At 42.1% G+C, this 231,595-nt stretch overlaps 2 protein-coding genes across 3 annotated transcripts; one reads left to right on the top strand and one right to left on the bottom strand.

The window, feature by feature from the left end:
• Positions 1-15,894: 15,894 nt before the first annotated feature.
• snx17 (sorting nexin 17) lies at positions 15,895-83,382 on the bottom strand. 2 transcript variants are annotated; one of them, XM_073055779.1, is made up of 15 exons: positions 83,091-83,382; positions 58,958-59,032; positions 57,416-57,533; positions 56,226-56,290; positions 52,655-52,765; positions 50,883-50,973; positions 49,829-49,916; positions 48,297-48,366; positions 45,661-45,753; positions 43,773-43,976; positions 37,648-37,770; positions 33,588-33,665; positions 31,628-31,702; positions 24,235-24,276; positions 15,895-21,927 (listed from the first exon to the last, which is right to left on the bottom strand). In XM_073055779.1, the coding sequence occupies exons 1-15, from the start codon at positions 83,151-83,153 to the stop codon at positions 21,808-21,810; spliced, it is 1,416 nt and encodes a 471-aa protein (XP_072911880.1). In that variant the 5' UTR covers positions 83,154-83,382; the 3' UTR covers positions 15,895-21,807. The 2 variants fall into 2 exon arrangements, with proteins under 2 accessions (XP_072911880.1, XP_072911881.1); XM_073055780.1 differs by having other exon boundaries at positions 37,648-37,767.
• Positions 83,383-84,403: 1,021 nt separating this feature from the next.
• On the top strand, positions 84,404-139,532 carry eif2b4 (eukaryotic translation initiation factor 2B, subunit 4 delta). The gene is made up of 13 exons (XM_073055778.1): positions 84,404-84,560; positions 100,173-100,204; positions 110,797-110,935; positions 114,990-115,175; positions 117,283-117,365; positions 119,844-119,935; positions 121,525-121,639; positions 124,598-124,674; positions 127,186-127,288; positions 132,472-132,599; positions 134,426-134,600; positions 135,891-136,071; positions 139,255-139,532. Exons 1-13 carry the CDS (start codon positions 84,488-84,490, stop codon positions 139,452-139,454), a joined length of 1,584 nt encoding a protein of 527 aa, XP_072911879.1. The 5' UTR covers positions 84,404-84,487; the 3' UTR covers positions 139,455-139,532.
• Positions 139,533-231,595: the final 92,063 nt, after the last annotated feature.

Genomic DNA, 231,595 nt, shown 5'->3' with positions numbered 1-231,595 from the left:
ACATAATAAAATTTTTTTATAAAATACAGTAAGAAATATATATTAAAAATTAAGTTAAATAAGTAATGCAAAAAGAGAGCAAAACAGTGAGGTAGCGTCCATGGGTTCAACATTCAGAAGTCTGATGGTGGAGGGGAAGAGGCTGATGATTGCATTGGTGGCTGTAAAGTTTCACTTGTCCACTCACCAAGAATCTTATCTAATAATTTTACAAATTTTATTCAACATGAAATCTTAATGCCACTTTTTACTTCCTGTAACTCTGAAAGAAATAGATTGTTGTTCTCTCTGTCCAGTTTTGCCCTTCCTTTGAGTTAGCTTCCATCGACATTTCTAAGCACTTCATGATGCATCACAGTAACACTGATACATGCTGAGACTGTCGAACTTAGCAAAATATTTTTTTCCTCATTGAAACCTACAACTATGTTACTGATTGTGATTACTTTGCAAAATGCGGAAAGTACCCAGGAAGGAAAATAGCCAACATATAATCGCATTCATAATAATATACACAAACTGCTGGGGGATCTCAGCTGCTCAGGCACATCAATGGAAAGGAATAAAGAGGGCCGAGACCTTTTCATAATTAGTCTTTTTATTAAAAAGAAAGATAACTACATTTTCTTTTAGTTAACTTGGGCTTTTATTGGACATGCCAAGCAAAACAGATTATAGATACTGCAGATCACAGTTTTGGAAACCAAATTTCTTCACAAGGCAATCGAACTTAAAGCTCTCAAACAATATTTGTACCAAGTGCTACTCTTGCTTTTATTTCCAAATGGTTATAAACCTGGATAGATAAATTAATGCAGTTGCAAAAACCATATTTCTGGCCATGATTATTGTCATTAGGGGGCGCCACAGTAGTGTAGTGGTTAGCACGATACTATTACAGCTCAGGTTGTCAGCCTTTAGGGTTCAGTTCTGATGTCCTCTGCAAGGTGTTTGTACGTTCTCCCCATGACCGTGTGCGTTTCCTTCCATTTACCTGTGACCGTGACGGTTTCAAGACTTACCAGTTAGTAGGTTAATTGGTCATTGCAAATTGTCCTGTGGTTAGGCTAGGGTTAAATATGCAGGTTGCTGGGTGATGTGGCTTGTCCGGCCATTTGGGGCCTATTCTGCGCCGTATCTCTAAATAAAATATAAATAAAAATAAATTAGTTAAATTTTACAAGTTGTACAGCACAGAAATGGCTCATCAGAGAACTTGGGTTAAAAAGGGCCATTTTTGTGCAATGAAATTCGAGGATTTGGGGGAAACTGATTTCATTCACTTTGGAGTTATTAATCAAGAGCTTAAATGAATCAAAAGTGCAGATAATTCAGCAAGAGGAAGGACAGTGATCAGGGAGGATTCTTTCTGGTGAAGTCCTAGCCATGGATACAGAAAGCAAAGGAGAGTAGTGATGGAAGTGAATGCCACTAAAACAGATCTATTGATAGATTCAATAGTTATAGAGCATTGCAGCGCAGAAACAGACCCTTCCGCCCATCTAGTTCATGCCAATCTATTAATCAGCCAACTCCAATCACCCTCAACTGGCACCATAGTCCTCCATACCCCTCATCCACTGGCAGCTCATTCCATACACTCAAGCTTCCCCTCATGCTCCCCTTTAAAAATGACCTCTACCTCTAGTCTCATCCAACCTCAGTGGAAAAAGCCTGGAAAATTTACCCTATCTATACCCCTCATGATTTTGTACACCTCAATCAAATCTCAGCTTCATGATTAATGTCTCCATTCAAATCTCATTGTGTTGAGGAAACAAGTGATATCATGCCTTTAAATCCTTCACTGCCCAAGTAGAGGAACCCCTTATTGTGCAAATTTGCAGCTAGAATGAAGATGAGTGCAACCTATAAATTTAACAATTGAAAAATTCCCAGGTTGCTCCACACACGCATTACAGAGATCAGTAAAGCAAAAATACACAATTTATATTGTAAAGCCTTTCCAGTTCATAGAACAGACTTGGTTTTAATATTTAAATTCCCCCACCAAAGGAAACATTCTCTTCACATTCACTATCTAGGCCTTTCAACATTAGGTAGGTTTCAGTGAGATCCTTTCTCCTTCCTCTAAATTCCAGCACCTACAGGCCCAGAACCATCTATCACTGCTCATCCGATAACCCTTTCATTCTCATGAACCTTCTCCAAACCCTCTCAGCACATCTTTCTTAAATAAGGGGCCCCAAAACTGCTCTTCAATTCTCCAGGTCAGGTCTCTCCAGTGCCAAAGTCAGCATTGACTGTTTATTAATTTTCATTGATGCTGCCTGACCTGCTGAGTTCCTCTAGCATTTTGTGTGAGCTACTGTAGTAGCAATGAGAAGAGGGCATGTCCTAGGTGGTGGGGATCCTCAATGATATATGCTGCCTTTTTGAGGCATCGCCTTCTGAAGGTATGCTCGATGCGGGGGAGTCCGTGCTGGAGCTGGCTGACCTTGTAACTTTTTCCAGTGCTGTGCAGTGGCCCCTCCATACCAGATGCTGATGCAACCAGTCAGAGTGCTCCCCACGGTACATCTGTAGAAAGTTGTGAGTGCCTTTGCTGAAATACCAAATCTCCTCAAACTCCTAATGAAGTATAACCACTGTCACTGGCAGATCCTCAGAGATGTTGACCGCCCCCGGAACTTGAACTATCGTGTCATCAGCAAACGTTCTAATCAGACGACCTACTTCCCTGTCCGATTCACTGACGTCTATGATGGGCAGCGTCAATCCCTGCAGCGCGCCGCCTGTTCTTTAGGCTGGAGGTGTGTAACACCCTCTGCCTCCCGTCACTGAGCCGATTTTGGGTGCAGTTTGCCAACAGTCTGGGCGCTGTGGTGGTACATTGTTTCGCGCTGTGCTGTTACGTTCGCAGCGTTCAATTCCAGGTTTGTACAGTCCTTCTCATGTGTATGTGTTGCTGTCCTCACACAGTCCAGAGAACTACTGGTTGGTAGGTTAATTGTCACTGTACGAGGCTGGGGTTAAATCAGTGAGTCGCTGCCTCAAAGGGCCTGGTCCATGCAAGGGTTTCCGACCTGGTGACCACGGACTGTGGTCCATGGCATAAAAAAAGGTTGGGAACCCCTGCTCTAAATAAATAAATACCTTGGCTCTCTTGTGTCAAAAGCTTTCCTGAGGCCCGTATAAACCACATCTGACATGATCGCCAGCATAAAACCGTGCTGGCTTCATTCCCTGCCTGTCGAAGTGAAGGTAAATCCTGTCACTGGTGTAAGGCTCACTGGCCTGCAGTTCTCAGGGTTATCCATCCTGCCCTCTCTGAACAAGGAGACATCACAAGTTATTCTCTAGTCTTCTGGAGCCTTGCCTTGGAAAAATAGCTCCTTGAAAAGCCCAACAATATCCTCCCTTTCTTCCAATAGCTTCCAGGGATACATAATTTAAGGCTCTAGGGATGCATATTACCATCTAATAGGCACTAATCTTTCTAACATTTCTTCCTACCATAGAACACATGAGATGCTGGAAGTCTGGAACAACACACGCAAAATGCTGGAAGCAGTCAGCAGGTCAGGCAGCATCTACGGAGGGGAATAATGATCAACATTTCGGGCCAAGACCCTTCGTCAGGACTGGAAAGAAAGGGGCAGAAGCCAGACCAAGAAGTGGAGGTGGGAGGGGGGGGGGGGGTGAAGAATTGAAGTTCTAGCTGGATGGTGATAAGTGAAACTAGGTGAGGGAGGCAGGGTCTCACCTAAAACATCAACTATTTATACTGCTGCATATATGCTGCCTGTCCTGTAGAGTTCCTCCACAATTTTGTGTGTTCTTCCGGATACAGATGTGTCCAATATTAGCATGTGGTTAACCTGGTCAGCTGCAGAGTTGTACACTGCAACAGGTTTTCTAAATGAGAGCACCAGCGTCACAATCACGGGTTCTGAGAGAACTGATTATATACAGTCACAGGTCTCTATCTACGGTGGTGTCTCATTTTACACAAAATGCAGTGCTGGAGTTACTCAGTCTGGCAGAGAAAGGAGGTGTTACCACTGCAGCTCAATGGTGGTTTCTTTTTTTTTTGTAATTTATTTTTTATTGAAATTTATCATCAAACAAACATTTCCATAAGATGTGTTTCAGATACTGTGGTGGTGGCATCTGTCAGTCTCGAGAGACCATGGATCTGCGCCTGGAGTTTCCAGGGTGCAGGCCTGGGCAGGGTTGTATGGGAGACCGGCAGTTGCCCAAGCTGCAGGCCTTCCCCTCTCCATGCCACCGATGTTGTCCAAGGGAAGGGCACTAGGACCCATGCAGCTTGGCACCAGTGACGTCGCAGAGCAGTGTGTTGTTAAGTGCCTTGCTCAAGGACACAAACACGCTGCCTCAGCTGAGGCTCGAACCAGTGACCTTCAGGTTACTAGTCTGATGCCTTGCCCACTAGGCCACGCGCCAACCAGATACTGTACATATATATCACATAATCATATTTGTCACAAATCTCCACATAATAATTATCTGAGGTGTACACTTATAGAAAGGAGATGAGAAAGAACAATTGAAATAAGAAAAGTGTACAAGTAGGGAGTGGTATTTTTTTTTTACAACATATTGATTTGTGAGAATAAAATCAGGCCCATGAGGTGTTATGTAGTTAAACTATTTTCCCCAGTATGAATCAAATTGTTCCAACTTATGATTAACAGATGCTATTATCTTCTCCATTTTGTAAATGTCCATTGTAATTTCCATCCATGCATTTAAAGTTGGGCTCTCCTGTGATAACCATTTCCTGGTAAGGGCCTTCTTACCAGCCACCAGCAGTATATTCATTAAATATTTATCTCTTTTCAACCATTCTTGAGGTATATACCTAAAATATATGGTCTTACTCTCTAAGGGTATTTCACATTTAAAGATGTCTCGTAAGGCATTATGTATCCCACTCCAACAGTCTTTGATAATGGGGCATTCCCAGAAAATATGATAATGGTTTGCTTTTTGTTTTCCACAACTTCTCCAGCAAACAGGGATGTTACTATCATAACGGGATTTCTGAGAGGGTGTAATAAAATATCTTAACAAGTTTTTCCACCTGAACTCTCTCCATTTCTGTGGACAGGTACACTTCCATTGATACCTCCATATTATTTTCCATTCTTCCTCAGATATAATTATCCCTCCTTCTCCCATTTTGTTTTAATGTATGAAGTTGAATGTGTTTTAAGATTTGACAAGCCCTTATACACGCTTGAAATGATTCTACTACCATTGAATTATATGCTTTTCTAAATAGCTCTGTCAGACATGTACTTGCCTTGGTTACATTTTAACCATCCTATTAACATACTGTTGCATCTGTAAATACCGATAAGTCTTGTTTTTCTATCGATGGTGGTTTCTTGGAACTGGGGAAACTGCTCGAGCTGCGTAGCCTCAGTTGTTCTGCAGACCAGGCCCTTGTGCCTCGGGGTTGCACCAGGGAAGGAGATGCCAGAACTGGCTGTGTGCCACTGGATTCTATGCTGGTATGAGGGCCAGCCCCTCCTGGTGGTACTGCCCTTCAGTGTTTGCTTGGTAGGAGATTAAATGGGTTGCATTTACCTGCAACTGCCTTACGGGCAATGAGAAACTGTTGTGGATTTGTTCTTGCAGAAACATGGCTCCAGGGCAACATCCCATGCACCATCAATCTACAGGCCATGCCATTCAACATTCTGGGCTATTTTATTTTTTATATAACTATTTTTTTCTGCTTTTGTAATTATATGTGCTGTGTGTGACTGTTTCTGTGTTTCGCAACTTGGCCCCAGAGGAATGCTGTTTTGTTTGGTTTGTATTCTTGTGTATGGGTGAAAGACAATAGACAATAGGTGCAGAAGTAGACCATTTGGCCCTTTGAGCCTGCACCGCCATTTTGAGATCATGGCTGATCAACTACTATCAATACCCAGTTCCTGCCTTGTCCCCATATCCCTTGATTCCCCTATCCATAAGATACCTATTTAGCTCCTTCTTGAAAGCATCCAGAGAATTGGCCTCCACTACCTTCCGAGGCAGTGCATTCCAGACCCCCACAACGCTCTGGGAGAAGAAGTTTTTCCTTAACTCTGTCCTAAATGACCTACCCCTTATTCTCAAACCATGCCCTCTGGTACTGGACTCTTCTAGCATCTGGAACATATTTCCTGCCTCTATCTTGTCCAATCCCTTAATAATCTTATATGTTTCAATCAGATCCCCTCTCAATCTCCTTAATTCCAGCGTGTACAAGCCCAGTCTCTCTAACCTCTCTGCATAAGACAGTCCAGACATCCCAGGAATGAACCTCGTGAATCTACGCTGCACTTCCTCTACAGCCAGGATGTCCTTCCTTAACCCTGGAGACCAAAACTGTGCACAATACTCCAGGTGTGGTCTCACCAGGGCTCTGTACAAATGCAAGAGGATTTCCTTGCTCTTGTACTCAATTCCCTTTGTAATAAAGGCCAACATTCCATTAGCCTTCTTCACTGCCTGCTGCACTTGCTCATTCACCTTCAGTGACTGATGAACAAGGACTCCTAGCTCTCTTTGTATTTCTCCCTTACCTAACTCTACACCATTCAGATAATAATCTGCCTTCCTGTTCTTACTCCCAAGTGGATAACCTCACACTTATTCACATTAAATGTCATCTGCCAAGTATCTGCCCACTCACCCAGCCTATCCAAGACAAACTTGAACTTCACATAGAGTCATAGAAAGTAGGGCAGCGAAGCAGGCCCTTTGGCCCATCTGGTTCATTCCATACCTTTCTACTCCCGTCGACCTGCACAGGGACGATAGCCATACATACACCTGTGATCCATGTACCTATCCAAACTTCGCTTAAGTGTTGAAATCGAGCTCACACACACACACTTCCACACTCTCACAGTTCTCAGAGTGAAGAAGTTTCCCCTCATGTTCCCCTTAAACTTTTCACTTTTTGCCCTTAACCCACGACCTCTTGTGTAGTCTCACCCAACCTCAGTGGAAAAAGCCTGCTTGCATCTATACCCCTTATAACTTTGTATATCTCAATAAAATTTCCATTTAATAATCAACATTCAATACAACAGAAATGCTCAACAACTTGGGTGGTGTTGGAGATTTAAAACCGATCGGAACATTGTAAATTCTGCTTCTCCATCCCACCTCCTGCTCTGACTTCTCAATTTTTTCTCCAGTCCAGATGAAGGGTCTCGGCCTGAAATGTCGACTGTTTACTCTCTTCCACAGAGGTTGCCTGGCCTGCAGAGTTGCTCCAGCATTTTGTGTGTGATGCCGCTCAATATTTTTTAAACTTCATCACAGGCACAAAACCTTACTACAGCTAAACACAATTGTAATGGAAGATGCATGTGAGGAGATATTTATCCTTGCCCGTGGTTCTCAAGCAAATCCTGCAAAAAATGTCCGCCACCTGGCAAAAATAGTGGGTTTTTTTTACATAACTGCTGTTAAAATTCTTATATTTAAAATTAAAATGAATATTCTTTTCTAATTTAAGAACACTTTGCTTATATTAACAAAATAATTTAGTTGATCATCATAAATTTATTCAGATCACAAAGGAACTACAAACAGCAGCAAGTTGTATGTTTTTGTAATGTACCTCATTGAAACCCATTGCGATCTTATTGAAACCTATTGAATACTGAAAGCCCTAGATAGAGTGGACGTGGAAAGGACCTCACAATAGAGGGACATCCATTTAAAATAGAAGTGAAGACGAATTTCTTTAGCCAGAGGGTGGTGAATTTGTGGAATTCATTTGCACAGTTGGTTGTGGATGCCAAGTCATTCGGTATATTTAAAGCAGAAGTTGATAGTTTCTTGATTAGTCATGGTGTCAAAAGGTTATGGGAGAAGTCAGGAGAATGGGGTTGAGAGGGATAATAAATCAGCCATGATGGAATGGCGGAGCAGACTCAATGGGACGAATGGCCTAATTCTGCTCCCATGTCACTCACAGTTCACTCTGTAATTTTCAAGCCTCAGTCAGAAATTCTCTTAAATTGATTCAGTTCCACTATTCCTAGATTCTCAATATTTCAAACTGCATTTCATTTTAAAGATGTTGATTTTACTTGCTGCTTTTGCTTTAAACTAGCACTTGTGTCATACAAACACACAAATTGGAAGTTGGTGCTTAAGTCACTTCAGTCTGCTCAGGACGATGATGGTGAACTGGTTGCACCCTCCAGTCTGTACTCCTGTCCACCCCTGACAGCTTCTGCCCCTTACCGACTGTGAGTCTACTTAACTGCCTTACCGTAAATGAGAGGGGTCTTCTTCACTCAGAGGGTGATGAGAGTGTGGGGCGAATGTATCAGCGGAAGTGGATGTGGGTTCAATTTCAATGTTTAAGAAAAATTTGGACAGCTACATGGATGGGAGGTGTATGGAAGGCTATAGTCCAGATGCAGGTTGATGGGACTAGGCAGATTGTTAATTCAGCATGGACTAGATGGGCTGAAGGGCCTATTTCTATGCTGTAGTGTGGTCTATGATTCTATGACTATAAATTCAAAGACTGCATTCACCACTCTGTATGCAAACTCTTGTAACCCACTAAAGGAAAATATATTTAAAAGAAAAATAACTGGCCAGTCATTTGAGATAGATGGAAATGAAGTTTCCTCCCCGCCCCCAGGAAGTGACTTCCCAATTCTAAATACCTCTCCAGAAGGAAACATCCTGTTGACATTCCTCTTGTGTGGTAGAAACAAGTGCCTCAGTTTCCTAAACTCCTGTGAATACGATTTGAGCCTGTCCAACCTTTCTAAGGCAACGTTCAGTTCCAGGTATCAGTTTCATAAACTCTGGAACGGCTTCCAATATACTTGTTTCTCTCCTAAATAGACTACTATCATATTCCGTATTCCTTGAAACACAGGGGCAGAATTAGGCCAACCGGCACATTGAGTCTGATCCACTATTCGGTCATAGTTGACTTATTTTCCCTCTCCCTATTCTGGCTTCTTCACATAATCTTTGATGCCATTACTAATTAAGACCTTACAACCTTATGATATAGGAGCAGAATTAGTCCATTTGTTCTGCCATTTCATCATGGCTGATCCAATTTTCCTCAGACTCAACCACCTGCCTTCTCCCCATATCCCTTCATGTCCTGATTGTTCAAGAATCTATCAACCTTTGCCTTAACTATACATAAAAACTTGGCCTCCAACAGCTGCCGGTTGCAAAGAATTCCAGAGTCACAACTCTCCGGCTAAAGAAATTCCTCCTCATCGTCACCTTAAAAGGATGCCCCTCTATTCTGAGGCTTTGTCTTCTTGTCTAAGACTCTTCAACCATAGGAACATCCTCTTCATATCCATTCTATCAAGGCCTTTCACCATTTGATAGGATTCAATGAGGTCACCCATCATTTTTCTGAATTACAGTGAATACAGGCCCAGAGCCATCAAACACTCTTCATCTGACAAGCCTTTCAATCCTGGGATATTTTTGTGAACCTCCTTTGAACCCGCCCCAATTTCACCACATCCTTTCTAAGATAAGGGGCCCAAAACTGCTCACAATACTCCAAGTGAGGCCTCACCAGTGCTTTATAAAGTCTCAACATTACACCCTTGCTTTGGTATTCTAGTCTTGAAATTAATGCTAACATTGCATTTGCCTTCCTCACCACAGACTCAAACTGCAAAATAACCTTTAGGGAATCCTGCACAAGGACTCAGAAATCCCTTTGCACCTCCATTTTTTCAATTTTTCTCTCAATTTAGAAAATAGTCCAATCCTTTCATTTCTTCTACCAAGTGCATGAATACACATCCTGACACTATACTCCTGCTGCTAGTTCTTTGCCCATTCTCTGAATCTGTCTCAGTCTTCTGTGGGCTCTCTACCTCTTCAAAACTACCTGCCCCTCCACCTTATCTTCATATGGTCTGCAAAATTTGCAACAAATACATCAATTCCATCATTCAAATCATTGACATATTATGTAAAAGGAATCGATCCCAACACAGACCCCTGTGGAACACTACTAGCCACTAGCAGCCAACCAGAAAAGGCTCCCTTTATTCCCACTCTTTCCTTCCTGCCAATCAGCCACTGTTTTATCCATGCTAGAGTATTTCCTGTATTACCATGGGTTCGCAGCTTGTTAAGCAGCCTCATGTGTGGCATCTTGTCAAAGGCCTTCTGAAAATCCAAGTACACAACATCCATTGATTCTCCTTTGTCTATCCTGCTTGTTATTTCGTCCAAGAATTCCAACAAATTTTTCAGGCAAGATTTTCCCTTGAGTAAACCACACTGACTACAGCCTAATTCATCTTTTGCTTCCAACTACCCCAAAACGTCATCCTTGATAATTGACTCCAACATCTTCCCAACCACTGATGTCAGAATAACTGGCCTATATTTTCCTCTCTCCCTTCTTGAAGAGAGGAGTGACATTTGCACTTTTCCAGTCTTCCGGAACCATTCCAGAATCTAATGATTCTTGAAAGGTATTACTAATACCTCCAAAATCTCTTCAGCTACCTCTCTCAGAACCCTGGGGTGTACACCATCTGATCCAGGTGACTTATTTCCCTTCAGACATTTCAGTTTCCCAAAAACCTTCTCTCTCATTATGGTAACTTCACTCTTCATGCCCCCTGACACCTGGAACTTCCACTAAACTGCTAGTGTCTTCGGCAGTGAAGACTGGTGCAAAATACTTATTCAGTTCATCCGCCATTTCCTTGTCTCCCATTACTACCTCTCCAACATCGTTTTCCAGCAGTCCTTTATCCACTCTCGCTTCTTTTACACTTTATGTATCTGAAGAAACTTTTGGTATCCTCTTTCAGATTATTAGCTAGCTTACTTTCATATTCCATCTTTACCTTCTTAATGACTTTTTAGTTGCCTTCTGTTGATTTTAACTTCCCACTAATTTTTGCTCTATTATATGCCTTCTTTTTGGCTTTTATGTTGGCTTTGACTTCTCTTGTAAGCCATGGTTGTATCATCTTGCCTTTAGGATCCTTCTTCCTTTAAAATATTACAGTGGTATGAGAGAGGAATTGGCCAAAGCAATTTGAAAGGAGATGCTGGCAGGGATGACAGCAGAGCAGCAATGGTGTGAGTTTCTGTGAAAAATGAGGAAGGTGCAGGATAGATACATTCCAAAAACTAAGAAATACTCAAATGGCAAAATAGTACAACTGTGGTAGACAAGGGAAGCCAAAACTAATGTAAAAGCAAAAGAGAGGGCATACAACTAAGCAAAAATTAGTGGGAAGACAGAGGGTTGGGAAGCTTTTAAAAACCTACAGAGAGCAACTAAAATAATCATTTGGAGGGAAAAGATGAAATATGAAAGCAAGCTAGCAAACAATATCAAAGTGGATAGCAAGAGCTTTCTCAATTATGTAAAAAAAGAGATGAGAGTGGATATGGAACCGCTAGAAAATGAGGCCGGAGAAATAATAACGGGGCAAGGAGATGGCAGATTAACTAAATGAGTATTTTGTATCAGTCTTCACTGTGGAAGACACTAGCAGTGTGCCCGACCCTGAAGGGTGTGAGGGAGAAGCAAGTGAAGTTACTATTACAAGAGAGAAGGCGCTCAAAAAGCTGAAAGACCTAAAGTCACCTGGACCAGATGGACTGCACTTAGGTTTCTGAAAGAGGTAGTGGTAGAGATTGTGGAGGCATTCGTATTGATCTTTCAAAAATCATTAGACTCTGACATGGTGTCTGTGGACTGGAAAATTGCAAATATCACTCCACTCTTTAAGAAAGGAGGAAAGCAGCAGAAAGGAAATTATAGACCAGTTAGCTTGACCTCAATCGTTGAGAAGATGTTAGAATCAATTGTTAGGGATGAGGTTATGGAGTACTTGGTGACATAGGACAAAGTCAGCATGGTTTCCTTAAGAGAAAATCTTGCCTGACAAACCTGTTGGAATTCTTTTGAGGAGATTACAAGTAGGATAGATAAAGGGGATACAGTGGATGTTGTATATTAGGACTTTCAGAAGGCCTTTGACAAGATGCCACACATGACACTGCTTACCAAGTTAAGAGGCCATGGTATTACATGAAAGTTCTTGGCACGGTTAGAGCATTGACTGATTGGTAGGATACAGTGTGTAGGAATAAAAAGATCCTTTTCTGATTGGCTGCCAGTGAATAGTGGTGTTCCGCAGGGGTTAGTGTTGAAACCACCTTTTCTTATGCTGTATATCAACGATTTAGATGATGGAATAGATGGCTTTGTTGCCAAGTTTGCAGGTGATATGAAGTTTGGTGGAGGGGCAGGTAGTGTTGAGGAAACAGGTAGGCTGCAGAAGAACTTAGATAGATATGGGGAATGGGCCAAAAAGTGGCAAAAGAAATACAATGTTGGAAAATGCATGGTCATGCTCTTTGGTAGTAGAAATAAATGTGCAGAGAGAAGATCCAAAAATCTGAGATGCAAAGGGACTTGGGAGCCCTTGTGCAGAACACCCTAAAGGTTAACTTTCAGGTAGAGTCCGTGGTGAAGGAGGTAAATGCAATGTTGGTATTCCTTTCAAGAAGTCTAGGATACAAGAGCAAAGATGTGATGCGGAGGCTTTATAAAGCTCTGGCAAGGCCTCACCTTGAGTTTTGTGCTCCTCATCTAAGAAAAGATGTGCTGGCATTGGAGAGGGTTCAGAGGAGGTTCACAAGGATGATTCCAGGAATGAAAGGGTTATCATACGAAGAACATTTGATAGCTCTGCATTTGTATTTGCTGGAATTTGGTAGAATGATGGGGGATCTCATTGAAACCCTTTGAACGTTGAAAGGCCTAGAAGTGGTAGGGGTGTTTCCCATGGTGGAGGATTTTAAGACAAGACAGCACAGCCTCAGGATAGAGGGCTGTCCATGTAAAACAGATGTGTGAGGAAATTTCTTTAGCCAGAGGGTGATGAATTTGTGGAATTTATTGCCACATGCAGGTTGTTGGGTGTATTTAAGGCAGAGCTTGGTAGGTTATTGATTGGACATGGTATCAAAGGTTACAGGGAGAGTGGGACTGAGGAGGATCAGCCATGATTCAATGACAGAGCAGACCCAATGGGCAAATTTGTTCCTCTGAATCCCCCTGACTTGGGTGGTCTATAATATAATCCCATTAAATGGTCATACCTTTCTTATCCCACAGTTCTATCCATAAAACCTCACCAGACAAGCTCTCCAGTCTGAGCACTGCCATGACATTTTCCCTGACTGGTAATGCCACCCTTTCCCTTTAATCCCTACCATTCTATCAAATCTAAACCAACAGAACCCCAGAGTATTGAGCTGCTAGTCCTGGCCTTCTTGCAACCAAGATTCTTAACCTGGAGGTTTTTCATAGGGACTTAGATGCTAAGTTAGAGAGCAGGACCACCAGGATTGTGCCCTCAGAATTGCTACACATGCCATGTGCTAGTGAGGCCAGAACTGGGAAGATTGTACAATTTAATACCTGTCTAAGGAGTTGGTGTAGGAGGGAGGACATAAGATTTTTGGATCATTGGGTTCTCTTCCAGGGAAGGTGGGACCTGTACAGAAGGGACAGTTTGCACCTGAACTTTAGGGGGACATAATATCCTAGCAGGAAGGTTTGTTGATGCTGTACGGTGGGGTTTAAACTAGAGTTGCAGGGCAATGGGAATCAGAGTGCCAGAACAGTTAATGGAAAGGTTCTGGAGGCAGATGTTGGTAAGACCTCAGGCAAAGTTAGGAATCAAAAGGTTGAGCATGTTGCAATCAGTGTCCTGAGCTGCATATATTTCAATGCAAGAAGTATCGTAGGAAAGGCCGATGATAGTGCTAAAGATGAGGTAGCTGGTTTACAAACAGAGGCAATGATAATGAGAGGCTGGTTATAGGGCACAATTGCAGTCAACAGGATGAGTTGCAACATGAAAGGCAACAAAATCAAAAAGGGTGGATACAGGACTGAAGGTGTTACAGTATGTTTGAATGTGCGTGGAGTGAAGTAGATGAACTTGCAGCACATTTGCATGTACATTGTTATAGGTATCACTGAATCATGGCTGAAAGTAGGTTATAGCTGGGAATTTAATGTCCAAGGATACACATTGTATCAAAAGGACAGAGAGGTAGAGGAGGTGATATTGCTCTGTTGGTAAAAGATTAAATCAAAACTTTAGAAAGAGGTGACATGGGGTCAAAGGTGTTGAATCATTGTGGATAGATCCAAGGAACTGCAAGGGTAAAAAGACCCTGATAGGAATTGTGTACTGTCTGCCAAACTGTAGTAAGGATGTAGTCTACAAATTACAACAGAAGGTAGAAAATGCATGCCAAAAGGGCAATGTTACGATAGTCATGGGGGGTTTCAATATGCAGGCAGATTGGGAAAATCAGGTTGATGCTGGATTCCAATAAAGGGTATTCCTAGAATGTCTACAAGATGGCTTTTTAGAGCAGCTCGTGGTTGAGCCCACTAGGGGATCAGCTGGGCAACGAACGAGGATTGATTCTCGGTATTATGCTTAAATGACTTGTGTTACTTATGCTCCAGTTGTCTCTGTCGCCTTTTTATCCTCCTTATAACCTCCCTCTTGATCTATGCATCGCCAGCAAATCTGCCACTGTACCTTTTGTCACAGAGCTAATCCTCAGGGTGCCAGCCCATTCCACGCAGCATGTCCATTCGGACCATAATTAACCCCATCTGCTGGCACTCTACTGTTTTAACGTTTAACCTAATATCCTAGTCATTAGAGCCTGCTACAGTACAGTACTGTCCTTTGCTGTCAAAGGTCTTAGCTGAGGTTTTCAGTTCACATTTTGTTTCACTTAAAAACAACACAAGAGGCTTTCTTAAGGTGGTCTACCATGGAACTATGATACCTGTGCTGCCGGATTAACATTTCAAATCACCAAATAAAGTTTTGAAGTTCCCTGAACTAAATAAACCCACCGAGGCCAGAAATTCACTTACTGAGATCTCATATCATGTGCATAATCACTACTGTTACACAACAGACATCTCACTGGCTAGGGTCAAATTTAATCTTACTATGTATAACCACCAGCCTAAGGATTTAAGAAATAGTATTAGGATTTTAAAAAATGTAGCATGATATAGAAAATCATAAGTCATTTAAGCATAATACCGAGAATCATATTGGAATGAAGACTTTTTCAGAAGTACATCTCAACTCTTCATTTCCAGTCTCCAATAAGGAGACAAAACACATGGCTGAATTTGAAACCTGTCACACACTGTAAAGTTCTGTTGCCTAAGGGACCTGGCAGTTCTTGAAGAACTTGTTAAATCTGATTAATACAAGACATCCAACAGTAATTTATGCTTCTATAAAGTTGATGAAGTTGTCTTCTTCATAATGCACTGGAGTTCCAGCAATGTTTTAAGGCCACATTCTGCAATTCAGTCAAATTCAACAGAAAGCAATGGTGCAAAAAGATACGTTGCAAAACCAGTCAGCAGTTTTTCAGGAAGGTATGGCATTAAAGGATGAGCTTGGGCTAAATGTAAAGAATTGATATACAATTTCCAGCTACATTATACATATACATTTCAGATGAATATGTATATTTATCTGAAGCTCATTAACCCAACAGCAAATTATTTCTAAGAAATTCTGCAGATGTTGGAAACTCAAGAGTGACACACACAAAATAGTGGAGGAAATCAGCAGATGAGGCAACATGTAAAAAGGAATAAGTCCTTGTGAAGAGTGTCAGACCGAAACATCAACTGTTTATTCATCTCCATACATGTTGTCTGACCTGTTGAGTACCACTAGCTTTTGAGTGTCAACCTTTGGATTTCCAGCATCTGCAGAATCTCATATTTATCATGTGTCTTAGTTCTATACAAGGCCTATTATGCAGGTGAAAGACAAATATTCACAATTAAAATCACATTATGAAAATAGTTTTATTTGCATATTATAGCTTTGCAATATAAAAATTAAATCAGCTTATCAGATTTCTGCTGGTATAGATACATACAGGAAAACAAGCTATAATACAGACTAGGCAATTAGTGTTACATTAAGGTGCATTACCAGGAAGTAAATAAGCAACTTTTTAAAGTCATAAGGTCAATATTAGAGCATAACGGTTAAACAGAGCAGAGTGATACCATTTATTGGAATGTGATCCATGTATGAAATCTCACAACGACATAGGATAAACAAGTGGTACACAAGAAAACTTCAAATCTTAACATGGTGGAAAACAGAGAAAAATCCATATACAGGCCATGCATTAATCTTGAAATTTTCAAACACTAACTCATACAGTTCCAGTTATAAAATCTTCAGTTCATCATTAGTTTTAATGCCAATATGATCTTCAGATATGGCTGCACCAGTTTTTCATTCAAATCAAAAATCAGGATTTTTCAAAAGATGTCTCTATCCCTTGTACCACTTCTATCAGAAACTAAGATTATTACTGCAGGCAGACTGAATATGGTCAAGCCTTTGGAAATGCTTGCTTTTTTACCCATCTACTTGGATAAGAACACTGACATATATTTAATCTCCGATATTCATTTAGAACTGCACTTTTTAAAGAAAGGGAGAATAGGTAGGATGATATTTGAAACAATCTTATGCCCAACAGTAGTGATACAATGACAGATTCTTGGACTAAGCTCATAACATGATAGGCAAACTCACAGCTTAACTGTCAATCAACTCACTTATACTATAGACACCTCAGCCCCAACAAATGTGCAAGTGCCTCACAATTTAAGTATAATGGTCATAATGTTAAGAAAGTCACTCTTAAAGTGCTTCAAAAATGCAACATTTGGCATTCATGTTGTATCGGATATTTTAAAGAAATTGTTCAAAATATCTTAATTTTTTAATGTTAATAAAAGATGACCTTGATGGGAGAAGATAACGTTTAAAGCACGTGGCATGATTTTGAACCCTTTTAAAATACATATTTCTTAAAGTGAAGAACTTTTCAACATGGCAACATGGGGGGGGGGAAGAAAGAGGGGGAAACAGTATGGAAAAAAAGTTCTTGTTACTATAATTCAAAGGAATCTATTCCCCACAAAAACAAATTACATAATGATATGCATGCTTTTTGTCTGCAAGGTGGCAAGGTTAAATATAGATTCATAACATGATTTATCAACCTACTTTATGAACAAAGTTTTAAAAATTGAAAAAAATTAATTTGTAGAACTTTGCAGGAAATTCATAAATTCTTATGAAAAAATGTCCAACAATCATGGGATCAGACTGACATCTTGATAAGCAGTGGAGTATGTGCAGGTATTCAATCATTATATTAAACTGAAGAAATAAAGACATGGAGATAAGATTCACACAATTTTAGATGCTACTTCATAAAGAAGAAAAAAGTAATTAACTTTGCAATTATTCACTGCCGATAGGACAAATTGTATAGGAGTAATAGGAGCAATAACTAAATGGGTTTGCACCATTTAAGTGGGAGACATTCAAATCATGGTGGATACACGTAGACAAATCTAACTATCATAAATAATTTTTTTTAAACAAACTGACTTAAGGTGCTAAACTGTGGTCCCTATTCATGTTTCTAATGTAGACATTTTATTATACATAATGCATTTTTGCCCAATCTGTTTTCTGTTAATGGAAATAAAAAAAATTCTAATGATATTGTACATTATTTAGTACAAAAATAGTTAGTTTATATGTTATTGACTGCAATGAAAACTATGTTTTAATATACAGAATATTAAGAGACATTCCTTAAGTACTTCTGAATAATCACATACTTTGCTGTAAGGACTATTCGAAGTATTTGAATGCATGTCTAATTGTGTTAGATAACTTGTTAAATAACTAAAGGAGATTCATATCACTAAAAGATCTCCTTTGAGACAGCTAATTATATGTCTATGCATAAATACAAGGACTACAATTATGGACCAGGCGGTTGGATCGCTGAAGCCTTCCACACATTTGTTAACAACCAGAGTAAATCTCTCTCACACATATATAGTGTATATTTCAACTTCTTCAGAATCCAAATTGGAAGGCTTTCTTGCAAAGTTTATCAAAACAGGCTACAATTTGTCACTCAAAATTTAGCCCTAAAAGATTACCATTTTTAATTGCTGAGCCCATCATGTATAAATCTGCAAGCTTCAAATCGGAAACAGCATATACAAGCCTTTGAGCTTCCATTACTGCCTCTGCTTCAATATACTAAATCAGCTATATTTACATTTGTAAAAATAATCACAAACACTGTGCATCTGCAAAACGTGGAAGCAGGTAGCTTCATGGCCAAAGGTTCAAAAAATATTTTAAAGAATGTATTGTATCTGTCATCTCTGCCATGGACGGTCCCCAAGCTAAAGGAGAGGTTTTTTGGTTATGGAGCTAGGAACACCATCCTGTTACAGAAACACCAACAGAAGCTCCAAAGACCTCATCCCTGAGTGAGGAAGGATACACCAGAAGATGGGCTACACCTGGAATAACTGGCCCAGGACAGAGGACTCTGGTGAGCTGCTGTTGGCGGGTGGTCTATGCCCCAGAAGATTTGTTAACCATCTTAAAAGAGTATCCATGGATTGTTTTTTGATAAAACTGCTCCCTCTCTCAACTTACAGCAATAGAGGTTGCATGACTCAAGGAAATCTACATTATGTAACTTTAGTGACTACTGAAAAGTACACCTGTCCACTGCTTCTATCAGATGGAAGTACCATAGATATTTCCACTCAGTGAAAAGGCCTACCTAAAGATGCTTCTCTTTCATGAGAATCTGTGTGGTTCTTTTCTTGGTGACAGGTATAAATAGGGAAACACATTTCATTTTGTCCTTGCCCCTCCTAAAAAGACTACTCTGCTGTCAGACAGTGTCAAAAATTTTAGGGACTTAACCATGACTTCATGTAACTTAATTTAAATAATATGGTATAAACAAGCTCTGTATAAAAAAGATAATGCTGAGAAAATGAAAATTCATAAATGCGCATGGATTTTTAGTATTATATTCTAATTCTGGGCACCCTTTAAGTAGTGCTATGCATCAGACGTCAGAAACAGACACTTCTGGAAAGGATGCCAGAAAAATTAAGTCAATAGATTCAGAGAACAGTGTGTAACATTGATTTATATGGACTTAATTTCTCATTATACACATAACCAAGGTTATAAGTATTTATATAGTTTTGAATTCTAATGCAGCTTTAACTCTCGACATGGAACTATGTTATTCTAAGAGCTGAAGTTATCAAACATGTACTATCAAACGCAAGCACAAGAATTTCTGGATGAAAAGATACAATTTCATGAAGACAGAAAACACACATTTCCCATTTTCCTCTATCTGCTATTTGAGCTGTTCAGAAATTAGTCACTGGAAAAAGGACAACAATTTCACTGGAGAGGATGCAATTACAGACGTGTCTTTCCAGACGCTATTTGAGAGCTGAGATGCTCCATAGATGGACAAACAGGTATAATTATCTTGCTGTTCTCTGAAAATATAATTTTCTTTTAATTTACAAAGTGGATAAAATCGCAACTAAATCAAAATCATTCTACACTGTTAATGCATGATCTAGGGGTTGTTAGAAACAGGTCTTGACCCATCACGTCAACCACTGTAATGGGACATTTCTGGTACGTCTGGATTGTCAAATCTGTGTTAAGATTCTCGCTTTTCCATGAGGTATCTTAAATACTACAATTCTGTATTAGTTTCACAATCCATCAGATTTTACTTTTGATCATTGTCTGCAATTATTTATTCTTAACGAATATTTTGAATTCAAGTCTATTCTTAATAGGTCTATATTTGTGAAATGTTGGAGGCCAAAATAAAGAAAGCTGGAATTAAGACATAAACAGACTTACCATATCAGAACGATCTTTCCTCAGAAGAGTTCTGACTGGATTGTGCAATCTATTTTTAACTATGTTGTTTTGATTTTAATATCACAATTCTCAGCTGCAGGATCTTTTTCCCCATGCATGTAGTGTTACAGTTTCAAGCTTTTCAAATCTCCATCTTGATTATCTGCCCAAATGTTATTCCATTGACTTGCAATCAAAGCAACACAGCATGTATGAATTTAATTGTATCAGCTTCCATTTCTTTTTCTTTGGGGTATTTAAAGTGGCTTTGAAAAGATACGAGGCAGCAGACATTTTTAGATGCAAATGACATTAAGAAAGACAATCTGACATTAGTAACATCAACCATGACTAACAGTAGTGAAGTATAGTGCCATTATCAGAAAGCTGTTATGAAAGACACAGCACTAAGTAACTGTTTAATTATCAAAGGTCTTCAGGGCTTCAAAGCATACAAATATATCTGACCCAGACTGCTGAGTAGCCCGTTTATGTTAAGGATGGCTAAAACCAAGTGTATTGAGGATGTTGTCACTGGAAATCATTCTGGTCTGTTTTAGTAACACACAAAGGCCCAATCCTTTACACAAAGCTGCATGGTATCAAAGATTGTCCATGCTTACATCCAAGCATTGACTTTTCCAATTTTAACATGCAAAATCTTTTCATGTAAGGTTGTATGACTGAATAGTTTTAAGTTACTCATAATCAGAACACAATGGCATTCTTATTTATTGAAGTTAGCAGCCAACTTATCCTCTATTATTAACTCCTAAGCATGTTTTGATATTGAAAGTACAGCAAAAGCAAACACTATTATGTTGTTCAGTTTGATAATACATGATCTCACATATGTTGCTGTATAGGCAAGTTAATTGAACCCTCTTTAGGCCTTTCACTGACAAGATTGCAACTCAGTGTTTCAACAGAATCACTCCATTCTGAGTATTTGGTCAGAGTTTTTCAGCTGTAACAGTTCTGCTAAAATAGTGATTAAATTACTTTGATAGACCTTGTATCTTGCTTTCAGAATGTACATACAGTGCACACACAGGATTAGATTTGAAGGATTGCAGAGGGAAAGAACAAATCATTAAAATAATCTAACTTTGTTTCAACACTAGTCTGCTCCATGAATGAGTTGAGTTACAAACTTGCAGCCTACCACAACCGGAGTGCTGCATCACAATTAAGTGAAATTAACTCAGATTTCACTTGAGAATTGTCACCACGTAGAAATAGAGTGATACCGTTGCACAGAAAAACAATGGATTTATGCAGATGGAAGGTGATAAATGTGCCATAGCCCATCAATATAAGACACAGGCAATACAATAGATAGCTAAACAATGGCAAATGTGCACTGAAATAAGGCAACTGAGAAACTAGAGGAGTAATTTTGCCACACAATGACCAATAGGTTTTCTCTGCAAATGGATTTTTTGAGCTGACTACACCTATGTAATCAATGCGGTGCATAGCTATTGCAAAGTCCTTAGTTTCAACGTTGATCTGATGTTGTCATTTTGTTATATTTTACAAACCACTACTCCAATCTGTAAATATGTTAGCATTGTCATTTGTCCTTATATTCACAAGATTAGACACCAACTCCACCTGGAACACACTACTACAGATTTCAGTTATTTTAAAAAATACTGTTAACTTCAATTGATATTGATGTGTAAACTTGAGGATCTTTTAGATTTTCAAAACAAATTTGAATCATTGTGCAAAATACTCTAGTAAACGATAATTTGGTGTTAATCATGATCATAGACATCACGGCCCTTTAACATTGTTGCTTCTTGACATGCATCGCAACCAAATATGACATCTTCCCAACAGCAGTTCAATCTTTCTCATTCAATTCAGTGCAAACCAAGCAGATGCAAGTGCAAGATTTAGGCTTCTCTCCAGGCAAGTAGATCGGTTCACTTGACAGACTTCACAAATCATCATCACCAATTCCCTCAAAAGCATAGTTACCGTGGAAGTCATTAGCACTGACATCACCAGAGGAATTGGAAGCGCTGATCCCTCGGATACTAACAGAAGAAAGTTTACTCTGCAAGAGGGAGGAGAAAAAAGCAAAGTTAAACATCAAAACTAAAACATTAACATTTAAAATACTTACTTTCTCCAGCATATAATAGATAAATTGTGGTAAACTGAATGAGTAATGAATTTTCCTGATATTGTTTCACCTTTAATCTCACTTTAATAATCAAAACCAGTTTTTTCACTGGTTTAGAAATGATCACTGCAGTAGGTTCCAAACCAAGATACAAATAAACAAAATCCTAATTAAGGATAAAAATCAGCAAACATTACTACTTCAAAGGTAGCTATTTGTTCCATGTACTTCTGCTGACACTGGGAAAGGGGTGTCTAATATAGTCTTGCATCTCAACCATTCCTCCATAACTTTACCAACCTTTATCTAACCATGAAATTACCTTTTGGAAGCTCCTAAAGAATTCGTCATTACTTTCCAATAAGGTGTTCTAAAGCTTAATCATTTACACTCTTGTCCTGATGAAGGGCCTCAGCCTGAAGCGTTGAGTGTTTATTCATTTCCCACGATGCTGCCTGACCTGCTGTGTTGCTCCAGCATTTTTTGTGTTGCTCTGGATTTCCAGCATCTGCAGCAGAATCTTGAGCTTTATCATTTACGCTCATAACACTTTGCCGAATTAATTTTCATTGGTGAGCTTTGAGGAATTTCAGTTGTGTGAAGGAATTTGTAAGTCTTGGAAACACTGGAAGTCCAGTCATTTCACCCACTGGATCCTCTCCTTCATCTGGTTCTAGTGAGGAATGTTGCCAACGGCTTCAAAAAGATATAGACCAGCTGGAAATGTGGAGGGAGAAATGGCAGATGGAGTTTATAATGATAAAAGTGTTGGGGGTTGCTGGGGTGGCATGGCTTGAAGGCCTGCTAAATAAAATAAGTGAGGTGTTGTACTTTGGGAGGTCAAATGTAAGAGGAAGGCAATCAATAAATGGGAGATGAGCAGGAGTCACTATTTTGTCCACTTTTTGCATTAATTATTTGTAACTTCAAAAGGTACCTCCTTGAGGCTTCACCTTTTGATACCTCTAAAAGGTGATGCCTCAAGAAGGCAGCATCCATCATTAAGGGCCCCCATCACCCAGGACACGCCCACTTCTCATGGCTACCATGAAGGTGGTGGTCCAGGAGTCTGAAGATACACACTCAGTGTTTCAGGAACAGCTTCTTCCCCTGTCAGATTTCTGAATGGACAATGAACTTCTGAACACTACCTCACTTTTTTGTTCTTTTTGAATCACCTACTTAATCACCTATGATTGGGCGTCAATACTGAAACCCAATTGTGATATAGGGAGGGGATCTTGTGTGGCAAAATGTGCATTGTGGACTGGAATTTAGCCCACACTGGCTTATAAATAGGATCGAGATCTACGTCAGTTTATAGAATTGTTTGCAGAAAACCATGCTTCTAGGAATTCTCTCACATGCCACCTCTTCACTTGCACCATGACTCTGAGTGATGCCCAGTCGAATTTGTGCCCCTCTTGATCTTCATGGGTAGAGACTAGAGAGAGTTGGTCATGCCACTTTACAGCCAGTTAATGCTCATGGATCCTTGTGGATAGCTTTCTCCCAGTTTGGCTGACATAATAATAGTACAGTTTTCCGCAAACACTTCTAGAAACAGACATGTAGACCATAATCCTATTTATAAGCCATTGTGGACTAAATTCCAGACCACAACACAGAGTTTGTCACACAGCTTATCAGTAATGAGACCCTCGCCCTACATTCCAATTGAGTTTTCATAATGACAACCAATCAGCTGTTTGATAAGTATATAAAGGCCAGGCATTCGGAGGACACACCACAGCGCATTGATGATGTCTCTTCATATGGTGATGAAAAAGTTTATAAATGAATTGGAAAGATCGGAGAACAACTCAATCCAACCATCCGAGCTGCATATATATTGAGTTAATTTCAGTTTTTAAAAAAAATTGCATATGGCAATGTACTGCTGCCACAAAACAGATTCTGATTTTTCATATTATTTTAACTTATTTTTTTTGTATTGTACTGTACTGTACTGATGCTGCAACATAATATCATAACATAGTTAAGTGACAATAACCTTGATTCTGATCATCAATTACAACTGCAAAATATGGGCCCTGAAGTACTAGTTAATAATAGTTAGCATTCCCCTGGGCAGCAGCAAATAGAAGTGCTTACGTAACACCTTTCACATGCAGTTCCACATTGAAAGAAAGTTGTTTAGTTCAGATGAGGTGACATGCGAGGGCTCAACTAGTTCAATGTCGACGAAAGCAACAGTTAAATCAGATTGATACTTACTGAGAGTTTGACAACGGGATCTCTGTTGGAATCAGGTGAATCCTAAAGAATACAAAGTATGGAGCAATTAGAAATATCGTCTCCAATAATCTAATGCATTTTAACTTTAAAAAAAAAGTCAGCAATATTGAGGTCACAATTAGCTTCATGGGATTACCAACAGAAATTATTCTGAAATACTGCAATATCAGTGTTCCCTACTACACTCTCACAAGGTCAAATCTAAATGCAGTTAATGTTTGACAAAATGTTGCAAAAAAAACACCAGTAATACAAAATAGGAGTAGTTATAATGAGCCAACCCTATCATCCGCGATGCTGAGAAAGTCGTGAATAGCACGTTCAGTGAGTTGGCCACACCGCAGGTAAAGGCTACACAGGCAGAAAGGGAAGGGGTGGCCACTAGACAGCGTAGCAGTAGGCAGGTAGTGCAGGAGTCCCCTGAGGTCATCTCCCTCCTAAACAGATATACTGTTTTGGATACTGTTGGGGAAGATGTCTCATCAGAGGAAGGCAGCAGCAGCAGCCGAGTTCATTGCACCATGGGTGGCTCTGCGGCACAGGAGGGAAGGAAAAGGAGTGGGAGATCTATAGTGATAGGGGATTCGATTGTAAGGGGAATAGATAGGCGTTTCTGCGGCTGCAAACGAGACTCCAGGATGGTATGTTGCCTCCCTGGTGCAAGGGTCAAGGATGTCTCTGAGTGGCTGCAGGACATTCTGGAATGGGAGGGTGAACAGCCAGTGGTCGTGGTGCACATAGGTACCAACGATATAGGTAAAAAAAAGGGATGAGGTCCTACAAGGTGAATTTAGGGAGTTAGGAGATAAACTAAAAAGTAGGACCACAAAGGTAATAATCTCTGGATTACTACCAGTGCCATGTGCTAGTCAGAGTAGAAATAGGAGGATATTTCAGATGAATACGTGGCTTGAAAACTGGTGCGACGGGGAGGGATTCAAATTTCTGGGGCATTGGAACCAGTTCTGGGGGAGGTGGGACCGGTATAAACAGGATGGTCTGCAGCTGGGCTGGACTGGAACCAATGTCCTAGGGGGAGCGTTTGCTACTGCTGTTCAGGAGGCTTTAAACTAATGTGGCAGGGGGATGGGAACAAGTGGAGAGAGACAGAGGGGTGTAAAATGAGGGTAGAAGCAAAAAGTAGTGTGAAAAGTAAAAGTGGCAGGCAGGGAAATCCAGGGCAAAAAGCAAAAAGAGCCACTTTTCAACATAATTGTATAAGGGCTAAGAGTGTTGTAAAAACAAGCCTGAAGGTTTTGTGTGTCAATGCGAGGAGCATTCGTAACAAGGTGGATGAATTGAATGTGCAGATAGTTCTGAATGAATATGATATAGTTGGGATCACAGAGACATGGCTCCAGGGTGACCAAGGATGGGAGCTCAACATCCAGGGATATTCAATATTCAGGAGGGATAAACAGGAAAGAAAAGGAGGTGGGGTAGCATTGCTGGTTAGGAGATTAACGCATTAGAAAGGAAGGACATTAGCCTGGAGGATGTGGAATCGATATGGGTAGAGCTGCATAACACTAAGGGGCAGAAAACGCTGGTGGGAGTTGTGTACAGGCCACCTAACAGTAGTAGTGAGGTTGGGGATGGCATTAAACAGGAAATTAAAAATGCGTGCAATAAAGGAACAGTAGTTATAATGGGTGACTTCAATCTACATATAGATTGGATGAACCAAATTGGTAAGGGTGCTGAGGAAGAAGATTTCTTGGAATGTATGCGGGATGGTTTTCTGAACCAACATGTCAAGGAACCAACTAGAGAGCAGGCCATTCTAGATTGGGTATTGAGCAACGAGGAAGGGTTAGTTAGCAATCTTGTCGTGCGAGGCCCCTTGGGTAAGAGTGACCATAATATGGTGGAATTCTTCATTAAGATGGAGAGAGACATAGTTAATTCAGAAACAAAGGTTCTGAACTTAAAGAAGGGTAACTTTGAAGGTATGAGACGTGAATTAGCTAAGGTAGACTGGCAAATGATACTTAAAGGGTTGATGGTGGATATGCAATGGCAAGCATTTAAAGATCGCATGGATGAACTACAACAATCATTCATCCCAGTTTGGCAAAAGAATAAACCAGGAAAGGTAGTGCACCCGTGGCTGACAAGAGAAATTAGGGATAGTATCAAGCCCAAAGAAGAAACATATAAATTAGCAAAAAAAAAGTGGCACACCTGAGGACTGGGAGAAATTCAGAGACCAGCAGAGGAGGACAAAGGGCTTAATTAGGAAAGGGAAAAAAGATTATGAGAGAAAGCTGGCACGGAACATAAAAACTGCCTGCAAAAGCTTTTATAGGTACATGAAAAGAAAAAGATTGGTCAAGACAAATGTAGGTCCTTTACGGTCAGAAACAGGTGAATTGATCATAGGGAACAAAGACATGGCAGACCAATTGAATAACTATTTTGGTTCTATCTTCACTAAGGAGGACATAAATAATCTTTCAGAAATAGTAAGAGACCGAGGGTCTAGTGAGATGGAGGAACTGAGGGAAATACATGTTAGTAGGGATGTGGTGTTAGCTAAATTGAAGTGATTAAAGGCAGATAAATCCCCAGGGCCAGATGGTCTGCATCCCAGAGTGCTTAAGGAAGTAGCCCAAAAAATAGTGGATGCATTAGTGATAATTTTTCAAAACTCTTTAGATTCTGGATTAGTTCCTGAGGATTGGAGGGTGGCTAATGTAACCCCACTTTTTAAAAAAGGAGGGAGAGAGAAACCGGGGAATTATAGACCGGTTAGTCTGACATCGGTGGTGGGGAAAATGCTAGAGTTGGTTATCAAAGATGTGATAACAGCACATTTGGAAAGAGGTGAAATCATCGGACAAAGTCAGCATGGATTTGTGAAAGGAAAATCATGTCTGACCAACCTTATAGAATTTTTTGAAGATGTAACTAGTAGAGTGGATAGGGGAGAGCCAGTGGATGTGGTATATTTAGATTTTCAAAAGGCTTTTGACAAGGTCCCACACAGGAGATTAGTGTGCAAACTTAAAGCACACGGTATTGGGGGTATGGTATTGATGTGGATAGAGAATTGGTTGGCAGACAGGAAGCAAAGAGTGGGAGTAAATGGGACCTTTTCAGAATGGCAGGCAGTGACTAGTGGGGTACCGCAAGGCGCAGTGCTGGGACCCCAGTTGTTTACAATATATATTAATGATTTAGACGAGGGAATTAAATGCAGCATCTCCAAGTTTGCGGATGACACGAAGCTGGGCAGCGGTGTTAACTGTGAGGAGGATGCTAAGAGAATGCAGGGTGACTTGGATAGGTTAGGTGAATGGGCAAATTCATGGCAGATGCAATTTAATGTAGATAAATGTGAGGTTATCCACTTTGGTTGCAAGAACAGGAAAACAGATTATTATCTGAATGGTGGCCGATTAGGAAAAGGGGAGATACAACAAGACCTGGGTGTCATTGTACACCAGTCATTGAAGTGGGCATGCAGGTACAGCAGGCAGTGAAAAAGGCAAATGGTATGTTGGCATTCATAACAAAAGGATTTGAGTACAGGAGCAGGGAGGTTCTACTGCAGTTGTACAAGGCCTTGGTGAGACCGCACCTAGAATATTGCGTGCAGTTTTGGTCCCCTAATCTGAGGAAAGACATTCTTGCCATAGAGGGAGTACAGAGAAGGTTCACCAGATTGATTCCTGGGATGGCAGGACTTTCATATGAAGAAAGACTGGATCGACTAGGCTTATACTCACTGGAATTTAGAAGATTGAGGGGGGATCTTATTGAAACGTATAAAATTCTAAAGGGATTGGACAGGCTAGTTGCAGGAAGATTGTTTCCGATGTTGGGGAAGTCCAGAACGAGGGGGGGTCACAGCTTAAGGATAAAGGGGAAGCCTTTTAGGACCAAGATGAGGAAAAACTTCTTCACACAGAGAGTGGTGAATCTGTGGAATTCTCTGCAACAGGAAACAGTTGAGGCCGGTTCATTGGCTATATTTAAGAGGAAGTTAGATATGGCCCTTGTGGCTAAAGGGATCAGGGGGTATGGAGAGAAAGCAGGTACAGGGTTCTGAGCTGGATGACCAGCCATAATCATACTGAATGGCGGTGCAGGCTCAAAGGGCCAAATGGCCTACTCCTGCACCTATTTTCTATGTTTCTATTCAATAACATGGCATGTCTGGGGGATAATTTCAGTTCCTTCTCTGCGTCAGATCGCCACAGTTCTCAACCTTTCAAATATTAATCTATCACCACCTTAAATGTTTATAATGATCTGGCTTTCACCAGACTGGTTGAAAATTACACAATTTCCATACTCTCGGACAAACCCAAGTTTTAAATTACTAGTCCTTTATCTTGTAACTACAAGACTTTGTGAGCCCCCTCTAGCCAATCATGCCTTTTGCTGGTCAGGTTTGATCATGGATGCGGTGCCTTAGCTGTCTACATAAGCAGACAAGGGCGGTATGATATGGAAAGCAAGCTGTTGCCCATGTAGTACACTCCCCCTCAACACAACTGATGAATCCAAAGGAATGGCAGAGACAGATAAAGTTTAGCACCAGTGGCGTTGCAAGAGTTACCAGTCAGTGTTCAGATCAATGCAAGACTGACTGCCTTAGGGACTAACTCTGGATTTTTCCTCAGGGATTATTCCCAAAGCCTTCACCATGAGTGGGTATAGTCGCAAGGCAGCAGAGGTTTGAGATCAGAGATTTCCTTCTCCTAAATGAGTTGCCAACTACGGCTGATGAAGCCCATCTCCCACCAGTGACAGCCCAAAGAAATCTCAAAAGTTAGTGCTGCTAGAAAGTTTGTGAACTCTGTAGAATCTTCTCTATTTCTGTATAAATATGACATAAAATGTGATCAGATCTTCACGCGTCCCAAAACTAGATAAAGAGAACCCAATTAAATAAATAACACAAACATTACACATGTTCATTTATTTATTGAGAAAAATGATCCAATGTTACATGTATTTGATGGAAAAAGTATGTGAACCGTTGCTTTCAGTAACTGGTGTGACACCCCCCCCCCCCACCCCCACAGCAACAACTTCAACCCAATGTTTCCGGTTACTGTTGATCAGTCCTGCGCATTAGTTTGGAGGAATTTTAGGCCATTCCTCCTTACAAAACTGCATCAACTTTGGGATGTTGGTGGCTTCCTTGCATGAACAGCTTGCTTCAGGTCCTTCCACAACCTTTCTATGGGATTACGGTCAGGACTTTGACTTGGCCATTCTAAAACCAAAATCATCTTCCTTTTAAACCATTCTGTTGTGATCTACTCGTCTTTTGGATCATTGTCTTGTGCATTATCCAACTTCTATTAAGATTTAGCTGACAGACTACTACACTGACATTCTCATGTGAAATGTCTTGATATAGTTTTGAATTCATTGTTCCCTCATTGTTTCACGATTGTAAACTGTCTAGGCCCTGAGACAGCAAGGCAGTCCCAAACGATGATGCTCCTTCCACCATGCTTCACAGTTGGGATATGGTTTTGGTGTTGGTGCTCAGTGCCACTTTTCCTCCAAAAAAAAAAAAGGCAATGTGTATTTCTGCTAAAAAGTTCAACTCTGTTGATCTGTCCACAGAACATCGTCCCAGATACACTGTAGAACATTCAGGTGGTCTTTTGCAAACTTGAGTCATGCAGCAATGCTTTTGTTATTTGGAGAGAACTGGTTTCCTCGTGGTGTCCTTCCAGGAACACCATTCTTGTTCAGTGTTTTTCTTATAGTGGACACATGATAGGTTCTAGGGATTTCTAAAGGTCTTTTGCTGTTATCCTTGGGCTCTTTTTCAGTTCCTTCAGCATTGCACGTTGTGCTCAAGGTATGATCTTTATAGGATGCCAACTTTTACGATAGGATGCCCAGCAAGAGTACTGAGTTTCCTCCATTTGCAGACAATTTCTCTTACTGTGGACTGATGAACACTCAGGTCTTTAGAAATGCTTTTGTAGCTTTTCCAGTTTCATGCATCTCTACAATTCTTCTTCTAAGGTCATCTGAAAGTTGTTTTGATTGAGGCGTGGTGCACATAAACAGATCTTCCTTGAGAAGAGAAGGCTCTGTGAGTAACCTGATTGTGTGTCTTTTTTATAGGGCAGGGCACCTCTACAACCCACATTTCCAATCTCATCTCATTGACTGGAACACCTGACTCCAAATATTCATTGTAAAAGGCATTACCCCAGAAATTCACATATTTTTTGCAACAGATACATGTAATATTGGATCATTTTCTCAATAAATAAATGAACAAGTATATTTTTTGTGTTGTTCATTTAATTGGGTTCTCTTTAGTTTTAGGACTTGTGTGAAGATCTGATCATATTTTAGTCATATTTATGCAGAAATAGAGAAAATTCTACAGGGTTCACAAACTTTCTAGCAGCACTATAGGGTCAAATGCTTGAATTAGGTCAGTCTGCATTCTCTTAAATGCTAATAAACACAGATCCAAACTGTCCGGCTTCACTTGATAGAACAACCTTTCAAATTCAGGAATTAGCCTGGTGAATCTCCATTTGGATGGACTTCAATCTTTCCACAGGTTGAGGGCGGGAGGAAAGAGAGAGAAATTGCTGTACACATTATTCTATAAACCTATACAGCTATAACAAAACCTCTAATTATAAACTAACCATTCTGTAACAAAAAAGGTCAAGATGTTTGTTGAACCCATCTGATTTATGCATTCAATTCATTTAAGTACCCCTCCCTCCACCCAGTGAACTTCATTTATTTGTAGTCACACTTCCCATTTAGATAACAATTAGTTATTTGACTCTTCTCAAAGTTAAGACTCCACATTAAACTGCATTTGCCACTTTTCCCCCAATCATCTCATTGCAGGGGAGAAACTGAGAACAAACAAATATTTTAAAATTACAATAATTACAGATTCATGTGCCATGGTAGCGTAGAGGTTAGCACAATGCTATTACAACTCAGGATGGCAGAGTTCAATTTGTATGACTTCTCAGTGGGATAGGTGGGTTTTCTCCGGGTGCTCCCATTTCCTCCCACAGTCCAGACACTTACTGGTTATTGGTCATTGTAAGCTGTCCCATGATTAGGCTGGGGTTAAATCAGGGGTTGCTGGGCGTTGTGGCTTGAAGGTCCAAAAGGGCCTGTACCGCACTATATCTCCAAATAAACACAATACGGAGTAAGGGCGTGATTTGAGTGAACACGATTTAAAAAAAAACAATTGTCATCAGCTTTCTGAAGTCTGCATCAGCACGTTCTGGATTTGTATTAACCAGGATGATACAAGACACATTAAATCCCTCAGAGGTCACAGTGATTAAGTTATCAATTACCCATCCAATTCAATTTCAAAGTAAACTTGCAAAGTAAATATTCTAACCAGAAGTGGCGGGGACTTCACAGCCTGCTGACTGTCTGATCGACGCAGCGCACCATTTATCCTCTTCTTCAGCATCTGTAGAGTGAGGAGACAACTTTAGATTAAAATTCACGCTTCCTTTTGATGGAATACCCAGTACTTGCTCGAATGAAGGTGTGCACCATTTAAGATAAAGCCATCAGAGTGCATTGTTGCTAGACTTGCCTGACAAATAAACTCCACTCTTGTGGGCAGAGGTGATAGACTGAATGAGCTGTTACCCTACAGCTTCAGTGAAGGGATTGCAATCAGACCTTTGTTGCTATCAGCGTGGAGTTTGCACACTGTCCCCTTGACCACAAGGGTGTCACAGTAGCGCAGTGGGTAGAGTGACACTATTACAGCTCAGGGTGTTGGATTTTAGAGTTCAATTACAACATCTCTGTACGTCCTCCTGTGGAATGCGTGGGTTTCCTCCTATAGTTCAAAGGTGCACTGACTAGAAGGTTAAGGATGCAAAAATCTGCAGATGCTGGAAATCCAAGCAGGAAACACAACCTGCTGGAGGAACTCAGCAGGCCAGCCAGCATCTATGGTAAAGAGTAAACATAACATTTTTGGCAGAGACCCTTCAGCAAGACTGGAAGAAAAAACAGAAGTCAGACAAGAAAGTGGAAGGAGGGGAGGAAGAAATACAAGGTAATACATGAACTGGGAGGCTGGGAGGGGTGAGGTATAGAGCTGAGAAGTTGATAGGTGAAGGAGATGAAGGACTGGAGAAGGAGGAATCTGATGAGAGGATAGAGGACCATGAAAGAAAGGGAAGGGGAGGAGCGCCAGAGGGAGGTGATGCACAGGTAAGGAGATAAGGTGAGAGGGAGTAAATGGGAACGTAAATGGTGAAGGGGGAGGGGATAAGTAGGTCAATTGTAAATTGTCCTGTGATTAGGCTAGGATTAACTGGGGGTTGCTGGTGGCACTTAGGGCTGGAGGGGCCTATTCTGCACTGTATCTCAATAAATAAACAAGACATAGGAGCAAAATTAGGCTGTTCAGCTCATCGAGTCTGCTCCATTGACTGTGCTGTTTTCTTCGGGGTATTTTAGTTTTGCTCCAAAATCCAAGAAATATGTGGGATAGTATACAATCTGGGCCCTGTAAATTACCCTAGGGTAGAGTCTGGAGGGAGTTAATGGACATATGGGATAAAATGGGGTTATGTGGACTCTGAGGCCGAAGAGCACCATTTCCAGCGTTGTACAGCCTCATGACTTCACCACTTATAGAGACCTTGCATGGAAACGTGATTTCCTCTGAGCTATCCAACATCCTGGCAAACATCATCTTCCTTGCATTATCAGATAAAATTTTGAAACACTGAGTACTTTTATTATAAATAGTGGAGTGATACATGTCATCCCGCCATTTTCCGCAGAGACACATAAAAATAGGCAATAAATTCCAGAGTACCTGGCGTACAAAAATCTAAAAAGTAGGGCAATTTTTAAACCAGAACAGTACTAGGATCAAATTATTTCTCCTAGCATTTGACACCTCAAGTTGTTTTTTTAAAACCTAGTTTACTTATTATTTAGAGATACAGCATGGAACAGGCAATCCACCCATTTAACACTAACCTAATCACAGGACAAACTACAATGACCAATTAACTCACCAAAGGGTACGTCTTTGGACTGTAGGACAAATCCTACACATTCACAGGAATGACATACAAACTTCCTTACGCCAGAATTGAATCCCGAACTCTGATGCCCTGATCTGTAAGAGCTTTGCGCTAACCACTATGCTACCTTGCTTATATTATGCCTGTTAGTAGTCAAACCTGCCTTCTGAGATCAAAACTAATGCACAACCTGCACTGTTTGTAGCAATAATTGGACCAATATATTGCAAACTTATAGATCAGCCAATTTGAAAGTGTACATATTTCTGGTCTAACAATTGTAAAAAAAAAAATTACCTTCTTTATATTGCCACCGGATTTCTTCACCATGAGCTCATCCACCATTGCTTGCAAGGAGATGCTCATCATTATTGCCTAATAAATAAATATCAATTAGAACAAATCTCAGCTACCATTACACACTTGAAAATGACAAATGCTCAGAAAAAACTTAATACTGTTAAATGAAGTGGTTAAGCGGCACAAAGAATATTTGGTTCTGGTACCATTTTATATGTCATAGGCAGGTAGAGCTGGAAGACTGTGGGCATGTTCTCATTACCATATAATAACGCATGATATGATTGCACAGGAGATAGTGTCAAGGATGTGGCCTAAATTAGAGCATCTCAGTTATGAATGTGTTTTCCTCTTGGCAAAGGGCAACACGAATGAGAGACTGAAGATTTGAAAGTGACATTAGTGACAGCTAGCTTTGACCATAGGCATAAGTCTGGAAGTAAGGGATAGGAGAATGAGTGGATCTGAGGAAGAAAAAGGAGGCTGAAATTGAACTCTAGAAGGGGAGTTGAAGAGGGCAGTATTTACATGAAAGCTTGAAATACATAGAAAAGACTGCTGCAAAATGGGAATAGTATAAGCATGTATTTAATAGTTATCATGAACATGAATATAGTTGAGACAATTCTGGCAAAAACACACTAGAGTATTAATCTGCAACATAATAACAGGCAGTTCAATGCCATCACTTCTGATTTCAGATCTCTGCTATGGTCACATCTGAATGCGACTTCAGGTGACACCAATCATAAGATAAAATGAAGAAAAGCTAGTTCCAAACAGTGGTATGTCCAGGTTAATATTATATACCTGCGTGAAGTTTATTTGCCTTTATAAAGTGATTTCTGCATGAAAATAATCTCTCATACTGACTTAATGGAAAACCAGAAGGGCTAATTGCCAGGCTTCTGTGAAGCTGGCACAAGACTGGGAATAAATAAAGATTTCTGGAATTAACAAATGATTTGGGTCCTGCTAATAACTGGTGGCTGCGAAGTATCATTCACTCAGAGCTACTTAATAAAAGCTTTCCAGCCAGATAAGGAGTACTTGGGAGTGAGGCCAAGGGGTAATCCAGTGTGATAATTTCTGTTCAGTGAAATGAAAAATGCAGCCAAATAGCTATTATGCCTAGCAGAGCTTTGAACCAAGAATACAATGTAAGATTGATTCAAAGTCCATTTTTATCCAGCCAGACACATTGAGGCAAATAGCATCCTCCACTGCAATATACTTCCTATGATCCCATGTTCTGAACTGCCATTTAACACAGGATACAAGTCTATTTCCTGGGAATCATTTAAATTTCTTGTATTTTGATTTCCAGATGCAGCATCACTCAAACAATTCTAAAGTTCATGAAGTACAGTGCCTTGAAAAAGTATTCACATCTTACATACTCACTTTCTAAATTTAAAATATATTGAAATAGGGTTTACTTGAGCTGATCTTTAACATTGTATATTGTGTCAAATCAAAAGAAAAATTCCAAAATATATTAGTAATTTACTAAAAATTAAAAACCAAAATTGTGAGGCTGAAGAAGTATTAATCCTCTTTGTAACTACTACGCTAACTTTCCTCAGTAGTAATACATTACCTTCCCAACTCATCCAATTTGCTGATGTAGAAAATTGGAGGATTGCTCAGTTCCAATGAAATTCTTAAGAATAAATACCCCCTCTCCCTGTAAGGTCCAATAGTATGGTAGATTTTCAACAGACCAAACCAGATGAAGACAAAAGAGCATTCAAGACAAGTCAGAGAAATGATAATAGAGAAGCCCAAATCTGGGGAAGGGTACAAAACCATCTTAAAGGCACTTTAAATATCTTGGAGCTCAGTGCCATCCATCCAAAGGTTGGGCAGCTAGGCCTTTATTTTTTTGGAACACAGGACACTGAGAGGTGAACTTCCAGTGGTGTATAAAATCATGAGACGCATTAATAGGTTGAATGTAAACTGTTTTTTTCCCTCAGGAAAAGGGGTGGCACAGTAGTGAGGTAGTTAGCACAACGCTTTACAATACCAGAACCCAAATTCAATTCCCACTGCTGCCTGTAAGGAGTATGTACATTCTCCCAGTAACAGTGTGGGTTTCCTCGGGGTGCTCCGGTTTCCTTCCACAGTTCAAAGACATACCAGTTGGTAGGTTCAGTGGCCATTGTAAATTGTCCTGTGATTAGGTTAGGATTAAATTGGGGAATTGCTGGATGGCGTGGTGCGAAGGGCCAGAAGGGCCTATTCTGTGCTGTATCTTGATATATAAAGAAATCATGAAAAAGTGGAAAAAATATGAAAACACAACCACACCTGCCAGGTCAGGCCATCTCTCTAAACCTAGCTACCAGCACTTGTAAGACAGGCTATGTGATGTCAACAGTCACCCTGAGTGAGCTGCAGAAGTCAGTGGCTGCAACTGAAGATGAAGTTCATGGCTCCACAATCTCCAAGGTTTTGCACAAAAAGGGTACTCATGGAAAAGAGTCAAGGAAGAAGCCCTAGCTTTAAAAACAAGCATATCCTTGCCTGTAAAATCTTTGCAAAGTGTCATTTAGAAGATACTGTAAGCATATGGAAGGTCTTATGGAAGTTTTGCTACAACAAGTGTATGGTACATTGGAAAAAATGTTGAATTTCCCCATGGGGATGAATAAAGTATCTATCTATCTATCTATGATCAGATGACACCAAATGGAACTTCTTCTGCCTCAATATGAAGAGGTACATATGGGATGTAAATCTACTATTGCACATCAGAGTTATAACACCATCCTTACTGTAAAGTATGGTGGAGGTAGGAGCATGCTATAGGGCTGGTTTTCATAATGGTAATCTGGTCAGGACTGATGGAAAGACGAATGCTGATAAACACAGAGATCCTGCTAGCCTCTGCCAGAAAGCTTAAACAGAGGAGTAAGTTCATCTTTTAGCTGGACACTGACCCAAAGCTAATTGTCAGAGCAACCATGGAGATGCTTCAAATGAAGAAAATTGATGTCCTTGAGTGACCCAATCAGAGTCCTGACTTTAACCCAATTGAACATCTCTGGCAAGAGCTCAAGATTGCTGTCCCCCCAAACGAACCTGGCACTGCTTGAGCAATTTTGCAAGGAGGAATAGACAAATTTTGCTCCATCATGTTGTGCAAATCTAATAAAGACTTATCTAAAAAGACAACTGGCTGTAGCTTCAAGAAGTGGTTCAACTAAGTACTGAGCAAAGGGGGATGAATACTTTCGAACTGTCTGACATTTCAGTTTCTGAATTTTTAGTTTTTCATGTTTTACAACCTTCCCTGTTTTTGGGTTTTACTGGAAAAAAAGGAACATGTGATTCAAACAAAAATTTTCAGTTAATTTGATCAAAATCCCTGATTTATACTCAATTTACCTGAACAAAGGGTTGAGGACTGAATACTTTTCCAAGTCACTGTACTTAATGAAGTTTTTTTGGGGGGAGAAATTCAGAGAATAAGAGCTCAACATTTTGCACGATATATCAAGATAAAACTTTGTCAACTCCTTGCACAGTGAATGGCTGGACTCTGGGGTGTCCTATGGAATAGAGGCACCTAGGGGTGTGAGTGCATCATTCTCAAATGCTGAAAATAGGAGAGCAGAGGTTTAAGATCAGAGGTGAGAGATTTAAAAAGGATGTCAGGGGCTGTTTCTTCAATCACTGGCTGGTGGATAGGACTTGTTTAGAGGGCTATGGGGAAATAGCAGATGGAACCAGCTAGCTGGACAGTTGGCATGGACAAGTTGGTTGTTTCCTTATTTTATAACTCTGACTCCTTGCATTAAAACCTACAATCTCCAGTGCAAAAATGGATAATACTATTTTCCCTCCTTTCCCAAAGGCAAAGGAAAATGGTCTTATCCACTACTTGTGTGCACCTGTCAAAAAAGGGAAGTATTAAAAAAATACAGCTATGTTCCCGTCACATGAAGAAAAGTTACTTTTTTAAAAAAAAGCCATTTCCAAAATACAAGGTTTCAATGATGGACCACTTAAAAGCAAAACATTTTCATGCTGAAAATGAAACACATTTTACCTGTGGGCTAGAAATTGTCACCCACTGTAGCTTGTCTTTGCTCATCAGATACTCAAACGCCAGTTCGAGTTTGGTCTCAGTTTTTCCTGGGCTGCTTGCTGTACCATTTGTCATTGGAACCTGCTAACATTTAAAATATGTTCAATGTTCAAAGTAAATTTATTATCATAGTACGTCACCATGTACAACCCTGAGATTCATTTCAAATATATTGCAAAAAGGTCTAAGCAGGCAAATCTCAATCAATATTGCACCTACCAGTAATTTTCACCAAAATAAATTTAAACATTACTTTTTTAAAAAATTGAAGTTCTCATTTAAGCCACTACTATCTTAAACTTTAACAGGCATTTCATGTTTCGTTGACAAAAGTTAATATACGGATTTACTTTAGCTCAAGTGGCCTCCTCCAGCACAGTTTAACAAGATTCTTTTCTAGTTCTGAAAAAAAGTCTTTTGACTTGATTTGTTAACTACTTCTTTTTCCACTGATACAGCCTGACCTGCGTATTACCAGCATTTTAGATTTCAGATTTTCAGTATTTGCAGATATTTTGATTTTCATTTACAAACAGACCCATGAAACAGAAATTGGATACTTGTTCTAATATTTTGCTGGTGTTATAAGTTGTTCTCTCCAAGAACAAGTGTCAAAATTAATTAAGTTTAAAGCACAGTAAAATATTTTCATTTTATTCGAAAAGGAATGATGGATATTTTGAAAGGTTGGTGAATCTGAGGTCAGTGCAGAGTGGGATGAATTCAAAATAAAATCTCTTTCTAGAAAAAGAGTAAAAGGCAATCCAATGAAGGTCCACGTTACAGACAAATTTGATCAGGGTTCCTTGTGGATGTAAAAATACTCTCCTTAACATTACCACCAAGGAGGTACACAAGCCTGAAGACCCACACTCAATGATTTAAAAGCAGCTTTTACACCTCTGCCATTTGATGTCTGAATGGTCCATGTACCCCATTATTCCTGTTTTGCATTCTATTTTGCAATCTATAGCATGTTTAAGTCTTCACTGTTCTGCTGCTGCAAAGTTTACAGATCATATAATCAGTGATAATAAACCTGATTCAGACGTACTGCTTTTGGATGTTTAAAAACTATTCAATATGGTGTGTGCCATGAAAGCGTCGTGGTTAGTGTGATGCCATTACAGCTTGGGTGTTTTGAAGTTTGGAGTTCAATTCCAGCACTGTCCTCAAGGAACTTGTTACCCCATTGACCGTGTGGGTGCTCGGGTTTCCTCCCTCTGTCCAAAGAAGTACCAGTTAGTAGGTTCATTGGTCATTGGAAATTGTCCTGTGATTAGCGTAGGATTAAATAGGTGAGCTGCTGAGTACTGTGACAGAAGGGCCTGTTCTGCACTGTATCTCCAAATGAAATGGTGCCACATAAATAAGAGTACTTAGGAATGGGTGTGCTCTACTGACAGACAGGCGAGTGACATACACAACAAACCACAGGGCCCAAGGGAGTACTGATCAACAGAGGGACTTGGGATACAACTCAGTCGATCCTTGAAAGTGGTAGCACAGGTAGATAAGATGAAATTCATTGGCTACGGCACAGAATACAAGAGCTCTTTTATGGTGTAACGAACAGAAAAGGTTAAAAGATGAGACGTTGCATTGCAACTTTATAAAACATTTATTAGTGTACTCCTATAGCACCGTGCACATTTCAGGTTGCCACACAAGAAGGATGTGACTGCACTGGATTGGGTGCAGAAGAGATTCAAAGAAAAAACCGGATAGGCTCAGATTGTTTTCCTTGAGGTGGAGATGAAGGGTGACTCGATAGAGGTATATAAAAGGTTATGAGAGGGGTGCATAGTGTAGATGGTAAACCACTTTGGTGGGGTTGTCTAATATTGGTGGTATAGGTTTGAGAAAGGACATGAAGAGTGTATCAAAGGGGGAGAATAACGTGTTGCCCAAAGAAGCGCTGGAGACAGATTCCCTCATGACATTTAGGAAGCATGTGTTAAGTACTTAGACCATAAGACATAGGAGCAGAATTAAGGCAATTTAGCCTTTTGAGTTTTCTCCACCATTCCATCATGGCTGATCCCAGATCTCACACAACAGCCCTCTCACCATATCCCTTGATGCACTGACCAATCAGGAAACAATTTTTGCTTTAAATATACCATGGTCTTGATCTCTGCAGCTGTCTGTAGCAGAGCATTCCACAGATTCATTATTCTCAGGCTAAAAAATTCCTCCTTACCTCTGTTCTAAAGGGTTGCCCCTCAATTTTGAGGCTGTGCCCTCTAGTTCTGGACACCCCCACCACGGGAAACATCCTGTCCACATCCACCTTATCTAGTCCTTTCAACATACGGTAGGTTTCAATGAGATCCCCCTGCATTCTTCTAAACTTCAGTGAGCACAGGCCCAAAGCTGCCAAACGCTCCTCAAATGTTAACCCTTTCATTCCTGGTATTATCCTCGTGAAACTCCTCTGGGCTCTCTTCAATGGCAACATGTCTTTTCTGAGATAATGGAGTCCAAAACTGTTGACAATACTCTAAGTGTGGACTGATTAGTGCAAAGAGACTGGGAAGAAGGTGCTGAGGCAATTATTGAATGGCAAAGTTGGCTCCAAGACCGCCATTACAGACATTTACACCATACGCTGCACCTGCAAAGCTAACAACATTGTGAAGGACCCCATGCACCCCTCATACAAACTCTTCTCCCTCCTGCCATCTGGCAAAAGGTACCGAAGCATTCGGGCTCTCACGACCAGACTGTGGAACAGTTTCTTCCCCCAAGCCATCAGACTCCTCAATACCCAGAGTCTAGACTGACATCTACATCATTTATTATATTGAAATTTCTCCTCTACTGTGCCTATTGCCTTGTTTATTATTTATTAATTAATTATTGTGTACTTTATGTAGTCCGGGTGTAGTCCGGTCTAGTGTAGTTTTTGTGTTGTTTTAAGTAGTCTAGTGCAGCCTTGAGTTGTCTCACATAGTTTAGTGTAGTTTTGTGTTGTTTCATGTAGCACCAGGGTCCTGGAGGAACGTTGTTTTGTTTTTACTGTGTACTGTACCAGTAGTTTATGGTTGAAATGACAATAAAAAGTGACTTGACTTGATTAGTCTCCTTGTTTTTATACTTTATTCCCCTTGAAATGAATGCTAACATTGCATTTGCCTTCTTTACCACAGACTCAACCTGTAAATTAACTTTCTGGGAGTCTTGTACGAGGGCTCCCAAGTCCCTTTGCACCTCTGATGCTTGAATTTTCTCCCCATTTAGTCTGCACTTTTGTTCCTTTTATCAAAATGCACCATCATACATTTCCCAACTGTATTCCATCTGCCACTTTTTTGCCCGTTCTTCCAATTTGTCCAAGCCCTTCTGCAATCACATTGCTTCCTCAGTACTACCCATCCCCCCACTATCACCCACAAACTTTGCTACAAAGCCATCAATTCCACTATCAAAATCATTAACAAATAATGTGAAAATTTTCAATTGTTGCGGCATAGAAGTCTACTGGATTAGAACAGAAAGGGTGATGGGTAGTATGAATGTGATGGGAATGATATGTTTATGAAGAATATAAGGGCAGTACATGGAAATAGCACAGGACATATTCCAGGAGCAGAATTAGGCCATTCGACCCATCGAGTCTGCTCTGCAATATATAATTGTACTATAAGCAAATAGTGAAGTTTAGAAAGATGACAGACGACACTTGCAACGAGTCTCAGGGAAAGGATATTCCTCCAGTGGGGTTGTCTACAAAAAGACAGCAGAGTTTCAGAATAATAACTACTCTGACAATGTGCTTTGGGTCAGTGTCCAGCTGAAAGATGAACTTCCTCCTCTGTTTAAGCTTTCTGGCAGAGGCTAGCAGGATAAAAAAGGTATTTCTTCCAATGAATTGCTGGAATCTCTACCCTAGAGAGATATATGAGAACACCACTGAATAATTATGATTGAGAATAGAAAGGCAACTAAAGTGCAAAGTGGTCAAGGGAGTAATGGAAGAGATTGAGAACAAGGTACTGAGGCCATTATTGAATGGCAGAGTTGGCTCCAAGACCCAAATAGTCTTATCCTGCTTTTGTTTCTTAAAGTATGACAATGATGGGTAAGATCATCTCACAATTCCTCAATCTTCCATAACCAAAGAACATAAGACCATAAGACATAGGAGCAGGATTAGGCCATTCAGCCCATCGAGTGTTCTGTCATTTCATTATGGCTGATTTTTTTTATCCCTCAATCCCATTCTCCTGCCTTCTCCAAGTAACCTTCGACATCCTAATAAATCAAGAGCCTATCAATCTCTGCTTTAAATATACTCAATGACTTAGCCTCCACAGCCATCTGTAGCAATGTATTCCACAGAGTCACCATCCTCAGATTTTATATTCTAGTCCTCTGAAAATGAATAATCACATTTTATTTGCTTCCTTACCACCAACTCAATTTGCAGGTTAACCTTTAAGGAATCCTGCATGAAAACTCCCAAGTCCCTTGGTGCTTCTGATTTTTGAATTTTCTCCCCATTTAGAAAGTAGTTTTTGCCTTTTTTTCCTTCTGCCAAAGAGCATGACTATACACTTCCCTACACTATTCTCTATCTGCAACTTCTTTTCCCATTTTCCCCAATCTGTCAAAGTCCTTCTGCAGATTCCATGCTTCCTGAACACTACCAGCCCCTCCATCTATCTTAGTCTTATATGCAAACTTGGTGACAAAGCCATCAATTCTGTCATCCAAATCAGACATATAACATGCAGTGCCAATACTGACCACTTCTGGTTAGCTGCTACCTCAGACACTGGCAGCCACCAGACTAGGTCCTCTTTACTCCCAGGCAACCAATCTTCCATCCATGCTAGTACCTTTCCTGTAATACCATGGGCTCTTGTTAAGCACCCTCATCTACGGAAACTTGTCAAAGGCCTTCTGAATGAGTTGTTGTAAGCTGGCTGACCTAAAGTAAACTAGCTTACAACAAAGGTAAGGGTTTCATTATTTTAGTCAATGGTATAATGCTTCAGCCAGGTGTGCAATAACTGCAAACAGCATTTGCAAAAATTTATAAACCAGCCTCAAGTAGTGAGAACTTTGGTATCTGTGCTGGAGATCTGCACAGGTTGGCCAGGAGCCAGCGGATACTACCGGCCAGTGCGACAGCCAATCAATTGGACCAATATAAATGTGAGCACTCATCTGCCCATTGATGACGTCAACTCAGTAGAACCTAACTTCCAGGTTTGGCAAACAACCCTACAAACAATCAGCCAACCCGAGCTACCTAACTTCTCTTTCATTTCAAACAAGAATGTATACTTTACACCTTTCAATAAAAATTTTTTTTCTTCTATTGCAGAACATAATCCAGTTTAGAATGGTATGCATGTCAATCGTTAAGAAATTGGTCATATTGGAATTGAGGCCTCTATCTCTTACTGTTAATGACCAACTTCCTGACCACTTTCCTTGGAATTGCATGTGCGTAAAGAAATTGTATTTTTATTCATGAGTTGGTCAGAATGACAGAACCAATAATGGAACGAGGGGCTGCTTGTTCTTCAGGAATTGTTTAAGGGAATAATGAAGAGCAAAGTGTCAGTGGAAGCAGAAATAATCAACATCGGTACTCGAGGCTGATGGATAAAATATTAATCAGGATATTACCAACATTCCTCTGCTCTTCAAATCAGTATTTGTGTCAGTATACAGGCTGGATGACAAAACTAAAGTTTATTGTCTTTTACAAAAAGCATCCCAAACCACAAATGGCTATCCCAACATCTGCAACAAATTATCACTCTAGAATGATAAATATACTCATCTCTCAATAGCGTTTAAATCATAGTTTGCTAACAAAAAAAAGTCAATGTTGACACCAAAATTACTCATGAAAATTCAGAAAATTGGATTGAATCAGTCATATTTCCAAATTTAAAGCAACCGATAAATTTCCTAAAGTATTTGGAAACAAATTTCATATAATTAAATCTTACTATTTAAAGGAACAACAGTAATTTTAATTTAAAAATAATCAAACATGTAAAATTCTGTGCGATATGAATACTCAAATAATGAGCAAGATGTTTCAAAACTTCTGTCCTACTCACCGAGGAAGTCACACGCCAGCACCTCATACGCGTGACCTTGAAACTGCCTTCTTTGATCTGATCATTGGGTAACTTGACATGGAAATTCAGTTCATTATTGCCAGCACTAACTATGACATGGCAACCTTTTTCTGGAAAATCAGTGATACAAGGATCAAATTTGATGTATCCATAATACTTCAGCGTTTGCGCCAGGCTGATAAACTGCACAGAAGGATAACAATTTACTTTTGCAAGTCTGTAAGATGAAATCAAGTTCACTTTAAAGTAGAAATATATATAATCAAACAAAACTGAATAGCATACAAGCTTGCTGACGCAGCAGAAAGACACCAAAATAAAATTACTAGAATAACATCAAATCAGAGAAATTTTACTTGATTTGTTCTATATTGGGATAGACCATAAGACACAGGAGCAAAATTAGGCTCCTTGGCTGATCGAGTCAGCCCCACCATTCCATCACACTTGATTTATAATCTCTCAACCCCATTCTCCAGCCGTATTCCCATAATCTTTGAAGCCCTTACCAACTGAGAACTTGTCAACCCCTGCTTTAAATATAAACAATGACTTGGCCTCCACAACTGTTCGTGGCAATGAATTCCTCAGATTCACCACAGAAATTCCTCATCTCCATTTTAAATGGCTATCCCTCTATTCTGAGGCTGTGCCCTCTGGTCCAAGACTCAGCCACAACAGGATACATCCTCTCCATATCCACTCTATCTTAGCCTTTCAATATTTCATAGGTTTCAATGAGATCGCTCCTCAGTCTTCGATCTTGGGATATATCAAGGTCTTAGAAAAATAACTCAAGCACTTAATTAATGTTGGACAGAATGAAAAGCAGACAAGTTATATTTTTGTATTATACCCTGGTAATGAGCAAAATCTGGTATCCACCTGGAGGTTATTCAACAGTGCAGAGAAAGTATTAATGAGGCTAGTTCTGGGGATTTAAGAACTAATTTCATGAGGACCTTAGTGGACAGATTCAAGGACTCTTCATCTCATGTTCTTGGATATTTATTGCTTAGTTATTTATTAACCCCCCCCCCCCCCCACTACCTTTTTGTATTTACGCAGTTTGACAACTTTTTGTCTTTTACACATTGGTTGTTTGTCCACCTTGTGTGCAGTCTTTCATTGATCCTATTGTGTCTTTTTATTTACAATGTATGCCCACAAGGAAGTATTTGGCATCGTATAAGGTGACATACATGTACTTTGACAATAAATACACTCTGAACTTTGAGATCGTGACCAAGAGAAGACTACAGGTCCTGAATACCAGATAAACCTGTTTAAGGGTAATATCCTTACAGAAATTCAACTGCCAAAACCACATGCAATACCTTGTATGGGATTTAAACAAAACCTTGAGGAACTAATTTGTTTCATCATACCACTCCCCCAACTACTTTTACAAGGGTAATATCCCATTCATTTTTGTACTTGTAGTTCTTAGCAACGGCTGCATGCACAATCAAATTCTTCTGCTCCTCCACAGTTGCTATTTAGAAAATTAATGCACTTTAATGTCCTGTTTATGTAGCTTAAGATGCTTCTTTCATGGTGAACAAGGTAAATTTAGTACAAAGCCTCCGTCCTAAAGAATATACAATGAATTACATTCCTACTATCTATAGGTCTGCTATTTGCCTACCAATTACCAAGCATAAGGCCACTTCAAATTCCTGTTTTGTTGCTAGACTTGTATGGAATGTTATCAAATGTAGCTTGATAAATCACATTGCCACACGAGTCTACAGGTGGTAGCAAAATATAAAATACTGATATTAAAGTGTTTAGTTTCAAAACTAATGCCAGTCAATTATAGGCTTCTCTTCTGTCGACCCATTCCAAACAAGATTATAGAACTTACCTCTTTTTTTGAACCTTTCTCTTGAAGTGATTTTAATTGTCGGTGCTGCTCCTTGTTGACAAGGATCCACCCACGTTCAATATCAGCTACCGTCTGTGACACAAATGAAAACATAGTTCATCTTTCTTTCTCCCTGATATATCGACAGCATCATAACTCAAAGATCACAGAAACCTTGTGGTTTAGATGGCAGCCATCTAGCTAATCATGTCCTTGAAAAAAAGACAATGGCACTTCGCATGGAGGTGCCATCGCTTTACCTTTTCCACCTATCGCATCCCAGCTTCTCACTCTATTTCCCCCCCACCCACCTACCTGGCTTCACTAATCACCTGCCAGCTTGTACTCCTCCCCACCGCCTTATTCTGGCTTCTTCCCCTTTTCTTTCCAGTTCTGAATCATTGACCTGCTGAGTTCCTCCAGCATTGTGCATGTGTTACTGTAGCTTATCATGAATTAAGGTCAGAATACCACATTAACTGGAAAAATAGCCCAAGAATTATAAGGAACTTAGAGTTAATTTGGGGCTATTTAAATAAACTACTCAAAATGGAAGTGGTACCTCTAAAAATTGAGCGGGTTCTCAGTGCCACAGTGCAGTAACAAATCTATTATCATATCCACAAGTACGGTGAGGTACAAATACAATGAAAACCCTGCATTCAGCAGCATCACGGGCACATTGGTTCAAACAACACATAGAACATAAATTATGCATAATTACACACAGCAAAGAGAAAAGTACAGCAAAAAATGACACAAGTACAAACAAACTGATGTGCACAGTGCAAGAAGTGGTCTGTGGTGTTCTGTTACTCAGGTAGGGTTCAGGTTCTGAAGGTCAAGTACAAGCTTATTGTCCTTTCAACTGTATACATACATATATACTGCTAAGCAAAACAACATCTCTCCGGATCAAAGTGACACAACACTGTACATATAACTCCCACATAAAGTTATATTACCACAAATAAATTATCAAACAATAAGGCGCATTTATGAGACAAGTAAACGGGTATAACGCTTCTGGTGCTTCATATGTGGTGAGACCTGGGTGGTGGCAAGGAGTTCGGCAATCACACAGCCTAGCAGAAGAAGCTATTTTCCATCCTAGCAGTTCTTGTCTTAATACTTCGGTACCTCTTGCCTGAGGGCAAGGGATCAAAGACATTGTTGGACAGATAGGAGGGATCATTGACAATGTAAGGACTCTCCTGGCAAATATCCTGGACCCTGACAATTCTCTCAGCAGTCCGCACAATCCTTTGCAGGGTCTTCCAGTCAGATGCCTTGCAGTTCCTGTACCAGGCAGTGATGTAGCTGGTCAGGACACACTCAATGGTGTTCCTGTAAAAAACTGGTTAGAATGGGAGCAAGGGGAAACCTGCTCACCTCAGTCTTCTCAAGAAGTGGAGATGCTGCTGTGTTTTCTTAAATAAAGAGACTGTGTCAATTCAAGACCATAATGGTTGCAGGAAAATAGCTGTTCCTGAACCTGGTGGAGTGGGATTTCAGGTTTCTATACCTCCTACCTGATGGAAGCAGGGAGAAGAGGGTACAATTTAAATGGTGAGGATCTATTATGAATGTGCCTCTTTCCTGCAGCAGCCCTTCCTGTAGATGCTGCTAACTGTGGGGAGGGTTGTGTCTACTGCAATAGTCACACGTCTATCAGAAAACCCAAAACCGTGATAATGTGCCTTAAAGATTACTACTGTTAACCTGCAACTTATATATTACATTATGTGAAAACACTGCTCAGCCAAGACTGTCTAAAGATACTTACCTGATTTCTAGCACTTTTAAGTCTTGATTCAGTATTTAATATACAAAACATTACATTGGTTATTCTGCTTCACTACATCTTGTAAGCTAACACAACTGTTCTTATAATGAAGTCTAATGACTACCAGATAAAAATACAATTAGTATTCTGAGGTATTCTAGCTTCTTTGGTTTTTATTATTTTTAAAACTTTTTACTAGCAATTGTTAATGTGCAAAGGGACTGCTTGTAAACTTTTAAAGGGAAGAACTCTTTCCTGTACTTAAACACAAATGAAAAGTTAAACATTACATATTTAGGGTAATTGATCATGGGTATAGCCCTCCCACCACTGAGCACACCTACACAGAGCATTGTTGCAGGAAAGCGACAGCCATCATAATGGACCCCCACGATCCAGGTCATACTCTCTTCCTGCTGTACCATCAGGAAGGTGGTACAGGAGCCTGAGGACCCACACCACCAGGTTCAGGAACAGTTATTACCCTTCAACCATCAGGCTCTTGAACCAGAGGGGATAACTTCACTTGCCCATCACTGAACTGTTCCCATAACCCATGGTCTCACTTTTAAAGATTCTTCATCTCATGTTCTCTATATTTATTATTATAGTTATTTATTTTCTTCCTTTTTGTATTTGTGCAGTTTGTCTTTTGAACATTGGTTGTTTGTCTATTCTATTGGCTGAGGTCTTTCATGGATTATATTATGTTGCTGTGAATGCCCCCAAGAAAATGAATCTCAGGGTTGTATATGGTAACATATGTGTACTTTGATAATGTATTTACTTTGAACTTTGACTATACTGTTTCTGGACTGCAAATTAACTTGGTAAATAAGACCAGTCTTACCTGGGCATATAACAGATTCAATCCAATTCTATTTTCCATGACATCATTATCATAGGCAGAATCCCAATAGCTATAAACAAAGCAGTATTATTAGTACAGTCACTTACATGCATTTCATATTAATCTTCCCCAGAAGTTTGTCCTCCTGCTATCTTTAGCAATACTGATGGCAATCTCTTACACATTTCAAAAATTCTTAGTAACATTGCTAGATATTAGAAATTCAACAGCTGAAAAGAGAATGCACATCTATACCAAATTAACTCAAATATGAATATAAATACTGTAAATAAGTTTTAAATAGTGGATTTATTTTTGTACTATTGAAAAAAAATCTCAACAATTAGATGGAAAACTCATGAAGCATGGTTTACTTTCATGAATATATCCTCAGTCACTGCAAGAGATTTTTCCCACCATGTTCAAAAACTGAACTAACATTCTACAATGGCTCAAGCAGGGATTTGATGGATGGCATGACTCATAACATTGCTCACCACTGGTTCAATTGTTCTCTAGTCAAAAAAGAGCTTGGAATTAATTACATCTTCTCCCATCCCTACTTATTTGAATTAAGAGCTTATATCAGACAAAAGAAACAATGCAAATAGTTTCTCTTACTATATAATAAAACTCCGTAAAATTGGAAAATTGTACAAGCTTTCAGTTTAAAAAGATGTTAAAGGGCACATAAGTAAAATTAAATCTTATTGAATTAAGTTTAAAGCTTATGAGTAGTGCCTATTTATTCTTCCATTACGAAATCCAAAGAACTAATTTATATAAGAAATCTAAAAAATGTTCCAAAAGGCAGCATTGGTCACATGGTACATGCACCATCTAAAGACTAATGTGTTGAATGACTGCTACAGCTTCCTTGAGATGAAATTTCACCAATTAAAAACAAAACCCATAACTCCTTTACTAGCTGAGCTACACAAAACCAGAACTAATTCAACTAGTACAAGTTGTTCAGTGACTTGCCAAATATTCTCAACATTCTCTTTTTAGATTCATTACATTGCTAATGTTTTGCACCTCAGTTCCTTATTGTCCTCTTCCCTCAAGGTTTATCTGTGACTAATATCACTCCCAGAGACCACCTGCAATGATTAAACCAGCCTCTATATTCACCCGGGACTAATATCATTCCCATAGGATCACCCGCATTGATTACAACAGCCTCTATATTCACCCAGGACTAATATCACCCCAAAATTGTCATCGTCTCTCCCAGTCTCTGCCCTGTCACAAACATTTTTTTTTGTTCTCTAAAACTTTTCTCTTTCTCTGGAACATTTATGTGCTTGATTTCTAACTTTTCCAGGTTATAAAGAAGGATCATCCACTTAAAATATTATGTTGCTCTCTTCACAGATGCTAAGTAGATCCAGCATTTTGAATTTATTGCAAAATGTCTTCTGCAGAAAGTAGCAAATTATTAATGTTTAAAATAAATTGGAATTGCATGCTTAGAACCCAGATCAGTTATCTTCAGAGAACTTGAAACAAAAAAGTATATATATTTTTACCTTTTTCGCAGCACTATTTTGTATTCTGTATTCTTCAAGCTTGTGACCGAAATATAGGGTAATTCAAACTCCTGTAGTTTTCGTACAACTTAGTAAGAATTCATAAAAATGAAGTTAATATCAAAATTAAATAAATTTAGAGTGTTATTTCTACTTCAGTTTATAGATTTTTCCATTTTCTTCACATTATGTAATTGATCCTTTCTTCTGATTTCTAGGTCTCCCACTAGTCTACCTAGTGCCCGTCAAAATCAGATTAAAAACAGATACAATATGATTCAGAACAGAAATAAGTGCATAGTTCAAGATGATCTTTAATTTTGTGATACAGCACAGAGCAAGCCCTTCGAACCACACCACCCCAGCAACCTCCAACAAACCTGATTAACCCTAACTAATCATGGAACAAATTACAATGACCAATTAATCTACCTGGTATAATGTAGTACAATGCACGGCCATTAATGACAGTGCATCCCAATGCACCCCAGATCAGATGCAGCCCACTAAACAGTTGCAATTAAAGGTCCTGGAGAGATCTCTTTACAGCCTTCACGTTATACACAATACTGTAAGTCTATTCACAACAATTATAAAGACTTGAAATGTTACCAACTGCAATCATACTGGTTGAGAAATCTGTAAAATTGCTTTTTTTAAAAAATTTTAAGCAGAACATTTCCAAAAGGCTAATTAAATATTTGCCGAGTTTTGTTATTTACATTCGAAGTCCATCACACAGTATGGTGCAACTTTTGAATACTGCCTATCCGAATGCCAAGTAGAATAAGATTGTATATTCCTCCTCTTTCAGTCAGTCTTTACAGCTGGCAGAAAAAGGCTGTGCAATATCATTTTATGTTGGAACTGAAATCTGAATCCAGTACACACAAAATGTTCTAATTACTAAATCAGCAAATAAATTTTTTAAATTACTTATTAAATAAAAGCACTCTCAATTTTGATCCGTTTCAAGACAACTTTCCACCAAATTCTAAAAAGAAAACTTTAATATGTCTTCTGAGTTATGGAATAATTTAGTTAATAAACTTACAAGAGCAACCACCATCACTTCCTTCTCGGATAAGGAAAAGGCTGAAGTATCCTACTAGGTCATCAGGAAGATCTAGTTTCGAGGCAACTGCCTTTAATAATAATAATAATAAAAGTGTTAGAACATTTGTTAATCAAAATACCATAAGTATTCTAAATTCCTACAAGTGAATAGACCAAACTCAAATGATTGGTTTCTGTTTTAGGCAAAGCAAAAGTGATCACATGATCAATTGAAGAGCAACTAACCCTTGTAATTTTCTCCCAAGAGGGCAGAGAAGACAAGAGATTGACATCTTTGCAGATACCAAGGTAATCAACGGATAAGATTGGTACAACCATGTGATATGGAGGTAAAAGATTAGCTGTGGTCTTACTGAATGCAGAGGGAAAAGATCAGTTATGATCACTCTTAATGGTGAAGCAGCAAAGACTATGCTCCTTTCTATTTCTTATGCTCTTATGATTAAAAAAAGGTTCTTTATCTGATGCAATTCATTATAAATGAGTGCTAATTTAGCATAACCAAAAAATATTTATACGTAATGCATTAACACGGTACAGGCAGTCCCCGGGTTACATACGAGTTCCGCTCCTGAGTCCGTCTTTAAGTTGGATTTGTACATAAGTCGGAACAAGTACATCTGGTATTATTTAGCATCAGTCAAACGTTTGTCTTAGTATATAGTATATATTTTACCTTTCTATGCATACAAAACACTTAAGAAACGTATGTATTCCAATAATTAAACCACTGCATTGCTTAGTAATAATTGTAGCTTTCATTGGGGCAGGGCCTCTCACATGCTCCATTATTCTCACTTTATCCTTTAAAATTGTTCCGATCGTTGACCAACTGTAGCCTAACGCTTTTCCAATGACCAATGGTGTTTCACCTCTTTCCAAATGCTTTATTATTTCCACTTTATTTTCAATCACGATCGCTTCCCGTCAATGGAACAGAAACACTGTGGGCGGCGGTTCCTGACCTGCACCAGCTCCCAAGGTCCGCTGGGTCCTAAGGACCACCGCACTTAAACAGGTTAAATGGGATAAATGGGAGCTGTGATGGGTTTGGGTATTTGATCCTCCACAATATTCCGTGTGAGAATTTAAATTTAAACTGGAGGTGGCAGTGTTTTTCTTTTTACGAGGTTGAGTTACGAGGTTGAGTTGTGAGCTCGACATCAACAGATGGTACGGGAGTCATTGGACAACATCAACCCGGCACGGGAGCGGTCTGTCACTAAATCGAACTCAGGAACCTCCATTCTCCAGACTGGTGCTGATCTCACTGCGCCACCAGCCAACCGGAATGGAGGGGTGGGGGGTCAGGGTGAGTCTTACTAAGAAAAATTGAAGCCAAATATAAAGTTAAACACTCAATACAGTGTCAACAGCAACGACTTAAAATGGCGGACGGCGTTCTCCTTCCTCAGTTCGTAAGTACGAGTTGTCCGTAAGTCCGACGTTCGTAACTCGGGGACTACCTGTATTGCATTAATCTTAACAGCAACACAAAGTGCAGCTGGAAAAATTTTTGATTTTTAATAATTTTCACAATACAAATAATTTGGGAATATAGAAATACTAACTACTTGCAGATTATGAAATACAACACAGAAATGATACAGGTTTAAAAATCAGATTATTTCCCTGGCAAGTACATTTGACTGTTCATTGGCAGAGTTAAAATCATACTGACTGCACTTTACAAATACAAGATCTGAATCATTTTGCTGAAATTTGTATAAACTGTAGAGTTATTCTTACCTCTAACACATCTTCTGTCTGATCTGAGCTTAAAATATTAACTTTCACCTTCTGTCCATTGGATAGACAGACATCCAGTTGTACTTCTTGAGTTGGAATCTGCTGAGTTTCCTAAACATACCAAATTGTTGAAACCATGAAGACTGATTTTTCCATATATTTATCAAAATACAAATTATCTTATTTGTCATTGATTAATAATTAAGATATATCATTATCATACTATACTCAAATCAGCTAATTTGAAATCTGCAATTGAAACTGTGGATGAGAATGTCATTGGCTTTGGTTGAAATGAATGAGTTAAAAACCTGCAGCTTAGAAACAGGTCCATTAGCCCACAAACCTGTGCCGAACATGCCTTTACCTTAGAACTACCTAGGCTTACCCATAGACATCTATTTTTAAGCTCCTCGTATCCACCTAGGAGTCTCTTAAAAGATCCTATCGTTTCCGCCTCCACCACCGCCACTGGCAGCCCATTCCATGCACTCACCACTCTCTGCATAAAAAGCTTAACCCTGACATCTCCTCTGTACCTACTTTCAAGCACTTTAAAAATATGCCCTCTCATGCTAGCCATTTCAGCCCTGGGAAAAAGCCTCTGACTATCCACAGTTATCAATGCCTCTCAATATCTTGTAAACCTCTATCAGGTCACCTCTCATCCTCTGTCGCTCCAAGGAGAAAAGACTGTGTTCACTCAACCTATTCTCATAAGGCATGCTCCCCAATCGAGTTAACATCTTTGCAAATCTCCTCTGCACCCTTGCTATGGTCTCCACGTCCTTCCTGTAGTGAGGTGACCAGAATTGAGCACAGTACTCCAAGTGGGGTCTGATCAGGGTACTATATAGCTGCAACATTACCCATTGGCTCTTAAACCCAATTCCACAATTGATGAAGGCTAATGCACCGTATGCCTTCTTAACCACAGAGTCAACATGCGTAGCAGCTTTGAGTGTCCTATGGATTCAGACGCCAAGATCCCTCCGATCCTCTACACATATTAATGATATATTTGACCTACCAAAATGAACCACCTCACAATTATCTGGGTTGAACTCCATCTACCACTTCTCAGCCCAGTTTTGCATCCCATCAATATCCCACTGTAACCTCTAACAGCCCTCCACACTATCCACAACACCCCCAAACTTTGTGTCATCAGCAAATCCCTCCACATCCTCATCCCTCCACTAACCCATCCCTCCACTTCCTCATCCAGGTCATTTATAAAGAGTAGTGGTCCCAGAACAGATCCCTGAGGCACGCCACTGGTCACCATGCAGAATATGACCCGTCTACAACCTTTCTTTGCTTTCTGTGGGCAAGCCAGTTCTGGATCCACAAAGCAATGTCCCCTTAGATCCCATGCCTCATTACTTTTGCAATAAGCCTTGCATGGAGTACCTTATCAAATAACATGCTAAAATCCACATACACTACATCTACAGCTCTATCTTCATCAATGTGTTCAGTCACATCTTCAAAAAATTCAGTCAGGCTTGTAAGGCACGACCTGCCTTTGACAAAGCCATGCTGACTATTCCTAATCATATTATACCTCTCCAAATGTTCATAAATTCTGCCTCTCAGGATCTTCTCCAACAACTTACCAACCACTTAAGTAAAACTCACTGGTCTTTAATTTCCCTTCCTTGAATAAGGAAATTATAGACACATCTCAAACCATCGGTCTGAGTGTGTCCTGCCTACTTTGCACTGTCTCCAAGCTTCCTCTATTTGTGAGCCAACCTCTCTTTCCTCCATCACTTCAGTTTGGTTCCCACCCCCCAGCAATTCTAGTCTAAACTCTCCTCAATAGCCTTTGCAAACCTCCCTGCCAACATATTGGTTCCCCGTCATCCTGCCCCAGAAAAGGTCCCAGTGATCCAGAAATCTGAATCCCTGCTCTCTGCTCCAATCCCCCAGCTACTCATTTATCCTCCACCTCATTCTATTCCTATATTCACTGTCACGTGGCACAGGCAGTAATCTTGGGATTACTCCCTTTTGAGGTCCTGCTGCTCAACTTCCTTCCTAACTCCCTGTAGTCGGCTTTCAGGACCTCCTCCCTTGAGGTTACCGATCTTGTAAAGACACTGCCCAGAAAGCACCAATGGCAAACGTAGAAAAATTTGTCAAGAACAATCATGGTCATGGAAAGACCATGGTTGGCCATGTCATATGACATGGCACATAATGAACAAGTGAACCTGCAGTAGTGTCACTGCAGATAGTGCTGTTGCCCAAGTTAAATACTGACTTGTGGTCTATCTGCACAGTGTTTACACATTCTCCGTGGCTGCACACATTCACTCCAGCTTCCTGCTGTTACAATTCAAATCAAACAAAGGCAAAGGAATAGAAATCGAATGGTTGTTGGTGAGTGAGAGATGAGTCGTAGATTGCTCTGAAAGTCAGATAGACCAAATGGCCTTGCTCAATATCATAGGGAAGCATGAAAGAAAAACATTGCAAGTAACACTACTCCTCCATTTTGCAAAAATCACATCCTTTATATCCAATTTTGCAGAATTTTAGCTCTAATTTTTTAAGTGGTTGTAATGAAACAATTCCTTTGGTTTTTCATTATAAAAAGTGCAGAGTTAAATGAGCTACAATGTCATTTGACAATGATGGATATGCAGCAACCTTAATAATGGATGAACACATCTCATTTTTCACTAAACACTGAGTGACAATGGAACTTTTTGTCAGTGTTTTAAACCATCACTCTGGGGAAGATAAATGAACATCTCAGAAGTTAAACTGGTAAAATGCAAACTTATGACATCTGGACTTTCAGGTGGTTCTGAAAAAAATCTTTGAAGGAAACATTACAGCATAACAAATAGTTGGATGAATATGGGCTGAACAGATTTCAAAGTGCAATTAAAATGCAAAATTCTCTTAGGTACAGCAGCAGAGCAAAGGCAATATTTCAACTGATGAGATACAAAAGCCAAAACGAATTTTGTCTCCCTCCCAACCACCTGTCGTTTCCTGTCAGTCACTTTATGTACAAACATTCCTGTGCTTGGCATCACTTTATAGACATGTATATAAGCTATGTACTTGTATTTATTGTTTTTTAAAAATTATTATATTCTTTACCTTATTGTGTTTTTCTGTGTGCTGCATTGGATCCAGAGTAGAAATTATTTTGTTCTCCTTACACTTGTGTACTGGACACCATTAACTAATTTTGAAATATTCTCCAAGCTCAGAATTCTCACCAGGATCAGTCAACATTTACTCTTTCATTGAAAGCTATCTTACTCAGCAGATAAAAGCTAAGATGATCTACAGGAAAGTAGATTGGCAACCTAGATCATATAGCATACCATGAAACTTGATACAAAAAAAACACAGCAAAGCTAGTGTTATTAATTCAGCAAAATTAACGTGAAACAGAAAATATAAATCACCTCTCAAGTTATCAGTATTAAGATGGTTCCCTTTAGTCTTTGGCCGATAGCTTAATTCAGTACTTTAATATCAATGGTAAACCTCTCTCTGGCATTCTTCTTGATTTGTTTTGTAGTTATTATGAATACCAACATACCTGCTGTGCCTTTCTGAGGAAGCTGTTGAATGCTTCACTGCTGCCAAGCAGGGAATCCTGGCGTACTAAGACAAGATAAGAATCAGTGAAGATAAAGCACAATAATTGTTCCTACATAAATTTTATGTGTATGTATCTAATCTCAGGTGTGGAAGATTTCAAAGTTTGTTGATAATTTCTCCAACTCAAGGCAAACAAGTTATTTTCATTTACAGAGGATGCCACAAGTGTAAAACTCTTTGACTTCTTCAGGAGAGGATCAGCTTCTTGTCCTCTGCCATAAGATTTCTGAATGGACAATGAACCCATGTACACTACCTCAATATTTAATTTCCTTTTTTTGTTTTTTGCACTATATGTGTGTACAGACACACAAACACATGTACACAGGGTTATACCTGCCATTTTCAAGGACAGGAAAATCCATGCAATCATCTTTTGTTACAACTCATTTGAAAAGTAGAAGCATAGGGGCAGGAGAGGAGCAAATAACTCATTAATGAACACAAAGTCATTATGCAGGCATAGCTTTTGTTTGAAACTTTGTTAAAACATAGGGCAAGTAGTTCCTCTGGCATGTACAAATACTGAATGATCCACAAAATTTGAAATTATATGCATTTTAGATTTCTTCTATTACATGGAAATATGTTTAAAAGATGCTTGTAAACTTAGATGGGCATAGGGGTAGCATATAACTATTATAAATAAAAGGCTATTTAAGAAGGTGCATATAGGTGAGGGCAAGGAGACACCATTGAAGGACTTAGAACATGGAACAGTACAACACAGGAAAAGGCCCTTCAGCCCACATTGTTGTGCCAAGCAATTAAATTAGTAATCAAATGGCTAACTAATCTCTTCAGCCTACACAATGTACATATCCTTCCATTTTCCTCACATTCATGTGCTTATCTAAACATCACTTAAAAGTTCCTAATCGTTCTAGCTCTACCACCACCCTAGACAGGGCATTCCAGGCACCCAACACTCTTAAAACAACCTGTTTTCAGTAAGGAGGTGCAAGGGGCAAGTTCATGCTAAACTAAAATCAGAAAGAATCAAAGGTATTAGATTGTAGTAAGAATTTACATTTTTTTCTGAACAATAGTTTTTAAAAAGCAACTTATTAAATGTAACTATTTTACACATTTTTACATTAACACAGGTGAAAAGGAATACATTCTTACCATTCTGAATATATTTTTCTAATTGCTCTCGACGTTGCTCAACTTCTGCAGTTGTTAGTGTGAATATCTTTTTAGGAGGAAAGTGAGGAAGCACATTGTTCCCATATTCTTTTCTCAGCTGAAAAATATATAGCAACTACTTAGAACTGAAATTTGGAGGTTTTTGCAGATTTCTATTTGAATAGAACATTAAAAAATGTTGGTTCTAACAATGCGAGAAGTATTCTGACAAATCAATATTTTGAAGCTCAGATTTTGTATAAAACAAAAATATTCACGTGTAGCTTTAAATACCATATATAGAAACAGTGCAATCATATATTTTTCTAAATCATTCCTACTGCACAATTATTTCTACTAATTTGTAATGTAAAATCATAACCCTTTTGAAGAATTGAAAAGTAATTGCTCTCAGCTTCAACATCTTTTACAGAACAAAGAATCAGCAGCAGTAAGCCACCAGCCCCTCAAGCCTGTTCTGACATTCAATATGATGATTGATCTAAACACAGATTCTGCAGATGCTGGAAGCCCAGAGTAGCACACAAAATGCTGCAGGAACTCAGGTCAGGCAGCATCCATGGAGAGGATTAGATGCTGCATGACCTGAGATCCCCCAGCATTTTGTATGTGCTACTGCAGTTGATCTATGCTGGCCTCAACTCTTCTGTGATGCTTCCCATATCCACCAATTCCTTAGACATTAAAATATTCTATTTTCACCTTCAAATATATCATATAATCTGGCTTGCATTATCCTCTGGGGCGGAGAATGCCACAGATTCACTATTCTCAGAAGACATTTCCTTGAACCCAAGTTTTAAACACGGGGCTCTTGTTTGTAGCTATTGCTCCTTGTTCCTCATTCCTCCACTAATAAAAAACATCTCAATATCTTCTGTCAAGCCTCCTAGGATTTTATATATTTGAATGGCTCAGCTTGATCAAACAGATTCACCTGTCTTGACAGGACAATCCTTTCATTCCAGGAATTAGCTTGGCGAACTACATGAATAAATGATTTATTTTTTATATACCCTACTGCTAGACAGCAAAGAGGAGTAAATCTGTGCACAGTCTAAGATGTGGATTCAAATGTAACCAAAAACACCCTTTTCTTACACTCCAACCAATTTGCAATATGGACCAAAATGCTACTTGCTCGCCTAACTATCTGTTGGACCTACCTGTTAGTTCAGATTCATAAACAAGAGCAACAGGTTCCCTCAGAATTTCACTCATTTGCAGCCACTCCATTTTCCACAAATGACCACCACTGCCAGTCAAATTTTAAATGGCATCTTCAAGAAATTCCAAATCTTCTGTTAACTGCAAAGTGTTTTGTATGCCTGTATGTATTTATTTAGAGCAGGGGTTCCCAAACTGGGTCCACAGATTCCTTGCTTAATGGTACCGGTCCACTGCATAAAAAGGATGGGAACCCAATTTAGAAATTTATTGTGGAATAGGCACCCAGCAAACCACGACAGACCTGTTTTAACCCTAACATTTCTTTTGTAATGCACAAAATCTAAAACACACCTGCTCATGTAGTCCATAAAGTTGACTGTATCGAACTCGACAATGTAACACACCATTTACATGAATATTGTACGCCTGCAAAGGTAAAATTGGAGATTGTTGAATAGATTTACTCAGACAAATTGAGCATTGTTTTCATATCATGCTGTGAGAGTCATTTACTTACTTCATGCACATTCCACTCTCAACACCCCAAACCCCATAAAAAAGCAAAAATTGGAATACTTGGATATATTATCTTTACTGTGTTGTAGTTACAGGTAACAATTTATTCTGCGAAGAGCCTTTCCTATGCATTCCCTCTTTTCTCATTTTTATAAACTAGCTGTTTTGCCTGTTAGTTTTCTGTTTGTTCAGGGTTGCACATTTTTGGAATTCTCAACCAAGCAGGTTGCAAAGGCCAGCCTTTGAGCATTTTCCTAATCAAGATTGGTAATTTTTTGAATATTATGGTAACCATGGGATGAGGTTACTGCAATGGCAACCTGGTAGTTAGAAATAAGTGAAAAGAGAATAAGAAATGTATGCTGATCTTGAGTCGAAGTAAAATTTATTATCCAAGTACAAATGTTACCATATATTACCTTGAAATTCATTTTCCAGCAGAAAACAAGAAACTAAGAAATACAATAAAATTAACAAAAAAAATTATACATTATCAAAGACTGACAAATAACCAGTGTGTAAAAGACAAATTGTGCAAACAAGTAAACCTATGATACTGAGCAAATAAGGCTGGCGGGTAGCGTAATGGCACCTGCATCGGATTTTGAGGCAAGTAGTCCCGGGTTTGACTCTAGCCGGCTCCTTACATGCTTCCATCCGTCCTGGGTTAAGCATCCAACTAGCAACTTGGTCTCATAAAACACGGACAAGAATGCTAAAGAAATGGCAAGGTTGCTGCCCGATATGTTACAAGGAGCAGTAAAGAACAACACACATGGAGTAAATGAGACCTTAGAGAGACCTCACTACAAGGATAGCAATACTAAATATAATTGCTCCAATTTACAATAGAGTAAACTATGTTCATTTTATCAGGTGATCTTTAATTTTCCTTCAAGTTATCAGTTAAGACTCAACTAATGATATAACAATCAGTGGAAGGGATGGGATGGGCTACACCTAGGGACAGCTTGAAAGACTGACCCAAGACAGAGGACTCTGGCTAAGCTGCTATTGGTAGCTTATGCCCCAGTTGGGGTGATGGGCTTAAGGAGGGGGGAATGGAGAGGGGTCTCCCATTGGCTTTTTAAAAAATTCAGCACATAGGCAAGAGAAAATTAGAAATTTTAAAAGATAGTGGATAGACAGTAGAAATAATTCAAAGCTCTCCCATTGACAAAGATGTAATATGGCACAAGACGGCTTCTGTTCTGCAAAATTATCAAATGGACATAAATAGAGAGAAGTCTAATCATGTACTGTAACATGTGTAACCTATCAGATTTAAATAGTGTTTTAAAGGAAGCAAGGCTCTGAAATGTTACAAGGTTATGACTGCCTAACAGAAGGCTGATCTTTTCTACATCTATACTAGCAGAGGTGTCAAACTCATTTTAGGTGACGGGCCGGATTGAGCAAAATGCAGCTTCATGCGGGCCAGATCAGTCGGACGCGTGCAAACGCAGCTTTCCTTGCCTCCGTTTTTTCAGCCTGCTCTCATGTGTCTCAGTCTCTGCTATAACTACAAAGTGTTTCACTTTACAAATTCCGTTTCTTATGAAGAAGACTGCCGAATAAACACCAAAAACCCTGAAAACCTGGTACCTGAATAAACTCAGCATTAGCCATATCATACGCCATAGGCGCTTCGATTACTGGGGCCAGCTTTAATAGTAATTAGATATTATCTCGCGGGCCAAAGATAATTCCACCGCGGGCCGGATTTGGCCCGCGGGCCTTGAGTTTGACATATATGATCTATAGAGAGCTGCTTTAACAGCTGTCAGCACCTTGGACTTAAAAGGCAAAATTACATTAAGCAGAAATTTTATTTATACTTATTGCTGAGTAACCTGTTACTGGGGAGAATGTGCACAGAGACATAAAATGGAAACAGCTGAAACTTGCAATGTCCTTAAGTCTAATAACTTGAAACATCAAGGCTCACACAATACAGTGGAAATACACAGATAGTTTTCACCCGAAGTCTTACTTGATTTTCTATAGATAGCTTTACGTGTCACATGTACATCAAACCACCAAAAGAAAGTGAAATAGTTCTGCATCAAATCAAAGAGGAATGTGATGAGTGCAGCACAATTTTCCTCAACTAAACACTACAAAAAATATCAGAAAACTGGACAGAACAGAAATCTAGATGACAGTGCAACCAAAACAGGAAGCCCTACCAAAAAAGTCCATAAATTTGCGTGGGAAAATTACTATTAAGCTATTAATAAATTAGCATTCCAGAAGTTAATTATTACATTCACATCTGAAAGGTGTACAAAGTAATTCTTTGTCATGATCCTACATGAATTTGATAGGATCCTTTCGGTAAGTTGATTCATAAGATAATGTTGCATGGGATTCAGGGTGAACTTTAAGTTTGAATTCCGATATATACAGAAAGGGGTCAGAAAAAGGCCAGAAATATCATGAAAGATCCCACTCACCCTGCTCATGGACTGACCGCCTCACTCCCATCAGGGAGTTGCTTAGCATCCACGCCAGGACCACCTAGACTCAAAAACAGTTTCTTTCCCCAAGCAGTAAGGCTGATCAACACTTTTAACCACTAACCCACCCCACCAATACTTTATCATTTTCTGTTAGAGTCACCTTACGTACAGACATTCCTGTGCCTAGCATCACTTTATAGCTATCTTAAGTATTTATATTTATGGCTTTTTAAAAATTGTGTTGTTCTGCTGCATCAGATCCAGAGTAACAATTATTTCATTCCCCTTTATACTTGCATCCTGCAAATGCCATCAAACAATCTTGAGTCTTGGCACTTACTTGCTCACAGAAGAGAATAGGGGTGATGCTGTTATTCTGGCTGGAGGGGTGTGACCAGAGGCATTCTACAAGGATAAGTGCTGACCTTTATTGTTTGTCATTATATATCAATAACTAGGATGAAAATGTAGGTGCGTAGATGATCAAGTTTGTGGATGACACCAAGACTGGTGGAATTGTGGACTGTGTAAAGTGGGATTTCTTTGCCTACGGATGGGCAGAGAAAAGGCAGATGGAGTTAAATCCCAGCAAGTGTGAGGTGTTGCACTTTGGTTAAATGAAAGGAGAGGTACACTCCTTAATAGCATTAAGATACAGAAGGATAATGGGATCCAGATTCTTGCCTCATGCCAATCAGCCAATCTTCTATCCATGGTATTAACTTTCCTGTAATACCATGGGCTCTTATCTTGTTAAGCAGCCTCATAGATGGCACCTTGTCAAAGGCCTTCTGAAAATCCAAATAAACAATACAAACTGACTTTCCTTTGACTATCCTGTTTTATTTCCTCAAAGAATTCCAACAGATTTGTCAGTGAAGATTTCCCCTTTACAAAACAACACTGACTTTGCCCTGCTTTATCAGGTGCCTCCAACTACGCCAAAACCTCATCCTTAATAACAGACTCCAACATCTTTCCAACTACTGAGGTTAGACCTACTGGTCTATCATTTTGTTTCTTCTGCTTCCCGCCCTTCTTAAAATGGGGTGACATTTGCAACTTCCCAGTCCTCAGGACATTCCAGAATCTAGTGATTCTTGAACGATCATTAATTCCTTCATAATCCCTTCAGCTACCTCTTTAAGACCGCTAGGTTGTAGACCATCTGGTCCTGAGGACTTAGCTAACTTCAAACTTTTCAGCTTTCCAAGCACTTTTGCCTTAGTAATATCAACGCATTCATTTCTGCCTCCTGACTCGTGAACTTCTGGTACTGTCCTAGTGTCTTCCACAGTGAAGACTGACACAAAATACTTATGTTCCATCACTTCTTTGTCCCAAATTACTATTTGTCCAGCATCACTCTCCAGTGCTCTGATATCCAATCTTGTCTCTCATTTGCTGTTTATATATGAGAAAAATCTTTTTGTATCCTCTTATGTTATTGGTTAGCATATCTGCATATTTCATCTTTTCCCTCTTCATGGCTTTTTTAATTGCCTTCTGTAGGCTCTTTTAAAATCTCACACTGTGTCAGCAAAGAATAACCTCTCACGCTGATTGCAGACAGCTGAAAATTGATAGTAGCATAGAGTACGAGTGAGGACGAAAATTAGCAGCAGCGTAGAGTACGAGTGAGGATGAAAATTTGCAACAGCGTAGAGTACAAGTGAGGATGAAAATTGGCAAACAGAATCTTTACCCCAGAACTGAAATGTCAAACTCTAGAGAATATGCTTTTAAAGTTAAAGTTGTCACACTGAAAGGGTTAGGTACTTGGAATAGGTTAGCAGTGAAGCTAGCAGCTTGTTAGAGTTTAAGAGACTTTAAGATGGAACATGACCATCAAGGCAGTGGTGACACACAGGATTTAGTATAAACTGGCATCAAAATTGGCACACATTGTGGGTCGAATGGTTTATCCAGTGCCATACTGTTCTATATTATAAAAGCACAAATATTTAACAGGTGAAATAGAAACGAAATGAATTTCAATCTATAATAGAAATCCACAAAATATTTTGGCAAGTTTAACTGCAAGCTATTGACTAATTCACAAATGTTATCTGTAAACTCAAAAAAAAAGACATCGAGAAGATTGGGCAACATTTATGCAAAAAGTCAGTTGACATTTCAGGAATTACTGTTTTAGGATTCTTTTTCCATCTCTCTTCCTTCCCTAATTGATAAACATGAATGAATCACCAAGGGAAAATTAAAGGTTATTCAGAATCAATTAAGAAATGCAAATCAGCACTATGCCCAATTACTACAATGGGAGTTAATTACCAATTAATATATTAAGTTTAAAAGATTCGACCATTTAGCTTCTTGAAGCTCTGTCATTCAACTGGAATACGGTAGACTGATTTCACATGAGGGGTCAGGATGACGAAGAACTATCTGATCAAAACCTGCTTCAATGTCAGGGTAGCAGTCCATCACCTGAAGCGTTTTATTTCGTTTTTAAAAATATCCCTGTTCACATTGAAACAGAAATTTCAGCGAATCTCCTTCTACTGCGCATGCGCAGGACACATCTACCGAAAACAAGTGACATGTTTGGTGTCGAATCTCGCCGTGAAAGTGTGCGTTTGTGTAGTTACAGACTAGAAAAACTTAAAACGACGGACAGCTGTTGGCTCTTGCGCAGGAGAACTTAAAAGTAAAAAAAAACACAAATACTGGAGCGTACGGAGGCAACCGACAGGGAGTTCACAGACAGATCGACCTGGCTGACGATGAACATCGAAAAACTGACCAACTCTGTTGCATCAATAAAGCACCTTGCATCAGTGTTATCTTGTATTTCCATACAATGTTACATTAGGCTGTTACACATCTACTGTCAGAGAATTACTTGCATAAATAGGTAAACCACCTTCATACGAGCAAGGACAGTAAACAGGGCAAAATGAGTATACTTATTTATTCAATAAGTTATGGGTCAAAGTATTTGGTGAGTACATTTCTAACTCTTCTGGCGTCAGTCTCGTTGCTGTCTGTTCTGAAATTGTTAGGTTGCATTCAAGAAAACAATGAAATAATGCGCTGCCGTCGGACAGTGTTTTCAGATTTCTCCGGTTATCCTGTCCACACTGCTCTGGTGTTTTCAAAATTACACACTTTGGAGAGCGTTTCTGAAAAGCTCTGGTTTTGGGGGACGAAAACGCCATTTTAGTGTGGACGGAGGGTAAAAACGAAGAGAAAAGACTTCAGTTACAGAACTATCCGGTGTAGTGTGGATGTAGCCTAAGGCTAGTAAGGGATGGCTGGCTGGCTAGCTATGTAAAGCGCTACAGCCTCAAGAACTTAAAGATCACGGAAGAATCGGCATTGTCTGATGCCGAGACAACATCGGCGTTCCCAGAAGAGCTACAATGGTTGCGTCTGTACTAAACATATACAGACTTATTTTTTCTTGTCATTATTCCCTAAACAATATAACAACTATTTACATAGCATTTACATTGTATTAGGTATTATAAGTAATCTAGAGATGATTTAAAGTATATGGGAGGATGTGCGTGGGTTATATGCAAATACTACACCATTTTGTACACGGGACTTGAACATCCGCGGGGGGGGGGTCCCGTAACCAAATCCCCGTGGATATGGAGGGCTGACTGTATATTTTCCACCAATGTGAGTTCATGATGGCTAAAAAGACAAATTATGCAACAATACTTTTAGTAATACTGTTGCTTCCCAATCATTTAACTGGATTACATGTTCACAAAAATCCATTACGTTTCAGAAGACCAACATTTGATCTGCATCAAAGTAGTCAAGATGTCAGAAAATGGGGAAATATCAACCACTTAAACTTAGCCTCTACTTCATCAGGAGAATTAAGAAACTTGGCATGCCTGTTAACTCTTACCAATTTTTAATTGATGGAACATCAAAAACATTCTGTCTGGATGCGTAACAGCTTGGTATGGAAACTGGTCTGCATGTGACAAGAAATTGCAGGGTTATGGACACAGCTCAGCATAGCACATGATCCAGTCTCCCCTCCATGAACTGTCTATACTTCCCACTGCCTCAGTAAAGCAGCCAGCATAATCTACCATGGACATTTTCTCTTCTCCACCCTCCCATCAGGTAGAAGATACAAAAATCTGAAAGCACGTATCACCAGGATCAAGGACAGCTTCTATCTTACTGTTATCACTCTTGAACAGACCTCATTATCATCTTGCATTTTATCATTTACATTAACTACACTTTTTTTGGAAGCTTTTACACTTCATTCTACATTGTTATTTTTTTTACCTTATTCTAGACCAATACACTGTTATGATTTGATCTGTAATAATCATAATAAAAAAGACCTTTATTGATCCTGAGTGGGAAATTATTTGTACAAATAACACACAAGTCAAGCTTTTCACCATCATGAAACCAATACAGATAATGATTTTTTTTGAAGGTGCATCAGAGAACTATTTCTAAATTTAATTACAACATACAATCTGAAAAGCCGGTATGAGAGGAAAAACTTTCACTACACCACTATTGAAGATGAAATATTTTCCATTCAAGGAAGGAGAAAGTTGGAGAGAGCTTTCTAAAAACCTTTTCCATTCACCCTGTGTTCCGAGCTGCTTTTGAGGAAGTGCGTCTGTCCTAGGCTGGATGATTAGCACAAATGAAGAACTGTGTGGTACACCCAGTCTGAACCAGTCTTGTTATGATATGGCTTGGGGAAGAAGGTAGAATAATGGGAAACCCCAAATTTCCCGGAATGCCTGAAGCTGAGGCCCTCTTGGTGGATACTCAGGAAGACCATGAAGAGGAGTCACGCTTAGCTGCTGGGGTACTGGTGAGGCTGAACTGCAGAAGTCATCGGTTGTACAAGTAAACCGGATGACAGTGATTGTCAGGAACACCTCAGAGAGGGCAGTCACTCTCAAGCAAGGAAAACCAATGGCACACTTTTTTCTGGTGACAGTAATGTCTAGTTTTCTGGTGAGAGGAGGAGTGAAACCATCTCCTGGAAAGGGAAAGTTGACAGCCAAGTCATTCAACTTTAGCGACTCCTGCTACCTGGAGGTTGGAAGAGGAGATTGACAGAGAAGATGAAGTCTGAAAGTGTGTTTTCCACTGGTAAATTTGATGTGGGCTGTTTCAAGATTACTCGCCACACCATCCGAGTGACAGAGGACACCTCTTTCTGAGAAAGGTCTCTGTGATTGGCATCCGCAGAGGTGGAAGAGTTCGGCAGCATCTGCTGAAGCTGAAGGAAGCTGGGTTTATCACTGGGACCAGGAGTCCATATGTCCCCCATAGTGGTGGTGAGGAAGGAGACTGGGAAGGTACGAGGTGTGTTGACTATCGGATGCTGAACCGGCACACAGTCCCGACCAGTATACTGTTCTGAGGATCGAGGATGCACTGGCCTGCCTGAGTGGAGTGAAGTGGTTCAGTGTACTGGACCTAAGGAGTGGTATCGGATACAAATGAGTGAGGCTGACAAAGAGAAGCTGGCATTCATATGTCCACTTGGATTCTTTCAGTTTGAAAGAATGATCCAGGGCATATCTGGAGCTCCAGCTACTTTCCAGTGTGTCATGGAGAAAACTGTTGGGGATATGAACCTGCCTGAGGTGCTGGTGTACCTGGATGATCCCAGAGTTCGGGTCCACCCTGGTACAGCACGAGGCGAGGCTACTGAAGGTGTTAGGCTGTCTGAAAGCTAAAGGGTTAAAACTGTCACTGGATAAGTACCAGTTCTACAAGACGTCTGTCAACTATGTTGGGCACCTAATCTCACAGGATGGAGCAGATATGGATCCGTCAAAGACAGTGGTGGAGACCAAGGCCCAAGACTGTGAATGCCCTTCACTCATTCCTTGGATTCTGTGGGTATTATCGGAGGTTTGTGAAGGATTACTCTAAAGTGAGTCACCCTTTGAATCAGCTTCTGTGTGGTTACCCTCCCTTGGGGAAGAACAGGAGGACGACGAAAGGAGAAGATGGTAAAGATTATCTTAGCCCTTCGGATCCTTTTGGAGCAAGATAGGATGCAAAATGAGTAAAGGCCTTTCAGTTGCTGAAGGAGCTGCTGACAAAAGTGCCTGTGTTGGCTTTTGCAAACACCCAATTGACATATATATTGTATAGATGCCAGCCAAGATTCTATATCAGGATCAGGCTACAGGGTTGATGCCTGTCACTTTCAATAGCCGGAGCCTGTCACTCCGGGTGAAACTACCCCATGCACAGATTGGAATTTCTGGCATTGAAATGGGCTGTAGTGGATAACTTAAGTAATATGGTGCCAAGTTTGCGGTGAAGACAGACAACAATCCATGGACTTGTATCCTGACCTTGGCGAGACTGGATGCCACAGGCCATCATTGGTTGGCAGCGCTATCTGCCTGTGATTTCAGCCTGAAACTCTGACTGGGGAGCTGGAACATTGACGCGGGTGCATTGTCCTGATAGATGAATGAAGGGTTGGAAATGGACAGAGAGTGGGAAAGCACTCCTGCCCGTGGAGTTAAAGCAATGTGCTAGTTTTCCCTCACAGGGAAGTCAGAGGCAGGGCGAGGGCAGGATTGAGCGGTGGATGATTTGCGAGCTTCTGGTTGTGCCATCCCATAAGCTTACTGCAACCTGATGACTCCGAATGCAAAGCAGTTGCCTGAGTTGAGCCTAGGGGAAGTGGCTGCCGCTCAGCAAGATGACCCTTGTATAGGTACTGTTTGGTCAGCTGTTGCAGAGGGGGATATTACCTAAGCTGAAACGATGAAACACCCTGCCGTATCTCTACTGCTGAGAGAATGGAACAAACTTGAGTTGATGAAACAGGTTCTATACTGGGTCATATCTCCTCCAGACAGGCCTCTGCGGTTCCGCCTGAGAAGTATCAGAGGATTGTGTTGAAGTCACTACATGATGATTCAGGTCATTTGGGGTTTGACAAGACCTATGGATTGGTCAGAGATCGGTTCTACCGGCCCTGAATGAAGTCTGAGGTCAAAGAGTACTATAAGTCGTGCATTTGATGTATTCGGAGGAAGATGCTCCCCACGAGGGCCGCTCCTTTATCCCATTTACTGAGTGTGGGGCCACTTGATCTGGTATGTATGGATTTTGTCTCCACAGAGTCTGATTCCAGCAACTCGGCAAATGTCTTGGTTATTACTGATCACTACACCAGATCTGCTCAAGCCTTCCCCACCAAGGATCAGAGGGTGGCCACTGTGGCCAAAATATTATGGGATAAGTGTTTTGTTCATTATGACCTTCACAAGCAGATACATAGCGATCAGGGAAGGGATTTTGAGAGTAGACTCATACATGAGTTACTGCACATGCTTGAAGTTGAGGACTATGCCTTATCATCCTCAGGATGATCCCCAGCCTTTGATGTTCAACTGGGCATTTCCAGACATGCTCAGAACCCTGGAGAACAGCAAGCAGAACAAATAGAGTCAGCATATTGGGCATCTGGTCCACTGCTACAACCGTACATAGAATGAAGCTACCAGATATTTGCCATATTATTCAAAGTTTGGGCGCGAAACAAGGTTGCCTGTTGACCTTTGTATTGGGACTAGTGGGCAAGAATTGCCAAAGACCTATCTGAATTTTGCATCTGACACAAGGAGGGAATTGCAAAGGGGTTATGAACTAGCAGAGTTTTCTGCTACCAAGCAGGATCAAGGAAATAAGAGGAGATATGATCAAAAGATTAGGTTCTCCCAACTGATGCCTGGAGATGGACCTCTCAAACAATTTGGGCCTACCAGGGAAGCACAGGCTGGCTGACCGCTGGGTGGCTACAGTAGCAGAGTAGTGTAGAGTCAGATGCTAAACCTACCAGTTTTACTGGTGAAACCAAAGGATGGTAATATACAGTGGCATGCAAAAGTTTGGGCACTCCCAGTCAAAATTTCTGTTACTGTGAATAGTTAAGTGAGTAGAAGATGAAATGATCTCCAAAAGTCATAAAGTTAGAGATGAAACATTCTTTTCAACATTTTAAGCAAGATTAATGTATTATTTTTGTGTTGTACAATTTCAGAATGAAAAAAAGGAAAGGAGCACCATGCAAAAGTTTGGGAACCCCCAAGTGATTTGAGCTCTCAGATTACTTCTACCAAGGTCTCAGACCTTAACTAGCTTGTTAGGGCTATGGCTTGTTCACAATCATCGTTAGGAAAGGCCAGGTGATGCAAATTTCAAAACTTTATAAATACCCTGACTCCTCAAACCTTGTCCCAGAATTTCATGAAATCAACACCGCTCCAACTGTTAAGCACGGGGGTGGATCGATCATGCTTTGGGCTTGTTTTGCAGCCAGTGGCATGGGGAACATTTCACTGGTAAAGGGAAGAATGAATTCAATTAAATACCAGCAAATTCTGGAAGCAAGCATCACATGGTCTGTAAAAAAGCTGAAGATGAAAAGAGGATGGCTTCTATAACAGGATAATGATCCCAGAAACACCTCAAAATTCACAATGGACTATCTTAAGCTGAAGGTTTTGCCATGGCCCTCACAGTCCCCCGACCTAAACATCATCGAAAATCTGTGGATTGACCGCAAAAGAGCAGTGCATGCAAGATGGCCCAAGAATCTCACAGAACTAGAAGTCTTTTGCAAGGAAGAATGGGTGAAAATCCCCCAAACAAGAATTGAAAGACTCTTAGCTGGCTATAGAAAGCGTTTACAAGCTGTTATACTTGCCAAAGGAGGTGTTACTAAGTACTGACCATGCAGGGTGCCCAAACTTTTGCTTCAGGCCCTTTTCCTTTTTTGTTATTTTGAAACTGTAAAAGATGGAAATAAAAAAGTAATCTTGAAATATTGACCGGGGTGCCCAAACTTTTGCATGCCACTGTACCTGTCAAGATTCTCCATCGGAACCACCTTCTACCCCTGGGACAAGCTGTAAGTGTTGACTCAGAACCTAACGTGGACCTTACACCTAGTAAGAGGGCTCTGTGGCAATGTGGGAGAACAGAAGGACAAGCAGTAGAATGGCCTGGAAGGGACTTGACCACTGAATATGGTACGGACTTAGAGGATGAGGAAATAGGAGTATGTTATATGTTAGCCCTTTGCAAACTCTCCAATAATTGATGGACATTCCCAAACCTCCACACTCTAATGCAAAAAAAATGGAGGGGACTAGCACTGGACTGACAGGCCTGCGGCTGGACAACGAAGGGAGACTGGGCTCTAAAGTAACTGGGAATGAAGCTGAGCTCAGCCAAGTGACAAGGGGATACAAGTTGCCAGAAGGCACAAGGAATGGACAGGGACAAGCTTCTCCATGTAGACAGGAAAAATCCCAGAGAGTGTCCAAAACAGAAGTAGATGATGGGATAAGGTCGTCTCAAAGAGTCAGGAAACTCCCATATAGCCTCGCCTACGTCAACTGGGGGAACAGAGTGCTAGGCCTTTTCCACTTGAGGTATGTCACTACCATTTACAAATGGATCAGAGGTCCTGACATCACAAAATTCCTCTGAAAACTTATTAATGAAGGGATGATGAACATTTTGAGTCATGAGGACATGACTATTTTTGTAGGGTCAAGTGTGTTTAAAAGGTTTAAAGGTTTTACTGTTGAAGACTATTTCTGTAGAAGCAGTTTGGGCTACTGTTGGAGATGAGGGATGCTTAGGAATGTGGGCCATCCGATCAGGAGAGAAGGCCGAGGGAGCGATTTTGTAACTGGCAACGGTAGTGGGTCCTTGTCTTCTTTCAGTGGGAGATAAAGAGAGATGTTGGGAGAGAACCGGTCGTGGGATTTGTTCTGGCGGGGAAATGCAACTCGATGGAGTCCGGGAGCAGAGGCCTGCTGAGGATCAGTGAACATGGCTTTTGGAAGATTTGAGCTCCGAGCCATGCACATTTGACTGTATTACTATAATGGGCCCTTTTGTTTTTTTTCCCTCCTTTCTTTTCTTTACTAACTCTTTGGTTAAGTTGACGTTCACAAATATACTTTATAATTGTATGTAGTGTGCGATCTGTTATTTCATGCTGACTGGCTACTGCAGGCAGTAAATCATACAGCAGTCTCACAAACCATTGTCTTTGAGTGGGAGAGACATCCCAACCCACGGACTTGGCAGGACCAAAGTCATATACTCCCAAGATGAATGAAGCCAGAGAAAGGTGGGTCCTCGCCGTGGAATCCAATGGCTGCTAGCAAGGGGCTAATGAGCCACGTTTCCAGAGACAACCAGTAAAAGGGAGTTTCAAACAGAACTCTTGTACAATAGCATCAGTATCCAGGTTGATTATCACTGTCTTATAATGACATGAAATTTTGTTGTTTTGCAGCTGTAGTCCAGTGCAAAGATATAAAAATATTATAAATTACAAAATAAATAGTATGAAGATAGGAAGTGTTCACGGACCATTCAGAAATCTGATGTTAGATGGGAAGAAGGTGCTTCTGAATTGTTTAGTGTGATCAAAAAAGATGAACTCTTGATCTCCGATCAATCTTGTCATAACTCTTGTGAATTATGTTCATCTGTAATGCACTTTTTGTAACTCTAACACTGTTCTGCATTGTTGATTTTTCCTTTTTGTACTATCACAATAGACTTATTCAATCTGTCTGGATTGCATGCAAACAAAAGCTTTTCACTATCTCAGTGCATGTGGAAATAATAAAACAATTACCAATTAGTCCCACATCCCTCTACACATGGCTCATTCAAATGCCTCAAAATGTGGTTATAGTTTCCACCTCATCTGACAGCTTATTCCACATACTAACGACTGAGTTTTGGAGCGCAAGGAAGATTAGTGGTAGCACAACCAGTTTATGAGGCCAACAATCACCAGTCGGGGTTCAATTCTTGTTACTGCCTGTAAGAAATCTATACGTTCTTCTTGTGATCGTGTGGGTTTCCTCGAGGTGCTCCTATTTCTTCCCGCAGTCCAAAGACGCATGGGTTAGTGAGTTGCGAGTATGCTGTGTTGGGACCAGAAGGGTGGCAATACTTGTGAGCTATACCCAGCACATCCCCCGATCGCATTGATCATTGGTGTAAATGATGCATTTCACTGCGTTTTGATGTGATGAAGCTAATCTTTAATCTCTACTGCACGAGAAACATCTTTAAATCTCCTCCCTCTCACTTTTCATCTAGTTTTAGATACCACTACCATGGAAAATAGACTCTAGTCATCTACCCTACACCCTTGAATTTTATAAACCTCTCTTAAATTTCAGCCTCCTCTGCTTTAGGGAAAGCAGACCTAGCCTCTCCTTACAACTCAAGCCTTCCAATCTAGGTTACATCCTTCTGAATCCTTTCCACACCCTCACTAGCTTAATTACAGCAGTCAAAACTGCACACTACAAGTGTGGCCTTAAACATTTCGCACAATAGTAAGATGGAATTCCAACTGCTGTATTCACATTGTCTCACTGAAGAACAGCATGCTATGTATGCCTTATTAATCACTCTATCTACCTCTATGCCACTTTCAGGGAGTTATGTATTTGCATGTAAGGATCTCCCCGTTCAAAATGCTGCCCAGTGCACCATCATTCACTGTATACGCATCCTGCTGCTGAACGCAAGACTGAACGATGGAGATGAACAAAACAGTGAAAGAACTTGAGCAAAGGCGAGTAACCACCAAGAACTCAAGAAATGCAGCTACAATCTAGACAGCAAAACGACAATACAGGGACAAGATTCAGACACAACCCTCAACCAACACACGCAGTTTATGGCAAGGTCTGCACACCATCGCAGACTTCAAAGCTAAACACAGTAGCGCTGCCAGCATCGTTGCCTCTCTCCCAGACGAACTAAATCTTTTTTTACGCTCGGTTCGATGTCACCACCACTGAGCCCCCCAAGGAGAGCCACCGATGTGACCTGCGCCTTAGTCATCTCTGAGGCTTAAGTACGCAGGTGTTTCCAACGAGTGGACAGCCGCAAAGCTGCAGGACTGGACGGCATCTCAGGCCGGGTACTCAGTGTGCGTGGCACAACTGGCTGGTGTGTTTAGACATTTTTCATCTCTCCCTCTCCCAGTGTAGCGTGTCCTCCTGCTTCAAAACACCCACCATCATCCCTGTACCTAAAAAGATCAAGGTAACAACTGGCAACCTGTCGTACTCACCTCAATAATAAGCAAATGCTTTGAGTCCTGACGAAGGGTCTCGGGCCGAAACGTCGGCTGTACTTCTTCCTATAGATGCTGCCTGGCCTGCTGCGTTCCACCAGCATTTTGTGTGTGTTGCTCAAATGCTCTGAGAGGCTAGTCAAGGACTACATCTGCAGCATGCTACCACCCACAATGGACCCTCTACAATTTGCTTACCGACACAACTGATTGACAGATGGCGCAATAGCCACAGCTCTACACACTAGGTATGTCCACAAAAGCACAAATGATAGCATCCTGACCGCATCACTGCCTGGTATGGGAACTGCATTTCCCTCAATCGCAAGACTCTGCAGAGAGTGGTACAGACAGCCCAGCACACCTGTAGATGTGAACTTCCCACTATTTAGGACATTTACAGCGACAGGTGTGTAAAAAGGACCCGAAGGATCATTAGGGACCTGAGTCACCCTAACCATAAACTGTTCCAGCTGCTACCATCTGGGAAACAGCACCGCAGCATTAAAACCACAACCAACAGCCTCCAGGACAGCTTCTTCCACCAGTCCATCAGCCTGATTAATTCATGCTGACAATTGTATTTCTAAGCTATATTTTTAGGAAATTTTAGAGAGTATTAGGGAATTTTTAGGAGTGGTAATAGATAGTAAATTAAGCTGGAAACCACAAATAAATTATGTCAAAGCAAAAATGTCAAAATCTATTGCAATACTGTACAAAGCGCAAGATTTCTTAAATCAGGAATCTTTGTATACATTAGACTGTTCACTTATAGTCCCATACATGATTTACTGTGTAGAGGTATGGGGAAATACATACAAAACAAATACAAACTCAATTTTTCTACCCCAAAAGAAAGTTATACAAACTGTAAATAAGACAAGTTATGAGCCAACCAATCCACTATTTATTGAACTAAATACTTTAAAATTCAGAGATTTTGTAGATTTTAAAATAATACAAATTATGTATAAAGTAAAAAATGGAGTTACCACAAAGTATCCAAAGGTTGTTTAAAATGAGAGCAAGTCAACATGATTTGAGAGGAACATGTATATTTCAGAAACAAAGGACAAGAACAAATGTAAAAAATCATTGTATTTCAGTCAGAGGGATGAACCTATGGAACAGTTGTAGTAAGAATCTAAAAACATGCACTACACTTAAGTATAAAAAATTATTTAATGAACAAATGTAATGTACATGATTTAAAATGAATGGGAGTAATGTAAATAAATGATATTTGGAATTGGATTTTGTGTTAAAAGATTATGAAATTTTTTGTTTTTGATGTGATGATTGATGCCAAATATGTTGTTGTATAAGAGGGGTAGGCGTAATAAGCTGTAGCTTCAGCTTACACCCTTTCAGTCTGTTTTAAAGAATATCTATGTTGTATGTTGAAATTTTGTCCTATGAAATCATCGTTGTAAATGATGCTTTTCGTTATGTTTGTATTGACCGAAATAAATTAATTTCATTCATATTGACTAATCTGATGTATATGTCATTGTACATATTATTTATTTAAAACTACCATTATTTGCACATTGCACATGCAGAGGGAGACATAACATAAAGATTTTTACTCATGTATGTGAAGGATGTAAGAAATAAAATCAATTCATTAATTAAGTGAATGGAGAACAGAAGAATGTCAATTCCAAAGATCAGTGTCTGGAATGAACCAATTGAAATCATTAAGATGTGACATAGGGTCCGACAGTGTAGAATCATCGTGGATAGAGCAAGGGAACTGCAAGGGGAAAAAGATCCTGAGGGGAGTTATACAGACCACCAAATAGTAAGGATGTGGTCTAGAAATTACAATGGGAGATAGAAACTGCAGGCCAAAAGGGCAATTTTACAAGTGATAAGGGATTTCAATATGCAGGTAGATTGTGAAAATCAAATTGATACCGGATTGATGTGGAGTTTAGGAGGGTTAATGGCGCCAAATGGCAACACCTTTGCTTGCATCTTCAGACACAGCTCTATTTCCACCGTTAATATATTTATTTTTCCCTTTCAGGGTTCTTTTGAAGACCCTGACCTGGAGTTACATGCAGGCTTCGGTTCTTTGTGAGAATGGGACCCGTTCTTGGGGTTCCATGACTGGTCGTTATTCGCCGTGCCAAGGGTTTGGTCTGAGAGTCTCGCTCATGTTTGAAAGCCTAAGATCTCAGGGCGCTGGAAACAGGCAGATCAAGGAGACGGTGTCACGGCAGGAGACTCCTGTGTCGTCAGGGAGGCTGGAAAATCTTTCGCTGTGGGCCTGAAAACCAGATGTCTTTGTGATCTTTGGACACAGAGCTTGAAAAAAAGTGACGAAACGGACTTTTAACATCGTAAACCAGTGGGTTGTTGTTATGTCTCCTGCTTGTTGAGAAAATGGGCAGACACCTCCCTCTCCCTTATTAGGGGGAGAGAGAACCTGTGGTTTGTTGAACGTCGGATGAAATGCGAAGCCTTTGGGGTAACTTTGGTCTGTGTCTTTGCTATCGCTTAGCACACGCTTGGGTTCGGTGACGTTACCGATGCGCCTTTTTTTGCCGGTGGGGGGAGGAGGGATTGTTGCTTGCTGCTGCTTACGTGCAGGGAGGGACCTCTGGGTTCTCACGTTTAACTGTCTTTCATTCTTTAGGGCACTTCTCTGTTTTCATGGATGTTTGCGAAGAAAAAGCATTTCAGGATGTATACTGCATACATTTCTCTGACATTGGACCTTTGAACCTTTGATTCGGGGGGGGGGGGGTGATTTCTAGAATGCCTACAATGGCTTTTTAGAGCAGCTTGTGATTGAGCTCATTAGGGGGTCAGCTATTCTGGACTGGGTGTTGTGCAATGAACTGGAATTGATTCAAGAGCTTAAGGTGAAAGAACCCTTAGGGGTAAAAGATCATAATATGATCAAATTCACCCTGAATTTTGAGAAGCAGTTAAAAATCAGATGTATCAGTATTATTATGGAGTAAAGGGAATTAGAGGCATGAGAGAGGAGTTGGCCAGAATTGACTGGAAAAGAAAACTGGCAGGGATGATGGCACAGCAGCAATGGCTGGGATTTCTGGAAGCAATTCCAAAGATATATACATCCCAAGGAGGAAGAAGTATTCTGAAGGCTAGATGACACAATGGTGGCTAACAAGAGATGTCAAAGCCAACATAAAAGCCAAAGAGAGGGCATATAATAGAACAAAAATTACTGGGAAGTTGAAGGATTGGGAAGCTTTCAAATACCAACAAAAGGCAACTAAAAAAGACTGGAAAATTGCAAATGTCACTCTAAGAAGGGAGAGGGGCAGAAGAAAGGAAAGAATAGGGCAGTTACTCTGACCTCAGTGGCTGGGAAAATGTTGGGAGTCGATTGTTAAGGATGTGGTTTCAGAGTACTTAGAAGCACATGTTAAAAAGTCCTTCATCAGCACGGTTACCTCAGGGGAAAATCTTGCCTGACAAATCTGTTGGAATTCTTTGATGAAATAACAAGCCGGATAAACAAAGGAGAATTGGTGGATTTTGTGTACTTGGATTTTCAGAAGCTCTTTGACAAGACGCCACAAATGAGACTGCCTAACAAGCTACAAGTCCATGGTATTACAGGGAAGATTCTAGCATGGATAAAGCAGCGGCTGATTGGTAGGAAGCAAAGAGTGGGAATAAAGGAAGACTTTTCTGGTTGGCTACCAGTGACTAGTGGTGTTCTACAGGAGTCTGCATCGGGATTGATTCTTTCTACATTATATATTGATGTGTTGGATGATGGAATTGATAGATTTGTTGTCAAGCTTGCAGACGATACACAGATAGGTGGAGGGGCAGGTAATTTTGAGGAAGTGGAGAAGCTACAGAAGGACTGAGACAGATTAGGAGAATGGAATACAGTGCTAAGAAGTGCACAGTCTTGCACTTTGGTAGAACAAATGAAAGGGGTGACTATTTTCTAAATGGAGAAAAAGTATTAAAAAACTGAGGACTTGGGAGTGCTTGTGCAGGGTTCCCTAAAAGTTAATTTGCAGATTGAGTCTGTGGTGAGGAAGGCAAATGCGATATTAGCATTCATTTCAAGAGGACTAGAGTATAAAAACAAGGATGTAATAATGTTGAGACTTTATAAACAATGCTGAAGCCTGTTCTTGAAAGGACGTTCATGAAATTGATTCCAGAATTGAGTGGCTTGTTACATGAAGAGTGTTTGGTGGCTCTGAGCCTGTATTCACTGGAATTCAGAAGAATGACAGGTGACCTCATTGAAACCTATCAAATTGTGAAAGGCCTTGATGGAGTGGATGTGGAGTGGATGTTTCCTGTGGTAGGGGAGTCTAAGACCAGAGGACAAGCCTCAGAATAAAGGGGCGTCCTTTTAGAACAGAGAAGTGGAGGGATTTCTTTAGCCAGAGATTGGTGAATTTGGAATTTGTTGCCATAGGCAGCTGTGGAGGCCAAGTCCTTATGTATACTTAAGGCAGAAGTTGATAGATTCTTGATTGGTCAGGGCATGAAGGGATACGGGGAGAAGACAGGGGATTGGGGCTGAGGGGAAAATTGGATCAGCCATGATGAAATTGTGGAGCGGATATGATGGGCCAAATGGCCTAATTCTTCTCCCGTGTCTAATGGTCTAAGAATGGAGTGGGGCAATTTTGGACCAGTGAGGTCAGGACATCCCAGGGATGACAAGGATACACGGTTCAAACCTCATCACCAAAGCCAAATTGTGCTGAACAGTATGGTTCAGCGTTGTGAGATGTCAGGGGAGGGGTGGACATCATAGCAAGAGCAGAATTCATGCTGAAACAAAAAAAGTGGCTCCTGCCTTCCCAAAATTAGCTGAAGACATTTTCCGCCTATTTGACAAAAGATGTTGGGTGAGACAAGAACAAGAGGTCATGGGTTAAGGTGAAATGTTAAAAGGGAACATGAGTGGGAACTTCTTCAGTCAAATGGGGTGCGAGTGTAGAACGAGCTACCAGAGGAAGTGGTGAATGTGTGTCTGATTCCAATATTTAAGAGAAATAGGGAAAAGTACATTGATCTGGGTGGGGGGGGGGGGGGTTACATGGAGGGCTATGGTCCAGGTGCAGTTCAACGTGACTGGGCTGTTTAAATGGTTTGGTATAGATTAGATGGGCTGAAGGGCACACTTCTGTGCTGTAGTGTACTGTGACTATGTTAGACAAGCACTCTTGACAATGTAAAGAGAGCAAAATGTCAAAGAGAGGGTGGCAATTTAGGGAAATCTGGGAGGTAAAACCCTATATCTTTAAGTTGTTGAGTCCAGTATCAGCATGACAGATTGGGACAGGATACTTGGGGATCCTCAGAGGTACCAGAGGGCACCACAGTGATATAGTGATTAGAGCAATGTTATTACACCTTGGGGTGTTCCAGGTTTCAGCTTTCAACCCTAGCGCTGTTCTGTAAGGAGTCTCTGTATATCCTCCCTGTGAAATTCATAGGGTTTCTCCATATCCTTCAGTTTCCTCCTACAGGCCAAAAACGTACCCCAGGTAGGTTAATTGGTTATTGCAAATTGTTCCATGATTAGGTTAGGGTTAATCGGGGTTGTGGGGTTGCTGGGGCAGCATGAGTCAAAGGGCCAGAAGGGCTTACTCCACTCTGTATTGCTAAATAAAATGAACAAGTCAGTAAAACCAAGTAGTTACAGGTCTGTAACATGGACTTCTGCAGTGGCAGACTTTTGGGAACAATTCTCTGAGAGGATGTGGATAACATAAGATATAGCAGCAGCATTGTCAGTGATCCCTCCATCAGGCAGGAGGCACTGTAGCATTAGGACAAGGACTGTTACGATAGAAAACAGCTTCTTCCCCAGGCCATGAGACTACTGAACTCTGCCACCACCCATGTCTCAGCACGCATGAAGTGCCAGTGCTGTTATACTGTTTACTTTTTAAACTTGTGCTGTAAATGCACCTTATTTGTGGTAATATTACTTCTTAAGTTGTGTTCATGCTATAAGTATTGTCTTGTGCACTTTGGCCTAGAGGAACATTGTTTCGTTTGGTGGTAAACATGTGTACAGCTGAATGACAATAAACTAAACTTGACTCGTGCTTGCTCTGCCTTCCAATAAGATGGCAGCTGATTTTTTTTCCTACACTTCCTGCACTGGCCCTGTGTCCCTTAGTTCCTTAAACATCCACAAAAGCACAAAATAATCAAGAGGAAACAGCATGGATGCAACATTACAGCTTTTACAAATTTAGTTTTTGAGGAACTATAAAAAGAGGGTTGTTAAAGGCAGAGCATTTGATTTAATTTGCAATACTTTTGATATAGTCTACTTGGATTTTAACAAGGCACCCCATTGTAGACTTGCCAAGAAAGTCTGGTGCTACTTGGATTCAAGGAAACCACTGCAGGTTCGCTGCTGAGTAGATTTTGTAATTGGACAAGTTCTTTTTTCTCCCTAGCTGGCTGCTGGAGGAGTATGGTGCAGCCAACTGTGTCAAAAAAAGTACCAGAAAAGGGCCAGTAACACCATCAAGGATCTCACCCACACTGCCCTGGACCGTTTGTCCCACTCCCAACAGGGAGGAGGATACATAGCATCCATGCCAGGACCACCAGATGCAGAAGCAGTTACTTTCCCCAAGCAGTAAGGCTGATCAACACCCTCCACTACTTTGTTATTTCCCGGTAGTCATCATATCCAGAGCCCAGGCACAGGCTAGTGTTCTTTATAGGCATACAATGCCTTGAAAAAGTATTCTGCCTCCACAACTATTTTCACATACTACTCTCATTTTCTAAATTTTAAATATATTGAAGTAGAATTTTTGAGCTAATCTACAAAACATTGTGCGTCATCAGATCAAAGAAAAATTCTAAAACTTGCCAACAATTTACTAAAAATTAAAACCAAAATTGTAAAGTCAAAAACGTATTAATCTTCTTTATAATTACTACACTAACTTTCCTTAGGTGCAATACCGTATATTACCTTACCAACTTAGCCAATTTGTTGATGTAGAAAATTGGAAGATCACCTATTTTCACTGAATTCATAAGGATAAATACACTTTCTCCATCAGGTCCACCAATATGAGATTTTCAAAAGATCAAACCAAAATGAAGACAAAAACATTGAAGACAAATCAGGAAAATGATACTACAGAAGCAAAAATCTGGGGGAAGGGTAGAAAACCATCTGAACATACTTTGGAGCTCAGTGCACTCCATCATGTAAAAGTGAAAAAATATGAAACCACAGTCACAATGCCTAGGGCAGGCCATCTCTGAACTTCTTCACCAGAGAAGAATGACACTTGCAAGAGAGGCTACTGTGACGGCAATAGTCACTCTGTCAGCTGCAGCGGTCAGTGGCTGCAACTGGAGATGAAGTTCAAGGCTCCACAATCTCTAAGGCCTTGCACAAAAAGGGTATTTATGGAAGAGAAGCAATGAAGAAACCCTGGCTAAGAAAAGCAGCAAATCCTTGCCTGCAAAATATTTGCGAAGTGCTACTTAGAAGATTTTGTAAAGATGTGCAAGGTTTTGTTTTCAGATGAGACTCTAAAGTGGAACTCTTTTTGCCTCAATATGAAGAAGTATGTGGGACGTAAATCTAATACTGCACATCAGGCAGATAATAATATCCCTACTTTAAAGTATGGTGGAGGTAGCACCATGCTATGGGGATGCTCCCCAGAAGGGACAGACAATCTGGTCAGGACTGATGGAAAGATTAATGCTGATAAATGCAGAAAAGATTCTGGATAAAACACCTGCTAGCCAGAAAGCACAGTGCCAGAGGAACTATGGCGTGCCTTCAAATGAAGAAAACTGATGTTCCTGAGTGGCCCAGTCAGATTCATGGCCTTAACCTGATCGAACAGCTCTGGCAAGACCTCAAGATTGTTGCCCACCACTGCTTCCCAACTAACTTGGCATAGTTTGAGCAAGAAGAAATGGGCAATTTTTTGTCCATCACATTGTGCAAAGCTAATAGAGATCTATCCAAAAAGACTACTGGCTGTAATAGCTGCGAGAGGTGGTTCAACTAAGTTTATTTTGAGCAAAGAGATGAATACTTTTGAACTGCTGACATTTCAGTTTTTGAATATTTAGTTTTTCACGTTTTACATTTTTTCCTGTTTTGGAGAATTCCTCTGTGAAAAAAGGAGCACATGATTCACAAATACATATTAAAAAATCCACTAAATTGATCAAAATGCCTGGCTGTAATACTCAGTTATGTGAACAAAGGGTTGGGGGCTGAATGCTTTTACAAGGCTCTGTACAATCAACGTATAAGCTAAATTATTATTTATCTTATTGTATTTTTGTGCTGCATCAGATCCTAAATAACAATTATTTCATTTTCCTTTGCACTTGTGTACTGGAAATGACATTCAGCAATCCTGAAAAGCTGCAGACAGAGCCAGGGGGCAGCATGTACAAAATTTAATTTGAAAACCAAGAATCGTCAGCTTGATGTTATCTAAACTCAGAGCTTATCTTGACACGCAGATATTAATTCTTGTCTTGAGCTATTTCCTATGATTTAGACTAGACACAGCATCATTAATTTGAAAGAGCTTGTTAATTTTTCTCTTCTATTTCGTACTTTGTAGATCTTTAAAAATGTCCCTTCGTGCTAATTGCCGAGCTTGCTCTTCTGGGCCTGGCTGTATTTACACTGTAACTTCCCTGTCGAAAGGATGGGGCGCTTTCGCAGCTTCAACAATTCAACTGTTTACCAACCTGACTGTTTTCAATTGGTGTTTACACAACTCCCGGCTAAAAACAACCACCCACAGAGCGTTAACAGGGATGCAATGAACAATTAACCGAGAGTAAGAGAAGTTGTGCAAGACCGAGGAATGGCTGCAGCAGTTTGGTCATCTTCCATATTCTCCCTCAACCATTTCCTGCTCCCACCCCCCAACCCCTCCCGACGTGTCTGAAAGTACTTGCTCAATGGGAGACGTTTGGTGAAAGGACACGAACGGGTGAGGTGAGATCTGGATAGCTCGCCACAGTCGTTCACAGCACAGGAATGAGTGGGGAGACATGACGTCGGCCGAACACCCTGACCCTTCACACCCACCACCCATCTTCTCGGAACAGATTTGAGTTGGGGGGGGGGGTGATCTTGGTCCAACACTCCACGGCACGGATCAGTGATCCAGTACATCACAACCCAACTCTCAGTGGGGTCCGCACGGTCTACACAGAGAACCCCTCCCCTCAGAGACACCTCTACAAGCACAGACTGCGGGCGGAGGGACAGAATCCCTTCTCTCCCCTCACAGCCTACCGGAGAGAACCCCTCAGAGACCCCCGCACGGCCTGAGGGCCGAGGGAGAGAACCAAACCACTCCTCTTCACTCCCCCCCCCCCCACTCACCACGTACGAGGAACCGTTCTCGCCGCTCAGCACCACCTCCGTTTCGGGGATGGAGAAGTGCATGGTGTCGGGGAGGAACACACGAAGGGGAGGGAACGAGTCCACCGAAAGTTTCAGCGCTAGACCAGCCCGGGACACTTCAGCAACCGCCGCCCGCCATCTTGAAAGCGCGATAGCTCGAACGGGCGAAGAGGCGGGACTCGCGGATGACCCCGCCCACTCCACGCCTGCCGCCAACTGGATTGGGTAGATGTCAGGCAGAGCTGTTGTCGGTCTCCGTGCGGCCGCACCGAACCGGGGTGGGGCGGAATCTGGAATGGCCTCGCCTACTTCCCAACCTGCAGCCAATCGGATTGGAAAGTCAATGACTGTCAGTCATTGCTTGACCACTCGGAACGGGAGGAAATGAGGGCGGGACTCCAGATTCGCCCCGCCCACTCTCCAGCTGCCGCCAATCGGATTGGACAGCTCTCTCGCGGAACGGTTGTCAGTCACTATGTGCGCGCTGACTGTCATACGATGCGGGGAGTTTTGGAAACAAGTAGTCGGGAGGTTTGAGGACAAAGATAGGGGTATTTAATGAGGCTCCCTGTAACTTTTCATTTCATTAAATGCTTAATATAAGCACGCTGTTGTGGACATGGGGAACTGGCACTCTGTGAACCTCACTTCCATCTTCTGCAGACATTTACGCTCTATTTGAGACATTAGAGCCTGCAAAAGCTGGAAACCTGCAGCAATACACTCAGATGCTGGAGGAATACTGGGTCTTGCAGAAGAGTCTTGGCCCGAAACGTTGACTATCCAATTCCCTCCACGGATGCTGATTGACCCGATGAGTTCCTCCTTCACTTTGTATGTGTATTTGCACACTGGGTGTGCTTCTCTATGTGTACGGGGTGTACCCAGATTGGATGTGCACTCTTGTGTGTACTAGTTTGCACGCAACTTGTGCGTTCTGTGTAGGAGTATTTGCATGCTGGATGTGCACTCCCTCCGTATGTGCATGTTTGCACACTGGGTGTGTGAGAAGTCTTGATTCCTGCCGAAGGGTTTTGGCCCGAAACATCGACAATACTTTTTTTTCCCCATGTGCCTGGCATTTTGTGCGTGTTGCCTGGCTTTCCAGCATCTGTAGATTTTCTCTTGTTTGTGACTCTTCGTGTATGTGCACTTGCAGACGGCGTACTATCTGTACAGGAGTGTGTTTGCACACTGGGGTGAGCACCTTCTGTATGAGTTTTTGCATAGTGGGGGTATGCACTCTGTATGGATGTGTTTGCACCTTGGTGTTGTGCACCCTGTACGGGTATGTTTGCACTTTGCGCTCACTCCGAGTACTGCGCTGCGAACGGGAGAGCCAGTCTGCGCAGGCGCAGCAGTCACCAGCCCGCGCCATGTCTGAAGCAAGTGGGGCCGTGCCTGGGCCTTCGGCCACCAATGCCGCATCAAACGCCAATCCTGCACCTGGTAAGGATTTGTTTCCTCATTCTCCTTCGCTAGTTCACGCTGAGGAAACGGTGACCGACCAAACTCAGTTTGGTTCTGCCTTGCTTTTCCTGGTCACCGGCAGCTGCTGTGAAGCCTCGGGTTGGGAGTGGCGAAGGGCCGCGGACAGGCAAGCGCTCTCCCTGAACTGAATGGTCCGGACCTGCTGCTCGTCCGGGTGAGAATGTACAGGGATGGTTACACCAAATACTGGAAATCAGTAGCAACTGCACTCCCGCCCAGACACACGCTTGCACACACAGCATGCTGAAGGGGCTCCGTAGGTCAGGTGGCATATGTAGAGCGAATGAACAGTTGATGTTTTAGGCTGAGACCTTTCATCAGGATATGGTTAATAAATTTGCTAATACTAATAGGTTAGGTGGTATCATAAACGAGAAAATCTGTAGATGCTGGAAATCCAAGCAACACACAAAATGCTGGAGGAACTCGGCAGGCCAGGCAGCATCTATGGAAAAGAGTACAGTCGACGTTTCGGGCCGCGATCCTTCATCAGGATGGGTGGTTTAGTGGGCAGTGGAGAAGATGACCATTAATTACAGAGGGCTTTTGATTAGCTGACTATGTGGTCCAAGGTGGCGAATAGGGTTCACTTCAGATAAGTGTGAGGTGCTGCAGTTTGAAATGGGAATTGGGATTATTGTCGTGTACTGAGCTACACTTAAATTCCTCACTTGCTGAGATACAATGAAAAGTTTGATTTAGGACGTAGGAGTTTTTATAGATACTGGACATCTGATGATAGGTCTGGACCCGAAAATATCGACTGTGTATTCCTCTCCCTGACCTGCGGAGTTGCTCCAGCATTCTGTGTATGTTGTTGAAAAGCTTGATTTCATCTGTTGCCAGAGGTTAAAAATAGTGAACCCAGGTAGCAGAGTAGTTAGTGCATTGCTATTACAGCTTGGGCTGTTCCAGTGTTTGGATTTCAATCACGGTGCTAACTGTATGGAGTTTGTATGTTCTCTCAGTGAATGAGTGAGTGAGTTTCCTCTATGTACTCTGGTTTCCTCCCACAGTCCTTAAATATACCAGTTGGTAGGTTAATTGGCTATTGTAAATTTTCCTGTGACTAGGCTAGGGTTAAATAAGTGGGTTGTGGGTTTTCAATTTCTCTAGTCATAAGCAGAAGTATTCTGTTAGCTTTCTTGATTACTTGCTATAGCTTTGTGCTTGCTTTCTGTGAATTATGTTCTTTATGTTCTTGATAACCAACTGTACTTCCATGTTAGAGACCTGCAGTCTGCCAGCATTTAGATAGTGCACTTTATAAATTTTTTTAATGTTGGAGTGGACAGATTCCATTTTCCACTTTAATATGTCTGCCAGGTCTTTGCCTATTCACTTACAGTAACTCATCAAGTTGTGAACATCCAACTTGTGTACAGGGCCATGCACATGAATTAGCATTTGGGAAACCAATGGGATGGATTTATCGGCTGCTGTGGCAGTAGGCATCTTCTGCTGTGTAGGAACTTGAGTTGTCTATAAGACATAGCAGAGTGAGGCCATTTTAAAAAAAAAATTTTTTTATTAGTTTTTCAAAACATTTTACAAAATTAAAAACCCCAAATCCCAATGAGGAGCATTAATACAGTGCAAGATTAAGCATACAATAACAATATGCTACAAAGGAAGAGAATTTAACAAAAAAGCACCTAAATTAAAGACAAGTGAGCTTAGTGTCCTCCCCAAGCCCCAAAACACAAGAAAAAAACAATAACAACTCCAGACCAACCACCACACAGTATAAAGAGTATAAGTCCGGACAGTCAAACTCCCAGACTGTGAATACACTTAGCAACAGAGGATAATAATGCCTACTACCAGAAAAAAAAGGGAGCTGAAAGCAAGGGACCGAAAAGAAGAGAAAAAAAAGAAAAAAAAACCCTAGTCAAGAGGAAGGTTATGAAAGTACTCGATAAAAGGTCCCCAGACCTTATGGAACTTTAGATCCGAATTAAGAACTGAATAATGAATTTTTTCGAGGTCCAAGCAGGCCATAGTGTCGTTAAGCCATTGCGCATGAGTGGGCGGGGCAACATCTCTCCATCTAAGGAGGATCAAGCGTCTCGCCAGGAGAGAGGCAAAGGATAGTATTCGGCATTTGGTCGGACCCAGACATAAATCTGTCTCGCCCCAAAAACCGAACAGAGCAATTAAGGGGTTAGGTTCTAGGTGCTGATTCAGAATACCCAATAATGTAGTGAAGACATCTTTCCAGAATTTCTCCAAGCTAGGACAGAACCAGTACATATGGATGAGAGTGGCCACGCCCCTCTTGCATTTATCACAGAGCGGACTAATGCCAGGGTAGAATCGAGATAGTTTAGATTTAGACATATGGGCTCTATGAACAATCTTAAACTGTAAAAGGCAATGGCGAGCACAAAGGGAGGTTGAGTTAACCGATTTGAGAACTGAGTCCCAGCTCTCCTCGGATAAGGAGATATTTAAATCCTGCTCCCAGGCCATTTTAATTTTATCCACAGGGTCCCGTCGTAAGGCTGCTAGTTTATCTCGGATAATTGATATTAAACCTTTACCTAGTGGATTAATGGAAAGAAATAGGTCCATAGCATTTTTCGCAGGCATTTCAGGAAAGTTAGGAATTAAAGGAGCAGTAAAGTGTCGGATTTGGAGATATCTGAAAAAGTGAGCGTTAGGCAGGTTGAACTTAACGGAGAGCTGCTGAAAAGAAGCGAAGCGATTATCAATGAAGAGATCTTCAAAATGTCTAATGCCCTTCCTGTACCAAACATGGAATGCTGAATCGTACGTAGTAGGTAAAAAAAGGTGATTATGTGCGACAGGGCTAGAAACGGAAAACCCCTGGAAACCATAGCATTTCCTGAACTGAGCCCATATACGCAAAGTGTGTCTAACCAGAGGATTAGCTATTGATCTGGGCAGACTGCTAGGGAGTGCAGAGCCAAGAAGTGCAGATATAGATAATTCTTTAGTGGAGCTCAACTCCATTGCCACCCAGTTAGGGCACTCGGGTTGGCCGTGGAAGAAAGACCAGAAGGCAGCACAACGTATATTAGCTGCCCAGTAATATAAGCGAAAGTTAGGTAAAGCCATGCCACCCTCTTTTTTAGATTTTTGGAGGTGGATTTTATTAATTCTAGAGCGCTTATTCTGCCACAGATATGACAAAATAATAGAGTCTAAGGAATCAAAAAAAGATTTAGGAATAAAAATTGGGATAGATTGAAATAAGTATAAAAATTTGGGAAGAACATACATTTTAACAACATTAATATGACCTACCAAGGACATAGATAGAGGTGACCATTGTACCAGACTCTGTTTTATAGCATATGAAAGATCGACAAAGTTTTCACGAAAGAGATCTTTAAACTTCCTTGTGACTGTAATTCCAAGATAAGTAAATTGATTATGGACTACTTTAAAAGGGAGATCACGAAATATTAGTTCTTGTGCTTCTTTATTAATTGGGAAAAGTTCACTCTTATGTAAGTTGAGTTTATAGCCAGAGATCTGGCTAAACTGGTCAAGAAGTGAAAACATTAGAGGTAAGGATGTAGACGGATTTGAGAGAAAGAGTAATAAGTCATCAGCATAGAGTGAAACTTTATGCTCAACACCCCCTCTCCAAATCCCAGTCAATTCAGGACAATTTTGAAATGCTATCGCCAGAGGTTCTATAGCCAAATCAAAGAGAAAGGGACTTAAGGGGCATCCCTGACGGGTGCCACGTTTGAGATTAAATACTTGGGATTTCTGAAAATTAGTTAGAACAGAAGCAGTAGGACACAGGTACAGCAATTGGATCCAAGAGATGAAACTTTGGCCGAGGTCAAATTTTTCTAAGACTACAAAAAGGTAGTTCCACTCTATACAATCAAATGCTTTCTCCGCATCAAGGGAGATAACACATTCAGGAGTCCCAGTTGGAACTGAGTATAAAATATTAAATAGACGCCGAATGTTAAAAAAAGGGAGACGGTTTTTAATAAAGCCTGTTTGGTCATCAGAGATAATGGAGGGAATAACGGTTTCTAATCTATGAGCCAACACTTTAGCTAAGATCTTTACATCAACATTGAGCAGAGAGATCGGCCTGTAAGAGGAACACTCTGTTGGGTCTTTGCCCTTTTTTAAAAGAAGAATAATAGATGCCTCATTGAAAGAGGGTGGCAATTTGCCGTAATTAAACGAGTCAGATAATACTGAAAGTAACTGAGGAGAAAGAAGTGAAGAGAATGATTTATAAAATTCCACAGGGAACCCATCAGGTCCAGGAGATTTCCCTGAGGACAGTGCAGAAATTGCAAAAGATTTTTCTTCTGGTGATATAGGCGCATTGAGTTTGGCTTTGAAATCAGATGAAATTGAGGGGATATTCAGATTCTGTAAAAATTGATCCACAGAGATATTGTCATTCAGAGATTCAGAGGAATAAAGCCGAGAATAAAAATTTTTAAATGCGTCATTAATTTCTAAATGATTCGATGTAAAGTCTCCGTTCTCCTTCCGGATCTTTGTAATATGTTGTTTGGCTTTGGAACGCCTCAGCTGATTGGCTAGGAATTTACCAGACTTATCCCCATGAATGTAAAAGCGGCTCTTGCTGTCGAGAAGTTGGCGTTCGACAGGTTGAGTGGACAGAAGGTTAAATTTAGTTTGGAGTTCAACGCGCTTCTTGTATAATTCAGGGTTCTTAGTTTGGGCATATATTTGGTCCAAATCTTTAATCTGATTAATGAGGTCTGCTCGATCTGCACGGGATCTTCTATTGAGATTTGCTGTGTAAGAGATTATTTGACCCCTCAGATATGCTTTCATGGCATCCCAGACAATCTGGGATGGCACTTCAGGTGATGTATTAGTGTTAAAATAAAAGGTTAGCTGATCCTTAATAAATTTTACGAAATCATCATCCGATAATAAAGTTGAATCGAACCGCCAGTGTTTGTTCCTCTGAGGGAGACCAGGAAAGTTCAGAGAGAGGGTAATTGGGGCATGGTCAGAAATCAGTATACTCTGATAGTCACAAGAGTGGGCAAATGGGATAAGTTGGTTATCGAGTAAGAAATAGTCAATTCTAGTGAAGGTATGGTGAACATGTGAGAAGAAAGAATAATCTCTCTCCGTAGGATGGAGGAAACGCCATATATCAGAGATACCAAAATTAGAGAGAAACGATTGAATAGCTAAGGCAGATTTAGTAGGTGATCTGGTAACAGAGGACAATCGGTCCAGTTTAGGATCCAACCAACAGTTGAAGTCACCACCCAGTATAAGAGAGTATGAGTTTAAGTCTGGTAGTGAGGGAAAAAACCGTTCAAAAAAGTTAACATCATCAAAGTTGGGGGCATACAGGTTTGCTAGTGCAACTTTAGTGTTATATAGTTTACCAGAAACAATAATAAAACGGCCATTTGTATCAGATATTTTATTATGGAGTTCAAAAGGAATATTTGAGTTAATAAGAATGGAAACTCCCCTAGCTTTAGCACAAAGGATGAATGAAAATGCTGACCTGCCCACTTTGACAGAAGCTGGGAGTTATCAAAACAACGAATATGAGTTTCTTGGAGGAAAGCAATGTCAGCTTTGAGTTGTTTAATATGTGAGAATACCTTCCTCCTTTTAACAGGGTGGTTCAGTCCCTTTACATTCCAGCTCACGAATTTAAGTGCACTAGCCATCATCAATTACTAATGCATAAAAGGCAGCAGGCGTATAAAAAGTCAAGCAGTACAATAGCAGTCTGGGAGCAGAGATGTAAACATAGATTCGTACGGTCAAAATATAAACATGTCCTAAGCAATAAAGAGATGTTGGAACTGGAAAATCCACCCCACCCGCACAACCCAAAACTAGATGACTACCAAAACAAGTAGCTAGCTCTACCAAAGAAATTAACCCAAATACAACTTCCAGATCTGTGTCATTAACAACAGTTACGTATAAATACTATAGCAAATAATAACTAGTTTATGCACTAGAAAACATAACTACAGATTAGAACACCTTCTGCAGAAATATAAAACTTAATACAGAGAAAACCGGAAGAAAACCAAAACTAACCTACCCGCGAAAAATTATAGAAGAATAAAGTAAGAGAAAGGGAAAAAAAGGTAAGAAGGAAAAAGAAAAAAGAAGAGGAAGGGGAAAATTATAAATTCAAGACGAGTATTTATCAACCATTTACAGAGAAGGGAGAAAAAAATTCAGAGATTAGAAAAAAGGGGTGAAGAAAAGAAAAAGATAAAATAAATAAATATTTAAAACAAAGGAAAAATAAATCAGCAGTTGAACTGTGAACCAACAAACAGGGAGGCCTTCACTAAAGACTTCGAACTTCCAAAACAAGTTAGAGTTAGTTGTAGAACTCTGTAGGTAAAGTTATACAAGAATAAAAATAGATTACACACACACCAAATCCCGGGAGAGATTGTCAACAGCCCTTAAAGTTTCAATGAATAATGCCTGAGTGATTCAAGTGAATTCCGAGTCCAGAGAAAGTAATTTTACTACGAGGAGTACTTATCCACCATTTTAGGAGGTCCGATCAGATTCCGAAGATGACTGGATAGCCGGAAGACTTGCCACAAACGCTTCAGCTTCCTTCGCTGATTTGAACCACTTGTATTTCCCGGTATTAAGCTTGATTCGTAGATCGGCAGGGTTACGAAGGGAAGGTTTGAAACCACGATCAAAAAGCACTTTCATTGCGCCTTTAAACTCAGCGCGCATCTTTAAGGTCTGGGGTGCAAAATCTTCCACAAAGCGAATGGTTGTATCCTTGAAAGGAAGAGACCCCCTGCGACGCGCCTCTACGATCAGACTGTGTTTTACCTGGTATTGATGGAAACACAAGATTACTGGTTGCGGGCGGGAGCCCAGAATTCCGGGGGGAACGTAAACTCTGTGTGCCCGTTCGAGCTCGGGCGGCTTCGGAAGCAAATCTTTCCCGAATAACTCACAGAGAAACTCGGCGAAAAACTTCACGGTTGATCCCTTTTCGGTCGCCTCTGGCAATCCCAGAATTCTGATGTTACAGTGTCTATTGCGATTTTCAAGATCCACCATTTTGGAAAGAAGTTTGTTAGATTTTTCCTCTAAGCTGGAACAGAGAGTCTCCAAGTATCGAACACGACTTTCTAAATCTTCAGAAGTCGAATCGATGCGAGATAAGTGTTCAGCATGTTTGTCCACTTTATCATTGATCCGATCCAGTTTGTCTTCTAACTGTTTGAAAGCGGTTTTAAATTCCTTTAAGATTTCGTCTCGGAGCTTTCCAAGCGCAACCATCGTCTCGTCCGACGGGGTCATAGCTTCTTTTCTCCTGGATTTAGAACTCTTGCTAGACATTGTAAGTTAGATATATTCACAGGCAAGTAAGAGATACCGAAATAATTCCTAACTAAGGTTTAAAAAATGGAGACATTTAGTGCAAAGATAGCGACAGTAACGGAACAAAAGTTCGGAGCAGCTAAACAATCGCCATCTTACCGGAAGTCCCGAATGAGGCCATTTGACACATTAAGTTTGCTCTGCCATTCCATCATGGCTGATTTATTATCTCTCTCAACTCCATTCTCCTGTCTTCTCTCCTTAACCTTTGATGACCTGACTACCGTAGATTCCGGACTACAGAGCGCTCCTGATTAAAAGCCGCTGGCTCTAATTTTAGAAAGAAAATCAATTTTTTACTTGTACAGGCCGCACCGGATTTTCGGCCGCAGGTGTCCCACGTTGTAATATGAGATATTTACACAGAAAGATATTACACATGAGGATTTTTTAACTTTTAATTAAATCCATATGGTAACATAAACAAATACATATTGCAAATGCTTTTTTTCGAACCGTGCCTGTAACGCGGCTACTTTTAAATATACGTTGCGTATACTTTTTTACTGAACAACATTCCAATATCTCCTAACGACTGGTAAAAAATATATATACTGCAGCCTACCAGGAAAAGTTATTGATCGCCTTTAACTTAAAAGCAGCGTTCGCTCAGATCCAATGCCGCTCGCCCCCCGCCTTCTCGTTTATCGCAAACTGGCATTTTTCCCACAAAACGCGGCGAAACCGGGTGTGACGTCATAGCATCCCGTGATGTAGTACAGAAAACAAATATAGTTAAAACACTTCTAACTTTAACTAGAAAATGAATTACTAAGCGAAAATATTGTAAACTAAATAACTGCCATAAAGGCAGCACAATGCTTTTCTTCGAGTGTTTTCCATGTTGATGAGGATGAGTACAAATGACTGATTTACAATAATTTAATTGTGAAAGTGCGCTTGATTTATCGTACAATTTCATTGGACCTCTGTGAACTACTCATCAATTTTATTGGTCTACTGTTACGAGGCAAAATGTTTTTGACGGCATGAAAAAAATCATGTATTAGCCGCACCGTATTAAAGGCCGTAGTGTTCAAAGCTGTTCAAAATGTGGGAAAAAAGTAGCAGCTTATAATCCGACATCTACGGTAGTTAAGAACCTATCAACCCACCACCCTCTAGCTAAAGAAATTCCTTCTCGTCTCTGTTCTAAATGGATGTCTCCCAATTCTGTTGGCTGTGCCCTCTGGTTGTAGACTCCCCCCACTATGGACAAAATGCTCTCCATGTCCACTCTGTCTAGGCCTTTCAATTTTCAAAAGGTTTAAATGAGATCCCCACCCCTATTCTTCTGAACTTCACTCCTCATATGTTAACCCTTTCATTCCTGAAATTGTTCTCTTGAATCTCCTCGGGACCCTCTCTAACGCCAGCACATCCTTTCTTAGATGACTACTCACAATGCTCCAAGTGTGGTGTTATGAAGCCTCAGCATTACATCCTTGCTTTTATATTCTTGTCCTCCCAAAATGAACGACAACGTTGCATCTTGCAGAGAAATCTGAATGCTGAGTTAAATGCCATGGTTTAATTATAGGTTACCCTTGATTGGCTTGTGTTTTTATTTAAGTATAAAATGTGCTGGGTGTCTGCATTTCTGACTTGTGAACTGTTTGGGCTACAAACTGTTCTCAGCAGCAGAACCCTTTCACAAACTGGGGAGGAGCTGTATCTATCCTATTGCAGATAACTTTAGTCTTTTTTTAATCGATCTTGATGCTGAGGGGAAGGAGTTCCTCATGACTGCTTGTCCTTTCACTGGCCAACGGAAATATTAATAACCTGTATATAGAGCAAGTTTAACACAGACAATGTATTTCAAAGTTCTTTTGGATCATAGAAATGTACAGCAGAGAAACGACCCTTCAGCTAATCTAACCATGCCAAAACCATTTAATCTGCCTACTCCCATCAATTTACACCGGGACTATAACCCTCCAAATCCCTACCATCCATGCACCTATCCAAAGTTCACTTAAATGTTAAAATTGAGCTTCCATGCACCACTTGAACTGACAGTTCGTTCCACACACTCACAACCGTCAGTGTGAAGAAGTTTCCCCTGAAATGTTTCACCTTTCACCCTTGACCTGTAGTGGAAAAAGCCTGCTTGTATTTACCCTATCTATACCCCTCATAATTTTGTATGCCTCTATCAAATCTCTATCTTCTGCATTCAAAGGGATAAAGTCCTAACCTATTCAATCTTTCCTTATAACTCAGGTCCTCCAGACCCGGCAACGACCTTGTAAATTTTCTCTGCACTCTTTCGACCCTATTTATATCTTTCCTGTATGTAAGTGACCAAAACTGCACGCAATACTCCAAGTTAGACCTCACCAAAGTCTGTACGACTTCAACATAACATCCCAACTCCTGTACTCAGTACTTTGAATTATGAAGGCCAACGTGCTGAAAGCTTTCTTTATGACCCTATCTACTTGGAATGAATTATGGGCCTGCAATCTCAGATCTCTTTGTTCTACGAGGCTCCTCAGTGCCCTACTGTTCACTGTATAAGACCTACCGTCTGATAGACTTAGTCCTACACCTTGCACTTATCTGTATTAAATTCCGTCTACCAGTTTTCAGCCCATTTTTCCAGCTGCTCCAGATCCCTCTGTAAGCCATGATAGCCTTCCTGCTGTTTACTGCAACCCCAATCTGCAATGGGATAAAGTGCAAACATGAAAATAGAGGACAAGAAGATGTTACTTAAAAGCAAGGTTAAATAAATAGGTAAACACGAGGAAATCTGCAGATTCTTAAACTTCAAGCAACACGCACAAAATGCTGGTGGAACGCAGCAGGCCAGGCAGCATCTATAAGGAGAAGCACAGTCGACGTTTCGGGCTGAGACTTTTCGTCGGGACTAACTGAAAGGAAAGATAGTAACAGATTTGAAAGTAGGAGGGGGAGGGGAAAATGCGAAATGTTAGGAGAAGACTCCGGAGGAGGTGGGGTGAAGCTGAGAGCCGGAAAGGTGATTGGCAAAAGGGATACAGAGCTGGAGAAGGGAAAGACGGGAGGCCTAGGGAGAAAGAAAGGGGGAGGGGAGCACCAGAGGGAGATGGAGAACAGGCAGAGTGATGGGCAGAGAGAAAAAAAAGGGAGGGGGAAAAAACCTAAATATATCAGGGATGGGGTAAGAAGGGGAGGAGGGGCATTAACGGAAGTTAGAGAAGTCAATGTTCATGCCATAAATAAATAGGTTTTGAGTTTGCATTTAATAATGTCAACTGAGTCTACATTCCTTCACTAGTTTTAGGTATTGAGTGCCACAGTTTATGAGTGGAGTTTAAAAAAAATAATCTTCAGCTAACAGTTTCGTTATAAGCTGTGAGGTGCCAGTTCCCTTGTTTCAGATTAACATGTTTGCTTCCATAGAGCATACATCTAAGGCATTCTCAAGCACTGTAAAGTTTGCAGTCTTTCTAAAATGCTTATCTTTTTCTGCAGTTCCTTGTTTACATTTCCAGTGAGAAAATGCATTATTCATCCTTTGATAAGCTGCATAAATGGTGGTGGGTTGCCACCCTGAACTGTAGCCAATAAATTACATTGCATTTTTTTAGAGATACAGTGAGGAACAGGCCCTTACGGCCTAATGAGTCATGCCGTACAGTAACCCACCTATTTAACCCTAGCAGAGTCACAGGACAATCTACAATGGCCAATTAACCTATTAACTGGTATGTCTTTTGACTGTGGGAGGAATCCAGAGCACCCGGAGGAAATCCACACACTCCTGGGGAAAAGCTGCAAACTTTCTTACTGAAGACAGCAGAACTGAACTCTAAACTCCATTGACACGAGCTGTAATAGCGTTGTGTTAACTGCTGCACTGCCACGGTGCCTTCTGATTTGGTAAACTACTTCAGAGAGCAGTAAAGCATCTGAAATCATAGTGCTAATTTGCTGTTACTGTTAAAAGGAAGACTTCCATATACAGTTGGCCCTCCTTATCCGTGAGGGATTGGTTCCGGGACCCCTCGCGAATACCAAAAAATGCGGATGCTCAAGTCTCTTATTTAACCTGCTTTAGTGCAGTGGACTTTAGGACCCAGCGGAACCCTGGACCTTATTTAACCTGCGTCAGAGCGGTGGTCTTTAGGAACCGGCGGAGCTCTGAATCTGCAGTGTTTCTGTTCACGAAAATAATCACGATCACAATTGAAAATAAAGTGGAAATAATAAAGTGATCGGAAAGAGGTGAAACGCCATCGGTCATTGGAAAAGTGTTAGGCTACAGTCAGTCAACGATCGGAACAATTTTAAAGGATAAATTGAGAAAGTCCCTGCCCCGATGAAAGCTACAATTATTACTAAGCAACGCAGTGGTTTAATTATTGAAATACATATGTTTCTTAAGTGTTTTATATGCATAGAAAGGTAAAAAACATTTTTCTAAGACAAGTGTTTGACTAACTGACGCTAAATAATATTGGATGTAGCTGTTCTGACTTACTTAGGGTAAGAGAACTTCTGATTTTTTTAGATCCTGATCCACGATAACCTACACACATCTTCCCGTTTACTTTAAATAATCTCTCCATTACTTATAATACCTAATACAATGTAAATGCTATGTAAATAGTTGTTATACTGCATTGTTTAGGGAATAATGACAAGAGAAAAAGTCTGTACATGCTCGAACAACAAGTGCTGGAAGAGCACTTCCGGGTTTTCTTGATTCACAGTTGGTTGAATTCGCACATGCAGAACTCGCGGATAAGGAGGGCTGACTGTACATGGAGAACCTTTCACAATTGGTTATCCAAAAAAAAACCACTTCATAGCTAGTTAAATATTTCTCAAATGATTTCTCAAATCACTGTTGTAATGGAAGTAATGCAACCAGTTATTATGTAGGACATGTTGCATATGACAATGACAGATAATCTAATTTTGTGATGTGGAGTTGAAAGATGAATAGTGGGTGGGGACTGGGCATAACCTTCTCTCCTTAAGCTCCCAAACATAGGTGGTGGACTGATCATTGAGTGTGTAGAGGGCTGTGGGGCAAAGTGGCAAATAGAATTCAGAGAATTGCTACCTAACTCACTGAGATAGATGAAGTAATACGTAATAAGTAGTTACGGTAGTTATCAAATAGAGTAAAGAAACAGATGTGTTATGGAGCACGACCACAGATTCCTGAGTGGTTATGAATGCTGCCGTTAGGGAAGACACAGGAAACGAGTAGAGACATTGGGCTGGAATTGTATAAAACCGCCAAAAAACTGCTTGATTCTAAGCACGACAGCACAGAAATCATCTCCATTCCATGTCTACCACATGATATTGTTTTAACCACTTCAGCCATCAGAGATCTGATTGCATTGTGGCCCAGGATCCAGCAAAACTCTTATTTCTGTAATCTTCCTAGACGTAATATTGCAAATCAGCCCCCAAAAAACCCTCCGCAGATCAGCAGGACAACGGGGGAACACTTCAACTTTCTATTCTAACTACAAAACCAGTTCCTTGTTTGGGGCAAGGGTTGGTTGTGTTCTTAGAAATGGTGTGTGTTGCAACTTTTGAGTGGGGGTGAATTTTATATCTCAGATCTTTTTGGTGGTGATTTGTGTACGAGTGACTCTCGGTTACCCGAATGGCTGTAGTGTGTAGGTTACTTGTATTTAACCTTTCAATTTGCCTGCTGTCAAGAAGCAAAGTAAAGTAATCAAATGTGACATACAAACCCCATTTCCAGAAAAGTTGGGATATTTTCCAAAATGCAATAAAAACAAAAATCTGTGATATGTTAATTCACGTGAACCTTTATTTAACTGACAAAAGTACAAAGAAAATATTTTCAATACTTTTACTGACCAACTTAATTGTATTTTGTAAATACACACAAATTTAGAATTTGATGGCTGCAACACACAACAAAAGTTGGGACAGAGGCATGTTTACCATTGTGTTACATTGTAGCGGTGTGCTACACGCAGCGCTAAAATAACGACACGGAGTAAAGCCGATGGAGGTCTGTCTCCCAAGCCATCCAGGTGCAGTAAACGGGCAGCCCGCTCGTGCCGTGAGAGTCCGAAAGTCCTTAGGAGCAGGGCTTTGAATTCCGTGTACTTGCCGTCCGCTGGGGGAGACTGTACGAACTCCGCAACCTGGGCCGCTGTGTCCTGGTCGAGGGAGCTCACCAAGTAGTAGTAACGTGTGTCCTCTGAGGTTATCTGCCGAATGTGGAATTGGGCTTCTGCTTGCTGGAACCAGAGGTAAGGTCGCAGTGTCCAGAAGCTTGGCAGTTTCAACGAAACCGCATGAACAGATGCGGCGTCGGTCATCTCCGGTCCAAAAATCGTTTGGACCGTCGGGGTCACCAATTGTAGCGGTGTGCTACATGCAGCGCTAAAATAACGACATGGAGTCGGTAAACTGCAGTTAAAGAAGATTTTATTCGAACTTCACAGCCTTGCTTTAAAGCCTCCCTCATCCCGCCCTCCCCGGGCGCGGATGCTGTAAGGGGCACGTACTCACAAACCCCCGCAGGCTTTTCCCTTTGTTGGTGAAGCAGACCTGGCCTTTGTGCCGGCGGGCTGGCTATTTGTGAGCCAGTTCGAGTGCGCTAGGAAGTGTGTCGCCACTACATCACCTTTCCTTTTCATAACACTTTTTAATTGTTTTGGAACTGAGGATACTAATTGTAGTAGATTTGCAATTGGAAATTCTGTCCATTCTTGCTTGATATAAGACTTCAGCGGCCCAACAGTCCGTGGTCTCCGTTGTCTGATTCTCCTCTTCATGATGCGCCATACATTTTCAATAGGATATAGATCTGGACTGGCAGCAGGCCAGTCAAGCACACACACTCTGTGTCTACAAAGCCAACCTGTTGTAGCCCGTGCAGAATGTGGTCTGGCATTGTCCTGCTGAAATAAGCATGGACGTCCCGGGAAGAGACGTCGCCTTGATGGCAACATATGTCTCTCTAAAATCCTAATATACACCTCAGAGTCAATGATACCTTCACATACATGCAACTCACCCATGCTGTGGGCACTGATGCAGCCCAATACCATCACAGATGCTGGCTTTTGCACCTTTCGCTGATAACAATCAGGATGGTCATTTTCATCTTTGGCACGGAGAACTGGACGCCCATTTTTTCCGAAAACTAGCTGAAATGTGGACTCATCTGACCACAGCACATAGTTCCACAGTCTCTCGGTCCATCTGAGATGAGCTCGGGCCCAGAGAACTCGCCGGCGTTTCTGCATAGAGTTGATGTATGGCTTCCTCCTTGCGTAATACAGTTTCAAGTTGCATTTCTGGATGCAGCGATGGACTGTGTTAAGTGACAATGGTTTTCCGAAGTACTCCGGAGCCCAGGTGGCTATAATTGTCACAGTAGCATGACAGTTTCTTAGGCAGTGCCGCCTGAAGGCTCGAAGATCACACGCATTCAACAGTGGTTTCCGACCTTGCCCTTTACGCACTGAGATGTCTCTGAATTCTCTGAATCTTTTCACAATATTATGTACTGTAGATGTTGAAAGACCTAAATTCTCTGCAATCTGTGTTGGGAAATGTTCCTTTTGAACTGACTAACAATTCTCTCACGAATTTTGGCACAAAGGGGTGAGCCACGACCCATCCCTGCTTGCAAAAACTGAGCCTTTGATGGACGCTACTTTTATACCCAGTCATGATACCTCACCTGCTACCAACTAGCCTGCTTAATGTGGAGTCTTCCAAACCGGTGTTACTTGAATATTCCGTGCACTTCTCAATCTTATTTTAACTCTGTCCCAACTTTTGTTGAGTGTGTTGCAGCCATCAAATTCTAAATTTGTGTATATTTACAAATAACAATTAAGTTGGTCAGTAAAACTATTGAAAATCTTTTCTTTGTACTTTTGTCAGTTAAATAAAGGTTCAAGTGAATTAACATATAACAGATTTTTGTTTTTATTGCATTTTGGAAAATATCCCAACTTTTCTGGAAATGGGGTTTGTACCTTTTCCAAAGGTCAATTATACTTCATCAAATTGCTGCTTTTTCTGGGTTGGAATTTGTTTGATTTTTGAGAATTGACAAAATAAATACCCCCCAAAAAGCACAACACTTAAAGCACAGACCACTTTGAAAGGACATTTATATGTTTGAAATGTATATTGTCACATAGTAATAAATATTTTCTCTGCTTTTCGGTATTTCAGGTGAAGAGAATAAGAACATCCAGCAACAACAGGTAGGTTCTTTAAATGAACATTGTGGAACTCTGTTAGAAATAGAAAATAGAGTACTTTGAGATTGTGGCGAGCTGTATGAACAATAAGTTATAGGGAACGTTTGAATAGGTTAGGACTTTATCTCCTAGAGTGTACAGTAGAAGATTTGATAGAGGTATACAAAATGATGAGGGGTACAGATAGAGTAAGTGCAAGCAGGCTTTTTCCCCTGAGGTTGAGCGAGATTACAACTGAAAGTCATGGGTTAAGGGTAACAGGTGAAATGTTTAAGGGTAACATGAGGGGGAACTTCACTCAGGGTGGTGAATGTGGAACAAGCTGCCTGTATGAGTGGTGAATGTGGATTGAATTTCAGCATTTAAGAGAAATTTGGATAGGTACATGGATGGGAGGGGTATGGAAGACTATGGTTCGAGTGTAGGTTGATGGGACTAGGCAGATTAATGGTTCGGTATGGACTCTATGGGCTGAAGGGCCTGTTTCTGTGCTGTGGTAATACGGAAAGATAGGCAGGAAGGCAAAGGAGGTGGGGTGGCTCTCTTAATAAAGGATGAGATCAGGGTGATTGTGAGGGATGATATAAGATCTACAGAGCAGAATGTTTAGTCCATCTGGGTAGAGATTAAGAATAGTAAAGGGAAAAAATCACTGGTGGGAGTTGTCTATAGACCATCTAATAAAAATATTGCAGTGGCAGAGGCGATTAACCTAGAAATAACTGAGGCTTGTAAGAACGGAACGGCAGTTGTCATGGGGGATTTTAACTTCCACATAGATTGGGTGAATTAGGTTGGTCAAGGAAGTTTTGAGGAGGACTTCATAGAATGTACCTGTGATGGCTTTCTTGAGCGGCATGTTCGTGAACCTACAAGGGAATATGCTATCTTAGATCTAGTCCTGTGTAATGAGACAGGTAAGATTAACAATCTTGTAGTCAGGGATCCTCTTGGAAAGAGTGATCATAGTGTGACTCAATTTTGCGTACAGATGGAGGATGAAATGGCTGGATGTAAAACTAGTGTATTATGCTTGAACAAGAGAGACTACAACGAGATGAGGGAAGAGTTGGCTAATGTGGATTGGGAGCACAGGCTATTTGGTAGGACAGTTGAGGAACAGTGGAATACTTTCAAGGAGATTTTTCAGTGCTCAACAGAAGTATTTTCTAGTCAGAAGTAAGGACAGTAAGCTTGGGGAGAGCCAGCCTTGGATAACTAAGGAAGCAAAAGATAGTAACAAAATAAAAGCTCGTTTAGAAAGTCTCAAAGGGTAGTGGGAGACTGGAGGATTGGAAAAACTTTAAAAAGCAACAAAGAACAACTAAAGGAAAGGGAAGATAGAGTATGAAAGTAAATTAGCACTAAATATAAAAACATAGCAAAAGTTTTTATAAATATATAAAGCGGAAGAGCGTGGCTAAAGTCAACATAGGTCCCTTGGAAGATGAGAAGGGGAAATTGATATTGGTTGATAAGGCAATGGCTGAGGAATTGAATGACTATTTTGTGTCGGTCTTCACGGTGGAGGACACGTCTAATAAGCCAAAGAAGGATGTTAATGGACGTAATGGGAGGTGTGGACCTCGATAAAATCACTGTTACTAAAGAGATAGTGATGAGCAAACGAGAGGGCCTGAAGGTAGATAAGTCCCCTGGTCCTGATGGGGTGCATCCCAGGGTGCTGAGGGAATTGGCGGAGGTTATAGTAGAGCCATTGGTAATCATTTCTCAAAGCACTCTGGGCAGGTCACAGCGGATTGGAAGGCAGCAAATGTCACGCCACTTCTTAAGAAGGATGTCGGCAAAAGACAGGCAACTATAGGCCAGTTTGCTTAACATCTGTAGTCGAGAAAGTGCTTGAAACTGTCATTAAGGAAGAAATAGTGAAACATTTAGAAAGGAGTGGTTCCATTAGACAGATGCAGCATGGATTCGGAAAGGGCAGCTCCTGTTTGACAAATTTACTGGAGTTGTTTGAGGACATAATGAGTGCAGTGGATAGAGGGGAACAGGTGGATGTCGTATACTTGGATTTCCAGAAGGTGTTCAATAAGGTGCCACACAAGAGACTTATAAATAAGATATGGATGCATGGAGTCGGAGGAAGTGTATTAGCATGGATAGTGGATCGGTTAACCAATAGAAGGTAGAGAGTTGGTATAAATGGGTGTTTCTCCGGTTGGCAGTCAGTGGTGAGGAGGGGGGTGCTCTTGGGGTCGGTGCTGGGCCTGCAGTTATTATAACTGTATAAATGATGTCATGTAATGTGGCTCTTTCAAAATCCTGGATAGCAAGACAAGCAAATTGACTTCATTCAAATTGCTATTAACTGAGGTCTTGTGCTGTTCCAGTTCTAACTTCTATAAGGTCACAACAATATCCAAAAAGAGATTAAAAAGTGGATTAGTGCAATCAGCCTGGTCTTGCTAACAACACTGTTGAAAATGAAATATTTCCACTCTCTTCTGGGAATCTCTAGCCCATGATTATATTTGGGCTAGTCATGAGAACTTCATCCATTGGTAGCACACAGAGGCCTTGTCTAACAGTTCACCCACCTGCCCCGTCTCTGGGTGGGTTTCTATTCTCCAGTCTGGTTACCCTCTGTCCCTCTCTGTTCTCAGCTGGCACTTGGCCCGAAACGTCAACTGTTTATTTCCCTCCGTAGATGCTGCCTGACCGGCTGAGTTCCTTTAGCACCTTGTGTGTTGCCTGGGACCCTCAAAATCAGAGGGGAAGTAAATTATCCTTGATCCCGAGGGATTTCCTAAGAAAAATATCTACTCTTTTGCAAACCATTTACTTTACAGAGTCAGGAAATCATTCATGCATTTGTTGTATTCATTGTGGGTGGTCATACAAAATTGGATTTGTGGATCATCTGGGCTTTCCTACCTATTGTGTACTGTGAAGGTTAATCAAGTCAAGTCAAGTCACTTTTATTGTCATTTCGATCATAACTGCTGGTACAGTACATAGTAAAAATGAGAGCCTTTTTTCAGGACCATGGTGTTACATGACACAGTACAAAAGCTAGACTGAACTACGTAAAAAAAAACCAGAAAAAAAACTACACTAGACTACAGACCTACCCAGGACTGCATAAAGTGCACAAAACAGTGCAGGCAATACAGTATCTTGTGGATCACAGAGATTCTTTGCAGTCTCCTAATGAAAATATCTCATTTTGTGAATTGCTGATATCCTATAGTTATCATTTGCCTCCTCCTCTCATCTGGGAGAAGAATATATGGATGCTGATCAGGGGTAATCCCTGGTAGCTACCAGTTTTCTCTTGCTTCTGCTCTCCAGGATTTTCATTGTTTTATAGGCTTCTGTTCCCTGAGCAGTACCTGATGTCATTGATTGGAGAGGTTGTGTAGCATGCAGCAGGTAAGGATGAAAGTTGCATGTCTACATTGTGGGTTCCTAGACCTATGCCGGCAATGGGATCTCGTTTCAGGAGATGTTGGTATTTGCCACTCTGAGGCTCTTGTACCTGTGCTCGGCTGCTGTAGTGGAGAATGCTTTTGTGATGACTGACACCAGTCCAGAGCCACACTGGTGTACCAAGGATCCAACTCACCAATCCCACTCCAGCATAGGCTGAGATGCTTCCAAGTTCAAAGTAAATTTTATCATCCAAGTACATATATGTCACCATATACAGCTCTTGAGATTCATTTTCTTGTAGGCATACTCAAATTTATTTAATAACTATAATAGAATCGTTGAAACTTGGGCATTCAGTGCAGAAGACAACAAACAGTGCAAATACAAAAGGAAGACAAAATATAAATAAATAAGCAATATATATCAAGAACATGAGATGAAGAGTCCTTGAAAGTGAGTCCATTGCTTTCAGCCACCCTTAGGAATGTTGCCTTTTGTACTTGTCAAGAAACTAATTTTTCCAATCAGGCAATTCTAAAGATCCCCAACAAGTTGCACTTTTAGGGAGTGGAAATTTTTCCTTGTACAGCAGCGGTTCCCAACCTGAGGTCCACAAGCCCCTTGGTTAATGGTAAGGGTCCATGGCATAAAAAAGAGTTGGGAACCCCTGGAGAGGTTGTGGATTATTAAAGTGATGTCAGGGTACAGCCAATGGCACTTGCATTCAGAAAGGGAGCCAGAGTTACGTTTAATATCATTGGCGTATGTCATGAAATATGTTCTTTTGTGGCAGCAGTACACTGCAGTACATAATTAAAAACATTATAAATTGGAATAATTATAGATAAAATTCTTCTTCCTATATATATATAAAAGCTTAAACAAGTAGTGCAAAAAGAGGTTTTGTAGCTTGTTGTTTAGTACTGATGCTATGATAGTGTTGAACACTGAGCTGTAAAAAACTAAACAGCAGCCTGACAGATATTGTCCAGATGGTCGAAGGCTGAGTGAGATTGCATCCACTGTCAGTCTGTTGTGGCGATAATCAAATTGCAGTAGCAATGTTGGCAAATTCCACTGCACAGAATGGGTTCTGTTCTGCATTTTCCACAGCTAATCGGCATTCCTTTCTTTCGTCTTTGGTACAGTGCATCTCCGTTGGATTGCTCCTGCTTAATTTCATTGCAGTCACTGGAATTGCTCTTTGGGTCATCTGTTTTCTTGAGATTCCTCTGAAGTATTTTATTTCCTTTCTCATACCATTCGTGACTGAATCCTAGTTTTTCCTTTTCTTTCCTCATGACCTGTGCCCTCTTTCAAGCTCTCAGACTGTATAATATTATAAATTGAGTCCATTGAAGATATTTTCTCATGTGATTGTGAAAACTGAGCATCTGTAGTACTGACCAGTATGTAGTACTACCAATATGGCTCCCTTCTCAGCTAATCTGGATTTTGTCCTTCATACTTGCATGCATATTAAAGTTAAAAAGTTAAACATTGTGGAAAGTGAAAATGGATGTGATTCATTAACTAACTTCATTCACGCTTTGGAAATGACCACATTGTGTGGTGACTTAACAGCTGCTCGTGGAGTTGTTGCTTTATAGCTCAGAATCTGAATCCATGCCAATCCTAACCTCTGGCCTAGTCTGCATGTAATTTCATATATATATATGAAATAGGCTACCAAATAGACTTCCCCTGGGTTCTCTGGTGCCCTTCCATATCCCAAAGACACGCAGGTCGATACAGTAACCAGCCGCTGTAAGTTACATTTGGTCTATAGGTGTGTGTTAGAATTTCAGGGGAGTTGATCTGAATGCCGGGAGAATAGTGAGGAAACAGTCATGATGGATATAGATTGGGTAAATGGCTTTTTCCATGAGGGTGGGTGAGAATACAACTATAGATGTCATGGTTTAAGGGTGAAATGAGAAATGTAATTTTTAATGTAAATTGTCCCATGATTAGGCTCGGACCAAATTGGTGTATTGCTGGGCAGCGAGGCTCGAAGGGTCAGAAGGGCTACTCTGAGCTCTATCGCAATAAAATCAGAAAAAAAGAAAACATTTATTTTCCTATATCTCTTTTCATCATTTAGTTACTGGTAGGGTCAACAATTAATGGCTGCATCACAGTATGGTAACATGCCCTTCCAGTCCACCCATTTGACCACTTAACCTACTAACGTGCATGTCTTTGGAATGTAGGAGAAAATTGGAGCACCCGGAGGAATCTCACACAGTTACGGGGAGAATGTAAAGACTCCTTACTGACAGCGGCAGAACTGAACCCAGGTCGTTGGCACTGTATTAGCATAACTGCTATGCTGCCTATTTCCTTAAATCTTCAATCCTCCTCTCCACTTTTCAAATAACACCTTTTTTTTAAAAAAAAAAAGCAAGTATTTGTCCTTGCTTTCATGCTTTAGAATCCATTTTATATTTTTCGTCTTCAGACTGTTTTCAAAAGAGCTGTTCGGAAGTCTTGGGCACCCTGCATTTTTTTAATGTGGTTTCAGATGGTATTGCCTCCACAGGGCCCTGATCTCAACATCACTGTGGCTGTCTTTAATTACTTGGTGAGACAGAAGCAAACAAGACAGCTAAAGTCTGCAGAAAAACTGTGGCCGTTTTTGGAAGATGTTTGGAACAACCCACAAGCCGATTTTTCTTATAAAATTGCATGACAATGTACATAAGAGAATTATTGCAGTTTTAAAGGCAAAGGGTAGTCACACCAAATATTGATTTGATTTAGTTTTTTACTGTTAGCTGCATTTTATAATACATTTTTGATATTTAGAAGCTTTCTGTTTCATTGTTTTGAAAACATCTTTGCTTTACAGATTTTTTCTATAATGTGCCTAAGGCTTTTGCACAGTACTGTAAGTGTAAGATGTTGGTACTGAGAATGTTCAGTCTGGCTTTTCATCTTTGGACAGGTTTTGGCATACCTTCTCTTCCTGTGGCCTACAATAGACCAGTTTTCAAAGTATGTTGACAGAGCGGCAGAAAGAACACAATTGATTGAATGTGCTTTGTATTTGCGGATAGTGTGCTGAAAGCCGTTTTCCTCCTTTCTGTAAAGTGTTTCCAGTTCAGCAAACACTTTGCTTCACCAGTTGTTTATTCACCCATCAGGAATTTACAGTGGGACATTAACAGTTTGTGTTCTCAGATGTTTTAAAAAGGCAACATCCATCATTAAGGACCCCTATCACCCAGGACATGTCTTGTTTTCATTGCTACCGTCAGGAAGGAGGTACAGGAGCCTGAAGACACACTCAACAGTTCAGAAATTACTTCTTTCCCTCCGAAATCCAACTTCTAAATGGATATTATCTCACTACTTTTTAAAAATTTTTGTTTTTGTACTAATGTATCTATTTAATATACATAACATAGAAACATAGAAAACCTACAGCACAATACAGGCCCTTCAGCCCACAAAGTTGTGCCGAACATGTCCCTACCTTAGAAATTACTAGGGTTACCCATAGCCCTCTATTTTTCTAAGCTTCATGTACCTATCCAAAAGTCTCTTAAAAGACCCTATCGTATCCGCCTCCACCACCGTTGCCAGCAGCCCATTCCACGCACTCACCACTCTCTGCGTAAAAGAAAACTTACCCCTGACAGCTCCTTTGTATCTACTCCCCAGCACTTTAAACCTGTGGCCTCTTGTGGCAGCCATTCCAGCCCTGGGAAAAAAGCCTCTGACTATCCACACGATCAATGCCTCTCATCATCTTACAAACCTCTATCAGGTCACCTCTCATCCTCCATCACTCCATCGCTCCAAGGAGAAAAGGCAGAGTTCACTCAACCTGTTCTCATAAGGCATGCTCCCCAATCCAGGCAACATCCTTGTAAATCTCTTCTGCACCCTTTCTATGGTTTCCACATTCTTCCTGTAGTGAGGCCTCCAGAACTGAGCACACAAGTGGGGTCTGACCAGGGTCCTATATAGCTGCAACATTATCTCTCGGCTCCTAAATTCAATTCCACGATTGATGACGACCAATACGCCATACGCCTTCTTAACCACAGAGTCAACCTGCGCAACTGCTTTGAGCGTCCTATGGACTCGGACCCCAAGATGCCTCTGATCTCCACGCTGCCAAGAGTCTTACCATTAATACTATATTCTGACATCAAATTTGACCTACCAAAATTAACTACTTCACAGTTATCTGGGTTGAACCCCATCTGCCACTTCTCGGCCCAGTTTTGCATCCTATCAATGTCCTGCTGTAACCTCTGACAGCCCTCCACACTATCCACAACACCTCCAACCTTTGTGTCATCAGCAAACCTACTAACCCATCCCTCCACTTCCTCATCTAGGTCGCTTATAAAAATCACGAAGAGTAAGGGTCCCAGAACAGATCCCTGAGGCACTCCACTGGTGACCGGCCTCCATGCAGAATATGACCCATCTACAACCACTCTTTGCCTCCTGTGGGCAAGCCAGTTCTGGATCCACAAAGTAATGTCCCCTTGGATCCCATACCTCCTTACTTTCTCAATAAGCCTTGCATGGGATACCTTATCAAATGCCTTGCTGAAAGCCATATACACTACATCATCTGCTCATCCTTCATCAATGTGTTTAGTCACATCCTCAAAAAATTCAATCAGGCTCATAAGACACGAGCTGCCCTTGACAAAGCCATGCTGACTATTCCTAATCATATTATACCTCTCTAAATGTTCATAAATCCTGCCTCTCAGGATCTTCTCCATCAACTTACAAACCACTGAAGTAAGACTCAGTGATCTCTAATTTCCTGGGCTATCTCTACTCCCTTTCTTGAATAAGGGAACAACATCCGCAACCCTCCAGTCCTCCAGAGCCTCTCCCATCCCCATTGATGATGCAAAGATCATCACCAGAAGCTCAGCAATCTCCTCCCTCGCCTCCCACAGTAGCCTGGGGTACATTTCATCTGGTCCCGGTGACTTATCCAGCTTGATGCTTTCCAAAAGCTCCAGCATATCCTCTTCCTTAATATCTACGTGCTCAAGCTTTTCAGTCCACTGCAAGTCATCCCTACAATCACCAAGATCCTTTTCCATAGTGAATACTGAAGTAAAGTATTCATTAAGTACCTCTGTTATTTCCTCTGGTTCCATACACACTTTCCACTGTCACACTTCATAGGTCCTATTCTTTCACATCTTATCCTCTTGCTCTTTACATACTTGTCGAATGCTTTGGGGTTTTCCTTAATCCTGCCCACCAAGGCCTTCTCATGGCCCCTTCTGGCTCTCCTAATTTCCTTCTTAAGCTCCTTCCTGTTAGCCTTAAAATCTTCTAGATCTCTAACATTACCTAGCTCTCTGAACCTTTTGTAAGCTTTTCTTTTCTTCTTGACGAGATTTACTACACCCTTTGTACACCATGGTACCCTACCATAACTTTTGTGTCTCGTTGGAGCATACCTATGCAGAACTGCACACAAATATCCGCTGAACATTTGCCACATTTCTTCCATACCTTTTCCTGAGAGCATCTGTTCCCAATAAACTTACTGTACTTAAGTTTTCCCCCATTATCTGTTGCATTGTGCTGCCACAAAAACTATAAATTTCATGAAATATTAAACCTCATTCTGATTAAGATTTTCTTTATTCATTTTTTTTTTGTTCCTGAATTCAGTAAATCATGGTAACAGGTTGTATTATGGGCAGTGTCTGTAATGCCTTCTTAGTCCTGGAAGCATACAAGTCCTGTTGTGATGGTAAACTGCAGACAATGACCTTTTCTGCTTTCCTGACAGATATATTGAAATAAATCATTAACCCAAATAGCATGCTTCTGGTGAACAGAAACAATATTTCATACCTAAGAGAAGTTAATGTGTATGTTTGCTGCATGCCATGTACATATCAGAGTTGTCTTAAACTTTAATAAGTCTTAAATGATACTTGATAATTCAATGGCAATTGCAGGTTTTCAATTTTTTTTACTGTTTTTATTTAAAATATTCACCCCTACCCATTCAAACAAATGAAGGTAAAATCGAGTTTTCTCTCTTAGAAAACCACTGCTTTGTTATAATAAACACAAGAGATTCTGCAGATGCTGGAAATCCAGAGCAACACATACAAAATAACAGAAGAACTTATCAGGTCAGGCAGCATCTATGAAAGTGAATAAACCGTGGATGTTTCAAACTAAGAGTCCTGAAGAAGGGTCTCAGCCCAGAATGTCGACTGTTTATTTTGCACTATGGATGCTGCTGTCCTGATGAGTTCCTCCAGCATTTTGTGTTTCTCGTTGTGTTTTGGTAGTTTAGTGGACTTCATGTGCCTTAGGTGTGCATGGCTCCCCGGCTCCATTTGAACAGCTTTCTGCAGGAACACCATCAGGAGTGTCTGGCTGCATCATCGCGTGGTACGGAATTTGCAAGGCATTGAACAGCAACACCGTACAGAAGATAGTAAAAACTACTGAGAGGATTACTGGGTCACCTTCCCCCCACTAACTGTGACACTTACCAGAAGCATTGTATAGAACGCTTTGTTGAGGATCCCTACCACCGAACCCACAATCACTTTGTGCCACTACCATCAGGAAGGAGGTATGGGAACATCAGGACTAGGACAGACAGACTGGGTAACAGCTTCTTCCCTCAAGCTTTCAGATTAATGAACACCCTGCCACCACCGAGGTCTCATCACTAGGGCAACGAGCTGTTTACACTGCACGCACTTTGAATGATACTTTACTGTCTTATTTGGGACAATGTTTTGTTTAATGTGCTGTGTGAATATATGTTTTGTGGGTGCACTGTGGTCTGAAGGAACCTTGTTTCATTTTGGTTGTATCATAGCAGTTAGTGCAAAGCTATTACAGTTTGGGGCATTCTGGAGTTCAGAGTTCAGTTCCAGCGCTGTACTATAAGGAGATTCTGTATGTCCTCTGCATGGAATGTGTAGGTTTTCCTTCTAAAGTCCAAAGATGTACGAGGTAGGTTAATTGGTCATTGTAAATTGTCCTGTGATTAGGTTATAGCTAATTGGCAGCAGGCCTGGAAAGGCCTACCCAGTGCTATATTGCTAAATAAATAAATATGTAGTCAGATGACAATAAACTTGAACTTGAAAAAACACCAACAAGCGAAGTCTTCCGCAGACCAATTCAATGCCATACAGAAGTTAATATCTTCCTCTTTTTTTTCCTGATAGCTAGCGCAAGAATTGTCCAGAGAAGAAAAGCAGCGATTAAGGAAAGAGAAAAAGCAACTTAAGAAAAACAAGAAGGAAGGCAAGACTCCAGACGTTGGAAATTCTTTTACAACAGATGTCCCAAAAAAACAACAGAAAGGTAAATTGTCTTCTAATGTTAATTTATTTTTGACATTAGGTTCAGAGTTTTAGGGGTTATCACAAAGCTTGTTTTGTAACACCAACAGTGGTATAAAACCTTTTCACTGTGATGCATGGTATGCCTTTTTGGGAAGCTTCAAGTGGTTGCTCGAGGTCTGAATGGCCCGATTCTGCTTCTACGACTTGTAGTCTTGTGAGTTTGGAGTAGACCACTGGATTTCTCAGCCTTACCTCACCATCCAATGGAATTGCGCTTCGATTCCTCAAAGGCCAGTAGAAGCAGAAGACCAGAGGATCCATTGAGAGAAAGCCACGGTAGTGTTGCAGCTAACGCAATCCTGTTACAACTTGGGGCATCAGAGTTTGGAGTTCAATCCTAGGATCTTCTGTAAGGAGTTTGTACATTCTCCCTGTGGAATGAATGGGTTTGTTCCGGCTGCCCTGGTTTCATTCCAGAGTCCAAAGATGAACCAGTCATTGTAGATTGTCTCATGATTAGGCTTGGGTTAAATCGGCGGTTGCTGGACAGCTCAAAGAGCTAAAAGGGCCTGTTCCACATTTTATCTCTCTGAATAAGTAAACAAAGCATTTTTAGTCTCTGGTTCCTTATTTTTAAACAGTGGCCTGTAAACAATTTCAAACTTACATAGTCATGGGGAGAACAGATATTGACATTATAAACAGCAGCGGGAATTGAATCCCAATGTTACAGCTGCACCACCATGTCACCCCCTAAGGTAAAGAGATCGAAACTTCTGCCAGAAGTAAGCTCAGCTTCTGCCAAATAACAGTAATTGGTACAAATTTCTGCTTTGTAATTTTATAATTTTACAAATTACAGTGGATTCTGGTTAATTAAGCAGTCAGTTAAGCAGGATATGCGCTTATTTGGGACAACTCTTAAAGAACAATAGCAAATCGAGAAGGTCGATGTGATTTTCTTCGTTTATTTGGGGCACAATGCCACTACTTAATTGGAAGAGAAGATTGCTGCTAAACAATTACTAACTAACATCAGTCACGTTGCAATTGTGTGGCTGTTAGACACTACACTGTGCTTTAAAATGACATCATTTGTGTGTGCGTTTATGTTCTAAAAGCATTTATTTTTGTCACTGATAGTTGGTGTGAAATGAGCAGTAAGACAATGCAGAACTGTTTTGCTCACAGCGGTTTTAAGCATTCAGGCTTGGAGATGCCAGAAATGGCCTGGAGTGAAAATAAATTGATTTCACTGTAAGTTAGGAACTATGAAGAATTCAAAGGTATTGACAAGCACCTTGGATGTTATAATGAAAGTGAAGTTTTGGAGAGTGCAAGCGTCAAAAGCATTGTTTGAAGGCAGTTCAATATCTATCTGCACCAGGTTTTGTTCATTTACAATCAAAGGAACACGGCAGTGTACCCTGGGTTAATTGCTCTGTTGATAACTATTAGGAAATAATACGCAGTTTTACAGTACTGTGATATTATTGGTAGTGTTCGAATTTGATCTGTATTTTATTTAAAGGTATGATTTGTTATTCAGTTAAATGGTAGGTTGTCTTTTTTAATTATTTCCATGAAAATTCAGTTAATTGGGATAACCACTTAATTGGGCCAAAATGTACTTGTCCCAATGTCTCCCAATTAAATGGAATCTAGTGAATATGCTTTGGAAAACTAGATTACCTACAGTCACCTCTTCAAAGCATTGGAATACCACCAATGCTGTTATCTTAAGATTTATTTATAGATACAGTGCAGAACAGCCCTTCCGGCCCAACGAACCTCTAGTTTGCGTTCAAAGGCGTACCAGTTAATAGGTTAATTGGTCAGTGTAAATTGTCCTGTGATTAGGATAGGGTCAGGTCAGTGGGTCATAGGGCTGGAAGGGCCTGTTCCGTGCTGTGTCTCTAAATAAGTAAAAATGTATATTTGCAGTGAAATATATTCTGTCTCATTATGTGCCTCAGTATTATTGCAGGGCCTAATTATTTAAGAAAATAATTGTTTACTTTTGAAGATTTTGTTCTTGATCAGTGACATATTTGTCTCAGAGGAGGATTGTTATTCATACTTGAAACCTCAGCTCCTCATAATTTAACACTGTCATGTGGTGGAACTATTATGCCTGCTCTGCACGGAAGGAAGGAGAAGCAACAGATGAATCTTCTCAAGCTGTGTGCACGTACTCTTTCTCCTCGGCAGGCAGCTTTGGAGACAGCAGCTTGACTTTTAGTCATAGCACGTGTAATAAGTGAAAAGAACAGATAAGTTTGAAATATCGTCAGCCAAAATGGTAGGGCTCCATAGAAGGCAGAAGGTATTACAGAAATCTGCTGATGGATTTGTGGATCATTTTTTCATTTTGAACCCACCATTGTAGGTGAAGTTACCACATTATATTTCCTATCATTTTATTTGAAAATTATGTCCAGTGATGCTTACGATGTTTGTCTTAGAAGACTTGAGTTGGTGTCCATTGGTCATACCAGAAAAGGTTTCTCCGGTTACCTGTGGAAGTGAAGATTAATAACCATGTGGATGTCATATTTAGTCTCAGAACATAGAACACTACAGCACAGTACAGGCCCTTCAGTCCATGGTCTTGTGCTGACCTTTTAACCTATAATCAGATCAATCTAAAGCTTCTCTTCCACATAGCCCTCCAATTTTCTTTCATCCATGTGACTATCTAAGAGTCTCTTCAATGTCCTTAATATATGTGCCTCTACCACCACTCCGGCAACCCATTCCACGCAACCACTACCTCCTTGTGTTTATATAAAAAAAACAACAACCTCTGACATCTCCCCTATACTTCCCTCCCAACACCTTAAAATTATGCCCCCTTGTTTTAAATGTTTTCTCCATGGTTAAAAGTCTCTGACTTCCACTTGATCTGTTTTGCTCATCATTTAATGCACCTCTATCAAGTCACCTCTCATCCTTCGTTCCCAAGGGAAAAGCCCTAGCTTACTCAATCTATCCTTATTAGACGTGCTCTGTAAACCAGGCAGCATCCTGGTAAATCTCTGCACTCTCCGTAAAACTTCCACGTCCTTCCTATAATAGCACGACCGGAACTGAACATAATATTCCAAGTGTGGTCTAACCAAGGTTTTATAGATTTGCAATATCACCTCGAGTTCTTGAATTTAATTCCACAAATAATGAAGGTCAACACACCATACGCCTTCTTAACAACCCTATCAGTTTGTGCTGCAACTTTGAGGGATCGATGGATGTGAACTTCAAGCTCCTTCTGTGTCCTTCATACTGTTAACAACCCTGCCAAGAATGTAAAAGAGCAGCTAAGTTTGAAATATTGTCAGCTAAAATGATAGAGCATTATAGAAGGTGAAAGGCATAACAGAAGCCTGCTGCTGAATTTGAGGATCATTTTTCATTTGGAATCTACCATGGAAGCCGAAGTTACCACATTATATTTTTCATACCTTTTACTTCAGTGTTTTGTGCAATGATGCTCGTTAGGTTTGTCTTAGAAGACTTGAATTGGTGTTGATTAATCATACTGGGAAAAGTTTCACTAATTACACGTGAGATTGAAGATCAATAATCAATTAGATGTCATATTTGGGCTCATGGAGCACAGAGCACTATAGCACAGTACAGGCTCTTCAGCATGGTTTGTGCCAGCCTTATAACCTACAAGAAGTTCAATCTAATGTTTCCCTCCCACATCGCTCTCCAGTTTTCTATCATCCATGTGCCCATCCAAGAGTCCTTTGTTTTTTCCCAAATGTACCTACCTCTATCACCTCCCTGGCAGCGTGTTTCACGCATCCACCACTCTGTGTGAAAGTGTGTGACTGAATGAATGGATGGATGGCTTCCTCCATATACCTTAAAATTATGGCCTCAGCTATTAGCCATTTCTGCTCTGGGGAAAAAGGGGTTGGTAGTACACTCTGCACCTTTATCAGTCACCTCTCATCCTTGATAGAGGTATTGGTGTCGACTCTCCTGGTAAATTTGAGAGGTTGATCGTGGAAGCTAGACATAAAACATTGTAATTAGCTTTGTCTCCATTATCTTGTCTTTTACAGATGCAACGGCAAATGCAGCATCAGGCGACACACCTGAAAAGGGTCCAGTAGGAAAAGCAAAAAGTGAACTTAGAGCAGAGCGTAAAGCAAAGCAGGATGATCGTACGAAACAATCCAAGAAATCAGATCAGAGCCAACCTGTTGCTTCAATGAAGACTAAGTCTGTCCCTAGCGAGCCTCTGCAAGGTAACAAAAACACATTAACTGCAATCATTGTAGGGCGAGACTGAGGAAAAGGAAGTAGATAATTATAAACTTATTTCATCTTCTAAGATTGTTTCCTGTGTTACGAACCCCGTAACTGGGTCACTTACCAGCAAAGATAGAGAGGTCCGTTGAAGTCTGATGGTACTATTTTTAACAGTATTTATTGGTAAAAATACACAAAAATAATATCAATGCAAACATACAGATAATATACGTTGTCAATACTAACTCTAAAAGTGCGGGTATAATAATAATAAGAAATAAGCTTTATCGTTGTCTAGGGGAAAATGTATTGTCCGATGGAAATATGAAAGTCACTCAGTTCATGCAGGCTTCAGCCTTTGGTTGGAGTCAAGAGAGAGTTTTTAGAAACTTGCCAGCTTTTCCTTTTTATGTCGATCCTTTGAAATTTCGTTGGTGGCCTCTTCTTTAGCTAAGCCATTCTTCCGTGGTAAGGCCCCAATCCCAGGCAACGGGAAAGGACGCACGCGAGCCCTCCACCGGCTGTCGCTATTAAACGCTGTCACGGGATTTCTAGCGTTTCTCCTGGTGCGTCTAAAGGGGTTGTTCCCCAGACCCTCTTTTATCCTTACTCACGGGGTCTCAGATGTCAATCAGGTTGGGATGATGCAATCCCTCAACCAGCCCACTCTGGTCATTCCCTGAGGGCTTCAATGAATAGTACAGTACTCAATACACAATTCCGTCTCCAAGAGACAATGGCCGTTATCTGTGGCTTTGTCTTGCTGAGGGGCCAGGACACATTCCAAAAACCTTTAGGATTCTCTCTCATTTCCTGGGTCCCAGACCCGAATTAATAGCGATCTTGCGATTCTCGAAAAGGAGGGGGCTACTTTGTACCCTTTGGCCCCTCAGAGTTGTGGCACATTCGTAACACCTGTACGCCAGTGTAAAGGACAACAAAATAGTTGTTACTCTGGATCTGAAGCAGCAGAAAAAAACAATTGGATAAGGATCAGAATAATAATATATAAAACACATTAAATAGATAAGATAGCTCGTATGCATTGATTGTATGCCCATAAAGTAACACTGGGCACGGGAGTGTCTGTACATAAAGTGATAGACAGGAAGACAGGAGATGAAAAAGTAGTGGTGGGTGGGGGTGTGATGTTTGGGTTAGTAGTTGATCGGTCTTACTGCTTGGGGAAAGTGACTGCTTTTGAGTCTGTGGTCCTGGCGTGGATGCTATGTAGCCTCCTGTCTGATGGAAGTGAAGCAAACAGTCCACGAGCAGGGTAGATGGGATCCTTCATGATGTTACTGCCCCTTTAAAGCTTTAAATAGAATAAAAAGAATCAGGAAGAAGCCTTGTGGCCCACTGGTTCTATGCCAAAATTTCAATATCTGTAATGCCATACAACCTTAGCTATTTATTCCATTAACATCTCTGGTTATTGGACCAAGTTTTGAATAATGTTTTATCTCTGCCTTGAAGGGGTTGTCTACTGGTGGGTCCTCAGGTGGCTGTAGAGGCTGATCCGGGATGCACATATTCCGTGGGCAAGAGTCAGTGGTGGCTATGGTTAGCAGTTGGGTCTTTTGCTTGTTTATTCTCTCCTTTTGCAACTTCCAGTTGTTCTCTGCAGCATGGCGGAGATCGTTCTCATGTAGCGCAGCTCCCTCATGAACAGATTTCTTTGTATCTATTGAGTGCAAGGTTTTCCCAGTTTTTAGATGTAATGTTGAATTCCTTCAGGCTGTTTTTAATATCTTTGTGGTGTTTCCTTTGCCCACCTCCCTTCAGCTGGCAGTAAGGGATCTGTTTGAGAAGATGTGAGTTAGGTATCCAAATGACATGACCTATCCATCAGAGTTGGTGTTGCTTTACCATGGTGGAAATGTGTTTAATGAAATTTAGTCCAGACCTGAGATTTATATGGTGCTCTGCAATTGCAGTGCAAATGATTTTCTTTGACTGTTATGTGGTCACAAAAGTAGGTATTATTTAGAGCTGCTAGAGAAAGAATTTGAAAACTCTATAATGTATATTATACTACTTTTCATTTAATTGTGTTTGTCACTGTTTTGAGGAATGAGAAAATCTGTGTTCTGTTTTTGGCAGTAATAAAACGGCTCCCAGATTATGTGCAAGCAGATGACCCTGCAGCTCTTAAAAAGTTGGCAAAAAAACTGGAACGGCAACAGGTACCTTTTAAGTCTGAAAATCTATTTTAAACATGTTTTAGCATTTTCAGTTTTGAAGTAGAGTTTATTATACAGCTATATTTCCTGACATTAACTATCAGAAGAGAGGTACCTACAAATGCTTCACAAAGTGTTCTTCTCATTTCCAATGGTGAGAACACCTAGTGCAGTATTTCCTTCAAAGTGCAGAATACCTTTGGAGATATATGTGTGTTAGGTGCCCCTCTCTAATTATGTCTTTGTGTACAATGTGTACAATATCCTCAGGGGCAGGTAGAGCATAGCTATTTTAATTAATGTTTGCTTTGTCCTTTTTCTTCCAACCCCCTCCCCACAATTAAAATAATTATAAACAAAATTATGATAATGAGTTGAGTGAAAAGTTTAAGGGGAACATAGGAAATTTCTTAACTCAGAGGGAGGTGAGTGTGTGGAATAAGCTGCCAGCTCAAGTGGGGCATGTGGAGGTGCCCTACCCTTTTTAAAAGAAAAATACAGAAAGTCAGGTTACTGACGGAGCCTCCTCTACTCAAGAAAGATCTGTTTATGTGCACCATTCCTTGATCAAAGCAACTTTCAGAGGACCTTAGGAGGAGAATTGTAGCAATGTATGAAAATGGAAAAGGCTACAAAAGCATTTCTAAAGACCTGAGTGTTCATCAGTCCACAGTAAGGTAATTTTTTTTTCACAAATGGAGGAAGTTCAGTACTGTGGCTACTCTCTGAAGGAGTGGGTGTCCTGCAATTATCATACCAAGAGCACAATGTGCAATTCTGAAGAATGTGAAAAAGAACCCGTTAACAGCAAAAGACCTGTAAAAATCTCTAGAACTTGCTAAGGTCTCTGTCCATGTGTCCACTATAAGAAAAGCACTGAATGGTGTTCCTGGAAGGACATCATGGAGGAAACCAGTGCTCTCCAAAAAAAACATTGCTGCACATCTCAAGTTTGTAAAAGACCACCTGGATGTTCCACAGCGCTTCTGGGACAATGTTCTGTGGACAAATGAGACAGAAGTTGAACTTTTTGGTAAAAATGCATACCGCTATGTTTGAAGGAAAAAGAGCACTGCAAACCAACACCAAAACCTCATCCCAACTGTGAATCATGGTGGAATGAGCTTCGTGGGTTGGGGCTGCTTTGCTGCCACGGGGCCTGGTCAGCTTGCACTCGTTGAAGGATCAGTGAATCCAAAATTGTATCAAGACATTTTACAGAATGTCGGGGTAGCAGTCCTTCACTTGAAGCTTAATAGAAGTTGGATGATGCAACAAGACAACGATCTTAAACACAAAAGTAAATTAACAACAGAAATGGCTTAGGGAGGAATGGTTTAAAATTCCTGCTCGCCATTGTGCAAGTCTGATCAGCAGCTACAGGAAATGTTTGGTGGAGGTTATTGCTGCTGAAGCAGGTTCTACCAGTTATTAAATACAATGGTTCACATTTTTTTCCCACCTGAACTGTGAATCATTAAACAATGTGTTCAGTAAAGACACGAAAAGTACAATTGTTTGTGTGTTATTAGTTTAGGCCAGTGGTTCCCAACATGGGGCGTACGCCCCACAGGGGGGTAATTTGATTTTTAAGGGGGGCAATTCGAGAATGAGTTATTAACAGTGAATTTTTTCTAGTAAGTCTGTGTGAGTATGAGTGTGTGTGCGAGTTAATACATATGTGTATATACAGTATGCATACATAAAAATACTTGTGTGTTTGTACATGTGTAATTGCGTATGTACTGTATATATAGTGTATCACCATCATTACAACCATCAAATGGCTTTCATAATTAAATTAATGAATTGACTGATATAGGAAGGAACGAATGAACAAGTCCAAACGCGTAAGAAACTCGTACGAGGTCGCGCCAATGCTGCTTTTTGCAGTAGCTTTCGGTTCTTGGTGGTGTGAAGGTGTGTACATTGCGTCATCTCTTTTAAACGGTGTATCTGTCTTTGTATGCTGTAGAAATGAATCGGCATTGTTTTATTTATTTATTATTATTATTATTTTAATATCACTTAATGTTCTTTTTTTTACAATTTCTTAGTAATTTCTTCCTCAGAACTTTAACAGTCCTTTGGTTCTTTTATTTTTCTCTTTCATGAATGCCATGTTCTTTGGAAGCTTGTTTAAACCAAGTTAATGGTCTTTTAGGCTTCCTCCAGGTGAATAGGAGTTCACTTTTTGAATAATAAGAATTATATATCACCACAGGGGGCATCAGGATTTTAGAGGTGATTAGGTGGGGCATGGCCAAAAAAAGGTTGGGAACCACTGGTTTAGGCAGATTGTGTTTGCCTATTGTGACCTGGATGAAAATCAGACCACATTTTATGAGTAATTAATGCAGAAAACCAGGTAATTACAAGGGTTCACACCTTTCTCTTCTGCTTATGTACTTTGATAATAAATTTACTTTGACCTGTGAAATACATATTTTACACTAAAAATATTTATTCCTTTTATCATAGGTTCCACTTAGGCAAGATTACGGCAACAAAGTTGGTCTGTTTTTACACTTGCACCAGTACAGCCGCAAAATGCCACTAACCCAGCAACTAACGTGAGTAGATCTATTCAATGTATTGGCTGTATTTATTAAGATTAAAATTAGCTTTGTTTTTCAGATGTACGTTGAAACATACAGCGAAATGCATTGTTTACATCAAATCAAATTAGCGAGGATTGTGTTGGGGAGCCCGCAAGAGTTGCCACACTTTCAGCACGCCCTAGCCACTATGCCTTTGGAATGTAGAAGGAAACTTGATCATCTGGAGGTGTCCTATTGTGGGAAGAACATGCGAATTCCTTACAGACAGTGGCAACAACAGGGTCCCAATCTTGCAGCTGGCACTGTAATAATAAGCTAAACACTATGCTACCGTGCTTGCTCAGTGTAGTATCTGAAATTGCTTCAAGTAAATTGAAGCAGGATGATATCTGCTCATGGATACAGTGTTAGCCAGTTCTGTCCCTTACAAGTGTCCTCTTTATATATCATTGTTCCCAATAATATTGAAGTTCATTTGCACTTATAAGTCTGTTTCAAACTAATTACTCCCTTAGGATTATAAAACAACTCTTTGGCAGAGAATACCATTATTTTCAATCTTAATGAAGGGTCTTCATTAGGCCTGAAGTGTTGACTCTAGATGCTGCCTGACCTGCTCAGTTCCTCCAGCATTTTGTGTGTGTTGCTCTGAATTTTTAGCATCTTCAGATTCTCTTGTGTTGGCTGTAATTTTCCATTTGAAATCTTGTGCAAAGCTTGTATTTTCATGAATAATTTAACATGTTATTCTGGGATAGAAGCACAGGGATACCCAACACACAATACAATTTTAAAGCATTGACTCTTAGCTTTTTAAATTAAGTTCCCTTTTAGAAGATTGTGCTGTCTAATGTGTGGTAAAGGTGGTGGGTTAGCTCCTAGCATAGAGTATTACATCACAGTACAGGCCTTTCAGCTGACGATACTGTGCTGACCTTTAACCTACTCTTACGATCAATCTAACCCCTCCCTCACACATAGCCCTCCATTTTTCCATCATCCTTGTTTCTAGCTAGAAAGTGACGTGAAGTCAGGTGGGATGAAGTTAGAAGCTGGGAGGCGATAGGTGGAAAAGCCAAAGGGCTGAAGAAGAAGAAGAAGGAATAGACCATAGGAGAAAGGGAATGAGGAGGAGATCGGAGGAAGGTGATAGGGAAGTGAAGAGAAGGTGTCAGGTGGGGGAGGGGCAGAGTTCGGAATTGAAGTGAGGGGCAGGAGGAAAAGTTACTGGACATTGCAACCTGAGTTGGTTGTTAGTTTATTCACATTTGATCAGATTTGTAGAATTTCAGATGCAACCATTCAGATTTTAAACTTTTTTATGTTATTGAACAATGTCTTGTAATGAATTTTCAGTGCAATTTCTCATTGATGTAACTGCTTAGTTGTGCTTTTAAATCGTTTCTGTCAGAACTTATGTTTTCATCAACAAACATTTTATTGAATATTAATTGGTTTTTGAAAAGACCGATCAGTACTTAACTTGCACAAAAGTAATGTTCCTAATTGCACTGAGGTTTTTAGCTCCTGTCCTAATTATAATGCAATTGACACTCATTATTGAGAGCTGCACAACCGACTTTCTCTATGATTCTGTGCAGCACACCCTCAACTGTGCTTCATCCTGCTATTGTACGTCTTGGATTGCAATATTCTCAAGGCATCATTACAGGGTCGAACGCACGGTGTATAGCATTACTATATGCTTTTAAACAGGTATGGAATACAATGGTTTTGTCAGTATTATTAACAAAATTATGCCATTTGTCTTTACCTCTTCCTTTACAACTCTGTTGCTTTCTGAGATAGGATATTTGTGTGCTATATCTAGAACAATTAGTTTTTTTAGTTTGTAAGTTTAAATTTGTACGCTGCTGCATGGAACTATTTCAGTCCATTAATAAGTTCTTGCAATGCCAGATTCCTTTTGTCTTTGGTAGATTTACTGCAGAGCTACACCTGCGCCAGGTTAACAACATATTCACTTCTCTACCATTACCTTTTCTCATGCTTTATTCTTATGGCGTCTTTGGAGGAGACCTAGCTTATCTCATGTATGGTTCCTGTCAGCTCAGATTGCATTTTTTTAATGCCAGGGAGACCAACATTCTTCTTTTGGTTTCAGTTTTCTGATTTTTCTAATTAACTTAGCTAATTTTTTTAATGTCAATTTGTGCATAATTCAGGAAGTAATCCAGAGATGATCACTTCTAAGTATTCGTACACTTTCAAAGAAAAAGTACTCGCTTGTTATATCGCAACAATGGACCATCAGCTAAGAAATAGAATTAGAACATAGAACAGTACAACACAGGAACAGGCCCTTTGGCCCGCAATGTTGTGCTGACCCAGTTCAATTAGTCATCAGATGACTAATTAAACTGATCCCTTCTGCCTATATAATGTGTACAACCTTCCATTTTGCTCACATTCATATGCCTATCTAAACATCTCTTAAAGGTCCCTTGTGCATCTGTCTCTACCACCATCCCAGACAGCACATTCCAGGCACCCACCATTCTCTGTTTAAGAAAAACAACTCGCCCCTCGCAGCTCCTTTGAACTTGCCCCTCTCTCCTTAAGTACAGCCCCTCTGGTATTAGACAGTTCAACCTTGGGGGAGAAAGACAATACAGTATCTACTCTATCTGTGCCTCTCATAATCTTATAAAGCTCTATCAGCTCTTCCCTTGGCATTTGTCACTCCAGAGAGAGCAACTCAAGTCTGTCCAATCTCTCGTTATAGCACTAGCTCTCTAATCCAGGTAGCATCCCAGTAAACCTGTTCTGCTCCCTCTCCAAAGTTTTGACATCCTTCCTGAAATGAGGTGATCAGAACTATGAGCAATACTTCAGATGTGGCCTGACTAGAGTTTTATAAAGCTGCAACGTAGCTTCCTGACCTTTGCCTGGATAGCACATTCTTAACTGCCATGGAGCTGATGGGTAGAACGGCCTCCTCCTGCTAAAACCCCATCACATGTCTGTGCTTCTGCACTAAGGATGATTGATTGATGGCTGTCCATCGTGCCCGACAATGACAGGAAACCTGTGTGGGAGAGTTTTCAAAGTGGAAATGCCATTGCACTGGTGCAGTTCCACTCTTGACCTCAGAAGTCTGAGCCCAGTGGTATGAAGAAGTCTCACAAACTGGGGTCTTTCTTGGTTACAGTGGATGACCATGATGTCTTCTGTAGTTTGTCATGCCCTTCGCTCTCCACAGAGCATTGCAATACCTTTTTTTTAGCTGTTGGATCTCACTGTAGATCTCATCCGCCTAGTCTGCTGGAGCTGACTTTGCATACTAGGACAGGCACGTCCCTATCTCACCAGGGTAGCTGGCAGCCCCACCATGGGTAACACTGTGGTAAAGCGCGAGGTTCTTACTGTGTGTTCCATCGCACAGTCATGTACATTGGTGATGAGCAGACCCAAAAGGAGGTCTTCATTGCCAGTTCGACTCAAAGACAAGTGTGCCTGTTAGTCATTGCTACAGTCAGCAGTCACTTTACCTAGTTAGCTGTTGAGAAGACCATCATCTAATTATTTTATTTGGAATCTGACCAAGGAGCGAACGGGGATACATGATATGCCATACAGAACATCACTGGCATGAAACGTTATTGGTGAATACTGACTTGTATTTTGAGTGTAATTAAACCATATCCTCATGATATTTGAATTTGCTTAATTGAACAATAGAAACATAGAAAACCTACAGCACAATACAGGCCCTTCGGTCTATAAAGCTGTGCTGAACATGTCCCCACCTTAGAAATTACTAGGCTTACCCATAGCCCTCTATTTTTCTCAGCTCCATGTACTTATCCAAAAGTCTCTTAAAAGACCCGATCATATCCGCCTCCACCACCATTGCCGGCAGCCCATTCCACGCACTCACTACTCTCTGAGTAAAAAACCTTACCCCTGACATCTCCTCTGTACCTACTCCCCAGCACCTTAAACCTGTGTCCTCTTGTGGCAACTATTTCAGCCCTGGGAAAAAGCTTCTGGCTATCCACACCATCAATGCCTCTCATCATCTTATACACCTCTATCAGGTCACTTCTCCGCCATTTGCTCCAAGGAGAAAAGGCTGAGTTCACTCAACCTATTCCATTCAACCTATTCTCATAAGGCATGCTCCCCAATCCAGGCAACATCTTTGTAAATCTCCTCTGCACCCTTTCTGTGGCTTCCACATCCTTCCTGTAGTGAGGCAACCAGAACTGAGCACAGTTCTCCAAGTGGGGTCTGACCAGGGTCCTATATAGCTGCAACATTACCTCTCAGCTCCTAAATTCAATTCCACAATTGATGAATTTATGGCCAATACACTATATGCCTTCTTAACCACAAATATTATTGCTCTAACTTTGTGGGTGATGATTTTCTGAAGACAGAAGACCCACCATTTTCAAAATGTGCTGTTCTTGGTATCTTTTTTTTGATACAATGTTCTGTAAGATTTCATCTGTGGTGGATTGTTACTGAACTTGTACAGGAGCTGAACCTTGAGTTCAGAGTAATGTATGACCACACGGTGCATGTCTGAAATAACATTGGGCAGGGAAGGATTGGAATCTGCATTATTTTGATAACCTGACTAATTTCTTTTTTATTTAGTGTCACTGCCCTCAAGCAAACTTTGTGACTGTCTTTTCTTGTTTTTAGGTTATCCGTGATTATTCAACTCCACCCAATGAAGAGTTGTCAAGAGATTTGGTCAATAAACTCAAACCGTACATCAGGTATTTCTTTATTTGAGCAGTTGAACAATAAAAGTCTTTATTGAGTATTTGAAAGCTCTTTTTGTTAAGTTGGAGTGTTGTTTTCTTTTGATGAAAGTTCTGTAATTTACAGTTGATCTCGCAGAATGACTTAGAACATCAAACATAACCGAACAGTACATCTGTTGTACCGATCTTTTAGCCTACTCTAAGATAAATCTAACTCTTCCCTCTCACATAGCCCTCCATTTTTCTTTCATCTATTTCCATATTTAAGAGTTTGTTAAATACCCCTAATGTATTTGCCTCTTATCACCACCAGCACTGAGTTCCACATACCCACCACTCTCTAAATTAAAAAAAATCATACCTCTATCATCCTTCCTTCCCCACCCCCCCCCCCCCCCCCCCCCCATAATGTGAAGTTATGCCTCTTTGTGTTAACCATTTCTGTCCTGGGAAGAAGGCTCTGGCTGTAACCGTCTTTTAGACCTCCTATCAAGTCACCTCTCATCATTCTTCTCTCCAAAGACTAAAGATCTCCAAAGATTAGCTTGGTTAATCTATCAGAATCAGGTTTATTATCACGGCATATGACATGAAATTTGTTAACTTAGCAGAAGCAGTTCAATGCAATACATAATATAGAAGAGAATAATAAATAAGTACATCAATTACAGTATACGTATATTGAATAGATAAAAAATGTGCAAAAATCAGAAATACTGTAGATTTTGTTTAAAAAAGGTGAGGTAGTGTTCAAGGGTTCATTGTCCATTTAGGAATTTGATGGCAGAGGGGAAGAAGCTGTTTCTGAATTCTGAGTGTGTGCCTTCAGGTTCTGTACCTTTTACCTAACGGTAACAGTGAGAAAAGGGCATGCCCTGGGTGCTGGAGGTCTTTAATAGTGGACGCTGCCTTTCTGAGACACCCTTTCCTAAAGATATCCTGGATACTTTGTAGGCTAGTACCCAAGATGGAGCTGACTAGATTTACAACCTTCTGCAGCTTCTTTCGGTTCTGTGCAGCAGCCCCCCACCCCCCCATACCAGACAGTGATGCAGCCTGTCAGAATGCTCTCCACGGTACTTCTATAGACATGCTCTCATGCTTCGAGAGACATGCTCTCTAATGATAAATTAGAGAGAGTCCTGTCGAAGGGTCTTGGCTGGAAACATTGACTGTACTCTTCCATAGAAGCTGCCTGGCCTGCTGAGTTCCTCCAGCAATTTGTTGTGTGTTGCTAGCATATCTTGTGCTCTCTTACACAGATGAAGGGAGACACAAACAAACTTACCCCACCCCTCCAAATCCTCAACCGCCAATACTTCATCATTTTCTGTCAGTCACCTTATGTATAGACACTCCTGTACCTAGCATCACTTTATGGACACACATTCTATGTATATAAGCTCTCTTATGTATTTTTATTTATTGTGTTTTTTTATCATTAGTGTGTTCTTTATCTTATTTTTTTGTGCTGCTTTGGATAGGAGTAACAATTATTTCATTCTTCTTTACACTTGTTTACTGGAAATTACATTAAACAATCTTGAAATGATAAATGTGTTTGTATTTCCATTCATCTGTATTGTTATTTTCATGGACACATTTCAACATTTGAATGAAAGCCTGCGTCCTGTGTATAACCAAGCTTTAATCTAAATCCAACTAGTGTAGAATCTTCACAGGAAAATTGTACTCTATGCTTTACTTGCTCTAATTATAAAGGAAAAAAATACCATAAGGAAGGGGCCTCTCTGATTATCTGGCTCACTGAATATGCAACTTTAGTTTATATGACAATAATAAGAATCTAACAACTCCCCCTCCCACGTCTTAAATATAATTTGTCAAAACATCTGATGCATATTTGGACCTGGGCAAAAATCAGCCTAATAGAAATTGTGAAATTGGAATGTAAATTAATTTTTAAATGATGAAGACATAAAAGGGTAATTACTATATGAGGAATGAACGTAGAGGTATTCGGTCTGTGGGATTGATGCACAAAAGCAGAGCTGAAGATGATCCAGAAAGGCCTATTACTGGGCTGTATCTAAAGAAATACATTGAAGACCTTGCCTATATTAGAGTCTTATGTGACATGGTGGAGATACGTCACTACCAAAGGCAATCCTTCCCTTTGCTAGCCTGCTGGTCACCCTTGGGAGCAGGTGCTGGATGATCCTATATGCAGCTGGTGCTAAAGAATACTGTAATGGTTTTGGTCAGCCATCTTGTAGACACTGCTCAGAAGAAGGCAACGGCAAACCACTTCTGTAGAAAACTGGCCAAGAGTAATCATGGTCATGGATAGATAAGAGCAAGAGCATAAAGGGTTCTTCCTCATAGGCAGATTAAAGACAGATAGAAAACCATGATCACCAATGTCATATGACACCGCACATGATGATGATGGTCCAATGATTGATTGCTATAATTCAGCATAATCTTGTTTTGAAAATGATTTACAAATCCTGGATATACTGAAGTGTATATTTTTGTTGATAAGTGTTTCTGTCTTTTAAGTTTTCTGAATCAGTGCCGCTCGCTCTCAGCAAGTATGGGAAATGCTATAAAGTTCATCAAAAAGGAAATCTCTATTGTTGCCAGAAGTGTGAGAGAGGATGAGGTAAGATTACTACTTCAGACTTTTAATTTGTTAAGGGGAAAAAAGTATTGGTATTTTAAATTTCAGAAAGATTCATTGGACTTCTGTTGTGTCTTGAGACAGATTTTGAATGGAATTGAACTTGATAAGGGAGAACGAAAAAGATCTTAACTCATTAAATATTGACTTTATGTCCATTTCTCATTTTGTGATTAATTCAAATCAAAATAAATCCAGTTGTCAATTCTTAGAGTATTTTCACTGTGTGAACATGCAAAATAGGCTTGTTAATATGCCTAATTCCTCTTAAAACTGAAACCCTTGAATTGGAATACTTTATCAGAAAAAGTGCCCATCAGTCTCTTCTTTCAGAGCTTTGTAACCAAGTTTTAGTTAGTTAAGCCCATCATTCCTACTCGGGCATAGGCTGCCAAAAGCAGCTCGCCAGACTCCTCTGCCCTGGGACAACCATTCAAGTTGTCCCAAGATTTAGCCCATCTTCCTGGTTTTAGCTTCATGGTTGCGTCACCAGATGTTGTTTAGCTGGCCTCTTTCCTGCTTTCTCTGGGGGTTCCACATTAGCGCATTCCTGGTGATATTGGTACTTGGCTTACTCATTGTGGGTCCTATCCATCCCCATCTTTTCTTCCCTGGTTGATGGAAGGATGATGGGCCCTGTGGCTTCCATGGACTTGGACTTGCGCTTTCACCACACGACTACATATGTCTTTTGGACAGAACTCCTTCCTCTCTCAGTGATGAGATCTTTAGAGCTTCTGTTGGTGTTTCTGAAGCTCTGTTTTCCACTGGATGGAGTTGCCAGCCTCCTGCCTGACCCTCCTTTTTTTGAAGCCGTGCTTGGGACTTCAGCAGGTTTTAGCACGTAGGTCATTGATGCCTGGTTTGATTAGGAAGGAAAAAAATCATTGCCCAGACAGTTTTGGTCCCCTAATCTGAGGAAAGACATTCTTGCCATAGAGGGAGCACCAAGAAGGTTCACCAGATTGATTCCTGGGATGGCAGGACTTTCACATGAAGAAAGACTGGATCGACTAGGCTTATACTCACTGGAATTTAGAAAATTGAGGGGGGATCTTATTGAAACGTATAAAATTCTAAAGGGATTGGACAGGCTAGATGCAGGAAGATTGTTCCCGATGTTGGGGAAGTCAAGAACGAGGGGTCACAGTTTAAGGATAAAGGGGAAGCCTTTTAGGACCGAGATGAGGGAAAACTTCTCACAGTTTAAGGATAAAGGGGAAGCCTTTTAGGACCGAGATGAGGGAAAACTTCTTCACACAGTGAGTGGTGAATCTGTGGAACTCTCTGCCACAGGAAACAGTTGAGGCCGGTTCATTGGCTATATTTAAGAGGGAGTTAGATATGGCCCTTGTGGCTAAAGGGATCAGGAGGTATGGAGAGAAAGCAGGTACAGGGTTCTGAGTTGGATGATCAGCCATGATCATACTGAATGGTGGTGCAGACTCGAAGGGCCGAATGGCCTACTCCTGCACCTATTTTCTGTGTTTCTATGAACCAAATATGATTTTAAAAAATTTCATACTTCCTCAATTTATAATGGGATTATACACAATTTTTCCAAATGATAATTGCAATAATTGCTTAGGTCTCAAACAAGTCAGTGATTGGGGACTTTGTATTTTAGTTTCTTGCTTATTTTAATCAAGGATCAACTTTATTTGCCATATACATTTCCGTGTATTAGGAATTTGCCATGATGTGTTGTTCAGGGCGCAACATGCAGTAAAAAACAACATTCAACAATTATAAATAATAAAGATTATAAAAAATATATTGTTAAAGTTTAAAGTTTGGATATGGAATAAAGTGTGTGGAAATAGATGTATTAAATTAATTTCAATACAACTTTACTGTTAAAACCACTGCAGTAGAGTAGCAATGCAACACTATTACAGCTCGGGGTGTTGGAGAGTTCGTGTTCAATTCTAACATCATTTGTAAGGAGTTTGTATGTCCTCCTTGTGAACTTGTGAGTTTCCTCCCACAGTCCAAAGATGTACTGGTTAGTGGATAGATTGGTCCTTGTAAGTTGTTCCATGATTAGGCAAGGGTTAAACCAGTGGGTTTAACAGACCCAGACGGGCCTGTTCCATGCTGCATCTCGAAATAAGCAATTAACATTTAAAAACTGTAATTAGTGAGCAGGAAGTATTTCCATATTAATGGAAAGGTCTTTTAAAGGGTTTAGCAGCAAAAGGATTGCTTCTGGCAGCTTTTCTGCTGGAAACAACATCTCACTCTATGCCAGCTTATGCTTCATATTTCCTTATGACAAAAGAGTTGTTCAAACCACGTGAATCCTTGCCAGCTTCTGAGCAATTCACTATTTCCTGTTAGACTATTATCTCTCAGATGCTCATTAACTCACCCTGACTCTCCTATAACTTCCTGTTTGTGGTCATTCACAGTGGCCATTTAATCTACCCGCCCATCTTTGGGATGTTGGGGGGAAAAAACGGAGCATACCAGGATGCTGCTTGGATCAGAGGGCATCTCTTATGAGGACAAGTTAAGCGAGCTTTGGGGTGAAGAAGGATGAGAGGAGATTTACTAGAGTGTACAAGATAATAAGAGGCATAGATCAGGTTGACAGCCAGAGGCCTTTGAAATGAGATCACTCTTGCTTGCTGCAAATGAATAGATGAGAACGACTGTGGCAGTGTGTAATCAACCTAGAAGAACATAGCATCCATTTACACGGGGGCGCTGGAGACAGATGAGACAAGAATAATGGAAAGATGTCAAACATACCAAACAAAAAAGGGACATTTGCTTTACTGGCTTAAAAGTGTCCTCGGTTGTCAGCTTGTAGTTTCTATTGATTTTTAACACCTCTGTTGTGAATGGCGATTGATCTTACAAGTAAGAAATTCAAACATATGCAATTTAGCAAATGGTCAGCGGCTATACTGATGAGCCAATTTTGTATAAAGATAGCAGTTTTCTGTCCTGGCTTCAGGACAGTGTGGTGACAGGGGTCACGCTGTTGTCCTTGTGCACTAGCAAAATAAAGAAAGTTTGAGTCATAAGAGTGCATTTGTTCTGGATGTGTTATTTTACTATTGGTGACAACAGGCACGTCGATGAAAGGAAAATGGAGGACTATACTGGAGGGAAAAGTTAGATTGATCTTAGAGTAGGTTAAAAGGTCAGTGCGTTTTATTTTATTTAGAGATACAGCACAGAAAAAAGGCCTTCTGGCCCTTCGAGCTGCACCATCCAGCAAACCCGATTTAATCCTAATCTAGTCAAGGGACAATTTACAAAGGCCACTTAACCTACCCGGTACGTCTTTGGACTGTGGCAGGAAACTGGAGGACCTGGTGAAAACCTGTACATTCCATGGGAAGGACGTGGCAGAGACTCTTTATAAAGAACGCTGGGGTACAATTCTGGACTCCGAACCCCCCCCCCCCCCCCCCCCCCCAGGCTGTTATAAGATCTCGCTAACCGTTATGCTGCCGTGGCACCCCATATCCTGGCCCTTCATTCACATCGGTCCCAATATTGGCATTGCGATTATTTGATAGGTGTCAGAAAAGCCTACAAAAAGTAGTGGACGCAGCCCTGTCCATCCCAGGCAAAGCCCTGCCCGCCATTGAGCACATCTACAAGGAGCGCTGATATAAGAAAGCAGTATCCACCGTCAAGGACCCCAAACATCCAGGCTGTGCTCTCGCTGCTGCCGTTGAGCAGGAGGTCCTACACCACCAGGTTTAGGAACCATCGGGGTTACCTCAACTCTGATTCCACTACTACAGAGTCACTTTCAAGGACTCTAACTTATTTTCTCAGTATTGTTTGTTTGTTTGTGTTTGCACAGTTTGTCTCCTTTTGCACACTGGTTGTTTGTGTAGCTTTTCATTGATTCCATTGTATTTCTCTGTTGTGAATGCCTGCAAGAACATGAATCTCTAGGTCGTATATGATTTCATGGATGTTCTTGGATAATAAATTTAAGTTGAACTTCAATGTCTTCTCTGGCACCAGCACGTAATTTCCTGGCTTTGGGATTGGCAAAGTGGAATTGCTCTTACACAGAAAGCTTCAGGAAGATAAACTTGATTGGTTTTCCTAATTAGTTTGCAGAAAGTAATTTTTTAAAAATCGTTTGATGCAGGCAGATTCATGGATATCTCTACCGCAGAGGTCAGTGGGAATAAGTGAGCAGACAAGCTCACTAATGGGATTATTTAATCAGTTTTTTGTATGTGTCTGCATGATGTATCAGTCAGTCTGGTGGTAGGTCAAGTTCATACTAAATATATTCACTTTGATTCTGCGGCATCCACAAAAGCAGCAAGTTCCCCTTACGCAGCACTGCGCAGCTGATTCGAGACTTTTCAATGTCATTTCCTGCACATGAGTATAAAGGGGAATGAAAAATCTTGCTCCAGGTCTGATGCAGCCCCAAAGAAAACACAATAAGATTAGAAACATAATAATAAAAAAAAACAAATATAAATACGCTTGTATACATACGAAGGTTGAATGCCTATAATATGACGTTAAGCACAGATGTGTCTGTATATAAGGTGACTGACACAAAATGATAAACTAATGGTTGTGGCAGAGGAGGGGTTAGTGGGTGGATGTATTGATCAGCCTTCCTGCTTGGAGCAAGTAACTGTTTTTAGTCTGGTGGTCCCGGTTTGCTACATCATTCCTTTTTTTAAAAAAATGGGTAATTTAAAATCCTGTCTTATTTACTTTTGGGACAGTTTTTAAGGAGGTTCTGGACAAATAGCATACAGATCCTTCTATTTATTTTTATCGAACAGTTCATGAACATTTAATACTGCAGTTTTGATTGCCATACATTTAAGAATACACTTAAGAAATTTCTTTTGCCAGAGGGTAGTGAATCTGAAATTTATTGCCACAGACGGCTGTGGAGTCTAAATCATTGGGTATATTTAAAACAAAGGCTGAAAGGTTCTTAATTAGGGCATGAAAGGTTACGGGGAGAAGGCAGGAGAATTGATTTGAAAGGGATAATAAATTAGCCACGATGGAATGGCAGAGGGGATTTGATATGCCAAATGGCCTAATTCTGCTCCTGTGTCTTATGGTCTTATCATCTAATAATTATATCTTCCCTTATGCCTTGATTAAGTAAAAATAAAATATGTCTGTGACGTGACCTTCTGTATTCCTTCTAGGCTAAGACCATGTTGTTAGAGCGTATAGATAACTATGTAAAAGAGAAGATACACTTGGCTGCAGAGGCTATATCAAAATCAGCGGTTGAGAAAATTAATGATGGTGACGTAATTCTGGTTTATGCATGGTAAGTGACTCCAAATACCGTAACATTTATTCATATTAAATAGCTACAGAAAACATTGGTGCCCTCTTACAGGAAATGAAAAATAGTTTACTTACTGAGAGTGCTCCATTTTCATAAATGTGCTCTTGCCCTGCGCTTTCTCGGTGCTGTAGCTCTTTATTCTGCACCTTTGTTCTCTTCATTTTAAAGATGAACTTTAGTTTTATTTGTCACACGCATGCAGTGAAATGTGGCGTTTGCATCAATGACCAACACAGTTTGAGGATGTCCCGGGGAGAGCTCACAGGTGTCACTGCACATTCTGGCACCAACATAGCATGCCCACAACGTACCCATGTGTCTTTGGAACGTGAGAGGAAACCTACGTGGTCTCAGAGAATGTATAAGCACCTTACGAACAGCTTGGAGAATCGAACCCTGATCTTCTAATTACTGAATGTCGATTGCTAGTACTATAAAGCACTTGTGTTGACCACTACGCTACTGTGTTGCCTCACTGTCTTAATGCACTATGTAATGAATCGATCTGTATGAACATTATGCAAATATTTTTCTACTGTATCTCAGTTCTTGTGACAGTAATAAACTAGTTCAATAGTTCCATTTAATATCAAAGAACGTATACAATATACAACCTGAACTTCTTGTTCTTCACAGACATGCATGAAAACAGAAGAATGCCCCAAAGAATGAATGACAGTAAAACACGTCAGAACTTAAAGCCCCACTTCCCTCCTCCCACGTACAAGCAGCAGCTTTACGGTATTAAAGTATGCTGCATCACTTTTTTTTCCTGAGTTCTCCAATTTAATAATCGGCAACAAACACCCCCCCGCACCCACCCACCAATGAGAGAGAGTGCCATTGGAGTACAGAGCCCCCGAAAGGGTGAACTGCCATTCCTGACAGTCCTTTTTCCCTGCGCCACTTCAGTTTGCGACAGCAGCATAGAATCAGCTCGTCCCCAGGGCCGCAAGGGCTCGGAATTCCAAAGGCACACTCGTCTTCTAGGCCAAGTCCTTGAAATATCAAAAACCAGCCAGTTAGTGAGCCCCGAGAGCAGGGACCAACATCGTAAAGTACTGAAGTTAGAGTGCCAACTAGCTTACCTATTTTACTATATTTTAATACATTTTCTCACTTTAGATTTTAGTACACGTTAGAATCTGTCCTCTTCCCCCGCCCCCCCATCACTATTTATGAACAACATCAATCATGGAACAGTACAGTACATGAACAGGCCCTTTGGCCCACAATGTTGTGCTGAACCAGTTAAATTAGTAATCAAATGGACAACTAAACTAATCCCATCTGCCTAGTCAATGTCCTTATCCTTGAGTTTTCCTCACATTCATGTGTCTGTCTGAACATCTCACAAAACAAAGCACCTAATGTACCAGCCTCTACTACCCCGGGCAGCACATTCCAGTCACCCACCACTCTTTGTGTTTTTTTTTAAAAAGCAAGCTTGCTCCTCGCATCTCCTTCCCCCACCCCCAAGTTTTACATGCACGCCTTCTGGTATTTAGAATTTCAACCTTGGAAAAAGATACTGTCTGTCTCGTCTGTATATGCCTCTCAATCTTATAAACCTCTATCAGATCTCCACTCAGCCTCCGCTGCTCCAGAAAAAGCAATCCAAGTTTGTCCAACCGTATTATAGCATAGTCCCTGTAATCCAGACAGCATCTTGGTGAACCTTTTCTTCAGCCTCTCCAAAGCCTTGACAGCTTTCTTATTATGTTCTTTAGTATTATGGAATTGTACGTTGTGTACCGATGCCTCCAACTGGGTTCTCTTTTTAAGCAGGTTTTTATTTTGTTCAGTTCTTCCTTAGTAAACTCCATCCTTTGTGATGCCTATAAGCGTAAGAAGTTTAAGGTTGTAGTGGTGGACAGCCGGCCTAAACTCGAAGGAAGAGAGACCCTCCGGAAACTAGTTAAGAACGGGATTCATTGCACCTATGTTCTGATTGGTGCTTTGGCCTACATTCTGCCAGAGGTATGCTTTTAAATTCCCCGGTATCTGTTTTTTTTTAGTTACTGTCCTATCATGAAAAGCTGGTTTCAGAAAATGGAATTCTACTTTTATTTCAGTACTGATGAACAAAGGCAAATGTAGAAGAAAGTAAAACACCTCTACATTTAACTTATCCAGTTGGTGATGCTAAAATATTCGGCATTATCAGGCAACTTCAGAGAAACAGAGTTAATGAGGACCAATCATCAGAAATAGCAAGGAGAATAAATAAGTTCATTTTGAGTGTAGAAGACGAGTAGAGGTGAATGATAGAACAGAAATAACGTTTGGATTAGTTGAAACTTGTATTCCTGTGCGAAACACTTAGAGGGTCACAAGGAAATGTGAAATAGCACACAAATGGAGAGGGGGGGAAAGTAACTGGGTTGCTGTCACAAACACATCCCTTTTCTCAAAAGTGGCCACTTCTGACGTAGAGGGAGAAAGCGAGTTTTTGGAAGGTGGAATACAATATGGAGTCAAAATGAATCTCAGAAGTTTTCTTGGGCTTTAGGTGTTGCTTTGGGGTCTTTTGAGTGGATTTACAAAGATAAGACTGCAGTTGATTGTGATTTCAAACCAGAGAAGAATGTTGGGAGGCTCAAGTGCATCTGTGTATTCGGTGAGCAACGCAGTGTGTGGGGGGGGGGGGGGGGGGGAGTTTATAAAAAAAAAGGCAGGAAAGAGTAAAAAAGTCTAGAAAAAAAGATATGCAAGTATGACCAACTGGACTTGTAGAAAGGGGAATGCAGAGATTGTAAGTATAATGGAGAAATACAGAACCAGATGAAGATACAGTAAATGACCTCATTTACCAATTTGATCCATTCAAAGAAATAATTCAAGCTTATGAAGTTTTTGATTTCAACATTTAATAGAATTTTGGATAATTATATGGACAAGAGGAGTATGGAGGGATGTGGTCCAGTAGCACGTCAGTGGGACTAGACAGAATAATAGTTCAGCATTGGCTTGTTTCAGTGCTGCAGTGCTCTATGCCTCCAAAACCAGAAACAAATGAAATTAGAGAGAGGAAGACAAGCTGAGTGAACATTGTTTTTCTTTTAATTCTTTGACTTTATTTAAAAACTCAGCAAGCAATCTGACTATCATTAAGTGCATAACATAGACTGAAAAATGTATAAAGAATAATGTACACTTTTTTGTGGTTGATGAAGTTTGTTCAGGGCTTAGTGTAAAAGTTCTGCTCTACATGACAGGAACTAATTGAGATGATTTTGGTTTTTATTTTCTTTGTTGTTTTCTGCACAGGTCTCTAAGGTGTTCTTAGGAGCCCATGCCCTTCTTGCTAATGGTTATGTGATGTCACGTGTGGGAACGTCACAAATAGCTCTTTTGGCAAAAGCGTATAATGTGCCAGTCCTGGTGTGCTGTGAAACGCACAAGTTTTGTGAAAGAGTTCAGACGGATTCGTTTGTATCAAATGAACTGGGTAAGTTTAGTTTTCCAACCTGTTCTTTGAACAAGGAAGATGTGACATGGTCAAGCTTATTTGTCATTTCAACCATACACTGTCAAGCAAAACAGTGTTTCCCCCCAGACTAAGGTGCACAACGCAGTGCATGTAACTCACACACAACACATAAAGTTAATACAGCCAGAAGAAAATAATAAGCTGCATTGATGACACAAGTTAAAAAGTAAACAGTATATTGCTGCTGCTGCTGCTAGAAGCGCCAGGCTCAGTTTCTTATGTACTGAGAGCTTGCTGATACTGTCTTGCAAGTGTTTGAGGGAAGATCAGTTCTCTAATTTGTGTGATAAAATGTAAGTAATGCTTTCTTCAGGAATCTGCTTCTGCCGAATGCATTTGGGTCCTGTCTCAAACTGCCATTGCTCTCATTGAAATAATAAATTGGAATTGCCCTTTGCTTGATAAGAGTTTGGAAAGGGAATTGCTGGGGACTGAAGTTAAAATAAATCTGCCCTTTAGGCTGTTTACTAAGCACAAAAAGTTTCTGCTCTAATCTTGTGAGAACTGAAGGACTCTAAAGTGAACATCTTAAAAAGATAATAAAGGAATTGTCTTCCCTGTCTCAAACATAATTAATGAACCACTTTCGGAAAAACCTGCCAACCAGATCGGGGCACTAGCCATTCCACCATTGTGGACATCTTTAAAATACGATACCTAAAGAAGGTGACATCAATCATTATGGACCCCATCACCCAGGACATGCTGTCTTCTCATTTCTACTATCAAGGAGGATGTACAGGGCACTGAAGGCACACACTCAGCATTCTAGGAACAGCATTTTCCCCTCTGTCCCGCTTGGTGGCGCAATAATATCAGCGCCGGACTCTGGAGCGAAGGTTCCCGAGTTCGAATCCCAGTCGGGTTGAGCGTCAAGCTAGCAACTCGGCCTCGTAAAAATAAGAATAGCTTGCTATGGTACGGAAACCCCGTCAAAAGACGGTGCCCCGATAACTCCACTGCCGAGTTGAGGGCTATTCTTTTTTTCCCCCTCTGCCATCAGATTTCTGAATGGTCCATAAGCATTACCTCACCAGTTTGCTCTCCTTTTGCACTCCTTATTTTACTATAATTTATAGTGTATTTTATGTATTGCTGCAGCTAATTGATAATAAACCTGATTCTGATTCACTTTCTGTTGTGCTTGTTTGGTTCATAGCATTATCTATATTTTAAATTATACTTGTGGATTTTGCCAATCACCCATTGGTAAAAGTCACTATTCATTAGTTATAGATTCCTTTCGCGTGTACAGCTGGGTTTGAATCCAGGTCTGTCTGTTCAGAAAACCATTGATTTTAAGCTCAGCTGAGCTCTAAGAGGCCGGTGGTTTTACCAGAATTGGTCAGTGGTGAACAATTCATTGTTTGAACATCGATTTACATAGAAATCTACAGCACGTTACAGGCCCTTCGGCCCACAATGTTGTGCCGACCATGCAGCCTACTCTAGAAACTGCCTGGAATTTCCCTCCCGCATAGCCCTCTATTTTTCTAAGCTCCATGTACCTATCTAAGAGGCTCTTAAAAGACCCTGTTGTATCCGCTTCCAGCACCACTGCCGCCAGCAGTGTATTCCACATACCCACCACTCTCTTGTGGAAAAACTTACCCCTGACATTCCCTCAATACCTGTTTCTAAGAACCTTGATTAACTTTGCCCCCTCGTGTTACCCATTTCAGCCCTGGGAAAAACCTCTGCTGCTCACCAATTGCTACCAAGCTTCATCACTGCCTGGTATGGAAACTGTAATGTGGCAGACAGGAAGGCTCTACAACAGTTAGTCAAAACTTCCTGTTTTGACTTCCAACGAATCACTATACCAGCCTACCCACCATCAAGGATGTAAACACAGAAAGGTACTGGAAAAGGGCCAGTAAAATCCCACCCACCCTGCTCATGGGCTGTTTGTCCCACTCCCATCAGGGAAGAAGCTACATAGCATCCATGCCTGGACCGCCAGTCTCAAAATTAGTTACTTTCCCTAAGCAGTAAGGCTGGCTAACACCTCGACCCACTAACCCAACCCACCACTACTTTATAATTTCCTTTCAGTCACCTTATGCTCAGACACTCCTGTGTCTAGTGTCACTATAGACATACAATCAATCTATGTATATAAGCTGTCTTATGTATTTTTACTTATTGTATTCTTTATATTGTGTTTTGTTCTCCTTTTCATCTAGATGCTATTCCTTTGCCTTTCATGGCTTTCATTTCTACTTGTTCAATCCATGTATACAATGCACTCCACTTCTTAAAAGATGTGATGTTCTCATTGACTGTTCGACACCTACCATATCGTACTGGCCCTTTGGAATGTGGGATCAACACTTAAGATCAGTACTTGGTTAAAAAGTATCTTTAGAAAGTTTTGCTTTCCTCTCTGTAGCCAGCTTAGATCAGAATCTGAAAATCTGATTTTGTCACCTGTGCATAAAGAACTATCAGATTATCCTTAGTGCTGTCAGGCCAGTCCTGTCCTGACAGGAAAATACGCCTATGGCTTCTTTTGGCTTCCTCCCCCTTCCTTTCCAGTCCTTAAAATGGATGTCAGCTCAAAATGTCAACTGTTTTTTCTTCTTCACAGATGCTGCCTGACCTGCTGAGTTCCTTCAGAATTCTGTGTATTTCCAGATCTGCTGAATCTCTTGTGTTTATAATGTACTTATAGTTCAGTATGGTTTAAGTAGGATAGATTTTTTCCCCCATCGAATAATTTTCAGTGCAAAGTCAGTGTTGCAATGGGATTTCTAATAAGGAAAGACTTGTGCTGATAAGCCTTTCATGACATAGAGAAGTGTCAGTTTAGCCAGAGGGTGGTGAGTCTTTGAAACTCATTACCACAGACAGTTGGGGAGGCCAAGTCATTGAGTTTATTTAAGGCAGAAGTTAATAGGTTCTTGATTAATTAGGACCTCAAAAGGTTATGGGGAGAAGGCAGGAGAATGGGGTTGAAAGGGATAATTAATCAGTCATGAATGAATAGTGGAGAAGATCAGATGGGCTAAATGGCCTAATTCTGCTCTTGTATCTTATGGTTTTGGCACTGCTGGGTATCTGAAAATGATTAATGACTGATGCAGTACAATTATGTGCAGTTTAACAATCACACTAAATTTTCAAAATGCTCTGTTGCAGATGACCCTGATGACCTTTTGATGACCCGGCATGGAAGAACCCCTCTTCAGAACTGGCAGGAAAATCCAAAACTGTGCCTTCTGAATTTGGTATATGATGTAACGCCACCTGACTTTGTTGATTTGGTTATCACAGACTTGGGGATGATCCCTTGTACTTCAGTACCAGTTGTACTGCGTGTAAAGAATGTGGAATATTAAGACTCTGAAGCCGCCTGGTGGATGGAAATAAGCAGCAATGTTTTTTTCTGGCATGTAATAATAAAGTTACTCCATTCACTCTTGCGTGCTTCTGTGGACAGAGATGATTAAGCATTTTGCTGAGGTGAAGACATGTCTTTCCACATACTTGTGTCTCCTTTCAAAAGATATTTCTTTCCCCATCGTCTTCGCTAAGTTAAATTCACTGATGTGTGGCTGAGAGGACAGACTGGAAATCTGCCTCAACAATACTATTACAAGTTAACTTTGCATGTTGCACAAGGTGAGTGAGTCAATCCCATCATACATTATGTCAACATAGTCTTGCAATTAACTGATATTGGCATTTAATGAAAACGTTCTAGTGTATCAGAGAGCCACGTCATTCAAAGGAGAATGAAATAGAAGAGGGCTTTATGGAAATAAATGTTAGGGAAGAGTTATGGAAAATCTGTCAGCGAGTTCACTCATTACTGTAGAGAGGGAATATTCTCTAGAATATTTCGCGTTTCACTGAACACCTACGCTCGGTCTGCCAGAGAAAGCAGGATCTCCCAGTGGCCACACATTTTAATTCCATATCCTATTCCCATTCTGATATGTCTATCCATGGCCTCCTCTACTATCAAGATGAAGCCACACTCAGGTTGGAGGAACAACACCTTATATACCGGCTGGGTAGCCTCCAACCTGATGGCATGAACATTGACTTCTCTAACTTCTGTTAATGCCCCTCCTCCCCTTCTTACCCCATCCCTGACATATTTAGTTGTTTGTTTTTTTCTCTCTCTCTGCCCATCACTCTGCCTGTTCTCCATCTCCCTCTGGTGCTCCCCCTTTCTCCCGAGGCCTCCCGTCCCACGATCCTTTCCCTTCGCCAGCTCTGTATCACTTTTGCCAATCACCTTTCCAGCTCTGAGCTTCACCCCACCCCCTCCGGTCTTCTCCTATCATTTTGCATTTCCCCCTCCCCCCACTACTTTCAAATCTCTTACTATCTTTCCTTTCAGTTAGTCCTGACGAAGGGTCTCGGCCCGAAACGTCGACTGTGCTTCTCCCTATAGATGCTGCCTGGCCTGCTGTGTTCCACCAGCATTTTGTGTGTGTTATTCTCTAGAGTGTTGTTGCAAGGAAGCAGATTCACACATTCAGTAAAGGGACAGAAGACACCAACTATGTGTAAGTTTTAACTCTTTATTAACAGACAAGGACTAAAACTTAAAAGTCACGCAGATGCTTATCTAAGTGTGTACACGGGCTCTCTATCTGCAGCACACTTCCAATCTTTTGACGGTACCGGCCATGTTACCCCCAGCCCATACAGTGAACCCAGAGAGAGCCCCACATGCGCTACGTTTGTACACCAGCAGCACTTTGATGCCAGAAACAGGTACCACGCTGACAAAAGCAACCAATGGAAGGCTGCAGCATTCTTCAGAAGTGCCATTTGATAACTAACATGACAGCGGCTTTCAACCAGCAGGTGGTGTTAACCCTTTCATGGTACAAGCATTGAGGGTAAGTGAAGATTCTTACTGCCTTCCGTTGAGCGTCAGTCAATGTAGTTTTCAGCCTCCAGGTGAAATATTGTAGATATGTCAGAGGGTTCTGGTATGCCCAACTGGTTAAACTTCACTTGAAGCAACAGTTTTGTTTTGCTACCATACTCGATGATAGAGGAACTCAGCAGGTCAGGCAGCATCTATGGAGGAACTTCCCCTTCACTTCCCTCCTCCCCGTGATTCAGGCCCCCAAACATTCCTTCCAGGTGAGGCAACACTTCACCTGCAAGTCTGGTGCTGGCTCCCGGTGAGACCCAGTGTGGACTGGGGGATTGCTTTGTGGAACACCTTTGCGCTGTCCACCACAAAAGGCAAAATTTTTCAAAATGGCCATGGCTTTCTCTACTGCCATGATGAGGACACTCTCTGGTTGAAGGAGCAAAACCTCTTATTCTGTCTGAGTAGTCTCTGACCTGATGGCATGAACAGCAATTTGTGGTAATCACTCCTCCCAGCCCCTTCTCTCTTTTACCCCATTACGGTTCCCCTCTTACCCATTCTCCTCCATGCCTGCCCATCACATTCCTGTGGTGCCTCTCCTTCACTCTCTTCCATGGTCACTCTCCTATACGCTACCCTCACCTTGTACTCCCCATTCCTCACCACCTTACTCTGGCTTCTTTCTTAGTCCTGATTGAGGGTCTCGGTCCAAAACTTTGACTGTCCATTCTTCTCTATGTGTGCTGCCTGGCCTCCAGCATTTTGTGTGTGTTACTCTGGATTTCCAGCAGCTGTAGAATCTCTTGTGTATAAGTTTTGTCGGTGTGGATTCTTCACATTCCGATCTTTCATTAATGTGTGTTCTCCCGATGCTGCTAAACATACGGTTGCGATACTAGGTGATCAACACTGGTGCATCTCAGGGGCGTGTGCTTAGCTCGCTGCTCTACTCTCTCTGTACCCATCACTGTGTGGCTAAGCCTAGCTCTAAAACCGTCTATAAATTTGCTGATGTTACCACTATTGTTGGTAGAATCTCAGGTGGAGACAAGAGGGCGTATAAGAGCGGTATATACCAACTAGTGGAGTGGTGGTACAGCAACAACCATGCACTCAATGTCAGTAAGATGACAGATCTGACTGTGGGCATCAGGAAGGGTAAGGTGAAGTAACACATACCAATCCTCAAAGAGGGATCGGAAGGAGAGACTAAGCAGTTTCAGTTCCTGGGTGTCAAGATCTCTGAGAACTAACCAACCATAAAGAAGGCAATACAGTGACTGTACTTCATTAGGAGTTTGAAGAGATTTGACATGTCAACAAATATACTCTAAAATTTCTATAGATGTACAGTGGAGAGCATTCTGATAGGCTGCATCATTGTCTGGGATGGGGGGGGGGGGGGGTTACTGCACAGGACCGAAAGAAGCTGCAGAGAGTAGTAAATTTAGTCGGCCTCATCTTTGGTACTAGCCTACAAAGTACCCAGGATATCTTCAAGGAGCAGTGTCTCAGAAAGGCAGTGTCCATTATTCAGGACCCCCAGCACCCAGGGCAAGCCCTTTTCTCACTGTTACCATTAGATAGAAGCCTGAAGGCACACACTCGGCGATTCAGGAACCTGCCATCCAATTCCTAAATGGACATTGAACCCATGAACATTACCTCACCTTTTTAATACATATAATTTCTGTTTTGCATACTTTTAATCTATTCAATATACATACACTGTAATTGATTGGTTTATTTATTTTTCTTCTATATTATGTTGAAATGCCACTGCTAAGTTAACAAATATCACGATACATGCCGGTGATAATAAATCTAATTCTGACTAACTTTCCACATATAGTCTGGGACTTCCACACTGTAAAAGTGCTGAATGGGAAAGAGTTTATCAAGTGTGTTCAGGAAAGTTTCCATAATCAGTACACAGAAGTTCCAGCTGGGGAGAGTGTGATACTGGATCTCCTATTAGGGAATGAAACATGGGAGGTGACAGGTTTGTGCAGAGGAACATTTTGTATCTATTGATTATAATGCCATTAGTTTCAAGATAATTGTGGAAAAGGACAAGTCTAGTCTTTAGGTTCAGATTCTAAATTGGGGAATGGCCAATTTTGGTGGTATCAGAAAGGATCTGGCAAGTGTGGATTGAGGCAGGTTTTGGTAAGCGGGAGGTGTACTGGTAAGTGAGAGGCTTTCAAAAGTGAAATTTTGAGAGTACAGACTTTGTATATTCCTGTCAGACTAAAAGTCAAGAATAACATGTTTAAGGAGCCTTGGCTTTTGAGAAATATTCAGGCCCTGTTTAAGAAAAAGCAGGAGATGCATAGCAGGTATCAGTGGATAGGAACAAATGAGGTACTAAAAAAATTCAAGAGAACATTTTAGAAAATCAGGAGGGTGAAAAGAAGGCATGAAATTGCTCTAGCAGACAAGGTGAAGGAGAATCCTAAGGACTTCTACAGATACATTAAGAGCAAAAGGAGAGCAATGGACAAAATTGGTACCCTGGAAGGTCAGAACGGTAACCTATGTGTGGAGCAGAAGGAAATGGGAGAGATCAAGTGGAGTTTTTTCATTTGTGCTTTCATGGGAGATGGACACCAAGTATATAGATATGAGGCAAAGCAGCAGCATGGTCATAGACCTGATGCAGATTACAGACTGCAGAGGAAGACGTCTTTACCTATGCTTGACACTGTGTTCCCTTGGGCCCTGTGGGAGGCCAGTACAGAACTTGCAGGGGCCCAAGCAGAGATGCTTAAAACATCCTTGGCCACAGGTGAGGTGCCAGAGGACTGGAGGATAACTCTTGTTCTGTTGTTTAAGAAATGCTCTAAGAATAAGCCAGAAAACTGTAGACTGGTGAGCCTGACATCTTCAGTGGGAAATTTATTAGAAACTAATCTAAGGGACCAACTATATAAGTATTTGAATAGACAGACTGATTGGGGATAGTCAACATGGCTTTGTGCGTGGTTAAATCATGTCTAGCTAATCTTAAGAATTTTTTGAGGAAGTTATTAGAAAAATTGACGAAGGCAAAGCAGTGGATGTTGTCTACGTGGAATTTAGCAAGGCCTTTGACAAGTTCCTGCATGAGAAGTTGGTCAAGAAGGCTTAGTCAGACATTGGTTTTGTGGGAGAAGCCAGAGAGTGGTAGTAGATGGTTGCCTCTCTGACTGGAGGCCTGTGATGAGTGGTGTATCACAGGGACTGGTGCTGGGTCCATTGTTGCTTGTCATCTATATCAATGATTTAGATAATAATGTGGTAAACTGGATCAGCAAAGTTGCGGATGACACAAAGATTTGGGATATAGTGAACAGCAGGGAAGCAGGATCTGGACCAGCTGGGAAAATGGGCTGAAAAAATGGCAGATGGAATTTAATGTAGCCAAGTGTGAGGTGTTGTACTTTGGTAGGACTAACCAGGTCTTACACAATAAGCGGTTGGGCACTGAGGAGCACGGTGGAACAGAGGGATCTGGGAATACTTCCTTGAAAGTTGTGTCACAGGTGGGGTTGTATAAAGCTTTTGGCACTTTGGGCTTCATAAATCAATGTATTGAGTACAGGAGATGGGATGGTATCTTGAAATTGTATAAAATGTTGGTGAGGTCTAATTTGGAGTATTGTGTGCAATTTTGGTCACCTACTTACAGGAAAGATGTAAACAAGATTGAAAGAGTGCCGAAAAAATTTACAAGGAAGCGGTGAATAGGATAGGGCCTTATTCCCTAGAATGTAGAAGATTGAGGGAGGATTTGATAGAGGTCATGTTTTCTGGCTCAAACACTCTTCAATTATGGTGTCGTCTGTAAGGAGATTGTACGTTCTCCCTGTGAACATGTGGGTTTTCGCTGGGTACTCTGGTATCCTCCCACAGTCCAAAGACCTACTGGCTAGTAGGTTAATTGGTCATTGTAAATTGTACTATGATTAGGCTAGGGTTAAATAGGTGGCAGCACAGCTTGTTAGGTGAATATCTGTAACTGCGGGCAATTCTGTATAAAAAGTGTATTTACATGTTCAAGCTTCAGAACGGTGTGGTGACAGCCCATGCTGTTTGCCTTAAGCTCAAGTACGATTGACGAATGAATGTGTTTTCAGAGTCCAGTTAATCGGTGAAGACACCTCAATCGTAGAACCTAGAACAGTACAGCACAGGGATAGGCTTTTTGGCCCCAAATCTGGCCAAACCAATTACATTAGTGATCAAAAAGTCCAACTGGACTAATCTCCTCTGCCTACACAATGTCCATATCCCTCCATTTTCCTCATAATTCTTTGGGAGAATAAGAGGTGTGATTAATCCACACATCAAACACTACCCAGGGTCTACTTGTCTGAAATAGCTGCTCTGGCAATGTTTTTAGACGCTGCTAAGCAAGCTCACTTTAAAAACAAAGCTTGACCTAAGTATTATTATATTTGCAGCTGGGATTGCAAAAAGAATGTTCACCCAACAGATGGCAGTAATGTTTTGAATAGTAATAGAGTTTTCTATGCAGGATTTCTTGTTTTGTTGAAACAACATGCACTCAGTGGAATCTTTACACCTGCTCATGATTTTTTAAAAAATTATCAAGATACGTTTGGTCTAAAGAGCAGAACAGGCTCTTCCGACCCTTTGAGATGCAACACCCAATTTAACCCTAGGCTAGTCACAGGACAATTTACAATTAACTTACCAACTGGTACGTCTTTGGACTGTGGGAGAAAACTGGAGCACCCAGAGGAAGCCCACTTGGAACATACAAACTCTTTACCAGAATTGTACCCAGGTCACTGGTGCTGTAAAGCACTGTGCCTACCACTATGCTACTGTGCCACCCTAATCTAGTCAGTCAATCATGTGGCAGACATGGTCAAGAGGTTCAGCTGCTCAGAGTGGCAAAGGAATGCGATCTAAGTGGCTTTGACCGTGGAATGGTCGTTGGCGCCTGATGGGGTGATTTGAGTATCTTAGAAACTGTTAATCTCCTGGAACTTCTACGCACAACATTTTCTAGAGTTTATGGAGGATGGTGCGAGAAACAAAAAAAAAACATTTAGTGAGCAGCAGTTCTGTGGGTGAAAATGCTTTGTTAATGCGAGAGATCAGAGTGGAATGACGAGACTGGCTTAAGCTGCCAGGAAGGTGACTGTAACCCAAATAGCCGTGTGTAACAACAGTGGTGTGCAGAAGAGCATCTTAGAATGTGAAACATGTCAAACCACTCAGTGGCTGCTTTATTAGGTACAGGAGACAGTGAATAAAGTGTCTACTGAGTGTATACATACTGTGATATTAAGACCTTAAGAACATAAGGCATAGGAGTCAAATTAGGCCACTTGGCCCATCGAGTCTGCTCCACCATTCCATCATGGCTGAGTTATTATTCTCTCAACCCCAATCTCCTGCCTTCTTCCCAAAGACTTTGATGCTCTGACTAACCAAGAAGCTAAGAAGCTCCGCTTTAAATATATTTAATGACTTGACCTCTACAGCTCTCTGTTGGAATGAAGTTCACTAATTCACCAACCTCTGGCTGAAGAAATTGCTTCTCATCTCTGTTCTAAAAGAACGTCCCTCTATTCTGAGGCTGTGCCTTCTGATCCTAGACTCACCTACTAAAGGAAACATCCTCTCCGTATCTACTCTACACAGGCCTTTCAATAGCGACAGGTTTCAATGAGATCCTCCCATTTTCTTCTACACCCAGTACAGGCCCAGAGCCATCGAACACTCCTCATAAGCACGAGAAAGTCTGCAGGTGCTGGAAATCCAAGGCATCACACAAAATGTTGGAGGAACTCGACAGGCCAGGTAGCATCTATGGAAAGGAATAGACAGTCGACCCTTCATCAGGACTGGAAATTAAGATGAGAAGACCGAGGGAGAAGTACATGGTGGTGGGTGGTTGGTGGAACCATGAGAGGGAGAGGGTGCGAAGTAAAGAGCTGGGAGGTTGATAGGTAAAAGAGATAAAGGGCTGGAAGAGGGGGAATTTGATAGGAGAGAGTAGAAGACCATGGAAGAAAGGAAAGGAGGAGGAGCACCAGAGGGAGGTGATGGGCAGGTAAGGAAAAAGGTGAGAGAGGGAAACAGGAATGGTGAATGGTGAAGGAGAGGAAGCATTATCAGAAGTTAGAGGAATCAATGTTCATGCCATCAGTTTGGAGGCTACCCAGAAGTTGTTGCTCCTCCAACCTGAGTATGGCCTCACCGTGGCAGTAGAGGAGGCCATTTGACCGACATGTCAGAATGGGAGTGGGAAGTAGAATTGAGATCGGTGGCTTCCAGGAGGTCTCGTCAGAAGTGGACCAGGTAAATTTGAGGGCAGGGTGGAAGTTGAAGGCAAAGTTGCTGAGTGCGGGAAGCAGCACCAATGTCCACGTGGTGTTGGAAGAGGTGGGGTGTGATGCCTCTGTAGGCTTGGAACATGGGCTGTCCATGTAGCCAACATAAAGGCAGACATAGCTAGCGCCCATGGCTGCCCCTTTGGTTTGAAGGAAGTGGGAGGAGCTGAAGGAGAAATGATCGAGAATGAAATCCAGTTCCACCAGACCGGGGAGAGTGTTGGTGAAGGGGAAATGGTTGGGTCTGTTGGCAAGAAAGAAGCGGAGAGCTGTAAGACCCTCCTGATGGGGTTGGGGGTGTACAGGGCCTGGCCATCCATAGTGAAAATAAGATGATCAGGGGCAGGGAACTTGAAGTCATTGTAAAGATGACAGCATGTGCATGTGATGGATGTAGGGACAATGGGACCGAGCCAAGGAGGATAAAGTAGATATAAGTTCAGTGGGGCAAAAACAATGACTCTACCTGGACAGGAAGGTTTCTGGATTTTGGGTAGGAGGTAGAAACGGGAGGAGTGGGGTGCGGAAACTATGAGGTTGGTGGCAGTGGATGGGAGATGCCCAGAGTTAATAAGGTCAGTGATGGTGCAGGAGACAAAGGCTTTAGTGGGGTCCTGTTCGAAGAGTAAGTAAGGGTCACCTGGCCTCAAGACTACTACACCAACCCTCTTATCTATTGGTGAGGTTCCGATTAGTGCGGAGAGAGTGGAGAGCTGCGTGTTCGGAAGGAGTGAGGTTTGAATAGGAGAGTGGTAAAGTAGGACGCTTGATGTCTCGTTGGCAGTGAACAATAAAACGCTCCTCATACGTTAACCCTTTTATTCCCAGAATCATTCTCATAAACCTCTCAAAAGCCAACATGTCTTTTCTTAGATAAGGGATCTTTAAATGAATGCTAACGTTGCATTTCCTTATCACTCCCTCAAATATCAAGTTAACCTTTAGGGAATCCTGCAGAAGGACTCCCAAGCCCCTTTGCACCTTGAATTCTTGAATTTTTTTTCTCCATTTAGAATATAGCCTATGCTTTTATTCCTTCTACCAAAGTGCATGTCCATACACTTCCCTACACTATATTCCATCTGCCACTTCTCTGCCCATTCTTCTACACTGTCCAAGTGCTTTGGCAGACTCCCCGCTTCCTTAGCATTACCTGCCCCTCCACCCATGTTTGTATCATCTGAAAACTTGGCCACAAAGCCATCAGTTTCAACATCCAAATCAATATTTATAGAAGTAAAATAAATTTACTTTGAAATTGGAACTTTGCTCTGACCTTTCAGGGATTTCGTTATTTATACTGTTCCCATTTACCTTCTTTCGACCACATTGTTCTTCATTAGGAATGTGGTCTTATGGTCTTTTATGTCTGTAACTTCACTGGTTTTACTTATATAGAGATACAGCACGGAGCAGGCCCTTCTGGGCCAATGAGATGCTCCAACAGCAACCCACCAATTTAACCCCTATCCTAGTCACAGCACTATTTACAATGACCTATTAACCCTGTAACTGGTATGGCTTTGGATCGTGGGAGGAAACCGGAGCACCCAGAGGAAACCCACGCGCACACAGGAAGGATGTACAAACTTCTTACAGAGGACGCTGGGACTGAACACCGAACTCTGGCGTCCCAAGCTGTCATAGCACTAGTTGCTATGTTACCACGTTACCATGGCACCCGCAGTCTCCCGTCATCTCCAGAATTCTTCCTCATCTTTTGTTTTGTCACGAATTTTGCCATATCCTCAATAAGTCTGTTCAAATCATTTACATTTGTGGTAAACACAATTTATTCCACAGCAGCACAGAAATATACACACAAACTACATTATGTTATTCAGGAAGTATTAATCCCCAATTAATCCTTCAGACAGAATCGTCTAGGAATTCCTTTCCTACTGGCTTCAATTATTATTCAATTGTTTTGCTTGGTGTTATTACATTTCTACTTATCAAAGATCAAAGTTCAAAGTACATTCATTAGCAAAGTCTGTACACCATAAGCAACCTTGTGATTCATCTTCTTGCAGGCAGCCGCAAAAAAGAGGCACAAGAGAATCCATGAAACCCCCCTCCCCACAGCACAAATAGCCCTACATCCAATACGCAAAAAGAAAGAACAAATCATGTAAACAATAAACAAATAACAACAGAACATGAACCACAGAGTCCCGGATAGAGAGTCCACAGTGACAGAGCCAGCTCAGCGCTACAGCCGGTCCAGGAGCCTGGTGGATGTAGGCCGCAGCCCCGGGTACAGATTTCAGTGCAGAAACGAGTGTGGGAGGCTGCAGGCCACAGTTACAAAGTCAGTTCAGAGCTGAGCTGAGTAAAGCCTCACAGCCTCCTTTCCTTCCTTTCCTTTGACACCAATTCTAATTCAAAATAACTTGGAAAGATGCATGAAGAATGCTTTTACTGTTTCAGCATTCAAAGTCCTCAAGTAGAGAACAATGGGTCAGCAGGTGATTAATACTTCACATTCATTAACTGTTAAAGAAGGTACTTTCAACTATTATACATATGCATATATTATACATATAAGATTATTAAGGGATTGGACACGCTAGAAGCAGGAAATGTGTACCCGATGTTGGGGGAGTCCAGAACCAGAGGCCACAGTTTAAGAATAAGGGGTAGGCCATTTAGAACTGAGTTGAGGAAAAACTTTTTCACCCAAAGAGTTGTGGATCTGTGGAATGCTCTGCCTCAGAAGGCAGTGGAAGCCAATTCTCTGGGTGCTTTCAAGAAAGAGTTAGATAGAGCTCTTAAAGATAGCGGAGTCAAGGGATATGGGGAGAGGGCAGAAATGGGGTACTGATTGTGTATGATCAGCCATGATCATAGTGAATGGCGGTGCTGGCTCAAAGGGCCGAATGGCCTACTCCTGCACCTATTGTCTATTGTCTATTATGTCAATCTGTGGTTCATACTCTCATTTCTCTGGAAATGACAAAGAAAAATATGAAGGTAAAACATACAAACTTGTATTTATTTATTTATTTGCCTGTCTGTCTATTTATCTGTCTCTATATCTATCTGTTTCTATAGTATATCTGTCTATCTATCTATCTATCAATCTGCCTGTCTATCTGTTTATTTAGAGATCAGTTACACCCAATTAGAAACATAGAAAACATACAGCACAATACAGGCCCTTTGGCCCACAAAGCTGTGTCGAACATGTCCCTACCTTAGAACTACCTAGGTTTTACCCATAGCCCTCTATTTTTCTAAGCTCCATGTAGCCATCCAGAAGTCTCTTTAAAGATCCTGTCGTTTCCGCCTCCAACACCGTCGCCAGCAGCCCATTCCACGCACTCACCATTCTCTGAGTAAAAAACTTAACCCTGATGGCTCCTCTGTACCTACTTCCAACTATGCCCTCTCGTGCTAGCCATTCTGGCCCTGGGAAAAAGCTTCTGACTATCCACACGATCAATGCCTCTCATTATCTTATACACCTCTATCAGATCACCTCTCATCCTCTGTCGCTCCAAGGAGAAAAGGCCGAATTCACTCAACCTACTCTCATAAGGCATGCTCCCCAATCCAGGCAACATCCTTGTAAATCTCCTCTGCACCCGTTCTATGGTTTCCACATTCTTCCTATAGTGAGGCGAGCAGAGCTGAGCACAGATTAATTGAGGCGACCGGATTATATAATGTGACCAATTAACCAGCATGTCTTTGGACTGTGGCAGGAAACCGGAGCACCTAGAGGAAATCCACATGCTTATGGGTAGAACATAGAAGCTCCTTACAGACCACAACGGAATTTAACCTGGCTTGCTAGCGCCGTAATGTGCTACGCTACCCTTCATCTCGGAACGTTTCAGAACCACAGCATTAACGTTCAGTTTGTGGTAAACCAGCACTGATTGAAATTTCTAACCTGCGATTCAGTGTGCTGTCAAAGGCTTTTAAATAGAACGTAGAGCAGCACAGCATAGAAACAGGTTCTTTGCACCACACTGTCCATGATAACAAAATATAACCACACACAAACTGCCGGAGGAACTCAGCAGGTCAGGCAGCATCTACGGAGAGGAATAACCAGTTGATGTTTTGAGCTGAGAACCTTCATCAGGGCAGAGGCCTCAGCCCAAAACATCAACTGTTTCTTTCCTTCGTAGACGCTGCCTGACCTGCTGAGTTCCTCCGGCGGTTTGAGTGTGTTGCCTTCGATGTCCAGCATCAGCAGATTTTCTCAAGTTTGTGATGTAACCAAACTCGTCTGCTTGCACAGGGTCCGTATCTCCCCAGATCCCTGTACAGTATATTTATGTGCCTGCCTAAATGCCTCTGTGATGTCATTGTCATGTCTGCTTCCACAACAGCGTGTGTCCCTACACATCTCCTCTAAACATTCCCTCTCTCACCTTAAAGCTCTGTCCTCTAATATTTGATATTTCTACCCTGGAGAAAAATCCTTGACTGGATACCCCATCTATGCCTCATAGTTTTATAAACTTGGTTTGTTTTCTCTGGAGCATCAGAGGCTGAGGTTCTCTCCTCAAAGTATCAGATTTGTTTGCCTAACCTCTCCTGGTAGTTAATCCTGTCTAACCCGGCCAACATCCTGGTGAACCTCTTCTGCACGTGGTACAAGTGTCCAATTTCCTCCTGTATCATCGACCGGAACTGCAGAGAAAGTGAGCTTTGTACAGGGTTTCAGTTTCAAAAGCGTTTTGTTCGAGAAGACAGTACTTTTTCCACTGAGGTTGGATGAAACCAGAATGGGAGGTCATGGGTTAAGGGTGAGAAGGATGAGGGGAACACGAGGGGAACGTTCTTCCCTCAGTGGGTGGTCAGAGTGTGGAATGAGATGCCGGTGGAAGTGGCGGATGTGGGTTTCATTTCAACATTTAAGAGAAGTTTGGATCGGTACACGGATGGCATGGATGGAGGTTATGGTCCGGGTGCAGGTCGATGCGTCTTGGGAGATTAACAGTTTGCCATTGACTAGAAGGTTTGAAGGGCTTTTTTCTGTGTGTTAGTGCTCTAAAACTCAATGATTTGAATAGACCAATTCATTGATACAGGAGAGAGAAGGAACTATATTTCACAAACTGACAAAATGGTTGGGTGTGCATGGGGGGGGGGGGTGTTGTGTCAATGAAATTTCCCATCAAATGCCACCTCAGGGGAAAGGTGAGGAGGAGAAGTCTATTTGCCATTCGAAGGCTTTTCTGTGAACATATGTTCTAGCATTCAAATTTAACCACCTGCTGAGGAGGGCCTGATTTATGTCAAATAGCAATTGAGAGCTTGTTCAAATAATTGTATATAGGGTAATAAATGTCATGTTTTAGGAATAATCTGTGCATTTGCTGTTTTAAATAGGCTATGGGAATGAAGCCATTATAAGCAAGTCCTAACTCACTGATAGATTTCCGGGCTCTGGGAGTTGATGCAGTTAATCCTAACATAAGTAGCAAAGTTATGGAATGTTACAAAGTCAAAGTCAATGTAAATTTATTATCAAAATAACCATGTAACATCATATACTACTCTGAAATTTATCTTCTTGAAGACATTTACAGGAACATATGTAATTTCCTAATAAATTTACTTTAAACTTTGAACTTTGAATAGTGTGGCTGCATTTACAATAGTAGAACAAGGAGTGTAGGAACAAACTGAGAGCTAACACGGTCTGAGTTTGAAATAATGGACAATTTACTAAAAAAACAATTAAAGCTGATTTACCTGAACATGAATTTGGTAGAGCTTTTACCATCTTAGTTGATGAGATTACCAGTTAAACTACATTTTAATAGCAGAATGATCGTGACTGGAAGACTTAATTAAGGAATGGACAAGGCCCTGATAAAATGATTATCCACAGGTCTAACAATAAATCCAGTTTTCTATTACAACATTGGGTGCATGCGGTAAAATAATTAGTGAAGTTCCTGAAACTTGGGTGTCATCACTGTTGCATTCCATGTCTCTACTTTTGCCTGCGTTTCTGTTACCACATCACCACTTACTAGTTATTAGGCCTCACCATTCTTTTCCCTCCAACAAGGAGAAAGGACAATGTACACAAAATGCTGGAGGAACTCAGCAGGCCAGGCAGCATCTATGGAAAAAGTACAGTCGATGTTTCAGGCCGAGATCCTTCGGCAGGACAGGTAATTCCGATAAGTACGTGGTGTTCCAGTAACAAAGTCAAACCAGAGAAGGACTTTGACAGTGAATGGTCTAGCCTTGAGGAATGTTGTAAAACAGAGGGCCGTAAAATTACAAGCACGTGGCTCCCCGAAAGTGGAGTCACAGGTGGACAAGAGTGGTGAAGAAGGATATTGGTACAGTGACCTTCATCAGGGTCCTGACAACAGAAATTGTGATGTTATCTTGAAAAAAAGCTGAGGAGAAGATTTGAAAGGTGGTGGGGGGGGGGGGGGGGGGGGGGGAGGGGAGAAAGAAATGCCAGGCGATAGGTGAAACTCGGAGGGGGAGGGATGAAGCAAAGAGCTAGGAACTTGGTGAAAGAGACGGAAAGCCATGAAAGAAAGTAAAAATGGGGGGACGGCAGGAGCACCAGAGGGAGGTGATGGGCGGGCAAGGATATAAGATGAGATAGGGAAAGAGGAATGGGAAATGAAGGGGGGGGGGAGGCCTCACTGGAAGTTTGAGAATTTGATGTTCATGCCATCAGGTTGGAGGCTACCCAAACGGAATATAAGGTGTTGTTTCTCCAACCTGAGTATGGCCTCATCACGACAGTGGAGGAGGCCGTGGATGAACATATCGGAATGGGAATGGGAAGTGGAATTTAAATGGGTGGCCACTGGGAGATCCCGCTTGTTCTGTTGGATGGAGCGTAAATGCTCAGAGAAGGGGCTCCCAATGTAGTTCGGTCTCGCTGATCTGCAGGAGGCCACACTGAGAGCACTGGACGAAGCAAATGACCCCAACAGACTCACAGGTGAAGTGTCGCCTCCCCTGGAAGGGCTGTTTAGGGCCCCGAACGGTAGTGAGGGAGGAGGTGTAGCACTTGTTCAGCTTGCAAGGATAAGTGCCAGGAAGGAGACCAGTGGAGAAGGACGAATGAAACGAACAAGGTCGCGTAGGGAGTCATCCCTGTGGAAAGCAGAAAGCAGGGGTGGAGGGAAAGGTGTGTTTGGTGATGGGATCCAGTTGGAAGTGGCAGAAGTTCTGGAGAATTATGTGCTGGATGCAGAGGATACTAGGAACCCTATCACTGGTAAGGTGGAACGGAGGAGATGTGGTTGAGGGCAGCGTTGATGGTGGAGGAGGGGAAGCCTCTTTCTGTTTTTGTTTGGGCCTGATGGTGTGAACATCGATTTCTCAAATTTCCAGTAATGCCTTCCCCCCCCCCCCCCCACCAACCCCCTTCACCATTTTTTTGCCTGCCCATCATCTCCCTCTGGGGCTCCTCACCCCCTTTTCCTTTCTTCCATGGCCGCCTGTCTCTTTCACCAATCAACTCCCTAGTTCCGGGGTACGTCAGTACACGCAGTGATGCCCATACCAGGATGGCACTGGTGAAGCCCGGCACTACTTACCTGCTGCTCCTCCCCCTTTTCTTTCTTCCATGAGCTTCTGTCCTCTCCTAACAGACTCCCCCATCTCCACCCCTGTATCTCTTCCACCAATCAACTTCCCAGCTCTTTACTTCACCCCTCACCCTCCCAGTTTCACCTCTCACCTTGTGTTTTCTCCTCCTCCCCCCCCCCCCCCCCCCGCCTTTTCACTCCGACTCCTCACCCTTTTTTCTCCAGTCCTGATGGAAGTTCTCCGCCCAAAACGTCAACTGTACTCTTTTCCATAGAAGCTGCCCGGCCGGCTGAGTTCCTCCAGCATTTTGTGTGTGTTTTGCTCTGGACTTCCAGCATCTGCAGATTTTCTGTTATTTGTGTTGGAACTTTTGAGCTTTTGAAATGCTTCATTTGAGTCAAAGACCAACATGGCCCTAGGATGTACTGGGGGGCAGCCCAAAACCCACGTGGTCAGAGGGAGAACATGGAAGCTGCTTGGGGACAGTGATGAGAATTGAACCCTCATCACTTAAGTGCTAACTCCTCACTACCGTGCCAACCTACTAGGCTGGCGTGCAGTGTCTCAGGGCGCCAGTCTCTCTCTGTCTCTCTGGTTATCAGACTCTCTCTCTCTCTCTTGCACACACTAATAAATCCATTCACTTCCTTCTCAAGGCATCACATAGAATTAAAAAGATAAAATTAAAAAATAAAATCAATCAATTAATTAAACATGAAAGAAATCCATCAGTGTATATTTGTTTTTAAGGCCTGCTGCACGAATTACTGTGTTTCTGTTCCTAGAGACAATTACAAATTGTGCATGTAATGCCCTGGTTCATATATTTACTGTTATGCTGTATGTATTTCACTTTGGCAGTTCTGTACGAGCAGTCTGTTCTGTTTTCAGTCTGTTTGGGTTATCGTTGAAGGTAAGAGAGAAGTGAAATGTGTGACATCCAATTAGGACGGTCGGATTAAGGGGAGGTTTCTCTGGTGAGGGACACTAAGATTGGTCTTGGGTTTGTGTCCGGCAGGAGACGGAGAGAGAAGACGCTGGGGAGAGCCGGTCATAGCATATGATCGGTGGGAGACCTGTTTGTTCGAGATGGATTGCGAGTGACGATCAGAAGGTGCTGTGTGTTTTCACGTTGACTGTTATCTCGTGGCACTAATCTGTAACCGGGCAGCAAGTGACACAGCACCCACACAGACCGGGGTTTGGGGTGGGATTGAGCCGCCTCAACCTCACGAGTTTGGCGGGACCAGCGAGTGTCTTCCCTAGACTTACACAGCTAAGGAAACCTGTGGGTTTCATACGCAAAGCACTTGAACGCAGGGTAACTTATTATATGTAAATTTCCAACTTTATACAAACTACAACCTTTCTGTTAAATGAATTAGCTTCTTAAGGAGTCATATCAATGCCCTAACTTTCCTTGCCCCGTAAGGTGAAAACAACGCCACTTGTTTGCTTTTGATAGCTGTCCAGCGTTACAGCTGCATTGAACAAGATTTCTTTGTCCCCCGACCTGTATTTATCCATCTTATTTAGAGCTACAGCTCAGAACAGGCCCAAAGAGTTGCACCACCCGGCAACCCACTCGTACAAAATTAGCCCACAAGATGTGGACATAAAATGGAGCACCTGGAGGAGACCCACGCATTCCCTGAGGGACGGAGGACAAACTGCTTACAGGGGAAGCCGGAATTGAACCCTGAACTCCAATGCCCTGAGCTGTAATAGCGCTGTGCTAACCACTACACCACCTTAGCGGCTGAAATGGAACTCATCTGGGAGTATTGCACTCAATACAATACTCAGTAAGCAACTCCTCTGTGACACCAGGGATAGCTCCCATCAAAGCACGAAGCACCTAACAAATTCTGAATCTACCAGCAACCACTGAGATGGGATGATAAATTTTCGTTGAAGCTTTAATATGAGGTTTTTTTTTGCCAGGTCAAGTCTCTAACCAAGTTGGTGATTCAGGACCTGACAGATGCCTGTAACAGGGTGACTCCTTGTAATCAGGTCAGCCAATTTGTACATAACATCTTTCAGGCTGCAGGGCCCTGAGCAACACGCTGTGGGATTTATTGTTTTGATCGAATTATATCAGCTTGACGTTACCCCCGCATCACTGAGTGAAGAAACAATACTTGGAGTTGCCAGCATTGACAATATCATGCAACCTTTATATTAGACTATAAAACATAGATGATCAGACCATAAGACATAGGGGCAGAATTAGGTCATTCAGCCCATCAAGTCTGCCCCGCCATTTCATCATGGCTGATCCATTTGCCTCTCAAACTCATTCTCCTGCCTTCTCCCCGTAATGTTTGTCAACGTGACTAATCAAGAACCTATCAAACTCCACTTTAAATATACTCAATGACTTAGCCTCCACAGCTGACTGCGACAAGAAATTCCACAGATTTACTACCCACGGGCTAGAGAAATTCCTTCTCATCTTTGTTCGAAATGGGCATACCTTCTATTCTGAGGCTGTGCCCTCCGGTCCTTGACTCCCCCACACAGGAAACATCCTCTCCACATGCACTCTATCTAGGCCTTTCAATATTTGACAGGTTTCAATGAAGTCCCCCTAGATTCTTCTAAACTCCAGTGAATATAGGCCCAGAGTAATCAAATGCTCCTCACATGTTCATCCTTTCATTGCTGGAATCATTCTAGTGAACCTCCTCTGGACCGTTTCCGATGCCAGCAGGTCTTTTCTTAGATAAGGGGCTCGAAACTGCTCACAGTACTCCAGGTGCAGTCTGACCAGTGCCTTATAAAACCTCAGCATTACATCCTTGCTCTTATATTTGAGTCCTCTCAGAATTAATGCGAACATTGCATTTGCCTTCCTTACCACCGACTCAACCGGCAAGTTAACCTTTAGGGAATCCTGTACGAGGACTCCCAAGTCCCTTTGCACCTCAGATTTTTGAATTTTCTCCCTGTTTAGAAGATCGTTTACATTATTATTCCTTCTACCAAAGTGCAAGATCATACGCTTCCCGATATCGTTTAACACCTGCAGCTTTGCCCATTCTCCCAATCTGTCCAAGTCCTTCTACAGACACCCTGTTTCCTCAACACTACCTGCCCCTCCACCTATCTTCGTATCATCCACAAACATGGCCACAAGGCCACCAATTCTGTCATTAAAATCATTGACATATAATGTGAAAAGAAATGGTGCCAACACTGACCCCTGCAGAACACCACTTGTCACCGGCAGCCAAACAGAAAAGGCCCCCTTTATTCCCACTCTTTACCTCCTGCCAGTCAGAAAATCTTGTATCCACGGTAACACAACGCATTTACAGCTTGGGGCATTTCCAGAGTTCAGAGTTCAATTCCAGTGTCCTTCTGTAAGGAGTCTCTGTACGTCCTTTGGTGGAACACATGGGATTTTGCTGGGTGATCTGGGTTCCTCCCACAGTCTAAAGCTGTACTAGCTAGGTTAATTGTCTTGTGATTAGGTTAGGGTTAATCGGGGGTTGCGGGGTGGCATGGCCTGAACGGCTGAAAGGGCCTATTCTGCGTACCGCTAAATGAATAAATAAATATCCGTACTAGTATTTTTTCTGTAACACTGTGGAGGAAAATACTGTGAGTTAAAAGATTTTGAGAGACAAAGGGTTCATGTTGGCTTTTGAGTATGGAAACCAGTTTGCAGCTTAGTCTGTGAGAGATATGACCTTGACTTTTAGCAGAGACGACTTTTAGAATAAATACTTGCAGTTGCCTATCTTGTAAGAATTAACCTCAAGGATATGAGACAAACTGTCTGTTAATACAAAGTTGTACACTGGGCTGAATTTCTAATTCTTGACTGTTGCTATGGGTATAGCTTATCACAAGAGGACTGCACGTGAAACTAGTTTATATTTTGTAATTCACAAGGTTAATCGAACAGCCTTTGCTTTTGCAATCGATTGGTATATATACAAAAGGAGCTGTGCTCTCTGTATTATTTAGAGTTAGAGACCCATTGTAGAGGTTCCACTCCCCACAATATCGTGAACAAAGCTCTCTTTGCTTCTAAGTCTGTGTCTAATTTACTTGCAATCAACTTCAATTGAATTTCCTTAGCAAATTAATTTCCCTAACCGTTTGGTGCCCAACGAGGGGCCCCTTTTATACGGGGTCCAACGATCTATTATACTGTAAGTTACTGTGAGGTTAGTGAACAAGGAAAACCACTATGGGTTATGCTTGGGGAGCGTTCGTGGGGAACGTTTGATTGAGAGCTGCTGTCAGTCTTCGTGGGGGACAAGACCAGTAGGGCAAGACTGGTGCAGATGAGGGGCCAGAGTCCATCCCTGTGCTCCTGGAAAGGGGGCAAGATGGCAGATGGAAGTCAGGTTCCTAGACTCACAAAGAGTCCAATGAATTGTTCGTTTAAAGGACAATAGCGACTGAGAGAAAATCCTGTCAGGCAAGGGTAATCTCCTCAAAGAATTCCAACAGGTTCGTCAGGCAGGATTTTCCCTCAAGAAAACATGCTGACTTTGTCCTGTCTTGTCCTGTGTCACCAAGTACTCCATCACATCGTCCTTAACAATTGATTCTAACACCTTCCCAACCACTGAGGTCAGGCTAACTGGTCTATAATTTCCTATCTGCTGCCTCCCTCCTTTTTTAAAGAGTGGAGTGACATTTGCAATTTTCCAGTCCTCTGGCACCATGCCAGAGTCCAATGATCTTTGAAAGATCATTTCTAATGCCACCACAATCTCTAACACTACCTCTTACAGAACCCTAGGGCGTAGTTCCTCTGGTCCAGGTGATTTATGTACTTTTCGGTCTTTCAGCTTTTTGAGCACTTCCTCCCTTGTAATAGTAACTGCACCTGCTTCTCTTCCTTCATCAGGCACACGGCTGGTGTCTTCCACAGTGAAGACTGATGCAAAATACTCATTTAGTTCATCAGCGATCTCTTTGTCCCCCGTTATTATTTCTCCAGCTTCATTTTCTAGCGGCCCTGTATCCACTCTCATCTCTCTTTTATTTTTCACATACTTGAAAAAGCTTTTACTATCCACTTTGATATTATTTGCTAGCTTGCTTTCATATTTCATCTTTTCCCTTCTAATTATTCTTCTAGTTGCTCTCTGTAGGTTTTTAAAAACCCCAATATTCTACCTTCCCACTAATTTTTGCTTTGTTGTATGCCCTCTTTTTTGCTTTTACATTAGCTTTGGCTTCACTTCTCAGCCATGGTTGTACTATTTCGCCATGTGAGTACTTCATTTTTGGAAAACACATGTCCTGCACTTCCCTCATTTTCCCCAGAAACGCACGCCTTTGCTGCTCTGCTGACATCCCTGTCAGCTACTCCTTCCGATTTACTTTGGGCAACTATGCTCTCTCATACCACTGTAATTTTCCTTACTCCACTGAAGTACTGCTACGTCAGACTTTGTTTTCTCCCTATCAGATTTCAAACTGAACTCAATCATATTGTGATCACTGGTTTCTAAGGGTTCTTTTACTGATCGCCTCCAGTTCATTACATAACACACAATCCAGTATAGCTGATCCCCTAGTAGGCTCAATGACAAACTGCTCTAAAAAGCCATCTCTTCGGCATTCAACAAACTCACTCTCTTGAGATCCATTACCAACTTAATTTTCCCAATCGACCTGCATGTTAAAATCTCCCATGATTATCATGACATTGCCCCTTTGACACACCTTTTCTAGTTCCTGTTGTAACCTGTGGTCCACCTCCCAGCCACTGTTAGGAGGCCTGGATATAACTGCCATCAGGGTCCTTTTACCCTTGCAGTTTGTTAACTTAATACATAAGGATTCAACATCTTCCAATTCCATGTCACATCTTTCTACTGATTTGATGCCATTCTTTACCAATAGAGCTATGCCTCCCTCTCTGCCTGCCTTCCTATCCCTCTGATGCAACATGTAACCTGGGACATTCATCCATGATTCAGTGATGGCCACAACATCACAACAAATGCATCTATTGTAGTTTCTGTTTAAGGCTTCACTGCCTTCAGACGCATGGAGTTTGTGCTGTACGTGCTTATTCATCATTAACGGGGCTAAATTAAATTAAAATAACACAAAGCAGGAATGTCTATTGGATGCCTAAGGAGCTGTTCCTGTGCAGTACTGTTCTCTGTTCTACGTTCTATGTTCTATGTGACTCAGCTGGTCAGGGCAGTATCTGTGGAGTCGACATTTTGGGCTGAGACATCGACTGTTCATTTCTCTCCATAGACGCTGCCTGACCTGCTGCGTTTCACCAGCATTTTGTGTGTGTTGCTCTGGATTTCCAGCAGCTGCAGAATCTCCTGTGTTGATGACCTCTGTTAATGGTTTACTTTCCCGGATGGTGAACAATTATAGTTCTGTGTCCTGTCATCTTGACTAATTCGGCATGAAGAAATGATTGAAGTGGGTTGTATCAGACTAGGCATGTTATTATTACTGGGATATTTGTAAACCATTTTCTGAAGAGTATAATGCGATCATTTGGGATGTGTTAACTCTGGGTCGGAGAAGTGTTTACTCTGCTGCTCACCCATCTCTTCAAAATAATGATATTTGGAACCTTAGGCCAAAGGATGATTGCACACCACTTCCATTCAAAGTTCAAAATAACTGTCACCCTGAGGTTCATTTCCTTGCAGGCATTCACAAAAATACAAAGGAGCAAATAAGAATACACGAAGAGCTACACACAAAGATAGATGAACAACCAAAGAGCAAAAGAAGGCAAACAGAGCAAATACGCAAATAAACAAATGAATAAATGAATAAGTGATTAGAGAACATTGGGAGCATGAGTTGCACAGAGTCCTTGAAAGGGAGTCCATAGTTTGTGGAGTCAGTTCCATATTGAGGCGAGTGAAGTTATCCACTCTGTGTTCAGGAGCCTGCTGGTTGTAGGGTAAGAGCTTTTCCTGCACCTGGTGGTGTGGGACCTAAGGCCCAGTGGCAGTAGTGAGAAGACAGCATGGCCTTGGTGGTGGGCGTCCTTGATGATGGATGCCTCCTTCTTATGGCAGCGTCCCTTGTAGAGGTTTGGGGGACATCTAGGACTTTGGGTGAGTCTAGGTCCACACCCTCAGAATAGAAGGACTTCTACTTAGAGCAGAAATGAGGAGGAATTTCTTCATCCAGAGGATGCTTAATGTATGGAGCCTCGCCACAGATGGCTGTGAAAGCCAAATCATTGGGTATATTTTAAGTGGAGATTGATGGGCTCTTGATCAGTCAGGGTGTCAAAGGTTTTGGGAGAAGGCAGGAGACTGGGGTTGAGGGATAATATATCAGTTATGATAGAATGGCAGACTCAATGGGCCAAATGGTCCTATGCCTTATAGCCTTATGGTCTTAAGTTCATTACATACTTATAAATTTTGGATACAATTTCCTTTTCAAAATTCATAACAGTCTTATTTTGAGTATTGCACAGGTTGTCTTTAAATGTAGTTTCTACAGCATAAAGACTATTAATATTACAAATGCTTCTATTTCTGCACCACCAAAAAATATCCAATTATTACCATTTTGAACTGTCATGTGTCAGACTATCCAAGTTCAGAGTAAATTTATTATCAAAGTCCATATATGTCGCTATATACACATAACGTTGAGATTCATTATCTTGTGGGCATTCACGGTAAATACAAGAAACACAACATAATCAATGAAAGACCGCACCCACCAGGACAGAGAAGTGTGCGACCTATAAGAGAACTATGTTCTTTAAAAGAGCTTAGATGCAATATATGAAATTGGATTATGAAACTTTCCAAAGAACACGGATTTACAGTACAGAGTAAAAGTCTTAGGGGTACATACGTAAACTTAGGATGACTAAGCCTTTAACGCAGAATTGTATTTGTCAATGTGGAGTGCAGAGCAAGGCTTGTAAATCTGGCAGGCGCAAAGGATGCTGGGAATGGCGAGGGTGGAGCGCCATGGTATGGGTGTCATACAGGGTGGCACAGGAGGAGCGCCGGGGCAGGGGGTGGAGTGGGTACAGACACAGAGAGTCCTGAGACACCGGGCAAGGTGACTTGATTCCAAACAATTGGCTTACTGATCATGACAGAATGTCTCTCTGATATTTCCCACTGCCTCCCCTCTCGCTTCCCTTTCCCCCAATCATGACTCCTCTTTCCCAGACCCCTTCCCACCCTCAGTCCAAAACAGAGACCCATGTCAGAATCAGGTTTATCGTCAGTCAAAATGTCATGAAATTAGTTTATTTTTAAGGCAGCAGAACAGTGCAGCAGGTAAAATTACTACAGTACTGTACAAAAGTCTTAGGCACTGTAGCTACACAGGTGACTATGTTCTTAAGACTTTTGTACCGTACTGTAAGCGTAGGAGACACTGGACCAAGTGTTCAGCCATGTGTTCTTCAATTATCAGTCATCATGGTTTGTGACCACTGGGGGGTATATCTGTAAGAGAAGCTGTTGAACTCCAAATCAACTGGTCTGGTGGTCACATTGTACATCTTGTTCAGTTCTGCTGCACCTTTGCCATGCTGAGTGCTGCCGCAATAGTTCCCCAGAGAAACACAGTGAACTGTGGCACAGTAGCGTAGCGGCTAGCACAACACGATCACAAGTTGAGACGTCAGAGTTCAATCCCGGTGCCCTCCGTAAGGAGTCTATATGTCCTCCCCGTAGAATGCGTGTGTTTCCCCTGGGTGCTCGGTTTCCTCCGCAGTTCAAAGATGTACCGGTCAGTAGTTAATTGGTCATTGTAAATTGTCCTGTGATTAGGCTAAGGTTAAATTGGGGGTTGCTGGGCGGTGTGGCTTGAAGGGCTGGAGCGGCCTATTCTGCACTGTATCTTAATAAACAAATAAATCTGCTCCTATGTCTTATCATCTTAAGGTCTTATGCCTTGGCAGTTCAAGTGCTTCTCCAGATTCTTCATGAACCTTGTACCTCTGTCACTCTCCCAGGCAATGCCTTCTAGAATCCAACTCCCCTCTCCATGAAAATAAAACCTTTTCAAATCTACTCTAAAAGTCTTAACCATCGGATTAAATCTATGGCTTCTGGTGTTATACAACTGTGCTATGGGGAAATGTTTATTATTGTTCACCCAATTTATACCCCCCTGAATGTTTCCACACAACAATCACATGTACCCTTAGCTCACTTAAAACGTTCAAAAGTTCAAAAGTAAATTTATTATCAAAGTACATTTATACCTGGAAAAGTTACTAAACTGAGCCAATAATGATATGACTGCAGGAATGGATTTCTCAGGATCAGAAATGTATAATAACAAATCATCTGCGTATAATGATAACTTATGTATATCCATCCCGTGAGTAATGCCAAAAATGTTAGGTGATTCTCTAATAGCAATTGCCAAAGGTTCCAGAGCAATATCAAATAATAATGGACTAAGAGGACAGCCTTGCCTGGTACCCTGAAATAAACGAAAAAAGGGAGATCTTTGATTGTTAGTAAAAACCGAGGCTACTGGAGTATGATATATCAAATTAATCCAGGATATAAATGTCGGACTAAAATTAAACTTCTCAAGCACAGTAAATAAATATGGTCATTCAACTCTATCAAATGCTTTCTCCGCATCTAATGAAATGACACGTTCTGTGGTGCTGCATGAAGGAGTATAAACAATATTCAATAATCTCCTAATATTGAAAAAAGAATAGCGATTTTTAATAAAACCAGTTTGATCCTCCGAGATAATTTGAGATAATACCTTCTCCAGCCTGGTTGTCAATAACTTGGAAAAGATCTTGGAATCTACATTCAATAGAGATATTGGTCTATAAGATGCACAGTCAGTAGGGTCTTTATCTTTTTTCAATATTAAAGAAATGGAAGCTCTATAAAAAGATTGTGGTAGTTTACCTAGTCTAATTGTTTCTTTAAAACCCTGCATAACCAAGGAGAAAGAGTAGAGGAAAAAAACTTTAAAAATTCCACTGTATACCCATCTGGACCTGGTGCTTTCCTGGAATTCGAAGAGGAAATAACACCTTTAATTTCTGCATCCGTAATAGGAGTTTCTAATATTAAAAGTTCTTCGGATGATAATTTTGGAAAATTCAATTTCCCTAAAAAATCATGCATAATATTATTATCATCAGGAAATTCAGAATGATACAGGAGGGTATAAAAATCTTGAAAAGATTTGTTTATCTCATCATGATTAACTGTCAGTTCACCATTCTGTTGACGAATCTTAATAATTTGACGTTTAACCGAAGCATTCTTCAATTGGTTAGCTAACAGTTTACCCGATTTATCACTATGTATATAAAAATCACTTCCGGTTTTCATTAATTGGTTTTCAATCGAAGATGTAAGTAATAAACTGTGTTCCATTTGAAGCTCAACCCTTTGTTTGTAAAGCTCCTTATAGGAGCAATCGAATATTTCTTGTCAATTTCTTTAATCTTATCAACCAATAAAAGAGTTTCCTTCTTAATAAGTTTTCTCAAACCAACAGAATAGGACATAATCTGTCCACGTATATATGCTTTAAAAGTGTTCCGCAGGAAATTTCATCTGTGGAATTAGTTGAAAAAAAGAAATCAATCTGTTCCTTCATAAATTTAACGAAATCTGGATCTTGTAGTAAGGTAGAATCAAATCGCCATTGCTTAGTACTAGAAGCTGTGTCCATTAACTTAATAGAAAGTTTCATTGAAGCATGATCAGAGATGGCTATAACATCATAATTACAACCAATTACAGATGGAATAAAACAAGAGTCAATGAAAAAGTAGTCAATTCTGGAGTAAGAATGATAGACGTGAGAAAAATGAAAACTCTCTGTCCTTAGGATGTAGAAATCTCCAAATATCAAAAATTCCAGTATTAGTCAAAAAAGAATTGATATAAGTGGCCGACTTATTTGGTAAAGTCTGAATGGATATAGATCTATCCAGCAAAGGATTTAAACAACAATTGAAGTCACCACCCATTATTAACATATATTCATTTAGATTAGGTAGAGAAGTAAATAAAGACTTAAAGTAATCAGGATAATCCACATTTGGAGTGTAAACATTAACCATAGCAACCTTCTTATTAAAAAGTAACCCAGTAATTAACAAAAATCTACCATTCGGATCCGAAATAATATCGTGTTGAACAAATGTAATAGAGGAGTCAATAAAAATTGATACTCCTTTTTCTTTGGCATTCGAATTGGTACTGCTTGAAATATATATAAGAACTTGGGTAAAATAAACATCTTAATAGCATTAATTCAACCTATCAGAGATAAAGACAATGGTGACCATTTAGTAAACAAACATTTAATCTGATCAATTAAGGGTAAAAAAATTAACCTTGAATAACTCCTTATGATTTTTGTAATTTTAATCCCTAAGTATATAAAAAAGTCATTAACTAATTTAAAAGGTAAATTTCCATAAATTGGAACCTGTCTATTTAAGGGGAACAATTCACTCTTATTAAAATTCCTGGTCCTTCTTCTTGATGGCAGTAGTGAGAAGAGAGCATGTCCTGGGTGGTGGGGGTCCCTGGTGATGGATGCTGCTTTCCTGTGGCAGCGTTTCATGTAGGTGTGCTCAATGTTGCATGATGCACTCCCACCAAAGAAAACAAGCCAAGCTTATCTAGCCTTTGCTCAAACTGAAACAGTCCACCCCTGGAAATACCTTGGCCAATCTTCTCTACACCTTTCCCACTGAAAATGATAAACACAAGAGATTCTGCAGTTCTGATGAAGGGTCCTGGCTTGAAATGTTGAATCTTTATTCCTTTCCATAGATGCTGCCTGACCTGCAAAGTTCCTCCAGCATTTTGTGTGTGCTACCCTAGTGTAAATGCATCCTTCCTGTAGTGTGGTGACCAAAACTGCTCACAATCCTTCACAGGGGTGTCACTGACAGTTTATAAAGTTGTACCTGTTGGGTCCTGTAGCTTTAGTGATCCAAAAGTTCTCCAGAAGTTAAGAATTAGGCATAAAACATATTGCTTACAATCATTTTAGGTGAACAAAGTAAACAAAGGGAGAAGTATAGTCAGAGACAGAGAGGAAGAGAGAAGGGCAGGCAAAGGAAGAGAGCCTAAAGAAAAGAGAGAAGACAGGGGTGGACTGTTCTTCTTATACCAGACAACTAACTCCATTTGTAGGAGACATGTATCTATTTTCTCTCCAATAGAGCCATGTGTCTATTTTCAGTCCATTGGAGCCACGTGTCTATTTTCTCTCCATTGGAGCCACGAGTCTATTTTCTCTCCATTGGAGCCACGTGTCTATTTTCTGTCTATCGGAGACATGTGTCTATTTTCTCTCCATTGGGGCCACGTGTCTATTTTCTCTCCATTGGAGACACGTGTCTATTTTCTCTCCATTGGAGCCACGTGTCTATTTTCTGTCTATCGGAGACATGTGTCTATTTTCTCTCCATTGGGGCCACGTGTCTATTTTCTCTCCATTGGAGCCACGTGTCTATTTTCAGTCCATTGGAGCCACGTGTCTATTTTCTGTCTATCGGAGCCACGTGTCTATTTTCAGTCCATTGGAGCCACGTGTCTATTTTCAGTCCATTGGAGCCACGTGACTATTTTCTCTCCATTGGAGCCACGTGTCTATTTTCAGTCCATTGGAGCCACGTGACTATTTTCTCTCCATTGGAGCCACGTGTCTATTTTCAGTCCATTGGAGCCACGTGTCTATTTTCAGTCCATTGGAGTCACGTGTCTATTTTCAGTCCATTGGAGCCACGAGTCTATTTTCAGTCCATTGGAGCCACGTGTCTATTTTCTCTCCATTGGAGCCACGTGTCTATTTTCAGTCCATTGGAGCCACGAGTCTATTTTCAGTCCATTGGAGCCACGTGTCTATTTTCAGTCCATTGGAGCCACGTGTCTATTTTCTCTCCATTGGAGCCACGTGTCTATTTTCAGTCCATTGGAGCCACGTGTCTATTTTCAGTCCATTGGAGCCACGAGTCTATTTTCAGTCCATTGGAGCCACGTGTCTATTTTCTCTCCATTGGAGCCACGTGTCTATTTTCAGTCCATTGGAGCCACGTGTCTATTTTCTCTCCATTGGAGCCACGTGTCTATTTTCTCTCCATTGGAGCCACGTGTCTATTTTCAGTCCATTGGAGCCACGTGTCTATTTTCTCTCCATTGGAGCCACGTGTCTATTTTCTCTCCATTGGAGCCACGTGTCTATTTTCAGTCCATTGGAGCCACGTGTCTATTTTCTCTCCATTGGAGCCACGTGTCTATTTTCAGTCCATTGGAGCCACGTGTCTATTTTCAGTCCATTGGAGCCACGTGTCTATTTTCTCTCCATTGGAGCCACGTGTCTATTTTCAGTCCATTGGAGCCACGTGTCTATTTTCAGTCCATTGGAGCCACGTGTCTATTTTCTCTCCATTGGAGCCACGTGTCTATTTTCAGTCCATTGAAGCCACGTGTCTATTTTCAGTCCATTGAAGCCACGTGTCTATTTTCTCTCCATCGGAGCCACGTGTTTATTTTCAGTCCATTGGAGCCACGTGCCTATTTTCAGTCCAATGGAGCCACGTGTCTATTTCCAGTCCATTGGAGCCACGAGTCTATTTTCAGTCCATTGGAGCCACGTGTCTATTTTCTCTCCATTGGAGCCACGTGTCTATTTTCAGTCCATTGAAGCCACGTGTCTATTTTCTCTCCATCGGAGCCACGTGTCTATTTTCTCTCCATTGGAGTCACGTGTCTATTTTCAGTCCATTGGAGCCACGTGTCTATTTTCTCTCCATTGGAGCCACGTGTCTATTTTCTGTCTATCGGAGCCACGTGTCTATTTTCTCTCCATTGGAGCCACGTGTCTATTTTCAGTCCATTGGAGCCACGTGTCTATTTTCAGTCCATTGGAGCCACGTGTCTATTTTCTCTCCATTGGAGCCATGTGTCTATTTTCAGTCCATTGGAGCCACGTGTCTATTTTCAGTCCATTGGAGCCACGTGTCTATTTTCTGTCTATCGGAGCCGCGTGTCTATTTTCTCTCCATTGGAGCCATGTGTCTATTTTCTGTCCATCGGAGCCACGTGTCTATTTTCAGTCCATTGGAGTCACGTGTCTATTTTCTCTCCATTGGAGCCACGTGTCTTTTTTCAGTCCATTGGAGCCACGTGTCTATTTTCTGTCTATTGGAGACTCGTGTCTATTTTCTCTCCATTGGAGCCACGTGTCTATTTTCTGTCTATCGGAGACATGTGTCTATTTTCAGTCCATTGGAGCCACGTGTCTATTTTCTGTCTATCGGAGCCGCGTGTCTATTTTCTCTCCATTGGAGCCATGTGTCTATTTTCTGTCCATCGGAGCCACGTGTCTATTTTCAGTCCATTGGAGTCACGTGTCTATTTTCTCTCCATTGGAGCCACGTGTCTATTTTCAGTCCATTGGAGCCACGTGTCTATTTTCTGTCTATCGGAGACTCGTGTCTATTTTCTCTCCATTGGAGCCACGTGTCTATTTTCTGTCCATCGGAGCCACGTGTCTATTTTCTGTCTATCGGAGACTCGTGTCTATTTTCTCTCCATTGGAGCCACGTGTCTATTTTCTCTCCATTGGAGCCACGTGTCTATTTTCAGTCCATTGGAGCCACGTGTCTATTATCAGTCCATTGGAGCCACGTGTCTATTTTCTCTCCATTGGAGCCACGTGTCTATTTTCAGTCCATTGGAGCCACGTGTCTATTTTCAGTCCATTGGAGCCGCGTGTCTATTTTCTCTCCATTGGAGCCATGTGTCTATTTTCTGTCCATCGGAGCCACGTGTCTATTTTCAGTCCATTGGAGCCACGTGTCTATTTTCTGTCTATCGGAGACATGTGTCTATTTTCAGTCCATTGGAGCCACGTGTCTATTTTCTGTCTATCGGAGCCGCGTGTCTATTTTCTCTCCATTGGAGCCATGTGTCTATTTTCTGTCCATCGGAGCCACGTGTCTATTTTCAGTCCATTGGAGTCACGTGTCTATTTTCTCTCCATTGGAGCCACGTGTCTATTTTCAGTCCATTGGAGCCACGTGTCTATTTTCTGTCTATCGGAGACTCGTGTCTATTTTCTCTCCATTGGAGCCACGTGTCTATTTTCTGTCCATCGGAGCCACGTGTCTATTTTCTGTCTATCGGAGACTCGTGTCTATTTTCTCTCCATTGGAGCCACGTGTCTATTTTCTCTCCATTGGAGCCACGTGTCTATTTTCAGTCCATTGGAGCCACGTGTCTATTATCAGTCCATTGGAGCCACGTGTCTATTTTCTCTCCATTGGAGCCACGTGTCTATTTTCAGTCCATTGGAGCCACGTGTCTATTTTCAGTCCATTGGAGCCACGTGTCTATTTTCAGTCCATTGGAGCCACGTGTCTATTTTCAGTCCATCGGAGACACGTGTCTATTTTCTCTCCATTGGAGCCACGTGTCTATTTTCAGTCCATTGGAGCCACGTGTCTATTTTCAGTCCATTGGAGTCACGTGTCTATTTTCAGTCCATTGGAGTCACGTGTCTATTTTCTCTCCATTGGAGCCACGTGTCTATTTTCAGTCCATTGGAGCCACGTGTCTATTTTCTGTCTATCGGAGACTCGTGTCTATTTTCTCTCCATTGGAGCCACGTGTCTATTTTCTCTCCATTGGAGCCACGTGTCTTTTTTCTGTCCATCGGAGCCACGTGTCTATTTTCTGTCTATCGGAGACTCGTGTCTATTTTCTCTCCATTGGAGCCACGTGTCTATTTTCTCTCCATTGGAGCCACGTGTCTATTTTCAGTCCATTGGAGCCACGTGTCTATTTTCAGTCCATTGGAGCCACGTGTCTATTTTCTCTCCATTGGAGCCATGTGTCTATTTTCTCTCCATCGGAGACACGTGTCTATTTTCTCTCCATTGGAGCCACGTGTCTATTTTCAGTCCATTGGAGCCACGTGTCTATTTTCAGTCCATTGGAGCCACGTGTCTATTTTCTCTCCATTGGAGCCACGTGTCTATTTTCTGTCTATCGGAGACACGTGTCTATTTTCTCTCCATTGGAGCCACGTGTCTATTTTCTGTCTATCGGAGACACGTGTCTATTTTCTCTCCATTGGAGCCACGTGTCTATTTTCAGTCCATTGGAGCCACGTGTCTATTTTCTGTCTATCGGAGACACGTGTCTATTTTCTCTCCATTGGAGCCACGTGTCTATTTTCTGTCTATCGGAGACACGTGTCTATTTTCTCTCCATTGGAGCCACGTGTCTATTTTCTCTCCATTGGAGCCACGTGTCTATTTTCAGTCCATTGGAGCCACGTGTCTATTTTCTCTCCATTGGAGCCACGTGTCTATTTTCTGTCTATCGGAGACACGTGTCTATTTTCTCTCCATTGGAGCCACGTGTCTATTTTCTGTCTATCGGAGACACGTGTCTATTTTCTGTCTATCGGAGACTCGTGTCTATTTTCTCTCCATTGGAGCCACGTGTCTATTTTCTCTCCATTGGAGCCACGTGTCTATTTTCTGTCTATCGGAGACACGTGTCTATTTTCTCTCCATTGGAGCCACGTGTCTATTTTCTGTCTATCGGAGACACGTGTCTATTTTCTGTCTATCGGAGACTCGTGTCTATTTTCTCTCCATTGGAGCCACGTGTCTATTTTCAGTCCATTGGAGCCACGTGTCTATTTTCAGTCCATTGGAGCCACGTGTCTATTTTCTCTCCATTGGAGCCATGTGTCTATTTTCTCTCCATTGGAGACACGTGTCTATTTTCTCTCCATTGGAGCCACGTGTCTATTTTCAGTCCATTGGAGCCACGTGTCTATTTTCTCTCCATTGGTGCCACGTGTCTATTTTCAGTCCATTGGAGCCACGTGTCTATTTTCAGTCCATTGGAGCCACGTGTCTATTTTCTCTCCATTGGAGCCATGTGTCTATTTTCTGTCTATCGGAGACACGTGTCTATTTTCTCTCCATTGGAGCCACGTGTCTATTTTCTGTCTATCGGAGACACGTGTCTATTTTCTCCTCATTGGAGCCACGTGTCTATTTTCAGTCCATTGGAGCCACGTGTCTATTTTCTCTCCATTGGAGCCACGTGTCTATTTTCTGTCTATCGGAGACACGTGTCTATTTTCTCTCCATTGGAGCCACGTGTCTATTTTCTGTCTATCGGAGACACGTGTCTATTTTCAGTCCATTGGAGCCACGTGTCTATTTTCAGTCCATTGGAGCCACGTGTCTATTTTCTCTCCATTGGAGCCACGTGTCTATTTTCTGTCTATCGGAGACACGTGTCTATTTTCTCTCCATTGGAGCCACGTGTCTATTTTCTGTCTATCGGAGACACGTGTCTATTTTCTCTCCATTGGAGCCACGTGTCTATTTTCTGTCTATCGGAGACACGTGTCTATTTTCTCTCCATTGGAGCCACGTGTCTATTTTCTGTCTATCGGAGCCACGTGTCTATTTTCAGTCCATTGGAGCCACGTGTCTATTTTCAGTCCATTGGAGCCATGTGTCTATTTTCTCTCCATCGGAGCCACGTGTCTATTTTCTGTCTATCGGAGACACGTGTCTATTTTCTCTCCATTGGAGCCACGTGTCTATTTTCTCTCCATCGGAGCCACGTGTCTATTTTCTGTCTATCGGAGACACGTGTCTATTTTCTCTCCATTGGAGCCACGTGTCTATTTTCTGTCTATCGGAGCCACGTGTCTATTTTCTCTCCATTGGAGCCACGTGTCTATTTTCAGTCCATTGGAGCCACGTGTCTATTTTCTCTCCATTGGAGCCACGTGTCTATTTTCAGTCCATTGGAGCCACGTGTCTATTTCCAGTCCATTGGAGCCACGTGTCTATTTTCTCTCCATTGGAGCCACGTGTCTATTTTCAGTCCATTGGAGCCACGAGTCTATTTTCTCTCCATTGGAGCCACTTGTCTATTTTCTCTCCATTGGAGCCACGTGTCTATTTTCAGTCCATTGGAGCCACGAGTCTATTTTCTCTCCATTGGAGCCACGTGTCTATTTTCAGTCCATTGGAGCCACGTGTCTATTTTCTCTCCATTGGAGCCACGTGTCTATTTTCAGTCCATTGGAGCCACGTGTCTATTTTCTCTCCATTGGAGCCACGTGTCTATTTTCAGTCCATTGGAGCCACGTGTCTATTTTCTCTCCATTGGAGCCACGTGTCTATTTTCTCTCCATTGAAGCCACGTGTCTATTTTCTCTCCATTGGAGCCACGTGTCTATTTTCTCTCCATTGGAGCCACGTGTCTATTTTCAGTCCATTGGAGCCACGAGTCTATTTTCTCTCCATTGGAGCCACGTGTCTATTTTCTCTCCATTGGAGCCACGTGTCTATTTTCTCTCCATTGAAGCCACGTGTCTATTTTCTCTCCATTGGAGCCACGTGTCTATTTTCTCTCCATTGGAGCCACGTGTCTATTTTCAGTCCATTGGAGCCACGAGTCTATTTTCTCTCCATTGGAGCCACGTGTCTATTTTCTCTCCATTGGAGCCACGTGTCTATTTTCTCTCCATTGAAGCCACGTGTCTATTTTCAGTCCATTGGAGCCACGTGTCTATTTTCAGTCCATTGGAGCCACGTGTCTATTTTCTCTCCATTGGAGCCACGTGTCTATTTTCTCTCCATTGGAGCCACGTGTCTATTTTCTCTCCATTGAAGCCACGTGTCTATTTTCAGTCCATTGGAGCCACGTGTCTATTTTCAGTCCATTGGAGCCACGTGTCTATTTTCAGTCCTTTGAAGCCACGTGTCTATTTTCTCTCCATTGGAGCCACGTGTCTATTTTCAGTCCATTGGAGTCACGTGTCTATTTCCAGTCCATTGGAGTCACATGTCTATTTTCAGACCATTGGAGCCACGTGTCTATTTTCTCTCCATTGGAGCCACGTGTCTATTTTCAGTCCATTGGAGCCACGTGTCTATTTTCTCTCCATTGGAGCCACGTGTCTATTTTCAGTCCATTGGAGCCACGTGTCTATTTTCAGTCCATTGGAGCCACGTGTCTATTTTCTCTCCATTGGAGCCACGTGTCTATTTTCAGTCCATTGGAGTCACGTGTCTATTTTCAGTCCATTGGAGCCACGTGTCTATTTTCAGTCCATTGGAGCCACGAGTCTATTTTCAGTCCATTGGAGCCACGTGTCTATTTTCTCTCCATTGGAGCCACGTGTCTATTTTCTCTCCATTGGAGCCACGTGTCTATTTTCTGTCTGTGTTGAATTTTATGGCACATTTATCATGGTAATCTGTCACATGGATTAGTGTGTGGTAGAAGCAAATAAGTACAATTACATATTCAAGCTTGTGTTTAGTTGGTTAGTCTGATGGAGAGGGGTTGAGCCATGGGGAATAATATTTTTTTGTTGATCACTAATTTAGTTTACCACTAGTCGGGAAACTAATTGGAATGTTATTAAACTGCTGAAATAGGTATGGAATGCTAATTCTGATATCACTAATTAGAATGCTGAGTTACATTGATTCATTTGCTAAGATCGCTATATCTCTAATTTAGTTTCGTTAGCTTTCATAAGATCGTTCCTCTTTGTTGGCTTCACTATAAAGTGCCTTTCTCGATTTTGGAACACGTCATACTGTGTCAATCTCCTGGCTTAGTCTCTTGTCAGTTTTGGTTTGCTTTCAAATAACGACTACACCATCCAGCAGATAACAGTTAACAGGACTCGTACGCCCTTTTTTTCTCAGAATCTCTCTGGATCCCATCATTCATTGTGTATATCCTCCAAAAAATGCGTTTCCTCCCATGTGTCAGGATTCGTTCCAATCCGGCAGTGCTCTTTGCATGGGAAAGACACAGTGGTTGTTTTATTCAATACCAACCCAGATGAGGATAATGCTTTGAAGCTACCCAAGACTCATAGAACATATGACAGTTTTACAGCTCGGGGCATCGGAGTTCAGGGTTTAATTCCAATGTCGTCTGTAAGGATTCTCCACGTCCTCCCTGCAGAATGCATTGGTTTTCTTCGGATGCTCCAGTTTCCTCCCGCAGTCTGAAAACATTCTGGTTCATAGGTTAATTGGTCATTATAAATTGTCCCACAATTAAGTTAGGGTTAAATCCAAGGTTGCTGAGTGGCGAGGCTCAAAGGGCCGGAGTGGCTTATTCTGTGCTGTATCTCAACAACCAAACAAACAAGTAAATAAATAAATACATACGTTACAGCACAGTACATGCCATACGGCCCACAATGTTGTGCTGATCCGTTCACCTAACCCTTCCCTCGCACATGGCCCTCCAGTTTTCTACCATCCACAGGCTCATCTAAGGGTCCCTTAAATGTCCCAAATGTATCTGCCTCTACCACCACCTCTATTATTTGATTGTTTTTTTTTAAGCTTCAGAACTCAGATTGATCTAAGATTATATCTCAGAATGAATGACTACATTCAAAAGAAGCAAGACTTATCCAGAAACATTTGGATTCACTTTTAAAATAAGTTTTGAATCTGTATGGTAGGGGATTACACATAGATTAGTCAATGCAAATATCTTTTTTTAAAATCGAGCAATAATTTCTTGGTTATATTCACTTGGGAAATAATGTTTTACACGCATTTCACTGAACATCTTTTTAAGAAAGAGGAATTTAAGCAGTTCCAACATCTTATAAAATCATAATGAACATTTCCTAAGCCCTGGAGCTTTGCGTAATGAAGACACATGACAATTGTCCTGTAACTGTATGTTATGAAGCAATCCACTTCTTTAATTCCTCCACTTTATGAGGGAACTTAAGTTACACTTTAGTAAAAGCAACTTAGAATCAGTTGAGGTGAATGGGTTTTCATATAAACTCCCAGAGTCTATAATTACTCCATTGTCTGGCATTTGAGCAGGACTGTAAGTCACTCGACAGCCTGCAGAAATTAGAAGCAGGCTCATAAAGCAGCATTTCCAGCGTAATGTTGCACTGAAACTGTTGTTGTCCCTTTCTGGGTGTCAGTCAGAGGAAGATGCCACTGTACGGATGGCTGCAGGGGAATATTGCTAATGTCGGAGTGAATGCTCCATCATTGGGAGGGCGAGGAAATGTCCCGGGAATGAAAGGGTTAATGCACGAGGAGCCTTTGATGGCTCCGAGCCTGTACTTGCTGGAGTTTAGGAGAATGAGTGGAGGATCTCATTGAAACCTGTCTGATATTGAAAGGCTTAGCTAGAGTGGATATGGAAAACAAGTTTCCCAATGCATTTGGAACAGAGATGAGGAGGAATTTCTTTAGCCAGAGGGTGTTGAATCTGTGGAGTTCATTGCCACTGAGGGCTGTGGAGATCAAGTTATTAGGTATACCTAAAGTGGAAGTTGAAAGGTTCTTGATTAGTAAGGATGTCAAAAGTTACAGGGAGAAGGCTGGTGAATGGGGTTGAGAGGGATGATAAATCAGTCATGATGGAATGGCAGAGCAGACTCGATGGGCTGAATGGCCTAATTCTGCGTCTATGCCTGATCTTCTTATGGTCTCAGGCGAACCTGATGAGTTTGGTAAAGGGCAGTGCCTGCAGGAGGTATGCTCTTCTTGCAGGAAGGCAAATCAAGATCTGTCAGAGCTGCACCTATGTGTGCCTAGCAGAAGTTTACCGGGAGACCACTGCAATATTGTGAGAACCTTAGGCCCCACACCACTAGTTTCAGGTACAGTTATTACACTTCAACCTTCAGGCGTCTGAACCAGAGTGGATGACTTCACTCACCTCAGCTCTGAACGGATTCCACAACTCACGGCCAGGGACTCCTGTTTTCTGTATTATTATGTTTTCTGTACTATTTATGTAATTGTTCATTATTTGCACAGTTTGTCTTCTTGGCCATGCTGTTCTTGTTTGTAGTTTTTTCATTGATTCTGCTGTATTTCTTTACTTTCCTGTGAATGCCCGCAAGAAAATAAATCTCAATGTGGTATATGGTGACACATGCGTACTTTGAACTTTGGAAACGCTGAAACAGATCGCAGTGCCTGTTGGGGCCCGCTGAAAACAGAGCCACGGAGAACCCATGAGTATTACCTTTGTTTCAGTTTGGATGGGCAGTAATAAAGATTTCACTGTGAATGGGCACTAATAAAGATTAAAGATCAGCTTTGTCTGTCACGTGTACATCGAAACATCCAAACGTACGGTGAAATGTGTCGCTCGTGTCAACGACCAACACAGTCTGAAAGTGCGGTGGAGCAGCGCAAAATGTCACCACGCTCCCAGCGCCAACATAGCATGCCCGTAGCTCACTGACCCTAACGGGATGTCTTTGGAATGTGGGAGGAAGTTGAATCACCCAGAGGAAACATATGCAGTCACGTGGAGAACGTACAAGCTCCTTATAGACCGTGCCCGAAACTGAACCCTGATCACTGGCGCTGTAAAGCATAACACAAGCATGCCACCCAAATGCTCTCAGTTCTCGTGTTTGACCCCAGGAGGCAACGCTCAGGGTCACACGATGTCACAGCCGCCTCGTGGAAAGGTTGGCATCGCTCCTGCAAGAAGAGTCGATGACTCACTTCTTATCTGCTAGATGTTGAACGAATTCTTGACTTGCAGGACTTCCTCAGGCGTTGTTAGCTACTAATATCCATGGGTGAATTGTCCCTGAGGGGGCAGTGACGAGCATTCCAGTTGGGCCCATTGATTTGAGGTTTATTTTGTAATGTGTTATGTGGTACCCTGTCTACGAAAGCGTTTAGATAATCTTGGCGTGGGGTATTACACAGTACTAAAAGGCAGCGAGTGAACAACTAAAGATGTTTACACCAACATGGTTGAAAACATTGCTGACAATAAATGTTGGCTGTTGTAGTTTTCTTAAAGTCACTTAGGTGAGATGGACATCAAATCAGGTCTCATGACTGACATAAGTCATCAAATTTGTTGTTTTGCAGCAAGAGTACAGTGCAATACGTAAAAATATACTCTCAGTTGCAATTAGAAATAGATATTTAAAAACTTAACAAGTAGTGCAAAAAAGAGAAAAAAAGTAGTGAGGTAGTGGTTGTGGGTTCATTGTCTGGTCAATAATCTGATGACTATCAACTTCTGTTTTAAATATACCCAATGATTTGGCCTCCACTGCTGAGTATGGCAATGAATTCCACAGATTCACCACCCTCTGGCTAAAAAAATTCCTCCTCATCTCTGTTCTAAATGGGCGTGCCTCTATTCTGAGCCTCTGCCCTCAGTTCCTAGACTCCTATAGGCTTATTCAAAAAGACAGAAAGCATGGGATCCAGGGAAGTTTGGCCAGGTGGATTCAGAATTGGCTTGCCTGCAGAAAGCAGAGGGTCGTGGTGGAGGGAGTACATTCGGATTGGAGGGTCGTGACTAGTGGTGTCCAACAAGGATCTGTTCTGGGACCTCGACTTTTCGTGATTTTTATTAGTGACCTGGATGTGGGGGTAGAAGGGTGGGTTGGCAAGTTTGCAGACGGCACAAAGGTTGGTGGTGTTGTAGATAGTGTAGAGGATTGTCGAAGATTGCAGAGAGACATTGATAGGATGCAGAAGTGGGCTGAGAAGTGTCAGATGGAGTTCAACCCGGAGAAGTGTGAGGTGGTACACTTTGGAAGGACAAACTCCAAGGCAGAGTACAAAGTAAATGGCAGGATACTTGGTAGTGTGGAGCAGGAGAGGGATCTGGGGGTACATGTCCACAGATCCCTGAAAGTTGCCTCACAGGTAGATAAGGTAGTTAAGAAAGCTTATGGAGTGTTAGCTTTCATAAGTCGAGGGATAGAGTTTAAGAGTCACGGGGTAATGATGCAGCTCTATAAAACTCTGGTTAGGTCACACTTGGAGTACTGTGTCCAGTTCTGGTCACCTCACTATAGGAAGGATGTGGAAGCATTGGAAAGGGTACAGAGGAGATTTACCAGGACGCTGCCTGGTTTAGAGAGTATGCATTATGATCAGAGATTAAGGGAGCTAGGGCTTTACTCTCTGGAGAGAAGGAGGATGAGAGGAGACATGATAGAGGTGTACAAGATATTAAGAGGAATAGATAGAGTGGACAGCCAGTGCCTCTTCCCCATGGCACCACTACTCAATACAAGAGAACATGTCTTTAAGGTAAGGGGTGGGAAGTTCAAGGGGGATATTAGAGGAAGGTTTTTTACTCAGAGAGTGGTTGGTGCGTGGAATGCACTGCCTGAGTCAGTGGTGGAGGCAGATACCCTAGTGAAGTTTAAGAGACTACTAGACAGGTATATGGAGGAATTTAAGGTGGAGGGTTATATGGGAGGCGGGGTTTAAGGGTCGGCACAATATTGTGGGCCGAAGGGCCTGTACTGTGCTGCTCTGTTCTATATGTTCTATCTATATGAAATATCCTTTTCACACCCACTCTATCTTGGACTTTCAGTATTGAATAGGTTTCAATGAGATCTCCCCTCATTCTTTTAAACTCTTGAGAGTACAGGCCCAGAGCCATCAAACACTCCTCATACATTAACCCTTTCATTTCTGGGGTCATTCTGGTCAACCTCCTCTGGACTCCAATGCCAGCACATCTTTTCTTAGATAAGAGGCCCAAAACTGCTCACAACGCTCCAAGTGTGGTCTGACCAATGCCTGAATAAGCCTCAGCACTAGATCCTACATCTTTGGTGACACACCAAATCTACTCAAACTCCTTTTCAGAACCAGAAACAAAATTAAATGAGACGATCCAAAGGGAAACCAGAAAAGACCCCACGCTGTCTCAGATCTACATGGCAACTCAAACTGGCTGGAATATGCAGCAGAAATTCTAGCTCCCCCATTTTTACCAGCCCCGGGATATACTTGCCCTTAACCGAGGTTGCTTTAAGTGGGAATTGAGAGTTGTTGTACCATCCAAGCTGAGAGCTAAATTGTTGGAAGAGCTGGTCATCTAGGCAAGGCCAAAGTGAAACCCTTGGCTAGAAACTTTGTTTCGTCGCCTGGGATAGATCAGCAGATCGAGCAGGATGACAACACATCCCGAAAATGGCAAGAGCAGCACCTCTCCATCCCTGGAAATGGCCTGCATTGTCCTGGCAAAGGATTCTCGTGGATTTTGATGGAGCATTCATGGGTACAAATTTTTTGGTAGTAGCGGATGCAGTTACAAAGTGGCCGGAAGTGCTCCCAATGGCCTCCACTGCAGCCTCGCACACGGTTGATGTGCTGGGAAGCCTCTTCTCTAGGGCTGGAATTCCAGAACGCTCAGTCAGTGATGATGGGCCGCAGTTTGTTGCGGAACAGTTTCAGTCATTCCCGAAAATGAAAGGAATGAGACACATTACAACTGCACTGAACTATCCGGCTACAAACGGTTTGACAGAAAGGTTTGTCCAGAATCTGAAGAATACAGCCGGCGAAACACACTACACTGACACTGAATCAGAAATTTGTCAACTTCCTCCTTGCATATCACAATGCAGCAAACTCTACAACCAACGACTCACCAGCTATGCTGTTCCTAGGTCATCCCTTGCATTTACACTTTGATCTTCTCAAACTCAATCTCAGAAGGAGCATGCAGGACAAACGGTTTAGACAATTTGAGGGCTCCTCGGACAAGGAGGTTCAACGTTTCACTCCTGGATAAATAGTTTCTCTGAGGATCTACAGAGCTGATCAGAAGTGGGTACTTGGAAAGTTTAAGGACAGACTGGACAACTCTCCTACTCAGTGGAGATTGCATCTGACATCTTCTGGAGACAACACATTGATCAGCTGAGGAGAGCAGAGTCAATTGTTAGAGAAGAAAGGTGTCCAGAGCTTTCAGAACCACTTCCTGCAGTCCCAGAGCCAATTCCTACAACCACCAGGGAGGAGGCCCCACAACCTGTGATTGTTTCACAGCCGCAAGTCTCACCTGCCAAGCAGAGTGACCTTCTCTTTCAGGAAAGACGTTATCCCACAAGAATAAAAAATCCTCCGCAGCAATGAAGTCTATAGGTCTGAATGGATATTTTAATGCTTATTATGCTGTGGATGTCTATATAGTAGTTGTATTATATAGCATATTGTGTATATTATGATGTCTAGAGAGCAATATGTTACATTTTGAAGTTGAGATGCATTCTATATTGAGTTGGAGTTTATAGCTAAGGAGGGAGGAATGTAGTCTTTTTAATATTTGAGTAATATTGTAAATATTTATATTGTTTGATTAAGCATTCTTTGTTGTTTACATAATTTATTACAGATTATATGTAACAGTACGTGAATGGGATACGTCATTACGCCACCATGTCACACGTCCCTGCTTCTCTAAAGCAAGATGAAGTAGACACGTTATCACAGGTCCCTGTGTTTTTCTTGTGATTAATTTCTGGAACTACAGAACGTAACACCACCTATAACAGAGGCAAATTTACCTACCCTCACTAGCTCATATCAATATATGCAATTCCACTTTTCCTTTCCCATCAGCTTACCCAGAACCTCTCCCACCAACACTAGAGGTGATTTCCAGAGGCAAATTAACCTCCTGACTGTGACTGTGAACCAGGAAACCAAAGTGCTCTGAGCAATTCCACTGGATCATAAAGAGAACGTGCAAACTCCACATAGACAGTAGATTAGCTTTATTTGTCACATGTATTTTGAAATATTGAAGCATACAGTGAAATGCATCGTTTACATCAATGACCAACACATTGATGTAAGCACAATGACCAACACTGTGCTTTCAGTACCAACATAGCATGCCCACAACTTACTGTAGTAGGCCTCCGGTAGTCTCGATAGACCATGGATTTGCACCTCGGAAAGTTTCCAGGGCGCAAGCCTGGGCAAGGTTTTTTTTAATGGAAGACCAACAGTTGCCCAAGCTGCAAGTCTCCCCTCTCCACGCCACCAATGTTGTCCAAGGGAAGGGCATTAGGAGCCATACAGCTTGGCTAAGGAGCTGGTGTAGGAGGGAGGGCATAAGAGTTTTGGATCATTGGGTTCTATTCCATTGGAGATTGGACCTGTATAGAAGGGACGGTTTGCACCTGAGATGGAGGGGGACTAATATCCTAGCGGGAAGGTTTGTTAATGTTGCACAGTGGGGTTTAAGCTAGGGTTGTACGGGGATGGGAACCAGAGTGCCAGAACCGATAGTGGAGAGGTTGTGGAGGCAGATGTTGGTGAGGCCTCAGACAAAGTCAGGAATTGAACGGTAGAGCATGCTCTAAGTTGTGTTTATTTCAGTGCAAGAGGTATCGTCGGAAAGGCGGATGAGCTGAGGGCGTGGATCAGCACCTGGAATAATGACGTGGCCATTAGTGAGAATTGATTGCGGGAGGACAGCTCAATACTAGATGCAACCGAGGGGGTGGGATTAAAGGAGGAGGGGTGGTGTTACTAGTCAGGGGAAATGTCACAGCAGTACTCCATCGGGACGGACTGGAGAACATGACTAGTGAGGTATTATGGGTGGTACTGAGAAATAAGAAAGGTACGGCCACGTTAATGGGTCCACATTACAGACCACCCGAGAGTCGTAGGGGTCTAGAGGAACAAATTTGTAAGGAGATCGCTGACTGTTGCAAGAAATATAAGCATGTGATAGCAGATGATTTAAGCTTTCCACATATTGACTGGGCATCCTATCCCGTTAAAGGACTAGATGGGACTAGAGTCTGTCAAACGTGTTCAGGAAAATTTCCTTCATCAGTACGTAGAAGTCCCAACCAGAAAGTGTGTGATACTGGATGTGCTATTAGGGAACGGGACAGGGCAGGTGACAGAGGGGGACACTTTGCATCCAGTGACGACAATGCCATTAGTTTCAAAGTAAATATGCAAAAGGATAGGCCTGGTCTGCGGGTTGAGATTCTAAATTGGAGAAAGGCCGATGTTGATAGTATCAGAAAGGATCTGGCAAGTGTGGATTGGGACAGGCTGTTTTCTGGCAAAAGTGTACTTAGAAAGTGGGAGACCTTCAAAGACTATATTTTGAGAGTACAAAGCTTGGATGTGCCTGTCAGAATAAAAGGTAAAGATAACAAGGGTAGGGAACCTTGGTTTTCAGGAGATACTGAGGCACTGGTTAAGAGAAAAAAGGAGATGCATAGCAGGTATAGGCAAGTAGGAACAAATGAGGTGCCTATGGAGCACAAGAAATGCAAGAGAGCACTTAAGAAAGAAGTCAGGAAGGCTAAGAGAAGGCATGAAGATGTTCTAGCAGACAAAGTGAAGGAGAATCCTAAGGGATTCTACAGATATGTTAAGAGCAAAAGGATTACAAGGGACAAAATTGGTCCTCTGGAAGACCAGAATGGTAATCCATGTATGGAGCCAAAACAGATGGGGGAGATCTTAAATGCATTCTTTTAATCTGTATTTACTCAGGAGATGGAGACTGAGTCTATAGAAGTGATCCAAAGCGGCATTGACTTCGTGGACCCTGTACAGATTACAGAGAAGGAAGCATTTGCTACTCTCAGGCAAATCAGGGTGGATAAATCCCCAGGACCTGACAAGGTGTTATCTCAGACCCTGTGGGGGGGGGGGGGGGCAAGTGCAGAAAGTGCTGGGGCCTTAGCAGAGATAGTTAAAACATCCTTAGCAACAGGCAAGGTACCAGAGGATTGGAGGAAAGCCAATGTTTTTCCGCTGTTTAAAAAAGGTCTTAACAGAAACCAGGAAATTATAGGCTGGCAAATCTGACATCAGTTGTGGGAAACCTATTGGAAGATATTCTAAGGAATCCAATATGTATGTACTTGGATAGACATGGACTGATTTGGGATAGTCAGCATGGCTTTGTACATGGTAGGTCATGTCTAACCAGTTTAATGGAGTTTTTTGAGGAAAGTGGATAAAGTCAAGGCAGTGAAGGTTACTTACATGGTTTTTAGTAAGGCATTTGACAAGTTCCCGCATGAGAGGCTGATCAAGGAGGTTCAGTCACTCAGCATTCAGGATGAAGCAGTAAATTGGATTAGACATCGGCTCTGCAGGAGAAGCCAGAGAGTGGTAGTAGATGGTTGCCTCTCTGACTGGAGGCCTGTGACTAGTGGAGTGCTACAGGGATCGGTGCTGGATCCATTGTTGCTTGTTATCTGTATCAATGATCTGGATGATAATGTAGTTAACTGGATCAGCAAATTTGCAGATGACTCCGGGATTGGGAGAGTAGTGAGCAGTGAGGAAGTCTATCATAGTTTGCAGGGGAAAATGGCAAATGGAATTTAATGCAGACAAGTGTGCCTTTTTGCACTTTAGTCGGACCAACCAGGGTAGGTCTTACACAGTGAATGGGAGGGCACTGAGCAGTATGGTAGAAAATGGGAACTGGGAATACAGGTACATAATTCGTTGAAAGTAATGTCACAGGTAGATAGGGTCATAAAGAAAGCATTTGGCACATTAGCCTTCATAAATCAATGTACTGAGTACAGAAGATGGAATGTTATGTTGAAGTTGTATAAGATGCTGGTGAGGCCTAATTTGGAGTATTGTGCGCAGTTTTGGTCACCTGCCTACAGGAAAGAAGTAAACAAGGTTGAAAGAGTGCAGAGAAATTTGACATGGATGTTGCCAGGTCTGGAGGACCTGAGTTATAAGGAAAGATAGAATAGGTTAGGACTTTATTTCCTTAGAAGATAGAAGATTGAAAGGAGATTTGAAAAAGGCATGTAAAATTATGAGAGGTATAGATGTGGTAAGTACAAGCAGGCTTTTTGCACTGAGTTTGAGTGGGACTACAACCAGACATCATGGCTTAAGGGTGAAAGGTGAGAAGTTTAAGGGGAACATGAGGGGAGACTTTTTCACTCTGAGGGCGGTGAGAGTGTGGGATGAGCTGCCAGCGCAGGTGGTCCATGGAAGCTCGATGTTAATGTTTAAGAGAAGTTTGGATAGGCACATGGATAGTAGGGATATGGAGAGCTATGGTCTCGGTGCAGGTTGATGGGAGTAGGCATGGATGAGTTGGGCTGAAGGGCCTGTTTCTCTGGTGTACTTCTCTGTGACTCTTACTAGCCCCCACCCGGAATCTCTGCACTGCAAAAGTAGGAAGAAAGCACCAACCAGGTAAAGCCCTCCCCACTATTGAGCACATCTCCTCAAAGCTCTCCTCCTTGTTGGATGGGACAGATGGTCAGGGAGTAGTTCCACAGTGCAGAAATATCAAGACAGAAATTAATATTAAACTTAAAGGTCACTGAGACCAGAGATAATTTTCAAAGTCCACACTGTAGTTGCCTTGTGCCTGTCTTTATGAACTATGTGGAAGCCTTAGAGACAATGCAGAGGTGATTCGCCAGGATGCTGCCTGGATTAGAGAGCATGTCTTATGAGGATAGGTTGAATGAATGAGGGATTTTCTCTTTGACGTGAGGAAGGATGAGAGGAGACTTGATAGGGGTGTACAAGATGATAAGAGGCATAGGTCATGTGGACAGCTAGAGACATTTTCTCAGAGTGGGAGTGGCTAATACAAGGGGCATATATGATGATTGGAGGAAAGTAATGGGGGGATGTCAGAGGTGAGTTTTTTTTCACACAGAGAGTGGTAGGTGCATGGAACAAGAGTGGAGAGCCTCATCAAAGACTGTATTGGCTTTTGGAGTTTATTCCCGAAGATTGTATTATTCCAGTTTTAGATGCCTGATATTACAGAACATGGTCACTATAACAGCAAGTCACCTCATCAGAGTAATAACAACTTAAGAATGACTATCAGTATTTAAAAACAAGACTTTTGAATTATTTTTAAAATATTTTACAAACAGAACAAAGACATAGAATGTAAAACCGTAGAGCACAGGACACGCCCTTTGGTCTACAGTGTGCGCTGATGTTTTAACCTTCTCCAAGATCAATCTAACCCTTCCCCCCCACACAACCCTCCGTATTTCTTTCATCCACGTGCTTGTTTAAGAGGTTCTTAAATTCCTCTAATGTCTCTGCCTCTACCATCACCTCTGGCAGTGTCTTCCATGCACCCACCAGTCTGTGTAAAAAAAAACCTAACATTGACACCCCCAGTGCTTTCCTCCAATCAGTTCAAAACTATCCTCCCTTATATCAGGTGCTTCCGCCCTGGGAAGAAAAGTCACTGGCTGTCCACTTTATGCTTATATCTAGCAATTACTCAGCAATTATGTTAAGTTCTGGGTTCCCTCACAAGGGCCTCCTTTGCCTTTAGCTATCCTGCCAAAAACTGTCAATATTTTTTACTACAACATTTTCCATAAATGTTAAAAGACAGTAATGCTTCTGTTTTAATAGTGGGGTGGGGTGAATGCACAAAAGTGGGTTTGAAGTTCAAAGTTAATTTAGTATCAAAGTCCATATGTCACTATTTACAACCCTGAGATTCATTTTCTTGCAGGGACTGACAGTAAGTACAAGAAACACAATCATATCAATAAAAGACCGCACCCTACAAGATGAACAAACAACCAATGTGCAAAAGACAACAAACTGCAAATACAAAACGAGATTAAAAAATTGATAATATATATATATATATAAATAAGCAATAGACATTGTGGACATGAGTCCTTGAAAGTGAGTTCATAGTCTGTAGGGACAGTTCAGCGAAGGGGGAAGTGAAGTTGAGTGGTTGTCCCCTTTGGTTCAAGCCGGCCGATGATTGTAGGGTAATCACTGTTCCTGAACCTGGCAGAGTGAGTCCTGAGGCTCCCCTACCGTCCCATCTTCCTGAGGGCGGCAGTCAGAAGAGAGAGCATGAGCTGGGTGGTGGGGGTCCTTGATGATGGATGCTGCTTTCCCGTGACGGCGTTTGTATAGGTGTGCTCAGTCGTGGGCAGGGCTTTACCTGTGATGGACTGGGCCATATCCACTACTTTCTGTAGAATTTTCCGTTCAAAGGCACGAGATGTTGTGAATTCAGCAGTGGATGTAGCAATGAGGCACATTTTGCTCTGTGACATTTGCATTACCTTCACTGTTAAGCCATTATTTTCAAGGGAGGAGACTTAAAATTATATAATATAAAATTGTTTGTTGTATTAAATTTGATTGCCACGCCACTAGGAGGTGATATTTACTCATCTATAGAGTTGTACTGTATAGATTAAGAAATGGAGAGGATACTATTGGAATAAAATGAAGAATAAAGAGGGACATTGGAGACAATTTCTTCTTTTGGTAAATTATTTCATAGTTGCTCCATCAAACCAGATCTGGGTTAAATGGCTTGCTAGTTGATTTGTTGTACTGCTTTTTTCTAAGCAGCTATTAGGAAGTCAATGAGATGATGACTTGGTGATTGTTTTTTATTCCCTGGAGGAAAGATCATGGCTTTCTTTGATGTCCCAGCTAACACTATGAAAATAAAAAGGGTATTTGAGTCGGAAGCAATTACTCTAAGCATTGCAATTGTAAACTACAAGAGTGCTTTGGATGGAATTCAAAATCGTTCTACATCAAATAGAATATTGCCATTTAAGATACGTGTTTTTTCCAGCACAGTTGACCGACAGTTACCCTGCTCCTGACACCGACAACTTTTCCACACACAGTTCACAGAAGAATCTAAGTGCTTATCTTTAATCTCGTCAGACACAAAATGCTGGAGGAATTCAGCAGAACCTGATGAAGGATCTCGGCCAAAATGTCGGCTCTTTATTGCTCTCCATATACGCTGCCTGACCTGCTGAGCTCCTCCAGCGCTTTCTTGCTCTGATCGTTGCATAGTGACCAGGGGCCGTATCTCTGTTATTGGGCAACACACGCAAATTGCTGGAGCAACTGCAAATAGTCAACAGACCCTTCACCTGAAACATCAGCTGTTTATTCCCCTCCATAGATGCTGCCTGACCTGCTGAGTTCCTCCAGCATTTTGTGTGTGTTGCTCTGGATTTCCATCATCTGTAGAATCCCTTGCCTTTAAATAAGGCGTATTTGTAAAGCAGAATTGACACAGTCTAGAAGGTGTTTCATCTGACCATATATTAAACACCAGAGGTCAGCCCATGCGGTATCATTTATCCAATTAACACAAGCTGTATTAATTGGACAGGCTGCTGTAGGGAGCAGCATCTAACATCAGAGCTTCCCTGCACCCAGGCCATGTCTCTTCTCACTACTCCATTGGGCAGGAGGTACAGGAGCCTCAGGACTCTCACCACCAGGTTCAGGAACGGTTATTGCCCCTCAACCAACAGGATATTGAACTAGAGGGAATAACTTCACTCAACTTCACTCACCCATCACTGAAGTGTTCCCAGAATCTATGGACTCACTTTCAAGGACACTTCATCTCATTTTCTGGATGTTTATAGCTTATTTATTTCTTAATATTATTGCTTTCTTTTTTGCCTTCTTTCTGTTTCAGTTCATTGTTTCTTTTTGCACGCTGATTGTCCATCCTGTTGGGTGCAGTCTTGCAATGATTCTATTGTGTTTCTTGTGTTTACTGCGAATGCCCACAAGAAAATGAATCTCCGGGGTGTATATGGTGACACTCTGTATCTGTACTTTGATAATAAATTTACTTGGAAACCGAAGCTGAAAAGGTGAAAGAAGATAAAGGACAAATAGGGAAATCTGACAAAAATGTGATTTTTATCTCTCATGCAAACGTCAGCATTCCGCGTTAACTACAGTACTACAGTGAATCAGCATCGGAATCCGGTTTATCAGCACTGACGTTTGTCATTAAATCTGCTGCTTTACGTAAACAAAAATGACCCCGGGGATGAAATGCCATGTGACTTCAAGAGTTTAGAAGGATGAAAGGTGATGTCATTGAGGGATACAGAATTCCCGTGCAGCTTGACAGCAGGGGTGCAGAACTGCTGTTTTCTCTGGCTGAACCGCCCGGAGCCAGGATCTGAAAAACACAAGGTACCGCCGTAGCACAGCGGTCAGCACAAAGCTTTGCGGATTGGGGCATTCAGTTCTGAAGCCGCCCGTAAGAAGTTTGCACGCCCTTCCCGTGACCGCGGGGATTCCCGCCAACTGCTCTGGTTTCCTCCCACAGTCCAAAGACGTAGCAGTTGGTAGGTTAATTGGTCATTGTAAATTGTGCTGTGGTTAGGATAGGGTTAACTTAGTAGGTGGGTCTCAAAGGGCCGGTTCCGCAGCGCACCGCCAAATAAATAAATAAATACAAAAGGGTTTGGTCAGACAGGACAGAGGGGAGCAAAACATTTGTTCACCAGAAAGTACTGTCTTTGAAATCCTCCCCCATGAGAGCTGTGAAGGCTCAGTCTCCCAGAAAATCTAAGATAGAAACTGCTTAGTGCTTAGATATTTGGGCTACCAGGAGATGGTAACTGTGAAACCAGGACACCCCTTTTTCCCTTATTAGGGAGAGGGAGAGGGAGAGGGAGAGGGAGAGAGGGAGGGAGAGAGGGAGAGGGAGAGGGAGAGGGAGAGGGAGAGGGAGAGAGAGACTGTGGTATGTTAAATTACAGAGTGAAGGAGTAGTTTTTGGGGTACTACCAGTCTGGGTCTTTATTGATGTGCTTGAGTGCTCAGTGGAGGGTGCTGATGCTTTTTTGCCGGTGGGGGTGGGGGGGGGGTCCATTGCCTTACTGCTGCTTGTGTGTAGGAGGGGGGGGGGAGCTGGGAGTGGGTCCTTTGGGGTTCTAACGGTTTAACTGTCATTCATTCTTAGGGGCACTCCTCTGTTATTGTGGATGCTTGTGAAGAAAAAGTGTTTCAGGATGTACGTTGTATCCATTTCCTTGATATTAAATGTACCTATTGAATTAGTTGAATAATCAGCCATGGGCATTTTGAATAGCAGAGAAGACTTGAGGGCCAAATAGAATCTGAATCATATTTATCGTCACTGACGTTGCAGTGAAATGAGTTGATTTGTGGCAGCAGTACATCGCAATACATTAAAAATGACGATAACCTGTAATAAGAAATATATAAATAAATACGTAAGTAGTTCTAAGAGAACAGTATAGTCAGATAGTGTTCGTGGGTTCATGGACCAGTCAGAATCTGCTGCTGGAGAGGAAGAAGCTGTCCATAAAATAGACTACTCCACGATTGCTTATCAACACCTTATTATGTGCATCTGTGTTGTGCAGTTCAGGAACAGATGGGATTCCTGCTGGAGCGTCTCCCAGGACATGTTTATGCATCGTGTTTCTCTGCAGAATCTGGCAAGATCAATTCAGTAGACGCACGTTTCTCTGAGTGTCCTTGCTTTCTTGAATCCAGGTTTCTGATCATGGCCTAGGGCTACAAGTAATGGTGACATGTGTGGTAAGGCTGATATGCTTAATGAATTGCCTCTTCCACTGCAGCCCGTTGCCCCATGTGAAAAAGCCTCACCTGTCTCCTGCACACCCCTGTAGAAAGTGGAAGCCTCACCTGTCTCCTGCACACACTTGTAGAAAGTGAAAGCCCCACCTGTCTCCTGCACACACCTGTAGAAAGTGGAACTCTCACCTGTCTCCTGCACACCTGTAGAAAGCGGAACCCTCACTTGTCTCCTGCACACCCCTGTAGAAAGTGGAACTCTCACCTGTCTCCAGCACACCTGTAGAAAGCGGAACCCTCACTTGTCTCCTGCACACACCTGTAGAAAGTGGAAGCCTCACCTGTCTCCTGCACACACTTGTAGAAAGTGAAAGCCCCACCTGTCTCCTGCACACACCTGTAGAAAGTGGAACTCTCACCTGTCTCCTGCACACCTGTAGAAAGCGGAACCCTCACTTGTCTCCTGCACACCCCTGCAGAAAGTGGAACCCTCACCTGTCTCCTGCACACACTTGCAGAAAGTGGAACCCTCACCTGTCTCCTGCACACACCTGTAGAAAGTGGAACCCTCACCTGTCTCCTGCACACACCTGTAGAAAGTGGAACGCTCACCTGTCTCCTGCACACACCTGTAGAAAGTGGAACCCTCACCTGTCTCCTGCACACACCTGTAGAAAGTGGAACCCTCACCTGTCTCCTGCACACACCTGTAGAAAGTGGAACCCTCACCTGTCTCCTGCACACACTTGTAGAAAGTGGAACCCTCACCTGTCTCCTGCACACACCTGTAGAAAGTGGAACCCTCACCTGTCTCCTGCACACACCTGTAGAAAGTGGAACCCTCACCTGTCTCCTGCACACACTTGCAGAAAGTGGAACCCTCACCTGTCTCCTGCACACACCTGTAGAAAGTGGAACCCTCACCTGTCTCCTGCACACACCTGTAGAAAGTGGAACCCTCACCTGTCTCCTGCACACACCTGTAGAAAGAGGAACCCTCACCTGTCTCCTGCACACACCTGTAGAAAGTGGAACCCACACCTGTCTCCTGCACACACCTGTAGAAAGAGGAACCCTCACCTGTCTCCTGCACACACCTGTAGAAAGAGGAACCCTCACCTGTCTCCTGCACACACCTGTAGAAAGTGGAACCCTCACCTGTCTCCTGCACACACCTGTAGAAAGAGGAACCCTCACCTGTCTCCTGCAGACACCTGTAGAAAGTGGAACCCTCACCTGTCTCCTGCACACACTTGTAGAAAGTGGAACCCTCACCTGTCTCCTGCACACCCCTGTAGAAAGAGGAACCCTCACCTGTCTCCTGCACACACCTGTAGAAAGTGGAACCCTCACCTGTCTCCTGCACAAACCTGTAGAAAGTGGAACCCTCACCTGTCTCCTGCACACCCCTGTAGAAAGAGGACCCCTCACCTGTCTCCTGCACACACCTGTAGAAAGTGGAACCCTCACCTGTCTCCTGCACACCTGTAGAAAGTGGAAGTCTCACCTGTCTCCTGCACACCCCTGTAGAAAGAGGAACCCTCACCTGTCTCCTGCACACACCTGTAGAAAGTGGAACCTTCACCTGTCTCCTGCACACCCCTGTAGAAAGAGGAACCCTCACCTGTCTCCTGCACACACCTGTAGAAAGTGGAACCCTCACCTGTCTCCTGCACACCCCTGTAGAAAGAGGAACCCTCACCTGTCTCCTGCACACCCCTGTAGAAAGTGGAACCCTCACTTGTCTCCTGCACACACCTGTAGAAAGTGGAACCCTCACCTGTCTCCTGCACACACCTGTAGAAAGTGGAACCCTCACTTGTCTCCTGCACACCCCTGTAGAAAGAGGAACCCTCACCTGTCTCCTGCACACACCTGTAGAAAGTGGAACCCTCACCTGTCTCCTGCACACACCTGTAGAAAGTGGAACCCTCACCTGTCTCCTGCACACACCTGTAGAAAGTGGAACCCTCACCTGTCTCCTGCACACACTTGTAGAAAGTGGAACCCTCACCTGTCTCCTGCACACACCTGTAGAAAGTGGAACCCTCACCTGTCTCCTGCACACACCTGTAGAAAGTGGAACCCTCACCTGTCTCCTGCACACACTTGCAGAAAGTGGAACCCTCACCTGTCTCCTGCACACACCTGTAGAAAGTGGAACCCTCACCTGTCTCCTGCACACACCTGTAGAAAGTGGAACCCTCACCTGTCTCCTGCACACACCTGTAGAAAGAGGAACCCTCACCTGTCTCCTGCACACACCTGTAGAAAGTGGAACCCTCACCTGTCTCCTGCACACACCTGTAGAAAGAGGAACCCTCACCTGTCTCCTGCACACACCTGTAGAAAGTGGAACCCTCACCTGTCTCCTGCACACACCTGTAGAAAGTGGAACCCTCACCTGTCTCCTGCACACACCTGTAGAAAGAGGAACCCTCACCTGTCTCCTGCACACACCTGTAGAAAGTGGAACCCTCACCTGTCTCCTGCACACACCTGTAGAAAGAGGAACCCTCACCTGTCTCCTGCACACACCTGTAGAAAGTGGAACCCTCACCTGTCTCCTGCACACACTTGTAGAAAGTGGAACCCTCACCTGTCTCCTGCACACCCCTGTAGAAAGAGGAACCCTCACCTGTCTCCTGCACACACCTGTAGAAAGTGGAACCCTCACCTGTCTCCTGCACAAACCTGTAGAAAGTGGAACCCTCACCTGTCTCCTGCACACCCCTGTAGAAAGAGGAACCCTCACCTGTCTCCTGCACACACCTGTAGAAAGTGGAACCCTCACCTGTCTCCTGCACACCTGTAGAAAGTGGAAGTCTCACCTGTCTCCTGCACACCCCTGTAGAAAGAGGAACCCTCACCTGTCTCCTGCACACACCTGTAGAAAGTGGAACCTTCACCTGTCTCCTGCACACCCCTGTAGAAAGAGGAACCCTCACCTGTCTCCTGCACACACCTGTAGAAAGTGGAACCCTCACCTGTCTCCTGCACACCCCTGTAGAAAGAGGAACCCTCACCTGTCTCCTGCACACCCCTGTAGAAAGTGGAACCCTCACTTGTCTCCTGCACACACCTGTAGAAAGTGGAACCCTCACCTGTCTCCTGCACACACCTGTAGAAAGTGGAACCCTCACCTGTCTCCTGCACACCCCTGTAGAAAGAGGAACCCTCACCTGTCTCCTGCACACACCTGTAGAAAGTGGAACCCTCACCTGTCTCCTGCACACCCCTGTAGAAAGAGGAACCCTCACCTGTCTCCTGCACACACCTGTAGAAAGTGGAACCCTCACCTGTCTCCTGCACACACTTGCAGAAAGTGGAACCCTCACCTGCCTCCTACACACACCTGTAGAAACAGAAAACATTTGGTGGATGACAGCAGGAGCTGATGTTTAGTTGTTTTATCATTTTCCATGTAAAATCACAGATCAATCTGCTCAACAATAATTCTGAGTCTTCCATTTCAAGGAGAATAACTTCAGAAGAAGTTTGTAAGAGTATATGACACTTTCTATTTCCTACTTACTTTTGGTGGCAATTATGTGAGGGTTTTCCTTCATTTCTTTTACCTCAAGTAGAAACACCTCACTTCCTCCATCAGTACCAAGCCCTTTCTGAGCAGTGGTTAGCGTAATGCTTTAAAGTACCAGCAGCCCAGGTTGGATACCACTGCTGTCTGAGAGGATCTTGCATGTTCTCCCCGTGACTGCGTGGATTTCCTCTGGGTGCTTCCGTTACTTTTCACATTCCAAAGCCATATGGGGTTTACTGGTCACATGGGTGTAATTAGGCAGCATGGGCTTGTTACCACGTGGTATCACCGAAAAAAATACTAAACAATAAACAATAAAAGTAATTAAAAGGGTATCTTTTTTTACAGCCTCTGTCCTTCATACATTCTCGTCATTGGCTAGTTAAAAGAGTCACCTTGAGTTTGGAAGTTCTCTGAAGTTGGATGCAAAAGCCTAGGCAGACTATTTTAATAATGACGGACTTTTAAAAGCCTTACAGCATTTTGAATAAGTAACTATTCTTTGCCAGTATCACGACAGGAGAGAAAAGGAGGACTATTCTAAATCTGGAAAACAGTTGAAGTAAGTTTAGTGAACTTTTCTGAAAGAAGCTGAATCACCCTGAAAGTTCCTTCCGAGGTGTATATCATGGGTGACTTTGTCTCTGTGCACATACAGAATATTACAGCCACTGGGTTTCAGACCTAAGAAGCAGTAGCTAGTTCAGGGGAAAATTAGAACAGCAGGTGTATCTTTCAAAAAAAAACCTCCCTGTCCTAAGAGTAGGGGTGAGCTGCAACTTTTAGTGAACATAGAACATAGAACACAGAACACAGAAGAACATAGAAGGCTGATATACACACAGTGGCCTCTTTATTACCTACCTCCTCTACCAAATAAATTGCCCACTGAGTGTATGTTCGTAGTCTTCTGCTACTGTAGCCCATCCACTTCAGGGTTCGATGTGTGGTGCATTCAGAGATACTCTTCTGCACGCCACTGTTGTAACACGTGCTTATCTGAGTTACTGTCACCTTCCAGTCAGCTTGAGCTAGTCTAGCCATTCTTTGCTGACTTCAATCATTAGCAAGGCGTTTGTACCCACAGAACTGCTCCCCGCTGGATTTTTATTTTTGTTTTTCTTTTGCAGCATTCTCTGTAAACTCCAGAGACTGTTGTGAATGAAATGCTAGATCAGCAGTTTCTGAGATACTCAAACCACCCCATTTGGTACCCGCAATCATACCACGGTCAAAGTGACTTAGATTACATTTCTTCCCTATTCTGATGTTTGGGCTGAACAGCAACTGAACCACTTGGCCATGTCTGCATGCTCTTATGCACTGTTTTGCTGCCACGTGATTGGCTGATTAGATGTTTGCATTAACGAACAGGTGCACAGGTGTACCTAATTAAGTAGCCACTGAGTATATATATAGGTGTAATGAAATTTTCATTATTTGGGACGTGTTCTGATTACACTCTTTCAGATATGATACAGATAGTTATTAAGGTTACTTCATGGCCACCAATCAGTTACCACCAATGACCAGTCATTATTCTCATGGAAAATGTACTTTAGTTATGTTAAAATATGTAAAGAAGCAACTTGTCCTCAGAAATATGGACTAGAGAGTGTTGTGTGGAATCAGGTTCGCGGGTTCATTCAGTGGGGACGGAAGACACTTACTTAAGTAACTAAGTAAGTTAACTATTTACAGGACAAGACTAGCACTAAATATTCAGTAAACCTTTCAAGCTACACTCAGTTACAAATAATTATCTAAACCCAGCACCCAAACTGGCAGGATCGAACAGACACTAAACATTACGTTGTGGGAAATACTTATCTAAAGTGTGCACCCGGGCCCCTTTTTACTGCAACACACCTCCACTGTTTTCGTTTCTCATGTCGCCGGCCTCTACCCCCAGCCCGCTGTGACCCGGAGAGCAAAAAGGAGACTGCGTGATTTCAGCGTCCTAGATCTCTACCTGCCCGGTGCCTTGATATCATCAGATATGTGGAAGCTAGTGGGAGGGGCTGCCATACTCCTTTAATGGGCCAATCCCTAGCTAGCACGGGGGTATGGCTTTTGGTGGACAGGTACGATGGGCACTTACTGCAACAGAGAGCTGGGTTCCAGACGCAAAGTGGGAGTGACTGGTATTGAGAACAAGCCTGCACTTGATCAAGTGCGTCATTAGGAAACCACGGTAAAGCTGAAGTCAAGGGGCACAGAGGGGGAAGCACACCAAATGGTGGAGCCATAGCTTGCACAAAGAAAGATGGTCAATCAACCTGGTCCCAGCACATCACTGCAGGAGATGCTCAGGGGAGTCCTAGATCCAGAATAAAAATCAGAATCAGAATTAGGTATAATATCACTGGCATACGTCATGAAGTTTGTTGTTCTGTGGCAGCAATACATTGTAATACATTAACAAATCAGAAATTAAAATTATATATGTATATAAAATTAAATCAAGTAGTGAAAAAATAACGGGGTATTGTTCATAAGTTGGTTAAATGTCCATTCAGAAAGCTGATGGCATAGCAGATCTATCGTCTTCAGCTATTTTATCAATTATCTTCCTTTCAACATTAGATTGGAAGTTCATAATGTTGGAACTTGCTTGTTATTGTTACATGTACCAAGATACAGCGAAAATGTATCTTGGCACATGAAATCTTTATACTGTTCATGCGGATCAAATCATTAACAGCGCATTGAGGTAGAACAAGCTAAAGCAATAACAGAATGCAGAATAAAGTCTAGCAGCCACAGAGAAAGTGCAGTGCAGGTAGACACTAAGGTGCAAGGCCTTGAGGTAGATAGTGAGGTCAAGAGTCCATCTTATCTTCTTAGGGAGCCATTCAAGATCCTGATGCAGCGGGATAGAAGCTGGCCTCGAGCCTGCTGGTACACGCTTTCAGGATTCTGTACATTCTGCCAAATAGGAAATGGGAGAAGAGAGAATGCCCGGGGTGAGTGGCGTTGGATTAGACTGTATAATTGCTATTTCCTTTTCAGTTTAATTTTCCAGTACCCGCTTGTATTTGATATAATTACCTATATACATATAACTGACTTCAGGAGAAGGAAATCAGAGGACCATGAGCCAATCCTCATCAGAGGATCGGAGGTGGTGAGGGTCAGCAACTTCAAATCCCTCAGTTTTATTATTCTGGCGGATCAATTACAAAGAAAGCACAACAATACCTCTACTTGCTTTGGAGTTTGCAAAGATTTGGCATGATATCTAAAACTTTAACAGACTTCTAAAGGTATGCAGTAGAGAGTATACTGACTGGCTGTATCGCAACAACACACACAAAATGCTGGTGGAACACAGCAGGCCAGGCAGCATCTATAAGGAGAAGCACTGTCGACGTTTCGGGCCGAGACCCTTCGTCAAGACTAACTGAAAGGAAAGATAGTAAGAGATTTGAAAGCAGGCGAAGACCGGAGGGGGTGGGATGAAGCTAAGAGCTGGAAAGGTGATTGGTGAAAGTGATACCGAGCTGGAGAAGGGAAAGGATCATGGGATGGGAGGCCTCGGGAGAAAGAAAGGTGGGGGGAGGGTGAAAGCCAATCACCTTTCCAGCTCTTAGCTTCATCCCACTCCCTCCGGTCTTCTCCTATCATTTCGTATTTCCCCCTCCCCCCACTACTTTCAAATCTCTTACTGCCTGTCCTGCCGTGTTCCACCAACATTTTGTGTGCGTTGTTGTTTGAATTTCCAGCATTTGCAGATTTCCTCGTGTAGGCTGTATCACAGACTGATCTGGAAACCCTAGTGCCCTTGAATGGAAAATCCTACAAAAAGTAGTGGATTTGGCCCAGTCCATCACAAGTAAATCCCTCTCACCATTGAGCTCCTCTACATGAAGCAGTGTCATAGGTAAGCAGCAATCATCATCAGGGACCCCCACCACCCAGGTAATGCTCTCTTCTCACTGCTGCCATTAGGAAGGTGGTACAATTGCTACAGGACTCACATCACCAGGTTCAGGAACGGTACTACCCTCAACCACCAGGCTCATGCACTGGCGGGGATAACTTCACTGAAATGCTCCCACTAGATATGGACTCAATTTTAAGGACTCTTCATCTCAAGTTCTGGATATCTATTGTTTATTATTATTATTCCTTTCTTTTTGTATTTACACAGTTCGTTGTCTTTTGGACACTGGTTGGAAGTCCAAGTTGGTACGGTCTTTCATTGATTCTGTTATGGGCTATTATTCTATTATGGATTTATTGAGTATGCCCACAAGAAAACAAATCTCAGGGTACTTTGATAATAAATTTACTTTGAGCTTTGAACTTTGTATGTCTCTTAGTGGTCACAGTATGTAAATGCAACTGTTCACAGTTCTGTCCCTTTCTGGAAGCTCCTTGGATATCACATTATTTGAATAGTAGCTATCTGATCGGTTAACTCTTATCTATACATTTTAATGGAGTGTTTGCAAAAGTTTGGTATGACATCCAAAACTTTAACAAACTTCTAAAGATATGCAGCAGAGAGTATATGGACTGGTTGCATCACAGCCCGGTATGGAAACACCAGTGCCCTTGAATGGAAAATCCTACAAGGTGTAGTGGATATGGCCCTGTCCATCACGGGTAAAGCCCTCCCCACCACTGAGCGTATTTACACAAAACGTTGTCACAGGAAAGCAGCATCCATCATCAGGGACCCCTGCCACCCAGGACATGCTCTCTTCTAGCTGTTGCCATTAGGAAAGTTGTGCAGGCATCTCAGGACCCACACCACCAGGTTCAGGAACAGTTATTACCCCTCAACCGTCAGGCCCTTGAACCGGAGGGGATAACTTCACTAAGCTATCCTTATCTATGGTATAAGAAGCACAGAGCACGTTGGCTTGCCATTTTCTTCCTTGATTCTTTCTTGTTCTTTCCTGCCTTTGTTCTCTTTCTTGCTACTCTCCTTGTTCGATTTGTGCTTAATAAACCAACCATGAGGCAACATTTTGTATCTCGTTCTTGACTTTTGAAAGTACCTTGAATTAACACATCAGACTCTAACAGTGGGGTCTTTAGTTGTGTTTGCCTATCACCACGATAGATCTACAATGGATGCAATCTCACTGGCTGTACACTTGGCCTGGGACAACCTGGACAACAGCGATACCTATGTCAGGCATTCTGTTTATTGATTACAACTCAGCATTCAACACCATCACAGCCTGAGTACTAACACACAAGCTTCAAAACCTGGGCCTCTGTACCTCCCTCTGCAACTGGATCCTTGTCTTCCTCATTGGGAGACCAGTCAGTGCAGATTGGAAATAAATTCTCCTCCTCACTGACAAACAACATTGGCGTATGGGTGAGTAGGTTAATTGGTCACATGGTTAGCACAGGATATGAGTGAAGAAACACCCCTTCAGGTTCCCTTTAAGTATTTCACCTTTCACCCTTAGCCTATAACCTTCAATTCTAGTCTCACCCAACGTCAGTGGAAAAGGCCTGCTTGCGTTTACCCTATCTATACCCCTCATAATTTTGTATGCTTCTATCAAATCTTCTCTCATTCTCCTATGCTCCAGGGAATAAAATCCTAACCTATTCAACTTTTCCCTATAACTCAGGTCGTCCAGTCTCAGTAACATTCTCGCAAATTTTCTCTGCACTCTTTCAAACTTACTGACATAATTTCTGTAAATAGGTGACCACAACTGCACACAATACTCCAAAACTAGAACTCTTCGACATCTTATACAAGTTCAAATTGACCACCTAACTCCTGTACTCAGTATTTGATTTCTGAAAGCTTATAATGGACAATGAACCCACGAACACCACCTCCCTATTTTTTCCTTCTATTTCTGCACTACTGATTTAACTATATGTAATAATGATTGTAATTTATAGTTTTTATTATTATGTATTGCAATGAACTTCTGCCGCATGAAAACAAGTTTTGCAACATATACTGTGGAGATTTTAAACCTGATTCTGATGTGCCAAAAGTTGTCTGTGAAGGCACTTTCAAGGAATTATGGACCTATAATTTCCAGATGCCTTTATTCTGCTGCACTCCTCAGTGCCTTTCCATTCACCGTGTAATCCCTACCCTGGTCTGTCCTCCCAAGGTGCAACACCTCACAGTGCCCTGGGAACAAAATCTTTGTCTCTCTGTCAACCTCGGTATCTTTTAGCATCACGTATCGCTCTATCAAGTCACTTCTCCTACATGCCGCAGATACAATAGCACTGTGTAAGCCCACCAGGGCAAAAACTTACTAGTTTTTAAAGGTGGCAAATCTGCTTCCCCGCACCTGATCAACACTCACAAAATGCCGGCGGAACTCAGGAGGGCAGGCAGCGTCTATGGAAAAGAGCACAGACAACGCTTCGGGCCGAGACTCTTTTTCAGGACTGATACTAGGTTCGCATTGGAAGTGTCTTCCCCGAACAGGCGAATTGTTGGTGTCTCCTCACGTTCTCATCCTCCTCATCAGAAGCATTGCTGCAGCCTTTACATGCCTTAGAATGTGCGGTACACATTTCGCCCGGCTTCGACTACAGGAATGTTGCAGGGACTTGAGACCTGAGTTACAGGGAAAGGTTGAATCGATGAGGACTGAATTTGCTGGAGTGTAGGAAAATGAGAGGAGATTTGATAGAGAGATAAAAAAATCATGCAGGAACGTGATAGAAAAAGGAGAGAAATGCAGACAACATTTAGGCACTCTGTTTCCCAGGGAGGAAAAACAACATGAAGGAGACGATGCAGAAAATGTGGCACATCATAGAGCGAGAGGGAGCAAAGTTGTGCCGGAAGTGTGGACGGCAGTGCAGGGTGTATGGCGCTGAGAGCCTTGGATCCCTGTCATGTGGAGGCTGCATCCTCTCCAGAATTCCAAATCTCTGGCAACAGTCACCTAGAGGCACTTCAATTCTCTCCGATCAGCGGGGGAGAAATGGGCAAGAGCTGCAATTCTTAATGAGTTGTTTTCAGTCCAACATATTTAAAGGGACAGGTTCTTCATTAAGGAAATGAATAGCGTGCTGCAGTGCTTTGTCCTGGTGTTTCTAAGCTGGGCTCAGCTGGTAACTGTTGCGTTTCTAATATCGGAAGTGGAGAACTGAGCTCATATACCTAGGCAGGGGTAGCACTGTATTGTTACATAACGGAGCCTCAAGGGCATGGACAACGTTTAACTTCTTAAAACCTGGACAGCACCGCTCAGGCACAGACCTTTTCGGACAACGTTGTACTGAACCAATCTAATTATTTAGAGATACAACTCAGAATCGGCTCATCCAGCCCTTTGAACTGCGCCACCTAGTAACCCATTGACTTAACCTAGCCCAACCACATGACAATTGACAATGACCAACTAACTAACTAACCGGTACGTCTTCGGACTGTGGGAGGAGACCAGAGCAGTGAGGGGAAACCCACACGCACAGAAGGGACGGAAGGTGCAAACTTGTTTACAAAGGATGCCGGAATTGAACTCCAACGCCCCAAGCTGTAATAGCATTGTGCTAATCGCTACGCTACCGTGGTGCGATCAAGAGGCCGACTAACCTCCTCTGCCCACACGATGTTCATATCCTTTCATCTGTCTCATATCAAAATGTCTCTTAAAAGGGCCGAATGTTTCTGCCTCCACCACCACCCCAGGCAGCGCATTCCGCGCACTCACCACTCGCTGTGTTAAGAAATTGCTCCTCACGTCTTCTTTGAAATTACCCCCTCTCACCTTAAATGTATGCCCTCTGGTACTAGACATTTCAACCTTGGGGAAAAAATTGTCTGTCTACTCTGTCTATGTTTCACACAATCTTATAAACCTCTATCAAATCTCCCCTTAGGTTCATGTTCTACAGTTACATTTTTCTTAACGATTGATTTTACTTAGTTACATTTATCAATGCGATAAGAGTACTGAGGGAAGGCCTTTGATAAAGAGAGCTCTCCAATCCTAGCATTTGGAATTGGCGGGCTGACAGTCAGTATTAGTAAAAATGCAGGCCCATGTGTAGAAGGAAAAACAATTAATTTTAGATATATTTTCAAGACTGAATACCTGAAGATCAGCTTTATTTGTCACACGTACATCAAAACATACACAGAAGTGCGTCTTTTACGTCATTGACAAACACAGTCCGAGGACGCGCTGGAGGTAAGTGTCACGATGCTTCCAGCAGGAACATAGCTTGCCCACAACTTACTAACACTTCCCTGTACACCTGTACATCTCTGGAATGTGGGAAGAAACTGGAAACCCGTGGAGCCATCCGGAGAAAGTACAAACTCCTTGCAGACACGGCGGAATTGAACCCGGACCGCTTTTGCTGTAAAGTGTTACGCTAACCCCTACGCTAACATGCCACCTGCACAAAGTTCAACTCCAGATAAACAATACACGAGTGACTGTTGGGCAGACTAAAAGCAGGAGTTCAGTTACACAGGAGCAGTTTATGTATCAACAGTGCAAGTTCAGGTCCAAGTCATTTAAACATTCACATAAATACAGACAAATGAAACAGGGGCCAAGGTACAAACATATTACCAACAGCACACAGCACAGTAAACATATAGTTACAATAGCAGAAAAGCATACAGTCACAAAGAAATAATGTAGCCCATGAGTCTGAAGGTCATGGCCTGTAGATTGATGATTCATGGGATGTTGTCCTAGAGCCATCCTTTTGCAAGAACAAGCATGCAGTCCTCAACGCATGGTCGTGCAGCTGCCGTCAAAGGCAATCCAGCTCGACTTCCACGGAGTGAACACTGGAGGGCAGCACAAACGGGAAGTGGGTCTCCTTCCCGCTCCTGGTCAATGTATTGTGCTGAGTCTTGTGCAGGGATGAAGAACTGCATCCATGTCTCTGTTGAGATGATTATTAATGATCACACTGAAGGTGAGTTGAGAGCTCTGTTGGTGTCCCATTTGCTATCCTTCTTTCGTAACCGTTTGAAGATTTGGGTGGCACGGCAGGGTAGCGGCTAGTGTAACACTACTTCAGCGCAAGCAACCCAGGTTCAATTCCGCTGCTGCCTGTAAAGAGTTTGGATATTCTACCATGGCCACGCGGGATTTATCCTGGTGCTCCAGTTTCCTCCCACATTCCAAAGACATACGGGCTCGTGATTAATTGGTCAAATGGGTATAATCTGGTGGCAGGGCTCATTGGGCCAGAAAGGCCCAATACTATGCTGCACCTCTAAATAAATAACATAAAACTTTTATCTATGTTATAATTTTGGATGGCGAGGTGGACATACGTCCTTACCAAAGGACGTGTAAGGTGCTCCTTCCCTCTGCTAACTTGCAGTCACCCATGGGAGCTGGTGGTGGACAGTGCATATCATAAGTCCTGGTTATGTGACCACTGACGCCCAGTAGACAATCTCTGAAGAGTATTGATAACGGCTGAGGGTTACCCTTCTTGTAAAGACACTGTCCAGCAGAAGGCAACGGCAAACCACTTTCTGTAGATAAATTTGCCAAGAACAAACACGGTCATGGAAAGACCACGATCACCCACCTCATACGACACAGCAAGTAATGAATGAATGATATAATCATCATGATATAAATGCAGACTGATTTCAGTTATTTGAATTAAGGTTCTTAGTTGCAGGAACTTTGATGCATAACCATTCCTATTCCTGAATGATAAAGGTTTGTTCCTGGAATTGGATCCGTCACAGAGAAACAAGGCAGTATTAGTAAAAGTATTATTAATGTGAACATAATTTTTTGTACATTTCTAATATGCAAAATTGAATTTATCAAAGTAAAAATGAGATTTTACAATGTTTTAAATAAATAGTGCCACAACAACTTTATGCTGGATTGAATTGACTTTTTTGCCATTTTCTGTTGACAGACCAAAGAATCTTCCAACACAGCCCTTTCTCCATTATCTCAACATTGCTAACTAGTTTTTGGTCTATTTTTAATCTTCCATAAAGGACTGTAAATTATTACTTCAGCCACACTGTCATAGAATGAGGGGAGATTTGATAGAGGCATACAAAATTAGGAAGGGTATTATAAGATAGGATAAATGTAAGCAGGCTTTTTCCACCAAGACTGCGTGAGACTAGAACTAGAGGTCACGGGTTAAGGGTGAAAGGTGAAATGTTTAAGGGGAACATGAGGGGGAAACTTCATCAGTCAGAGCGTGGTGAGGGTGCGGAATGGGCTGCCAGTGCAGATGGTGGAAGCAGGTTCGATTTCACCGTTTAAGAGAAATTTGGATAGATACATGGATGGTAAGGGTATGGAGGGCTATGGACCAGGTGCAGGTTGATGGGACGAGACAGATAAATAGTTTATCATAGACTAGATGGGCTGAGGAGCCTGTTTCTGTGCTGCAGTGTTCTATGACTCTGAGAGGTAATGATGCTATTGGGAACACGATCTAACAAAGTTGTTAGCAATTATATGCTCTTTTTTATGTTTTCTGATGTTAGGATGTGATGTGAAATCAATGTGTTTTCTTATTAGTATAATGAGTTCATTTGCCCAGCAGATTGCCATATGGTAGATTTTATGCACTTTGCTTTATGTTTGAACAAATTCATTTCCAAGATATTTCTGTGGTGCCTTGACAGGATCCATGTAGAGACAGTACTTCGTCTTGTGAGACAATTTAGAAATAAGAGTTTCTGTTTAAAAATAAGAAGTCACCAGTTTAAAACAGAGATTAATTATTGACGGCATGAACACCGTTTTCTCCAACTTCCAGTACCTTTCCCCTCCCCTTACCCTCTTCTTCCATTGCCCACTCTGGCCTCCTTATTACCTCTTCGCTTCCCCTCACCTCCCTTTGGTGACCCTCGTCCTTCCCTTTCTACCATGCTCCACTCTTCTCTCTTATCGCATTCCTTCTTCTCCAGCCCTTTACCTTTTTCACTGATCACCTCTCAGGTTCTTACTCCATCTGGCTTCAACTATCGCCCTCTAGCTTGTCCTCCCCACCCCACCTTCTTGTTCTGGAGAAACACTAATTAAGTTCATCCGCCATTTCTCAGTCTCCTATTACTACCTCTCTAGCATCATTTTCCACTGGTCTGATACCTACGCTCACCTCCCTTTTATGTTTGGTATCCACTTTGTTATGATTGGCTAGCTTAGCTTCATATTTGATCTTTTCCTTCCTTATGTCTTTCTAAGTTGCTTTCTGTTGGTTTTTAAAAGCTTCCCCAATCCTTTACCTTCCCATTAATTTTTGTAATATTATATACCCTCTCTTTTGACTTTGACATTCCTTGTCAGCCACAGTTGCCTCATCCTCCCTTTAGAATACTTTCTCATCTTTAAGATGTATCGATCCTGCATCTTCTGAATTGTCCCCAGGAACTCCTCCAGCCATTGCTATTCTGTAATCACCTCTGCAAGGGTCCCCTTCCAATCAACTTTGACCAGCTCCTCTCTCAGTCTCTCACGCCTCTGTAAATCCCTCTACTCTGCTGTAATACTGATACACCTGACTTTAGCTTCTCCTTCAGCAAGGTGAATTCTACGATCACTGCCTCCTATTGGTTCCTTTACCTTTAGCTCACTAATCATATCCGGTTCATTACACAACACCCAGTTCGGAATTGCTTCCCTCAGTGGGCCAAACCACAAGCTGCCCTGAAAGGGTTTCTCATAGGGAGTCTACAAATACCCTCTCTTGGGATTCAGCATCAGCTTGATTTTCTCAACCTACCTGCATATTGAAATCCCCGAGATTATCATAAGATTGCCCTTTTTACATGCGTTTTCTACCTCCCATTGTAATTTGTAGCCCACATCCTGGCTACTGTTCAGAGGCCTCTATGTAACTTCCTTCAGGGTCTTTTTACTCGTGCAGATTCTTAATTCTACCCACAAAGATTCCACACTTACTGATCCCATGTCACCTCTTTCATTCTTTACCAACAGGGCCACCCACCCTCACTGCCTACCTGCCCGTCCTTTCAATGCAATGTGTATTCTGGGATGTTAAGCTCCCAACTGTGATCTTCGTTCAACCACGACTCAGTGTTGCCCACAACGTCAGACCTACCAGTCTCTGACTGCACTGCGAGACCATCTACCTTATTCCATATACTGCATGCATCTTCGGTCCTGTATTCATCCCCCTCTTTGATCTTGGCTCCCCGTTACACTGAAACTCATCCCACTGACTGCAAGTTGTCTGCCTGTTCTTCCTGAGAGTCTCACCGTCTCTGCTTGTGTTCCAACTTCCCCATCCTCAGCTCTGTCACTCCAATTCCCACCCTCCTGCTAAATTAGTTTACACCCTCCAACAGCTCCAACAGCTCCACCCTCCAACAGCTCTAGAAAACCTGTCCACAAGGATATTCATCCCCCTCGGGTTCAGGTGTCACCCATCTCTTTTGTACAGGTCACACCTTCCCCGGAAGAGATCCCAGTGAGCTGGAGATCTGAAGCCCTGACCCCCTGCACCAGATTCTCAGCCACACGTACATCTGCAAAATCATCCTATTCCTACCCTGGCTGTCTCGTGGCACAGGCAGAAATCCAGAGATTACTGCCCTGCAGATCCTCTCTTCAGGACCTCCTCCCCTTTTCCTACCTATGCCATTGGTGCCAATATGTACCAAGGCTTCTGGCTGCTCCCCCTCCCCCTTTAGAACGCCATGGACCCAATTGGAGATGTCCCTGACGCGGTCACCTGGGAGGCAACATACCTTACGGGTGTCTCTTTCACATCTGCAGAATCTCGCGTCTTCTCCTCTAACTATGGAATCCCCCATCACTACTGCAGTTCTCTTCTGAGCCTCAGTGCCAGAGACCTAGTCGCCGTGGCTCTCCTCCCCCACCCTGGTAAGTCATCCCCCTCAACCACATCCAAAGCAGGATACTTATTATTGAGGGGAATGGCCACAGGGGCGCTCTGCACTGGCTGTGCACTTCCCTTCCCTCTCCTGACAGTCACCCACCTGCCTCCTGCAACTTATGGGTGACTATCTCCCTGCAGCTCCTATCCCTCACCTCCTCGTTCTCCTATAGCAGCCAAAGGTCGTTGAGCTGCAGCCCCAGTTCCATAGGTTTCAACAGGTACGTCCTGAAATTCTTTTTCCTCACAAACATCCACGAAAACAGAGGAGTGCCCCAAAGAATGAATGCCAGTTAAATGTCAGAACCCCAAAGCATCCCCAAGCTCCCCCCTCCCACACATAAGCGGCAGCAAAGCAATGACCCCCCTCCCCCACCAGCAAAAAAGTATTGGCAACCCCCACTGAACACTCAAACATGCAGCAAAGCATCAATAAGGACACAGACTTGCAGTACCCCAAAGACTACTCATTCACCCGGTAATTCGACATACCACAGGCCCTCTCTCTCTAATAAGGGAAAAGGAGGTGTTCCCATTTCACAGCGAGAGGGGAGACGTAATAAAACAACTCACTGATCAATGGTGTTAGAAGTCTGTTGCATTGCTTTTTCCGAGCCCTGTGCCTCTGGGCACAAATGCAGCAACAAGCCCACTGCTTCCGATCTTCCTCGTTCTCCCGCGACGCATCAGTCAGAGGCAGCGGCGGCACTGGCCTTGAATCCGCCCGCCTCCAGAGCCACGGAAATCCGGCACCCTGAAGGCACGCTGGTCTTCCAGGCCGCGTCCCTGACATATCGAAAAGCGGCCGGTCGTGAGGCCCCGAGAGCGGGCCCCACTCCCGCAAAGAAGCAAAGTCAGCGTGTGGCTCCAGGCCAGGGTCTTCAAAAGAAGCTCGAAAAGCCAAGAAAAGGAGTCGTCTTTTAGCCCTGAGCTCCGCCTCCTCCCCAAACGCGTTCTCTGACGAGTTGCAGCTTAGTGCACCCGATGCACATGTGGTTATCCGGGAGGCTGGAGGTCTCCCAGACTTCCCACGTCTCACACAGGGAACCCTGCACGGCCGCTGGAGCCATCCCCACTGCTCTAAGTGCGTACAACGGGTTGAAGAATGAGAAAGAAGAAACTTGCCAGACACGTACCAGATAGTCAACGCCCCGGTTTCTCGGCGGAAGGAACGGGCTTGTGTTTCACTGTTGTGTTGTTCTGCTGAGCATTGTGGGCACGGTGTGTTGACACCAGAGCATGTGGTGGCACTTGTGGGCTGCCCCCAGGACAGCATTAGGCGTGTTGGTTGTTAACGCAAATGATGCATTTCATTCTATGTTTCAACGTGATAAATAAGTATGATCTGAATCTGATGTCCAGACACCAGACAAATTATTATCAGAGTTCATATATGTCACTATATATGAACTGAGATTCATTTTCTTGCAGGCATTCACAGTAGGTAGTAAGGCACACAATGGAATCTGTGAAAAACCTTACACAACAGACATGGACAAATGACCAGTGTGCAAAAGACAACAAATTGTGCAAATACAAAAAGAAATAAATCAATAATAATAATAAGTAAACAAGCAATAAATATTGAGAACATGAGATGAAGGATTTTTGAAAGTAAGTCCATATGTTATGGGAACAGTTCAACAATGGGGCAAGTGAAGTAATCCCCTTTGGTTCAAGAGCCTGATGGTTGAGGGGTAATAACAGTTCCTGAACCTGGTGGTGTGGGTCCCGAGGGTCCTGTGCCTCTTTCCTGGTTGCAGCAGTGAGAAGAGAGCATGTCCTGGACGGCGGGGGCCCTCGACGACAGGTGCTGCTTTCCTGTGACAATGCCCAATGTAGATGTGATCAATGGAGGGGAGGGCTTTACCCGTGACGGACTATTTCCAACACCAAAAAAGTCTTCATCAATCAGCTCTATCGCCTGACCTGCCTTTGGCTCTCCCCGTCGCAGTTTTCACTTCAGTTCCCTGTTGAATGACAACCACCGTACAAAACCGGATATTTTGGGCAAAAACTTCCAATCTGAGGAAATCGCATTTCTGGCTTAAATCAAGCACTCCCGAGTTACATCCCTTAGTGCAGTGCGGCTCTGCATGCTAAATTCCAGCTGAAGTTCCCGTCCCCAGAGGGTGCTTGTATCTAAACAGGACAATAATGGGGGAGAATCTGGGTGTCCCCAGACATTGTGCTATTTATAACTGCTAGCTGCTTCTCCTCCCACAGAAGCAGAGAGAAACACTTCTCTTAGTGCGGCGCATTTCAATGTGCTTCAAGAATTCCGAATTAGCGGTCAGAAAAACTGAGGCCGAGTTCCTATTTCTTTTAGTGGAGCCATGGGGGGAGTGCCGGATTGGACAGTCTGCTAATCTCCAGATAGTCCTGAAGCTGAAGCCAAAGAGATCAAACAGAGTCATCAGAACTGATAATTCCATCACTCATTCCCTGAGCAGGCAGGCCGGAGCACCGGTCAGATGTCGGTACTAGTCATTTAATACTCCTTTATATTTTAATATTGTTAGAACAAAGGACATAGAACAGTACAGCTCAGGAACAGACTCCTTCTCCCACAATCTTGTACCAAACCAATTAAATTAGCAATCATATAGCCAACAAAATTAATCTCCTCTGCCTACACAATGTCCATTTTCCTGGCATTCGCGTGTCCGACGAACCTGTGCGGGAGAGTTTTTAACATGGAAAAGCCGTTGCACTGGGGCAGTTGAATTGTCTTGACCTCAGAGGTCCAGGTCCAGTGGTAGGAGCAAGCGTTGCAAGCTGGCGCCTTCCTCGGTTGCAATGGATGATCGTGATGTCTCCTGTGCCTTGTCATGACCCTCACTGTCCATGGAGCATTACCGTACCGCCTTCCCGGCCATTGGACCTCACTGTAGTTCTCACCCACCCGGTCCGCTGGAGCTGACTTCGCATGCTCGGACAGGCTCGTCTCTTTCTCACCAGGGTACGAGGCTGTCAGCTCCCCTTACCTGGTTTATCCCGCCTGTCGAAGTCTTGTGCTGGGGCGTGGCTGCTTCTGCATGCTAATACCTACTTCGAGTTGAGTGTCCGGTGGGGACCAAAGGTGAGTGAGCTGCCCCAGAATGGACTTGACAAGCCCCTTCACCAGAGGTGCTACCCCTCCCTGGACTCCTCTATCTAAGCATCTCTTAAAAGTCCCCAACGTATCTGCCTCTACCACCATCCCAGGTTAAACCAGAGGCTGGGAGAACAACAGGGAGGTTTGTCATCTCCATTATAGGGAACCTCTTCCTCAGGCAGTTCGATTGTTGCTCCAAGAAGTTTCTTCAGTGATCTGATTATTGTTGTGGTGAAGGTACATTTACTTCACCTTTTCACAATTTAAAGTTGCGATCTTTTTTTAAAGCCCTTCGTTAGCTGTTGCCTCGTGACAGTAATGTTGAAATGGTTCTTGAAAGGGCCATGATTGGCTTTTAGTGAGAAATAAAAACAGATAAAGAAAGGATCTTTGATCTTTAAATTTATAGATTGGAGTTTAACTTCATTTGTCCCACGTACAGTACATCAAAACCTGGTAGACGATAAAGAGGGCATGATCGGCAAGTCTGAAAATGACGCAGAAATTGAAGTTGGCAAAGAAGGTTGTTTTATAAAGAGAGATTATCTTGATTTGTCAAATGTACATCGAAACGTACAAATAAATGGGTCATTTGTGTCAAAGACTGACACAGTCTGAGGAAGTCCTGTTGGCAGCCTACAAGTTGCACCGTGCATCTGGTGCCAACGTAACATGACCACAACTTACTATCCTTAATCCATGCATCTTCGGAATGTGGCTGAAACTGGAGCACCCAGAGGAAACCTACACGGTCACGGAGAGGACGTAAAAACTCCTTACAGGGAGTGGCAGGAATTAACTGCTATTAGTCTGAAACACTGACTCAATTTCTCTTGACACAAAGGCTGAGTCCTTGAAGTGTTTCTGTTTTCGTTCATTTCAGGTTCTGGGATCTGCTGCTTTACTTATTTCCTCTCAGTGAAAAGTGTTGGATGAAATTGCGGAGTTTTACGTTTAAGGGATGATAGTCTCGTTGGCAAAGCCAGTCCTGATCGCAAGACAACGAAAGCCGCAGGGTGACTCGCTTAATCGTCGATGAGGGGTTGGGAGTCAAGCACTGGCCAGACAATTCCAGGACATTTGTGACGAACTGTTTTTTTTACAATAATCTGCTGAATGTTTGTTCATTACTGTTAGCTGCTTATTCCAGATTAGTTGATTTTCTACCTGCGTAGTGAGTGCTAGTCTAACAGGATAATTATGATACAGGTCCACATTCCCTTATCCGAAATCCTTGGGGCCAGTTGCATTTCGGAAATCAGAATTTTTCAGATTTCAGAATCCCTCCTTTTTGGTTCTCAGACCCGCCCCCCCCGCGGATACCAAAAAACACGTATGCTCAAGTCCCTTATTTAACATGTCTCAGTGCAGGTGGACTTTAGGACCCGGCGGGGCCCCAGACCTACGCACATCCTCCCGTATACTTTAAATCATCTCTACATTACTTATAATACCTAATATAATGTAAATGCTATGTAAATAGTTGTTATACTGTATTGTTTAGGGAATAATGACAAGATTTTTTTTTTAATTTCCAACAAAAACATTCAATAAAACATAAAAATATACAGCTTCAAACGAACTGAATCAAGCACATGGTAAATAACTTATTGGACTAAATGTGGAATGTCACTGTCACTATAAAATTTCAGTAACTTGTCTTTCTGTTTCTTTAGATCATATACAGTGGTGGTTCTGACACCATATTCTTCAGTAAGACACTGTACAGACACACCACGATCAAGCTTCTGCAATAACTCCACTTTCTGCGTTATTGATAATGATAGATGCTTCCTTCTCTTTTTCTCATTGTTACCCACAGGGGTATCTGCAGCTCTTTTTGACATTTTCACAGTGAAATTAAACACAAAGTCAACAGTGAACACAAAATATCAGCCAACAGCAAATGCACGTGTAACCGGTACGAGTGCTGAGCCACGACTGCCGTCTGGCGGCCTCTGCTAGTGCTGCCACGTCACACCTGAGTGACGTCAACTGTTGGCGAAGAAAACTTTGGTTTTCGGAGGTTTTTGGCCTTCAGAATTTTGGATAAGGGATTGTGGTCTGTGTTAGTGTACCTCTAATCCTCTGCTGTGTACGCGTGACCATAAGACGTAGGAGCAGAATTAGGCCATTCAGCTCATCGAGTTTGCTTCACCATTTCATCATGGCCAGTCCATTTCTCTCTCAACCCCATTTTCCTGCCTTCTCCCCATTGCTTGACTAATCCAGAATGTATCACCCTCCACCTTAAGTGCACCCAGTGACTTGGCCTCCACAGTCGTCCGTGGCAGCGAATTCCACAGATTCACTCTGGCTAAAGTAATTCCTCCTCATCTCTGTTCTAAATGGAACTTCCTTCCATTTTGACGCCGTGCCCTCTGGTCCTAGACCCCCCCTCCCCTCACCAAAGGAAACATCCTCTCTACATCCACTCTGTCTAGGCCTTTCAAATTTGATGGGTTTCGATCAGATTCCCCCTCATTCTTCTAAGTTCCAGTGAGTACAGGCCCAGAGCCTTCAGTCCTCTGACAGAGTGTTGAATGCTCACCTGTAGATCTGCAGCACTAGCTTCTGAAGGGTTTACACATTCTTTGACAGATTTTAGTTCCTTTTGTCTTGCTACCCAAACAGCAGTAATCTTGTTTTCAATATTAGAAGGTCTCCACTCCTGAAACATCAATAGAGTTAAATTTTCCTCTCAATCAATGAAAGATCTGATCAAGGTCTGATATTGAAAGTTCAGAGCCATCCCAAATTTAAATTGGCCTGTTTTTCCCCTTTTAACAGTAATCAGCTTTCACACTCTTCCAAAATGTTATAAATGTCTTAAGTGCTACTTTACACTTAAGAAATACTTTACAGGTGCTGCCATTTTATATTCAAATATACATTAACTTGATCTTATGAGAGTAAATCCCAGCACAGTCTTCAACCATGTCATCGAATTCAGCAGTTTGGCTTTAAAAGGGATAAATGCTATTTGTCACGTGTAACTTGAAACATCGAAATGTACATCAACCGACACAGTCCGGGGATGTGCTGGAGGCATCACGGTTCTGGCGCCAACATAGCGTGCCCGCAGCTTACTAAACCTAACCCGTACATCTTTGGACCGTGCAAGGAAACAGAAGCACTCAGAGGAAAAATGTACAAATCCCTTCTTCTTCAGCCTTTCCACTTTTCTACCTATCACCTCCCAGCTTCTCACCTCATGCCTATTCCCCCACCCACCTGCTTTCTTCCTCACCTGGCCTGTTCTGTCCCCACCCCACCCCACCTTATTCTGGCATCTTTCCCCCTTCCTTTCCAGTGCTGGTGAACTGTCTCGGCCCGAAACGTCAACTATTTATTCGTTTCCATTGATGCTGCCTGACCTGCGCAGCGTCCGCAGATTCCCTTGTGTTTATGTGCAAACCCTTTACTGATGGGAGTGGGAATTGAACCCTGATCTTTGGCGCTGTAAGGCGTTAACGCTAACTGCTATGCTACTGTACTCTCTATCGCAGAGGCTTTTTGTGCAGCAACATGGACTAGCTAACCAGAATCGATTTAAATATTTCTGCGGGGGGATAAACTGGACTTCAGTTGAATAATATAGCACTTATTATTACTCCACTCATTTGCAGAATATACATCACTGGTATAGAATTGCCACGAGATTTCTCTGATCTCCCGCTGTCACATCACTAGAAGAGTGACAGAAGCAACAGCATGTTTAAGCCATTTATGGGCTCTAGGGGAATCCATGAAACTTCCATCAAAGTTTTAATAAGAAACTGGAAGAGTCTTTTCCCATTCTGTCTCATTAAATATCCAACAGAAGGGATAGGGTACTTAGCTGAAATTTATGCTTGAGTGTTCGGTCTAGCTGGGTTCTACAGTTCTGTGCAAAAGAGGTTTGGGAACAATAACTTTTGTTGGGAATGGTGAGTGGCAGCAGTAACAAGGGAGTTCAGAGTTCAAAGTAGATTTATTATCAAACACCATAGAATCCATGAAACTAAACCCACACAACAAAGACCATCAGGCAACCAATGTGCGAGAAAAAGAGCAAATTGAGCAAACTATAAAAATGCAAACGAATAACACACGGACCATGAACCACAGAGTGAGTCCACAGTCACAGAGCCAGTTCTGTGCTAAAGCCAGCCCAGGAGCCCGATGTCCACAGGGCTAATTCAGGAACCCGAAGTCCTCAGGCCACAGCCACAGGGCTAATTCAGGAGCCCGATGTCCACAGGCCATAGCCACAGGGCCAGTTCAGGAGCCCGATGTCTGCAGGCTACAGCCACGGGGCCAGTTCAGGAACCCAAAGTCCGCAGGCCACAGCCACGGGGCCAGTTCAGGAACCCGAAGTCCGCAGGCCACAGCCACGGGGCCAGTTCAGGAACCCGAAGTCCGCAGGCTACAGCCACGGGGCCAGTTCAGGAACCCGAAGTCCGCAGGCCACAGCCACGGGGCCAGTTCAGGAACCCGAAGTCTGCAGGCCACAGCCACGGGGCCAGTTCAGGAGCCCGATGTCTGCAGGCTACAGCCACGGGGCCAGTTCAGCACTGAGACAAGTACTGCCTCACAGAGCAGTGAGCTGAACACCCGTTCACACTTCACCTTTGGCGTTGGTGCTTTAATCATTTTAATCTGGCTCGAAGCTTAAATCAGCTGAGCGCTGGTTCATTTCCTGCTCTCGGGCCCGGCCCCATTGTTTGCTCAACAGAATTACTATGCAACAACAACATTTGTGGGAGAATCCCTGTCACAGAAATGAAAGTTGGCACAGAACTACAGAATGGTTGGTGAAAGCCGGAGATTGTAAATATGTACCACAGGGAGACAAGTCAAAGTGGCTTGGCTCCAGAATTACAGGTAAATTGATGTGAATTTCCTGGTGCTGAATTTGACAGACTATGCAACAGCTCTTATTTTGATTACATCCACAGGGACAGGCAGCAAGCGAAAGGTCAGACAGTATGCTCAGGCATGTATTCTTTAAGTACCTCTTCTGAGAGTTGAAGCAAAATAATATTGTCCTAAAATTTACATGTGGCAGAAATGGTATTGTACACCTCAAGGCAAAATATGAGCATGTGCAGCCAGCAAATAATATGCAGTAAGCAGATGACAAATGAGACAAATACAAAGCAGTTACTCTGAGGCAGGAGGCCTTCTGCCCCCTAGCATAGTTAAGTACAACTGTTTATGGAGAAATGTCAACGCGTGCACAGTTACGATATTTGGGTACTTTATAAAATGAACAGTGACTGAGTAAGCAAAGATTTGGATTATGCTGGGAAAAAATGCTTTATATCTTTTTCAGATTAATCAGTGATAATAGAACATAGAACAGTACCGCACAGGAACAGGCCCTTCGGCCCACAACGTGGTGCTGAACCATAATCTTCTCATCATCTTATAAACCTCTCTGTCAGATCGCCCCTCAACCTCCTCCACCACAGAGAAAGCACCCCAATTTTGTCCAACTTCTCATTATAGCACAATGAATTAGAATTGCAGAAAGGAAGCAAGCAAATTAAGTCGTTTCCCTTGGGCTGCGCTGAGGCCCTAGTTAGAACCTTTCAGGTCTTCACTGTGATTTTTAAATGTCTTCCGCGCAAGGAAATGTGAGGTAAAAATGAGGTGACAGGTACACCGAATCAAAGGAGGTGATGAATCAGCATAGAGGAAGGCTGAATGGTGCCACAACGACAACCCCTCACTCAAAATCAGCAAGACCTTGACTGCAGGAGGAGAAAACAGGGGGTCCATGAGCCAGTCCTCACCGGGGGATTTGAGGGGGAGAGGGCCAGCGTCTTTAAATTCCTCAGGGTCATCTTTCCAGAGGACCTGTCCTGGGTCCAGCACATAAGTGCCATTACAAAGAAAACACAACAGTGCCTCTACTTTCCTAGAAGTTTGGAAAGATTTGACATGTCATCTAAGACTTTGACAAACTTCTACAGGTGCGCGGTGGAGAGTACACTGACTGGTTTCATCACAGACTGGTATGGAAAGGCCAATGTCCAGGAATGAAATAGCCTGTGAAGTGTAGTGGATACGGCCCAGTCCATAGGGAGAAGCCCTCCCTGCTATTGAGCACATTTCCACGGAGGAAAGCCCCATCCACCATCAAGGAACACCCCCCCCCCCAAAGCCCCAAAACCCAGGTCACGCTCTGTTTCTCACTGCTGCCATTAGGAAGGAGGTCAAGGAGTTTCAGGACCCACACTAACTGGTTCAGGAGCAGTTAATATGCCACAACCATGAGGCTGTTGAAACAGAGGGCATAACTTCACTGAACTGTTCCCAGTGAACTGGGCTCACTTTCAAGGACTCTTCATCTCATTTCCTCAATATTGATTGCTTATTTATTTATTTATTGTTACCATTTTTTTATGTGCACATTTGGTTTGTTGTCTATTGCATGTTGGTTGCTGTTCATCCTGTTGGATGTGGTCATTCATTGACTCTGTTGTGTTGCTTGTGAAATTTGAACTTTGAACTTTTGACATCCTTACACTGTCCCACCCATGACAAGTAGTGAGGTGAAATGTTTGATTTTTCATTGATTCTATTGTGTTTCTTTCCATTTGCTGTGAAAGTGAAAGTTACATATCCATACTGTGATAAGAAATTATTTGAACTTTGAAGTAAGGGGCAAAATGACCTATGTAACCAGTCCCAACCCCACCTGACAGGTAACTGCTCTAAGTACCAATCAAACGATCTATTCTTCAACCTTTCTCTTAATATTTCACTTCTATTCTGAAATCCCCTGGGCTGGCTTTTGCTTAGAATTCATGTAGAATTGTCTTAAATGCTTCTTGAATGTGAAGGTTAACTTTAGCACTGGTCCTTCTTCAGTATATCTGGAACCTCGGTTGATCAAGATTAGGCAAAAACATCCCTGGTAGATTCATACAGGCTGCTGTTTACTGGGTATTTTTTGGGCCCACCTACATAACAGCTTTTTTTAGCATCTGTATGCCGCTCTATCCAAGGTTAGCTTAGTTTCGCACTCAAAACCCTGGTGCTATTTTACTTTTTGTTTTACATTTGTTCGGCGATACAGTACAGATTCCACTTCCCGCCCAGTAAGCCCGCACAGCCCAATTAACTTACCAACCAGTGCATCTTTGGGATGTGGGAAGACACCAGATCACGTGGAGGAAACCCACGCAGTGACAGGGAAAATGTAGAAACTCCTTACAAACAGCGGCGGGAATTGAACCCGGGTCGCTTGGTGCTGTAATAGCGTTACATTAAACGCTACATTACCGTGACGCCTAACTGCGTACTGGAGAATACAGCAGCTACACTAGCGACAGTGCGAGGTATGTCAAGTGGAAGAGTGGGGGTTGGAGAAATCTGTTTACTCGTCTGCTGCTGGAGCAGGAAACTGCGAGAGGGACAGCCACAGAGGACGAGCGAGAGAACGTGAAACTGGAATTCCAACTGCTTCTCATTCATTTCCCCAGCTCAGACAAAGCCTGAGCTTTGGGCACAAAATAAACTTTATTTGTAACAGAAAACATTTACAAGAATAAAGTGTTCTACGCCTTTTCATTCTATCTATTCATAGTCAGTGCTTTCTGTACTGTTCACGTTTGCTCAGAGCACAGAAAAAACCAGCATTAACTTCAGCAGGAGTGTCTGGATCTCCGAAAGACCGAGGCTGTGGGTTAAACACGCCTCAGGGACCGGCCACATGGGCGACGCCGCGCCAAAGTGCATTCCAAAGATATATCAGCTCTTACTCGTTTTTAATCTGGTGGTAAATTCAATCAGAAATGGTCAGAAATCCACTGGAATACAATCCTGTGTGGAATCAACAAGACGGGGTGCCACGGTAAGCGTAGCAGTTGGCTTCAGGGTTCATTTCCGGAGGAAGCTCGTGCGTTGTCCCCGCGAGCGCGTGTGTTTCCTCCACCTGCTCCAGTTTCCCCCCCCGCAGTCCGAAGACGTACCGGCTAACTGGTCATTATAAACTGTCCTGTGGGTAGGCCAGGGTTAAATTGGTGGGCTGCTGGACGTTGCGGCTCAGTGGAATGGAATGGACAGTCCATTCCACACTGTTATCTCAAAATAAAAAGGAAGATTCACCAAGCCGGGGCTCAAGTGTTTACAAATGCAAATAGTGATACGCGTTTCAGGATTGAACAATGAGATTTATTAGCCTCACGTTTATCCTTGTGGAGCTTTGAGTTTTATTACTATTAGTTACTATTTATCATTGTTTAAGCTCAACTCCCGTCAGAGGTAGAACAGCTTTAATCTTTGATCTACAAGAACATTTCCTTTTTGGCTTACATTTTTTTCTTCAAGCAGATTTGAGTAAAATTTCCCCAGTGTGTGTTATGTAATCTCTCTAAAACAGATTCCTTGACCACTGGGTTCACACTTAATCAGCTTTGATCCACAATCACACTGCGGCAAACTGGACCACTTACCAGAGGGCCTAGACATACTCTTGATGCGGGGATTTACACTTAAAGTCGATTCATTAAGAAAGAGCCAATTTCCTTTTGATTATCGAAAGGCTAAATCTTTCATGTTTGAATTTCATTCTCCAGTTGCAGAGTAGACAGCATCCTAACCAGCTGCGTCACTGCTTGGGACGGACACTGCACCGCAGCGGACGCAGAAGCTCTACGATGGACAGTCAGAACTGCCCAGCCACCGGCACCAGCCTACCTGACATCAGTCTCGTCTATACGGAGTGGAGCTGGAAACCACCATGAAGGATCCCACTCACCCTGCCTATGAACTGTTTGCCCCGCTCCCAGGCTATGCAGCTTCCACACCAAGTTCACCCAACTCAAAAACAGTCACTTTCCCTAAGCAGTAAGGCTGATCAACACCTCCACCCACTAACCCACCCCTCCAGATGCCCAACCTCCACTCCTTTAACGTTTCCTGTCAGCCACCTGTATAGAGAAGCCAATGCCCCTTGAACAGAAAATCCTACTAGAAGTGATGGATACAACCCAGTCCATCATGGGCAAAGCCACATATACACAGAGCATTATCTTAGGAAACCCCCACCACCTAGGTCATGCTCTCTTCTCATCGCTGCCATCAGGCAGAAGGTACAGGAGCCTCAGGACCCACACCACCAAGTTCAGGAACAGTTATTCCACTGGAACCATCAGGCTGTTGAAGCTGACACTGTAACTTCACTTGCCCAATCACTGAAGTGTTCTCATAGTCTATGGACTCACTTACAAGGACTCTCCATCTCATGTTCTTGATATTTAGTGCTTATTAATTAATTTATTATTATTATTTATTTTCTTTATTTCTTTTTGTATTTGTGCAGTTTGTTGTCTTTTGCACACTGGTTGTCCATCCTGTTGGTGTGGTCTTTCATTCTATTATAATTATTGGATTTACTGAGTATGCCCGCAAGGAAATGAATCTCAAGATTGTAGATGGTGACAAATATGTACTTCGATAATAAACTTACTTTGAGCTCAGAACCTTATGTGCAGACACTCCTGTGCCTAGAATCACTTTATGGAAGTACAATTAAGCTATGCATTAAGCCATCTGATGTATTTATATTCATTTTTTTTATTATTGTGTTTTTTAAAATCTTATTGTGTTTTTTTGTGTGCTGCATCAGATCGGAGTAACAATTATTTTGTTCTCCTTTACACTTGTGTATTGGAAATCAAAGTTCAACTTTATTATCAAAGTATGTGTAGCATATGCAGCCTAGAGATTCATCTCTTGCAGGAACAAACAAAGCAATAGAATTCACTAAAAGACATAACGCCACCACATATCCAGTTTGCAAAGGAGGATAAATCGCACAAATAGAAGACAAATCTGAAGAAATGTGAACTTCAGTGTCCCCATAAGTGAGCCCAGGCCAGTGAATCCCGTGCACGTGTTGCAGGGAAACAACTACTCCTGTAGCTGGTTTTGTGGGACCCAAGGCCCCTGCACCTCCCGCCCGACAGTAGTCGTGAGGAGGGAGGGAGACCCGTCAAACGCAGGCAGAGCCGACAACCCTGAGATTCATTTTCCCACAGGCATTCACAGTAAGAGTGTGGCACAGTAGCGTTGTGGTTATCACGCTTTACGGTACCAGCAACCCGGGTTCCATTCCCGCTGCTGTCTGTAAGGAGTTTGTACGTTCTCCCTGTAACCTCATGGGTTTCTTCTGGGTGCTCAGAATTCCTCCCACAGTCCAAAGACGTACCGGTTAGTAGGTTAATTAGTTATTGTAAATTGCCCTGTGATTAGGCGAGGGTTAAGTTGAGTGGCGCAATTCTAAAGGCCAGAAGGGCCTATTCTGCACTGTACCCCAATAAATAAATAAGTACAAGAAGAAGAATAGAATCAATGAAATGATATTAAACATTTTTGAATCTTCAATTTCTGATGTGGTGGTGCAAATTCATAAACTGAGTTTTTGTTGATTTGAAGTATTTTGGTTGGTATTAGCTTTGCTGCCAGTGACAACTGATCAAAATAGACAACTGTTTCAAGTAAACTGTAGAAAAGGTAGAATAATCTTCAAAGGAATTAAATCGTCAACATTTCGGGCCGAGGCCCTTCAGCAGGATTGGAAAGGAAGGGGGAAGAAGCGAGAATAAGAAGGTGAGGGGAGGGGAAGGCAGCAGAGATCACGGAGGGGGAGCAGTGAGAGAGTGTCTCACTGAACCCTCTTCGAAGAGAAGTTTTAAACTTCGTCAGGGTAGGCATAACTCAAAGAGACTTTACAGCGGAAGAGCAACTTTTCCCTGCCCCCACCATCTTATTCCAGCTCCTTTCCCCTTCCTTTCCAGTCCAGAAGGGTCTCAGTCCGAAACTTTGACTGTTTATTCACTTCTGCAGATACTGCCTGACCTGCTGAGTTCCTCCAGCATTTCGTGTGTATTGCTTTGGGATTTCCAGCATTTGCAGAATCTCTTGTGTTTAAGTAACTCCTCAGTTTAGGGTAGGATGGGTGGCAAACATTATTAAAGGTCCAACACAGAGGAGAAAATAAAATGAACAGATTCAAATTGTATCAATTTCTCTCTTTTCCATCTCTTGTTCTCGCCTGCCCATCACCTCCCCGTGGTGTCCTTCCACCTTCCCTTTCTTCCGTGGTCCTCTCTCCTCTCCTATCAGGCTCCTTCTTCTTCAGCCCTCTAACTTTTCCACCTATCACCTTCCAGCTTCCTACTTCATCCACCCTCCCCCATCCACGCACCTTCCCCTAACCTGCTCTCACCTATCTCCCACCAGCTTGGACTTCTCTCCTCTCCCCATCTTCTTATGATTTTATTCTTTTAGTTAGAGATACAGGCCTTTCTGACCGTTTGAGCTACACTGCCCAGCAACTCCCAACTCTCCTGATTTAACCCTAACCCAATCATGGAACAATTAATGAAGACCAGTAAACCTGGTGAGTATGTCTTTGGACTGTGGGAGTAAACTGGAAGACCTGGAGAAAACCTATGCATTCCATGGGAGGACGTTCAGAGACTCCTTACTGAGGATGCTGGGATTGAACTCTGAAATTTGACACCCCGAGCTGCGCTAACCGCTACACTACCATGGTGTGATGAAGACTCTCGGCTCAAAACATCACCTGTGTATTCCTTTCCATTGACGCTGCCCGATTCCTCCAGCATTTTTGTGTGCGTTATTCTGGATTTTCAGCATCCGCAGAATTCCTTGTGTTCTCACACTGGCTTCTGCCCCCCTTCCCTTCAAGTCCCGATGAACGGTCTCAGCCCGTAACATCCACTACTTATTCCTCTCCATTGATGCTGCTTGACCTGCTGAGCTCCCCCAGTAATTTGTGCACGTTGCTTTTCTATGTTGTCTGACAAACATTGCTAAGAGGTAATTTTATTCTAACCTGCTGTGTGAAAATTAACCTGTACAGTTTATACAAATAGCTGAAGATTCAGGAAATGGCAGATTATCACTGATTAAGCTCAGCCAGTCAGTCAGTGTCTGTGGGGAGTGAAGTAGAGTTCATCATCCAAGCATCAGCTCACGTTTTCATTTCGCACCCTGCTCTGAACTCTGTTTTATTTATTTCGAGATACAGCGTGGAATGGGCTTTCCTCCCCCTTGAGCCACACTGCATAGCAACCCCGATTAACCCTAGCCTAAAATTGGGACAATTTACAATGACCAATTAACCTACTAACTGGTACATCTTTAGACCACAGGAGGAAACCAGAAAACCTTAAAGATGACGTTGGAATTAAACTCCGAACTCCGAAGACCAGAGCTGTAATAACGGTGTGCTCGCCGTGACGCTAATCTGAATCTTCACCTTCGACATCTGATTTCTGACTGCACCATGAATCAACCACGAACACTACCTCACTACTTTTGCCTTTTTGCACTACTCATTTAATTAAAAAAAATATATATTTCCTATTATAATTTCTAAGTATTTTTATGTACTGCTGCCACAAGACAACAAATTTCACAACATATAGCTCCATTGCAGGCAGTAGCCTCCCCAGTATCTCGGACATCTTCGAAAGGCAATGCCACAAAAAGGTGGCATTCATCATTAAGGACGCCCATCATCCAGGACGTGCTCTAATACCATCAAGCAGGAGGTACAGAAGCCTGAAGACACACACTCAACGATTCAGGAGCAGCCATCAGATTTCTGAATGGACATTGAACCAATACATTGCCTCACTACTTTTTTGCCATCTTCTTGCACTACTTATTTAACTTAGATTTTTAATATTTATTTCCTACTGTAATTGTTAGTATTTTTATGTATTGCAATGTACCGCTGCTGCAAAACAACAAATTTCATGAAATACGCCAGTGACGTTAAAAGAGATTCTGATCGTGATTGAGATTCCTGTTCTGTACTGTTCCATGTTCTTTAGAGTAATGTAATCCTCTCTCTACTGGCATTGAAATATTGGTGAGGGGACCCTTAATGTTCAAATGTTGTATTCATACATTATATTCCCGTGTATTCAAATTCTCCCATTGATGGTGCAGTTTAGAAGCCAGTAACACTCTCTCATGAAACCCGGGTATGAAATATTGCTTCTGTTCAGCAGTGGCATGCTATTTCAGTTAATGATTTATTAGTTATTTCAATAGTTCTGTCAGGTCAGCAGTAAAGGTCATTAGCAGCAGTCCACCATCACTGCAGGATTTGTCTGTGTCCAGGACAAAGAAGTGGGCAGGGAAAGTCATTGTGGACATTACATTCCCTGAAAGCTGACTTCTCCAAAATCTCCCTTCTGGAGAACACTATAGGGTTATTAAAACAAAAACTTCACACCACCTTAAAAGTTCTTTCTCCCCCCCCCCCCCCACCCCCCAGGCAGTTAATCTGATCAACCATTCTAGCTAGATCCCCCCACTCCCCTCTCTATCTGATATCCCATCACTGCCCAGTGTATGGGGAGTAAAGCTGATCCTGGATCTGTGATCCACTGTGGATACATACTGTAGGTGGCATGACCATAACCCTAACCCCCATCACCCAGGAGCCTGAAGACACACACTCCACATTTCAGGAACAGCTTCTCTCCCTCCGTCAGATTTCTGAATGCACAATGGATCCATGCACACTACCTCAGTTTTTTAAAACTGAAGAAATTTGGCCTGTCCCCTAAAACCCTCACTAATTTTTATAGGTGCACTGTAGAAAGCATTCTTCTAGGGTGCATCACAACCTGTTATGGAAGTTGTCCTGTCCAAGACCGGAAGAAGCTGCAGAAGATCGCGAACCTAGCCCAGCACATCACACAAACCAATCTTCTATCCTTGGACTCACTTTGCACCACACGCTGTTGGAGCAGTGCTGCTAGGATAATAGACAATAGACAATAGACAATAGGTGCAGAAGTAGACCATTCGGCCCTTCGAGCCTGCACCGCCATTTTGAGATCATGGCTGATCATCTACTATCAATACCCGGTTCCTGCCTTGTCCCCATATCCCTTGATTCCCCTATCCATAAGATACCTTTCTAGCTCCTTCTTGAAAGCATCCAGAGAATTGGCCTCCACTGCCTTCCGAGGTAGTGCATTCCAGACCCCCACAACTCTCTGGGAGAAGAAGTTTTTCCTTAACTCTGTCCTAAATGACCTACCCCTTATTCTCAAACCATGCCCTCTGGTACTGGACTGTCCCAGCATCTGGAACATATTTCCTGCCTCTATCTTGTCCAATCCCTTAATAATCTTACATGTTGCAATCAGATCCCCTCTCAATCTCCTTAATTCCAGCGTGTACAAGCCCAGTCTCTCTAACCTCTCTGCGTAAGACAGTCCAGACATCCCAGGAATTAACCTCGTGAATCTACGCTGCACTTCCTCTACAGCCAGGATGTCCTTCCTTAACCCTGGAGACCAAAACTGTACACAATACTCCAGGTGTGGTCTCACCAGGGCTCTGTAATGCAAGAGGATTTCCTTGCTCTTGTACTCAATTCCCTTTGTAATAAAGGCCAACATTCCATTAGCCTTCTTCACTGCCTGCTGCACTTGCTCATTCACCTTCGGTGACTGATGAACAAGGACTCCTAGATCTCTTTGTATTTCTCCCTTACCTAACTCTATACCGTTCAGATAATAATCTGCCTTCCTGTTCTTACTCCCAAAGTGGATAACCTCACACTTATTCACATTAAACGTCATCTGCCAAGTATCTGTCCACTCACCCAGCCTATCCAAGTCACCCTGAATTCTCCTAACATCCTCATCACATGTCACACTGCCACCCAGCTTAGTATCATCAGCAAATTTGCTGATGTTATTCTCAATGCCTTCATCTAAATTGCTGACGTAAATTGTAAACAGCTGTGGTCCCAATACCGAGCCCTGTGGCACCCCACTAGTCACCACCTGCCATTCTGAGAAACACCCATTCACCGCTACCCTTTGCTTTCTATCTGCCAACCAGTTTTCTATCCATATAACCATATAACCATATAACAATCACAGCACGGAAACAGGCCATTCCGGCCCTCCTAGTCCGTGCCGAACTCATTAATCTCACCTAGTCTTCCCCCCGATGCACTGAGCTTTGATTTTACCCACCAATCTCCTATGTGGGACCTTATCAAATGCCTTCTGAAAATCGAGGTACACTACATCCACTGGATCTCCCCCGTCTAACTTCCTGGTTACATTCTCGAAAAACTCCAACAGATTAGTCAAGCATGATTTACCCTTGGTAAATCCATGCTGGCTCAGCCCAATCCTATCACTGCTATCTAGATATGCCACTATTTCATCCTTAATAATGGACTCTAGCATCTTCCCCACCACCGATGTCAGACTGACAGGTCGATAGTTCTCTGTTTTCTCCCTCCCTCCTCTCTTAAAAAGTGGGATAACATTAGCCATTCTCCAATTCTCAGGAACTGATCCTGAATCTAAGGAACATTGAAAAATGATTACCAATGCATCCTCAATTTCCAGAGCCACCTCCTTTAGTACCCTAGGATGCAGACCATCTGGACCTGGGGATTTGTCAGCCTTCAGTCCCATCAGTCTTCTCATCACCGTTTCCTTCCTAATGTCAATCTGTTTTATTTCCTCTGTTACCCTATGTCCTTGGCCCATCCATACATCTGGGAGATTGCTTGTGTCTTCCTTAGTGAAAACAGATCTAAAGTACTCATTAAATTCTTCTGCCATTTCTCTGTTTCCCATAACAATTTCACCCAATTCATTCTTCAAGGGCCCAACATTGTTCTTAACTATCTTCTTTCTCTTCACATACCTAAAAAATCTTTTGCTATCTTCCTTTATATTCCTGGCTAGCTTGCGTTCGTACCTCATTTTTTCTCCCCGTATTGCCTTCTTAGTTAAGTTCTGTTGTTCCTTAAAAACTTCCCAATCATCTGTCCTCCCACTCTCCTTGGCTCTGTCATACTTCCTTTTTTTTAATGCTATGCAATCTCTGACTTCCTTTGTCAACCACTGTGGCCCCTTTCCCCTCTTTGAATCCTTCCTTCTCTGGGGGATGAACTGATTTTGCACCTTGTGCATTATTCCCAAGAATACCTGCCATTGCTGTTCCACTGTCTTTTCTGCTAGGCTATCCGTCCAGTCAACTTTGGCCAGCTCCTCCCTCATGGCTCCATAGTTTCCCCTGTTCAACTGCAACACTGACACCTCCGAGCTGCCCTTATCCTTCTCAAATTGCAGATAAAAACTTATCATATTATGATCACTACCTCCTAATGGCTCCTTTTCTGCAAGATCGCTTATCAAATCCTGTTCATTACATAACACTAAATCCAGAATAGTCTTGTCCCTGGTTGGCTCTCGTACAAGCTGTTCCAAGAATGCATCCCGTAGGCACTCTACAAACTCCCTATCCTGGGGTCCAGCACCAACCTGATTCTCCCAGTTCACCTGCATGTTGAAATCCCCCATAACTACTACGACATTACCTTTGCCACATGCCAATGTTAACTCCCTATTCAACTTGCACCCAATATCCATGCTACTGTTTGGTGGCCTGTAGACAACACCCATTAGGGTCCTTTTGCCCTTACTGTTCCTCAGTTCTATCCACACAGATCTACTTCTCCTGATCCTATGTCACCCCTTGCAAAGGACTGAATCTCATTCCTCACCAACAGGGCCACCCCACCCCCTCTGCCCACAATCAAGGACGTCCCACCCAGCCAACACACTTTTTGTCCCACTTCCCTCCAGGAGAAGGTTCAGGAGCATGAAGATTCGTACGGCCAGATTTGGGAACAGCTTCTTTCCAACTGTGATAAGACTGCTGAACGGATCCTGACCCGGATTTGGGCCGTACCTTCCAAATATCTGGACCTGACTTGCACTACCATACTTTCCCTTTTCTATTTTCTAATTATGATTTATAATTTGAATTTTTATTATATTTACTTTGATTTGTACTTCTGGGAGCGCGAAGTGCAGAAACATATATCACTGTGATGATTGTACGCTCTAGTATCAATTGTTTGGGGACAATAAAGTATAATGGTAAAAATCTTTTGCTTTCTTTTTGGCCAAGCTACTTAATCTAACTTTTGGAAATACATCCTCATTGTAATTTATAGTTTTTTATTATTATGTGTTACAATACGCGGCTGCCGCAAAACGACAAATTTCACGGCATGTGTCGGAATATTAAACCGGATTCTGCTCCTGTTTTTGACATAACCGGTTGATTCACAGCGACCCTGGTTTACAGCAACAGATTGCTTCAAATGATTAAGAGCAGACTTGTTTGTGCATGGAATTCCTGACAACAACAGACCTGTTAGCTGTCAGAAATCAGTGTGCAGAGGGAGAGGACCGCACTCAGAAGGCAAAGCTGAGACTCTACTTTGGCAAAGAGAAGTGAATCGTCTCTAGACTTTGCTGCTACCATCCCCCGGCAATCCAATAATATGTAAATATTTCTATTATTGCACCATAAATAAGCTTAAGTTGAATTCTGTTTAATATTAATATAGTACCCTGAAGCCATACTGAGTTAAAATCATTCAGTAATTGATGGTAATAAATATTCATAAAGCAGCCATTTGGGTAAGGAGGAGAAGGCAAGTTACTACAACATTCAGAGACGCACTCAGATGGGATATTAAAGTTGCCATGTTCTCCTACTGAGGTGCTTTGCAGGTAGGGCTTAGTCACTTAAATCCCAGCCTAGTAACAGTCCAGGAGGGCCTCAGCGGGAAACTGGCAAGACCTCCCCCGAGAGCGAGTGTCAATGGCCTTTCATGTTGTTTCTACAACACTCCAGCCTACATCAGGGGATTGGGAAAACAACGCAGAGACGCGAGTTGTTAGTATCTGCTGGAGACCCTTCAATTCTGGCCATTGAGCGACCTCGGCTGAGAGGCACTGTGCTGGGCGGTTAGCCCGAGCTTGACACTTGCTCAGATCAATGGAGGTGCACGAAACTGGAGCCGTGCTTCTGTTGTATGCATGTATGAAAAGGTTACAAAGTAGAAGAACTGGTTATTGCCAGCAAAGATATAAATGGTAGTTAAAGTTAAATGGTCCCACAGGATGAGATAAAGTCTGAGTCATATTGTAAAGCCAACTGGTCTCCTTTTATGCAGCATCATTTTCAGATCAATGTGCCCATAGGGAACGTTCCAAAAAAATTACTAGAGTTAATACTGATGGAGTGGTCATCAGTCACCAGACGTCGACTGATTATTCCCCTCCATAGATGTTGCCTGACTTGCCGAGTTTCTCCAGCATTTTGTGCGCGTTGTTGAATTTATCTTTCTCTAAAGAATAAGGTTAGTTTTATTTGCCACACGTATCTTGAAACGTACAGTCCAATGTGTCCTTTGCATCAGATCAAATCAGCGAGGATTATGCTGGGCAGCCTGCAAGGGTTGGCACGGTTCTGGCAGCAAGGTAGTCTGCAGTTTGCTAACTTTAATCCATACACCTTTGAGATGTGGGTAGAAACTAGAGCACCACGCAGTCACAGAGAAAACTTACAAACTCCTTCCCCATGACCTAGGGAGTAAGAAACAACATTAAACCAATCTATTGAATTCCTGGCATTCATTTGGGGCTTCCATATTCCTGGCAGTTTTAGGGATATGTGGTCGAGCTTCCCAGTAAATCTCAGACTCTTTCTTTTCCACGTCACTAAATAGCTTGTATGAACAGATCCACTCCTGGCAACATGCATGAAATGCTGGGGGAACTCAGCATCTACAGAGATGAATAAACAGTCGACGTTTTGGGCTGAGACCCTTCGGCAGAGCTGGAAATGAAGGGGGGAAGACCAGAATAGGAAGGTGTGGGGAGAGGGCAGGAGGCTGGCTGGAAGGTGATAGGTGAAGCCAGGTGGGTGGAAAAGGCAAAGGGCTGGAGAGGAAGGAATGTGATAGGAGGAGAGAGTGGACCATAGGAGAAAGGGAAGGAGGAGGGCACACAGGTAGACAGACTGGTGAGAAGAGGTAAGAGGCCAGAGTGGGAAATAGAAGCTGAGAGGAGGAGGAGGAGGGAATTTTTTTTGCAGGAAGGAGAAATCGATATTCATCCCATCAGATGAGAGGCTAGCCAGATGAAACTCCATTCCTGTGAGGTAAAATTGCTATTTAGTGATGTTAGAGCTGGGCACCTTGTCTCTGAAAGCCACACCATTGTTCACACTCTGTGCTGCATTTATCACTACCGAGCGAGGATAAATTTCCAGGCCTTGACATTTATCTTGCACAATCGGACCTCTATATTTTACAATGATTAGTGTTCCTTCAGGTCCTTGATTACTCATGGTTAATGAGAAGCCTGCCTTTTCAAACGCAGAGATAAAAATGTAATTCCACAAAACAAATTTGCTGATCAATTAGTTCTCACTGCCACGAATGAGCACACTAAATCAAAAGCTAATCCCTAATTTGAATCATTTCTATTATTTTATTACCAGGCCAATTGAGTCTAACTCAGATTGCTGGTGGCTCTCACTGTGTTGATGTCTCCGGTTTGAATCCTTTGTGCATCAACGTTTTCTCTTCAGTGAGTTATTTATTTGTTTGTAGAAAATAGGCCCGTGCAGCCCGTCGAGCCACGCTGTTCAGCAATCCCCTGATTTAATCCTAGCCTAATCATGAGACAATTTACCTACCAACCAGTACGTCCCTGAGTTGTGGGAGAAGGCCGGAAGGAAGTCCCTGTGCCATGTGGAGGACATACCAACTCCTTCCAGGCAGTGGCGGGAATCACCTGCACTTTAAAGCATTGTGCTGACCACTGTGCCGCCCATTTCTTTAACTTGTCCCCTCCGGCATTGCACAAGTAGTCGAGGCGCCTCACACAAATAGGAAATTGGTCTCAAAAGAGGGCGGTGTCATCTCAGAAAAGAACCGCAGTGAAGGTAATCTTACCGTTGGCTTCAGCCATTCCAAAGGCTCTGACCATGATCAGCAAGTTTGCAGAAAACTCAGGGTGGTCTGCCAGTGTAGCGGTTAGCGTAACTCTGTTACAGTGCCAGCAACCCAGGTTCGATTCCCGCTACTGCCGTGAGGAGTTTGTACGTTCTACCGTCTCCGTGCGGGCTTCCTTCAGGTGCTCTGGTTTCCACCCGCATGCCAAAGACGGACAGATTAGTAGATCGATTGTTCACCTTACTCCACAACCTACAGACTCACTTTCAGACTCTCATGTTCTCGGTATTATTTACTTACTTTTAAAAAATTATTTGCTCAATTTGTCTTCCTTTGCACATCGGTTGTCAACCTCTGTTTATAGGTCCTGATGAAGGGTCTACAGTTTATTCCTCTCCGTAGATGCTGCCTGACCTTCTGAGTTCCACCAGCATCTTGAATGTGTTGTTCTGGATTTCCAGCATCTGCAGAATCTCTTGCGTTTAATTTCCGTTCATGTGTAGTTTTTCCACGATTTTATTTATTTATTTTCCTGTAAATGCCCACAATAAAATGAATTTCAAGCTGACTTTGAAATACTTTGATAATACTTGTTGCTGAACTTTGAACACAGGTGTAAATGAGCGCCAGAGGCCTGTCAGGCCAGAAGGGGGCTGCGCCTCTAAAGAAAATGCCACGCTCTAGTCTAATCTTAACCATGGTTAAATAGGGTGCCAGGCTCTCTCTGATCAAGTTTGAAATATAAACATGGCATATGTCTTAATAACAAACAAGAGAAAATCTGCAGACGCTGGAAATCTGAGCAACACACACAAAATGCTGGAGGAACTCAGCGGGCCGGGCAGCATCGATGGGTAAAAGCACAATCGATGTTTCTGGCCGAAGCTCTTCAGCGGGACACTGCTGAATAAAGTAGCTTTAATAAAATATTTTAGTAAAATAAGGAATGTGAGCTGATACTTAAATGAATTCAAAAGCTATTTAAAAATAATTACCAGTTATCAAAAATCAAATCGAATCAAATTTAGTTACCATTCAAACCATACATAGATACAGCTGAAAGAGACAGTGTTCTTCTTGGGCCAAGGTGCAAAACATTCAAAATAGCAAGCAAACATTAAAAAATAGTAACATAATTCAAAATAAACAATAGACAATAGACAATAGGTGCAGAAGTAGACCATTCGGCCCTTTGAGCCTGCACCACCATTTTGAGATCATGGCTGATCAACTACTATCAATACCCGGTTCCTGCCTTGTCCCCATATCCCTTGATTCCCCTATCCATAAGATACCTATCTAGCTCCTTCTTGAAAGCATCCAGAGAATTGGCCTCCACTGCCTTCTGAGGCAGTGCATTCCAGACCCCCACAACTCTCTGGGAGAAGAAGTTTTTCCTTAACTCTGTCCTAAATGACCTTTCCCTTATTCTGAAACCATGCCCTCTAGTACTGGACTGTCCCAGCATCTGGAACATATTTCCTGCCTCTATCTTTTCCAATCCCTTAATAATCTTATATGTTTCAATCAGATCCCCTCTCAATCTCCTTAATTCCAGCGTGTACAAGCCCAGTCTCTCTAAGCTCTCTGCGTAAGACAGTCCAGACATCTCAGGAATTAACCTTGTGAATCTACGCTGCACTTCCTCTACAGCCCGGATGTCCTTTCTTAACCCTGGAGACCAAAACTGTACACAATACTCCAGGTGTGGTCTCACCAGGGCTCTGTACAAATGCAAGAGGATTTCCTTGCTCTTGTACTCAATTCCCTTTGTGATAAAGGCCAACATTCCATTAGCCTTCTTCACTGCCTGCTGCACTTGCTCATTCACCTTTAGTAACTGATGAACAAGGACTCCTAGATCTCTTTGTATTTCTCCCTTACCTAACTCTACACCATTCAAATATCGAGCAAAGAAGTATATTCACTCAAAAAAAAACATATATAGTCCAAGACCCTGAGCGATAGTGTCCGGCAGTTAATGGTACAGTCTACTGGCAGTGTGCTGACACATGTCATTCCACCACTTGAACATGGGAGGGCAGCACTGACAGGAGCGGCCAGGCCCCAGCCCAGTCCAACCACGCTTTAGCGTTTCCACGTCTATATGGTGCAGTTTCCACTAGGAGAGATAGAGTGACTCCATTGTAATTTGTAATTATTTTAAATTTTAGAGATACAGCGCAGAACAGGCCTTTCGACCCCACGGCCCGTACCCCCAGCAACCCACCTATTTAACCCGAGCCTAATCACGGGACGATTGAAAATGACCAA

This window comes from Hemitrygon akajei, chromosome 9, assembly GCF_048418815.1.
Source record: "Hemitrygon akajei chromosome 9, sHemAka1.3, whole genome shotgun sequence".
In the NCBI taxonomy this organism is placed as follows: domain Eukaryota; kingdom Metazoa; phylum Chordata; class Chondrichthyes; order Myliobatiformes; family Dasyatidae; genus Hemitrygon; species Hemitrygon akajei.
This window is presented reverse-complemented; position numbering and strand designations above follow the sequence as displayed.

Bases quoted from the DNA above. Each gene is read 5' to 3' on its own strand.
- snx17 (XM_073055779.1), bottom strand. From the start codon at position 83,153: ATGCACTTCTCCATCCCCGAAACGGAGGTGGTGCTGAGCGGCGAGAAC. The intron at 56,291-57,415 runs GTAAGAATGTAT...ATCTTGTCTTAG, and splicing joins AGAAAAATATATTCAGAATG to TACGCCAGGATTCCCTGCTT. The intron at 43,977-45,660 runs GTAAGTTCTATA...CCTTCTGTGCAG, and splicing joins AGAAAGGTTCAAAAAAAGAG to TTTATCAGCCTGGCGCAAAC.
- eif2b4 (XM_073055778.1), top strand. From the start codon at position 84,488: ATGTCTGAAGCAAGTGGGGCCGTGCCTGGGCCTTCGGCCACCAATGCC. The intron at 100,205-110,796 runs GTAGGTTCTTTA...TTTTCCTGATAG, and splicing joins AGAACATCCAGCAACAACAG to CTAGCGCAAGAATTGTCCAG. The intron at 134,601-135,890 runs GTATGCTTTTAA...TTTTCTGCACAG, and splicing joins TGGCCTACATTCTGCCAGAG to GTCTCTAAGGTGTTCTTAGG.